General features: G+C 42.4%; 6 protein-coding genes and 1 pseudogene across 10 annotated transcripts; 5 read left to right on the forward strand and 2 right to left on the reverse strand.

The window, feature by feature from the left end:
* Window positions 1–38,378: 38,378 nt before the first annotated feature.
* Window positions 38,379–118,644, forward strand: LOC142838316 (acylglycerol kinase, mitochondrial). Its single transcript, XM_075953681.1, has 16 exons — window positions 38,379–38,434; window positions 43,021–43,127; window positions 66,306–66,345; window positions 71,441–71,520; window positions 76,014–76,089; window positions 81,688–81,780; window positions 84,230–84,262; window positions 86,089–86,183; window positions 90,951–91,020; window positions 102,075–102,154; window positions 104,746–104,803; window positions 107,346–107,493; window positions 108,067–108,164; window positions 114,544–114,614; window positions 116,474–116,558; window positions 117,555–118,644. Exons 2-16 carry the CDS (start codon window positions 43,027–43,029, stop codon window positions 117,690–117,692), a joined length of 1,266 nt encoding a protein of 421 aa, XP_075809796.1. The 5' UTR covers window positions 38,379–38,434; window positions 43,021–43,026; the 3' UTR covers window positions 117,693–118,644.
* A 1,984-nt stretch (window positions 118,645–120,628) lies between these two features.
* On the reverse strand, window positions 120,629–155,347 carry Dennd11 (DENN domain containing 11). Of its 5 annotated transcripts, none has more exons than XR_012908533.1 (11): window positions 155,049–155,347; window positions 142,495–142,594; window positions 141,465–141,623; window positions 135,757–135,910; window positions 130,038–130,176; window positions 128,663–128,794; window positions 128,366–128,516; window positions 127,565–127,633; window positions 122,042–126,239; window positions 120,859–121,921; window positions 120,629–120,778 (listed from the first exon to the last, which is right to left on the reverse strand). XR_012908533.1 is itself a non-coding variant. In XM_075953680.1 (9 exons), exons 1-9 carry the CDS (start codon window positions 155,314–155,316, stop codon window positions 126,044–126,046), a joined length of 1,368 nt encoding a protein of 455 aa, XP_075809795.1. In that variant the 5' UTR covers window positions 155,317–155,347; the 3' UTR covers window positions 120,629–126,043. The 5 variants fall into 5 exon arrangements, 1 of the variants encoding a protein (XP_075809795.1); XR_012908532.1 differs by having other exon boundaries at window positions 120,859–121,887; window positions 121,992–126,239; XR_012908530.1 differs by having other exon boundaries at window positions 120,629–121,913; window positions 122,019–126,239.
* On the forward strand, window positions 154,850–201,496 carry Ssbp1 (single stranded DNA binding protein 1). The gene is made up of 8 exons (XM_075953684.1): window positions 154,850–154,859; window positions 191,919–191,953; window positions 192,619–192,681; window positions 195,186–195,246; window positions 196,145–196,285; window positions 196,499–196,586; window positions 198,257–198,345; window positions 201,331–201,496. The coding sequence occupies exons 3-8, from the start codon at window positions 192,658–192,660 to the stop codon at window positions 201,372–201,374; spliced, it is 447 nt and encodes a 148-aa protein (XP_075809799.1). The 5' UTR covers window positions 154,850–154,859; window positions 191,919–191,953; window positions 192,619–192,657; the 3' UTR covers window positions 201,375–201,496.
* Wee2 (WEE2 oocyte meiosis inhibiting kinase) lies at window positions 155,315–188,095 on the forward strand. Its single transcript, XM_075953612.1, has 14 exons — window positions 155,315–155,530; window positions 158,590–158,711; window positions 164,442–164,790; window positions 170,138–170,325; window positions 172,586–172,637; window positions 175,478–175,647; window positions 176,205–176,207; window positions 177,611–177,729; window positions 182,314–182,460; window positions 183,277–183,384; window positions 183,498–183,583; window positions 184,433–184,603; window positions 186,224–186,366; window positions 188,017–188,095. The coding sequence occupies exons 1-14, from the start codon at window positions 155,315–155,317 to the stop codon at window positions 188,093–188,095; spliced, it is 1,953 nt and encodes a 650-aa protein (XP_075809727.1).
* Window positions 201,497–209,232: 7,736 nt separating the features above from the next.
* On the forward strand, window positions 209,233–210,162 carry Tas2r3 (taste 2 receptor member 3). Its single transcript, XM_075953943.1, has one exon. The coding sequence runs from the start codon at window positions 209,233–209,235 to the stop codon at window positions 210,160–210,162; it is 930 nt and encodes a 309-aa protein (XP_075810058.1).
* Window positions 210,163–211,906: 1,744 nt separating this feature from the next.
* Window positions 211,907–212,824, forward strand: Tas2r4 (taste 2 receptor member 4). Its single transcript, XM_075953613.1, has one exon. The coding sequence runs from the start codon at window positions 211,907–211,909 to the stop codon at window positions 212,822–212,824; it is 918 nt and encodes a 305-aa protein (XP_075809728.1).
* A 4,177-nt stretch (window positions 212,825–217,001) lies between these two features.
* On the reverse strand, window positions 217,002–220,291 carry LOC142838253 (FH2 domain-containing protein 1 pseudogene; annotated as a pseudogene).
* Window positions 220,292–220,568: the final 277 nt, after the last annotated feature.

Genomic DNA, 220,568 nt, shown 5'->3' on the forward strand with positions numbered 1-220,568 from the left:
TGCTCTGTAGATCAGGTTGGCCTCGAACTCACAGAGATCTGCCTGCCTCTACCTTCCGAGTGCTGGGATTAAAGCTGTGCACCACCACTGTCCCCGCCCCCCCCATGGGGAAGTATGCAAATTCAGAAGGAGGCTAATAAGAAAATATCACACAAGAAGAAAAAGGGTATCTCAGGAACATTATATGTATATATATATTCCACAATGGTGTTGGGACTGATAACACAGACAGACCCATGTATGAAAAGACTTGAGTTCTCTGGGTCTGAAGCACCCCATTCCCAAAGGCCCTGGCCCAGCCCTTGACCAGCTCTCCCAAGCATATTTCTAGTTTTAGAGAAGGAGCTCTGTTTTTTCTCTATGCATTAGACCGGTAAGGAAAGCTCCAGAGGTCTAGACAGTTGGCCAAACTCAAGTATCTTCTATAAGTTCTGCACTTCGAATTTGACAGTTAGGTGTAAGATCCATTTGGAGTTAATTTTGTGGACGCTGTAAATGGCATCTCAGGTACTGGGTAGCACTCCATTTTGAAGCTTTACTGTACAAGAGTAAAACTGGTGGTATAAAGGATTTACCAATGCTTGGGAGATAGTGAATCACACAATGGAGAATTTAGCTAACAGAGGGCTGCCACTAAAATACCCCAAAGTAGTATGTTAACCAGGCCTGTTAGAGATTAGGCTGCTAGGATATGAATGACTATTCACCCTTTATGTATACCATTATTGGTATACGTATCTGTGGTTAAAACAGCTAATGGATGCTCATACGCAGAGGGAATGGGGAGACCCTCTATGTGTAGATCTCTCTATAGTCATCTGCAGCATCACAGCTTTAAGAGGGATTTCTAGTTGTGTTGTACTAGACACTGTACATATCAATTCGATGTTTTGTTATCTCTTTGCTGGTTTTTTTCTATTGCCTACATACACCCATTAAAACCAAAAGCCTGATTATAGTAGTGATATCATGTATTTATATGAAGACTAACTTGTGTTTTCTCAAAGGTTTAATTTAGCAGATTACACCTAGGAAATACTAATTTTCTTATACAATTTCAATTCAACTTTCAGAGGGTTTAGTCCAGCATTGTCAAAGCGGGCAGCATGGTGGTGTACAAACAGACATGGTATTGGAGAAATAGGTGAGAGTTCTACATCCCTATCAGCTGGCAGCAGAGAGTGACCATGACATACTTCCTCCAACAAAGCCAAATCTCCTGACAGTGCCACTCCCTATGGGACTATGGGGGCCATTTTTAATCAATCCACACAGTATCCAAACTCCTGTAAGTGTCTCCTCAATTATATTCAGTAAGTAAGCTCAGTAAAGGTGACTTTGGTGAATTGTACTTTGCATTGCCATTGGGATTTATGGGAATGGGACAGACACTGTTTTATCCCCCTCCACCAGGGTGAAAAGTTTCACAACTGATCATACCTATATTTGTTAATGTTCCTGTGCCTCATGGTATTAGCAAAAGGACCCAGCACATAAAAGAACATGTTAGAAGAATATAAATGTGGGAATAGCCTTAGTTATTAAGGACTTAGATACATGAAGAGGATGATGACTGGATGGCTCCAGAAAAATGAAGATTGGAAAGGTTTTGTAAGTTATGAAGTTCTGAGTAAGTTTAAGATACATAAAAGTGAGATTTAGAGGTGATATACTGTATTAAAGTTGGCAACTATTTCAACTATTTCAAGGACTGGTTAAAATGTTTGTTAAACAAAAGTTTATTGAGTAATGTTTGGCTATTAAAATATTATACAGTAGTTAAAAAGTACAAATTCATGTAAAACTGATCATCTGGGTGTTTAATAATCATTCTTGGAGGTTATTCTAATGTGGTTAGAGGGACTAAAATGGGAGACTATTTCTCCATTTTCACTATGAGGTCAATGAGGTCTAAGTCACTGGGGACTAGGGTCACTGGTCATTTGTCTTGTTCATGGAGGCCATGGAAACCCCACTCAATGAATCAGAAACATTGTCCAGTCTAGAAAAGGAGGCTCAATGTAGGAAAGATTTCCTCGAGGCTTCAAAGGGAGTTGCAGTACATAAAGCAAAGCCCTTAGCTTATCCTCACATTGATGGACAACTAGTGAGGGGCTAAAAGAAATTTGAGGTTCCTCTCAAGCCCAAGTGACCCCTGAGGACTAGTTGCTCAACTGATCTTGACAGCACAAAAAGAAAACTTAATGTTGGCCAACTGCATGGTCTTTAGCACTCCGAAGAAAGTTTAACCAAAGACTAAGAGAATTGGTAACAACTCCACAGACATTAGATGTAAGTCTACAGGATATGTTATTTAGACAAGCAATATCACTAATATTTTCTTCTTGCTAAAAAGAATTTGCCCATGTGCCTCATCATACCTTGGCTCACTGAGCACCTGCCCACACCAAAGGAAAACAGGCCCATCAATGTTTAAACCCTCACATTAAGTGATGGCTAAATACCTCTTCTATCCCCATCCAGAACCCACAGGGGATTACAAATTGCTCCTGAAAAAATACAGAGAGGAGATACCATCAATTACCTAGGTTATAAAATAGCTTTACAGAAAATTAGAACACAAAAGGCACAAATTAGGAGAGACCAACTGTGGACTCTTAATGACTTTCAAAGGTTGCTAGGAGACATTTCCAGTCTATGACCAGCTGTGAGGATAACACCTGATATAATAGTTCATTTAAACAAAACTTTAGATGGTGACAAAGACTTAACTAGTCCCAGAGAACTAACAGCTGAAGCATAAAAAGAATTGATGGTCACTGAAGAGAAATTACAGGAGGCACATGTAGATAAAGTGAATCCACATCTTAATTGTATTCTAGTGATATTTCATTCCAGAATTTCCCTGACAGGAATTTTAATGCAGGTGGAAGGTATTATTTTAGAATGGGTCTTTTTACCACATAAACCAAGCAAAAAATTAAAAGCTTATGTGGAAAAGTCTTTGAATTAATCATAAAAGGAAAACTGAGACTTTGTCAACTAGCAGGTATAGATCCAGCAGAGATTATAGTTTCATTTAATGCTGATGAAATTGAAAAAATATGGAAAGACAATGAACCATGGCAAAGAGCTTGTGCTAATTTCTTGGGAGAAATTAATGGCAGTCATTTCAAAAGTGATAGAATTAAAGTTATAAAGAGAACTACTTGGATTCTTTCCCAAATTGTACATGATGCACCAATAACTGGAGCCTGTGCATTTTATCCTGATGCAGATAAATCAGGAAAGAAGGTTACAAATCAGAAGAATTAAGTAAGGTGGAACAAAGCCCTTATAATTCTATCCAGAAGGCAGAATTATATGCTATTCTCATGTTACTAAGGGATTTTAAAGGACTCTCAATATAGTTACTGATTTGCAATATGCAGAAAGAGTTGTCTTGCATATTGAAACCACTGAATTTATACCAAATGATACAGAATTGACTTCATTATTTATCCAGGTGCAAGATACAATCAAGAATTGACTTTGTTCCATATACACAACACACATACGATCTCATACAGGTCTGCCAGGTTCTCTAGCAGAGGTAATGCAGAAATTGATCAACTATTGTTTGGAAGTGTGCTGAAGGACTAAGGATTTCATAAGGAATATCATGTCAACAGAAAAGGTTTAAAGAAAGAGTTTTCTATTACATGGCAACAAGCTAAGGAGATTATAAATAGATGTCATACTTGCTCTTTCTATAACCAAACACCACTACCCAAAGGGTACTCAATGGAATGAGATCTGGCAGATGGATGTGTTCCACTTTACAGAATTGGGAAAATTGAATATATACACCACACCATTGACACCTCTTCAGGTTTTCAATGACCTTGAGCTCAAAAAAGGCCAATTCAGTAATCATGCATTTATTAGAAGTCATGGCCATCACAGGTATACCTGCCCAAATAAAGAAAGACAAGGGTCCAGCATATGTATCTAAGAAAATGAAACAGTTTTTTGCTTATTATAATATAAAGCATATTACAGGTATACCACACAAGCCTACATGTCAGGCAGTTATAGAAAGATCAAATCAAACTATAAATGATATGTTAAACAAACAGAAAGGGATGGAAAATACCTCCAGAAATAGATTGCATAATGCCTTATTAACCTTGGATTTTCTTTTTTTTTAATATTTATTTATTATGTATACAATATTCTGTCTGTGAGTACGCCTGCAGCCCAGAAGAGGGCACTAGTCCCCATTACAGATGGCTGTGAGCCACCACGTGGTTGCTGGGAATTGAACTCAGGACCTTTGGAAGAGCAGGCAGTGCTCTTAACCTCTGAGCCATCTCTCCAGCTCCAACCTTGGATTTTCTTAATACTAATGAGAAAGGAACAATGGCAGCAGAGAGACATTGGATAATAGAAAAAAACTTCTGAATTAAATCAGTCAGTTTATTTCAAGGATGTACTGATTTCATAATGGAAACCAGGAAATGTGCTACATTGGGGAAGGAGTTTTGCTCTTGTTTCCACAGGAGAAGAAAAGCTATGGATACCATCAAAATTAATAAAGATTAGGTTTGAAAAAGAGAAGCCTCTTGAGAAAGAGAAAATGACAGCTCATTCACAAAGGTGACAACCATGCATGTGGTAAGAAAGCCTTATAAGGGTTAGGGCAGGATTTTGTTCTTGTCTTTGCAGAAAAATATTCATCTTCAAAGAGTTGAGAGACCTTGGACAACTAGATGCCTAAAGATTAAAAGATAGCTATTCAGAAAGAATCAACATGCAAAGAGAAATCTGACTTATGATGCTGTATTGTCTGCATGGTAAACTTTGATTATCTGGACATGCATATACATCTCTGCTTAAAAATAAGAGCTGGCTTTGGAGTTGAATATGAACTATCTTTTCCTAAATCCAACCATGTTGTTATATACTTCTACCTCTGATCAAAATATTTATACATTGTTTACATTTTGAGGTCATTGTCCTCCTTTTTTGCACTGTTATTTAAAGAGTTTTTTAATATTCTGATATGAAGAAGATATTAATATCTTTAAGTTATATAGTTATTAGGTATTATAGGTCAATAGTCGTTCATGTTTATTATACTTTCAGTCAGACTAATTAGGTTCTTTAGATACATAGAGATTGTATTCTGCACAGATAGGTAATCTTCAACCACTTCAAAGATCTATAGAACATGGCATTTAAATAAAGATCTTCTTTACAGAGGACCCACCTGAAGGAGCCTGTTCCTGAATATTCTCCTTGCTCTTTCAGCTCTATCTTTCAGATCCTAGCGTGTGCTATATCCCTTTCCAGCTCAGGGCTTTCAAACTCACTGCTCCCTCTAGGCCTGGAGGCTTTCTACCCAGCCCTGATCCTTTGGCCTATCCAGCAGTTACAATCTTTCAGGTCTGCACATCAGCATAGTTTCCTCAGACCAGCTCTCCAATAATTTCAGCCCATGTCTATCCATGCTTATACTTGTCTTCAGAAAAAATGTCCCTCCCAGTAATTGTCACAATTGTTGGGTTTTAATTTTTCAGTGTCTACTATGTGACCAATACTAAATATACAATGATGACAAAGAACAGGTAATGCCCCTAACCCCATAAAACTTACAGCTTGGACAAGATGCAGGCCCCATGGGGCAGACATTTTATAAGAAACTAATAGTGTCTGGTGATATACCTCAGTGAAAGAGCCTGCTTAGCATGCACAAAACCCTTGGTTCTGCCCTCAATATTTCACATAAACCAGGCATGGTGGTGAACCTCAATAATCAAAGCTGTCATGTAGACAGGGGGATCAGAAGATCAAGGTCATCATTGATTACATAACAAATTAAGAGGCCAGTATGGGAAATGTGTAATACAAGTCTCAAAAAAGGGAGGAAGGGAGAGAGGGAGGAAAGGAAGGGAAAAAAAGAAACTAATTCCTGAATGTCTAACTGTAAACTGCAGTCAGTGCTCATAGGAAAGGACAAGGTGCCAAGAGAAGGGTGAGACTCCGAAGAAAGACTAGGGAGTGGAGGCATGCCTTCCACAAGGTGAGTTCCCACTAAGCCCTGAAGTTGAGGAGAAGCCGTCCATGGAAATGTCTTTGCACACGAGGTCCTCCCTGCCTACAGAGGCAACTGGGTGGGAAAGAGTCTGACATGGAAGGAAAAGAGCCAGGCAGACTGCATAGCAGTAAGCCATAGGGAGGTGACCCACCACCCAGTAGGGGAGCAGGCCAGGGGTTGGCACTGCAGCTTGCAAGCCCAGGAAGGGTTTCAGAGATGGTATGAAGGGCACTGAGAGATGTTTTCAGTATTTTAAACAGCATAGCCAGGACACACCTGCTGTCGTATGACAAATGGACACCATAGGGGCCAATGTGAGTAGGGATCGCTTTGAGGCTATTTCTGGTTACTTCCTCCACAGTATCACAATGTCTGTGTTGTTATGGTAACACTAGATGTAGGGGAGAAACTGAATACAGGAACTCCCAGAGACTATTTTTTCCAGGGTTTTTTTTTTTTGTGTGTGTGTGTGTATGTGTGTGTGTGTTTGTCAGTGGGGGTGGCTGCATGTATAAATGTGACCTATGTGTGCACCAGATGTCCATGGAAGCCAGAAAAGACATCAGATTACCTGGAACTGGAGTTACAGATGACTGTGAGCTGCCATGTGGGTGCCATGATGGGAACTGAACCCAGATCCTCTAGAAGAGCAGCCAGTGCTCTTAACTACTGAGCAATTTCTGTAGTCCCTGAGATTGTTTTTGAACAGCGTGGGAGACAGGTGAGGAGGAGAAGACGCCTTGTATGAGATGTTCACATCCAAGTCCAAGTAAACACACATAAGGCTTGGCTATCGGGCCTGGGACGATTAGTGAAACTCACCTGACCTCAGGTTTAATCTCTAAGTCAGCATACAAGACCAGGGGCAAACGTTTAGAAAAGGCCCATAGAAATCCCCAGAACTTTGTACCATAGTTCCTAGAAGCTCACACACGAGAAGTTAGCTTGCTTTCCTTCTTGCTTTGTGGCCACTAATACCACACATTCACCTCGCCAACACCATCATCCCCAGAACAAGGTTAAACAGATTCTGGTTTATGGGCATGGAATGTGAATATGGAAAAAGTAGGAACTGTTTTCTTTGCTATGTGAGTTGGATTGAACTTTGCCTAACTTAGTTTTACTGCACAGCCTATCCGTAAATGGTTCTAAACCATGGGAACTAAGGGGGCCTTTAGGGTAAGCATCTGGTCAGATGAGAACTGTATTTGTTCAACCACAACCGCAAAGCTAAGACAGTAGGAACTCCTTTTCAAGTTCTATGGGTTGGAAAGGTGAAGTCAAGTCTTCATCAGGGCCACTGTCAGAATCCTGCAAAATATTACACTTTCAGATTGGCTCCTTTGCCTAAAATGTTCCCCCTTGCCTCTTCATTGAAAACTTGATAGCCCACCCCCATTGTGTGTGTGTGTGTGTGTGTGTGTGTGTGTGTGTGTGTGTGTGTGTGTGTGTGTGGTGTGTCTATAGGTGCCCATGCACCTACGGGGCTCAGAGGTTGATGCTGGCTGTCTCCACCGTACTTTCCGAGTCAGCGTTCCACATTGAACCTGGAACTCACAGACTCTGCAAGACCAGCTGGCCACTGAACCCCAGATATTCTCCTGTCTCCCCCTCTCCAGCACTAGAATTACAGCTACACACACTGTGGTCAGATTTTTATTTTAACATAGCTGGGGACCCAAACACATGGTGCGCTGGATTGTTTTTGTCAATTTGACACAAGCTATAGTCACCCGAGAGGAAGGAACATTGATTGAGAAAATGCCTCCGTAAGATCATGTTATAGGCAAGCCTGTGGAACATTCTCTTAATGAGTGATTAAATGGGGGAGGGTCCAGCCCATTGTGGGTGGTGCCTTCCCTGGGTTCTATAAGAACATAGCCTTGGAGCTAGAGAGATGGCACAGCAGTTAAAAGCACTGGCTACTCTTTCGGAGGACCTGGGTTCAATTTCCAGCACCCACATGGCAGTTCACAACTGCCTGTAACTCCAGTTCCAGGGGATCTGACAGCCTCACACAGACATAGATGCAGGCAAAACACCACTGCACATAAAATAAGAATAAATAAATCTTGAAAAATGTTGAAGAGGGGAGAGAGGGAGAAAGGAAGAAAAGAGGGAAGAAAACCATGGGGAGCGAGCAGGAAGCAGCCCTCTGCTCTGCCTGTGCACTGCTCCTGCCTCCAGGTTCCTGCCCTGCTTGGGTTTCGTCCTGACTTCCTTCGATGATGAGCTCTCATGTTGAGCACAAGGCTTCCCCCCCAAGTCACTTTCGTCATTTTTTTTTAATCACAGCAATAGAAACCTTACCAAGACACATGGCAAATACCTGACTGACTGAGCCGTCTCTTCAGCCCTAATTCATTTTGTTTTGCTGCTGAATAATATTCCAGTTTAGAAATACTTAGAAATGCATTCCCAAAAACTTTTCCTTGAAAAGAAATGACCAGAGACTATCTTGCCTTAGAATTAAGTTAAATGTCCAAGAACTGCATCGAAGAAAAAACAAGGATAAAAGGGAGGTTTCGTGTAAATGAATGAATAGACAGAACATAAGGTTTCCTGCATCTAGTGCATCTTGGCAGAGGATTGACTGTGGATGCAGGTAGTGTGTGTTGGCAGAAGATGAATTGTGGATTCAGATAGTGTGTATTGGCAGAGGATAAATTGTGGACTTGCCATAAATACAAGAATCACAACATTTCCCTATGCCCCTTTCCTGAGCACAGCTCAGCTCCCAGAATCCTGTTTCCCAAGTGCATGTCCTGAGCACACCCTTACTCCATGATACCCGAGCCTCCTTCCGATAACAGGTTAAAAAACCATGAATAACTGAAGACCTGGATTTCTGAGATCAAACTCCTGACTACGTGGATAACACATACTTCCGGGCTGTAGATACTCACACGAGTGAGTGAGATGCATCAGCTGCGTCCCCAGACTTGGGAACTGAAGAAAAGGGAGGAGAGGCAGAAGAATGGGTCACTCACAATCCTGTAAAGATGCTGGAAAGCTACTGCAAAGCTCAAGACCTTTTCGCTAGATGCCGAGCACTGTGGAAAGACTGTTGCACCAGACTCCATCAGACTCAAGCCAAAACTTCTCCTAAGATCCCAGGCATGCTGGTCAACACAGGAAAATACAGTGCAGTTTGTCTTCCAGCCACCTGCTTCTGCTGGGTCTTTAGCGCCACCTCGTGGTATGCTTCTCAATCTGGCTCCTTCACAAAGCGAGCTGACTCGCTTCCAGATGCCTTGGTTTAAAGGTGCAGGGATGAAAGCCTTCCTCTTAAGGAAGAGAACAAATGGTAATGAAGAAATCAAGAGCTTTAGGATTAAGGTCACAGAATTTTAAGTCACATGACTTAATCTCAGCCATTACACGCGCAATTAGTAGCAGGAGTTTATAAGGGTACAAATCGTGAAAATTTGGAAATTGGGCAATTTTGGACAATGAGGCCAAGATCAAACATTTACTCTGTGCACTGACAATGAAGAGCTGAGAAGTCGAAAAGAGAATCTGACCCAGCATAAGCCTTCATTAAATGTCCAAGGCCCAATGTCCAGGAAATGAGACGAGAACCCCAACTGAGTGAAGTGCCTTTGGTCTCTTGCATTAATGCTTCAAAGTAGCCGTTCCCTTTCCAAAATTGTCGTGCTTTACCAAAATTGCCTTGATGGTCTAAGGATGGGTCAGTCAGCTTTAGTTCAGTCTGAACCTAAAACTACTCTCCCAAAGAACAGGGCCACTATCTCTCAGGCAGGACCTAGAATTCTCATAATGTGAACAGAAGTTTATTACTCTTGTTAAACACACATTAATTATAATGGTGGCTCTTGTCTTCTTTATTTCCTGCAAAAATTTATCTCCCCTTCTATATTTATTTTTGAGATTTATTTTTATTTTACATGTGTGTGTGTGTGCCTGAGTATATGCATGCTTGCATGCTGACACCCTCAGAGCTCAGAGTGACAGATGGCTGTGAGCTATCATGTGGGTGCTGGGATCTGAACCCAGGTCCTCTACAAGAGCAATAAGTGCTCTTAACTCTGAGGCATCTTCCAAGCCCCTATATATTTTAAATCCTGGAAGTTACTGCTAATGAATGATAATTATATTAATTGTACTATTAATAAAGAATATTTAAAATCCACTTTAGCAAATATCTGGCATGGAATTAAAAGAATTTGTACTTTTTTGGCTACAGATATCAGACTAGGTGATTTGACATCTACTGATTTGTTCAATCATAATATAATGTTTATAGTGATGAATAACTGTAAACAGAGGCTGTGCTTTCATTTCCTGGCTGTCCAGACCTAAATAATGACACAGAAACTACATTAATCACAACACTTCTTGGCCGGTTAGCTCAGGCTTCTTATTAACTAACTCTTACATCTGAAATTAACCCATTTCTATTAATCTGTGTATCACCATGAGGATGTGGCTTACTGGTAAGGGTACAGCATGTCTCCCTCAGCAACTACATGGCATCTCTCTGACTCACCTACTCTCTCTATATATCTCTTCCAGCCTGGCTATAATCTGCCCTGTCACAAACCAAAGCAGCTTTATTCATTAACCAATAAGAGCAACACATATATAGAAGGACATCCCACATCAAATAACAGAGACTCAGAATTTTTAAACAAACACCCTCAGAGTTGGACATTAAGGGGAAAAGACGAAAATTAAACTTATATTTACTGTCTTGAACTCTATTGGCCCTTTTATTATACTACTTCATTCCAACGGACCCCAATATCCAGAAGTCTGTTTTATACTCAGCTTTAGTGTTACATACAATGCTCTGTACTATGACCGACATCTTTTTGCAAACCCATCATGCTCGTCCGCATGTGAGATGTCTACTGAGTTCTAATAGAAGGCACATATTAGCTCACAGAATCACTGCTGCTGTCTCTGCTGTTGTTGCTGTTGCTGCTGCTGGTTGTTCTGGTGGTGGTAGTGGGTATGCTGGTCACGCTAGTCATGGTAGCGGTGGTGGTGATAATGATGGTGGTGGTGGAGGTGATGGTGGTGGTGGAGGTTATGGTGGTGGTGGTGGTGATGGTGATGGTGGTGGTGGAGGTGATGGTGGTGGTGGTGATGGTGATGGTGGTGGTAGTCGTATTGGTGATGTTGGTTGTGCTGCTGCTGGTGGTGATTATGCACTGCTGGTGGTGATTGTAGTGGTAGTGATGATGGTGGTGGTGGTGATGCTTATGCTGGTAGTGGTGGTGCTGGTGTTGGGTGGTGGTGGTGATGGTGGTGCTGCTGGTGCTTGTGGCTGCAGTACTGGTGTGTGTCTATTAACTTTCCTCTGCAATCATCCCCTATAAAGGATACTTCAGAGAACGCTGGCCTGCAGGGCCATAGGCTGGAGAATCTCCTGGAGAGGTCCAGATTTAGAAAGATTGAATGTGAACGGGACAAACACCTAGTCTTCTGAAATAGGTCTAGGACATACTCGCCAAAATAGTTCAAAGCATAATTTCATGTCAAGTACTTGTTTGTAACCATCCTTATGGAAGAAAGAATAATATAAGGGAACAGAATTTTAGAGGTTTGGTGCTTGTCACCGGCATCATCAATGACGATGTCAATGCATCTCAGACTCCCTCTATCCTCCTTTCTTGTTGTGCCCTCCTCTTGGGCTTCTTCCCACTCCAGCAGCCGTCTTCATCCATTCATCTCATGCCTATTCTGAGTTTTCTTAGTGTTTGTCAGTTTGATGACAGCGAAACAATCTAAACAAAGCTCTATCCTTTCTATTATCGGTCCCTTGTGCATCGTGGGGATATGCAGAATGCCTGAGTAGCCTCTAACTGGGAAGGTTTTAATGAGATTTGGAAGAAATAGTATTAGGAAGAAATAATATCTAAGAGAATGTAAAACTCTTTATCCTCAAACATTCAGCCTATGCCAGTGGACTCAGTACCCTGTGCTGAGTACTTTCATTCAAATAGGATTTGAATCTTCTCGGGATCTCTGTAAGTTTGAGGCCAACCTGGTCTACAGAGTGAGTTTCAGGACAGCCAGGGCTCTTACACAGAGAAAACTTGTCTTGAGAAGAAGAAAAGGAGGAGGGGAGGAGGAGGAGGAGGAGGAGGAGGAGGAGGAGGAGGAAGAGGAGGAGGAGGAGGAAGAGGAAGAGGAAGAGGAGGAGGAAGAGGAAGAGGAAGAGGAAGAGGAAGAAGAATACTTGAATCGTGATACCACAACTTGGTGGTGGTTTGGTGGAGAAACCTTTAAGAGACAGAGTAATGAAGTCTGTGTTTCTACCCTCATGAATACATTAATGCTCTCTCATAGGAGTGAGTCAAGTTTGTGTGAATTATTTCCCATGGATTCACGCTATTTTAAAAGGGAGCCTGATATTTCCCCACTTTCTTGTTTCCTTGCTGACACAAATGCCCTTTCTGCCTGCAGCTCTTCCTTTCCACTTCTCTGGCATTTGTAATGCAGCCGAGGGGCCCTGTCATGAGATGTGCTGCTGTTAGTTATAAGTTGTCTGTATTCTTGTGCCTCTGGAATCATGAGATCAATAAATGCCGTGTGTGTGTGTGTGTGTGTGTGTGTGTGTGTGTGTGTGTGTGTGTCCTGGTGGAGGTGCCACACACTGAGCATAGGCATTGTGCTCAGGTGTGTTTCTACAGGAATATATAACAGATTATGATGCTTCAACTTACAGTCCAGTCCTAAGGAAACACAAGCAGATGGGAGGCGTAAACAACAATTCATAACCGCTTCACAATTAGAAAATATTAATGACTTAGTGAACATGAAGAGCACCTCGGAATGTATGCTATGCTCACTTAAATGGTAAAATTCTCGGTGCTTTTTTCTTAGATTAAGAAGAAGAAAGCAGTAGCCACACTTACCAATTCTACTTAATATTGCCGTGGGGAGATATAGATGTAAAACATGCATGTGTTCAGATTATTATTAAAACTGCCTTTGTAACGGGGACTCCTGTAAGAGAAATAAAAGGGGACCCAGTCATTATCCAAACTAACTCCATTTTCCCATCTTGCATGATCTCTGTCTGAGTCATTTCTCCTCAGTTATCTCAGGTTCCTGGAACAGGGAAACTGTAGACCGATTTCTCTTGATGAAATGGAATTTGTCCCTCTGGCAACTGCAGAAAAAAGACACCAACAGGATTTCATAGAGTCAGACTTGAGATAATGGTCAGTCAGGAACAGTATGACCACAGAGCCTTGACTAAGTATAACTTTGTTTTCCTCATTGCCTTTCCTCTGCAGAACCCTGTAAATCTCAGTGACTCCAGAGCAAGTCTTAGGTTGATGGTTCCTCCAGCACAGGGTCTAGATGCTGGTCCTTCCAGGGCAGACCTTAGAAAACTGATCCCTCTAGAACAGAGCTTAGGATGCTGGTCCCTCCAGAGCAGGGCTTAATAGCCTGGTCCTTCCTTTCCTTCACAGTGTTCCCAGACTAAGTTCATTTCACACTGCAATACACCTGGCTCTAAGCTTACATGTGACTAAATATGGTTTTCTGGGACCCCTAAAGTCAGACTTCTGTCCTGTCACCAGTAACATTTTTATGCAGATGACTTGATTGTATACACAGAAAATCCACCCAACAATAAAATTATTATAAATTCTAGTTTAGCTTAGTAACATTGTAGGTCTCCAAAGTAAATATAAAAATTTATTTCAATATTCTAGCAACAAACAACTAGAGATTGAAATTGAAAACAATAAAACAATAATAAAAATGATATATATATCGAAAAGTAAAAATATACTTAAGGATGTAAGACATACCCTTAAACATTGTTGAAATAAATTAAGTGGTATCTAAATAAACAGAGATTAATATCATGTTTGGGAATGTAAATTCAATATTGTTGAAGGGTTATTTATCTTTTTTTCCCAAGCTGTCTCTGTTTCACTTTGTATCCCTGGAAGTTCTAAGACTCTCTGTGTACACCAGGTTGGCCTTGCATTCACAGAGATCCTATTGTCTCTCCCTTCCATCTGCTGGGATTGAGGGTTGAAAGTATCATATCATTTTTATTATTGATTTTATTGAGCTATATATTTTTCTCTGCTCCCACCATTCCTTTCCCCTCCCCATCTATCCTCTCCCATAGACCCTATGCTCCCAATTTACTCAGGAGATCTTGCCTTTTTCTTTTTTTTTTTTTTTTTTTTTTTTTTTTTTTTTGGTTTTTCGAGAGAGGGTTTCTCTGTGGTTTTGGAGCCTGTCCTGGAACTAGCTCTTGTAGACCTTTTTCTACTTCCCATGTGGATTAGGTCCATGTATGTCTAAGTTCTCTGAGATTGTGAATTGTAGGCTGTTTTATGTCTAAAAGCCAGTTATGAGTAAGTACATATGATATTTGTCTTTCTGAGTCTGGGTTACCTCACTCAATATACTGTTTTCAAGATCCATCTATTTGCCCACACATTTCAATGTGTAGTAGTCCATTGTGTAAATGTACCACATTTTCTTGATCTATTCTTCAGTCAAGGGGCATTTAAGTTCTTTCCAAGTTCTGGGTATGACAAACAACGCTGCTATAAACATAGTTGAGCACATATCCTTGTGGTATAATGGAACATCTTTTCATTATATACCCAAAAGTGGTATTGCTGGGTCTTTAGGAAGGTTGTTTTTTTAATTTTCTGAGAAATTGCTGTACCAGTTTGCACACCCACCAGCAATAGAGGAGTGTTCCCTTTTCCCCACATCCTCTCAAGTGTAAGTTGTCATCAATGTTTTTGATCTTGGGCATTCTTGCAGGTTTAAGATGGAATCTCAGAGTCATTCTGATTTGCATTTCTCTGATGACTAAGGATGTTCAGCATTTTTTTAAGTGTCATTTAGTCATTTTAGAGTCCTCTGTTGAGAGTTCTCTGCATCCCATTTCTTTATAGAATTATTTTTTCTGTGATGACCAATTTCTTTTTTTAAATTATTTATTTATTTACCAAAAAAAAAAAAAGATTTCTGTCTCCTCCCCGCCACCGCCTCCCATTTCCCTCCCTCTCCCCCAATCAACTCCCCCTCTTTCATCAGCCCGAAGAGCAGTCAGGGTTCCCTGCCCTGTGGGAAGTCCAAGGACATCCACTTCCTTCCAGGTCTAGTAATGTGAACATCCAAACAGCCTAGGCTCCCACAAAGCCAGTACGTGCAGTAGGATCAAAACCCTGTGCCATTGTTCTTGAGTTCTCAGTAGTCCTCATTGTCCGCTATGTTCAGCGAGTCCGGTTTTACCCCATGCTTTTTCAGACCCAGGCCAGCTGGCCTTGGTGAGTTTTCCATAGAACATCCCCATTGTTTCAGTGTGTGGGTGCACCCCTCGCGGTCCTGAGTTCCTTGCTCGTGCTCTCTCTCCTTCTGCTCCTGATTTGGACCTTGGGGTTTCAGTCCAGTGTTCCAATGTGGGACTCTGTCTCTGTCTCCTTTCATCGCCTGATGAAGGTTAATATCCAGGAGGATGATTATATGTTTTTCTTTGGGTTCACCTTCTTATTTAGCTTCCACGAATTATAGGCCCAATGTCCTTTATTTATGGCTAGAAACTAATTATGAGTGAGTACATCCCATGTTCCTCTTTTTGGGTCTGGCTTACCTCACTCAGGATAGTGTTTTCTATTTCCGTCCATTTGCATGCAAAATTCAAGAAGTCATTGTTTTTTACTGCTGAGTAGTACTCTAATATGTATATATTCCATACTTTCTTCATCCATTCTTCCATTGAAGGGCATCTAGGTTGTTTCCAGGTTCTGGCTATTACAAACAATGCTGCTATGAACATAGTTGAGTATATACTTTTGTTGTATGATAGGGCCTCTCTTGGGTATATTCCCAAGAGTGGTATTGCTGGGTCCAGGGGTAGGTTGATCCCGAATTTCTTGAGAAACTGCCACACTGCTTTCCAAAGTGGTTGCACAAGATTGCATTCCCACCAGCAATGGATGAGGGTACCCCTTACTCCACAACCTCTCCAGCAAAGGCTATCATTGGTGTTTTTGATTTTAGTCATTCTGACAGGTGTAAGATGGTATCTTAAAGTTGTCTTGATTTGCATTTCCCTGATCGCTAAGGAAGTTGAGCATTGACCTTAAGTGTCTTTTAGCCATTTGAACTTCTTCTGTTGAGAATTCTCTGTTCAGCTCAGTACCCCATTTTATAATTGGGTTGATTGATGACCAATTTCTTAAGTTCTTTGTATATATTGGAGATCAGCCCTCTGTTCTATGTGTAGTTGGTGTAGATTTTTTCCCATTCAATAAGCTGCTGTTTTTCTTGTTGACCATGTCCTTTGGTTTACAGAAGCCTCTCGGTATTAGGAAGTTCCATTTATTAATTGTTTCTCTCAGTGTCTGTTCTACTGGGGTTATATTTAAAAGGTTGTCTCCTGTGGCAATGCATTCAAGTGTACTTCCTACTTTCTCTTCTATGAGGTTCAGTGTGGTTGGTTTTATGTTGAAGTCTTTGATTCATCGGGACTTGAATTTTGTGCACGGTGATAAATATGGATCTATTTGTATTCTTCTACATGTTGATATCCAATTATGTCAGCACCAATTGTTAAATATGCTTTCTATTTTCCATCTGATATTTTTTGCTTCTTTGTCAAAAATCAGGTGTTCATAAGTGTGTGGATCTGGGTCTTCAATTCAGTTCCTTTGGTCCTCCTGTCTGTTTTTATGCCAATACCAGGCTGTATTCAGTACTGTAGCTCTGTAGGGAAATTTGAAGTCAGGGATTGTGATGCCTCTAGAAGGATTGTTTTGGCTATCCTGAATTTTTGCTTTTTCGTATTGAAGTTCAGTACTGTTCTTTCAAGGTCTGTGAAGAATTTTGCTGGGATTTTGATGGAAACTCCACTGAATTTGGAGATTGCTTTCAGTAAGATTGCTATTTTTACTATGTTAAATGTAATTATCACATTATTACATTTAATATGTTAAATCACATTCCTGTGTGAATGTGATCTTTACCACATGATTATTCCGTGTGAGTGTGAATTTGACTACATGGAATGTTCTAATACTCTAAGTTTGCTTGTAATTCTCTCCAAGAATCAGAAGGAATGTAACTCCACAGATGCATTTTAGATTCTGTTTTCCAAGACTGTTTTTAAACTATTAAACAAGGGCAATTTGTTAAGCAGCCACAAGAGATTAGCACGCATTGTCTTGGAATATGCTTCCTAGGAAAGCCAAGCTGTGCCAGACTGATATTGCACTTTCAGTAGATTAGTATTGTAGTTAATTATTCATGTTTGGCATTTTGTTTGCATAAGGCCATCTGTGGGTTCCTGCATGCATCCCCACTACAAAATAGTGTCTCCAGCCCCTTCTCTATTCATCTCCTATGGATTTAGTGTCCTCTGCAAACTCATGTTAAGGTTAATTGTCATTTCACTACTATTTTGGAAGGGTGAGAGGAGATGACATCTTTAATGAAGTAAGTAGAATTAGAACTCTGTCCTCACCAATGGATTGATGCCATTAGCAAGGAGCAGATTCCTGCTGGCCAGGTGTGAGTTAGGCCTGATTTTTCTTCTCATGAGTGTTTGCCTATCCTACTACCCAAAAACTCTCAGCAGCTGGAATCCCCAGCTTTCAGATCCATGGCCTAAGTACAGATTTATTTTTAAATGTATCAGTTATAGCTGCGGTGTTCTGTCTAGTCACAGAAAATACGTTGACAATACCATCATGCCTATACCCTTATCCAGGCTTCCCTTCCTTATGTGGTGTTTGACCCAACCCTTTCCAAACAATGGTGATAGGTGATGTTTCTAGTGTGCATCACTCACTTTAGGTATCAAATGTGACTTATTTTTTTAATAAGAACGAAGGCATCAAAGGTAATGGACAAATTTCTAAATATATACTTGAAGTCTATGACCATAAAACCATGAACATGCCTGATCTTTTTGAATGCTCACCTGCATGTGGGTAAGAAGGTTGGGTTTGGAGACCCGTGTCAATTCTACTGTATTCCGAGTCCTGTTTCAACAAGATGCACCTTATAAAATCATCAGTCTTAACACTAACCAGCTTTTCATGATATTCTGCAGTCTATGAGACACTGACTTAGCCCCAAGACCTTTTGTTACTCTAGGACTGAGGACTAGCCTCCTTTCACAGTTGTGGAAATCCTTACTGGCATGACCAACTTGCCTCCTCTAGATTACATGTGCCCAGGATAGCCATGAATGTCGTCCAACATGAAATCACAAACTTAATTAAAATATGATTTTTTCTGATATTTTTGTATCTTAACGACATGGTTCCTAAGTATACACTTTGTAAATGACAGTGTCTTGTCACAGTATCCAAAGTTGGACACATCTGGCAGAGCTTTCCCTGGAACAAAATGAGCATGTGTGTCTGACACGATTGGCTTTTAGGTACCTGGGGAAGCATCTTAGGCACAGATCCTGGGTTCAAAACATGTCTGTGCCACAGGAAAAGCCAAAGAGACATGGAGATGAAAAGACAGGCTTGGCTTGTGCTATTCCAATCCCGTGTTCTCTGACCACTGTGAAATCACTGAAAGAAGTTCTCAAAGAGCAGGAAAGTGTTCCTTGAAAGCTACTGGAAGATGCCCCAACAAGCTGTGGAATAATCCTTTTTTTTCCACTGTGATTATGTATTACTCTCATTGGTTAAATGAAGAGTTGATTGGCCAACAGTGAGGCAGAAAGATGTTAGGCAAGAACATTAAACTAAGAGGATGATGGGAAGAAGGGCACCATCAACAGGAGTCACCAGTAAGATGCAGAGGAAGCAGAAGATGAACACACCATGCAGAAAAAAAGATACCGCCATGTGGCAGAGCGTAGATCAGAAATATGGGTTTATTTAAGAGATAAGAGCTAGTTAGTAACAAGATTAAGCTATCAGCCGAGCAATTATAATAATAAGGCTCTGTGTGGTTATTGAAAGCCTGCTGATGGAACAGAGCTGACTGGAGGAACAAAAACAGTCAGCACTTGCCTGGACTCTTTGGAAAGGAACATTTTACACTGTCAAAGATAGGGACTAGAATCTCTTATTCACATCAGGCACTGTGGCACACAGGCACTTTCTATATAGTGGACATGAGCTACACATTGAAAGCATGGGCTTTTGTTACCTATAAAATCAATCCGTGTTCCAATGAAGACATTGAAGGACTATGATATTGGTTATTGGAGATATCCTGTAGGTCCCAGAATCAGAAGAGTCTTAATGGGTCTCAGTGTGTGTAGGATCCCTCCCCAGTGATCTCAGACTGTTGGATTACTTAAAAGCAGCTGTAGAGAGATGGAAAGTAAAAGAGAGGTTCGGTATGACTTTAGGTGAGACTATGCTTATTCATGGCGAGGGGGCATCTTTGGAAAATGGGATGCTTTCCTTATGGAGACAGAAAGGAGGTCTATAGTCAGCAAGGGAAGCTGGGAAGTGTAGTCTTTCAGTAGGAAACCGCCACAGACCATCTTGAAATGCAGTAGCTTGCAGTTAGTTCAGAACAACCCTGAGATTCCATTCTCTTGGCTCAGAAGATATTAGAGAGAAATGACCTCTGTCTAAAAGTAGGATGGGAAGAAACTGAGGCAAGAGTGGCACAACCATTCAATAAGGAGCATTTACATCCCAATTGGTACGCCCCACCCTGCCATTGTGGCTTGGCTCTGAAACGTCACCTGAAAATGTTGTCAGAATGGTAGGACTTGAAGGCACAGAACCTAGCTGGAGGAAGTAGAGCATTGTGGGTGTGACTGTGAAGGGCCTATTGGACCCCCAACCCTCACTCTGTCCCTTGCCATCCTAGTCACAATGAGATGAACATGGCCTCACAACTGTAAAGTTCTGCCTTACTAGAGGCTGAGTAATGATATCAAGTGACTAAAGGTCCAAACCTTCAAATTCATGAATATAAATAAATCTTTGCTTCTTAAACTTACTTTTTCCATTTTCCATATGCATGTGTGTGATGTGCTTGTGCATATGGATGGTTTTGGGGGTGCCTCACATATATGTGTGGGGGTGTATACATGTCTGAGAGGCCCAAGGCCAATGCTGGTAATCATCCTCCATTGTTTCTTCACCATATTTATGATGTCAGGATCTCTCAGTCAAAACCAGAGCTCTTAACCATGGCGACTCTTGCTAGCCAGCTGGGTCTAGGAATACCCTATCTCTGTCTTCAGAGACTGGAATTATAAAGGACTATCATACCAAACTAGCATTTGTGTGAGTTTCTGGGTTTTCAGATTCTAGTCCTCCCACTCGGGAGGTGTGTGTTTTCCAGCCTCTTTAAAAAAAAATATTAAGCCTGGCGATGGTGGCACACGCCTTTAATCCCAGCACTTGGGAGGCAGAGGCAGGCGGATCTCTGTGAGTTCGAGACCTACCAGGTCTACAGTGCTAGTTCCAGGACAGGCCCCAAAGACACAGAGAAACCCTATCTCGAAAAACAAAAACAAACAAACAAACAAAACAAAACAAAAAAACAAAAAAAAATTTACTCATCTCATGTGTGTCTGTTTTGCCTGTGTGTGTACCATATGCTTGCATGGTGCCTGCAGAGGTCAGAAGAGGGTGTTAGATTCCCTGGAACTGGAATTATGGGTGGTTGTGAGCTACTGTATAAGTACTGGGAACTACACCCAGGTCCTCTGCAAGAGCAGCAAATGTTCTCTGAGCAAAATCACTGAGCCAGCTCTTTAGCCTGAGACTTACTTTTGTGATATATTTTGTCACAATGAAGAATGGTGACCTCCCACATCAACCTCTGTGAGGAAAGAGAATGCGGGTACATGTGGCTACACCATGGGAGAAGGAACCATGATTTTAAAAAGCTCCATGTCTCAGTTTTCCCCATGAATGAGATTTTGAAAATCAATATTGTCACACACACCCATTCTTACCATTTCATACGTTCATCAACTACATAAAGCTAAAAGCAAAGCTGTCTTTCCAAACTGGTGTGTCATGAGTTCCTGGGCATAGGGAGGCTCCTACACCTCAGTTATCCCTCCTGCCTTTACTGCTCCCTGGAACCCTCTGAAGTAGGTCAGCTTTGCGAAACCTGGTCATAGAATCAATTATAGGAGGGGATTTGTTGGATCTGGTGCTCACTGTCCTAGAGTTTGAAGGTTATATGTGAAAATAAAATATGAAGATTTGTCTGTTAAAATAAACAAACCAAAATCTCAGCATCTTTTCCTGTTTCTGGTGGTTTGGATAGGAGTGTCCTATACTCATGTGTTTCAATATTTGGCCCATAGAGAGTGGCACTATTAGAAGGGGTGGACTTGTTGGAATAAGTGTGGTCTTGTTGGAGGAAGTGTGTCATTGTGGGGACAGGCTTTGAGGTCTAAAGCCAGGGCTCTTCCTGCTGACTAATGATCCAGATGTAGAACTCTCAGCTACTTGTCCAGCTCCATGTCTGCCTGCACACTGCCATGCTCCCCACCATGATTCTAATGGACTGAACCTCTGAAACTGTAACCAGCCCCAATGAAATGTTTTCCTTTATAAGAGTTGCCTAGGTCATGGTGTCTCTTCACAGCAATAGAAACCCTAGACAGTGTTGATTCATAGCTCCACTCGTAACCACCGTGTTGCATCGAAAGTGTGGTTCCCATTTTACTTCCTTCTCTGGCTTCCATTTATCTCAACCTTATTCCTTATGGGAACCTAATTTTGTTCAGGCCACCACCCTCCCATGCCCTGCTTACCTGTGACTGTGTCACAGGTGATTCTCTCACCCAGACCCCACCGGTTCACTCTCTCTTGCAGTAACCATAGAAGGTCCTTTTTTTGGCTGTTGATTAGACTAGGAATTTGGTTGTGCATCCCAATTGAGTCCAAAAAGTCTTGAGGGGAAGTCTGCTAAGAGATCTCTAAGAAAATGTTCGTTCCTACTTTGGAGGATTCGACAAGATTGTAGTGATCGATCTTAAGAGCATTATTCTAGGTGAAGTAAGCCAGGGGCAAGACTGCATGTTGTGTGGCTCTGCATGCATGAAACATCCAGATGTGGAAAACACATAGGAATGGAAAAGGATTAGGTGTTGGGCTGGGGTATGGGGGGATGAGAAACGACTGTTCTGAATATGTATATAGAGGAAGATGTTCTCAATATGAACGTGGTGGTGGCTGCACAGCTCTATGACTATATTCAAACTAGTGAATCACAAACTTTAAATGGCTGAAATGTATAAAAGGAAACAAAAAAAGAAAGAGAAGAGGGGAGAGGAGAGGAGAGGAGAGGAGGGGAGGGGAGGGGAGGGGAGGGGAGGGGAGGGAAGGGAAGGGAAGGGAAGGGAAGGGAAGGGAAGGGAAGAGAAGAGAAGAGAAGAGAAGAGAAGAGAAGAGAAGAGAAGAGAAGAGAAGAGAAGAGAAGAGAAGAGAAAAAAGATGACTCTGGGTCTGGAGAGATACCTCAGTGGTTCAGCACACCTGGATTTGGTTCCCAGTGCTGATATAGCAGCTCACAACCATCTGTAACTCCTGTTCCAAGGACCTGACACTTGCCTCTGGCATCCATGAGCACTAGGCACACACATGATGCACTTAAGTGTAAGCAGGCAAACCATAAATAAAAAAAGAATTATTAAAAAGATGTTCCCACATTATACTCCATAGGATCATAAATATCCATATGCCATCATCGCTCATCCATGAAAGGAGCCAGCCTGAGGCAGAGCCACTTCACAGAGAGCGACAGAAAAAAAAAAGAGGTAGAAAAAAACAAGAATCTTTAATGATGTCATGGAACCAATTGGTCAGTCTGTGTCTGGATTGTGCCAAAATTCTATACACCCTATTATGTAAAATAATGTATTCTCTTTAGATCAAAGGCAGGAGCCATGAGCATCCATTGACAACTTACAAACTGCAGGCTATTGGTGGCCAGAGTGAGGACATTGTTTTTAATAGGACAAGTGGAGGCTTTAAGGCAGGGAATAAGTGAAAATCAATGATATAACAGCAATTGTAGTTGTCAGGGCTCTGCTGGAGCTTTTACTGTTCTTGATTCATTCTCCAGTCATTTTGATTGTTCTTGGACCCGGGCTGTGCTCGTTTACTATAGATGCATTATCAATAACAGGGAAGAGTTCCAGGAAGGAGGTGTTGGGGTGCGCATCTGCCTGTTATTAGACTTTCCCTGTATCTCCTCAGATGAGTTCTGTGGCGGGAGCAGATGCTCCCTAGTGTAAGCGCTTCTATCATGAAAAATGTGAGCGAATTCTTTGAACATTCACTTTGGTGTATTTACTCACTTTATGCACACAGATAGTGTTTCCTGAAAGAAAATATAAAGTGCTGTTCTTGTGATATTTATGCTTAAGATCCTTTCCTTATTACAACCTTTAATATCCACTGAATCTACAGCTACCAGATTGGAAATATGTAAATGAGGCCTTTCAAGAAACCAATGGCTTCCTAAGCAACAGAATATTTTCCATATCATTGCATGGGATTTTTAGGAGTTCTGTGAAGCGCCTTGTCACCTGTGTCTTCCAGGGCTCTTTCTTTTCTTCTGATGGTTCTTTGTTTTAATGTGTCTCCTTGTCATCCTGTGCCACCGCCTCCTCACCTCGCTTGGGCCCCAGCTGGCGATTGTAGTTGTCTATTCTGTATGACAGTTTATAAGGACAAAGACCAGACCTAGGATGAAGCAGGTCTACAGTATTGTCCCACAATTCCCAGGCTCCCAGACAACCCAATTTCTATGTATTCTGAAATGAGAAGGGGAAATTCCACCTGTAATGCATTTACTTTTGTTTTAAACTTAGTGGTTGTTTTTCCCTTTTAGAAGCAGAACATCCATCAATTTCTTAGTGGTTTGATTTGGCTTCACATTGCTGTTGTTTAGTAAAACTGACATTTCAGTCAGAATAATAATTCTGTGACATCATTCTAATAAACACTCATGCAATTAAAACAGCTGCATCTTTTCACCTGCATAAAATAAGAATAGTTCTTTAGATGGAGGGCACCAACCAGCAACAGCAATCTAACCTGTTCCTAAGATCCACTCAGAATTTCGCTTTGGGCATGGTGGAATAGACCTGAAAATCTCTATACTCCAGTTTCAAAGAATTCTAGGTAAAACAAAACAAAATTATCCAAAGTGCATAATTAAGTAGACCGGACAGAAAGACATTCAACAGGACTGGGAACTAAATAGGACATGATCCCAGAGAGGAAACGTGTGACAATGCATTGCCAGGGCTGAAGGTTCCAGCTCAGACCTCTGCCTCAGCACTAATGAGACCCAAGAGATAAATGCATGAGTCCTATGGAGAGGGCCAGTGAGAAGTGAGACCTACCACTAAGCCACTCTATGAAAACTTACCCTTCAACACAGCTGCATTCCTCTGCAGGAGAAAAACGTTCCCTGCCGCACCGCCTCAGTGATGGGACAATCTCTAGGAGCTAGAGAGATGGCTCAGTGGGTAAGAATGCTTGTGTCTCTGGTAAGGGACCTGAGTTCATTTACCAGCACCCCTGTAACCTATAACTCCACTGCCAGGAGTTCTCATCCCTTCTTGTAGCCTCCGAGAGTGCCCACACTCATGTGGCATAGATTCACACATAAATACATACAAAAATATTTTAAAAAATTTTAAAACCTCAAAACAGGGGAAATTAGTATAAAAAATGGTTCCAGACTTATTTTTTTTTGTTTCCAGCAGAAGGAAACTAAAATGTCTCAGGGGTGAGGGAGGTGGTCATATATCAGACAACATAGGATTACACATGTTTTCTCATCTATAAAATATTTGACAGTGTCATTTACTTTTATTTTATGATATTTTCCCTTTATGTGTATATAAACTATAAAGTTCTATAAACTTACCTACTTAACCAAAGTACCAAATTGTTTCAGAAAAACCATTTAATAGTGACTATAGTATACCCATATTTTAATGTTTCTCCTAAAATTTGATGTACTTTCTCTATAAAGTAAGGATGAAAGCCCTTTGGCTTCCAACTATTTTCTGGTTTCTTGTGCCTTTGTGTTTGGCTACTGAAATGTTTTGGCATTAAAAGAAAATCTTCCACTTCATATTATTATGTTTTAGATATCCTCAGATAAAATCTTCTAGTGATGAAATATTTGCCAATATTACCCATAAGTTTCTATAGCTTCATCCTTACACTAATTCTTTAAAACCCATCTATAGTAATTCTTGTATATGTATATCTGTGTATGTATTTGCATGAACGTGTGAGGTGCATTAGAATGTATAGAGACCAGAGGTCAATGTTGGGTGTCTTCCTCAAATGTCCCCCACCTTGTTTTGTTTTGTTTTGTTTTTACAGGGTTCCTCACTGAGCCCTAGATTGGATGGCTAGCAAGTCCCAGGCTCCCTCCCATGTCCTCCTTCCCAGTGCTGGTATCACAGGTATATACCACCAATTTTTCACATGGGTGCTAGGATCTGAAGTCAGATCCTCATGCTTGAATGACAAGCACTTTACTGACTAAGCCATTTCCCCAGGCCTCTATAATTATTATTTTTTTTTAATATCAGAACATACCAAACTCTTTCTAGCCTCAAGGTCTTTGCTTCATCATTCTATTTAGTTAGCAGCTAACTTTCATTTGCCCTTGTGTTCAGCTCAGCATTTTCACCCAATAAAACTCTCTTAAGCATATGTATGATTCATCATATATATATATATATATATACATATATATATAGTTGGAGTATAGCTCAGTGCTAAAGTAAGCACAAAAGGACTCTAAAGGACAGCAATGTCTCCACACAACAGACAAGTAAGTGCAAGATATTTGGTTCAATCCCCAACACTATAAAATTAGTTTAAAATAAAATAAATGATGAACTTATTCCTAACTCTTCCTTAGCTTTCTTTTCTTAGATTAGCCCATAGTAACCTGTAATTATATATTTAATAGTTTGATTATTTATTTTATATTTAGCATCCTCTTTTTGATGACACTCCTACTTATACAAGAGAGATAGTATGGATTTTTTGTTTTCCTGCAAAATATGCATTTCTTCACGTACATATAATAAATACTTGATAAGGTTGAAAAAATGAACAAGCCAGGAACACCCTTAATTTCCTCCCCCAACCCCAGAATCTATATCACTTCAATTTTGATTTTACATATAACTTATAGACATTAAAATGCACCCATAATGAAATGGGTGACCTTTGGTAAAGGTATACACTGCCGTATTGGCCACAGTGAAGTTATAGACCATTTCTATCATCACCAGGTGCTAACTCTTCCCCGTTAACCCTCGCATACATCTCAGTCCATCCCCCGCATCACACAACCTCTGGTCTATTGCCTCTCACCACGTATCCCATTTGTCTCTTGTTGAGTTGCCTATACATGTAGCCCCATGGTATATAATGTTTTGCTTCTGACTTCTTTCTCTCAGCACAGTGCCATATCCACACTGTGTTCTTTTTATGGATGAGTCCTCAACTGTTTGGTGTTGTTGTTACAATTTGTTCACCCATTCACTTGTTTATGGACAGTCGCATTTGATATTCTCTACCATGAATAAAGTTGGATCCAGCATTTGCATACTCATCTGTGTGGATATATGTTTGCGTTTTCATTTTGTGTAAATAAGGCGATAGCTGGGAATTATAGTTAAATGGATGCTTAACTTTTTAAGACATGGCCAACCTATTTTCCAAACTCTCTAAAATTTTATATTTTTAGAAATCATGTAACACAGTCCCAGCAGATACACATCTCTACATTTATGTCAGTTATTTTTATCTGAAGACATCCTGATTTGTATAATTGTCTACAGAAGATCTTCCTTGCTGAAGCAGCTATTCAAATGTTTTATACATTAAAAAAGGTAATCCTTTTCTGATTGAATTGTAAGAACTTGTTATGCATTTTGATTTCAAGTTCTCCTTCATATGCTTTGCAAATATTTTTAGCAGTCTATGTGTTGCCTTTTCATTTTGATAATAGTATATTTAGAAGAACAAAATCTTTAAAGTTTAGCAAAGATAACTTAGTGATTTTTTTTCATTCATAGCATGCATGTTTATACGATCTGTTTAAGAATTGTTTGCTTAACTTAAGATATTAAGATTTCCCCTTATTTCCTTTTAAAGTTTTATAATTTTCACTTTCATGTCTAGATCTCACATCTATTTTAAGGTAGTGTTATAATGTCTTTATTGCTGTGAAGAGACACCATGACCACAGCAAGTCTTATAAAGAAAACATTTAATTGGGAAGGCTTGCTTATAGCTTCAGAGGTTCAGCCCATTATCATCATGGCAAAGAGCATGGTAGCCTGCAGCAGACATAGTTCTAGAGTAGTAGCGGAGAGGTCTCCCTCTTTCAGGCAACAGGAACAGGAATCCTCAAAGCCTGTCCCCACAGTGACACCCTTCCTCCAACAAGGCCACACCCACTTCAACAGCCACATCTCCTAATAATGCCACTCCCTATTAGATTATGGTGGTCAATAACATTCAAACTGCCACAGCTAGTTTTGTTAGCTTTTCTTTTCTCATTTGGCCATCCAGTTGTTTTATTGTTTGACAACATACCATCCCTTCTACCTCTGACTTACCTTGGGAAATTGTCAGCAAGAGTATATACTGATTTACTTCTGGTTCATTCTTTTGTTCCATTGGTCTCTGTGTCTATCCTGACACTATTATCATACTTGTAACGGTTGGTCTTGCTTGTCAAATGGACAGGATTTAGAGTTACCTGGGAGATACATATACGGGTATGGTTTTGTTGGTGTCTCCTTAGACGTTTAACTGAGGAGGGGACACCCACCCTGAACGTGAGCAGCACTGGCACATGGGCTAGGCTCACAGACACAATTACAGAGGACAAAGGAGAAAGGTAGCTGCACTCATCTCCCTGCTTCCTGCCTGGACACATGTGACCAGCTGCATTGTTCTCTCATCATTCATGCCATGCTTTCCCCACCATGATGAGGGCCCTTTGCATTTTGAAATAAAATGAACTTTTCCTTATGTTGCTTCAGTAATGCATCAAATCAATGAGAAAAATGAACAATACATTCCTACTTTAATTAATAAATTTTTTTGGAAAGTCTTAAAACTAAATAGTATAAGTTGTCAAACTTTATTCCTTTTCAAAATGTTACCACCACCTATCCTAGGTTCTCCAAAATTCTATCTGAAGTTCAAAATCTTTTATTTTCATATGTCTATGCCCAAACCCTTGATTTGAGTTGAAATCATATTGAATCTATTTTAAAGATACTTTTAGACATCTGCAGGGGCAGGCCCAAGGCAGCGACCTCCACAGGAGCAGGTCAAGGGAGCTACTATCTAGGCATGAGTCAGGGACCTCTGCGGAAACAGGCCTGAGCCGGTGACCTCCACCAGAGCAGGCCCGAGGCAACAACCTCCACAGGAGCAAGTACAAGGAAGCCACCTCTGAGGGAGCAGGCCTGAGCCAGAGACCTCTTGGTATGAATCAGTGGCCTCTGCTGGATCAGGCCCAAGGCAGTGACCTCATCAGCAGGAGACAACCCCCCCACACACACACACAAGCAAGCAGACCTGAACAAACCCCAGTATTGCAGAGTGACACCTGGGAGCCCTGAGAAACCTCCAGGAACACATCCTGGTACCTCCAGGGTGACTGAAACCATGGCCCTGACTGCACTATGAGGGGCAACCACCTGAGCCTTGGATCCACTAGCATTTGGAAGATTGACCACCAGAGACACAGCCCCAACTACACCAATCAGAGGAAAAGATGGGTAGACAAGGTAAGAACACACTCAACACCACAAAGATCAATACTACACCAATAAAAACTAGTGGCCATACTGTTGAAGGGAGCTGTGGCTGTGTTCCTGCCGCCCAGCTCCTGTCCACCCGGCTAGCTCAGTCGGTAGAGCATGAGACTCTTAATCTCAGGGTCATGGGTTCGAGCCCCACATTGGTTGCCAATTGAAGGCGTAAGTCACAAACAATCCCACACCAGTTTGGAATTAGATTATTAGAGAGGTTATTTATTTTAAGGGGGAAAAACTTACAGATCACTGTCCTAGACAACAGCCCTCTGCGCAATCAGGAATGGAGCCTACTCGCCAGAAGCGGAGCTGGAAGCCAGAGCTAGAGCAGAGGGAAGTGGCTGCTTTTTTTAAAGGGAGAGAGACTACACCCCAGTGGGCTGGCATCTCAGTGGCTATTGGCTGAAGGAGCAGAAGGAGCTCCCACAACACCATACAACAGCAAAACCTGAGCACCCAAATATAGATAAAACAGAAGAAAATGACATAAACTATAACTTTAGGAGAATGTTTGAGGCCCTTAAAGAAGAAATGAAAAGTTCCCTCAAGGAAATGGAGAAAAAGACAAACAAAAAGTTGGAAAAAATCAAAAAAATCCTTTAAAAAAACCCAAAAAGAAGCTATCAAACAGATAAAAGAAACAACTCAAGACCTGAAAACTGAAATAGAGACAATAAAGAAAACTCAAACCGAGGGAATTATAGAAACAGAAATCATGAGGAAAACCATCAGGAACCACAAATGCAAGCATAAACAGAAGAACACAAGAAATGGAAGAGAGAATCTCAAGCCCTGAAGATACAATAGAGGAAATAGACTCATCAGTTAAAGAAAACATTAAATCTAACAAAAGCTTAAAACAAAATATCCAGGAAATAAGAGACACCATGAAAAGACCAAACCTAAGAATAATAGTAATAGATAAAGGAGAAAAAGTCCTACTCAAAAGCACAGAAAATATATTCAGCAAAATCATAGAAGAAAACTTTCCTACCCTAAAGAAAGATATGCATATGAGGATACAAGAAGCTTACAGAACACCAAATAGACTGGATTTAAAAAAGTCCCCTCACCACATAATAATCAAAACACCAAACATACAGAATAAAGAAAGAATATTAAAAGCTGCAAAGAAAAAAGGTCAAGTAACACACAAAGGCAGACCTATCAGAATTACACCTGACTTCTCAATGGAAACAATGAAAGCCAGAAGGTTCTGGATAAACATTACTCAGACATTAAGAGGCCACATATGCCAGCCCAGACTACAATATAGACAGACAGACAGACAGATAGATAGATATAGGTATATAAATTTTCAATCAATATAGATGGACAAAACAAGAAATTCCATAACAGGACCAGATTTAACCAATACCTAGCTAAAAACCCAGCCCTATGCAAAGTATTAGCATGAAAAATTCAACCCAAAGAAGTCAGCTACACCCACAGAAACACAGACTATAGATGATCTTACAGCAGCAAATTCCAAAAAAAAAAAATAAATAAATAAAGGAAAAATGCACACAATAACATCACCAACAATGAAAACTAAAATGACAGAAACTTGCAATCACTGGTCATTAATATCCCTTAATATAAACGAACTCAACTTACCTATAAAAAGACACAGACTAACAGACTGGATACAAAAACAGAATCTATCCTTCTACGACATTCAAGAAACACACCTCTGTATGTTTTGTGTTTTGATTATTATATGGTAAGGAGATTTTTTTTGTTCCACTCACTCATAATTGGTTTCTAGCCATAAATAAAGGACATTGAGCATATAATTTGTGATCCTAGAGAACCTAAATAAGAAGGTGAACCCAAAGAAAAACATATAGTCATCTGCCTGGATATGGGAAGTAGACAAGATTTCAGGGCAAAACCTGGGAACTTGGGGGTGAGGTGGGATGGGGCTAAGGGTGAATGGGGTGAGAAATGTGAGAAGGGGAGAATGGGGGGAGCTTGGGGGAATGGGATGGTTGGGATAAAGGAAGGGTGGACACGGGATCAGAGAAATATATATCCTAATTAAGGGAGCCATCTTAGGGTTGGCAAGAGACTTGACTCTAGAGGGGCTCCCAGGTGTCCTGGGAGATGTCCCCAGCTAGTACCTTGAGCAACTGAGGAGAGGGAACCTGAAATGACCCTATCCTATAGCCATACTGATGAATATCTTGCATATCACCTTAGAACCTTCATCTGGCAATGGATCGAGATAGAGACAGAGACCCAAATTGGAGCACCGGACTGAGCTCTTAAGATCCAAATGAGGTGCAGAAGGAGGGAGAACATGAACAAGGAAATCAGGACCACGAGGGGTGCACCCACCCACTGTGATAGTGGAACTGATCTATTGGGAGCTCACCAAGGCCAGCGGGACTGGGATTGAATAAGCATGGGATGAAACCGGATTTTCTGAACATGACGGACAATGAAGGCTGATGAGAAGCCAAGGACAATGGCACTAGGTTTCAATCCTAATACATGAACTGGCTTTGTGGGAGCCTAGCCTGTTTGGATGCTCACCTTCCTGGTCATGGATAGAAGTGGGAGGACCGTGAACTTCCCGCAGGGCAGGGAATCTGGACTGCTCTTCTTTCTCCAGAGGGAGGGGGAGTGGAGTGGGGGGGAGGGGGATAGGGGGAGGGGGCAGTGTGTGCGAGGAGGGGGAGGGAAATGGGAAATTTTTTTTGCAACAACTAAAAAAAAATAAAAAGAAGAAACACACCTCAACTTCAAAGACAGACATCACCTCAGAGTAAAGGGTTGGGAAATAATGTTCCAATCAAATGGATCTAAGAAACAAGCTGGAGTAGCTATCCCAATATCTAACAAAATAGACTTCAAACTAAAATCAATCAAAAGAGACAAAGAAGGACATTTTATATTAGTCACAGGAAAAATCCATCAAGAGGAAATCTCAATACTGAACATCTATGCCCAAAATACAAAGGCACCCTCATATATAAAAGAAACACTTCTAAAGCTTAAATCACACATTAAATCCCTCACAGTAATAGTGGAAGACTTCAACTTTCATCACTGGACAGATTTGCCATACAGAAACCTAACAGATATAAGGGAACTAACAGATATTATGACTCAAATGGACTTAACAGACTTCTATAAAACATTGCATCCAAACTTAAAATAATATACCTTCTTCTCAGCACCTCATAGAATCTTCTTAAAAATTGACCACATACTCAGTAACAAAGCAAACCTCAACAGATATATAAAAAAATTGGAATAACCCCATATATCCTATCGGATCACCATGGCTTAAAATTAGAATTCAGCAGAAACACTCTTTCCAGGAAGCCTACAAACACATGGAAATTAAACAATGCTCACCTGAATCACCAATGGGTCAAGGAAGAAAAAAGAAAGAAATTAAAGACTTCCTAAAAACTCAATGAAAATGATCACACAACATACCCAAACTTATGAGACACAACGAAAGCAGTGTTAAGAGGAAAGTTCATAGCACTAAATGCCTACATAAAGAAGCTGGAAAAAAATCCCACACTAGTGAGTTAACAGAACACCTAAAAGCTTTAGAACAAAGAAAAGCAAACTCACCCAGGGGGAATAGATTGCAGGAAACAATCAAAGTGAGAGCTGAAACCCACAACACAGAAACAAAGAAAACAATACAAAGAACCAATGAGACAAAGAGTTGGTTCTTTGAGAAAATCAACAAATTGACAAACCTTTATCCAAATTAACCAAAAGGAAGAGAGAGAAAAACCCAAATTAACAAAACCAGAAATGAGAAGAAGGACATAACAACAGACACAGAGGAAATATAGAGAATCATCAGGTCATACTTCAAAAACCTGTACTCCACAAAATTGGAAAACTTAGAGGAAATGTACAATTTTCTGGATAAATACCAGTTACCAAAATTAAATCAAGACCAGACAAATTAAATAGTCTTCTAAGAAAAAGAAGCTCAGGACCAGATGTTTTCAGGACAGAATTCTAGAATATTTTCAAAGAAGAACTACTACCAATACTCCTCAAATTGTTCCACACAATAGAAACAGAAGGAACATTGCCAAACTCTTTTTACGTGGTTACAGTTACCTTGATCCCCAAACCACAGAAAGACCCTACTAAGAAAGAAAATTACAGACTAATCTCACTCATGAACATTTATGCAAGAATAATCAACAAAATACTGGCAAATGGAATCTAAGAACAAATCAGAAAAATCACTCATCATGACCAAGTAGGCTACATCCCTGAGATGCAGGGATCGTTCAACATACAAAAATCTGTCGATATAATCCACCGTATAACAAACCACAAGAAAAAAGAAACACATGATCATCATTACAAGCTGATAAAGCCTTTGACAAAATTCAACACCCCTTCATGTTAAAAGTATCGGAGAGAGCAGGGATACGAAGAACATACCAAAACATATTAAAGGCAATATATTGGAAGCCAATAGTCAACATCAAACTTAATGGAGGAAAACTCAAAGCAATCCCACTGAAATCAGAAACAAGACAAGGTTTTCTACTGTCTCCATACCTATTCAATATAGGTCTTGAGGTTCTAGCTAGAACAAAAGGACAACAAAAGGAGATCAAGGGGATACAAATTGGAAAAGAAGAAGTCAAACTCTCACTGTTTGCTGATGATATGAGAGTATACATAAATGACCCCAAAAACTCTACCAGGGAACTCCTACCACTCATAAACACCTTCAGTAACGTAGCAGGATACAAGATTAACTAAAAAAAAAATCAGTAACCCTCATTTATACAGATAATAAAATGGCTGAGAAAAAAAATCAGAGAAACATCACCCTTCACAATAGCCACAAATAACATAAAATATTTTGGGGTAACTTTAACCAAACAAGTGAAAGACTTGTATAACAAGAACATTAAATCTTTGAAGAAAGAAATTGAAGAAGACACCAGAAAATGGAAAGATCTCCCTTGGTCTTGGGTAGTTACAATTAACATAGTAAAAATGACAATCTTACCAAAAGCAGATTCAGCGGCATTCCCATCAAAATCCCAGAAAAATTCTTCACAGACCTTGAAAGAACAATACTGAACTTCATATGGAAAAACAAACAAAAAAAAATCAGGGATAGCCAAAACAATCTTGTACAATAGAGGAACTTCTGGAGGCATGACCAGTCCTGACTTCAAACTCTACTATAGAACTACAGTAATGAAAACAGCCTGGTATTGGCAAAAAAGAAGCAGGAGGTTTCAATGGAATCAAATCGAAGACTCAGATATTAATCCACACACCTACGAACACCTGATTTTTGACAAAGAAGCAAAAAATATAAAATTGAAAAAAGAAAGCATATTCAACAAATGATAGTTGTATAATTGGATATCAACACGTAGAAGAAGGCAAATAGATCCATATCTATCACCATGTACAAAACTCAAGTCCAAATGAATCAATGACCTCAATGTAAAACCAACCACACTGAACCTCAAAGAAGATTAAGTAGGAAAATACTTGAATTCATTGGCACAGGAGGCCACTTCCTAAATATAACCCCAGTAGCACAGACACTGAGAACATCAATTAATAAATGGGACTTTCTGAAACTGAGAAGCTTCTGTAAAGCATAGAACATGGTCAACAGGATAAAATGACAGCTTATAGAATGGGAAAAGATCTTTACTAACCCCAATTCAGACAGAGGTCTGATCTCCAAAATATACAAAGAACTTAAGAAATTTGACACCGAAAGAACAAATAATCTAATAAAAAATGGGGTAAAGACTTAAACAGAGAACTCTCAACAGAGGAATCTCAAATGGCTGAAAGACACTTATGGAAATGCTCAACATCCTTAGTTATCAGAGAAATGAAAATCAAAACAACTCTTATTTCATCTTACACCTGTAAGAATAGCCAAGATCAAATACACTGATGACAACTTATCCTGGAGATGAGGTGGGGTAAAGGGAACACTCCTCCATTGCTGGTGGGAGTGTGAAGTTGTATAGCCGCTTTGGAAACTGGTATGGTGATTTCTCAGAAAACCAGAAAAGAATCTACCTCAAGACCCAATAATACCACTTTTGGGTAAATATCCAAAGGTTGCTCAATCATACACCAAGAATATGTGCTCAACTATGTTTATAGCAGCATTATTTGTAATAGCCAGAACCAGGAAACAGCCTAGATGCTCCTCAACTGAAGAACAGGAAAAAAAAAAGGTGTACATTTACACAATGGAGTACTACTATGTGGTGAAAAATAATGATATCTTGAAATTTACAGAGAAATGGGTGGATCTGAAAAAAAAAGCATATTGAGTGAGGCAACCCAGATGCAGAAATACAAATATAATAAATACTCATTCATAAATGGATTTTAGACACAAAGCAAGAAAAAAAACAGCCTCCAATCCACAACCCCAAGAACCTAGACAGTAAAGAGAACCCTAAGAGAAGCATACATGGATATACACAGGAAGGAAAAAAAGACAAGATGTCCTGAGTAAATTGGGAGCATGGGGGTTCACAGGAGAGTCTAGAAGCAGAGATGAGAGGCAAGGAGGGAATCAGAGAAAAATGTATAGCTCAATAAAAACAATTTAAAAGAGGAAAAAGTATCACGCTCACATGGGATGATCATGTGATCAAGTTCATACTCACTAGGGATGCCCATGTGGCAGCAATATTGGATTCTGCTCCTGAGAGGTCCTAAATCCAAAAAGGATTGTAGTGCTCCCTTTACATAAAGGATCCAAAACAAGATATCAGCCTTAAAAGAGGACACACACACACACACACACACACACACACACACACACACAAACACACACACATCACATGTACATGGAATTATTTTCAAGTTTTTTTTAAAAAAATATTGTTTCCTGATTGGAAAATGTATCAGAGTTTACCTGTTCCCGTTTTCAGGATCCCCCCTCTGCCCAATACCGAAAGCCTATGAACCATCCCACAAATTTCAGGTTTTTCCAGCCTGCAGCCAAGCGGTTGCACAAAACCGTTTCCAAATACAAACATTTTAGCTAGTTGGGAAAGAATTTCTGAAAGAAACTCATTTAAATCATTAAATCATTTCTTTCTAAATGATAAAATTATTAAAATATTTTAAGCTCTAAGGGAATTTTATAAAATCTGATGTGCTTCCATCTTCTAACTTATGAGTGGAGAGAGTGAGTGGTAGGGAGCTCACACTGTCCCAGCGAGGAGCAGGACATCATATGTGCTGTGCTGTACTTATCCTCCGTGGATGTTTTCATTGTCCTTCAAGCATTTGTGTGGAGTTATAAGTTATAGAAGAGGAAACAGGACCCCGAGGTTGCGGGCACTTTGCAGGGCACTGAACATGAGCCCAGACTCAGAGCTCTCCATGAGGCCCGTCACACACCTCTCCACTGATGCTGGTTGACAAAGAGATGGAAGAAGAAGAAAGCTGTATTGCTTGGACTGATCCCCACGTGAATATGGGGGTTGCTGGCACCAAATTTAAACTCTCTGGAAGTTGGCATCAGCACTGTGTTCATGTAGCTTTTTGTTTGGAATCTTCTCACTGGTACTGTTACTAGAGATGCCCCAATTCTGCTGATTGGATCCTATTCCACTAATGGCAAGTCTAAAACATTTTCCTCTGCATGGAAAGGAATATAATTTCTCTATCAGTGAGGGAGACTCCTGTAAAAAATATTGTAAGAAAAAAAAGGAAGAAAAAGAAAAAAACAGATTAACAAGGAGAAATGAGCAGAATTCTTAACATTCGAACACCAGCAGAAAGCTCAAAGCAGTGGCTTAGGACTCTGGCTTAGACAGTACTTGCAACAAAGAACAATAGCATTATAAATGAGAGGAGACTAAGTGGGGAGGTGATCTTGAATTTTTTTTATTGGCAGCAATTTAGCGGAAGGTAAATACATGGCAGATAAAGATTTGTTCATTAAGTAATGTTCCTAATGCTGATGAGGACCTGAAGCTGTCCTCAGTGTTTAGCCTTTGTTGTCTGTAGACTAAAGTTCTAAGAAAAAAGATGCATTGGTGTTCCAGAGTTGGCAGACCAGCAGACTTTAGAACTTCACAGTGGAGAGATGGGGTGTCGCAGATGGATAGCCCAAAGGATCATTTCTCACCTTCAATAGCCATTTACCACCAAGCCCTCTCCTGACCCATGTTTATTCTACTAGGTAAGACATTAGGAGTGATACAACTGAAAGCTTCTGCCCACCCAACTCTAGGAAGGTCGTCACACAGCATCTGTAACCCATGGAAGAGATTGCTCTACTTTGCTGTAACCTTCCAATCTGACATCCCAAATTAAGTTATGACTTTATTTTATTCTATGATTATAAATGTTCAACTAACCTGTTCCACAGTAGAACATGTCATTCAGGGCAACTTGAATATGTCTCCCAAACTATGGCCATATTTGGCTGGGAATAAATTCACTTCCTGTTGACTTTCCCTTGGGAGACACCAGTGAATAAATGCCCATTTTCTTTAGATAGGGTGACAAGGTCAGACTCCATAGAAATGATCACCCCGAAGTCTACATTTGTGAATCAACTAATTTGATCCGGGTTACTTATAGCCACATGGGTGAGGGATGACCAACAGGAACATGGGCGGCACACAGAAGACAACAGCACTGAAGAAGTTGCTGTCCCCAACACTTCTCAGACCTTTTGGCCCCAGCAACCTTTCCTTGCTTGTATCTTTTCTAAGAGGCGGGCCAGTAGGGATTGGATGTGAATGTGTCTGATCTTGTGACGATTGTGGGCGAGTAAACACAGCTGTTCCCATTTCAAGACACCAATGGCCATGTCATGCCCTCAAGATAGACTTCCACAACTTCTCTTTGTAGCAAAGTCTGTACTGTTTTGTTGACTTCTCCCTGATAGTGGCAAGATACAAAGTCTTTGTAACTAGCTGCCTGGGTTTAAGCAAACTGAGGAAATCAGGAAGCTCCCCTGCATCTGTACCTCATCTTCAGTTCAGAAGTCTTTGTAATTTGAGCAGACACATTTTCTGGTGCCCCTACATCTCCATGGCTTCTTCAGCCTCATCACTCTCCTTATCTCTACCTCTCTCTGCCTCCCTCACACTGGCCTAGTTCATCTCTGATTTTGTGTTTGAGGCTCCTGTGACCTGCTCTGTCTTTTGTGCATTCTGACCTGATCCTCTTCTTTCTGCTTTTGGGGAGTTCAAACTTCCACTGTTTAACTTAACACAACACCCCCAAACTCATCAACCGGTGTGGTTTTCTTTTACCACTGTCTAAACTTGTCTTACTCCTTTCATTACTTTCTGATTTAGTTCCAAATTGTAAAACTGTTCGTGTTATTTATTGTGAACTTTCCAGAAACGATGGGCTGGCGATAGAAGGGTAGATGGATGAGAGATTGAAAGAATGAGCAAGTGGGAGAACAGAAAGAGGGGGCAGTGACCCCTCGAGGCCACTGGAGGGCTCGGCTCCACCCAGCCCGCGCAGCCCCGCGTCGGAACCCGAGGGCAGCGGTCACAGTTTCCCGCTGCAGGGAGGAAGAGTTTCGCGAGAGCACACAGGAAAGGCCAGGCACCGAGCGGCGGATAGCGGTGAGTTCGGGGAGCGGGTGCGGGCCGCTGGGTGTGTGTGACCCGGGTGTGGGGTCAGTCACGGGTGGCTGGGTTGAGCGGGGCGTCCTGGGAACCCGCCTGGCGCCCGGGGATCGGCCGCACAGTTGCTGTCTGCGGAGCTGTGGGAGAAGGGGGCTGGGCCGGGCCGGGCCGGTGTGGTGCGCGCGCCTCTGGTCCCTGTGAATCAGGTGTGCTGGTTCGAGTCCCAGAGCTGTCCCTAATCTGTGGCCCCCTCAGTAACCACTTTCATGGGCAGTGGGGTCCCCCGGAACAGAAACGGAACCAGTAGTATTTGATGGGCGGGTCTGTTCATTCATTCCGTTTTCTAGGTTCTGCTAATGGAGATGGCTAGAACCCCCCAAGGAGCGCTGCTTTCGTGCGAAAATCCTCACCTTCCCGGTCAGGAGAGGGGCTGCAGTTAGAATTTGGGAGCTTATGCGGTTGGGGACAACCCGCTTTAAAGGGAAATATATGCTGATTTAAACATGGAATTGAGAGTTTTAAACTGACGCTAATGAGAATGAAAATTCTGGCTGCTGAGAAGGGAATATACACTGTTAATGCCGTACATATTTGTGAAGACAGCTTAGATATGGAAACATGTACAGATTTTGTCACAATCCCATCACAGCTGATTTCACAGCCAAATTAAGTAATCAGGGCAGATGGTGTTTCTTCGTTTTGCTAGTGAAGAAGTTAATTGACTTACCCAGGGTCCAACTACCTGTGAGTGACAAAGCTGGGATTTAGTTCAGGCAGCTGGACCAGTCCTCTTTGCACACTAGGCTGCCTGCATATTCCCCGTCCTTCAGTGACAGATGAATCATTTATGACAAAAAAGGGAGTTGCTGGGGAAGGGGTGGCTTGTAAAGACCGTCCTCTCAGAGTGCCCTCGACTGACATGTTCTTCCCATGCTACCCTCCACTTGGATGGTCTTAGCAACCCGCATACTTTGCTTTCACAGACGTGAGTTCCAGTTCTGTAGCTTGTGTCCAATCTCTCCTGTTTCCAAACAGCCAAGTCCAGACATCTGTGTGGGTTCCCTTGAGAGTGCCCGGCAGGTGTAACAGTCTAGAGTCTCCTTAGCCGCACACTGTTTTCCCACAAACCTGCAATATCAATCAAAGGCTTGAAATCTCATTCTGGTCCATTGCCTAAGCACAAATCCTAGCTTGTTTCCTCATCTCTCACCTCCTGCAATCAGTTGGTCACCAAGGTGCTGCCAGACCGCGACCTCCATTGAGACAAGAGGACTCTTGTTCCTCCCTTTAGTTGACCAGACATGGCAGCCTCTCCCCCAGCCCTCCCCCCACTTCAGCTTTACCTTTCAGGTTCTCACAGTCTTTTTATTCTGCAGCTCAGATATGATTATATCCTTTATCTGCTAAAAATCTCAAGTTTTTTTTTCCCCATTGTCTTCAGCATAATGTCCAATGCCCTTAGTGTGGACTCAGTCTTTTCATATCTTCCCTCCACTCCCATCTTTTATCTTTAAACTATTGTTTTTCGAAGTCTGGTGTGTTTATCACCTACATTAAATTATGATAGTAATTGCTAACGAACTAAATATGAGATGATACTCAGTTCTGGAACAAAGGGGTTTGGGGGAAGGGAGGTAATAACTAAGAATACACAATTCCAGCATATTTTCTGCTTTCTAATAAGGTTTAGTAAGGACCCTAAAGACTGAGAACCAGTGTTCTAGAAGCTATCCTGTACTTACACTCTATTGATGGTGCTTAGGCCTGTTAATCTCCAACATAGTACATTGGCAGTCGAGGAAGCAGCAGAAGCAGGAAGTTGTTGCTCTTCTAACATGAAGCGGACTTCCTGTATAAGGCCCTCATCTTATGCCTGCAGGAAATGATCACCTTTATTTCTTAAGATGAAGGGCTACACAAGGACCTGAACAAACAGACCTGTTGTCATGGCAACTTGTTCTGTCATGTTTCTGTACAACTTGCTACTCTTCATCAAATTTAACATACACAGGGTTTTATTTCTGAAGGTTCATTGTCAGGTAAAACTCATCACATAGATTTATGTCCTTTTTGTTTGTTTGTTAATATGTTTTGATATAGGAGTCTTAGTCATGGGTGAGAAGAGAAATTACTTCCTCAGTCTACTGCCTTTCTATGTTTTTCAGAACATAATTTGATACATATATATGTGTATGTATTCATTTTGTATGTAGCCTTTACCCCACGCACACAAATATATTTATGGTCTTTGTATAATTTTGCTCAGGTAGCTCTAACTGGGGTGGCTTAAATAACAAAAGTTTATTTCTCACAATGTGCAAAGTAGAAGTAGGACTCCAAGATGGTTGCACTGGTGTGGTACACTCTTCTTAGTTTTCAGGTGGCTGTCTTGTGGCTGTGTCTTCAGAGGGAGGGTTGTGGTGGATGGGATGTGACATCTGGCTGGTGTCTCTTCTTAGAGAGGTGCTAATCCTATTATGAGGGCAACACCCTTATTGCCCCATTATTTCTACATCCTAATACCATTTCACTTGGAATTAGGAGATTCACGTAGAAGTTCAGAGACACAGATTCTCAGGCCTTAGCGTATTTCTAACTCTTTCCCTCTGACTCCTGATCCGTAGGGCTCTGTCTGGCCCTGCAGGGCCATCCCAGTTAGGCCCGTGTTTGTGGACTCCTGATCCATAGGGCTCTGTCTGGCCCTGCAGGTCTATCCTAGTTAGGCCTGTGTTTGTGGACTCCTGATCCATAGGGCTCTGTCTGGCCCTGCAGGTCTATCCCAGTTAGGCCCGTGTTTGTGGACTCCTGATCCGTAGGGCTCTGTCTGGCCCTGCAGGTCTATCCCAGTTAGACCCGTGTTTGTGGACTCCTGATCCGTAAGGCTCTGTCTGGCCCTGCAGGTCTATCCCAGTTAGACCCGTGTTTGTGGACTCCTGATCCGTAGGGCTCTGTCTGGCCCTGCAGGTCCATCCCAGTTAGGCCCGTGTTTGTGGACTCCTGATCCGTAGGGCTCTGTCTGGCCCTGCAGGTCCATCCCAGTTAGGCCCGTGTTTGTGGACTCCTGATCCGTAGGGCTCTGTCTGGCCCTGCAGGTCCATCCCAGTTAGGCCCGTGTTTGTGGACTTCTGTCCTCATCTCCCAACCTTTATCTTACTGTGTTGCAACTTAGCTCATGTGGTTGTACTGCACTTAGGGATTTAACAATTATGAGCATTTGAGAGTGGGACTTAACCCTTCCCTGCCCTTGCGCTTAACACAGAGCAGATGTTGTCTCTTAAAGACCTCGTCAATGTATAAGTGTTTAGGGCCTGATGGGGAGAGGTCAGTGATGACACGGTCCTTTGGGACTTTGTGTGCACTAGCCTGGATCGCTTCATTGATGTCTGCAGTGTGGATGTTTCTTCCTATGGGAGGGATTTTAACCAAGGGAGAAAATATTTAAAGGGAGGAATATTTTCCATCTGTTTAGATAATAATTTATTTTAGAAAACTTAGCATTGCATGTATGTTGCAATTTTAAGATGTCATTTACCATCCTACAACTTAGAGGAAATTTTGTAAAATTTCTGCCTTTGTTTATTGGGATTTTGATTGGTGGTCCTGTTTGAACATAATTGGGATAACGCTGGTTATAGATGTCTTTTACCCTGCTATGTTTACTTACTTTGTATTTTGAGTTGTTTTTTTGTACATTTCTGAAAATTCTCCATTTAAAAAGCTGAATTATTATATGACTCACTCACTTGATAGATGTTTCTAGAATACCCATCATGTGCCAGATCTTACTTGGTGTGGAGGTTCTAGCAGTGACCAAAGCCCTACATTCTCAGGGTTTACTTTAGTGGATAAGCTAGGTAACATATTGATAAATATAAATATCATCAAATGATGCCATATAAAAACAGAATAAATATATTGAGCCATTTTGTTTTTCCGTATAGAGCTAATTTACCTTCCTTTCAGGAGTAGGCAAGAGTACCTTTCTTGTTGTATTTTGTCATCGGTGAAATCAGTGAATGATAATTTAAAACTGAATTTTATATGGGAATAATAATAGCTCTTTGTAATTTACATGTCTTTGATTAGGAAGACGAGCATAAAAAACTTAGCCACGTGCATTGAGCTTTGTATGCATGTTCTGTGCTCATTTTCATATCAAAGACCTGGTGTTTTCTTCTGTTTTGAATAAGCTGTTGCTGGTATTTTGAATTCCTCGTATGTAATGGACAAATACTCAACAGTGGTGTAGTGGAACAGTGAAGACAGACATCAGAGGAAGCCTGGAAATCTTCTCCACTTACCTCCCTCCTCCTTCCTTCTGATATGGATAGGGAAAGGTGATTGGATAAGGAAGGAGGAGAGTGGAGGTAGAAATACGTGAATAAAGAAGGAAGTGAAGATTGTGAGTGGATGAGAGATGCTGATGATGTTACTAGATGGGGAAAGAGGAGAAGAACCACAGCAGAAGTGGATAAGAGAAAACAAAAGGAAAAGGGGAGGGGAGACCATAGAGGAATGACTCTGGATGCTCCATGCTTATCTTGCATAATTTGTTTTCCTTTTCCCGCCTATCAAATGTGTAGGAGAAGATGACTGCCTTCTTTAGAACACTTCGAAATCACTGGAAGAAAACTACAGCTGGGCTCTGCTTCCTGACGTGGGGAGGTCACTGGCTCTATGGAAAGCACTGGTAAATATTGACAGCCCCACCCCATCTGCATTCCACTATAGAATGATCCAAAGGGCCTGTGTTGCAATTTTGTTCAGCTGCATGTCTTTATAAAATATGGTAGCTAAACAAAGTTATTCAAATAAAAAGGCAAAAGCTTCTTGTAAGCTGTCCTATAGAAGTAAGCATATGAAACTGTATAGTTAATTATAGCTGTAACACTTACACATCAATGCATGTGCTTAGTGAGGTTGGAAAGAAAGCAGTTTTTATTCACTTTGTTTGTTGAAGAGATCAGGACCCATTCTGGACAGAATAAAGTCCTCTCCCAAGTAAGTAGTAAATTGAAATTGTAACTCATCTATCTCCTTTGTGTTTGAATAAGGAATTCAGTGTATCATGTGTTATATCAGCCTTCAGACATAGCAGGAGAAGAAAGTGCCAGATTTTTTCTTCTGGCTTTGTATGGTAAGTTTACATAAGCAGGGTTTTTTTTTTGTTGTTGTATAAAAATTATAAAATCTTAAGAAATCAACCTAATTGTAGTCTTATAATTATGTAACCAAGTGCTACGTGTATGTATACCAACATAGAAATCCAGATATATTCCATATTGCTTTGCTGACAGGGAAGAGGTAGGAATTGTATTGGAAAAGAGATCCACACTTGATACTCTAATGAGTGTTCAGTTTGCTGCTGACAAAAAACTTGACACTGTAGTGTGTGGTCTGATAATCTGCAGCGGAGTGGTTCTTTCCTTGCAAGTACTCTCAGAGCTAGGCACCAAGCTCTGTTAGCTAGTATCCGCACAGCTTAGCATCTGTAAGGTAAGGAAAGAGTTAGCAGGCCTTTCTTCCAGTTTCTAACCTGGGCCTCAGGGAGTCTGTACAGACTGCAGGGCCTCTAAGCACACTGATGCTGGCTCACTGGGGGTGCCCCGTCCCCACCAGGTGAAGATCTGAAGAGCTCACTGTGTCTTCAGAGGTCCTCTGATACTCCCTGAAGTCTTCAGTTGTTTTAAAAGACCCTTTGGTTCTCCAGCATGAAGAGGCCTCACTCTGAAGGAGGTTTGAAACAGCTTTACTGAAGGCCTCACGTGCTCCTTCCCCACCCTTGAAATCCAAGGTTACAGGCACAGATGCAGCTCTCAGGTGTCCCTCTTCTCTTTCTCACACTTCTTCTGCATACTTTGATCCTTCGTGAGCGAATGCGCAGGTCAGTGTTGTTGAGTATACTCATGTTGTTGTGCAAAAGATTTTTTGGACTCCTTTGTTTATGCAAAACTGAAACTAAACTCATTGAGCTCTCCCTGTTTTCTTTCCTTCATTCCTCGCAGCCACCAGCCCCTTTGTTTTTCCATGAGTTTGACTGATAGAGACATGATAGTATAGGCAGGATCATACAGTGTTTGCTCTTTTGTGACTGTCTTATTGCACTTGTACACTGTCCTTAATATTCATCCACATCATAGGATGTCAGGTTTTTTTCAAAGGTTGAGTAATTACTGTTCCTCTGCACGTGTACGTCATACTTTACTCATTTCTCAGTGGAGATTGGGTTACTTCTGTCTGCTGGCCATTGTGAATAACATTACAGTGACCTTGGGAGAGCAAATACCTCTTAGATTCTTTTTACAGTTCCTTTAGAGACATAACCTAGAAGAATGGCTGCTGGATCATACGTTAAGAAGTGCTATTTTTGTTTTTTTTAAGGAGCCTTCAAAATGTTTTTGGTAACAGCTTTACAGTTCTACCATAGTGCAAAATAGTTGCAGTTTCTCTACATCTGCATTAACTTATGTTTGGTTGTGATGGGTTTTGTGGTGTTGATTTTCATTTTTCTAAAAATATAGAGATTTTTTTCACATACTTTTTGGCCTCTTATATTTCTTATTCGGAGAAAAATTTGTAAAGCTTTGCCCAGTTCTTAATTGAAGTTTGTTGTTGAATTGTATGAATTCTTTATATATTCTAGATATTAACCCCTTATGAAACACATCATTCACAGTTTTTTTTTCTCATTGTATATGTTGGCCTTTCAATTTGTTGTTGTGTCTTTTGGTGTCCAGAAGCTTTTAAAGTCCTTTGCTCTTGTTGCCCGTGCTTTGGGTAGATTTGTGTATGGTGAATGTCTCTGCATATATATGTCGGTCAGAAGTCAGTGTTAGGTGTTTTCCTTAATTGCCCCCCACATTATTTTTGGGGACCGTTACTCATCAGCCCCAGGGCTCATTGACTGGGCCACACTAGCTGGCCGGCAGGTTCTCGTTATCCCTGTGTCTGCTTGTCAGTGCTAGGATTGCAGCTGTCACACTGGCGTTTCACGTGAGTGCACGGGTTCCATATTTAGGTCCTCATGCGTTCAGGGCATGCGCATTACCACCCTAGCCATCTCCTCAGCCCTTGCCCGAGCTTTTACTCTCATATCCAACGACTTACTGCCAAATCCAACGGCACTAAAGCTTTCCCCCATGTTTGCTTCTAGGAGCTGTATAGTTTTAGGTCACGTTTAAGCTGTTGTGTTTAATTGTGTATATGGTATAATACTAAGGTACAGCCTTACTGTTTGCATGTAGGTATCAGGCTGTCACTGTTTATAGAAAGGTATTCTTTCTCTGCCATGTGGTCTTGGGACTTTTGTAGAAGATATTTTGACCATATACAATGGAGGTTTACCTCTAGGTTTTCTGTTCCATGTACATGTATATACATTTGTATGCCAGAACCACATTTTGATTATTATAGACTTTCAAGAAATAGTGAAATTATTAAGTGAGAAGCTTCCAACTTTGTTATTTTGCTAGATTATTTTGGCCATTCAGACTCTTTTCATATCTCACTGAGATGGCATTCTCCTATTTCTGCAAAAAGTACCATTGGGATCTTGACAGGGACTGCATGAACTTGGTAGACTGCTTTGTACTGTGGCCATTTTAACAGCGTTGTCTTCCAATCTTTGAGCACATGGCATCTTCCTGTCTGTTTTGTGGTTTTTATGGATCACATCTGTCTCACTTACCTAAATTTATTCGTAAATATTTATGTTTTTTGGTCGTCTTACATGATTGATTTCTTAGTTTCCTTATACATTGTTCATTCTATGTATGGAAGTACAGCTTGCTTTGTTAATTCTTTTTCTGTCTGACAGCTTTGCTGACATTGTTTTATGGTTCTAACACTTCTGTGTTGTTTAGGTATAACCATTCTAGTGTTCTATATAAAAGATCATGTCATCTGTAAAAAGACAATTTTCTTCTTCCTTTCCTGTTTAGATGCTTTTTATTTCTTCCTCCTTTTTGTTCCCCTTCTTTTCTTTCTTCGCCAACCCTCAGTTCCATGGAGTCTTTCTTTGTAGCCCAGGCTGGCCATGGCCTTAGTACTTCCTGCCTCAAGTGCTGGGATTGTAGGTGTTTGCTGCCCCCTAGCACTTGTAATTTCTTCTTCCATACTTGCTCTGGCTCATTCCTTTTACTGTACTTCTTGGCTTTGCAGTTTCTCATGACCTTTCTTACCACAGGGAGACACATTTCCCCATTGTCTCTGCCCTCCCAACTGCTTCTTCTCCTTCCTCTCTCTTTCTCCCCTTGCCACTCCCCTTCTCATTCTTTGTGACCCCTTCCTTTAGGGGGAGGGAGTTCTCTGCCCTAGGCTCTCTTCTCATGTCATGCCCTCTCCTGAATGATCTCACCTGCCCATACTGTCTTCTGTTCCATCTCTAGATGTCCCGTTACAAGATTTTGTTTGTTTTTATAAAGACATCTTCTGAGCTCCACACCTAAATGTGTATTCAAGTGCTGTGTTGCCTTGAATGAGAGTCCCCGTTATCTGTGGCATCTGAACACTCAGTCCCCAGTTGGTGGTGCTGTTGTGGCCCTGCTAGAGGAACTGTCTCAATAGGGGTGGCTTTCGAGGTCCCACTCTTCTAGTTTGCTCTCTCTGCTTCCTGTTTGTGGGTCAGGGTGTGAGTCCTCAGTGTCCTCCTGCCGCCACATCTTTGCTCGCTGTCAGGACTCTCAATCGTTGGAACCATAGCTAAAATCAACTCGTCTTCTCTAAGTTGCTTTGGCCTGGTGTTTTACCACAGCAGCAGAAAAGGAACCAATACACGTGCTTATCTTCGGCTGCTTCACAGGTATTTCTGGCCCAGCATTCTAAAAACAAAAGCCCTTTGCCAAACCTGCTCCTCAGTGATTGGTATTACTCAGTATCATTTTATTTCCCCAGATATGGGAACATCCTCTGTTCCTCCTTATCCTCGTTTCTCATATCCTGTGCATAGATTCTAAAGGATTTTAGAGTTTGCTAATGTGTTCTGTTTCTTTTGTCTGTCCTCGCTGTCTCTGTCTTCATCCACACTGCCCTCCTTTATTGAGCAAATTCTAATTAGCTCCCCAGCTTTCTGACTGTTTCTGTTTTGCACACCATTGCTATGCTGTTGTTTTGCAAGTGAAGACTGCTATTGCGTTTAGACTCAAATTCCGAAGTCTTAACAAGCTGTGCAGAAACTTGGCCTCACCTGAATACATCCGGGACCTTGTTGTACTCTACATTTTAGGATTTGGCTTCAGGTCTTTTCAAGTGATGTGATTATTATGTTTCAGACTTCCTAGAAGGCATTTCGCATATGGCATTCTTTTCTGGGCAACTGAAGTTTCTCCAAGTCTCAAGTACTAACTTCTCAAAGAGCTCTCCCAATCTAATCTTAGGCAGTTCTCCTGCATTTTCTTCATAATGCTATGAGTTCTTCCTGTATAAAACACTTATTGCTGTTGTGGGGCCAAGGGATGGCTCAGTGGCTGCACAAACTTGAGGATCTAATTTGGGATCCCCAGCACCCACATAAAAGTTAGATATGGCAATGTGCATCTGTAACCCCATCTTTGGAGTTGTGGAGACAGGACAGTCCTTGGGGCTTACTGGTTAGCTACTCTAGTCAAAGCTGAGTTCCAGGTTCCCTGAGAGACCCTGTCTCCAAATATAAGGTGTAGAGTGATAGGGGAAGACACCCAACACCAACCTCTGCGCTCTGCAGGTACAGGTGTACAAGTGAGCATGCCTGCACACAGTGCACCACACACACACACACACACACACACACACACACACACACACACACACAAGTACAGGTGTACAAGTGAGCATGCCTGCACACAGTGCACCACACACACACACACACACACACAAGTACAGGTGTACAAGTGAGCATGCCTGCACACAGTGCACCACACACACACACACACACACACACACACACACACACACACAAGTACAGGTGTACAAGTGAGCATGCCTGCACACAGTGCACCACACACACACACACACACACACACACACACACACACACAAGTACAGGTGTACAAGTGAGCATGCCTGCACACAGTGCACCACACACACACACACACACACACACACACACACACACACAAGTACAGGTGTACAAGTGAGCATGCCTGCACACAGTGCACCACACACACACACACACACAAGTACAGGTGTACAAGTGAGCATGCCTGCACACAGTGCACCACACACACACACACACACACACACACACACACACACGTACAGGTGTACAAGTGAGCATGCCTGCACACAGTGCACCACACACACACACACACACACACACAAGTACAGGTGTACAAGTGAGCATGCCTGCACACAGTGCACCACACACACACACACACACACACACACACAAGTACAGGTGTACAAGTGAGCATGCCTGCACACAGTGCACCACACACACACACACACACACACACACACACACACACACACACAAGTACAGGTGTACAAGTGAGCATGCCTGCACACAGTGCACCACACACACACACACACACACACACACACACACACAAGTACAGGTGTACAAGTGAGCATGCCTGCACACAGTGCACCACACACACACACACACACACACACACACACACACACAAGTACAGGTGTACAAGTGAGCATGCCTGCACACAGTGCACCACACACACACACACACACACACACACACACAAGTACAGGTGTACAAGTGAGCATGCCTGCACACAGTGCACCACACACACACACACACACACACAAGTACAGGTGTACAAGTGAGCATGCCTGCACACAGTGCACCACACACACACACACACACACACAAGTACAGGTGTACAAGTGAGCATGCCTACACACAGTGCACCACACACACACACACACACACACACACACACACACACACACGTACAGGTGTACAAGTGAGCATGCCTGCACACAGTGCACCACACACACACACACACACACACACACAAGTGAAACCACTCATTGCCATTGTGTTGATTTCCTTCTGCTTCTGTCTTCTCTTATCAAATACTGTATGGACTTTGTCTTGCATGGTATTATCCCCAAGTCCCTGCACACAGAGGGGACTCAGTGAACATTCTGTTTATTGGAGAGGATGAAAGGATGGGATTCAGAGTGAAGTATCAGTTGCATTCACCCCTTCTGAGCCCACACACCCAGGCTGTTGAATTCCCCTAAAACAAGTGTGCTCCATCTGTATGTAGTCAGGCTCCTCTTACATCTTCACAAATGTGTCTTGAAATACTCATGAGTTTCTCTGTTTCATCTGCTGCCTTCTCTGTACTCAGGCAACCTTAACTCCCATTTTAAAGAGGAGATTACAGAGCACAGGCCAGTCTCCACATGCACACCTGTGCCCTCTCCTTCACTGGGTAGGCAGCCATCCTACTGCCCAATGCCAGTCATTCTGCCTCTCCTTAGTACCTGCCCCTCATCATCTGCTCCTTCATTTGTATCCCTAATCTCAGATTTCTTCCTTGTTGATCAAAATCATTCCAAACTTACACTTATCTCCATTCAAGTGACAATTCTATTTGTTTACTGTCCTACCTATCTTTCCATTTATACCAATTTTTAATGCTTATCTCTTACCCTTTTCTGCCACTTTAAACCAGATTAGTAAAATTTGGTTTATATTCCATCATTTGATTGAGCTTGCTCTTGAAAAAGTCATGAATAGCCGTTTAGTTGAATGAGTGAGCACCTTTCAGTCTTTACCTGCTGGATTCAGTAATCTGTGATTTATTTCAGTTACTTCCCAGATGTCTTTTGGTTTTGTTTCATTCTGGTGTCCTCCAGACTGCATTCTTACTTAGCATATTTTGTAAGAGACCCCCAATGACATGGCTGTTCTCAGGTAAGAGATATAGTTTCTGGGGTCATTGTGTTTCTTTAGACATTCATCTTCTCCTGGATTCCAGGTAAATAGAAGCGGGGAGGGGGGATTCACAGCAGGTGTGGGGGAAAAGACAGATTTTAATTTATTTTATCTGCCTATAATTCATTTTTATTGCCTCCTCTTATTAATCTTTTGATATCACATTCTCAGGATTTATTTCATTTTTATAGTATATATAAATTTCTTCTCTTTTGAGAATTCTTTCTATTTTCTCCCTTCTTCCAAGCCTCAAAGAAGAACGTTTTTATTTTTTTTTCAAGATTTCTCCTGTATAATTTTCCTGCTGCAGGCTGCTGTAGTAGGCAGGAGCAGCATGGATGAGTCTCTCTCAGCACAGCTCTGTGAGAGCAATTGAAGAGCTGGCAATGACCCCGTGTGCTGAGAGTAAAGGGAGTTTAAGTATTGCTCCTTCCTCTCCAGCTGCTCTTGCTGAGCCTTCTGATCCCTGGGGAAGATTGTGTTCCAGGCTGCTAGTTCATCATGTCAGCCATTTACCTGCAACCGTCTTCCATTTTTTCTAGCCCTTTTGGTGGGAAAGAGCCTGCTGATTAACAAGTAGCAGGAGAAGGGGAGCAGTGTAGTATGGAGGTTGTCTCTAGAGTCAGTCAGCCCTGACATGTCCTAGCAGAGTGACGCTGGGCTCTTGAAGCTGGACACTCTTCAACTGTGGAATGGACATAGTAGTGTCTTGTGAGTCACTGAAGGATGAAATGAGGTAACTGCAGAACTCTAGCTGAGGGTATTGTAGACATGAGGTCAAGTAAATACTCTGAGTAATTCAAGGTAATAGCTACTCAGGACTGGGAGAGTTAAAACAAAGTGTTGATGGTGTCTGGGCAGTGAATGACGTGAGAGCTATCCAGTGGGGCAGGAAGACAAGGACCTACCAGGTGATTGAACAAGATCTGAGCTGTTTCCATTTCTCCTTTCACATGTGATGAGACAGTCTGACAAAGACTAGTTTGAAGTCTGATGTAGGGGCTGAAGAGATGGCTCTGGTTCAGAGTACTTGCTGCTCTTATGGTGGACCTGCGTGTTTTTGCCAGCAGTGACATAGCCTCTCACAATCCCTTGTAACTCCATCTTCAGGAGAATCTGATACGTTCTTCTGACCTCTGTGGGCACCATGCATATACATGGTGCACATAGGTATATACAGGTACTCACACATACAAATAGAATTAGTGTAAACTAAACCTGAAATTTCACACAGCATGACTTCAAAACTATAGGGCACAAACCATTGCAACCAGTAAGATATGCCTGAACCCTTGATCTGACGTATGGGGCCATTCTCATTCAGACCTCCTCAAGCAGTGGAGCTCTGGGTAATGCCACATCTCCAGGTTTGGATTCTCTGCCTATAACCTAGAGATAGTAAACAGCAATAGCACCCATCTCTGTGGGTTGTCAGACAGATTTTCTTAGACTTACATTGCTGCTGTGAACATTAACAGAAGCAACACAGCTTTTGATTTTTTCCTCATGAGGGAAGCTTAAGAAAGATGTCGCTTGAGCTGGGCCTTGCGGACTCTGGCAGTGTTGTAGGAGTGTCAGTTGCTCAAGCACAGCTAGGAAATGCAGTGTAGTGATTTGTGGAGAGAGGTGAAGAGTGGTACAGGGACAGGGCAGTTGATGGGATGGGGAGACTGGTGAAGAGTGGTACAGGGACAGGGCAGTTGATGGGATGGGGAGACTGGTGAAGAGTGGTACAGGGACAGGGCAGTTGATGGGATGGGGAGACTGGTGAAGAGTGGTACAGGGACAGGGCAGTTGATGGGATGGGGTGAGTGATGTGAAAGGTACAAAGAATAAATGAGAAGGAAGAAGAGGAACACGAGTGAAGTTGATTGTTTTCATCAGACCGTGGAAAAGCCAGGTTGTGGGAGACCTTGTGTATAGGATACCTGTGTTTGAGTAGCATGTAAAGATGGTAAGGGGAGAAGAATATTATGAACAAGGTAACGTTCTAGAAGTTTAACTCACTCTCCTATGCAGGGAACATTCAGAAGTTGACCTCAAAACTACTGACGGCTGACACAGGGTTGTGAGGAAAGGAGAACACAGGAAGTGTGAGCTGTGGCTCTGTGGCCAATACAGCTTTGAAGGCGCAGGCATCTCCGGTTTCAGATCTGCTCCCTGTCAGCTGCATGGCCTTGTCAAGTACTTAAACCACTTACCTCTGAGCCTCAGCTCCTTGTCCCCACAGGAGGCGTAAGTCTATGTGTTTGCAGCTGAGTTTCAGGGACAGTGAGGCGGTGTGGGTCAGATGCCTTTCACTGTGCTTCAGTTTAGCCCCTGCCATGCTGGCCGAGCTTACTCCCTGGAGACTGACTGGGTGTTTGAGGCAGAGGAACATGGAGAAATCATCTTAGGCCTTCAAGACTGGTGTAATTGGTGATGCAGAGAGAAGGAAGTCACCAGGAAGAATTGGTTTGAGGAAGAGATTCTATATTCTATTTTAGGCACACTGAGTTTGAGACCCTGACAGGAGAGGCAAGGAGAATGTGTTCGCTCCCAGGGGTAAATTATGTATGAGCCACACTTGACTAGACTGATAGTTTTCTTTTGGTGGAGAGTATGGTTTCAGGAACGTCTTGTGCTTTGGTTCCCAGTATCTCTGGATGTCTGGGAGGAGATGCTTCACCCCGATACCCTTCAGAGCAGCCTCTTGAGACAGGTGTCCGGGATCTGGCCGCCTCCCCTGCCGCAGCTGCCTTACCGATGGCTGATAGCAGGAGGTTTATTCCCCTTCCTAGCTTCTCTTTGTTTCACATTAGTTGAAATTTTGATAAAGCAGTTTGCTTTGTCATTTCTAAGTTCATTCTGAATCAAGCTCCTCACCCCTGTGCACAGGCTGATGCTGAAAGTGGGGTTTTAATCGGTGCTATTTAAAGAAGCTCTCGTTTGTAGGCAATTAAATAACACGCTTGTCGGCCAATATTTAATAGGGAATAAGGCAACTTTTAACTTTTTAAATACAATGACCTTTAATTATATTCCCCTTATTTCCATGTCCTTTTGTTAAATTATGTGGAAAATAAATTTCTTCCTTTAAAAAAATTGATATTTCTATCTTCTTGTATCTGAGATGGAAGACAGGAGGTATATTTAAGTTATAGCTTGTGTTTTTGGCTTCACATAATTGGGGAGATTTTCATGTTAGTGGTTTTACTTGTTCCCAGGCCTGTACAGAAAGTAATCTTAGCTGTGCTGAGAACAGCTCTTCTCTAGGTAGTAGCCAGCATTTCAAATGGAGCATGTTTCAGAACAGCAGAGCCCTGATATTAGTAGCTACTAACTTACGTGATTTTAGGTCAGAAGTTGTCCAGATGTGTTGTGGAGCTGAGAGCCCACAGTGAATCCTATCTCATGGGGATGTTTATAGAGGAACTGTTAGGTTTTCTCTTGGTTCTTGAATACCTTCATAATCTCCATGTAATACTTTGTCTTCTCGTTTTCTCTGGACCTGAGTACCTTGCACATGAGACTCGGTGTTTATTTATTTTCAGTGACACTTGTGGTCATTTGTCTCTGGAGAGCTGGTAAAGTGGATGATATATTTCTATGGGAGGGGAATCTGGAATAAGGTGTTTACAGGGATAAAAATGAATGGATGAAAAAATAAAGGGAAAATAGAAGTGAATCAACCATGAAAGAATGTCTTCTTAGAACTAGATAGGAGCCACCATGATGGTGTTTCTTGCCAAGGCTGACAACCTGAGTTTGACTCCCAGGAGCCACTTGGTGGGAAGAGAGAACTGACCTCTGAGCATTGTCCTATGACCTCCACACATAGGCTATGGTATATGTACCACTCACACAAATACATGTAAAATTAAAAATGAATTACATAGAAGTAGAAATCTTTTTTATAAAAAAACTAGAGGGCAGAGGATGCTCTCTGATGGGAGCTGACACATTCCCTAATTGTGGTACTGTGTAGACCTCACAGAGATGTAGCTACCAGTCAGAGAGGGAGCTGTTATCCAGAGTGTAGGGTACTCAGTCCACTTGCTTGTGCTTTCATGAATAGCAGAACAGTAGGGTAAGAAGAAACATTGGTATCTTGCCAAGATTGAGTCTAGAGTGAGAGTAGAATAATTTCATATCTTTTTTTTAAAGTTATTTTTTATTTTAAAACATTCTTTTCTCATTTTACATATCAACCGCAGTTCCCACTCTCTCCCCTCCTTTGGCTCCTCCCACCTTCCTTTCACCCCATCCCCCATCCACCCCTCATGGGAGTTAAGTCTGGCACATCACTTTGAGGCAGGATCAAGGCCTATGTGCTATATCTAGACTGAGAAAGATATCCCTTCAAAGAGAATGGACTGCAAAATGCCAGTTCAAGCAGTAGTGATAAATCCTGGTCCCACTGCCAGTGGCTCTACAGACTGCCCCAGCCTTACACCTGTCACCCAAACCCAAAAGGTCTAGTTCTGGTTCTATGCAGATTCCCCTGCTGTAAGTCCAGAGTCAGTGAGCTCCCACTAGTTCATGTCAGCTGATTCTGTGGCTATCCATGTCATGATCTTGACCTCTTTGCTCATATTATTGCTCCTCTCTCTCTTTGATTAAACTTTAGGAGCTCAGCCCAGTGCTTCACTGTGGATCTCTGCATCTGCTCCATCAGTTGCCGGATGAAAGTTCTATGATGACAAATTAAGGCAGTCATCAATCTGATTACAGGGGAAGACCAGTTCAGGCACCCACTCCACCATTGCTTAGGGTCGTAGCTTTTGGATTTCTGGGAATATCCCTAGTGCCAGGTTTCTTGCTAGCCCCATAATGGCTCCCTCAATCAAGATATATTTTTCTTTCTTCTCCCTCTCTGTCCTTCCACTATCTCAGCCATCCCATTCCCTCATGTTTTCCTCCCTTTCTCCTTTTCTTCTCCCTCTCACCTCCCTCCTCCCCCACCCCCATGCTCCCAATTTTCTCAGGAGATCTTGTCTATTTCCCCTTCCCAGGGGAATACATATATGTCTCTTTTAAGGTTCTCCTTGTTACCTAGCTTCTCTGGGATCATGGACTATAAACTGGCTATTCTTTGCTTTACATCTAATATCAACTTATGAGTGAGTACATACCATGTTTGTCTTTCGGGGTCTGGGTTATTTCATTCATAATGTTATTTTCTAGTTCTATCCATTTGCCTGCAAATTTCAAGATATCATTGTTTTTTAGTGTTAAGTAGTACTCCATTGTGTAGATACACCACATTTTCTTTATGCATTCTTCTGTTGAGAGGCATCTAGGTTGTTTCCAGGTTCTGGCTATTACAAATAATCTTGCTTTGAAGACAGTTGAGCATATGTCCTTGTGGTATGAGTGTGCATTTCTTGTATTTATGCCCAAGAGTGCTATTGCTAGGTCTTTGGTATATTGAGTCCCAATTTTCTGAGAAACCACCATACTGATTTCCAAAGTGGCTGAACAAGTTTGCACTCCCACCAGCAATGAAGGAGTATTCCCCTTACTCTACGTCCTCTCCAGTACAAGCTATCATTGGTGTTTTGGATCTTGGCCATTCTTACAGGTTTAAGATGGAATCTCAGAGTTGTTTTCATTTGCATTTCTTTGATAGCTAAGGATGCTGAACATTTTTTTAAGTGTCTTTCAGCCATTTGAGATTCTTCTGTTGAGAATTCTCTGTTTAGATCTTTACTTCATTTTTTAAAATTAGATTATTTGGTATTTTGATGTCTAGTTTCTTGAGTTCTTTATATGTTTTGGAGATCAGCCGTCTGTTCATTGTAGAGTTGGTGTAGATCTTTTCCCATTTAGTAGGCTGCTGTTTTGTCTTACTGACTATTTCCTTTGCCTTACAGAAGCTTCTCAATTTCAGGAGGTCCCATTTATTTATTGTTGCTCTCAGTGTCTGTGCTACTGGTATTATGCTTAAGAAGTGGTCTCCTTTTCCCATACATTGAAGGCTATTTCCCACTTTTTCTTCTATGAGGTTCAGTGTTATTTGCTTTATGTTGTTGTCTTTGATCCATTTGGACTTGAGTTGTGCATGGTGATAGATATGGATCTATTTGCATTCTTCTACATGTTGATATCCAGTTATGTCAGCATCATATGTTGAATATGCTTTCTTTTTTCTAATGTATACTTTTAGCTTCTTTGTTAAAAATCAGGTGTTCATAGTGTGTGGATTAATATCACGGTCTTCAATTCAATTCCATTGGTTCACCTGTCAGTTTTTATGTGAATACCAAGCTGTTTTCATTACTATTATAGAGCTAGATGTCAGCTCTGGTGTTGCCTCTGGAAGTTCCTTTCTTGTACAGGATTGTTTTGGCTCTCCTGTAGTGTTTTCCTGTATAAAGTTGAACATCTTTCTTTCAAGTTCTGTGAAGAATTGTGTTGGAATTTTAATGGGCATTGCAATTGAAGCTGTAGATTGCTTTTTTGTTAGAATTGTCATTTTTATTATGTTAATCCCACCTATACAAGAGCATGGGAGAGCTTTCCACTTTCTGATGTCTTCAATTTCTTTCTTCTAAGACTAAGTTCTTGTTGTAGAGGTTTTTCCCTTCTTTGATTAGTATTACCCCAAGATATTTTATGTTATTTGTGGCTGTTGTGAAGGGTGATGCTTCTGATTTCTTTCTCAGCCCTTTTATCATTTCTATATAGTAGGGCTACTGATTTTTTTTTAGTTGATCCTGTAGTCTGCCACATTACTGGTGGTATTTATCAGCTATAGGAGTTCCTTGGTAGAATTTTTGGAGTCACTTAAGTATACTATCATATCTGCAAATAGTGAAAGTTTGAGTTCTTCCTTTCCAATTTGTACCCTCTTGATCTTTTGTTGTCTTATTACTCTATCTAGAACTTCGAGTACAATATTGAATAGATATGGAGAAAGTGAACAGCCTTGTCTTGTGCCTGATTTTAGTGGATTCGCTTTGAGTTTCTCTCCTTTTAGTTTGATGTTGGCTGTTGATGTTGATGTTGGTCAATAGGTGGGTGTGTGGGGGCATAGACTGCTGAACCATCTTCTGGTTAATGAAAAGTTCCACAGAGCAGGCTCACAGGATAGAGGCCCTCAAGGATGCCATCTTTTGTTAAATAATTTCCTATCCTGAGCCAGAAGGGGAACAGGCTGTGAGGAGGAAGCCTGAGAAAGCAGGGGATCCTTAACTCTTTGTAAGTAATGCCTGTTCTGCACAAGTGGAGTCAAGTGCTGTGATCTGACAGAAAGACAGAGGAAAGGTGTTTGGGGGGATTTCTGACTTCAGAGTGTGAAAGAAAGAATGGGTACCAAATGAGCATTGTTCAGAACAGCCTTTGGATTTTGTTAGAGTTGAGGCCTTCCTATCTTGGGTAGAGGTTGAGTCTTTGCCTGATAAATACTATTGAATTATTAAAGGGTGGGGATAGATTTGGGGGTGTTTTCCTGAGCCTACTGGCAAGAGGAAAGACTATCCTAGCACTCCAGTAGCAGTGCAGTGAGAATGGGTGAAGTGGGTGACGGATAAGCCGTGGGCAGAGCTTCGTCACTGCATTTCTCTGAGAGTGTCTGTAGAGAGCAGGTGGAGAGCTGGAGGGAACCACGCCAGCTGAGAAGCAAGGTATTGCAGTTCCAGAGCCAGGATTCCAGTCATTTTCTAACAGTGTGCATGTCCCCAGCCCAGAGGTTTCCCCAAACTAGGTCAATGAGTCATGGTCTAGGAGCTCAAAGGAATTAGAAAACCACTCAAGTGCACATCCAGAATCTTGTGTGGCCTGGAGACTGAGATTGGGTCTCAGTCGTTCTCTTTATATTTCATTACCAAGATGAGAATCACTGCAGTAGAACTCTGTTACTAGTGGAGTGGTGTCATACATTTGATTGATGGGGGCTGGGCTCTGTGGAGGGAGATTGTAATGCCATGGGCTGGATCTTTTCTAAGAACTCTTTCAACCTTAAAATTGTAGAATTCTAGGAAATGGGCTTGGGCGTGGACACCTTTTGACAAGAGCATTGATTTGTTGTGGTTGCAGATATTTATTGTTTGCCTTTTTGTGCTTTGTCAGAGAAACAAAGATGATAAACAAAGATGATAAAGCAGGGATTGCAGACCTAAATAAACATTGCTGCCAGTATTCAGGAATCCTTGCTTTGACAGTGAGCAAATTCAAAATTCTGGGCTGAATCACAAATCTCATTTAGTAAGTGGGTTCACACATTTGGCAAAGACTTGTTGGGAGTGTTTAGTTCATCGTTGAACATCCTCCTGCTGGATTCTTCCTCGTTCCTCTGTGTGTAGCTGTTGTGTTAAATTCATTGTGTTCTATGAACTTTTTTCCAAATCTCTTCTCTCTCTTCTGTTTTAGCAAATAATTGTTAGCTTGTTTTTTTTTTTGTTTGTTTGTTTTTCGAGACAGGGTTTCTTCTCTGTGTCCTGCAACTTGCTCTGTAGATCAGGATGTCTTTGAACTCACAGCGATCCACCTGCCTCTGCGTCCTGGGTGCTGGGATTAAAGGCATGTGCTACCACTGTCCAGCTGCAAATAATAATTCGTGGAACTGGTTTTAGCTTGCTTTATATTATTATTTAGAAATGTCTCTTCCATTATTGAATTAAGACATCAACTAAAAAGCTGCTTCACTTTTCACTAGCCCAGGAGGCTGTTGTACACATATTTTCTGGTAGTTTGCAACTTTCTTGCTCTTTACCCATTTTTACTCAGCAACATGACTGTGATGGATTTGATGCCAACCATTGTTGGTGTGGCTCCTTGTTTTCTTTTATATACATATACATCATACACACACACACACACACACACACACATATATATATATACTTTTTATTATATTTTATTTTTATTCATATATTTTTAAGTGTATATATTAAGTATATATAATACATATTAAGTATTATATATATGTATATACATACACACACACACACACACACACACATATATAAATAAAATGTTGTCGGGGTTTCTGTCCTGCCCAGTTCCCACAATCTTTAAGTCCCAAAGAAATCACACAGATGTCTACATTAGTTATAAACTGATTGGCCCATTAGCTCAGGCTTCTTATTAACTCTTATAACTTATATTAGCCCATTATTCTTGTCTATGCTAGCCACGTGGCTCAGTACCTTATTCAGCAAGGCAGTCACATCTTACTTCTTCTGTGGCTGGGTCATGACTACAGACTAGGACTTCATTCTTCCCAGAATTCTCCTGTTCTCGTTGACCTGCCTCTACTTCCTATCTGGTTGTCCCGCCTATTCTTTCTGCCTGGCTACTGGCCAATCAGCGTTTATTTAAAATATAATTGACAGAATACAGACCATTTTCCCACACCACTTCCCCCTCTTTTTTGTAAAAAAGAAAGAACTCTGAATCTAATATGCTTTGTTTAGCTTTTCTCCTGACCACTAGTCATAACAACTTGTAACCAACATTCTAAACAAAGGAAAATATCCATAGTCCATTTTTTGGGACTGTGGGCATAGTTTTCCAGGCTACTTCCTGCTGGTTGGGGGCACTGATAATCTTATGGGGACCTAAAGAAAATTTAGAATTTTGATCAAGTCCTGACTGGAGTATCCTGTGAGGCTTGGTCATCTCAAGCAGCATTTTGAGTCTGTTCTGAATGTGGAACTCAGACATCTGTGCCATCTGTTTCTACTGGAGATTTCTCAGGTGGTCTTCCTTGATCAAATCTGATTTTTTTTAATTCAAAATAAATTCATACCTCTCATTTTCTGTGGAAACAAAAGCAAACCCTCTTCTCCAAAGTAACATATCTTTTGACTTCAATTTTGAAGTCAAGGTATTTTCAGAATACCTATCTTGGATTAATTCAGCAGCATTTATAAACAAATATCTTTTAGCAGCTGTTGCTCCTTCCTCAGCATTCAAAGAATTCAAAGAGAGCATAATAACATACAGTATTCAGACTCTCTGTATATTTTTTACTTTTAATTTTTGGCTTTTTGAGACAGGTTCTCTGTATATCTTTTATACAGAACTTCCTCTGTAGACTAGGCTGTCCTTGAACTCACAGAGTTCCACCTGCCTCTGCCTCCCAAGTGCTAGGATTAAAAAGTGTGTGCTACCACACCTTGAACTCACAGAGGTCTGCCTGCTTCTGTCTCCCAAGTGTTGGGATTAGTGGTGTGTGCCGCCACACCCAACTACTCTCTTTCTTTTTTATTTTAAGGACTTTAACCTTTTTCTCTTCTCTCCAAAGCCTGTATATATTTTTAACACACTGGAAACCATTTAGAGGTTTTCTTTGTGTTTTAATCTCTCTTTATTGTATATCTCTCTTTTTTTGACCACGAGTCTTTAATTTGCTAAGCAATATGGATAGGATTAAAGCCGTTGCTTTGACAGCTGGATCCAGCCCTTTTTTTAGTTTAGCTTTCTGAGATTCTAGCCTCGTGGTAGAGGTACCAGCGGGAGCCATGTTTATGCCACAACGCTATGGCATTTCAAGTTCCCTGCCACCATCAACATCAACACCATTCAAGTGTTTCCTGACCGTATCTCTGAAAAAAAGCTGCAAAGTTTTACAGCTAATGCTGAGTCAGGACTCCTCTCTTAAATGAGAGTGCTTGCCTCTAGCAGAGCAGACCTGAAGAATTGCTGCTATCAATAAGCCATGCTTTTACTCTATTCTTTTCTGTCTAGAATTACTTCTCATGCTCTCTCAGGCTTTATGTAGATGCAGTTGTCCATGTTAGTTCCATTTGTTGCTGGGGTTTCTGTCCTGCTCAGTTCCCATAATCATTAAGTCCCAAAGACATCACACAGAGGTCTACATTAGTTATAAATTGATTGGCCCATTAGCTCAGGCTTCTTATTAACTCTTTATTAGCCTATTCTTGTCTATGCTAGCCACGTGGCTGGGTACCTTATTATTGAGGCAGTCACATCTTACTTCTTCTGTGGCTGTGTCATGACTGCAGACTAGGAATAAGTACGTGTGTGTGTGTGTGTGTATACACACTCATATACTTTCATGGCATTGAAATATACACAGTTGCCACTTAGTATATTATTAATCCATAGAATATTTTCCTTTTTTATGTTTTCAGGACTTTAGGGAATTTTTTTCTCATTTTGTGCTTGAGAGAATTGAGACGATTTTCTTGGTGTCCATCATAGAGAGGCCAGGGAACAAGGAAAGCTGATGTCCATGAAAACAGAAATACTAGAGTGAAGGATCCCGTATCCTTTCAAGAATCTTTAACGTTTGGATTGTCACCCTGGTTTTCTAACCTGTCACATTGACCATTTTTTCTGATCCCAAAAGAACTGGACATACTTTAGGAAGGAAAGATTGGACATTCTTCCCAGCAGGCTGCACTTCCCTCTGCTGGGTCAAGGTCGTCTCTTCGGCAGAAGTGCTGTGGCCACTGTTTTCTCCCGTGCAGCTGAGGCCCCTGCGCAGTCTTTACCTGTCTGGAAGGTACCTGGGCCTGCGGAAGGGGCTGAAATGTGGAGTTGGAAATGGCTTCCCCTCCGTGGTCACTTCACAAGAGTCACTTGTAGCTTTGCTACCATTTTCCCCCATCCCTCCTTCTCCACTGACCACCAGTGAGCGGAGCCCTGGCAATGTGATGACTAATTATTTTAGGAAGCCTGAGTAAGTCTCCATGGTCGCTGTAAACATCTAAACTTGAAATCTGTTTTGTGCAAAGCAAAGACAGTGTTTGCATGCACCAAGGGAAAACTGGTGGTAGAAATTGCTGAACAATTTGCCTCTAACTGTAGTGAGAAATACTCTTTTTGGGAAATAAGATGATCAATGTAATTCTTCTCTCCATGTAAAGCTGTTATTGAAGTAACAACTTATTGTATTTTGCAGTTCTAAAGTAATAAATAAAGCATTTATGTAAAAGTATCCTATTACCTGTAGTAGCAGGCAAGTTCATATTTTTTTAAGCCTCAGGCAATAAGATCAGCAGACTTTTTTCCTTCCTTCCTTCCTTCCTTCCTTCCTTCCTTCCTTCCTTCCTTCCTTCCTTCCTTCCTTCCGGTTTTTCAAATGAGGGTTTCCTTCTAGCTTTGGAACCAATCCTGGAGCTCACTCTGTAGATTAGGCTGGCCTTGAACTCACAGAGATCCGCCTCCTCCTGCCTTTACCTCCTGAGTGCAGGGATTAAAGGCTCGCACCACCACCACCCAGTTCTGTTTTCTAATCCAGAAGCTTCTAATTCATTTCTGTCAAAGAGCCTCCATTTTGCTTCTGAGTATGTCTTCAGGCCCCTTCCTGGTATGACTACATTTTGGAGCACCTCTTGTAAATTGTATTTACTATTAGTGTCTAGGAGGTACCTTGCTGTATAGACAGAGCATGGGCTGCCAACTGATGTACAGTTTGTTTTCTGTAGGTCTCTGGCTCACATTCACTCTAGATCCATTAGGTATCTGGAATTCTCTGACACTAGAACAGTTCTTGGGCTCCGTGGTATCAGGTCAGAACTCCCGGCTTTGGTTTTGAAGAGTCCTGGTGCATACGGTGCTGCATGTGCATGCTCACACAGTCTGAGGTCCTTCTGACCTGGCAGCATAACCCTGAGTGTGGGTTTTCATCCTTGCCCTTGGCTACACTGCAGAGCTGTCTCGGTTAATCTGCTGGTTCAGGATTGCCAGGAACTCATACAAGAATAACCTTCAGTTTCCCTTGAAGCATAAAGTGTGCCTTTCAAGCCCAGTGAGTCCATTTTCCTGTCCAAACATTTGCCACTTATTTATTAACAAGTATTCATTGAGTTCCCACTGTCTGCAAGAGTCTGTGCTGTGGGTTTAGCAGGAGTAAATACTAGCAAATTTTCATTATCAGAAGGCAAGAGAAGGCAGTTGGAACCAAAAGGCTGAGCCCATGGTGAACCTCAGCACTGTAACTTTCAAAACAGCACCCCATGCTGGGGACTGAGTGTCTGAAACATGGACCTATTAGAGATAGTTCACATTTAAACCATAAATCTGGGGAGAGAGAAAATGACCAAAATCTTGGAGTTCTGAACACAAAATCAAGAAGTATAAAGCAACTTCAAAGGAAATATTGAGTATAAGGAAAACTTAACCCTTTTCCTCAATTATTTCTCCACCAGAGCCTTTACCTTGTCTTTCTTTCCTTTCCTTTTTTATATATCTTTCTTTTATTGAAAACAGATTCTTTCCTCTTACAATATATCCTGATTGTAGTTCCCCTCTCTCTACTCCTCCCAGTTCTTCCTACCTCCCCTCTCCTTTCATTACTCTGTTTCTGTCTCTCATTAGAAAAGAACAGACCTCTAACAAATAACAACAAACTTAACAAAATAAAATGTAATAAAATAAAGGAAAAACTATCATATTAAAATTGAACATGGCAACCTAACAGGCGGAAGAGTCCAAAGAATAGGCAAAATAGTCAGAGACCCACTTGTTCTCACGTTCAGGAATCCCATAAAATTACTAAGCTAATAGCTGTAGTATATATACAGAGGACCTGGTGCAGACCCATGTAGACCCTGTAATTGTTGCTTCAGTCTCTGTGAGTTCATATGTGCCTTGCTCAGTTGATTCAGACGGCCTTGTTCTCCTGGTGTCCTCTCTTCACTCCATCTACTCTTTTGGCCTCCTCTTCTCCAGAATTCCCTGAGCTCTGGGGGAAGGATCTGATGGAGACCTCCAGTTTTCACTCTGTTTCCACATAATTTCTGGCTGGGGGGGGGGGGGTCCCTGCATCTGTTCCCATCTGCTTAGGAGGAGACCTCTCTGATGTCTGGATAAGGCACAGACTGATCTATGAGTTTAGCAGAATATTATTAAGAATCATTTTGTTGATTTTTTTTGAACAGTCATATTTGCTTTTACCCTAGGTCTCTGGGCTGTCTAGTCACTTATTTTTTGTTACCCAAGTAGTGTTGGGAGTAGGTTCCTTCTTGTGGAGTGGGCCTAAGGTCAAATCAGATAATTTTTGGCTACTCCCACAAGTTCTAGGCAGTACAGATTGTAGGTCAAAGGTTTTGTGGCTGGTTGGTGCACGTTTCTCTTTCTGTAGAGTGCATCAAAGAGACTAGAATATAGAGGTGAGGGCTCTATGTAGGCACTAGCTTGATTTCTCCATGTTCAATGACTTTTGTGGGTGCCAGTAGTAATGGCCCCCTGCCGTCAGTTTTTAGAGGGCAGCCTTTTGTCTTAGATTCAGGCTGGGTTTGGGGGGCAGATTTCAATGGGACTCCCTTGGTCAATAACTAAATTGAATGTACCCTGGTCCTACTATTGAAAACCTTGCCTGTCGACAAGAGATGACCAGTTGAGATTCTATATCTCCCATTGCTAGGAGCCCTCATTAGGGTCACCTTCATAGGTTCCAGGAAGTTTCCACTGCAATAGGTTTCCATACCACCCCCAAATCTGATTAATTCTAGCCATCTTTCCCACACTTTCTCCCTCCACCCCGTCTGCCCCACTCCTATCCCAATCTGCCCCCAGTCTACCCACAAAATCCATTCTAATTGCCTCTCCCAGGAAGATCCATGCATCCCCCCCTATAACCCTCCTCTTAACCTCTCTGGGTCTATGGATTTTAACTTGATTATCATTACTTAATGGCTAATATCCCCTTATGAGTGAGTATATACCCTGTTTTACCTCACTCAGGATGATGTTTTTCTAGTTCCATCCATTTGCTTGAAAATTTCATGTCATTTTTTTTTAACAGTTGAGTAATATGCCACTGTGTAAATGTTCTAAAATTACCTTATCCATTCTTCTGTTGAGGGACATATAGGTTGTTTCCAGTTTCTGGCTATTATGAATAAAGTCTCAATAAACATAGTTGAGCAAGTGTCCTTGTGGTAGGATGTAGCATCCAGAGTGGTATAGCTGGGCGTTGAGGTAGATTGAGTCCCCATTAATGACTCTATGCAGTTCCATCAGCAATGGAAGAATATTTGCCTTGTTCCACATCCTTGCCAGCATGAGCTTCTGGTTTTGATCTTAGCCACTTATCAGGTGTGAGATGGAGCCTCAAAGTAGTTTTGATTTGCATTTCCCTGATGGCTAAGAAGGTTGAACATTTCTTCAGTTGTTTCCTTAGCAATAGGAAGTGTGTAAGTGCAGGTTTTGAAGACTGGCCTCTCAGGCATCAGAGTCATGTAATGTGCTCTCACCACACATCGTGGAGAACTTTCTGTAATTAGACACATGACTGCATTCTGATAGAATGTTTCCATTTTTGGAAGCCAAACTCTTGCCTCCTATTTCCATTTGTGATATAATAGAGTATCTGATAGTGGTATAAAAAATAGGGGACTTAGATAAAATAGTAGTAGAAGCAGCTAAACATCAAATTTAGCTTTGGCAAATGACCTGAGTAGTATCCTTTGGATAAGAAAATACAAGACACGTCTATTAGTTTCCTATTGTTACCTAATAACTTACAGTTTAACAAACCATTGATGTTTATCTTACTATTTTATGGGCTAAAGTCCAAGGGTTGATAGGCCTGCCATTCCTCCTGAGGCTCTCAGGGGAGAAGCTGCTTCCTAACTTTTCCAGCTTCACAACATTCCCGGGCTCATAGCCCCTTCCATCTTTAAAGCAGCAAGTGACCACCCTCCCAGAGTCATGTGAGTTCTGACCATGGTCAGAAAGGCTGCTCTGCCTAACAGAACTGAGGAATAATGCAAGATGTCCTCCCTGTCCTGAAGTCCTCAATTTCCCTGCACTTTCCTGTTGCTATGCGGGGTCACAGATCTTCAGGTTCTGGAAATTGGGCTGTAGGTGTCTCAGGGGTCTAGGCCATTGTTCTGTCCACCAGAATTTGGGAATAGCTAGCAGAAGCTTTCCCTCAGAATGTATTTCCCTAATGTGCTTCTGATTTGCTATCAGGTCTTTAAGAAATCTTCACTATAGGTACCTCCCCAACCTAAGAACCTACCAATTCAGTTTGGGTCTTAATCTCTAGCAATGCTAATGCTGGATCTCTTTTGTTTGCTTTGATAGTGATAACCTGCTAAGAAGAGCAGCCTGTCAAGAAGCTCAGGTAAAGCCATTTCCTGTGATAAAATTAAGTCGTCCCTTATCTCCATGGTGCAGGAGAGACAGCTCCTCCAAGGGACTCATATGGAGTCTCGCATCAATGTAGTTTGACTATTCCTCCACCTCCAGATGGGTCAGGCTGTCAGCCAGTTCTGAGTAGGATGGGGAAGTCAGCCGTCTGGTGAAGAGCGGTTCTGACACCCCCCCTTTTAGACCTGTTTACTTCGGGATCACCCCAAGAACACATAACTGGACTGGCTGAAGAGCTGGGAATTGGCACCTGTTGAAGTTACCCCTGAAGATCTGGCTAAAGCCTGAATCATTCCTGATTGAATCACCCCCAGGGATAACAGTTCAGAGCAGATGTTCCTCTGAGAGCCAAGTCTTGTTAAAGTTGTTTCCTCCTCCTTTTAAAGCCCGTCTCCCTGACATGGCTGATCCATGGCTTTGCATTGCTCTCCAGTTCCCTGGGATTCTGCTTTAGCATCGTTTCTCTGACTGTGACGATGATAGTTGAATTGCAAACTTTTCAGATTTAAGACCCTGGTTTGCTCTCTTCCCAATGTGTAGTTTATACCCTGCAGATGGAGTTCTGTGACTCAGTGCCTTTTTGTTCTATGCCATTTAAGCTTATGACGTCAGAAATGTCTAAAGAGATGTGTGAAAGTCAAAATGACAAAGAGAACACATTTAGTAGAAGTGGGTGGCAGACCTCATGTTTGTTTCTGAAGTGTTTTCACTTCAATAGATACTATTAATAAATCCTTCTTTGGTTCTAAATATGCTCTAAGAATTTGATTTTCTTTCTGCACAGTTAGACCATCTAGTAAAGCTTAGAGTTATTTAAAAATCAATTTAAATAAACTTTAAATTTTCTTTTAAAGATCAGCATGGTAGTTTAAACCTATAATTCCAATTTTTTGGAAGTTGAGGCAGGAGGATTGCCATGAGCTTACCTCTTGGGTTCAAAATTAGTTTCAGGCCAATCTGAACTGTACTATGAGACCCTCTCCCAAAAAAAATAAGATTTTGGCTTGTTTTTTAATTGACACAATATTTTTATACTTGTTCATGAGTCTCAGTATGATACTCCAGTACATGCATACAATACTTAATGATAAAATCAAGGTAACTATTGACATCAGAAAGAGGGCTGATTTTTAAAGATCTCAAGAAATTGGTCGTCAAAAGAACAAATAATCCAGTAAAAATATGGGGTACAGAGCTAAACAGAGAACTTTCCACAGAGGAATCTGAAATGGCTAAAAGATGCTTAAGGATTCTCAACATCCTTAGCCATCATAGAAATGCAAATAAAAACAACTCTGAGATTCCATCTTACACCTATAAGAATGGCCAAGATCAAAAACACTGATGACAACTTATGCTGGAGAGGATTTGGGATAAAGGGAACACTTCTGCATTGCTGGTGAGAGTGTAAACTCATACAGCTCAATCATACCACAAGGACATGTGTTCAACTATGTTCATAGCAGCTTTATCTGTCATAGCCAGAATCTGGAAACAGCCTAAATGCCCCCTTACTGAAGAATGGATAAGGACAATATGGTACATTTACACAATGGAGTACTACACAGCAGGAAAAAGTAATGACAGCTTGAAATCTGCAGGCAAATGGATGATCTAGAAAACATCGCATTGAGTGAGGTGACCCAGACCTAGAAGGACAAATATCGTATGTACTCACTTATAAGTGGCTTTTAGACATAAGTCAAAGGAAAGCAGCCTACAATTCACAATCTCAGAGAAACTAGACAACAATGAGGACCCTAAGAGAAACATAGGTGGATCTAATCCACATGAGAAGTAGAAAAAGACAAGATCTCCTGAGTAAATTAGAGAGGGGAGAAGGGAAGGGGAGAGAGGAAGCAAGGCAGCACTCAGACAGACATGATTCTGGAGAGGTAGCTGACCGAGTTCTACATCTGGGTGGACAGACAGTAGGAAGAGAGGATCAGACAATAGAAAGAGATCACCATGCTGGGCCTGGATTGAGCATCTATAACCTCAAAGCCCACTCCCCCAACAAGGTCACATCTTCAATAATGCCCTATGCTATCAGTCTGTGGGTGCCATTTTCATTCAGATAGCTGCATTCCATGCCCTAGCCCCCATAGGCTTGTAGCTGCCTCATAATGCAAAGTGCATTTAGTCCAACTTCAAAAGTCCTGTAGTCTATCACAGTCTCAACCATGTCTGAAAGTCCACAGTCCAAAGTCTGTGATACTCATGGCAATCTCTTAACTATAAGCCCATGAAAAATCAAAATTTAAAAAAATGTAGATTGCATACGTGTAACATGCAATGGCACAGGATATACATTCCCGTTCCAAAATGGAGGAAAAGGAGTATAGTGAGGAAATACGGGACCACAGCAAGACTGAAAACCAGCTGGTACACTCCAAACTCCGCATTTCCATGCATGATGCCAAAGTGCTCTTCAGATCTTTTCAGCTTTGCTGACTCTATCACATTGTTTTCTCTTGGGCTGGTTCTGCTTCCTGTTAGCAACTTTCTTGGCAGGTATCTTAGCTCTGGCATCTCCAACATCTTGGGGTTTCCAAGGCAATCCAGGCTTCACCTTTACAGCTTCACACAATGACCTCTCTAGACTTCCATATAGGGATACCCTGGCATGCCTGGCTTCAGCACCTTTCCTTAATCGAGAAGGGAGATCCATACCCGTTTCTTCTATGCTTAACTCTAAAACCAGAACTGTGCAACCAAGAACTGCCAAGTTCAAACAAATATCCCCTTTGTTCAAATACATTTTCACCAGCTTTCAGTTTTCAATAGTTTCCTTCACTATCTAAGTTTACTGTTCCGGAACTTACTCTGTATTCCAGGCTGGCTTTGGACTCTTAAGCCCATCTGCCTCTGCTTCCCCAGTATTAGGATTAAAGGTGTGTGCCACCACACCTGACCCTAAGCTTTTCTTTAATTCCTTTTCACTGTTCACATGTTGGAAGCTTAGCTAGGCAGGGTCTTGTTCTGAGGCTACCACTCCCTGTGTTCCGTTAAGCATCAGGCTTTTTGATCTGTTTACCGTCCTGGTGCTGCTTTTCTCCTTCATTCACATCTTGTATTTTTTCTTGTTTAACTTGCTCCTTTCCATTGTAGATCTACATGAGACTAGCCACTAATAGCCGCACAACATGGTAATGCTAATTTGTGTGGAAATGTCCTCCTCTGCCAAACTGAATCCATAATCCATTAATTTAGCCTCAGGCAGAGTTTTTGGTCAAGGGCAGAAAACAGCCACATTCTTCACCAAAATATCACAAAACAATCTCTAGGCCACATACTAAAATTCTTCTCCTCTGAAACCTCTTGAGCTAGCCCCCATAGTTCATATCACCCTCAGCACCATTGTCTTCCATTCTTCTACTACTATGGCCCGCTAAGCCCCACTTAAAATGTCCAATCACTTTTCTAGTCCAGAGTCCAAGTGTTCCATATTCCTCAAGGCAAAAATATTGTCAGGCTGATCACAGGAATACCCCACTCCTGGTACCAACTTCTGTCTTAGCATTTCTGTTGCTGTAAAGAAACATCATAACGAAGATAACACTTATAAAGGAAACCATTTAATTGACGCTGGCGTATATAATGCCTCTTCCTGTGAGTCTATGGGGCAATTTTTATTCAGACCACCACAGCTGGCTTAGTTGCTTTTTTCCTGCTGGAATTCTAGAATGGAGTGTAACGGAACAAAATGATATTTGGGATTTAGCAGCAAAATGTCAAGGTCTGAGTAAGAATAAAAAAATAACAGAAATGATGATGGGCCAGGTAGTTTTTTGTAAAGAAAATATCTTTTTGAAGCATTTGGAAAGTGTGTGTGTGTGTGTGTGTGTGTGCATGTCTGTGCACTTATGTCTCTGTGAGCCAGAGGTTAGGATTGGTATGTCATCCTCAGTAGATTTCCCACCTAATTTCCGATTCATTGTTTCTTACTGAACTCAGAGCTTGCTGTTCCAGCCAGACCCGCTGCCCCTAGGACCTGCCTGTTCACCTCCCAGCTCTGGGGCTGTAGACTACATTGACACTCTCCACTTTCCACCTGGATGCTGGGGATTGAGCTCAGTTCCTTAGGCTTGCACAACAAGTGCTTTATTCTTCCTTTCCCCACTGAGCCCTCTCCTCAGCTCAGAGGGTGTTTATTTAGAAGCAAGAATGGACAACCAGGAAGGTGGTAGATTTAGAGTGAGTTATTTAAAAGTATAAAAAGGTATCTTTTTATACCTTTTTTCTCTAATCTTTACTTTTTAATTCTCTTCTAGAATTCTGCTGCCATAGCCCCAATTTGTTTCTTCTTCTCTTCCCTCTCCCCCTCCTGAGACAGGGTTTCTTAGTTTAACAGCCTGGCTGTCCTGGAACTCAGTTTGTAGACTACGCTGGTCTTGAACTCACAGATATCCACCTGCCTCTGCCTCCAAGTGCATGCGCCACCACTGCCCAGCTCACGTTTCTGCTCTTCCTATCGTTCTCCCCAGCTCTCCGCTCCAGACAGCACAGTCGGAGCTGCCGTCCTGTTGCCGGTTTGAATGCTCACATTTACTTCTCTGCTTCTTGAGTCCACTCAGCCTTAGACCAGTGGAGTGGAAAAGGCTTGAGTAATGGGTTTCTTTTGTGTATGCAGATGTGAAAAATCACTGGTAACATAGATTTGACAGGGGTGGGGAAGATAAGTTTCAGTAATGAACTGGAAGAGAAAGGATTGTCCACTGAAAACTAAAGCCACATGGGTTAAACTTCCCTTCTCATAGCCTGTGGCCTTGCACATTGTATGCTTGTAATAAAGTCAGCAATATTTTCTAGAAGACACTGCCTCTGGTAAGTGAAGCAAGGTTTTATCCTAACGTAAAATGGCTTACTGTCACTGAATAGCTGTGTCCCTGTGTTACGTTGCCTGTGATGGTTCTGTTATGGAGATCATGAATGAGCTTTTGTTCTTTGGCCAGAAGAAAATTCTTTGGGGATGAAAAAAATGTATGTGATAATTAATACATGATAATTATTCAGCTATTCGGCTGAATAAAGGGCATTTAATTGAAAACTCCTCTTTTCCCTTTCAGGTGTTTGGCAACCAGCTCATTCCTCCCAATGCACAAGTGAAGAAAGCCACAGTCTTTCTCAATCCTGCGGCCTGCAAAGGGTATTTCAGCTTGTGACTTTCTGTACTCAGTGTTTCTAAAGACAAAAGATAAAATCCCCACACAGGCAGGTGGTTAGGCTGTGTAGGACCAGAATGACTGGAACCAATACTCCACAGCCACAGGAGTTACTCTCAAAGTGGAAGTAGCAGGTTCCTGTGAAGTAACCATAGGTGGTCTGACCTTCAACAAACACCGAGGCTTTATGTCAGCTTGGGAGTGATCCTCTTGGGAGTGATCCTCTTGGGAGTGATCCTCTTGGGAGTGATCCTCTTGGGAGTGATCCTCTTGGGAGTGATCCTCTTGGGAGTGATCCTCTTGGGAATGATCCTCTTGGGAGTGATCCTCTTGGGAGTGATCCTCTTGGGAGTGATTGTTGCCCTGCTTTACTAATTGTGTCAGGCTGTCACCATAGACAGAGATGTACAGAGGTGACCAAGAGCACTGTGGGCTCAGGAGGACAGTGTGCTCTTTCCAGAGAAGGGAATCCTCAGCTGGTCCTGGAGCAGCATGTTCATTATTCCCAAACGAGGATGTGGCCTATAGGGCAGTGATAGGGAGAAGAATGACCGTGTGCCTCAGTAACTGATGCACAGAGAGATTGTGCGGAGGGAATTCAGTGTGAGGAAAGCTGGGCTTTTGTTTACAATGCTGTCTTTTTTGGTCGTGTGTACTTGATGTAATGGAGGGGTACTGTGAAGGCGAGGAGAGGGTGCGGAGGAATCAAAGTGATTATAAGTGAGGGGAAAATGCAGAACAGAAAAAAGAAAGTGTACAGTGTTAGTTAGGTGGTTGGAAATATCAATACAAAGACACTGACCATTTTGGAAAAAAGCAATTTAAGATTTATATTTTATAAAATAGAATGAAAGAATTGAAGAGGAAAAAAATGATGCCTATTGTTTTCCCAGTGTCTGGATCAGTTGTGCTGAGTCTTGAGTAATTTGTGAATATTTATTAGGTTGGATGCTATAAAATTGAAGTCACATGACATTGGTAATGAGTAGTTAGGGTCAGGTTTTAAATGTCCAGGCAAAATGTGGAGCAAAAAGGAGCAGGGGCCTCAAAGTCAATTTGGGGGATATGTATGATCTTTTGGGGAAGCTTGAGCTTGACTCCACACTAAGTGGTGTATGCACCCATTCTGTAAATTGTGCCTGATTAAGTAGATTAACCTTGCTTAATAGACTACTGCTAGGCTTGGTTCAGGCCTCTCCCCTTCTTCATAAATACCAGGTTTCACATCAGTAATAAACCATATTGCTAGGTCCTTAAACAGCACAGCTGAAATACCCAGTCCATCAGTCACTGTGACCTGGTGAAGGAAGCAGAGAGCTCAGTGTGTGTGTGCACTCGCGCGCGTTCGTGTGTGTGTGTGTGTGTGTGTGTGTGCGTGTATTGTTCTGCTTCTAGAATATTCTGAGTGACTCAGCCACGTAAATCCTCAGTTTACGTAGCTATAAAACTAAACAACAAAAGAGACACAAAACCAAACACAGACTGTAAGAGTTAGTATGTAGAACACAGATGTCTTTTTTATTGTGTTAAGTGGGATGGTGCTTCTGAGTGTTATTGTTTATAGAAAGTCCTGGGGACTGTCTGCTGCTGCCAGTGTTTGGCTGGGTTCAGAATGTTCTCCACCTCACACTCTCACTTCTCCCAAGGTTTCTTCCACGGCCCCTTCACTTCCTTTAAAGGTAGCTGCCTGTTGTGTTTGTCCTTTAGAAACCTTCAGTTTCTGGTGACAGAGTTTTGGCAGTTTCCTTAAGATAGAATTGACTATTGTTAGTTCTTCCTTCCTTAGAAGTGGGATTTTTGTTGTTTGGCTTTTTTCTGCTGTTTTGTTTTTTTCCCTGGGCCACATTATTTTATATTTACAAATTTAATTTTTAAAGATGTATTTATATATTTATTTATGTATATGACAGCTCTATTGACTTTATGCCAGAAGAGGACATCACATCTCATTATAGATGGTTGTGAGCCACCGTGTGGTTGCTGGGAATTGAACTCAGGATCTCTGGAAGAGCAGCCAGTGCTCTTAACCATCGAGCCATCTCTCCAGCCCAACAAACATATTTTTTTATAGATGATTTAGGTCCCTCTTACATCTTATATATAACTACATGAACATAAACATACGTGTGTTCATGTGTGTGTGTGCATGCATATGTGTGGGCACATGTGTGCACATGTTTATAGAGGCCTGAGGTTGATGGTAGGGACTGTCTTCAGTTGCTCTTCCACTTTATTCATTGAGGCAAAGTCTCTCAGTCAAACTCAGAGCTTGCCAATATGTCTGCTGTGGGGATCCCAGCCCTGTCTTCAGAGGCCTGGCTGCTATCACACCCACTGGGCACTTATGTGAGTTTTGAGATCAGAACTCCAGGTCTTCACACTTGAGCTTGTTCAGGCAGCGTTAGCTATTGGGCCTTCACTCCAGCCCCGATTTACATTTTTGAAGTTAAGCAGATTCTTGTTTGCAAGTATAATACTTTATCTAAAGGCAGGTTAAGATGCTGCCACAGATGGCCTTTCCTGAGTGCATTTCTTCCTATAACAAGGTAGATCTCCACATGCATGTAGGACACGGTTGCTCTGAAACTCTCCAGCTCCTTTTGTTTCAAAGCTTTTACTATTTAATGGCACGGTTTTTGTCATCATGTCCACGCACTAACACAATGTATAATTTATTGCGCAGCTATCTTGTTCTGTAGGACTGGTTTAAAACTTCAGGAGAACCTTAAGAAATAAGATAACTGTGTGTTTAGTGTTAATAAATAATACATTAAAGAGGAATTATCTTGTGTCGGCCTGAGTCTAGAAATTGCTGTAAGTACATAAAGTTTTTATTCAGGCCTGGTGCTAGTGCTCCCTTAATTATATAATGAATAATGTATTTCTTGCTGGTAACATGTGTTTTTCAATAGGAGAAAAGTCCTTGCTTATTTTAGAGGTTTTCTGAACCTGTGACCTCATGTAAAGATGTAAATGAACAGCAAATGTTCGAGTCCTTTTTCTGGAGCTCATGGAGACTACAGACTTGGTGTGATTGATCTGACAGATTGAGACCATCAGAGTCCTGCTTTTAGGAGATGGTCTGATCCACTCCCCGCTGTTCTGTTCTTATCATTCCAGCAGTGAAGGCATCCCTCACAATGTCCCCAGCTTCTCCTTTTGTTATGGTGCAGAAGGGGTGGAGGGGAAAGAGGGGACTCATTTCCATGTAGCTTTTTATGTTCCTTCTGATAATTATTCAGGCACCAGGAAAGGTGGCAAATATTGAACTTGCTTTTGTTCCCACTTAGAGCCTTGATGGTTCTTGTGGAATCTTGTGCAGTCTTTTCAGCTTCCATTGAAGTTGCTGATAATCTTCCTTTTGTGTGCAATTTGTGGTTTTGCTTTCAGTAAAGATGGCGAATTTGTTCTGTGTTCAGCCCTTAAGTGCTCCTCCTTAGCTGCCTCTGTATTTCTCATACAAGTATCCTTAAGAAAGGTAAGGTATACATCACTCGTTTTTAAGGAAACTGTTTTAGGAAAAGAGCTAAGTAAATATGTAGGTAGTAGTGAGATGTTTTAATACTGTGTGCGTGTGTGATAGTTGAAAATACCAGGGTAAAAGACAGGCCAACTAGTTGATACATTTTGACATTTATTTGATTTCAAATCTACCATTCGTGCGAAGAGACATTCTGCTACTTCTGCCCATGAGCCCCAGACCGTTTCTGAATCTCGACCTGGATTGGACGAGATTGCACTGAAGGAATGATGCTCATGAGAAATGCACAAAGCCATCCAAGGCTGCTTAGTGATTCCTCTAACTGTAAGATATTACAGCCAGTACGATATCACAATCATGTTTGCCTTTCCTCAGAATTCACCTGCCTACATGTGGGGATTTATTCAGATTCATTCTTACACTAATTCATCAGATACTTAGTAAATACCTTTGAATATCCCCTTCTAGAAGTTGGAGGATTCAAGAATTACTAAGGACTGGTATCTGTTTTTGCAAGTTTCCTGTCTTGTGCTAAAGACAGTGTGAAAGCTGTCCTCATCATGCATTGAAAGCACTGTTGATGGACAGATGTATCAAGTGCTTGAGGAACAGAGATGGTGTCTGTGCTCGGGAGATGTAGACCAGCTCCTTGTTAGTTATCCTTGTTAGTCATCTATCCTAAGAGCCTAAGGTCTGCAGGCCAGCCCTGTGTCTGTCCATTCTCTTCCTCTGCTGGGCCTGCCATGGGAGTTCTGAGGGGGTCAGGCTTTGTTGTTTGACTGTTGTTTGTCTAGAGAATGTAGCATCCCAAATGTGTACAAGCTGATTGTATGAGACAAGGGACAATCTGTTTTTCTACCTATGGTAACTCACTGTGAACTTCCTATTCTTGAACAAATCAAGTCTGTGTTCTCTAGGGCACATGGTTAAATTTTATTCTCAGCTTTAGAATGTGTATTAAATAATTGTGGGTTTTCTCCCCCTCTTTGTCTACAGCAAAGCCAGAGCTCTATTTGAGAAAAATGCTGCCCCAATTTTACACCTGTCTGGCATGGATGTGACTGTTGTCAAGGTGAGAATGACTCTCAAGTCTTTATTTGCACAAGGCCACTTCTCATGTGTCCTTTGCTCTTACCTTCTAAACAGAAGTCATGTTTTCATTTAAGACAAGAAGAAAATCAATGTTATGTCTTGTTTTACTAATTACTCAAAGAAGTTTTCTTTTCTCCTGACTTTGTCTGCTTTTCATTTCAGTACAGGCTCACATGGGTGTGTGGAATATAACTCACATGAGTGTGTGGAGCACAGGCTCACGTGGGTGTGTGGAATACAACTCACATGGGTGTGTGGAATACAACTCACATGGGTGTGTGGAATACAACTCACATGGGTGTGTGGAATACAACTCACATGGGTGTGTGGAATACAACTCACATGGGTGTGTGGAATACAACTCACATGGGTGTGTGGAATACAACTCACATGGGTGTGTGGAATACAACTCACATGGGTGTGTGGAATACAACTCACATGGGTGTGTGGAATACAACTCACATGGGTGTGTGGAATACAACTCACATGGGTGTGTGGAATATAACTCACATGGGTGTGTGGAGCACAGGCTCACGTGGGTGTGTGGAATACAACTCACATGGATGTGTGGAATACAACTCACATGGGTGTGTGGAATACAACTCACATGGGTGTGTGGAATACAACTCACATGGGTGTGTGGAGCACAGGCTCACGTGGGTGTGTGGAGCACAGGCTCACGTGGGTGTGTGGAGCTCGGGCTCACGTGGGTGTGTGGGGACCCTACACTTTCCATCTGAGAGGCAGCAGATGGAATTATCTCTTAGTTGTCAGAGTGTGTTCCCCAAAGTACAAAGCCGTACACTTTGAGTGGTTTAATTTCTTCATAGTTCCATTAGCAGGTAAACATTTTCTTCCTTTTTAAGAATTATTTGTGACTGAGAATTTTAGAAAGTAAATCATTAGAGTTTTGAGATTGTAGGCAACATGACTTAGGAGAAATTGTAAATTTTAGGTTCTGTCTCAGGTTTCCATTATGGTGAACTTCAAATGGCGTTTGTGTTTGTGTGTGGGGGGAGTACGTTTATTCAAAACCACCTTTCTGTTATTTTTAATTAATTAAGGAGAATTGTTTCTATTTTTGTGCATTGCACATATACCTTGTATCTATAGAAGGTATTTTGGTGAACTTCAGGTGGCATATGTATGTATGTGTGGGGTGAGCATTTAGTCCAAAACAGCTTTCTGCTATATTTAAATAATTAAAGAGAATTGTGTGTACGTACATTGCACACACGCCTGGTATCTACAGAGGCCAGAAGAGGATGTTGTGTTCCCTGGAACTGGAGCTATAGACAGTTGTGAGCCACCATGTGGACGCTAGGACTCAAACCAGATCTGCGGGAAGAGCAGCAAGTGCACTTTACTGCTGAGCCATCTCGTCAGCCCCTGCCCCCTCCAGTGTTTCAAACCTGGGTTTATTTCTTCTTAAATTATTTTTGAAATTATAATATAATTGCATCATTTCCCCCTTCCATTTCTTCCCTCTAGACACTTGCATATATGCCTCCTTGATAAAGTACTGTTTTTAAGAGTATTTTATTAATTCTTTGAGAGTTTCATATAATGTATTTTGATAATTCTCATCCCCTACTCCTTCCCCACCTCATCTCAGATCTGTTCCTCAATTGTACCTCCTAGATCCCCAATCCCTTCTTTTTTATATCTTTAAAAAAAATAATTCAGTAGCTGGGTGGTGGTGGCGCAAGTCTTTAATCCCAGCACTAGGGAGGCAGAGACAGGCGGATCTCTAAAAGTTCGAGGCAAGCCTGGTCTACAAGAGCTAATTCCAGGACAGGCTCCAAAGCTACAGAGAAACCCTCTCTCGAAAAAAACCAAAATAGTAATAATAATAATAATAATAATAATAATAATAATAATAATAATAATAATAATATAGTGGATTGTTTGCTGCCGTCCATTGGAGTGTAGTGAACCTACCAGGGACCACCCCTTAATGACAACTTATCTCTTTCTTCCTGAGAAGCCACCAGTTAGCACTAGCTCCTTAATTAGTGGTGACAGCTCCTAAGCCCCTCCTTCTCCATCCTAGAGTGTTGACTGGACTGATAGTAATCGATTTCTAAATTATACTTTGAGTGTCTCTCAGCAATTAGAAGGTCATTAGAAGGTCATGTCCTGTAACTGGCCGTTCACTTTTGAATTCTCTTTTGTAACTTGTCAGGCTTGATCTTATAGTTGTTTGCCTTTGGGGTCAGGAGAAAGGAGAAACCATTTTCATGAGCATCTATATGTGCCGCAGTCTAGGGATGAGAGCCCGAGGGTGATGCTGTAAGACCAATAGTAGTTCCTTATCATTTGATGAAACTCTCGGGTAAACTCTGGGCCTGGAGCTTTGCTGAGGGGAGACACTGCATGGCTTTCCAAATAGCACAGCCAGTGCGGAAGTTCTGTTTCTCTTGGGCAGTGTACGTTCGTCAGGGAATTCGTTCCTCCTCCTTGGTCTTCAAGTCAGTTGTCATCCAGGTGTCCGTAATGTGCTCCTGTCATCTCTTAACTTTCTGTAGCTTGTGTGGTGTCCACTTCACCCCCCACCTTAGCTGCACCTGCTCTGTAGTCCCCAAGATGGTTTTCAGTTTAGTCAGTTCCTGCTCTAGACCCAGTTTGCCTGTTGATCTTCTCACTGACAAGGTTGGTTCATTTCTGTCTTTCTTTAAAAATTATTTTCTTCAGTTATGTTTGTACGTATGTATGTATTTAGTTTTTCTGTTCTCTGTTTTGTTGCTCTCATTGGTTGATTTTATCCCCCCCCCCAATATGTATTTAAAGCTCTAAACTCTGTTGCTTCATTCGTGTATCCTTGTCCCATGACCTCTGACACAGTTCTTTCATTATCATTTCTAACTATATTTTCGTTTCCATCATGATTTTTATTTGGCCTATGAGCTATTTTATTTCTAGACCTAAGTTTTTCTGGGAATCATTTTGTCAGTGATTTCTGAATCAACTGCATCGTTGTCAAAGACATATTCTATATAAGTTCAGGATCTTAAAGCTTATTGGGATTCGTGTTTGTGTCTGTTTTTATGAGTGTTCTGTGCATGCCTAAGAGTAATTCATATCAACTGATAAATTGTGTTCTGTTTATGACCTGCATCCTAGTCTGTTCACTGTGTACTGCAAACTTTTCTCCCCCCCTTTTTAATTTTTTATTTTGTTTTTATTGATAATAACAACTTTAAGCTATCCTGCCAGGGAGTTGCAAATCTCGTATCGTGATTGTGCATTTGCCCATTTCTATAGACAGTTTTGTCTGCTTTTTATGTTTACGTCTTCAGATGATTAATTCTCAAGGAATAAACACAAGACAGTTTAAAGACAATTTGGTCCATAAACGTTTGTTATGTTGGTAGATTTTGCATGTGGACCTCAGCCCTTAGTGACTGAGCCCTCTCTCCTGCCAACTGCATATATGTGTAAACCCATTTCTCTGCTAGCTGTGCATTAGGACCCAGCGCCTTAGCTCAGATATTGACTTCCTGATCAGGATCTTGTTAGTCTCCTCAGGAATCCTTAGTGGATTGGGTAGAACATACTTCTGATGGCCCCACTCACATGTTAGGTTGAGGTGACGGTTGTGTGGCCCATGTCTCCACCAGCCATCCTCACAGAGTCGCTGCGTTCTCTGATGTAAATAAAACACTGTCACATTTATTTCTAAATACTTGACTATATATGTTTTCATAAGGAAGGACATTAACATTTCCTTAATATCAAAGGCCTATGGCCTTTTGTTTTATATTACAAATTATATTACAAAATATAAAACAATTTAAGATACTCAGCAATTATATATAAAAACTAGTATATTATTCGTGTCACATATTCAGAAAATAGGTATTAGAGAGAAATTTAAATTTTAGTAGAAATAATATTTTCTTCTTATAGTTTAATTGAAACTATTAGTCTTTGGAAGGTTAAGTTCTTATCTTTTATATTAACTTTTATTTGGAAAAAATTTTGGATATGCAAAACAAGTTACAAAAACAAAACATATATATTTATCTACTTCGCCCAGAGTACTAACATTTTACTGTTTGTGCATAATTTCTCTTGACATAAATGTACATGTAGGAGTTCCTATGTGGAGCTCATGGATGAAGTCTAGGGTTTACTATTGCTGTGAGGAGACACAGTGACCAAGGCAACTCTTATAAAGAAACATTAGTTGAGGGTGGCTCACTTACACTTTCAGAGGTTGTGTCCTTTATGATCATGAAGGGAAGCATGGCGGCACAGGAGACATGGAGCTGAGAGTCCCACATCTTGACTCAGAGCAACAGGAAGTAGACTGACTGTCACACTGAGTGAGGCTTGAGAAAAAGGCCTCAAAGCCCACCCGGCAGTGGCATTTCCTCCAACAAGCCACACTTCCTAATAGTGCCACCCCTTTTGAAGGCCATTTTTTTTCAAACACCACAGATGAAATCATTGAGCCCTGATGAACAAGCTCACCTGGGCTCCTCTCTCTTCCCTGGACGTCAGGGTGAGGAGCTCACAGTTTAACCCTTAAATCATCTGCTGCTCTCTGGTGGCCAGCTCCCATCCCCAAGCCACCCAGGGATCCTCCCAAAACTACCTCTGTAGCACATAGTCTGGGGTGTGAGGGGCGCTTCCTGTGAGTACCGGAGATCTTCTGTATCTTCAGAGCTATCTGCTAGAACAGGGCACAAAGCCCAGATAGTTCAAAATATACTACAGGTGTTTTATCCCGTCTGATGTTCAGTATTTAGGTTTGGCCTCCTGGTGTGTCTAGTGTGTTTCGGATTGGAGGTAATATTTCTATTTCACTGGCTTTATGCCCTTTAATCTCTTAGCATTTGTCTTCAGGGCCGTACATATCAATGCACTCCTGGTGGTGGCTGAAATGTACATTTACATGTATGCGTGTATCTGAGATGAGCATTCTTAAAAATGGGAAGGTGAAGTGCTCTTCTGTGAGGACTTGAAAACACACCTGCATTTTTATGTAATATCATAGCAAACAAAAAAAAATACCGATCTCCATCTCCTTAGCAGAGTTCCAGTTGCAAACACTTTTCTAGCTGCCTTAGATTGTGCTGTGCAGCAATAGTGCAGGAAGCCATGGTTACCCCTCCCTTGATGCATGGAAATTCATTGATGAGGAAATTAAGATCCAGTGAGTTTAAGCCCATTCAGCTGAAAAGAAGCAGAGCCTAGATTTGCTGTGGGTCTCTTGGGCTCTGCAGTCTGTGCTCTTTCCATTACATCTGCTTCCCCATTTGCATGTGCACTTGACTTCCTGTCACCAGTGTCACAGAAGCCACACTGGACTGGAAATGACCCCGCTGGCTGGCTAGCTGTATCACTGAAACAAGTTATTGGGCTTGAATTTATTTTTAAAATAAGGAGCTGAGTAAATAGTTTCTGAAGTATAACCCTGACTCAGAAAGTATAAAAGTATAAAAATCCATACCTAGTTGTTGTCATAAAATTAGAGTCAATTTAAACTTTAGACAGCGTATCTCATCTTTTTATCCTTTGAATTTGTGTTCCTACAGTGACAGATTTACCAAAGCGTTCTTTTACATTTCAGACAGATTATGAGGGACAGGCCAAGAAGCTCTTGGAACTGATGGAAAACACAGATGTGATCATCGTTGCTGGAGGAGATGGGACACTGCAGGAGGTAGGATCCTCCCCTCCCCATCCAGGAACATTTTTAAGGGGATAAAAATAAAAATTAAGTTCTAGAACAGTGGCAACAAGAATTAAGGAAACTGTTGGAGTTCATTATTTTAGGGCTGTTGCTCACAGCTAATACAGCCCTAAGCTTTGCTCCCGTACTTTTCCTTCCTTGCCTTTGGTAAACCTTCCTCCCAGCAAAAAGAAGGGATTATATGCGATAAATTTTGTTTGACAAAATTAAATAAAACAAACAAGGCTCTATAAATGTAAGCACTTGGGATGAAGTGGGAGATCTTGAGTTGCAGTTAATCTTGGACTACACAGCAAGATTAGATCTCAGACGTTGACTGAGCCAGGGGGCAGAATGGGTACGGATGGGCTGAACCTGTTATGTTGTGCATCCTGGTGCACAGCAGCTCTGTGATGGCCTCGTGGGTTCACTGAGGACAAGGTCTCCTCAGAAGACAGAGTCTCTCAAGAAAACACCTCTCTGCCCACTCACATCACCCCTGTTGTGTAGAAAGCTAACTCTTAGTACTGCATTTATAGGACGAGGTGCTGCTTGGTCACATGTATGCGTCTCTCTATTTTTCTGTCGCTTTTAAAGTTGGTTGTTTGGCAGCCAGTGCTAGAGAACACACCTCTTATATGCTGGGCAAGCTCGCACTCCTGAGCTTTATCCCTAGCCCTGTCTTTGTTCTAATATTAATATCACTTACCCTTAGTCAGATGTTACACCTATTAGAGTGGCCAGCAGCCAGAACACAGGCAATACTGAATGCTGATAAGGGTAGTGGAGTAGGGACTGTCATTCATTTATGGTGGGAATGCCGAATGGTTTAATCACTTTACATATTAGAATAACCCAAATCTAAGATAACCAAAATGGAAAATGAATGGTTTCCTAGAAAACTGAACATACTCTTTCCCTGTAGTCCAGCAATTGTGCTCATTGGAAGTTATCCAGAGGAGTTCACAGCTATTGTACATACAAATAAAAAATTGCACTTGGATGTTTATAGTGTTTTTATTTATAATTGACAAAACTTGGAAGAAATAAAGGTGCCTTTTAATTAGTCAACGGGTAAGTAGAGTTGCATATCCAAGTAATGGATTATTTAGCATGGGAAAAAAAAGAATTATTGTTATGACAAGACTTGGAGGAATCATAGTGTTTATTACTAAGTGAAAGAAAGCATGAAAAGACATAGTTTACAGTTCCACTGTTTGACTGGTGGCCATGCAAGTGTAGAAAGAGTAGAAAGGTGAAGAGGTTTCCTGAAGTCAGGAGAAGGGGAGGATGAGCAGTCAGCACACCGGCCTTTTAGGGCAATGAAAATACTGTGGAGATGATACTGATGTCTAGGTGTCATTACCTGTTTATTGAAACCTGTAATGTGTACGGCACGGCGTGAACACCTATCTAAACAATAAAGTTTAGATTGTAATTTTAATGCAGGTTCATCAGTTTTACCAGATACTGTACTGTACACCCTCACTACATTATGGTTGCCTTTGACTGAACTCTCTTTGGTTGCTTCATCATTGTAAGGGATCAGAAAGGAACAGCAGAGACTGTCCTGTTTTTTATTTGGCTGTCATTTGAACCTCAGTAACCTTTTTTAAAAGTCTGTGCTAACGATCTTGCAGTTTTTATAGCTTACTGATGAGATGTGAAGAGTTCTGTATGGATGAGGTAGACCACTGACAGCCCATTTAATACTGAAACCCAGTAAGCTGGGTGGGACAAGATAAAGGGATGAGATGTGTCAACCTTTATTTTTACAAAATAATTTTAAAGAAAGACAGTATTTTGTATATTTGGTGCGCTCTTACACATTAAAGTAGACATTGGCTAGAGAAAGAATTGGGTAGGGATGACTGCTCGCACCTGCTTCCAGGAACCCAGGAGGCTGAGGCTGGAGGAATGCTGTGTGTCTAGACTACCTAATGAGATCCTGTCTCAAAGGTGGAATAAATAAAATAAAGAAGTGTTTAATGCTACTTGTTTAGCCCCTTGTCTTTATAGCCGTTAGGAAGAAACACTCGAGTATAGATTTCTGAATATAATAAGGCATCGTTTTATCTATGTATCTCAAAGGGGTAACATAGACTTTTCTGTATAATTGAAAAGAGCTCAGATTTCTATTGAACCTACAATATAAACATTGGTAAAACTATGTTTTGTAGACCTTGAAACACAGTTTTCCTAATGTAATATGGAATTTCTATAATTTATCTTAGTTTTTATTATTACTTCTAGGTTAAAAATAAAATCCAATTTAGCCTTGATCATATTTGAGAAATTGATGTGTTTTTAAGATCTAGGACATCATTTAACATTGTTTCTGGAAGAAAACAAGTAAGTTTGTGGTCCTTGAAATTTGAATCTAATTTTGTTATGATAAAGGAAATGCATGTTGTTTATAATAATTTTTTTGCACTCATAGGTTGTTACTGGAGTCCTTCGAAGGACAGATGAGGTGAGCTTGTAACCATAAATTTACGTTTTGCTTGCTGTCATTTTTTTGTCTTTTGCTCCTCATGATTCATGCATACATATTTATATTTATGCATTATGTTTATATAATGTATAAAATAATGTATGTATTTATATGTATGTATATATCAATATACACATGCAAATATATGCTATACTGCGGATTGAATCCAGGGCTTTGTGAATGCTGTGTAAGCACTGGACCACTGAGCTACACCTCCAGCTCTTTATTTATTTAGTTTTTATTTTGAAACATGGTCCTGATAAGTTGCCCAGGTTGGCCTTGAACTTGTGATTCTCCTCCCTCAGTCTCTGGAGTCTCTGGGATTCCAGGCACAGACCACCATGCTCAACTCTTGTGCTATAGTTTCAGTCCAGTGCAGTTGTGATGGGATTGGGTTTTTGAGCAGATGAAGCAATACTGGCTCCTCTGTCATAGGTCACTCTCATGAACCCATGGTGGACTTGCTGTGTTGGTAATCTAGAGTACCCAGTACCTTTTAACAATAGTCTGTATTATAGAAAAATTTCCTGTAGAATCTTTTCTTTAACGAATTCTTTCATAAATTAATAGTGATGTGTTCATCTAAGAGGAACTAGATAGCACTGAAATGAATGGATTAGGCTTATTTAGTTAAGGGTGAGCACGGGAACCTGAGTTTGTTCCCCAGGATCCATATAAAATCAGTTGGTTGTAGTCGGTGGTGCTGCTGGTAACTGGGTGCTGGCCGGCCAGGAGAGCCGAATTTGCACGTTTCAAGCCATGGGTGAGACTTGTCTAAGACAAATGTGGACAGTACCCAGGGAGCAGGCCGGGAAGTTGCCCTCTGGCCTCTTTGTGCATCCTCAGCACCACCCACACACCTGTGCACAGAAAGACGTGTATGCATACACAGGAATGATCTAGATGTATGAGTATCTACATCTTTAGATCTTAGAAATGGTAACTACAGAGTAAGATTCTGGAGTATGTTTCTGCATGGTTTCAGAATGCAGGAAACAGTACCGCCACTGCATGTTATTTGTGGCATAAGTATGTAGTAAGAAAAAAGTAATGTAGTTGGGAAAGTCATACCAACCTAGCATAATGATTTCCTCAAAGAGCAGACAGGAGAACAGAATCTCAAAGGATTTCATCTGTCTCTCTGCCTATTTATTTATTTATTTTAATTTTGAGATCCAATTTATTTCATAAAACATCAGAAACAAAACGATAAATATTCTTAAATCTGGGTTGTGGGCTTATAGGATTTTGTTAGAAATTTATTGAAAATAGTCTTTAAGAATCTTTAAGTATCTGTTACATATGTGACATTTAGTTAAATCACCTAGTATGTCATTAACTGACAGCTATTTGACTTATTCTTTGCCTCATTTGTATTTGATATAGCTTATGAAACAGTGCCCCCTGTCACTGGTCACTCATCACTGTAGAAATAGTAGATATTTTAGTTGAATTTTGTCTGTATATGTCTTACGAAGTGTGATAGCTTAGCAACTCTCACACTGCTTAATTGATCCAGTAGCTGTAAGACTGTCGCTGTCTTAGCCCAGTTTCATACTAATAATTGCAAGTACTGAGCACCCAAGGATATCTTCTAAATTCTGCATCATTGTGTTTTCATGGACTGCTTTGTTTTAGAAAATGCTCACTTCGAGTACTTGCTCACTGGCATAGGGAGGGGGCATGGAGATGAGGAGGAAGACACAGGCCAATTGCTTTGACATAGAGGACACACAGATGCCTCTCTGTTAAACCTAATTTTCTGACTATAACAGTACAACTTTCTCTTCTTTTTGTTCTACCAGGCTACCTTCAGTAAGATTCCAATTGGATTTATCCCGCTGGGACAGACCAGTAGTTTGAGTCACACCCTCTTTGCCGAAAGTGGAAACAAAGTCCAGTAGGTTGTCACTATGGAATGCTAACCTTTGTAGGTGATAGAGCCTAGGACAGAGATCCACATGTATGACAGTCGACTTTGCAAATTTGGTAGTTTGAAACTTCACGTTATTGGGAGGGAGTATCCAGCCTTTCAGAGAATTGGGGTGTTTCCCAATTGTGTTGTGGTGCCTTCCTAATCTAATAGGAATTCCCAAAGTCAGGGTGGAGGTGAGTACTTAATGTCATTGGAGCTGATACGGAGATGGCATCTCTGACCCATACAGTTTTTCTGCTTTTGCATTGTAAGTCCCTTTCGTGAAGGGAGGGAAGATTTGCACTGATGGTTTCCTTTAAGTATGCGTGCTGACAATGAGCATGTGTCCTGTGGTAACTGAATGGTGGTGTGTAAGTAAAACAAGGAAGTAGACTCAGGTCCTTTCCTGACTGCCTGGAGTGGTAGGTAGTGCAGGATGGAGCAGATAAGGAAAGTAGCGAAGTCCTGACATCTAAACTGAATTGCTGAGAGTCTAACAGTGTCTTTGGGAGTCAGGCAAATTGTCTTTTTAATAGTTCTTTTTTCTCAAAAGCTTTAGGGAGCAAAGCCTAATCTGAGGCCTGGTTTTCACAGTAATTAATAACATAATCTTGAGTAAATGGCTGTCAAAAGACATAAGTAAATGGACAGTGTTGAGAAATCAGCATACCGTATGCAGTGTAAGGTTTGTGACAGAAGACACCAGAAAGCAAATATTTAATGAATGAATTAGTTAAAAATTTCTCAGAATTTGTTTCTTTTATAACCTAAGTCAATAATAATGATACTCAAGTGACTTTTTTATTTGGGTGAATTTTGTTTTATGCTTTAGAGTGTTTTGTTAGGCTGGTTCTTATAGATTGACTTTCCCTATTGTAATTTTGAGGGCCAACAATTATATCTTCTAACAATTCTGTGTTGTTCATACCATCCTGGGTGCATATAGGAAAGCCCAGACATGCATGTAGATATTTCTCGTACCCTCATTCTACTATTTCTCAGGTGTCACACCTTTATAGGATCCTTCAGCCATTCTCCAACCTGAGGCCTGGAAAACATGGGAAACCTATTAATGGGCCATACTTTCTTTGAATACACGTTGGAATTTTTGAGAGATGATAGATAATAATAGATGAATGAATATGGGCGCTAAAGAGAGATCCCACACTATTTTAGAATGGAGTATAATAAAGGGTTATTTATTTAGTGGTAGATTCACAGATCATAGTCCTCTGTAGGAACGGGAACAGGAACCAACCCAGCAGCTGGAAGAGTTAGCATGCCCTTTACATTGGCATTTATAGTATAAGAGGCCACACCCAAGAGGGTTGGTATCTTAAAGGCTACTGGCTGAAGGAGTTCCCACAGCAGATGAATGGCTTGAGCATTTTTGCTGGTCTGATATAAATGCTGTACTGTTCAAGGCCTTATTCCTTTAGCTAGTTTGCCTCTCCTTATATCGGTAGAGATGATTGAACTGCTTCAGCCAGCATTTCCAGAAGCACATCAGTGATCAGAGACAGGTTTCCTTGCAGAAACCCTTCCTGTCCAGAAGCCAATTTGCACTCACATGTGGACACCCCCAGGATCTGAGAGCCTTCTGATTTTTAGGAGCAAGTTTTTTCCATGTTCTTAAACTACTGTTATTGCTGCTTCTGTTTATATTTTAAAGATTAGCAAAATCTAATCTATAACCATGCCCCAGGGCTCTTAGGTAATCAGTAACTCTGCCCTGCGCTCAGAATTTTGCAGACTTTTTAAGATGGCTGCTGCCTGTGGGTATTTAAAAAGAACAAAGCTTTGCCTTCTGCCCTGTTGTCAGAATTTCCTGTTGCATTATTATTAAAGAAGAAAAACGTCTTTCTTCTTGGAATGTGGACTGTTGCGGGTAAATAATCCTCAATGCCAGGCCCAGTGCTTCTTTCTGAGGACTTTAGTTATTGTCAGGGAGTGAGAGGTTGGAGGTTGCATCTCAGTTGTCTTCTGCCAAGCAATTCAGGGAAGCCATTTAATGCAAACAGTCCTTTTGGATTGCAGTAGTTTGGGTGCCAGGTGCTGCTCAGATTAAGTACAATGCATGCATCATCTGCGGTGCTTCCTTCACGACCCAGATCCTCTTAGAACAAACCTGCTAGACTTGTGAGCGTCCTTCTTGCTTCCTCCAAGTAGAACCTCACTTTTAAAAAGTTTGCTCCCTACTCCCCAGGCATCATCTCTACTGAAAGGAAAATAATGGGTTCATAGATAAATATGGGTGTTTTGTCTGCATATAGAATTCCTGATGCCCAAGAAGACCAGAAGTGAGCATACAGTCAGTAGCATGAATAATCTCAAACTCATGCTTTTTCATTCTATTCTATGACAGTTCCTACTAAAGATTAAGCTGAATTTGGTAATTGCCAGGAACCAATGATGGTGGTGGGAGTGGGTTGGCTGCAGAGATTGATAAGGGACTTGAAGGGATGTTAGAGATATTATTTATTTTGGTGATAGTATTGTTTACATGGATACATTTGACAAAATGTATGGAAAGGCATGCCTGCAAGGACAGATTGTACTGCATGTGGATTCCAGCTCTGGTTTTAAAAACAAAGTTGACCTTTCAGTTTCCAGGGTTAAGTTGTTCTTGTTTTTGTTTGTTTGGTTTTGGTTTTTCAAGCCACAGTTTCTCTATGTAACAGCTTTGAACTCACAGAGATACACCCGCCTCTGCCTCCTGAGTGTTGGGATTAAAGGCGTGTGCCACCACATCTGGCTAATCTTGGCTTTCTTATATGACCTGCATTATAGTGTATCCAGATTGCTAATGAGGGGAAGGTTCTTTGGTAGATAGAAGATAAAGTAGAAAGAATGTTAGAATTCAGACTGGAGAGAAAATTTAGGGTTTTTTTTTTATTAGTTTGGAACGGATCTAGGTAATTATTTTCATTAGTTCCCATCATCACCAGAAGACAACCAGGTGCTTTTTTATCTTCTGATAAAAGTATATACTCCACATTGGGATTATTGTTGCCAACATCTCAAGGCTGAATTGATATAAATTTTGTATTCTAGCTCAGAAAATATATAAAATTTATATATAAATAAATTTTAATATAATTTATTATATACTAATGTAATAATAATGTAATTAATAATATATTGATGTAATAATAATATAATAATACATACATGCATACATATACCAGGGCCTTACACATATAATTGCTAAGGTTCAAGGTCACAGAAACTTAGTAGACAAATGGCATATTTCTTAAATAAATAGGGAAACAAAATAGAATAGTTAATAGAGTGAAAGAGATTTAAAACACAAGCCCATCACTATTTATGTGTCTTGTTTGAAACTTGACTTGAACAAAGGAGGTAACATATACATGTGTATATTAATTGTTAAAATTTGAGAACTGAATAAATATGTTGTTACACAGTGGGCCAGTATTTTAAGTATAATAATATCTCATAAAAGTCTCTTATGAAGATACATAATAAACTCTTAAGGTATCGCATTTTCTTTCATTGATTAAGCCTTACTGGATTGTGAAGTAAGATTGGTCATGAGGTGATGGTTGTTGAATACGAGTGAGGAATATACAGGAGTTCTCTGCAGTTTATGTGCTGGAAATTCTAGAGAATAAAGTATTGTACTCAGCAAATACTGAGTGCCTGTTGTCTGACCTGCACTGTGCTGATGGAGAGTTCATGGTCTGTACACTAATTGTACTAGCTTTGGGGAACTTTTGTTCTCCAGGAGGCCAATGATAATGTTAGTAAGTTCAGACTGTGGTTAGGAAAGGTCAGTGGTCACAGTGAAAGACCGTCTGCTAGGCTGGAAGGAGTGGGCCCTCTGGGTGGTATCATCTGCCAGACTGAGGGATGAGAGGAACGGAAGGGTTGACGGCCATTCCGAGCAGGTATCTGATGTGGTCTATGCATCCTCTCACATGAGAGCAGATGTCTTTCTGTCTAGCCACTTCATGTTTCCCTTGTTGACCCTCTGTTGTGTCTTATATATGTCTGATTTTGAATTTCCAGTACAAACTCTATGCTTGTTTGCAGATCTGGCATAATTTTATATTGCCTGTATGTGGAATACATAGTAATTACTTTTGATGAAGTGTGTGTGTGTGTGTGTGTGTGCGCGCATGTGTATCTTTCAAGAGATTGTCAGAATGTACGTAAGGAGAGTCTTGTATCTTGAATGAAGGAATTAACAGTAAAAACATGAAGAACATCCTTGTAGCCCTAGAAAATAAGAAAATATATCTTGGGTCCTGGAGTGTAGTTTGCTAAGATAACTCTAAGTCCTGTCCTTTAGTTACCATCTGGCTGTTTGAGAAGGAAGTTGTTCTTAGGGGGAAATGACTGAATTTCTTACATTGATTAAAAGGTGCTGTGTTATCATTGTGTATTTAAGTACCACATTTCCCAGTAATAGGCACAGTGGAGTGATTCAGTCAATGTTACATAAAGAAATGGTCAGTATCTTATATAAGCTCCAAATCTTTCTCTATGAATCTCTAAGAACTTTGTACTGTTCTGAATTGCTAATTCTTTCACATGCTTTCCTTCTGCTTTCTTACAATATTTTTTAAAAAATAATAATATTTGAGAACTCTAGCTTTTCCTGACATCTATCCTAGGCTTCTGAGTATGTGAGGGTGGCTGTGTATGCACATGTGTATGCGTTCTGTGCTCTCGAGCAGGTGGTGTTTACCTTTTCCAACCAGACCCTCTCCATGTTTCCCTGTTTAGACACATTACAGACGCCACACTCGCCATTGTGAAAGGAGAAACGGTTCCGCTTGATGTCTTGCAGATCAAGGTAAAAATCTTTGCTTCAGATTTTGAAAAAACTATGAAAGTAATAAGGACATGTTAAAGAAGATGAAGTTTCAACAGTTCACATGGGATTGTGGTGAACATGGCAGTCCCTTTCTCTTTCTATCCCCACTATTAGTCTCCAGAGGAAAGCAATGTTCATGATTCTGTTATCACTAATTAATATGTTTATAATGCATCTTTAAATGCCATTGTATGGGGCTGAAGGCATAGATAAATGATTGTGTGTCTACATGTCTGGGGTTTAATCCCTAAGACCTCGCCAAAAGTAACTGTGATGAAAATCATGTGATATAAAACTGACAACTGTAGTCATTTTAAGTCTGCTCTTCAGTAGTGTTAAATGTATGATGTTACCTTTTGATACCTTAGCTTTGAACTTGCCTCTTTGCCTTTGTTACTCACAAAAATCTCTCTGCGTAACTTCCTAATATAATTATATCTAGTTTTTAATTCCTACACCTACTACAAGAAATCCATCTGTTGTTGTTTTGAGCATGAGAAGAACCCTCAAGGCTAGACATTGTGTTGTTTATCTATAATCCCTACTCTCTGGAGAAAGCACAAGGATGAAGCTTTCATGGTCATCCAACTACACAGCTAGTTGAGACTAACCTGTACCACATGAAACCCTGTCTTATAAAAGGAAAAAAGCTCATAAAGTATTTAAAACAATGACTGATTTCTGTACCTGTTTAAATGCTGGCTGCATCTTTCTTTCATGCTGTGCGACAGGTAAACTTTTTCTCAAGCCCTGCTGGAGTAGCCGGTCTTTATCTTTCAGTTCACTTGGTTGTCTTGGAGTTTTAGTGCCAAGTCTTGGTTTAAGAATATTTAGGATTTTATTTTGGTGGTGGCGGCACATGCCTTTAATCACAGCACTCTGGAGGCAGAGGCGGGCGGATCTCTGTGAGTTCCAGGCCAGTCTGGTCTACAGAGCGAGTTCCAGGACAGGCTCCATAGCTACTGAGAAACCCTGTCTAGAAAAAACAAAAACAAAAAATTAGGATATTGTTGATTATCTGTCCAACCTTTCTTGTTCTTAGGGTGTGAATAAGGTTTTCTATAGCTTCCTGCATCTTTCATTTTTCTATTGAACTGTGAAACATTTTCTTATTTGTAGATGTGTAGAGGATCAATTGATTTAGAAATATGTGAAAGGGCATAGAAACAATACACTTTACAGCTACAGAGAAACCCTGTCTCGAAACAAACAAACAAACAAACAAACAAACAAAAAACAACAATTCAACAACAGTGAACTTACAAGTGTATAGCCATGTCTAGACTTCCCGTCATGATCTCATTAATCATACTCTAAATTGCAATTGATCTTTAGTGTATAATACAGCTAAGTTGTTTTCACAAAGCAAAAGGACTGTGATTAAAGAATAACTAGGAGAGACTGCTGGCTATAAAGACATTGTTGTAAAATATGATCATTACCAAAGAAGGTGAGTCAGGAGATTTTATTTTAATAAAATAACTCAGTAGTTTAGTATTTGTTATATATGTATTAGAAGTGATATATTACAAAGTAAATTGAATTTAAGTGGAAATTCTTGCTGTGTTTGTACTTAAATGTCTCATCTCAACCCCCTTCTCTCATATATACTGATTTTGCAAATTGTTATCAGATTTTTTATAATCTCTGTATATTAATAATACAGCTCAGGAAGCAGAAAAATTTTAATCAAGTCAATTCTTTAAAATGTGGAACAGTGGCTTCTACCCTAGTTTCTGAGGAATCAGTTTGGTTTAATTGATTTTTTTTCCTATTTGTCTTCTTTCTGAAAATTGCATTTGGAATTTGAAGAAAAATCTCTGTAGACAAAGCTTAATGTCATAAGTGTTCTAGGCAATGCTAGATGCCAGTCCTTCCTTCCACAAGCACCATAACCTGCTAATATGAACTAAAGATTCTCCAAATTTCATGAAATCACTGAATATAATGGTATCATGTTTGGCTGCTTCACTGTTCACTGTGTGCTCACATCTCATTGAACATTTCAATTTGGTAAGGAAGTCAAGGTGTGTTTCCTCCTATGATATGAAGACCACTGAAGGCGTAAGTCACAAACAATGCCAATTTGGGATTATGATTAATAGGGTGATATTTATTTAAAGGGGAAAAACTTACAGATCACTTTCAGCCCTCTGCGTAACCAGGAAGGAAGTCAAGTCACCGGCGGAGCAGGAAGTGAAGAGAGAGAGGAGAGGGAAGTGGCCGCTTTTTTAAAGGGAGAGAGACCACGCCCCAAGGGGCTGGTATCTCAGCGGCGATAGGCTGGAGGAGTGGGAGGACCTCCCGCAACACCTCCCCCTTCTGTTTAAATAAGAGAGTTCTAAACCTACTATGAAATTATATACAATAAGTACAAATATGCTATTCTAACTAGCTTAGGTCTTGTATAATAAATAACTTGGCCAAGTCATGAGAGAAAGTAACTACATTTATATAGTCTTCAACCCCATCAAAGATCTGAGAAGGGAAATAATGTTACCTGGGTAATTAGGAAGTTCAGTAAAACAACTTCCAAAACATGCAACAAATCACAGAGACAACTAGCTACCTAGGCAATCACCCAAAGTCACATTAGCAGCGTTGAAGCAACCAACTTTGGCTAAGGCCTAACATAACTGACACACCATTTTCAAAGGCAAGCAACTTTCAAAACTATCTTACCCTGTCTTGGCAGGATAAGACAGCCCTGTTTTATCCATTGATGCATGCTCTGTATCTTTGTCAGTGGTTGAGGTATGGGCATTTCTTTGCCCCAAGGCCAGTTCTGCCAAAAAGAAATGCTCCAGGTGGAGTGTCTTTGGTGTTCAACATTCTCTCGGGAATAGAGTGGTGTTGCCAGGAGCAATTGTGTCTCACTACCACAAAACTCTGAGTTAGATTAAAGGCCATTTTCTACAGCTCTTTGAAGAAGTTGAAGATTATCTATCTATACTGAGTATAATCTCTATATATCTAAAGAACCTGATTAGTCTAATTATAAATGACAAACTTAGATGACTATTAGTCTATATAATTCTCAATATCTATCTAACTTAAAGACTAAGACAATAAACGACTGTGAAACAAATGAGGACAATGACCTCCAAATATAAACAATGTACAAATATACATTGCAGTGGGTAAACATATACCAATACACGAACATTATATAAGTATCTTAATCAGAAGTAGAAATGTACACTGCAATATGGTAAATATATACAATATATATATGTCAATACATAAAAAATGTTTTAAACAGAGGTAGAAACATGAATGCATACAATAGTCAATACAATTTAACTTTGTATCAATATACAAGAATCTATATCAATATATTTGTCTAACAACAGTAACTCACAATTACAAATCTATTATCCCATCATCCCTCTTTTTTTTTTTTTTTTTTTTTTTTTTTTTCAAAATGATCCCTGAGCTTATAAAATTCCTCCCCCAACCCTCAATCGTATACTAATTATAATCAACCCCTAAATGATGTCCCTAAACCCAAGGGCAAACTTTACTGGGAGAGGGGACGTCGTCCTCTAAAATTACTTCCAGCTGTCATAGGGGCGACGTTCTTTCTGGGGGATCCTGTGAAAGTAAAATGATGGTTAAATTTCAAGATCAATGTCTTTTAAAATTGCAAATAGTCTCTGAGTATTTTGTGGAGGTCTGGCCAGAATGTTGTACAAGATGTGCACCATTTCAGCTAACCAAGTTGGAACTGTCTTGTGCAGCTGGTACCCAAAGCAGGTCTTGTTGTAGCGCTATCAGTATCTGACGTCATATCAACCAGGTGGAGTTGTTGTTATGGGGCCCCATCTTCTTCCTGGAAACTTCAAATGTCACTTCAGGAAAAACTCATTGTTCATTATGAAAAACTTACGCATTAATCATATAGACACACACATATATATATATATTCAATGAAAGACATGATAGATATATTCAATGAAAAGTATGATAGATATGAAGAAAAGCAAAGATGTTTTCTAAACTCATATTTCTTTCTGTCCCACATCATGGCTCTTGACATGAGACAGAAACTCCAGAAACTCTGGGTTTTTCTCTTACTAACAGGCTTGGAATTGGAGAGGGACTGAGCCAGAGTCCAACTTCAAAACCAGCTTTATAAATTTAGAAATATGGTTTAATATTACTTACACAACCCATTCAGTTTTCTTGATATTTCCTATCGGGCAGGTATTTTTCCATCTGTCAGCATCCAAACATCCAGGGTCCCTTGAATTTCTCAAAGATGAGTGTTTTCCTGTGGAGATAAGAACAGAACCCTGCCCCCATTCTATATGTTTTTCTTACCACCTGTATGAATATCATCATTGTGGATGAGTTGTCATTTCTCCTTTCCAAGAGGTTTCTCTTCTTCAAATCGAAACTTTATTAATTTTGATGGTATCCACAATTTTTCTTCTCCTGTGGAAACAAGAGCAAAACCCCTTCCCCAACGTAGCACATCTCCTGGCTTCCACTGAGAGGTCAGCACATCTTTGAAATAAATCGGTTGATTTAGTTCAGCAGACTTTTCCATTATCCAATGTCTCTCTGCTGCTGTCGTTCCTTTCTCATTAGCGTTAAGAAAATTCAAGGTTAATAAAGCATTATGTAATCTATTTCTGGGGGTATTTTCGGTCCCTTTCTGTTTGTTCAGCATATCCTTTATAGTACGATTTGATCTTTCTATAACTGCCTGACCTGTAGGATTATTTGGTATACCTGTAATGTGTTTTATATTATAATAATCAAAAAAGCGTTTCATTTTCTTAGATACATATGCTGGACCATTGTCTGTCTTTATTTGCGCAGGTATACCCATGATGGCCATAACTTCCAATAAATGTGTGATTACTGAATCAGCCTTTTCTGAGCTCAGGGCAGTAGCCCATTGAAAACCTGAATACGTGTCTATGGTGTGGTGTACATATTTTAATTTACCAAATTCTATAAAGTGGAACACATCCATCTGCCAGATTTCATTTCTCTTAGTGCCCTTTGGGTTACTCCCTGCAGGCAACGGTGTTTGATTATAGAAAGAACAAGTAGGACATCTCTTTATAATGTCCTTAGCTTGTTGCCAAGTAATGGAAAATTCTTTCTTTAGGCCTTTACTATTGACATGATGCTTCTTATGAAATTCTGAGGCCTGCAACACACTTCCAATCAATAATTGATCAATCTCAGCGTTGCCTTGGGCTAGAGGACCAGGCAGACCTGTATGGGACCGGATGTGTGTTATGTACATCGGACAAAGCCTGTTCCTGATTATGTCTTGTACCTGGATAAACAATGAAGTCAACTCTGTGTCATCTGGTATAAATTCAGCGGTTTCAATATGCAAGATAACTCTTTCTGCATATTGTGAATCTGTAACTATATTAAGAGGTTCTTTAAAATCCCTTAGCACCATAAGAATGGCATATAATTCTGCCTTCTGGACAGAATTATAAGGGCTTTGTTCCACCTTACTCAATTCATCTGACTTGTAACCTGCTTTCCCTGATTTATTTGCATCAGTATAGAACGTACGGGCTCCAGTTATTGGAGCATCACGTACAATTCTAGGAAGAATCCAAGAAGTTCTTTTTATGAGGTTAAGTCTACCACTTTTGGGATAGTTGCTATTAATTTCTCCCAAAAAATTAGCACAAGCTCTTTGCCACGGTTCATTGTCTTCCCATAACTTTTTTATTTCTTCAGTAGTAAAAGGCACTATAATTTCTGCTGGGTCTATACCTGCTAGTTGACGAAGTCTCAGCTTACCTTTTATAATTAATTCAGAGACTTTTTCCACATAAGTTTTTAATTTTTTACTTGGTTTATTAGGTATAAATATCCACTCTAAAATAATATCTTCCCTCTGCATTAGAATCCCTGTAGGAGAAATTCTGGAAGGCAATATGACTAGGATGCAGCTAAGATTTGGGTTCACCCTATCCACATGTGCCTCCTGTAATTTTTCCTCAATCATTGTCAGTTCCTTTTCTGCTTCAGCTGTCAGTTTTCTTGGACTATTCAAATCTTTATCACCATCTAAGGTTTTGTTTAAATGAACTATTAGATCAGGTGTTATCCCAACAGCTGGTCGTAGACTGGAAATGTCTCCTAACAATCTTTGGAAGTCATTAAGAGTCTTTAACCGGTCTCTCCTAATTTGTGCCTTTTGCGTTTTAATTTTCTCTAACCCTATTCTGTAACCTAGGTAATTAATAGAATTTCCTCTTTGAATCTTTTCAGGGGCAATTTGTAATCCCCACCTAGGCAAGACTTTCTTTACTTCTTCAAACATCCTTTCTAAAGTATCTTTATTTGAATCAGATAACAAGATGTCATCCATGTAATGATAAATAATGGACTTGGGGAATTGTTTACGAATTATTTCCAATGGCTTACTTACAAAATATTGGCACAGTGTAGGACTATTGAGCATACCCTGTGGGAGGACAGTCCATTGATATCTCCTATTGGGCTGAGAATTATTATAAGTAGGCACTGTGAAGGCAAATTTTTCTCTATCCTTTTCTTGTAACGGTATAGTGAAAAAACAATCTTTCAAATCAATAACTATAAGAGGCCATCCTTTTGGTAACAGAGAAGGCAAAGGAATTCCAGATTGTAGTGAGCCCATAGGTTGAATTACTTTGTTGACAGCTCTTAGATCTGTCACCATTCTCCATTTACCAGATTTCTTTTTTACAACAAACACAGGAGAATTCCAAGGGCTGGTTGATTCTTCAATGTGGTGAGCATCTAGTTGCTCCTGCACCAGCTGTTCCAATGCCTGTAGTTTATCTTCAGCTAGAGGCCACTGTTTGATCCATATTGGCTTCTCAGTTAGCCATTTTAAAGGTAGGGCTGTTGGTACCTCTAAAGGTTTGGTATTTGCTGTATGTTCTTGTACAGCCTGAATGGCTAGTGACCTTTTTCCATAATACCTCATCATATACTTCCCAGAATTATGAGTTCCTGGAACTACAGGAATGTTAATCTGGGTATTCCATTGCTGTAGCAGGTCACGGCCCCATAAATTTATGGCAATATTGGCTATATATGGCCTTAGTCTTCCTATTTGCCCTTCGGGCCCTATGCATTCAACCCATCTTGTGCTTTGTTTTACACGAGATAGGGTTCCAATTCCCAGGAACTGAACATCTACCTCTTTAAGAGGCCAATTCGGATGCCAAGATTCTGGGGTAATGATACTTACATCCGCACCTGTGTCTAATAAGCCTTCAATAAAAGTGCCATTTATACAGACTCTTAGCTTTGGTCTTTGATCATTAATAGAAGTCTGCCAAAATATACGTTTACTCTGTCCAACTGGGTTTTTTGACTCATCCTCCACATGGATTTCATCATTTAGACCAGTATTACTTTTTACAGCAGAAATTGGAGCTTTTAATTTTCTTGGTGAGGCACGTTCTCCACTGTGACTGGGAATGACTGGGCCACTGTTGGCTTGGGGGCCTGCGAGAGGCCCCTCAAGGAGTTTCCCGACGGTATCGGGTTGCCTTGTTTGTCTGTTGTTGACCTGCATTCATTGGACCAATGTCGGCCTTTACCGCATCTCCTACATATACCTGAAGGCCTAGGTCTCCTATCTTTGTCATTCCCAGAGGAGATAATATTCCTAGAAATTCTGTGCCTGCAATCCCTTTTCAGATGTCCTAATTTACCACAATTAAAACACCTGGCAGTTTGATGTCTCCTCATTGCTGTGGAAATCGCTTCTCCTACCCAAGATTCATCGTTATAGCTAAACGTCTCAACATTCATCGTATGCTGAATCCATTCATCCATAGGTGCTGATCTAGACTTTAAAGGCCCAATTATCTTTTTGCATTCTATGTTTGCATTCTCAAAAGCTAGAGATTCAAGAAGTATTCGTCTAGCTTCTGGGTCTGTTACCCCTATGTCCAGAGCCTTAATTAATCTTTGCAAAAAGTCAATAAAGGGTTCTCTCTGTCCCTGCCTAATTCTGGTATATGATTCAACCCTTTTTGCTGGATCTTGTATCCTATTCCAAGCATTTAAAGCTGCTTGGTGACATAGACACAGTACTTCATCATCATAAAGAGCTTGGACCTGTGGATCAGCATATTCTCCTGCACCAAGAATTTGGTCTTGGGAAACCTCAATACCTTTTGCTCTTCCTTGCTGTTCCATATGTTTGGATTCTTCTCTGAAATAAATTCCAAACATCAAGGAAGGTCCATTATCTAAAACTGCAGACACTAACTGATGGAAATCATGGGGGGTAGCTCTAGCATTAGAAGCCCAAGTCCTTATCATTTCCTTTACGTATGCAGAGTGCAAGCCAAAATTAACAATAGCTTGCTTAATTTCTTTTAGATCATTCATTGCTATTGGCGTCCATCTAGCTTCTCTGACTCCCTTTGAGCCTTTAGAAGTTGACGCTTTGTCAGAATTAAGTATAGGGTATGCTGCTAAAACCTTTGGTAAGCCAGTTCTAATAGCTGGTGTTGGCATTGTATCCTGTCCTTGTGCCTTATTACTCTGTTCACCAGCTCCAATCATTTCTTCAATCATTTCAAGTCTTTTTATTATTGTCTCTTTTGAATCCTTAATCTCCTGACCTGCATGAGTTTCTAGTAAAGATTGTATGGTTCTTAGGAGTGCCATGATCTTCCTAAATGATAGAATATGCAAAAGAATACTAAAACCTAGTAACCAGTAAATTAAGTTATCCCCATAGTCATATAAACCTTGCATGATATAACCCATTGTATTGGTAACCAGAACAGTAAAATTCGCGTTGGAAACGGGAACTGCCATATTACCTATTATCCAGCAGGTGGCGCTGTTGCCAAGTCTCGACGAAAACACGGTCCTGTTTCAGAGTCTGCCTAGTATTTGTTAAAAACTGGAAAATGTAAGTTGCTCAACAAAGTAAATGTAATTAAATCAATTCCAGAGATGGAACCAGAAACCAGAATCCAGGGGTAGAGAAGAGCAACCTGGAAGCCGCTTATGCCTCCACGTGACAGAGTCACCCTGAGGGGTTGCAGCTTTCAGCAACCGCGTGCTCTGGTTCGCGCCACTTAAGAGCTGTGCTTGCAAGGGAGATTTAAAAACGACTCAGAAAAGAGCAAACCAGGCGGGCAGAGACTACGCGGGCCTGTGGAGTTTAAATCCACAGGCAGCGGCTGAGGAAGCAAGGGCTCCCGCCAAGCTGAACAAGCGCCCGCCAAGCCGAACTTGCGGCCGCCAAGCCGAACTTCCGGCCGCCAAGCCGAACTCGCGGCTGCGAGCCGGGAGAGGTTCTAAAACCAAACGTTGGGCGCCAAATGAAGGCGTAAGTCACAAACAATGCCAATTTGGGATTATGATTAATAGGGTGATATTTATTTAAAGGGGAAAAACTTACAGATCACTTTCAGCCCTCTGCGTAACCAGGAAGGAAGTCAAGTCACCGGCGGAGCAGGAAGTGAAGAGAGAGAGGAGAGGGAAGTGGCCGCTTTTTTAAAGGGAGAGAGACCACGCCCCAAGGGGCTGGTATCTCAGCGGCGATAGGCTGGAGGAGTGGGAGGACCTCCCGCAACAGACCACAGGTAGGAGAGGGGCAAGAAACCATGTAGGCTCCATCTTCAAAACCTATCTAGAGGCCAGCATCTCTTCTTCAGTCTCTTGTCCCTTTCTGGTGGCCTTTATCTTTTTTCAGAGCTCTCTGACTATGACCTTGCCTTTGCTTTGTAACAACCAGTGTGTGGTCACAAGTTAGGGCACATCACTTCTCTGCTCTAAGGCTTCGGTAGTGTCTCCTCCCTGAATAACAGCCTTTAAGGTCTTTGATCTGGTTCCCCTTGACCTCATCTGGATGGTACTGATTCTGGTCTCTGTTCAAATGATACTTATCAACTGCATCTTCTCTCATCCCTATATTAACTAGTCATTTATCCTCCTAGCGGTATCTCTGAAATACTTATTTTGGCTCCTCTGTCCTCTCACCATATTGTTTCTAGTTTCTCTCTTGTGGGAACCTAGGAGCAGGATAGCAGAAACTCTTGCTTACCTGGTAGTGTTATCTCCCTTTTACCTGCAGGTGCCTCTCTGCTGGGTCTCTAATGGGCTCGTATGTGAATTTTGTGTAGCTCCCCATGGCATTGCATTTTGAGTTTGGAAATCTGTTTTAGCCTCACTTATTTGAACTCCTTTAATTCTCAGGTTGAGTGTTCTTCATAGCTTCTTCATGCCCGAGTGCCTTAGCCCCTGGCCCACTGCTCTCAGAGGAAGTTCTCTCTACTCAGCACCCAGAGACAAACATGTCCTTACTGTGCCAGTCTGCTGGTGCCTCAGCAGCCCCTCCCTGCTTGCTCTGCTCTCTCTCTCCACTATTCTTCCCATGCTTGTCTTAGTACAGAGAGTAGCAACGCCATTCTACTGCATGACAGGTGCACAGCAGATGGGTGAGCGGTCAGTGTCTCCTTGTACAGTTCTCCTACTGTGTGTTTCTCTATCAAATTCCCTGGCTTGGCTTGGACACAGTGAAATGATGCTGGTGCTGGGATTGAAGGAGCCCTTGATCCCATGAGCACAAGATGCAACATACTTTCTCCAGGACAGCAACTCCTCGTGCCAAAGATCCTCCCTCCATCCCCCCTGCCCAGGTCTTGATCCTAGCTTATATTGGCCATGGCAGAGAATTGATGGTATGAGAGAACCTAAGTTGGTCCTTCTGTCTTCCAGCAAACTCTGGAGTTGTGTGTAGTATTGTACTTCTCTTGGAATGTGGGGCCTGGTATCTATCAGTCTTCAGCCATTGGAATTTAACTACTCAAATTGCAGCTAATACGTTCCCTTGCCAGTAGGTTCATGAGAACTAATGCAAGTGTGGATCATTCAAACACTCTTACCATGGCATAGGGTTAATTGCCTTAGTATTTGAACTTACATATAAAATGTTTGGCTTGGTGTGAAGTAGACCTAGAACATTTTCTAGATACTTATGAATTTACTATATTCACAAAGCTAAATCAATTGTATTTAACTTCCAGGGCGAAAAGGAACAACCTGTTTTTGCAATGACTGGCCTCCGATGGGGATCCTTCAGAGATGCTGGCGTCAAAGTTAGCAAGTAAAGGATTGCTGTGTTCATGCGTGATGGTTCTTTAAACGTTTTATTCCAACCTTGTTTTTGAGGTTTTAAAACAATGGTCTGTGGGTAAATCTTTTTGGCCAGGTAGCTGAATTTGGTTTTGATACTGAAATAGGCGCACCAGCTAAGAGTTTGGAGCCTGTAAGCTAAGGACTGGGAATAGCCATAAAGAGAAGGGCACGTCTGTTTTCTCACATGTAGCTTAGGTTCAAGCTACATAGAAGAAAGAACTGGCATTGCTTATCACACAGCAGCATACTTAGATGAACTCCAAGGTGCTGCCTGCACCTTAGCCTCAGGGAGCACGTAAGGTCCTAGTTGGCCAGCAGACTGTGTTTGGGTGGAGAAAGGTGAGATCTGGATTTGCTGACTGCAAGAACAGGCTCAGGAGGAGCGACTGGCAGGCTGCTGCTGACTCTCATGGGGATAGAATTACTTTTGGAGACTCATGTGGAATGAAGCTTCCGCCTAGGAAAGAAGTGTGGGCCAGCTGCCTGAGGCAGGACTGAAGGAGACAACATCCAAGGTTCATTTCATTTCTAATGGAGGTGCCGTCCTTCCTTAGCCTAGAGCCCAGGGCTTAGGGTTGTAGGAGAGGCACTGAGGTAAGATTGAGTTAGTGTACAGCTCTCTCATCAAGAACCTCTCTCGCAGTTATGGACAGACTGCTAAACATTCTTCACAGAGATTTCTCACACGTTTCATTCTGTTGTCCCTGGTGATGGATTCCTGAGAGCGGAGTGTCAGGAGAGTCCTGCTGTATCTCATTGCACCACAGTCGTAAATGCTTCACGTCTTTCTGTTTGCGAGTGTGCCATGGTTATGCTGATGCCCCAGGTTACCTTGGGTTTGATCTGTCATCTCGGATTCCCACAGCTCGCTGGGAGAATTGCTTAGCTTTCTCTGAGAAAGTCTGCTCAGAACAAACCGCTTCCCAGTATTCTGGTCCGCAGTTCAGCACTAGTGCAGGTCAGCTGTCTTAGGAACAGCTCATCTCCCTGCCCCATGGCTTCTGAACCTTGAGTTTTAAGATCTGCAGGTGGTCACATAACACCTTGGCTAGGACTGACTACTGAGTCACTACTGGTGTAAAATAAGAACCATTCCCTTGCTGGCCACTGGAAGACTACAACCACAGTGTCAAGGTCACTGCTGGAAAAGGTGCAAGGGACTGCTGATACTTTAGAAATGGACAGCCTGAATCAGGGTGTCTTTCTACTTGGGAAAAGGGAGTATAGAGAGAGGACTTCAAAAATACCATAAGATACCAAATATCTAAGGCCCTCATAGATACCCTCACAGTATTAACCTGAATGATAATTTAGAACGGCTCCAGTTTGGCTTTATCTGACTTCCTTGTTCTAGAATTTGGGCCCAACTTATGGTCCCATCGTCCCTAATGGCCAATTTTCTGTTTTATTTTTAAGTCTTGCCCTTTCTCTGGCTGCGATCCCTCTTCCGACCTGAAGTTTTTTCCTCCCTCTTTCATCGTCTAGATTTGGGTCGCTTCCAGTCACTTTCTGCTCCATACCTGTGCTTTATCCTGTGTCTTTTATTTCACAGCGTGACCACCCTGTTTTCTTTCTTCCTTACTTTTCTTACCAGTAAATAGTGATCAGTTTATACTACAACATATGTCGTCACTTATTAGTTAGTATTATTTGGGAGTCGTTAACTTCTCAAATCATGGGTGCAAAGGTAGGAATTTTAAAGTGTTTTTCTGCATGTTTATACTCTACATACCTTTCTCCATATATGTAATATGAGCTAAATAAAGGCCTTCTGACATGAATCAGTCAGGAGCAGTCAAGTAGCATGTAGGTATCTGCTACATGTAACGAGTAGCATTTACATCACTTTCTGATTGCAACCTGACATCTTCTCTCAAGTAGCTTTTATGCACTTAGCAATATGCAATGAATTTTTACTCTGAGAATTTATACTTGGAATATTAAAGCTGTATAATGTGAGTAATGTGAGCTATACTAGTGTATATGAATGTGCACATTTTATGTGGGAGGGGCCATGGAATACAGGACTCTGTCCTGTATCCTGTAACATATTAGGTCAAGCGGCATCCATAATACACTATGTGTGTGTGGCTTTATTACTCTCTTCTTGTGGCTCTTTTGCCTGTATACTGAATCAGTTATATCAGTGAAAGTCTGTATTATAATGATTTGTAAATTCAGCACTCGGGAGGCAGAGGCAGGCAGATCTCTGTGAGTTTGAGACCAGCCTGGTCTACGAGAGCTAGTTCCAGGACAGGCTCCAAAACCACAGAGAAACCCTGTCTCGAAATACCAAAAAAAAAAAAAAAAATTTAGGGGTCAAAGAGACGTAGGATATACATTTCTTATTAACTATGAGAATCTTTATATTATCTAATTGCATACTGTTCTGTGTGCTATTAAAATTTATATTAAATTATGGTTGTATTATGCTACAGTCCTCAGGCCAATCCTCAAGAGCAGCCAGTCATAGCAGAGGTACAATCCTGACGCATTGATTGTCCTAGATGATTTCTAACACACTGCTAACTCTTCTCATTTTCATCTTGGTTTCCTAAGGTACTGGTATCTCGGTCCACTGAAGATCAAAGCAGCCCACTTTTTCAGCACTCTACAGGTAAAAGCGATTTACAATTTAGAACCTGACCTATGTTAATCCAATGTTTCTTTGTGATGTGTGTATTTGAGATATTAATTCCTTCACATGTTCATACACTAACTTGTGTGCATTTGATTTATATGCTTATAGAAAACATTCTTGTTTTGATAGACAAGCACCCCTCATGTCTGTCTGTCTGCCCGTCCATCCATCCATGCTCATTCTGTTCATGAAAAAAAAAATTTTTTATTTGTCTTCGATACTTGCCTATGCTACTCATTCACACACCCTTGCCAGACAAACCTTGAACAGAATGTCTAGATCATTAATATGTGTATCTATTAGTACCTGAAGATTTGGAGTCAATTATGGATAAATTAATTATATTGGAGTCTATATATTATCAGTAGGTTATAAACTGTGTTGGTTAAATAAGTGTGGTACCTACTATACTGGACAGTACTGATACAGAACATTTCCCTCATCACAAAGTTCTGCTGGGCTGTGCTCTATATAGAATATATTAAAAAGTAATAAGGTCTGAGGTTGTAGCATAGTACAGTAGCAGAGCTCTTGTCTAGCATGTATAACGCCCTAGGTTTGATTACCAATGAGAGAGTAGGAGGCATAGAAAAGACTCAACTATGTCAAATAGATGAAAAAGTAAATAGGAAAGTCACACAATAGATGAACTATATACTATCTTCATTCTTCATGCAGACCAAAATTTGGTTCACTAATCTGAAAATTGGTGTAAGTAGGCTCCAGTGTTAATATTTAGAGTTATCTGGTATTTGTATGCACACACACACACACACTGAAAAATGTAGTTCTCTTAACCTTTTAAGAAATTCCACTTGGGATAAAAAATTAAATAGACAAAACTAAAATGAACATCAGTAAAATACTTGGAGAAAACACACATAATTTAAAAAAATCAAACAGGAAAGCCAAGGTCTTTCTACTCCTAAAGCAAACTGGTTAGTAAAAACTACTGTTGTTAAGGAGAATAACTTTCCTGGAGAAGCGGTAACGCCTAGGGAGAAGCAGTAGCCATGGGTTCAGATGATGGCATTCTAGATCTATAAACACTCCCTGCTCAGTACTCATCAGGTGCTTGTTGCTGTGTGATTGGCGCACAGAGCACACACTGCACAGGCTTTCTGGCCTCAGGACGTCATCATGAGCCAGAGAGAAGTGCAGTGGACCAGCGGACTGACAGACGGCAGGAAAGAAGTGTAGATGGTAAGACAGGAACAGCGGAGCGCCTCCCAGCTTCACCGAGGGTCACAAAGCCTTCTTGAGAGAGGTGACATTTATGCTAAATTTGCAACTATGTAGAACTGGATAAGGGACATTTGGGATAGTGAAGTGGACTGTGTGAAGTCAGTGTGATAAACCATGGTCATTAATTCAGGTTGGTGCAGTAGATTGTCTGCAAACGGAGCTGGAAGAATAGGTCTGACTTGGGCAGGTATCACACAGAGATCTGCATTGTGGAAAACCTGTTTGGCGTCAGCATGCACAAGGAGTTGGGCATGAGTAGCTATAGACCAGGACAGCAGATAGAAGACTGAGCAGGTCATCCAGTGACAGGGAGAGAGTAAGTGCTGCGGTGCAGACTGGGGTTGCTGGGAAGCTGAAGAATATTAGATCCCGATTTCTAGTTGAGGGGCTAGAGTTGTGTAACTTAGCTTTTCATTAATGTTGATGATATTAGGGTAAGACCCAGTTCATGGAGGAAGATGAAATTTTATTTTGTATGTGGTGAGGGTAGCATATCTGTCGGAACCTCAGAGAGATTCTAGGATAAAGAAATCTGTTTCCATGTCTTAAGGATGTAACTGCCATTGAACGTATGGGTTTGGTAAAAGTGCCATTAAGAACAGATGGCCAGGAATGGCACAAAGGACTGTAAATGTTTAGAAAATGACTGTACTAAGAGAAAAGCCAAAAAAAAGGGATCGATATAGCAGCCAATAGAAGAGGTATTTCAAGAGTGAGAAAGAAGTACAACTTCTAGGAAGCAACAACAGGCGTGTAAATAAGAACAGGGAGTGTTCTCTGAACTTGTTAGCTGCCAAAGGTTTGTCAAGCTCCAAAGTAATAGTGTTAGATTATAACAAAGAAAGCTCAGAAATAAATGAGAGGAAAGGAAATGGAGACAGCCAGTATTGGTGGCGCACGCCTTTAATCCCAGCTCTCGGGAGGCAGAGGCAGGCGGATCTCTGTGAGTTTGAGGCCAGCCCGGTCTACACAGTTTATTATGGGACCCCTGCTCATTCATACTGATTTCTATTGTTTGGATAAGTATTAGCAGTAGTTGTCAGTTCCACCTGGCTGTCTCCCTGCTGTATGTTAGGGAAGTAATAGAGACCATGGGCCATTGTGTTCATGGTTTTTAAGGCAAGGTTTTAAGAAGAAAAGGAAGCTTGAAGGTTTCACATTTCAAAGCAGAGAGAACTCTACCCATTGAAGAGATGGTTACCTTCCAAAGCAAAGCCCCCAGAGGTAGAAATTTTTTTGGATTTGGTTAAACTGATTTCTTCTTCATTGGTAGGAGTGGCCTCAGACTCATCAGGCCTCCATCTCTTACACGGGACCTACAGAGCGACCTCCCAGTGAGCCTGAAGAGATCCCTCCCCGACCTTCTCTGTACAGGAGAATATTGCGCAGGCTTGCCTCATTCTGGGCACAGCCACAGGATGGTGAGCAACATGGTGACTGTGGGTTACTAGCTCTGCTCTGCTTCAAAAATGCCCTGGAGCAGACACCAAGAATCAGTTCTAGATACCTAAGTGGAGCAGGAGCCATTCCAGCCATTCCAGTTGAATTCAGACTTCTGGGTGTTTCCAGGGCAGGCGTCAAAGCCTTGTGAATGGGCACAGCAGGTTCTGTGTGCTCTTTGTCACTGACATTGTGCTATTGTGCCTGATTTCAGTGAGCGTGCTTTAGGTTACAGAGCCAGTGTGTATTCCTTCATAGAGGAAAGGTAGAGTAAGTAGAGAGCTGGACAAAGGGCTGAGGAAGCCAAGCACAGTCTTGGTGTGTGTGTGTGAAATGTCAATAGAAGCACTGACCCATGTCTGATGGTATATCTCGTGTGTGTGTGTGTGTGTGTGTGTGTGTGTGTGTGTGTGTGTGTGTGAAATGTCAATAGAAGCACTGACCCATGTCTGATGGTATATCTCGTGTGTGTGTGTGTGTGTGTGTGTGTGTGTGTGTGTGTGTGTGTGAAATGTCAATAGAAGCACTGACCCATGTCTGATGGATTCCCACAGCCTTCTCCCGAGAAGTGAGCCCAAAGATCTGGAAAGATGTACAACTGTCCACGATTGAGCTGTCCATCACAACCAGAAACAGCCAGCTTGACCTGATGGCAAGTGCACTCATTTTTTAAAAAGAAATTTGGCGTCTGGGGAAAAAGGATGGGTGCTTTCCTTGCATTAATTCAGTATTTTTATGTTTTACTCTGTGGGCACAGAGATGAAAGGATGAAGTAAAGGAGGCTGTCGTGTGCCTTTAGAGACAATAGCATTGAGAAGTGGTAGCTGAGTGCATTGGGGCACAGGAGCGCAGGGATCTCTGGACAAGTATTTGACTCTTGTTTGGGTGACCTTGGAAGACTCGGGACAGAAGCTTTAAAAGTGTAAAGCTAGAAAAAAGTTAACTTTCACTTGAGTAAACATGTGGTTTTTTTGTGAATATATTAAATGCATAGACTCAGATTCCCCAGGAGAAACACATAATCCATAGCTATACACATATGGGGGTTTTGTTTGGTTTTGGTGAGACAGAGTCTTGCTCTGTAGTATAGGCTAGCCTCAAATTGTGATCTTCCTGCTTCAGCCTCCTAAATGGTAAAATTACAGGCCAGTGTGCCATGTGTAGGCTGTCATATATGATTTAATGCACTGTACAAAGCAGTAGTTATTAACCTTATGTGGCAGTAAAGTATATGGGATTAAAGTAAAGTTTAAAATGCAGTTCCTTAGTCATGGTAGACATATATCATGTTCAATAGCCATATGTAGCTTATCACCATACTAAATGTACAGACATGAACACGTCCATTGCTGTAGAAAATTGTTTTGGCTGGTGTTGGTAAGTATTGAGTTAAGTTTAAATGATTATCAGCATAAACTTGAAAAGTACAAAAGTTTTTCTAAGCATGACACCTAGGGAAAATTTTATATTGATGAATTAATCTACTTATTTAAAAAGAATAACTTCGGAGTGACAATTAGGGAGAATATTTGAGTATGACAGACCAGCATTTATTAGGTCTCCTTATCATAAACTCCTCAAATAAATCAATAAGAAGTGAACAGAGACAATATTAAACAATGGTCCAAAGGCTAAAAATAGAAAATGCACAAAGGGAAATTTTGAGGAAAGAGAACTCATATTTGCTGATATTATTACATGGGAGTGAGTCACTGTTCACAGAATCTTACATAAATTAGTTATGTTACCCTCAGACTATACCACATGAGTCTATGTGCAAACAGGTAACTGCATTTTATACTATAGTTAAAAAAAAAATCAATTCCAAAGAAGCAGAACCTGAAATAGTAACTTCTGGATCGCCATGTGTTACACAGCACAGTAGCACTCAGGGTGATGTGCATGGCACAGACCTCTCTCCTAGCCTTCAGGAGACTGTAAGTTGTAACACTATTTTTGGTAGTGTCTATAAAGAGTCTAGAACCCATGCATACTCCTTGTCCTGACAAGTATAGTTGTTTAGCTGTGGGCGTGAACAGTTAAATTCTTAGTGTACTTACACAAAATTCTGAAACCACTGTGAACCGAGAGGTTGAAAAGTCCTTTGTTCAGGGGATTTTTGAAAAGAAGACAAAATCTCTCTTACACATTTTCTTTATTCTTAGTCTTTGGTGACAGTGTATTCCCAGGATATTGCTTGTGCTCCTTTGCCGTTGTTCTCTGATGAGTGAATCTCTGTGATGCATTGAACTGAGTGAGCTGTGATTGCAGCTCTGGGTGAGCCACATTCAGGACGCCGACTGCTCTTATCTCTGTGCTAATTACAAAGGTCTGTGACACTGGGTGAGCCACATTCAGGACGCCGACTGCTCTTATCTCTGTGCTAATTACAAAGGTCTGCGACACTGCTGCTGTCACTAGTGGAGCACATTCTTCTTCTTTTCTTTTTCCTCACCGCTTTGCAAAGCAAATACAGTAAATATTCAGATACTGCAGCTGATGTAATAGCTTGAAATGTTTATCATTAAAATATTATCTCCAAGTATGGAAACAGCTTTAGGAGTGTAGATTGTCAGAAATTTAATGTCTCTTAATAAAGCATGTTTATTCTTTAACAGCAAGACATTCAATAGGTTGATTAAATGAATATTATGCTTTTACTTAAAGTAATATGTGATCTTTGTATTTACTAATGTGGCAAAATACTAATCATATATGGCTGAGTGAAAATCAACTTAAAATGATTTTCATGAGGTGGTTGGTCCCTTTTTATTTAAAAGAGAAAAGCTGCCACCTGAAAGTGAGCTTTGCGGAGGTAATTGATGAAGACAGGGCTCCAATTTTATTTACTCATTTCAGTAGCCAGTTGTTCCGGCCAGTTTATTCGAGCGCCGCCCATCTTTTCCCCCAGAGCTGCGCAGGTGGTTGTGAGCCACCCAGTGTGGGTGCTGGGAACTGAACTCAGCCCCTCTGGAAGAGCGGCAAGCACTCTTATCTCCTGAGCCATCTCTTCAGCTCCATGGTTTCTGTAAATATTGTAGAGTGTTTACTAGGTTCCTCATAAAAATTTCATAAGGTTGTCTCGTACTTATAGATCAATTTGAGGAGAAATGGCATTTCTATAGTATTGACCCTTCTGGGATATCAATGTGATGTATCTCTTCACTTACTGATGTCTTCAATTTCTCTCAATGGAGTTTTATGGTTTTGTCTTTAGTATTTGCCTGTTACTGAATACACTCTTGGTTATCTTACTTTTGTTACGATTATCAATATAGCTCTTAAAACATCATTCTCTGACTAAAGAAACAGACATGTAATTGATTTTTGTCTGATTGTGTTTATATTGAATCAGCATCCTAATTAAATTCTTATGATGTAGCCTATGGGTTCTTTTAGATTTGCTATATCAACACAAACAGTGCCAGTTTTGTTTCTCCCTTTTAAAGACTTCACCTTTACCACCCTTGTCTTTCCTTACTTCCTGTGGGGCCTTCCGTGCTGCACAGGAGTAGTGCTTATGGGAGCCGTTGCCCTATGGGAGCCGTTGCTTTGTTCTTGAATTTGGTATAAATTTTTTGGATATCTTTTATTAGATAAGGGAGTTTCTAATAAAGAAATCTTGGGAGGTTTGTTAAGAGTTTTATTAACTTTAAATATCTTAGACATTAAATTCTAAGAGACAATAAGATTCTCATTCAACCTGCCAATTTGAGTTGATTTTTGAATGGATATGAGAGATGGAGATGGCTAAGATATAGAACAAGCAATAGCTTTACCTTTGCACCTTAAACACTGAAGAAAAATCAATGAAATGACTGTTGGCAGAACTGGCCAGACACAAACAGCTTAGGGCAGGGATCCCGGAAAGGAGGCCTTTGGCTGAGCTGTGCCTGATGTCTCTCCCAGCCCCCTGCTTGACAGAGGCCGCTGAATGGAGATGGGGCTCATCAGGGACCCAAGGTCTCCTCAGAGAAGTCTTCTTTGAGAATTTAGGGCCATCGGGGCGATGAGAATGCAGGGCAAAGTAAAAGAATGGATCCTTGAGGGGTGAGCCAGGGATCCACAGACGTCTGTAGCCTTCGTCGGCATGTTCACTGATGTATGCATATGAGAAGCCACCTGAGGTAAAGAACTCCTCCCAGGAACCTGGCCCATCCTAGGAGATTCAGGCACATAACTAGACCAGGTAAACGTGAACATAGTTGTCAGTTCTGGGGTGTTGATGCTTTCAAAGGCTTTTCCTCAGTAATGGGACAAAAGTAGTCTGAGTCCAGGCTGACATTTCCTCTAGTAAAATCTGGAGACTAACAGCAGGCGCCACTTCCAGGCCACATCACTGCCTCCAACAAAGCCGCAGAGTAGCTGTCAGTGACGGCTAACCACAGGCCCACCCCGCCAGCCGCCTTCAAGCGAGGGGTCAATGGAGTCACACAGATTCAAGTTTCTGTGGATTCTGTTGGAATGCGAACACACTAACATATTAAGTACTGCATGGCTGTTTTATACTGCAGAACCTAGTGCAGTCATAGAGACTTCTGATAACTCTCTCTGGCTGTTACCAGAAAACACATGCTGGTGTCTGTTCCAACTGGAGGACGGCTGTGCTGTCCTGCTGCAAGTTTATGATGTGGGAAGTCCCTCTGTATATGTGTTACTTTTATTGGCTAATGAATAAAGAAGCTGCTTTCAGCCAATGGCGTAACAGAATTTGGCAAGGCTGGAAAAGATATAGAGAGTAGGCAGAGTCAGGGGGAAGCCACATAACCTATGGAACTTTGTCCTGTAAGCCACAGCCACATGGTGATACACAGAATAGAAAGGAGTTAACTAAGATAAAAGAACTAGCTAGAAAGACACCTATTGGCCAAACAGTATTGCAAATAATATAGTTTCTGAGTGATTATTTCATGTCTCCGTAGCCAGGGAACAAATGAACATGCCTGTGCCAACAAATTTAAATATGCTGTTTCCTTTCCCCTTATCCTCTGTGAATTAATTAGACTTGGTGAATAGATCATTTTCCTCCTGCTCCCAGGCAGCTCCCAATGCCATGTCCCATCATCCCCCCATATCATTGTTCTGGCATCTGCTGAACCTTTGCTGCTCCCTCTCATTTCTCTGTCATGTTCCTCCCTGGTTCCCACCTGCCTCTGCAGGTAGAGCACAGTGGGCAGAGTGGCCCTGTTACAAAAGCCATAACATTACCTCCTTGGAGCCCTGCACCGGCTCTCCATTTCACCCAACCTAAAAGACACATTCCTTACAGTGGTCTGCAGAGCCCTGCCAACAAGATGCTTTCTTCCCCATCTTCATCTGCTTCTCTTGGCCCTGCCACTCAGTCTCTTTCAGACATGTGGATTTCTATGCCATTCTCTGTACATTTCAGGGATTCCGCCACCTGAAGGCCTCTGCCGGGCACTCCCTTTGTGTGGATGGCTTGTTCACAGAATAATGGTTTCCAATATATGGCCTTTAGATCGGCAACATCAGATTCCTGGATATGGTTTGAAATAAAAATTCTTGAGCTTCACAGCATGCCCTGAGCAAGGAACTCTGAGAACGATAGCAGAGTCTGAGTCTCTGTACAATAATTAACTTTAAACCAGCAAATACAAACAGGATCCTGATGTCGTCTAGCCCCCCTGGGCACCTGCTGTTTGAAGACTGTTGTTGTAGATGAAGGTATTTCTTCTTGCTCACCTCCTGGGCTCCTGCTCTCTTTAAAGTATTTCTCACTGGGGCTGGAGAGATGGCTCCGCAGTAGAAGAATACTTTCTACTCTTCCAGAAGACCCAGGTCTTCAGAGGACTCAGGTTCAGTTCCCAGCACCCACACAGTGGCTCACAACCAGTTTATTCTAGTTCCAGGGGATCCGATACCTTCTTCTGACCTCCATGGACATCTTGAACACATGTAGTATATGGGCATACATGCAAACAAAATACATAAAGTAAATAAATGTTTTAAAAGTTACTACAACCAATGTCATCTGAGGCTCGTCTATTTATGACATTTTGTAATATATTCTGATGTACTTCTAGTATAACTATTTTCTACTGTATTCTGAAATATACTTATTGTTGTACTCCCTGCACTCTCTACTGTGAAATGTAAGTTTTTTGTGGGTTAAACTCCTTGTGTTTTTTTGTTAGTGACGTAAACCAAACATTTCGGGGATTGCTGAAATTCCGCTGGCACTCGGCAGGTAGCAGAGTGAAATGAGAACTCTGAGCAGTCATTAGGTCAGAGCATCGTGTGTGATTCCTAGTAGATTCAGCTGTGCTTTGGTGGTACCTGTGATGCTCTGGCAAGGGCTCAGAGGCTTGTGTATTTCTCCTGGGCCTATGTGTTTTGAACTCCAAGAAGACCACATAGACGTGGTGGGTTGTTTCACAAAGCTGGGCTAATGTTCTTAGTTAATAACTAGGAGCAAAATGAGGAGGGGCACAGTAATCGTGCCTCTTGCCACAGTGCTTCCCTACAGATTAATCTTTCAGGGTTTTGTATGGATAGAAACACAAAGCTTTACAGTGATTATTGGGAAATAGAAAGGGTTGCTTGCTGTGGACAATGGTCTTTTATCTTGCCACTTGTATTATTTTTAATAAAACATTATTTTTAATAAATCGCTGATTGGCCAGTAGTCACGCAGGAAGTAGAGGTGGGGCGGTGAGAACAGGAGAATTGTGTGAAGAGGAAAGCTCAGTCTGCAGTCATCACCCTGACAAGAGCAAGCAAGATGAGAAGGCCTCACTGTTAAAGGTACCAAGCCATTTGGCTAACACAGACAAGAATTATGGGTTACTCTAAGATGTAAGAATTAGTTAATAAGAAGCCTGAGCTAATAGGCCAGCCAGTTTATAATTAACATAGGCCTCTGTGTGTTTTATTGGAAACAGCTGTGGAACCAGGCAGAGAAACCTGTCAACAGATTGCTTATGTTTACATTTTAAATACAGACTCCTGTGGGTGAGAGCTGCATTAGCCCAATTTCCATGTCTTAACATTCATATTCTTGATCTTTCTAGAGCAAAGAAGACTTTATGAACATTTGCATTGAGCCTGATACTGTCAGCAAAGGAGATTTCATAACCATAGGGTAAGTGCCTTGCCTGTGGGAAATGGAGGTTCATGAACTAACTTGTGTTGTCAACCCTTTCTGTTTGGAGTGGGCTGCCTACTTCAGGTGGAGACCCGGCAAAGGCCTTGTCTGTCTGTCTGCCTGCCTGTCTGAGAACTCTTCTTTTTTAGAATGGGGCTGGCATTTCTGGTGCCTGAATGCTTTTGCCTCCTCTGCTCATTTTGGGAAATGAGAATGGAACAGTCTGCCTTTCAACTGAAATGAAAGAATTCCGTGTTTCTGGCACAGTCAAGGACTCGAGGTTCAGTGCAGGAGCTTGAGTGGCTCCTCCCTGGCCTTGGAACTCCAGGGTCTTCTACTTGTCTGAGTACTTCGCCATCTGTAAAACAGAAGAAATCATGTCTACTGTCTCAGGACTGCTTGTCAGTCTCCAGGAGGCTTTTGACAGTGAGCCTCACTCCCCAGTATCTCTTACTGTGCATGCATTCCCCGTCTCCCTGTTCCCAGAGCATCAAGGACAAACTTGAAAGGACACCGCGTACCTGGACATTGCCCAGGTTTCCCTTTAGTAATCCAGTAGACTCCTCAGAGTCCTGCCTGATTTGTTAAGTCCTGCCTCAGCTGGAACTTCATTGGCTGAGAATTCTGTAACCAAGTATCTGTGGAGCTGTGTGTTCCCATGGCAATCAGCAATCTGCTCAGCTGCCTTTGCATTGTCCTGGTGCTCCCTCTCCTGCCCACTTAGGGGTTGGACCTTGCTGCTGTTGCAGCTGCGTCTCCATGGCTGCGTCATTATCGATTCCAGCGTGGGTAGCAGAATGGCTTTCATTAATCTGTGTTGTTCTTGCCTTTGATACAAATTCTTCAGATACTGAATGGCTCCTTGCAGCCTTTGATTATTCTCGGTGTATAGTAAAGGAAGAAGGAAAAGGCTGTCCCTCTACAGTGTGCACAGATCACTGTCTCTTGAGTGATTGTGGCTAGTGGTGGCAGCCATATTCAAATCTCCTTTATAAAACTGACACCAAACAAAACCTCCCCTGTATCCCTCAGTTAGATGGCGCTGTAGTCAGCATTCTTATCAGCAAGTTTCCTCTTGGTTCCTACGGGAAGTAAATGTGTGAATGTGTGCAATCCATGTGTCCTGCATATCTTAAAGGAACATATCTTAAAGGGAAATGCTGATGACAACCCCACAGGAAAGAATTGTTTCCAAATAAAGATAGATAGTAGACTTTTTACCTTTTTTTTTTTTTTTTGAGACAGGGTCTCTTAGACCCAAGCTTGCCTTTAACTCCCCAAGTAGCTCAGGCTGGCCGTAAACTCCTGCCTCTTTCTTTTCCCCTCTTTGTATTTGTCATAACTAGCAAAGTGGGGAACATATGCACTGAGGTCAGGTGTATTTGTGCCCGATTGCTTTACTCCAAGGCCAGTTAATAAAGGTAAATGTGCAAAGCAGGCTGTTACATATAGAGATTTATCAGAAACTATCTGGGACTTTCGAGATTAAAGAGGTATCTACTGCAAGCTAGAGTAAGACTACTTTGTCTTTAATAAAGAGTCACAGAAGTGTGGTGCTTTTCTCAGAGGATTTAATTATATCCTAATTTTGAAACGTGAGGTTAACAGTTTAAAAACTAGATAGATGTAGAACAATTGAGAGAAACTTGGCCTCAGCTTTATGCTGCTACCTGCAGCAAGAACGTCAGTCTACTGGCCTGGAACCTATGACAACACTGGGCCAGAATCCTAGGAAATTAGTCACTGAGCCTTGGTCTTCAGTGGTTTCCTTGCCCTCATAAGGGAGAACTGGGCTTTCTGCAGCCTAATGCAACTGCCATCAAGGATTCTAACCTCTCTTTTTCTTACACTAACAGAAGTAAGAAGATGAGAGACCCTGACCTGCGCGCAGCTGGTACTGAGTGTCTCCAGGCCAGCCACTGCACTCTCCTCCTTCCTGAGGTAAGGGGGGGGGCAACCATTCTGTCTGTCCCTCCATTTCTTCCTCCTTCTTCCGTATTACCTGACCTCCATTTAGGCACCTTCTGTTTGGCAAACTCATTATCAGTTCTGAGGTAAAGGAGAACGGCTTTAAGTTACTGATGTGGATCAGGCCTCTGAGGACTTCGAGTCTCTAAGCCAGGCTCCTCCCTCAAAGTGATTCTTACCTCCCCTGCCCTTTGCTTCTTCATGCCAATAATGCAAAAGACATTTATAATCATATTATTGTCTAGGAATTTTCTAGCTGGTAAGCAGTGAGTTTTACTTTTTCCTGTAAAGTATGCTGGTGTGTGCTATGCTTAGAGTGTAACCTGTTGAAGTAGGACTCAAACATGGAGAGGCAGGAATTGAAGGTGATGTGGTTGCTGCTGCCCCACAGTTTACTGCAGTCTCTGAAGAGCCGTGGCCGTGGTGCTGCTGCACTGCATTGAACTCTAGGCCAATGGGAGGTGTCCGCATGTGCTCCCACCGCAACTTCATGGAGCAAATGCTACATTAACTGGGCTACGGCTGGGCCTGCCCCAAGAGTCTCTAGTGGTACTAGTGTTGGCACATCCACATCTGGGGAATAATGAAAATGAGTCAGGAGACACAATGTCCCTCAAATGAAAATTACCTGACTTTTTTTCTTTTACCCTAGAATTATAGTCCCTGGCCCTCAGTTACATGGTCATTATTTTTTCTCCTAATGGATATCCTTGCTTATGTATCATGTTAGTTCTTTGATAATTTATTGTCTTTTGGTAAATATTTTAAAATTTTAACCTTATTCAAGCTACAAAATTATTTTTTGAGATAGAAGTTTTAAAAAGAAAAATCCCTTTTCATGGATGGAGAGAGAACTGAGGTATTTCCAGGACCAGTGAGCACTGGGAGATTTTGTTTTGACTGACCTCAGCAGATGCTTCCTCATCATGAAGGTCACAGAGGTGCACTTAGAACCCCTCCTCTCTGCAGGGAACTGAGGGCTCCTTCAGCATCGACAGCGAGGAGTATGAAGCCATGCCTGTGGAGGTGACGCTGCTGCCCAGGAAACTGCAGTTCTTCTGTGACCCACGGAAGAGGGAGCAGATGCTGCAGAGCGCATCCCAGTGATCCGCTGCAGCACGGCACTGGCGGGCTGCCCTTCACGCCACCAGTGGGACCACAAGGGAATGGGTGTGCTTCATCTTTCCCCAGAGTGTTGTCACAGGATCCCAAGGGAATTTTCATGGCAAGTAGTCCTGACCTCTCCTCTCCTGACCTGTAGTGTTTCCTAGTGAGCATACCCTGTCACCCTCACCCACTTGGTGACCAGCATCCCTTAAGTCCTGCTTTCCTGTGTTGTGGTAGTCGATCCCTCCTCCGTAGTGGTTTGCTCAGGCCGGTTCAAAGAGTTCTTGTGCTCAGTGAGTTGGAAAGGGTTGGAATTTTGTGATTGCCCCACAGTGGAGAGTGAAATATGGAGACTGTTCCAGTTTTTTTGACCATCCTAGGGCATCCAAGGGAAGCAGCTGCCTTCTCTGGGTGCCTCTCTCATGGGTGCTGTTCCTCTGTGCTCCAATTGGTTGGTCTCAATCTGGAAAGCAGACGTGAGGTTGTTTCCTTTTCAGCCCTGGCTAACATATTATAAAATGCTATTAAAAGACAAATTTGTGCTTCTTCATTGTTAGTTTGCATGTATATGACAGAAGCACATGTTGAAACTAACTGACCTGGGACCCACCCCTAAGCTGTGTAGCTCAATCTGGCAGGAATCTTCATTTTAAACGGCTGCTTCACAGCTGAATCAACCAGACCTGGAGAATGTATTTTAAAACTACTTCAAAACTCCTGCTTTTCCCGAATGTATTATATATTTTTTTTTAAAAAAAAATCACGTGTTCATGTTGACATCTATCATTTTTCATAGGAAGCTAAAGACTTGTCAGTGTACTTTCTAGTGTTGTGTAAATACCATTGTTTACAAATAAAGTGTTGCATCATTCTTTTAAACATATCCAGTGTAATTTAAATGCACCCCTCATTTATTTATATAAATAAACTAGTGAACTCTTTTTATATGAAATTTTTAAATTATTTTTTCTCTCCCTTGGGTACATCTCTATACCACTGTCTATCAATTGCTTTTTCTCAGCAAAAATAGCTTAAGTGCTAATTCATTACAGAACAACTGTTCTAACAATTATTGTTATATATTATTAGAAATAGTTAAAGCAGTAATGAATTTTTGGTAATTAAAAATTATATTATTAGAATGTTGTTGCTCCTAACTAGTTCATTTATACGATACATAAATATTATTTCTGGTGAGACAAGGATATTCTGTATCAGTTATATTCCTTTTTTATTTTTATTATTCATGAGCCCACAAAGTAGATGTAAGAATTATAACATCATTTTTAATTGCTTTGAAATTAGTAGGAAAAAGCATACTACTGCATGAATATTAATAATGATCTTTTAACTAACAATCTGATTAGATCTTCCTCTAGTCTGTTACAAGCTGAGAACTAAAAGCACTTGACTTTCCATAATGGATTCCTGCCAGATCATTAGTACCATCAACTTTTTTTAAAAACATCTTTTTATTTATTTATTTTTTATGTGCATTGGTCTTTTGACAGCATGTATATCTGTGGGAGGGTGTCGGATTTTGAAGTTACAATTGTTAGCTGTCATGTCGGTGCTGGGAATTGAACCTGGGTCCTAATTACTGAGCCATCTCTCCAGCCCCAGTACCATTTACTTTTAATTCTAGCATGGGCATTTCCTTTGCTCATACCCAGAAGACCTTGAACTTTAGAAGGCCTACTCTGTCTGAAGTTGGCTTGAGCCCTTGTCGTCTTGAAAGGGAAAGTGACAGCCTTAGCAACAGGAACTTGAGGAAGATAAAATTTAAAGACAGTGTTATACCCATCCACATGTCCCATTCCAGTAAAATCAGTGCATGAATGGATCAGACAGACAGCACCTACAAGAAAGCCCTCAATTGAAGAATACAAAAATAAGGTTTGTCTGTTTATTTCTGTATGTTTATGGTGGAGGCAAATGTTCTGCTTTATCAGCAACAGGTGAGTGTGAAGATGAGCATGCATCACTCACCCGAGCCAGCTGTGGAGGATAAGAGCTGCTCTGTTGTAAGGAGATAAAAGAATCTGTGCTTCTGTAACGGCATGAAGTACTAGTATAGAATCCAGTGTTCGTTCTTAGAACACCATGTAGCTGCAGAGTCTAACCGTAAGTGCCACGTGGTTAGGAAAAGATACTGGACCCACATTAAGAATTTTACTCACATGCCTGGCGGTGGTGGCACACACCTTTAATCCCAGCACTCAGGGCAGAGGTAGGCAGATCTCTTGAGTTCAAGGCCAGCCTGGTCTACAGAGTGAGTTCTAGGACAGCCAGGACTACACAGAGAAACCCTATCTGGCAGGGGATGGGGGGTGGCTACTCCCTAGTTTCCTTTAAGGACTTGGGTTTCATTATCTACTTGTTCTTTGGACATCCATAAAATACCCACATTTAACAAGTATACAGATGCTCAGCTTTGCCAAGGGGATCATGGGGGTCACCTCTGGCCTTTATACAAGCAACTGGCATTATAAGAACATTATTATGAAAACAACTGTAAGAATGTTAGTTCGTATAAGGCACACTCTTAGATATGCCATCCCACTTAGAAAATAGAGACCTAGCCTTGCCATCAGTGCTGCCATTCACTCTATGGCAAAGCTGAAATAAAAGTCATGTGCACATATATCTATATAATGCCACATAAAACTCTGAGAAGATATTTCTGACACAAAATAGCTTCTCTAGAGTCTAGAAGTTTCCTGTGGGGATTAAAGATACACAGTCCTGGTTCTCTGACTTTAGTTTCCATTACCTGGAGATGTTTACCCAACCACAGTCTCTCAAAGGACTGGCTGCCGCTCCCCAGTGTGTTCTCATCTCTAGGTAAAAGCAGCGTCAGCCTTCGGGTTCTGCTCACAGCTGGGGCCATCGTCCTTCCTACCAAGACACCTTGCTAGAGATCACAGCACACAGGCTCATGTTAAAATGTGGACTTTAATTGTAAAAATTTGGGGTTTTTGTAAATATAGTTACTATCAACCTCTGCACATAACTTGGTTCAGATACATACAGATGATATACACAGGTGTTCCTTGTACCATAGAAAGAATCAACTCAAGAAACATCTGCACATAACTTGGTTCAGATACGTACAGATGATATACACAGGTGTTCCTGTACCACAGAAAGAATCAGTTCTAGAAACATCTGCACTTAGCCTCAGGGTTAAGCCCAGCTCGCTCCAGGTCTGTAAATAACACACAATTGAAGACACAGAGAAAGGATACATTGGTCTGCAGTAGTACCCAGAGCAATACTTACCAATTATCTTTCTGACTTTGTCATAGAGGTAAAGACTTGAAACAAAAATAGATTCGGATTCTCTTATTGCTATAACTCTTAGGCTGGGGTTATTACTCAAAGTAGGTTTTTACATTTAAGGCAACAGGGACACTTAATGTTTTAAAAAGAAAAAAAAATGGAAAACAGATTTCCTTGGTGACAACTATTTCTTCAGGAAAGGATTATATTCCAGACTTATATAAAAATTTAGCCAGCAAGTTCTGGACAAATAAAGAACTTGTTTTGTTTACCTCCACCCCAAATCCTAGAAGCCACCCATGCTGGCAGTTCAGGAGCCCAGCCAGAATCCCCCATTGCTGATGGCTGATGTTAGTTTTCCTAACTTTTATATATATATTTATTTAATTTACCCAGGTACAATTTCAATTAAATATATTTGCTGGGTATTTCACTTTGAAGTTCCGTCTATACACAATTTATAAAACCCTATTCTGCCCCCATAAGTCCCAGTATCATCGGAAGCGAAATAAACTCACCGTGAGACTGAGCAGGAACCTGCTGCAAAAGTAAATAAATCCTCTGCTGTAACGACTTTAAGTCAACATGGCTCTAGAATAAGTTGTAAAAAGATGAAAGCAGAGCTTTCTTTATCCCATCTCCATTTCTCTACATAGCACGAGAAACTTCCTATTCCTTTTCTAAATTTACAGCATCATCACCCAACCTGCAGTCGCTTCAGGGAATTAAAGTGCCAGCTAGAAACCACCCCCATTCCCACCGTCTCCCTTGACCAGGAGGAAGCAGTCACCGAAGGACTGCATTTATCCCTTCTGTCCTGGAGCTTCAGCCAAAGGTGGTGGCCATCTCATCCTTCCCAGGCCAACTAGTGCCACTGAGGAAGTTCTCACAGCCTGTGCTCAGCTCCAGTACACTGTCATGGACAGTGACACCAAGGGCCTCGGCGGCTGTCCAAGCTCCAGTACACTGTCATGGACATGACACCAAGGGCCTCGGCGGCTGTCCAAGCTCCAGTACACTGTCATGGACAGTGACACCAAGGGCCTCGGCGGCTGTCCAATTACAACGCTGCCTAGTCCTTCTTAGACTATGACTTTGCGATTCCTTTCCATTGCAACACTTTAGTACTCAGTAACACTGGTATAAAAATAAACTTGTGTTTCTCATAGGGAAAACATTACCTTAATTCACAGTCTTTTTCCTACAACACTCAGTACTCCAGTCGCTTCTGGGAGCAGAGGTATGCTAGCAAAACCCACGCACTGGGTATAAGGAGCCCTCAGCCTCTCCCCTTCCCCTACCTGAATCAGAAAGGATTTTCATGAGATGAGAAGGGATGAGACCAGGTCTGCTGAGGTAAAGCCCACAGGCCCCCAGGATCCTCGCCATGGGGTGCAACTGTGAGCCATGGGTGAGAGATAGGAGGGCTGACAGCTCTTCGAATCATAGCCTACCTGCCTGCAAGTCTGGTGGGGAGATGTCAGCCCTGGAGGGCCTGTTGGGCCTTCCTACAGAGGTTCTCGCCAGTTTTCACACTCTTCTCATGGTAAGGCAAGTTCACTGTGAAACTCGGCATTATCCTGTAATTCTGTTCATCCACACCCTGTATCCCTTCTTTACCATACAAGGACCACTGCACGGAACCTGGGGAGAGCACCGCAATCCACTCTCCGCTGTGAGTTTAAGGGAAAGGACAGTTCCTGAGTGCCTGCGTCTCTAGAGGCCAGCGTTTGCCACCAGAAGGCTAACTGGGTACCACCCTGTGCACGTCTCCCTGAAAGTCCCATTTTCCTCTCTCACTGCATCCATATGCTTTCAGTGCCTCGACAGAGCAGGTTCACCGCCTGCCACCACCAGAAGGAAGACAGCCACGAGCTATGACTTAATTTACTTTTATCTCCTAGCTAACTAACGTCAGGTAAGTATGTAAGCGAACCTCTTGTCTCCCAGTGTCGCTCTCACCTTCCCGTGCTTTTTCTGTGGTTTTCAGCAAGGTAAGCGACAGTCTCGAGTTCCTACCCTGTTCTCCCACAGCCAGGGAGGGCGGGAGTGTGGGAGGCCAACGCCTCCTGTCACACTGTACTCCTGACTGGCGGGACCATATGGGCCCCAGGTAGGACACCAACACGGGCCTGGATCTGCGCCCAGCATAGGGAAGGCTCCATGTTTAAAGCCCAAGCTAATACCAAGCAATGGCCTGGCCTTCCTCTGAAGACTCTGGGGAGATAAGCTCTGCTATTTTTTACTCCTTTTGGAGAAAGAGTCCTGAGCCAGGCACCAGCTAGCCAACTATTTCCTACCATCTGCTAATGAAATTGACAACATCCACTTTAAGAGGCCTTTGTTATACTTAATATGGATGTCCACAACTCTAAAACCCCAATCCCTCTGAGGATTGTGGCCACTTGGAATTTCTTCTAACTTAAGAATGACTGAGTAGCCAGCAACTCAGGAAGTGTTTCGGGTTGGCACATGGTTCATAGCATGGTACAGATGGGGTTTAGTGCTCCCCAGAAGGGCTCTGTTAGCTTAGGCAGGGATCTGGGGGGCCACCAGGAGAGTGGCAGGACCCACACCTGAATTTTTAACCCTGTTCCCTAGAGGCCAGTGGTAATTAAAAAAAAAGATGCCTGACTCTGCTGACCGTCAGACCTAGAAAGTTGTGAAGGGTATGAACTCACTTCTTTCTTCCTAGTAAAACAAGATGGGTTTTTAGAAAGTATTTCAAAAGTGACAAAAAAAAAATCCTGTGGCTGCGAGGTTCTGTGCCATCATGGTAGAGGGGTCCTGTATCCGTCTACCCAAATGTCTTCGCTGTATGGGGAACCTGCAGCACATGAGGCAGGCCTGCATCGCTCACCGCCACTGGGGGGATCAGTCTGATGAAGTGAGACCTCACGGGGACACAGACAGGAATTCACTTCTAAGGCGTACTCTGAAGCTGATAATGGAGGCAAAGGCTGCAGAGGTGCTACCATACATCTGTTGGGCCACGCAGAGGTCTGTGCCAGGTTCTGGCTGCAGGAGGAAGCTGGCAGAGTAGGAAAGGATTGAAAGAGATGTTGAACAAGAAGTCTTGCTCTGGGGTCAGCAGAGCCCAGAACCTATGACCGAAGACATGGCATCATCTGGGGGTTGTATCCCTCTGGGCCACCTATACACTGTCCTCTGCAAGGGTGGGCGGGGTACAAAGAGACCAGGAAATCAGGGGCTTAGTTAGAAAGGGTCCACAGGGCCCAACTTCACAAAGGACAGCCTTTCTCACCCTTGCTATCTTTAGATCAGCTTGCATCAGCACAGGAACAGTGGTGGCAAGCAGAAGGCTCTGGGGAGGTTCTCAGAAAGGGCTCTTCCTATCTCTGGCTGGATATCTACGTCCAACTTGGAGGCTCTCAGAGATTACTGGAAGTGTTGTTTCATCAGCATCTGATGGTCCCTGTTCAGTTGGCCCTGGGGCACGAGGAGAAGTCAGCCACAGGAAGGAACAGGTGAAAATTGAGCCACTGCGCACAGCTGTTTTTTGTAAACGTTACTGGGATGACGGCTAAACCCACGTTGCAGAGAGAAACCTATTAGCTGAACAGTTTATGTCAATGCCTAAACTTATTTATATATTTACAGAAAAGATGTTACCCTGACTCATCAGTGTGTATTTGCATCTCCACACACCCAAATCTCTTCCTTCTTGGATTTTTAATCAGGGAACTACAGCGAAAATACTTGAGTTAAGCGAGAACCTAGACTTGAGATAAGAGGCCCAGCCCCGCGATCTGAAGTTCTGTCTGCTGCAGACATCAGCCTGACTTCTCTTTGGCTACAGATATGGATGTTGGATGGCTAGCTAGCTGTTCACATGTAACAGAGGCAGGCAGTAAGAGCACAGGAGAAGAAATCATTACTGAATCCGCAAACTCAGTCAAAATCTTTAAGGAGACTAGCATTGGAACTGGCTTTCTGAGTATGGTTAACACCTGCCTCGCATCTAGTGTGTCTCATCTAGTAACCTGGCAGTCGCGAGTGACCCAGCCCCAAAGAACAAGTTGACTGCAAGTTCTATCCCAGGCCAAAGAAAGCGGGCATGGTTGTTCATCTGTGATTTCCAGCTATTCTTCTGGCAGCGGAGGCACTTTTTATTTTCCCTGTCAAATCTGTTGGATCTGTGGACCCAGCTGCTTAGGCTAAGGAATGTTTTCTCTGCTAAAGATAAGTTTGTGGAAGTTTTAAACCAGTTAAGAGACCTGTTCCCACCACATCCCAAACTGAGTCAACCAGCTCAGACCCTGGCTACATTTCTGAATTCACTAGAAATATCTGCTTCAGGACAGCAAACAATCCCTCCAGAGAGCTCTCAGAGAACCTTGAGATGTCTTCCCTTACCTGTTGAACCTGTTACACCAAGAAGATAGCCCTCAAAAGAGACTCAAATGTCAAATGAACTTGCTTATATAAGCTCCGGGGCCAGCTCCAACCTTCAGAATTCACCAAGCCATCCGGAGGGGATTCAGATGCAGGAGGGGCTAGGGGTGTGTTATGCTGTGTAGCTACCATGACCTTACTTTAGAAAGGGTTTCAAAGATTCATCCTAGTTTTCCACCTTTCCCTGACATTCTGTCAGAAACACTGCTTTCCTTCTCAGGTCCCCACTCGGATCAACCCAGAAGACGCAGACTTGTCCTGTGACAAGTAGGTCATCCCAACCCGACCCCTAGAACTTGGTGACCCTAAAAGGTCATCTGATTAGTTTCTGGTTTTAGGCAGATGCACATCTAAGGCCACACTAGGACTCATGGGTATTATATTCTCCCTCTGACTGACGGAACTCCTAAGACTAACCCCAAAGCAGCAGCAGCGGAAGACAGTAGATTCCAATGTCCAACCAAAGGTTACAAAACCCGATGGCCTCACCTCAGCGCAGGGCGGAGGGGAGAGAGGAAATGGCACACATTACATGGGTTGGAGAGTCTAAACAGTCCTCTGTGTTAACTTAAACTGAAGCTGCCGAGGGCCTAGGGTGCACGCCAGGCTCCTGTCACCCCACATGAACGGCTCACCACCAAGTCCTGGTCCTCCTATGGACAACAGGGGTTATCAATGACCAGCATGACATCGATGCCATAGGCCTCCAGCAGGTCCATCAGAAAGCTCCTGTCTCCCTGGGGGTCCAGTCCCATGCCTCGGGCATGCTCTGCTGTTAGAGTTTTGTCTTGACTGGCGGACACCTCCAACAGAGTCTGAAAAATCCGGTTGTTTTGCTCTAGGAAAAACCTGCATTTCCAAGACAGGAAAGGGAGAGAAGACGCAGCAAAAGGTCAACCATATAACCCAAACATACAGAGCCTGAACTGTGCAAAACTTCTAAATTAAATCTAACAATCTTTAGAGGAAGTAAATGTAATATGGTTATTAGAATGTGAATGATGTCCGCAAGGAAATCATAGGGCAAGAATCACCATATGATAGAGTAATCAGTAGGGATGGCGGCTTGACTACGACTTTCCTGTTTTAAGCATGGCCTTCCGGAGAGGCTCCATAAACAGCTTTTCTCCCTGTGTGTAACCCTCAGGGAAGAGTGAAAACACAGAGCCTGGGAATGCAGTTCTGAGGCCAAGACTTCAAGCGAGAGACTGAAAATGCACATTGTTCAAAGCCCTGCCTGGACCGCTGCAGTTGGTAGCCAACAAGCCTCGCTAGAGAGCACAGGGCTCTGCGCTGGCCTTGAAGCCCTAGGTCGCTGATGCTGCACACAGACAGGGAGAGCTCAGAGGGGCTCGAGCAGGCACAGGGCAGTTCTGAAGCCAGCAGTGGAAAGGAGAGGCACGCTGCACTCACTGAGGATGGCAAGGCTCATAGCGCCTCTTTGGTGTTTGCCCCCTTTGGGAGGGTGTCTGCGGGAGCATTATACAGTAAGAAAAGGATTTCAGGGTCACAGCTGTACACATGCTGGGTGAGTAAACGAGCCCTGCTTTGGAGTCAGGGGCTTTCCACAGACGTAAGAAAATGGCTTGTCACACCCTGACAAGACACTCTGCCCAGACAGTGCGTGTGCATTAGGAAGTAGACTCAGAAACAAGACAGAGCTCCATGGAGATGCCCTCATCAAAGCTAAGGACCCTCCAGAGCATTTATTTCTACTTCAACCACATTCTGCTCTGATTCTGAAACAGGACTTCCTGGGGCTCTTTGAAAGCCAGCCCTTCCCATGTCTACCAGATCTGGAGAGGAAAGGTTACCCTCGATTCAAGGGTAGAATTTCCAGCTGACCTCGTAACACTCTTTCCAGAAGGTCAACAAATGAGAGGGCGGAGAGATGACAGCTATGTGGTGACATCCTGGATGCAAATGGTCAATCAGATGCATGCTCAGGGTCCCCGTTCTCTAGGACCTGTTCCTATCTCTTCGGCAACTCTGGGTTCACCCTGATAGGTGTGCAGGACTCTGGCTACCACTAAGGACCCAGCCCTGAGAGCCTGAGAATAAAGGACATCCGAAACTGTAGTGGGTTGCATGGGCTCAAACCAAGTTGTCTGTCCATAGAAGTTAGTACTGAAAGGATTCCCAGAGACCCACAGCTCCTGCCCAGGCCAACTCACAGCACAAAGAGGTCTTCTTCACAAGGGTTGTAGTCTCCTTCAACTTCCTGGGAGTACAGCAGCATCTGCCTGTTAGAGGGGAGAACACTATCAGGCTCTAGTGGCTGCTGCACCCAGTTACGTGATTGGCAGCAATCCAACATCAACAATGTCCCTATCTCCCAAGAAACAGCACCAGGCAGAGTTAGCGCCAGGCCAGAGACTAGGAAGAGAATGAGCTAAGCCTGGACTCAAACCCAGGATCTGTGGCCCGTTTTGCCACTGGAACCCCCTTAGGTGACTGTCTTGCCTGATTGTCCACTGGATGGGGATAATATATGCTAACCCTTTCTCTCCTAGGATAAACAGAATTGAGAGTTACATGGGACGGTGTGCATAGACAAGTTTCCTAATGGAACCATACCGTGCAGATGAACGGCTATTCCAAACATACATGGGCAAATCTAAACAAGGTCTTCCGGGGTGTTTCTAAAAGCTGGTGTTGTAACTGCTCCTTCATGGGATCTCAGAGTCTCAAGCCCACCAGAAACCACACATGAGTGTCTGCTACCCTGCAGCGAGGGTAGCATGTCAGCTTCCTAAAGCACCCCTTGATTTCTACCCCCTGCTCCCCATCCCCCGCTTTTAGGAATGCTCAAGGAAAGGGGTGGCGGTGTAGGCTTTGCACAGATTTCACAGAGCCATCCTGAACAGAATGGTGCTCCTGACTGCCCTGCAAACCTCTGGTCCTTTTAGCACAGCGCTGGCCTGGGCTGCACTGACTAGCACACACGGCATGTATATGGCGGACAGCTGTCTCACCTCTGCTCATTGAGCCGACGATACTTCTCCCTGTCTGCGCTGTTGATCTTCAGCAGGGGCTGCAGGTGGTCGTGGTGTGTCTTTACATTCTGGTTATCCACATAGACGTCGTACAGCTCCCTCTTTTCCTCAAATATCTTCTCTGTGGTGCCTGTGGAACCCAGGATTAATGAGGTAGCCCCAAGGGGGCACAGAGAAAGCCGCCCCAATCTGACTACAGAGCCAAGAGTCCAAGAGCCTATTTCTGAGAAGAAAGGGTTTGGACACAGGGAGAGGAGGGGAGGGCCCCATACTCACAGGCTACATAGGACACCTCTACTTCCAGGCTCTCAATGTCAGCCACATTCACATAGAAGAAAGGCTTCGATTCAGGGATGGTGCCTCCAATGCCAGGCAGTGAGACATTGGCCAGACAACAGCAGCAGTACACTGGAAGGGTGGGGACAACAGAAGTGAGGAATCTTCCCTTCTGATCCATCTCCCCCACTCAAGACCGAGTGCAGGTCAATACCTCCAAACAGCTGATCTACATGGGAACTGGTACATTCTGTGGTTTGTTCTTGTCAAACCCCACACTGAAGCTTGGCCCCCAGTGTAGTATTACTGAGAGATGCGGGATCTTTAAGATGGAATTACGTCAAAGAGGTGCCACGCTCATACAAGTTTTGGTGTCGTCTGACGACAGAGTCAGTGATCTCTAAAGCATGCTATAGAGTCGCTCTGCTCCTTCCCCCACACTACTCTTTCCTGCACCATCTCTTCCGCCAGGGGATCTTCAAAAGATGACTAGATGCCAGCATCGCTCTCTTGGACTTTCAGAACTAAAAGCCCAAACAAACCTCTTAGGAATTGACAGCCTCTTGTGTTTTGCTAGGGCAACGGGAAGTTGTCTCCGGAGCTGGGAGGGCCTGGTTTGTGCTACCTATCCTGTGACCAGGTGGCCTTGGGAAATCTGTGAGGGCCTCACTGCAGAACTGGATATCCTGAAGGTCTCATCAGCAATGTATCGTCAAACAGGTGTTTTCTGAATTTCTCTCACTGACCTGACTTAGACTTTGGTTCTGCTGGCCTTCCTCCTCCTCAATTCCCTCTGGAACCTTCCATGCTCTGGTCCTCCTCTCTCCATCATCTTCATTCACCGCTCCTTGCACTACCACTCGTCAGCCTCACACCTGACACCTTCATTCCTCACACTCTGTCCAGGGGATGCTGTCCATCCCAAAGATTCGGCTTTGTGTCCCTCTCAAACCTTCTTCTCAAGGCCAACTATTCCCCACAGGTCATGACCCAATCACACAAGTGCTTGTATACATCTCCCTGGAAATGTCTCAAGAAGTACACACCCAAATTTACTCCCCACCCCCATGCCTCGGTTCCCCATTTTGGTGGCCCCATCATCTTTGTGGTCCTAGACTCTTTCTCAACTACATCCCTGCATACTTCAGTCAACCCTGTCCAGTTTACCTCATATCTCTGCTTCAGCCCAGATATGAAGGTGAAACCTCATCTGTCCTCGCTGCCTCTAGACTCCACATTCTAAAATACAAATCTAACCAGAAGCCTTGACCCCACTGATTGGGCCCAAACTCTTCCTAACTTGCGCAGTAACTGAAGGACTAGGGCGTATGTACTGAATGTTTAGGAAGAGCCCCTCATTTGGGCTTCTCGTTACCTCTGTAGCACACGACGCCCACGGGTGGGGGAGAAAATATCAGAATGCGCTTTCGGAGTAAGGCAAACTTCCAAAGAATGAGGATCTGTTCTCCAAAGAACTTAATAAACTGAGACATGCAGCCAGCTGGGTGTGTGATCTGGAAACACACAAGGGCGAGTGGACAGCTTGTTAGAAGTGGTCACTGTGAAAGAGCCTTCCGAGAAATCCCCAAAAATTCAGAGAGAGTTGCTTCCACACTAAATGCTACCTGGTGCTTGATTCCTCTGACGTGTCAGCTCTCCCAACAGAATGAAGTCTGAATTTCAGAACTATAAACACTTTACTCTGGAGAGTAGTGCAGAGGAAACAGCTGGATTTTATTATTTGAAACTCAGCAGTTTGGAAGATGGAGAGATGGCTCAATGGCTCAGCGTGCTTAACGTACAGTCATGACAACAGGAGTTCAGATCACAGTATCACATAACAGACATCCCACAAGCACCTGCAGCTCCAGATACAAGGGATCCGAGCTCCCCTCTGGCCTGGGCACGCATGTGCCTGTATGTGCACATGGGCTTCGAATGCAGGCATTTTTTAAAGTATGAACTTTTAGAAACTTCACTTGAAGATATGTATGTATGCCTCAATGAGAACATTCAACACAAAACACTTAGCACTGCAATACAATGACGAGCAAACAGACTGCAACAGCAGGGACCTGGGGACTCTCCTGTGCACAGTCCAGTATCTGCAGCAGTTACAGTCAGGGAGGGTCCAACAGTCTCATGGCTACCTCTGGCATACTTCAACTCCAACCAGCTTCCTTGGAACGCTAACTGCAGGGGGCCACCCTACCTCGGAGCTACCTTCTGGAAGGACAGCTAGGGGCTCAGAGTGTCAGCTTGAGAACTGCGCTCCTGCCTTAGCTGTTTCCTAAAGGGAAGCCTGGGAGAGGGAGCCAATGTTTCCAGCCTGCGTTCCTAGCCTGTAAAACAGGGAGACCAGACGATGGGTTACCTCGGCCGGCTTAAGGACCACTGGAGACATAACATGAGTGACTTATAGCTAGGAACACCAAAGCACAGAAAACACCGGTGTCACCAGCAGAACAGAGGCGTCAAACCAGCGACCTGTGATAGCTCAGAAGGCCACTCTGATGCTTCCTTGTAGGTATAGCAGGCTCATCTGCCATAAGAAAGGCAGGCAGGCAGGCACAGTTCTGAAGACAGGCAGCTTCCCCAAAGTACACACGGAGCTGAAAGTCTGACAGCTGCAGGAATGGGGGGCGGCCAAGCCCTAAGCCAGCCCTGCTGCAGCCCCTGTACTACGCCGCCACTGGTCCTCAATCTACAGAGCTCCGATGGGGCTACCTGGGAGGGAAATTTTCCTTTCCAAAGCAACCTACAACCTCTACCCTGATATCATTCACCAGCTCCTTGTTGCAAGCAAGGCCACCGTCCACTGTGCAAGCGTGCTGTGACTCTTAGCCTACTTCCTGTGCCCTTTTTTCAATCATCAGGGAGAGGAGCCCTCGTGGGCCAAGGCTGGTCAGATCTCTCCAGTCACTGCCTTCTATCGAGTCAAATGGCAGCCACACAGAAAGGGAGCTCAAACACAATCCTTTCTTGCCCTGCCTTCCTTCTGCCATCTTTAGGCCCTTGACATGAATGTGCTTGCGCTGCATAGAGACCTGCCGGGGACTGCGCAAATATGTCCTAGGATAAATGGTTCTAAATTCTCATCTCATTTATTCGTTCATTCATAGATACCCATATCCACTAACTTGAGAAGTATCTTCTAAGTGATTACTTTGTGCCAAATCACTAAGCTATTTTCAACAATGAATAAAGACACCCAGACCCTGAATTTGACAGTTACCTAATGAGCAGAGCAAGTAAAAAAGCAACCATAATATAGCCTGAGGTGACAGGACAAGGACAGTGACTGTTGGGGGCAAATGGGAAGGCGCTTGATTGCGTTCTGAAAGACGGAGAAGGCTTCCTGAAGTAAGTGGAGTCTAAGCGTCAACATAGGGAACGAATCTGCAGGACACTCTTCTGGCTGAAGGATGAGTGTATATAAAGCTGTGGGGCCGAGGGAATGTTAGTGCTTCAGGTCCCACACGCAGACCGCCCCAGGTGTCCTCCCTCTTCTGAGGTCAGTTGCAGATCCCGTCCCTTCTTCGCTGCGCCCCACTCAGGTGCACAATGACACAGGTGCTTCTCTTACTTGGATTTAAATGTCTACAATTTCTCAGCTTGTTTCTCAGGGGCTTCTGCAGAAAATAAAGTTTCCTTTTGAACATGTTTATGATCTTCCATAAAAAGCAAATGTAGTTATAATATATATGGTCAGTATCCATGGAGAGCTGCTCCCCAGGACCCATTCCCAGGTAGCAAATCCTGTGGATCGTGATCTCTTAAATGAAATAATACTAGTATGTAGCAAACACACTTCTTCCCACAGACTTCAAATCACCTCTAAGTTATTGACATACCTAATGCCCTACAAATGCTATATGTGGTGGTTTGAAGAAAATGGCCCTCAAAGGGGGTGACACTATTAGGAGGTGTGGCTTTGCTGAGGTAGATATGGCCTCGTTGGAGGAAATGTTGTCACTGTGGAGGTTGGCTTTGAGGTCTCATATATGCTCAAGATACCCCCCCCCCCGCAGTGTTACAGACTTACTTCCTGTTGCATACAAGATGTAGAACCCTCAGCTACTTCTCCAGCATCAAGTCTGTCTGCACGCCGCCCATGTCCTGCCATGATGATGACGGACTGAACCTCTTGACACTGTGAGTGAGTCACCTCAACTAAATGTTTTCCTTTATAAGAGTTGCCGTGGTCGTGGTGTCTCTTCACAGCAACAGAAACCCGAACTAAGACACCATGTAATCACTGTGCAGCACTGTCTGCAGAATCATGAGGAAAAAAGCCTGTGTATGTTCAGTACGGATGTGTTGCTTGGCTCTGGAGACAGAACCACTTCCAGTCCCATCCTTTTGCCCAAGCCCTTTCTGCATTATAAACAGAAGCACTGCCCTCCCTGACTCTCTGCACTTCGCCTTGCTCTCCGGCCACATAGGCATCACGATGTATATATTCATACATACATATGTATGTGTTCATTCATGTTTTTCTGTCTTCACGGAAAATACACAGAATATGTACATGATGGTTTTACCTGAGACTGAGTTTTCAACAAAGTGTGATCATAGTCGTACAATGTTCTGCCCTTGCTACCCTCACATAAAATAGACCTGGCAGACCTTTCCTGCATCAGCTGCGTTCTGATTCATTCTTCATAATGGCTGTTTACTACACGGACATTCTAGCTGCCTACTACTTGAACAGTGGTGAATTACACAGTCATATGTACACACACACATATAAAATTCTGGTGTTTTCATATCTAAAGGGCACACTCTAACAGTCACATAGTGGCCCAGGGTTGGGGCTGCAACCTGAGGCCTTGGTGGTGTCTGGCAGCCACGCGACTGCCAGACCATTCCCACCTGAGTGGGACCCTAGAACCAGGATTGTCCGGACCCAGGCTGCTGCCATGGACCATGTCTGGGTCTGTGGTCCAGCAGCAGCTGGAATCTATGTTGATGCCTGTGGCCAGTGTCACACCAGGAGGCCTTAGGAACCATGCAAGATAAAATCAGAGGGCTATGCTGAGCTGGCCTCGCCCTTCACTGCCCTGGGAAAGCTGCCCTTGCCTCTTGCTGGTCACTACAGTAAAAGTAGGCCCCTGGACTCTGGAGGATCCCCACCCCTCACTACAAGCGAGGATGAACCTACCCTGAGGACATGCATGTAGGGGAGCTGACTCCAACCCCACACCCGAGGTGGGTGCCCCCCGTGGCTCAATCTGACCTGCCTGGCTAACACCCAGACCCGCAATTAGACCTTGGGTTGACTCACCCTAGCATCTACCCTACCTGGGACCTGCTGGAGCTCATGAAGGGACTGGTCCTGTGGAACAATACCCACAAGATCACCAAGACTCGGGATGGCCACAGGATTTACCAGAAGAGCTCTGGTGAGGAACCAAGGAGGATGGTGCTCCAAAAACAAGGGGCCTTGCACCAGACCAGTGACTTACTGCAGCGAACATCTGCCGGTCAAGCTGATAGGACAAAGGGGTACACTATATGACACAGCAACTCCCCCAGTGCCATCAGGACAGGTGAAGAGGTGACGGAGAGGCAGGAGAGGAAAAGCAGAGGTTTTTCTGTTCCTCATGTGCTTTTTGTTCTGTTTTGGTTTACTGGGGGTTTTCTGTTCTTGTTTTTGTTTGCTTGCTTACTTCGTTTTGTTTTCTTTTGTATGGGGGGTGCAGTAGAGATGAGGAAGGAATATGGGGGGGGCAGGAGGTAAACAGAATTGAGGTAAATGATGTGAAATCCCCAAAGATTCAATAAAAAAGTTAAAAGAAAAAAAGAAAAGGAAACCTGATTCTGTCAACTCCCGTATGAACTTAGAAAAATGGGTATTTGCCCAGTTGGGCCCTGTGCTGAGAGTTCAAGCCTGGCTGAAGCCTTACCTGAAGTCTCTCATAGCAGATTCTAAACTGGGGATTCAGCTAAGCCAGGACTGGAGCTCTTATTCACAGAAACTGTGGGATCACATACATGCACTACTTCAAGCTTTTAACCTTGGGTGGTTTGTTAGGCAGAAATAGCTGGGCAATACAGGGTAGCAACTGTGGCGAGTTTACAAATATAGGGGAGGAGCTACTGTGTCCTCTGCTTGCTCCTTCAGTCTTCAGACCCCTCCACTACTGAGCTCCTGTCTTGAATTAGTTTTAGATACCTAGCATACTCTTCTTGGTTTGCTGATAAAATCTTACTTATTTCATTTTTTTTCCTTATGGCTAAATGACATAAAAAGTCAATCTCATTTAAGTAATTTGCTCTTGGCCCATGAGCCATGTCTTTGTTTTCTGGTCCAAATCTCTGGAAAAGCAGTGAAGGAGGTAGGGAGTGAACACGGGCTTTGACAGTCCTGTGTTTCAATTTTGTCAGTCTCCTAGCTATAAAGGCCTACAGCAAGTCAGTGAACCATTCAATTGCTTTAAACAAACAACAAGGATAAAAAACAAACAACAAAAAGAGAACACTTTTCTTTAAACCTTGCTTTAAAAGAATGTTGCAACAGGCATTGATAAATTAATTTCTTTGAAAGAGGAGTCCTGAGTTTTACTGAAATATCTTGTGCCCAGCCACAGGAGAAGGAGAAGGAAGAGACAACAGAAATTCATATTCTTAGACGCTTTTGTATCTTCTCAACACCTGCTGCACGGTCGACTTTCTTGTTAACATTAAACAAACATGCTAGTACAAGTGCAAAGGATGCGACAGAATTTCCAAATAAAATAATGTCAAAATAACACAGCTAAGAAATACCTTGTCTGCTCATCAAACTCTTCATCTTTAGTTCGAATGTTTGGCTAGATTAATAGCAGAAGCAACCGACACAATCAAAAGCATCCTGCATCCCAGGAGATCGCCCCTTGTGACCCAGTGTATGTGGATTTGTGCTATGATTATAGAAGGCTCCAGACGCCATATTGCTTAAGGCAATTTGCCTTCTGTTTTCAATGAGCCCAAACGCTTACATTTAACCCAGTTCTACCAAAAGCACTATTCTGCACGAGAATAACTTCCTTATCATTTAAAAACTAATCTACCATGACTATCCCCAGATATGAGAGAATGACCAGCCTCACCTTCATCTCGGGGTACATGTAGCGGTGGATGGAAGGCAGCCAGTAGACGGGTGGCAGGCTGCCGCCCCTTCCAGGGCCGGCGTGGAGCACCCCTTTCTTGTCTTCATAGAATGCGGCCAGATGAGAGTAGTGTCCCGGCATCTCCAGCTGGTGTCTGTGGAGCACACACACACACAGTGAGCTGAGCGGCGCTGCCCAGCACAACTGTGAATCTCCACCCAGAGAGCTAAAGGCCCAGACGTACTCCGGAGGTCGGCACCTGGACGCTCCCTTCAAGTCATCTTTGTGAAAAATGCACACATGGGGCCTGAAACTCCCCAGTGGCACCATGTAAAATGTTCAGAACGGACAGGCAGGGCCAAGTGTTGATTTTCTTAAGCAAGCTATGCTGCTGGTCACCTGTGCTTCTCCAAGAACCTGGAAGGCCACACACGTCCTGCCTACAGCTGCTCTGCTTTGTGTAGAATGTGAGCGTACTTGTGCTTGGTGCTGGTGGAAAGGAACAGGGAGAAGCTGAGTCCATAGTGTCTCAGAGAAAGGAAAAGCTATGACTGAAGGCCACTGGGGGCTCACACTTTCATATCAAATAATAATGTAAATGAATCAGAAACACACACACACACACCCTGCACTCCCCTCTGACACACCCTGTGCTCAGGCCAACAGTCTTGTTAGCTGATCCTTAGATCAAGAAAATATCATTGAGGTCCTAGATCATTTGGACAACACAGAATCCTGCCTCCAAACCAAGGCATTATGATTAATAGAAATATTAGAAGCTGATTCTTGTTCCCTCCCCAGAGATATGCTGGAATCTCAGGCCTTTACCTGAGTACCTATATCTCAATACTTATATTGGCTTTATTGGGATGATTTGCACAGAGGCAATTAGGTTAAACCAAGGTATTTTTCAAGGAAACCCCAATTCAGTGTGACTTAAAAGGGGGAATTCATATACACTCACAGGCCTGGGGTAGCTATATGAAGATGAAGGTAGACATTGGGGATGCAGATGCCAAGTTACCCAGAGACCGCCAGCAAAGCACAGAGCTGGGGGAGACGCGGAACCAACAGCGGTAACACTGATGACGCCGGAGCTATGCGACAGGAAGTCTCTTTCTTCTAAGGCACCCCATTACAGATGCTGTTAGACTGTCCCAGCAAATTAACACAAGGATGAATAAAAAGTCCTCTCAACCCTGGTTTATTTTCCAGCGACCACTGAACAATGAAAAAGAAGCTTCGGGGAGAAAAAGGAGCACCACCGATGACAGCTGGAACAACACTGATTACAAACAGGCAGTTCCTGCTCCTCCCGTCCACCAACCTGCCATCACCTATGCCGGGCGTAGTAACTCAAGCTGCTCAGAGGAAGATGTCCAATGAAAAAGTAGTAGCAGATGCTTTTGTCACCCCTCAGAGTGACTTCCAGCACTCAATGGCAAGATAATGGCAGAGACCTTGTGCAGAAGTTTGTATTGAGAGCAGTAACATCCGTCATCATTGTGCTTAAAAAAGATGTTGCTGCTGGGCATGGTGGCGCACGCCTCTGATTCCAGCACTCAGGAGGCAAAGGCAGGAGGATCTCTGTGAGTTCCAGGCCAGCCTGGTCTACAGAGGCAATTCCCAGACAGCCAAAGCTGTTACACAAGGAAACCCTGTCTCAAACAAACAAACAAAAAGTGTGTGCGTGTGTGTGTGTGTGTGTGTGTGTGTTATTAGCTGTGACAGTGTATACCTATAATCCAAGAACAGGCTGAGCAGGCGAATCATAACTTCAAGGTTAGCCTAAATTAAACAATGGGCCCTTGTCTCCTCCCAAAGAAAAGTTTAGAAAATAATTACTAAGAATAAGCACCTCACTCTAATTTTAGGGGTCCGAAAAGCTTTGCTTTGGGAGGCGGCCATGTTCTAGCAGCGATGAACCAGCATGAGGGCACTCACAGCAACTGCTGTAACTCACAGACACGTTCCTGGGCTGGACAGGAAATCCTTGGTGGCTAAGGTCTGGCTAGTTGTTCTGAGAAGGCAGCGGGGTGCCAGCTGGAATGTGTTCAAATGTGTGAAGTTCAAATGTGTTTGAGTTAAGATCCATTTTCCCTTAACAGCCCACGAAAAATCTATATACTCAGTCTTCAAAGAAGTAACTTATCCACAGTAATTTAAATAAGGCACCTTCATTTTGTTTGCTGATTTGCTACTCAGTTGCTGGTCTTTACTCTTTGACCACAGTCAATGCTGTAGCTGGACCAAGAGCCTCCAGAAAAAGTCAGCACTGTGAGGCTTCTAGACAGGAAGCTAAGGGCAAGGCCATCGAGATGGCTCAGCAGGTAAAAGTCCTTTTCATCAAGCCTGATCTCACTCCCCCATACAAAAATAAACATTAGATGTGAAACGAAAACAGCTAATCAGGACTCTGCCCTTGACAGCCTAAGGTATCACTGCCTTAACATGGCAGTAACAGAAAATGTAGAAGAGAACACAGAGGCCCAGGCATAAACGGAAATCCAGAGAGAAATGCTATCCAACCGTTGTGTGGAAGCCTCAGAGTTTAAACATCACTGTGGGTTTTGTAATAGATCAACAAACCACAACACCGAAGGTACTAGAGCCACAGAGTGCCAGAAGACAAGGTGGCTTCTCAAAGCTGGAGACGATGATGTTCAATACGGGCAGGTAAATTTAAAAACCTCCACACCGAAGGTACTAGAGCCACAGAGTGCCAGAAGACAAGGTGGATTTTCAAAGCTGGAGACGATGATGTTCAATAAGGGCAGGTAAATTTAAAAACCTCCACACCGAAGGTACTAGAGCCACAGAGTGCCAGAAGACAAGGTGGCTTCTCAAAGCTGGAGACGATGATGTTCAATACGGGCAGGTAAATTTAAAAACTACCACACCGAAGCACATACCATGCCACCCATGGAAACTGTGTGACAGTCCTGTCAATGGCGGGGACAAATGACGGAGCACCAAGGATTCCCCTGCAGGAGCAGCCAGGCTGGGTTCTCTTTAGGCCCACAGCCCACTGCACTGATGGGGCACATGCTGTGCAGATGCTCAGGACAGAGACCCTTGCTGTCCCCTACCGTACTCTGCACTAATTCATCCACTGAGTCTCAGAGATGCTCTGCCAGCGACCTCACTTTGTCGTCTGGACCAGTCTGTCAGTGGGCTCTATAGATACAGAACCATCAGGCATTCCCATTCACTGCTGGTTCGGGGGGAAAGTACCACCACTGTTCTGACCCAACGACTCCGTTTCTAGGAAATTCGTGTGCAAAAGATAAACCATCTTAAAGCTCAATACAATGGAATGGTTAAATAAATCAGGAGTTGCCTGTTCTGCCACGCTGTGAAGCTACCCAGACCGTGTGTTCAATAGTATAAGCAGAGATCAGAGGTCAACCTTAGGTATGGTTTCTGAGGACTCTTTTTTTTTTTCAGCCAAGGTCTCTCACTAGTTCAGAATTTGCTTGGTAGACTAGGATGGCTGGCCAGTGAGCCCTAGGGATCCACCTCTCCACCTCCCCAGTGCTGGAATTACAAACATGCCCCACCACATCTGGGCTTTTTCTCTTACATGGGTTGTGGTGATTGAATTCAGATATGTAATAACTATAGCTAAAATATTAGTAAGTAAGCCTGGGACATCGGAAGTCAGAGTCAATTTAAATGAAGATTAGGCAGTGCAGAAATGAAGTCTAGTTAACCTACACAGAAGTTACTGTCCCATCTAGACCTGACTCCTCTTTCCTTGTGCCCTGTTATCAAAGTCTCGTCTCTGTTCTAGTCTTCCTGAATCAGCAAGGGAAAACGATGGGGAAGCCTCCAGTGTGCCCCCCGAGAGCTCCTCTACTGCCGAATGAGAAGGGGAAACACAAACATGGCACATGCTTTCTCTTGTGTGATCTATATCTGTAATCATGCGAACGGATCAATTTTAAAAGACATGCGGAACTAACAGTGGTAATAGGGCTGTTGGGTGGATATGGTAACTGAGGAAAGTCTACAGTTTATGACACTGGCAGAGACTTCTTCCTTTAGCATACAGAGCCTCCACATTTTAGATGACTTCACCCTTTCGGGAACGACATGTCCTCAGACTTCCTACAGCTGGGTTTGGCCAGCAGCCAACAACTAGCCTACGGAATGTGCACAGAAGTGATGTGTTCAAGTTGAGATTTTTGCATAAGTCTCTCTGCTTCTTGGTTGAAATGTCACAGGATAGCAATGAGTCACTTTCCACCATCGTGCTAGGAGACAGGTGAGACGGAAGGACCGTCTTCCAGGCGCCATCCACGCTGAGACCCTTCTCTCCATCTGGTCTGGGAAAGCTGTGCTAGAAAGGTGGGCTTCTGACTTGTCTGAACAGCTATATGTTGGGGTCTCTTTTTTGTTACAGTAACTTAGCTTCTATTTTTGCTAAAGCAGAAGTTGGTACCCAGAAAATGAGTTGCTATAGAATCAAAACCATTGGCTTAAGAGCTGAGAAGAGAGTGATTTTTTTTTTTAATTGCTGTTCAGAAAAGCTGATTTAGATCTCGTGAGGCTGGGAAAACCAACTTCTTTGTACTAAAAAGCACTTGAGAGTCTTGCTCACTCCAAAGTACTCAGGCAGATGTGGGGAGGGGCGGGGAAGAGTCAGACTCTAAGGATAAAATGTGAGATACAGGGAGTTACCATGAAAATGAAAGAAAGAAGGACGGACTAGCTTAGATCCCATCAACTGAAACCATGACCCAGGGGAGCTGTAGAGGTGGCTCAGTGGTTAAGAGCAACTGCTGCGCAATCATGAGGACTGCAGTTTATAAGCCATTAACCATATAAAAAGCCTGGATTCTATACGACTGCAAATTAAACGGCCAGTCTGGGCTACGAAGCAGGATTCTAACTCAAAATGAGTAAATGAATGAATGAGTAAATAATGCATAAAATGAAATAGTTTATAGTATCTATGCTAAGTACACATACACACACACACTATACATACACACACTAATATATGCTGTATGTGTGACAAATAAGGTCTTGCTATATTGCTAGTAATGTAAACTGAAAGCCTTTATTTCCTGGGCCACTCTGCCCACTTGTCAAGCATATTTTATCAAAGCACAAATATACATATAAGAAAAGAGATTAAAATTTTAATGGTGCTTCCAAGAGTAGACTAGAGATAACATCCTCCAGCATTGTTTGATGTTCAATTAGGTTATCTGCATTATGCAATATATGTGTGTGTGTGTGTGTGTGTATGTATATATAGAAAGTAACTAATAATTTTTCTTCTGCTGCTATATATTCTTTTATTACTCCAAATATTAAGTAATTTGACATAAAACACTTTATATTTATGTTCTACCTGCCTACCTGGGAAAACGGTAAGTATAGCAGCTGAGTATAAACAAAGATCACGTTCATGTCTGATTAAAACAATGTCATTAAAATTGATGAGAGTATTAATAAAAACTGAAAGCAAGTATCTTCCCCAGCTTTCATTTTAGGATAAAGAATTATTTTATAATAATTTGCTGTAAGAAAGAAAGGAGCATCAACTGAGGCTTGGCCCAGGGCCACAGATGCTATAGGAAAGACACCTGTGGTCCTGGGCCCCAGCCTCCGCATCCAGGGACTCAATGCACAGGCACCAGCTTGCTGATCCTGCTGTTTCCCGCAACAGATAAAAGCCCCGTACAGAAGCCACTTACCGAACCTGGTTCTCCAGGAAGTGCATGTAGCGGTACAGCAGGGTGTAGGATGGAGAGAGGATACCCACAGACTTCATCCGTGCGCCACGCTCCAGCTCGCTCTCCACGGGCATGTTGGCAAAGCAGGCCAGGCCAAAGAAGGGCCCCTTTCGAAAATAGCTGAAATAGACCAAATATGTACTGTGGCTCCAGCTTAGGAAAAGGACATACTTTTTGCTTTTCTCCTTTGTAATGCAATCTTGGTGCAAACAGCTACGTTCAGAGCTCCAAATAACAAAGTTTGGCCATAAAAGAAGTCATTCAGTGTCCCAGAGAGCAGTCAAGGCTCTAAGACTCTAGAACTTGCCATCCCAGAGTCAAGGGTTAGAGATAGCATGTGGTCTCTACAGGCGTGAGGCTCAAATGCTCACCCTGGTATCCTCTCTGGCACAACTAACAGCTTCAAGGGGAGAACCAGGACCAACGCTAACCTCCAGGTGCCTTTGAAACGCAGTCTGTTCTCTCAGAACAAACCCTGACGCACTCAGTTCCTTGGCTTCTGACAGTTCCAGTGAGGCTGACGCTTTACTTCCTTCCCTTTATATGCTTGGATCAGCCATGGTTCCAGTCCAATGCAGAGATTAAAGCTACAAATTATCCTTAAAGCATATCCATTGGCTTCTCGCAAAATTCACAATGTGCCATTTGCACAGCACTAAAAACTGGCCCGCTTAAAGCTAGTACTCCAAGTTTATGACACAGATGTCTTAGGTTAACCCACACTAAACTGAAACTCCTCTACTACACTGAAACCAAAATCCTCCACAAGGGCCACATAATCATGCAGTAATAGCAGAACCTCTACTGTAGGTGCTGTAGGCTTGGGAGCGTCGGACCCGTTGCAAGCTTGAGAGATGAAACCCTGTTTGCTGGGAAACCAGATAAACACAATACACACATACACTGCCTGAAGACACCTCGTGATGACATGCTCTGGGGAGCGTGAAAGAGGAGGCGTCAACCCGAGCAAGATGGGTTCAGAAGTACTCACATGAAATCAGACTGAACTTTGTGGGACCCACTGGCCATAGACTTGAACTCGACACCTTCAAGGTCAATGTCTTGTGGTAAGCACCATTCTACCATGTTTCCTGCAGAAACAGGGGGGTCAGGTTAAAACAAACAAAAATCACTCCGCGAAAGAGCACAGCACAGCACAGCACAGCGCAGCGCACACTGCTTCTCGGAAATGCGCTGTTTGACCAGACGGGTCCAGAACCAGGAGGCTCATCTCATCCATGTCCTGATGAATTACACCAGGGGGCCAGGAGGGGACAATGGAGGGACCCCATCTCTCCTTAAAGTCAGTATCCTTTGAGTGACTCCCTGTGGCTGTGCCACTCCCAAACCTTCCTCTTATGGCTCTAAGTATAGGGAGATTTTACTTATTTAACTTTATGCTCCCATTTCTCCATCCTATATTCTTACCTTGATCTCTTGAGATATTGTTTTTAATCTTACAATCTATAGCCACTAATATCTGACCGCAACCCGAAAAAACCCTCAATTCTCACTGACCACCTTGTGATGTTTGCTAATTCCTCAAAACGCCTCTCTTTCTCCCGATTTCCCTGATAAAATACAATTCTGGATCTTTTCCTACTTCTCTGAGCAGTGTAGCAAATACCACCTCCTTCTCATCTCTTCCCAGATGTGATCTTCAAGATCAACTATCAAGTCTTCACTTCAGGAATTTTGGGGCTCTGTCACTCATAACTAATTTCTGGGTTTCTACTAAGCTAGGTGTTGGGAACATGAAGAAGGCATAATCCCTGACCACAAAGAGATGAGAGTCTAATGGTTAAAAGGTGACAGAGAAAAGGACCAGCAGTTACAGCTCCGTTGGACGATTGCTATGACAGAAGGCACAAAGGTAGAAACCAGCAACAATCATCCTCCAAAGGCACAATCAGCCACGTAAGCTACAGGCAGAGAGAACAACGTAGAATCATCTGTCCTGTTTTTGCATATTCAAAACTTCCCAAAGTCAAAGAATAAGTAACTTGTAAGATTTCATTTTTGAGCAAACTGATTAGCCTTCCAAGTCCAAGTTTTCTAGGCTTTAAAAACACCATCAACTATCTTAGCCACCACCACTTTCAGATAATTGTTTGGATCATCAGAGAACACAATCTAGTTGCAAGCCACTGCAGACAGCACAGGGAATCACCCAGTCCCACACTCAATAGCCCAAGGCACTTTCAAATAATAAATTTTGGAGAAAAGAATCACAATTATATCCAACTAATGAATTCACTGAAAACAAAAAAGCACGAAAAGAAGGGAATTAAAATTCCATAAAACAGAAAAAGGTTAAAATGACATTCTGTTAATTGGGTTAAAGACAAGAAAACATGTTCATAGGGAATGTTAAGTTTGAGAGTAAAGGTAAGTTTCCTAAGCATCAAGCTTCCCCATATCCCTGTATTCTCTCCCTTATTATGCACGAACATCCATCTAAAACCTAAGGGACCCAACCTAGGGTCTTGTGCATATCAGACACAGCTGAGCTACATCCCTAGGCTCTACCCTACTCTTTATGGGGTTCACCTAATAAAAAGTTTATTTTTCTCAACTCATAACTACTTATAACTTGAGGAAACTTAACTTAAACTTTGTACTGACGCCTAGTATTAAGTATAAATTACACAACACATTAAGTTTTCCCAAAGAGAGCATTCCTGCTCAGGCAGGAAAGGAAGGTCAAGCGGCATTAAGAAGGTTATGTCTGCATCAGAGCACCCCTGGAGAGCCCTCCATCCACATCCATCCTCGTACAGGTAACTACAGCTCTGAATCAGCCCTTTTCAAATTTTATAAAAGCAACCAGTATGTCTTTTGCTCATTTTTTGTTCACCTATGGTGATAAGAATGATGTGTCCACATACCGCTTCTATCATTTGGGCGAGGCACTTTATCTCTAAACTATGATGCCCAGTTAGGTTAGTGCCCATTGAAAGCTATGACAGCTAACACGACTGGAACAATTCTATCGCTGCATGTGGAGAGTGCCTGCGCTGGCTTCTGAAGGCTCTTACCTGAGCAGGCTGAACTACGTGGCTCAGACTTCCACTAAACCTGTTTCCAGTTGACAGCTGAAGGTGGATGTGATGGACAAACTGGAAGGTTGGTGCTGGGGCATCGAGCTGTCTACCTGCAGGGCTGCTCATCCTCACCTCCTAAGGTGGGAACAGCAGCCAGGCCTGCTGATGCTACCGATACCTGAGCACAAACAACATCAACTTCTATTTCTTTAAGATTTATTTATTTGTTGTATAAGTGGTCTAACTGTATTAGATGCTTTATGCCACAATCCGGCATTATAGATGGTTGTGAGCCACCATATGGCTGGGAATTGAACCCCGGTCCTCTGTAAGGGCAGTCAGTGCTCTTAACTGCTGAGCCATCTCTCCAGTCCCAGATATCAACTTCTCTTATAGGATACCCACATCACCAACACTGGCCAAGCATGGTAGCCCACGCCTTTAATCTTAGCACTTGGCAGGCAGATCTCTGAGTATAAGGTTAAATTCCAGGCCAGTCAGGGCTACATAGTGAGAGCAGTAACAAGCTGGGCTAGGCCCCCGTCCACTCCCATGAGTCCTATCTGCCTCCTTCTTCCCAAGATCACTGTCCTCCTTCACGTCCATGTCATCAGACACTAAACTCCATGCAGACAGCAGCCTTTCACAGACTGGCAAATTCGCCCCCACATTACATAAGATCTGGTCCCTGTGGCAATCCTTCTATACATGACGTAGCTGTTCTTTTTCTGACTGAGTCTCGACTGACACAATTCCCACACACCCCTGTTGTTTCACTGAGAAACCTTTGGGAATCCCAAAGCTAATGTGAACATGTTTTCTCAAAGAAAAATAAAGTATGGTGTGAAACACTTTTATGGCCAGATTTTTTAAGTTGAACAAAGACCACCATGTATTTTTTTTTATTATTATTATAGACCTTCACTGAGCAAAAAGATCGATAGTGCTTAATGTTTTCCAAAATCACTGACAATACATCTGGGCTTTATTTGCGGTTGTCTGTTTGGTGGAATTTTGATACAGGGACTCACACTCTAGCTTAAACTGACCAGGAACTCGCTGTGTAGGCCAATTCTCTTCCTCAGTCCAAGGACTAGAATTACAGGCATGAATCAATATGCCTCGCAATAATTGCATTTTTATGGACCATTTTCAGGGACTAATTTTACTGAAAGTCCCTTCGGTGCTTTTAGGCCTGCTGGTATAACAGGTACTGCAAGCTGCCCCTCCATATCCATTCTCAAACCCTGCTATTTTTAGCTCGGTACAAGGACTCCCAATGAAGACTGTTTCTCAGCCCTTCCTGCACATAGGTGTGGGATACAGACAGAAGTGAGACGCATAGCTTCCAAAATGTGCCCGAAAGGGAAGGAACACGCTGCCCTTTCCTCTCATGCTTCCTAGCATGGGATGCGGGTGATGTCATGATATGAGGAACAACAAAGCTATAAACCGACATGAACCCAGGTCCCTGGGTGGCTCCATAGGTCTGAGCTGATTCTTTAATCTTTGGCAAGCTAAGACATACGTGACAAAGGAATGGATCCTATCTTGATTAGACCACAGCTATTGGATGCCTGGTATTCATGAGCAAGGCCATATTCGACTTAATACAGCTGCCCTAAAGAATAATGTCGCCATTCTTCAGCCTGGTTTTTCAAGGTCCTCTCTACTGCAGCTCTGTGCCTGGCCAAAGCAAGGAGGGGAGGAGGACATCCTGCCTGTTGCATCCTTTGCTTTTAGAGGAAGGCAAGCCCTTCTGGGTTAGGAGCAAGGTACATCAGAAGCAGCTAAGTGGATCGTGGACATAGCAGAGGTTCGGAACACCGCTCTGGGCAGAGCTCATTTCTGCTGATATGCTCCTTGAAGGAAAGAAAAACAAGCTGCAACTCGTATTGCTCCTCTAGACTATTATGCCTTAGATGCCGGTCTCTCTGCTAATCTGTAGACTCTGAAAGGCCAGAGAGGAGGACTTTGGCTTGATTTTTTTTTTCACATCCCAACACAGCTCAGTGCCTAGGACAAGAGAGGAAGGGCAATAAAACCAAAACAAATGGAACAATACAGCTTTATTAGGAACAAGCATGTCTTTTAAACAGCTAATTGATGAATCAGTGGTAATTACCCTGGGAATGGAAATGACATTGTGGTTATACAGGAAAACCGCCTTACTCTGAGGAAGCGCATTCTTAATTATTTAGAAGTGAGATATAAACATCACTGCAACTTATTTTCAAATAGTTCAGACTGGGGCGGGGGTAATATTTAAATCCACATGAAATCAATGCCATTTACAATGCCTGCTAAATCTGGGTCAGTGCTGATTAGGGAACAATTTGAACACAAAGAATTTCTTATTTTCTATTACAGAGTCAATGCAATCCCAATTTTTAAAAAGGAGCCCAGTTAGTCACTTAATAAATAATGAGAAATTAATTCTAAAGTTCTGGGCAGGTGAGATGGCCCAGTGGGTAAAGGTGCGTGAACAGAACCTCTGAAACTAGGAACAAAAGCCAGACTTACTTACCTGTTTCTGTCAGGTATCTTACAGCAGAGGGACAAGTAACCACTAACTCGGGGGCTGATGACAGACATCTTCAAATTATTTTTCACATGATTTCAGCCACGAGAAACACCAGACAATGCAGAAGACTCAAGCCACGGAGAAATGCGCAATGCTCTTCCTTCTCCCAGCTCTGTCTGGTGTGTGCTGGGAACCATCACCACCCACGAGTGTCACAACTTTCCATCCGAGCTCAGGTAGCCCTCGTCCTGTTTCACAGTCCCCCTGCCCAGCCCTCCAACACTCGCCTCCTGAGGCAAACTACAGGCTTCTCTGAGAGCGTCACACCCTTATGCAGTATTTATGTATTTCCTACCCACCTCATATACTGGAGACTCTCCGACTATCCCTACTAGGTTCTTCCTCCTCCCTCCCCTTTCTCTGTGTCTCTGATGTTTCTGAGGGCTGTGCCCACCTCTCACTTTTCTCATGAAATTGATTTGCACGGCATGATATTTCCTAGCAGAGGTTTCTAGAACACATTATTTCATGTTATAGTGGAACTGACTGTATAAGGATGAAGCCAATATGACAAAGATGTCAACAGATGGAGACTCAACATGAAGGATACACAAGTTCTTTCAGATTTTTCCTGAGGCTTAACCAATCTGACTACAAATCAGGGAAACAAATGAAATGGTAGAAATTCATATATATATATATATGTCTGTGTCTATCTTTCTATCTATTATCTATCTAACTACACAAAAAGGATCTATTATCTATCTACCTACCTACCTATACATAAAGGACTTTGCAAAACCACAATTAAGAGAAGGGACCATACCTAACTATTATGATTTGAGGTCATTTTTCTATTAAAAAAAGTATTCTGAATTAGAAACCAACTTCTACCTGGAATTTGTAGAAGTATAAAGAAAAATGATTTTACAAAACTGGAAATCCTTAAGGGAAAATATTTAATGCCAGAAAAGCTTTACACAGAGTCCTCCCTACCTGTTCCAGGCTCAGACTTTATATTGTGCTCTCAGTTTACACAGAGTCCTCCCTACCTGTTCCAGGCTCAGACTTTATATTGTGCTCTCAGTTTACACAGAGTCCTCCCTACCTGTTCCAGGCTCAGACTTTATATTGTGCTCTCAGTTTACACAGAGTCCTCCCTACCTGTTCCAGGCTCAGACTTTATATTGTGCTCTCAGTTTCGCCAAACATCCTCACTCTATCAACACAAACATAGTCTGGCGGCGTGGAAGAATTCAACAGGAGTGACCTTATAAAAGAGCGTCATCACTGACACAGGCCTTTCCCTTCCAACTTGGCTTCCTTCCAGCTCTGTATCCTCCCAGCTGTGGGCCTATATCACAGGGACCTATAGGTCCTCCCTAGTCTTTCCCACAAAGACAGCTTAGGGGGAGGATTTCACACGATCACCAAAGGAACAAATGGGGTGGTCTGAACCGTGTACATTCAGCCAGTCTGGCTGTTCAGTAAATACTGGTGGGGCCTAACTTGGCAACACAGTGTCCGGTGCTGAGCTCATGCAAAGGCAAACATACTCCTATTCAAGGGAACCAGGACGAACAAATAATTGGGCTAGCAGCTTGTGTATCTAGGGGAAGGTAATAGGGCTGTGGATGTACACATTGGTATGAACTCTGCCATCCCATTGCTCCTAAGGTCAGCCTAGGGGTTCTGTGTGAGGCTTTAGAAACTCTTGAGGTAGACAAGACATAGGCTGTCCCAGGCTAGGGACAGAGCACTTACTTAGTCTTTGTGAAACCCTGGGTTCAATTCCAGGTAGAAAAGAACAAATGAAGCTCATGATACAGGTTGTTCCCTCTATATAGGGCTGTGTCTATCTCCCAAATATTCTGCTTAAATGTGAAATAACCTTACCCCTACGTACTGGATGTCAGAGTCCACACAGTATGGTACACATCCTTCTAAAAACTGGCTTGCAAGCTCACAAAGCTCACCTCAAAATATTTAAAGTGGAGAAAACAATCTCGACTCCACTCTCTTCTAAGTTAGAAATCAGGCTCTTCCCTCTATTGGGGGCTCCAGCCAAGCACTTCCCTCTATTGGGGGCTCCAGCCAAGCACTTCCCTCTATTGGGGGCTCCAGCCAAGCTCTTCCCTCTATTGGGGGGCTCCAGCCAAGCACTTCCCTCTATTGGGGGGAACCAGCCAAGCTCTTCCCTCTATTGGGGGGCTCCAGCCAAGCTCTTCCCTCTATTGGGGGGCTCCAGCCAAGCTCTTCCCTCTATTGGGGGGCTCCAGCCAAGCACTTCCCTCTATTGGGGGGCTCCAGCCAAGCACTTCCCTCTATTGGGGGGAACCAGCCAAGCTCTTCCCTCTATTGGGGGCTCCAGCCAAGCACTTCCTGTTGAGGTTTCCTGGACAGGACAGTGAGCAGCTTCTTCCAACTCCAATAGGCCTAAGGGCAGGGTTGCTGTATAACATCCCCTGAGACTTGTACACTGGCTTTGATCTCTTCCCTCAGCTATTTCCCATCAGTACTTACTTCTGTGCTCTGGCTTCAGCTAGGAGGTAAAATAAGAATTCTGTCTCAGAAATTCAGGACGGAGCCAGATATAGTGGCTCATCTCTGTAATCCCAGCACTCAAGAGGCCAGGGTAGGAGTCTGAGGCCAGTCTGGGCTATATGGTGAATTTAAGGTCATCCTGGGTTAGATTGACAGATCTTGCCTCAAAGTAACAAAAAGACAATAATAAAGGCAAGAAGCAGGAGCACTGTTGGTCCCAACAACAGATTACTTATATATAATCACTTTTTAACAAGCCACTGAATCCTAGAGACAGAAAAAACTGCAAAGAGTGTTTGGCCCAGCTTCTGTCTAGTCCATATCAGTTTCTGTCTAGTCCGTATCAGTTGCCTTTGGGTCTTATGTCTTTTGATGTAATCTTACACTGCCTTAGACGAGAACACAACCAAAACAAGAGGCAGAGACAGAATGGAGAGTTCTGAATCAGGGAGAAGTTAATCCTGGCAATCTCGAGGCAGCCATATGTCAGCCTACAGCTGAATTCCAATGCACTAATTTTACACAGGGGAAAAAAAAACCTCGTGACAGGCCACTCTCACTCTGGTGTACTTCACAGCTCTGGGTGTCTATTTCTCTCTTGTGTAGACTCTTCAGGAGGATCAAAGGTGTGCTCCTTGAACCCCACAGTACAGCCCCAGAGACCCCAGCAGGCATACAGTAAGTGGTGGGCATTGTAACCACCTCCCTTCCTTTTCTCTCTGTGGGTCCTCAAGAGAAGAAACTAAATTCACAACAGATGGTTACAACTTTCAGGCTGGAAACCACAAAGCAGGTGAATCGCCAACAGCTCAGGAAAACGCCTGCCAACGTGGCATTAATCAATAACCACAACGGTATTCCAATCAACCACTGACAGGTGGTGGAAAACACGGAGGAAGGACGGTGACAGAGTTAGCCCTCCTCTGCGACTTTCCTGTTGCCTATCAGGGCCAATCTTCCCTTTCCCACCCCATGAGAGCCACTCTGACGACTACTGTCCACTCGCAGAGCTTGCTTTCCACCGGCCCCTCCCATGTCTGCAAGGAGTCAGGTGAGCTGGGCAGCACTCCAAGTCACGACTGACTTGGGCACCAGACCTAGCTCTAATATCACAGTTCCTTTCCACCTGCTCTTCTTGTAGTTCCATGACAGGACAAAGTTTAAGATGAGAACAAGTGTGCGTAGATTTTTTTTCTTTAAAAAAAAATAGGTTGTTATGTAGCGCCGAGTAGTCTTGAACTGTGAATTTTGGTCATGCACCACCGCACCTGGCTGTACATATGGCTGATTGCAAATGTCCCCATTTGACAGATGCGCAGCAGTATTCGGATAAAGGAAGAGGTGTTTGCGTAACGTGGGCAGCGGCTGGAGGCTAAGAGAGGACAGGTGATTCATCTGCAATCAGGAAGGAAAAGCTCGCCAGGTGATATGCCCTGCAACCATCTCCCTGCCCTTCTGAACCACCCCAAGGCGAGCACACACAGCCCTGGAAATGCCCCCAAAATAAGAGCAGTGCACAGTGACTCTTGTAAAGAAATGGTCTGAAGTAGCTAGATTCATAGGACCCCAGCCAGGAACCTAGAGGTTAAAACTGCATTGACCTCTACTACCCTGGGGCAGCAGTTCCTGCCACCAGCAGGGGGCATCCCAAGGGTGGGGTTATTTTTTCCTTAACCAAGCAGAAAAAAAGGAAATTTTACTAGAAACCCTAGAAACCAATGTAAAATCTGGGCTTAAGTCGTCACAGAACTGAACACAACGAAGAAAGTAATATTCTGGCAGCGAACCTCTTCTACCCAGCATGCCAAGTTATCATCTGGGACTGGTTTCAATAGCAGCTTTGTGGCCCAGATGGCCAGTACTGCCACCCGACAGCTAGTTCCCAGCCTCAGATAAAGCCTCTGTGTGTCTCTGTGCAAGTCTTACCTTGAACCTGAAGCCCTGGATCTTCGTGTCGTTTGGAGGTCAGACAACCCTAAGTCTCAAGCCATGAGCCCAGAAGAAACCACTTCCCTCTGATTATTCTGCCGGATGCCCGAAGCTCTCCCAAGCTTCTGCTCCTCGGAGGACCGGAGGACCGCTCATCCCCGTCCTGACACCAGCACCCCTATTCCAGCCGGAACCCACTTTTCCCTCATAGGCTTTTCGGGATGGTTAGTCCTAATTGTCAACCTCACTAGTTTCCCAATCACCTCAGACACATACCCTGGTGTGTCTGACAGGGTGTTGACCAAGCAGGGAAGCCTCACTCCGAACGTGGGCAGCATCGACCATGATCGGGAGTCCTGGGCTGAACAAAAAAGGAAAGGGGGGAGAAAGCAAGCGGGGAGCCAGCATTCATCTTTCTCCGCTTCCTGTTCATGTGCTATTACCCACCACGGCACAATCGTGCCGCTGTGACTTTCCTATCATGGTGAACTGTGTCTCCTCAAACCACCACACACTCGCGCTGCTGAGCCAAACCCTTGCTTCCTTAAGTTGCTCGTCAGATATTTTGTAATAGAAACTACAAAAGAAACCAGTTCCCCCCTTACAGCCACCGCCAGACAGACAAACCACAGCTACGGAGTCTCTCCTCCTCCCATTCCTTCTCCATACACCCCAATGTGTGTGTGTGTGTGTCTGCCTGTCTGTCTGCCTTTACACACTGACTTGTACATACGCCAAAAGTAACCCGTATTGGGTGAGAGGATACATGAACAGTCCACTGTCTGGACAGTGGTTGGGTGGATTAGGTCCTAAAAATGAAACCTGAGGACGGAGACAGGAAAGACATGGGGAAGTGATAAGCTCAGAGCAAGACATGAGACAGAACCTTCACACCTGTGAATTTGATGAGACCCACTCTGATCTGGGCACAGCAGAAGTATCTACTTGACTACTTCTGGTAACACAGGCTGGGGAACTTGCCTGGGTGCCCAATATTAATTAAGAACATAAGGCAGATGGGGCTCCGGAGAGCGGACGAGATCCTGGGTTAAAACAGAGACACAATTCTAACCGCAGTGATGGCTCCAGCTTGCAGGACAGAGTGGATTTCGCTCACCTCTTTACACTGTCCTTCCTCAACCACCATCCACACGGGCCCCGTGTGCGCTCCATCCACACGGCCCCGTGTGCTCTTTCCGTCGTCCTGGTGCTGAAGTTAGTGACCCAGGACTTCTCAGCAGCCTTCATCCATTCCTCTGCTACTTCTAAAAGATGTGCTATGCAACTTTATTTTACACAAGAACTACCAGCAGATTTCCCAGGATGAGAGGAGTCATTTTACAGGGTGGGAGGATTAGAGGAAAGGAGATGGATAGGAAACAGCTGCTTTCTCCCCACCACTAAACCAAGTTAATGACGCCCACCCAGGTGCACACACCTTCCTCTCCCCAGATCCCTAGGGTTGTGATGAGACAAAGTGAGGGGGCAGAGGGTCAGGCAGCTAGAAAGATATCTGATTAAGAGTCAAGTAGATACTGGCTAGTTCATCCCCAAATCTGGAACCATCCTTGGTGCCTTTCCTCACGAATAAACTAAGTATAAATAATCAGCAAATTCCAGAGCAGTTAGAATTAAACCAAACAGGATTATAGTAAAACACCTGCACACGTGGCAGGGTGAGTGACAGCTGTCTTTTCACATTAACCTTAGTCTGAAAACTCTCTCTAAAACACACACACACACACACACACACACAGAGAGAGAGAGAGAGAGAGAGAGAGAGAGAGAGAGAGAGAGAGAGAGAGAGAGAGAGAGAGAGAGAGGCATAAACAAGAAAACCATAGTCGGCAGCTGTGACTAGAAACCCATGCAAAGTCTTTGGGAGCTTTTATGAATTGATCAATATTAATTACCAACTGATGGCTACCAATAACTGATCAGTGATAGTAAGTGATCAATAATCTATCTTTTCAGCTCTGCCTGTGATTACTGTGAGGTTTTCTTTTCCCTCCTTTCCCTAGACTGTATCACCAGACAGCTGCCATTATGCAGTCAGGAGCCATCAATGCCCCCTTTCCAGTTCCTACACTTCAAGTGACTTTTAAGCTTGCCTCTATTTACCTTCACAAGAAGGGGTACTCCACAGGAAATACAGTTAGCTTAAAAAAAAGTATTGTTTTGTCTAACATTAAGGGTTTGGGTTTTTTATTTAAATCTCAGTATTTTTTAAAACCATGTATGTATAAGAGTCCTAGTTGTAAGAGTCAAGCAATATGTGTAATAGCAGTAAGAAAAAAGTACGGGGGGGGGGGGCGGTCAATGCTACTCTGGCTTCATTTGGTTCAAATGTGCTGGTTGTAATGTAAATTTAATTCCACAGAGCAGGTCGAAGTCAAAAAAAAAAAGTTTGAAAGTCAATGGAATGAGGTAAGGAGGCAGACAGGAACCAAAGGGGCTCGAGTTCTACCCACAAACCCTGCCACTAGGAATGGGGCTGTCGCCTTAGTTAGGGACCATGTATGCCTGTTTGCGGGCTCAGAATCTTTGACCCCACTTAAGCCGCTCTTCCGAGAAGCCACCAGTTCCCATCACATCTGGATCCCTTTCATAGAATCCAAATCTTCCTGCCATGCATACCGTCAGGGTAGGAAGACTGGTTTCTGGAAGTAGGAACCCCCAGAAAGAAGAAAACACTTCCTTCCTTCACAAACACCAAATCCTCACTCCAGCAACTCCAAGGGGAAAGCTGGGAGGACGAATCTGGGCGTTCCTCCTCCTTCAAATATGAAGCGGTACAGCGGCTTGGGGATTGCGATGCAGAGCCCACAGCCCTTGCATTCACTATCACCCCCCATTCGGAACCGCCCACTGTTGCAACGCACACCCCCCGCAGTGGGTGGTTAGGGTAAAGACGGTGTGACATAACCAGTTAGTTCTCCTGGAAAGACAGCCTGCCAGAGAAGGCTTCTCCAGCTCCATCTCCAAATGCTCCCACGTTAATTCCTCAAAATAAAGCCTTCGGAGAAAGTGAACTTGGCGCCTAGGAAAGTTACCTCGCTGGAAGCAACCAGCACAGAGCAGGGTCTTTCAGGACCCGCGTGGGAGGCGACTTAAGCGGGGGTGGAGAGTGGGGGTGGGTTCCCTCCTCTCGGCGTCGAAAGAACCTTCCAGCTGAGCAGGAAAAAGAGAGAAAACAAAAGCCAACGTGCCCGCGGCCACAAAACCAACCCTCCCGTACTGAAGCGGAGCAAGCGGGAGAGCCGCGAAGAGGCACCGGAGCGGAGCTGAGAGCCGCGGCGGGACGGGGAAGCGGGCGGAACAAAGCCCCCAAGATCCCTGGGCTCCCATCTGGGGCACAGCGCCCCCGTGCCCCGGGACCCCCGGGCGCGGAGGGATGCAGGTGTGTGCAGGGAGTGCTCCTCCTCCAACGGGTCCTTCTCCCGCACCCTAGCGGGCGGTCGTCCTCCTCTCCCAACCATCTCTCCATCCCTAAGCGTCTCTCACCCGAGCGGGGATCGAAGGTGACCACGAATACAGCCACCACCTGGTCCTCCTCCACGTCGCCCAGCTCCAGACGCCCGGGCTGCAGCAGCACTTCGGGGGGTGCTGGCTCGTCGGGTTCCCGCCTTCGGGGCGCTTCCGCGGCCGCTCGGCCGCTCCCACCGCCGCCCAGAGCCCATCCTCCAGCCTGCAGCGCGGGGTCCTGCGGCACAGAGACCGCGGGGCCCTCGGCCCAGCGCAGTAGCGGCGCCGCGTCTCCCTGCTCCACCATGGCGAGGCGAGGCGGAGCCGAGGCGCGAGGGGCGGGGCGGGCTGCGGGCACTCCCCTCCGGGCCTGCCCGCCCCGCCGCTCTGTGCCGTGCGGCTCTCTTGGTGCCCGCCGGGCTTGGCCACACCTGCCCCTGCCCCTGCCCCTGTCCCAGCCGATGGGCATAGCCCGGAAGCTCGCGAAAGTGGCCCGCTCTGGATCCGTGCCCCAGGGCCTGGTCTGGGCTTCAGTTCTGCATCTCTGTATGTGGGTGCTCTTGACCCAGAGTGTTGGGTGCAGGGCGGACATCCCTTACTCTGTCCACCTGCGCGTGGGTTGAAGCGCCTTGCCACCTAGGATTCCACAGTGAATTTGTGTACGTCACCATTATTTTTAAGGACCGGAGCACATATATTATATAATCCTGAGAGCTTGGTGAAAGCTGCTTCCAAGTCAGGAAGTAAAGCAGAGGACTGCTGACTTCCCAGATGTTTCAAATCTACACATAATTCAGGACTGTAGGGTGACTGATTGGGATGACACTGGGAATTTATTTCCTTGTGTATGTGCCATTTGAAGATATTAAGTTGGAGGGTTATGGGTGTTGTTCTACATTAAAAAGAGCAGAAAAAGAAGTCAGAGGAGTGGGGGAGGTCAGTCCTTATGCCTGTGGCTTTGGAAAGTAAGGATTGCCTAGGAACTCCCTTTGTATATTAACAAATAAAATTTTGAATGCCCCAACTTGGGGGGGGGGGTTTGTCAACCTGGTGACTAGCTCAGAAGTATGCAAAAGAAGCCATTAAAATCATAAGAAAAAAATAAGATGGCAAGAGACAATTGCATAGATACACAAGTCACCCCATGTTTCAAGAAGGCCCAGTTTCAGACAAGGACTTGGTGGGTTTCTGTGTTACCTGTTAGTCCAGGGACCTTTGTGAAGCTCATGGTCTTCCTGCCAGGGATGCAATAATAATATGCTTAATCCTAGTCTCAAGAGAGTCATCAATGACTGCCACAGCTGCTGCTAGTTCCAAATATGAGACTTGCAATTTAACATTTTACCAAAAAAGAGTAGGGATTGCTACCATCATCATTAGTTAGTTCAGCCTGACTCCCATCCCCTAAAGACATGTTGAGTGGTTATCGCACTCAGTTAATGAGGTCATTACTGAAATGGGAGTTCGGAGACATACAATCCCAGCCACAGCCAAGACACAATCCAGTTTTAATTCGAGGGCACACCAGGCTGGGTTATTCACAAACTCTCAAGGCCATACTTGAGAAAACTGCGCCACAGCCAAAGTTCCTGAGGTTGAGACATACAAAATTTTATTTTTTATTACAAAATGGGGGTTGGCAAATAATCCTTAAGCTTTCCAAAGTCACCAGTTTTAGGGGAAATGGATTTTTTCTTTCTTGAAAAAGATCCTTTCTTGATCTTTTATGGCAATGTGTGCCTCTATCAGCACCCTCTAATATAATGTCCTAGGACTATATATACACCCATAAATGTAACTTCCAGCTCTCTGTAGATGCAGAAGAGCGAAGTTTCCAGACTGACAGCCATGTTCTGTCTTCAGCATAGTCTAGTCTGCTGACCATGGAGCCCAACAGTATGTTCCTAGTGCTTTGCATGAAGTTGCTCAACAGATATCGGTCAACTCAGGAAGTGAAAGCAGAGACTTGGGCTCCCAAGCCATAGGCCCTCTTGCCAGAATTTATTGAGTATCTTGCAAGTGGCAGGTGCACCGAGATGTTAGTGATGGTGCCAGTGCTCTGCTTTAGTGTACACATTCACAGTCTGAAAGATGTTTTTGATCCTGACCACCAGATTGATCTCTGTATCTATTGAGCTGTCATATAACAATACAGAGACATTGAGTTTAGCTGTTAGAGCCGTCTGCTTGGGAACAAGTATTTGAAAAACCATGGGAGAAAGGCCATGATACCAGAGGTACTTGCCTGAGGTAATGATATTTCAAAACGGGTTCACCTAGAACACCATGTCTAAATTTTAAAATAAATCATTTACTTTCTCAAATACTAACTATATCTGCATTACATAAAGTACAGAATGTTTTTAGTCTACAGCCTCAATGTAGAGGGTAATTGTAAGGACTTAAATTGTCTGATCTCATCAATTCTAGAACACAGAGTGCATTTGTGTTTAACCACGCTGTGATGTCTTGACAATTGTCACTGAGGTCTGGTTGTCACCGAAGAGATTTCTGGTTGCTTTGTCAGCCATGAGGAAGAGCCAGCCTGAGACTAAGCTGAGTCAAAGCCCTGCTTGAAGTCTCTTGGATAGGGCTGGCAGGGTGACTTCCAAGTGAAGGCTACTTCAAATATTGGCTTGTAATCCAAATCCTTAGTTGAGATTTTTTTCATTCCTCTCCCTAGGGACGAAGCGGAAACAAGAAGTTTCCTTATCTAGCCCTCTTTGTAGGAGGCTGCTTTTACTGGTTTCCATGGCCATACGGGCATGGAAGTGTAGGGGCTTGTCTTAAATAGATATTTATCAGAGATTTCCTTTCTGTGATTGCTTGTTGACAGTCTGTGTTGGGTTTGTTTTCTCTTTCCCGTTACATCAGATCATGAACATTTTGGTATCCTATAAAGGAAAACTACATGCATTATTTTGGTGGCTAGTGTTATGTGAGAGTCGGATAATTTATATCACCATCTGTCATTGTTGGAGAGTAAAGCTCTTCCCCCTTCTGCTGTGTCTCAAGTTTTGACCGAATTTCACACTTACCGTACAGCTCTGTAACCTTCAGCCCTGTGCACATACTGGGAAAGATGTGAGAAAGACAGATGTTTCTCAGACTCATTCCCCAGCAGGGAAAGCAGCTATCAGGCAATAGGTAAAACGTCGGACGAGGGTAGACAATCAGTCACCACTAACAGCTCGAGGTGGCCGACTGGGTTCAAGTGCATTCTTTTCTCTTACGGTCTTGATTGTTGTATGCTTGTATTTTGTGACTGCATTTTTTTCAAAATATATGCTAGAAATTTGTGTTTCCTCTTTAGAACATGCATGTCCATTTAATGTCTTAATCTTACTCAGCCTTGTTATGATGTGAGACTTAACATTTCCCACTGAATAGCCTATATTTGTATGTATTTAGGGAATTATTTCTTTAATTCCTTTGAGTTGTAATTCCTTTATAACACAATGCTAAATTACTGTATTTGCTGATTATGCATTTCTAGCCATTATCTATTTTTTACACTCCAACTACATCCATGGGAGGCCCTGGAAAGAACATTATGATTCTATTTACTCTTGCCCATTAGCTGCTAGATGCAGAAAAGAGTACATGTAGTGAGATACTGGATCCCTGTTATGAGCCTGACGTCTTCAGCGAAGAGACACGGGGCATGGGGGTGGGGGAAACAGAGACGGGATTTCAGAGAAAGTGAGTCGTTCTCACATGAAAACAGTGCAGAAGGAGGGGTTGAGAGGAGCCTATTCAACAGGCAGAGCAATCTGTGATAAGATCAATGAGAATCTGAAGTTCCAGAAAGAGGACTGTGATGTAGTTATAAATACCAAGGCTAGGTGTCTGTGGATAGACAGCGTCTCTAGTAACGACACTGTGGAAGTGGGTTCAGACCAGGTTTAGAGGACTGAGCCCACTGAACTCCATATTGAGAGGCCAGAACTGGAGAGACGTCGTTCCAACAATTTATGGATCAGATTTTAAGATACTTGTGTAATTATTTTATTTGGTTACAGGTAATTTAATATTATCACAAACATTTTAATAAGTAGATATTTATAGTAAAAGATTAGTCAGTCTGGAAGACAACTTAGACAGTAAAGCCCCTGCTTTTTAAGCATGAGATCCTGAGTTTGCTTCCTAGAATGCACATTTAAAAACCCAGGCATGGAAGCACACTGTTGTAATCCTGGCATTGGGCAGGCAGAGAGAGACAAGTGGATTCTGCCTTCATCCCCAAACCAGCAAGAGACTCTGTCTCCAAAACAAAAAGAAAAAGAAAAGGAAAAGAAGTCAGATAATAGTCACTTGTGTCCTCTGTCATCTACAGGCACCCCTCAATACACACACATGTACCTGCACATACAAGAACATACACACACACACACACACATGAGCAAAACAATCACACTGCACAAGAGATGTAAAGAGCAGAGATTGTCATGTCTAGCTCCCCACTTCCACTCTATCTTTAGGGAAACCACTTTGGACCATTTCAGAATTTTCAGAGTTTCTGGTGAGTAACCCTGTGGAGAGGTGTTAATTCTTCTTTATCACCATCTCCAACCGCTCATAAAATGCTTTCTAATCTAAGTGTGGTGGTGCATGCCTGCAATCTCAGCACTTAGGAAAGGGACAGGAGGGTCAAGAGCTCAGGGCCAGTCTCAGCTTCCTAGAGGATGAAGGCCAGGCTGGCTGCTCTATATGAGATAATTTTTTGAAAAACAAACCCAGGGGCTGGAGAGATGGCTCAGTGGTTCAGAGCACTGGCTGCTCTTTCAGAGGACCTGAGTTCAATTCCCAGCACCTACATGGACCCATGATGAAATCTGATGCCCTCTTCTGGTCTGCAGGCAGAACACTGTATGCAGGATAAATAAATAAATCAGAAAGAGAGAGAGAGAGAGAGAGAGAGAGAGAGAGAGAGAGAGAGAGAGAGAGAGAGAGAGAGAGAACCGAGAGAGAGAGAACCAGTCTAAACTAAAGTGGGGGTAGGAAATCTTACAAAAATAAAACATAGGTGTAGTGACTCTGTAATAGCACCAGATTCAGAAGCACAAAGAAGTGGCCTCGAGTAATTTGATCAAGACTTCTTCTGCAACCTGTCCTTGGGTCAGAAACAAGATGTTAAGTCAAACAACCACAAAACTTTCCCATACTTCCTGACTTATTCCACATTAGAAAGAAAAGGTCTATCTGGATGCCTGTGTGTTGGTGTGTACAGGTACATGCAAAGATGAATACGCCCATATATAAAGCGAGCAAGGAGGCGGAGGGCTCCCATCTCTGGCTGCAGTGCTAGCTGAGGTATAGGTAGAACGACTTGCTGTAATTGTAGGGAAGTTGAAATTCTCACAGCTAACAGAGATGCCTGGGCAGCGTACCATCTGAATTACTGTGCACCACTTCAGAAACCTGCTCCTGCTCAGGGATACTCACTCGGCCTCTACACCAACAGTTATTTTAATGAACAGCTTCTCATCCTAGCTAAGGGGGAAACTGGGGTAAGAGAAGCCATGCCTTAGTGTCTGCTTGATGTGTTCACTAGTTCTGTAGATTGCAAAATGGTGGATTAGCCTGGAGATTTTTATTATGGGCGTCAAAGTATTAATGGGTGAAATGACGTGAAATCATTGATTTGCTTTTAAATACCCTAGCGCACACCCTCAAAAGAATTGATGCTACAAGGGGGGCTGAGTTATAAAGCTGTTTTAAAGCTTGGAGCCAGGTTATCGTACAGTTATAAAAATATAATATTGTCTTCCCTGGTGTGGAATTGTTTATCATTTTCCTAAGAAAAAATTCAAATGGGGTAGAGAGCTGGTGATCACACTTGTTGCTCTCCCAGGGGACCCAGGTTTGTTTCCCATCTGTAACTCCAGTTCCGTCGGATCTCAAACCCTCTTCTGGGCACAACACATTTGAATGTGGACCGTGTGTGTGTGTGTGTGTGTGTGTGTGTGTGTGTGTGTGTGCGCGCGCGCGCACGCATGAATGCAGGCAAAACATTCATACATTCAAAATAAAAATGAATCTAAAAGAAGAAAAATGTAAACAAAAGTATTACTGGGAAGTCAGTGTTCCAGTGCTTTCCGGTGGGGGCAGGCCCACCAAATACAGAACAATCTAACATCACAGCTGGGGTTATCTTAGAGACAGGCTAGTTTACTTCACTTTGAAACGATGTGGCAGGATTTCATGGTGGCCTGTTGAGGGTTGTCTTTACAATTCTCTCCCCAGACCGAGGGGTCATCAGCCTATATGACCTTCCTTGGAGTGGCACAGTCTCATCTTCTAACGCAGTGGTTCTCAACCTGTGGGTCGAGACCTCTTTGGGGGCTGAAGACCCTTTCACAAGAGGTTGCCTAAGACCATCCTGCATAGCAGCTATTTCCATTACAGTTCAACATAGTAGCAAAATTACAGATATGAAGTAGCAACAAAAATAATTTTCTGGCTGAGGGCCACCACAACATAAAGAATTGCTGAAGAGTCGCAGCATTGGGGAGGTTGATAATCTTTGAGGCTATACTTTCATACTTCCACTAGAAGAATCTGTGATCTAGGTGAACACAGGTTCCATGCCTTGCAGGATCAATTGCAGCAGGCAGATCTAGCTTCTGCTTTCGCTAAGACCCCAGACCCAGAGTGGATTCTCCTTACCATTTGGTGGTATGTTTACAAAAGACAAACTGCCCCCCAGATAGGAGGCTTCAGGATCTGAATGCCCCCTGGCACATGAGGTTAGATTCCTTCATACACATTTCACTTTTGTGATTTTTAGTTTGGTCTAGGCAGCAATTTCTGTTAGAGTATTTTTTTAAAAAGTGAAATATTTGACTATTTTAAACAAAACTAAGAACTATTATTTCCCCAAATCCATCCAAAAACCATTGATGGAACACCTACTGTGAGCTCAGAATTAAGGGAAGGAACTCCTTTTGCTCCCATTGACACAGATAATGTGGGGCCTCTGTTAACAGATCACCCTGGTTATTATGGGATGTCTGGGACGGATGCGCTGAAGCAGAGCTGGAACTTTCCATAGTGTGAAGAGGCTAGGAATGGAGAATCGAGTATAACATGACAGCAAAAGAGGTGAGGTTCCAGGCCAGAGGCAAGACTGGGTCATCGAAGCAGCAGCTGCTCAATTCTCATTGATTTCCCACCCTAACATCATCTAACACAGTTGGTGGAAAAGAGTGTGGCTGGCGCTAGATTCTTAGAGAATAGCCATTGGCAACACAAGAGCTAAACACAGTTCCTCCCCAGACAAACAATATAATTGTAAACAAATGATTTAGTATATTTGTAGTTGAGAAGTCTAATAGGGAGAGAGGAAAGGCAGAGCACAGTGGTAAACGATAATCATCTGATCTACCTGGGAAACGCCCACCTGACCAGCTGCTGTGCCCCATCTCCAGGTCCAAGAAACACTCAGTATTTTATGTCAGGCTCCATTCTGTTGGGAGCAAAGCCAACAACCAGCTGGCCTGAAGAAGAAGTGGCAAGTTATGTGATGTGAAGAAGGGAGAACGGACCGACTCAGAGAGGAGTCTTGTATCGAAGAGCCTTACACCTGGGCTCAGAGTTTCTGTTGATGATAAATTTTTTGCTGGTAACCTGTACCTTCCTTTCCCTTGGATGGCTTTTTATTGCCACTATGGGATGCTGAACCTCTGACAAACGTGGGCACTGAGTTTCCACATGTTAAGAGGATTATTTCGCTGCCTGTTCAAGAACCTGAAACAGTGTGTGTTGGTGGGAGGGGGTGGGGAAGACCAAGAAAAACTCATCAGTGGGCCACCTGCCAAAGCCCTGGCTCATGAGGAAGCCTTCAGCTGAGGATGCGTTCTCATTCCCCAGTTTGTATTTAGGCTGCCCTCTCTGTGAGTCCTTGTTAGAACTCCTTTGGGGAAGGAGTGGGAGAGGAGCAGCTTGTGAAGGGACCATCGGGGAGAGGAATGGGAAGCAGTTGTAAATCCAAGACTCAGGTGAGGGGGGAGTACAGTTTGTTTCAAACTCTTTAAGCTACCTTGGTTCCTCAATCTCTTTGTCCTCTCTATTGCTCTCTTCACGTTAGGCCCCTTCAGAGCCACTTTAAATGTTCCATCGTTTTCCATTTTTAACTGACTGCCTTTCACATAGATTTCACCTGCAGTATCAGTGAGGCTTCCTTTTCCCCCATCTCTTTCATTTCATAATTTTGTGTACACACCGTGTAATGATTATTATAATCAAATTAACATGTCCCTCCTCTATGGGATTAGACCCCCAAAACTTGTCTACCATATAACTAAACTGGTTGTCCCCAATCTCTGGAAGACATTGTTCTACTTTCTGCTTCCGGGAGTCTAATTTTCTAGACTCCACATATTAGTGAGCTCATAGAGCATTTGTGCTGTACTAATTTAATAGCACAGTGTCCTCTGGGTTCACCCATGTTGCCAGAAGGGCAGGATTGCTTTTGTTTGTAGCCAGATAGCATTCCATTAGCTATATGTGCCACAGTTTGGGAAACACATCCATTTGCAGCTGGCATGAGCTGGTTCACGTTCTAGTTGTGCTAGTGCTGCAGAGAACAAGGGGATGTGGACATCTCTTTGAGATGCTGTTTTCATTGCCTTTGGGGGGTAATTTCACTGAAGAATATTGTGTGATCATTTTTTTTTTCTACCAAAGAGGCTTCTGAGGAAGAAAATAAATAATTGAAAATATCTTTAAAAAGGCATTCTATAAAATATGGCCAATTTTGGCTCAAAGTGATTGTATTTTAAAATTATTACTACCATTCACTTCCAGGCATGGCTGTCCTTTCTAAACCTTGTCAACTCAAAAATTTCTTCAATCTCCTGATTGCTTTAATTGCTCATAATCGGTAGGGAGGGATAATATTTGAATCAGGAGAGGTGTGTCTGGCAAAGGCATAAGAGGTGACTCCACTGAGGAGGAGGTGAACATCAGGCAAGACATGCTAAAGGTTGTGCAAGGATCGTGAGGATATGTAAGCGATGCTGAATCCTGCTGCCTGCTGCCGCTCGCCGGGAGATGGGTGTGGTGTGAAAGCAGTAGAGATTGGTCCTGATGCATGGCAGATGTGAAGAGTAGAAAATAATTTCCTTCTGATAATGGACTTGCTCCCCAATTGACTAATGGACGTTTTTCATAAATTAAAGGATGCCAAACCATCTTATTAGTATTTCATAGCAATTGGACACTGGGAGACTCTGTGGGATATCAGGAGAGTTCTTACAGGGATTGGATGCAGTTGATTGGGGAGTTGCTGGAGAGTTCTTTAATCAGAATGGAAATCAGGATATGCTGAGGCCTTAGGTGTGTGGTACTTAACGGAGAACATGTGCAGTGTGTCTCTTAGCTGTTGGTGGGTAGAGGGAAGGGCAACCTAAAGCTATGTTCCCTTCCCAGAGACCTCCTTGCCTGCACTGTAAGGCTCTTCGCTGAGGTGGCTGACAGAGGGGTTGACCAGAATAAAGAACTAAACTTCTCTGTCTGTGAAGAAGATTTTGAGAGTGGAGGTCAGATGGCAGCACAAGGCACCGGAGAGGCCCACAGCCCAGCGTCTGAGAGGGATAAGGATGAGGAGATGGAGGAACCCAAGTCTCCCCCCAGAGGTGAACATTACCCTTCTCAGATCACAGACATGGAAAGACCGGGTCCCTCTATGTGGGTTCCAGCCCTTCCCAAATGTCCAGAAACACCAAGACCACCCAGGAAGAGCAAGCCGCCAGTCGCTGACAGCTTCTCCACACCCAAAGTGAGTAAGCCGTCGGGGGGGGGAGGGGGGACCAGGTCTCTGAGATCTGTTCTATGGATCAATGGATGGGAGAAGAGGGTTTGGTCGTTTGCATCTATGATGTATCTTCTGTTGCCTGTTTCTTAGTGGGAATGGATGCAAGTTTAAAGTTACTAGGAAACAGAATGAAATGTCTAGCTGCTTGTTTCCCTCAACTACTAACCATTTGGTATTAGCTATGCAAACATCTTAGCTGAAAAGATCTTAGTTAACGAACAGTGGAACTGGAAGAGCTGTGGAGGTGCACAGCCATCCTGTGTACTTTGCACATACGAAACCCAGTTTCTAAGAGTCTTACCTCAGCTGCTGTCAGAAGTAAGGCTGGATCCTTCATTTTTCGATTTGGTCTGTTTTCTTTCCTGTTATGCCAGTTGGCTGTATTTCTGGGTAATTGCTTACCAATATTTTCTAGTACAGGGATGGTCACGTTAACCATCAGCACATGCTCATGTCTGCTGCTGTTGCTCTTCCCAGCACAGAGTCCCCTCTGGTTTGGGCCTAGTGCAGTGCTGGCACCTCTGTTATACTTGGGGAAAGCAGAACTTGTTTGAGAATTGAAAGTGGCAGCAAGTAAGCAATGGTTGCTTGTAGATCACATATTCTTTGATTTACACTACATTACATTGCTCATTTATTGAAGCCAGGGGCTTGGGGATGGTTACATCTAGGAGATTCTGATGACATGGTGTGATTCCCAAGGTTGAATATTAGCTTGGCTCCCTGCCAGCTCAGCTGGAGCTACTTAAGATCATTATAACCTGTGTGATCCTGCTCACGGCACAGTCTCTGCCAGCGGGCCTCTGTGGTGCCTGCTGAGGGCCAGAGTGTGTCTACCAGGAAATACTGGGCTTCCCGTTGAACTACAATCAAATCTGTTCTGCTGTCCATCAGAAGGTGTTTCAGTGTTCCAGTCCTGACCAGCTGATTATCTGTATTCTTCTTCTTGAGAACACACTGCGGGTAATAAACACAGGACACAATCGCTCTTTTCAACCAGCTTACAGTTCCTCAGGAGATGAGCCGAGTGGTATTTTGAGAGTTCTCTGTGAAGAATGACTCTCAGTAGGATGATTAGGAAAGAAAAAAGGTGACGGGAGCGAGGGAACAGCACTGACAGTTGGTGATGTTTCAACGGGAGATGGGGAACGGGCTTTGGGAATGCGCAGGCAGGAGAGTGGGATGAGCGTACATATTTCGTCCATTACACCACCCACAATGTGCTCTGTATTAGCAGACCCTCTGCTGGAAGACACCATTTACTTTCTTTAACGAGTACCCCTCCCCCAGTTAATAAGCAACTAAAGAAGTAATAAACACCCAGAAAATGTGATGTAGAAGAATGGCAGAGTTTGAGGAACAGAAATTTGGAATTAAGGTTCAAAACAGTGAGGGCAGTTTTCTAAAGGAAGTACTGTCTGAGAACAGACTTGGATAATGAACTTGAGTTTGCTAAGTAAAGATGGGAAAGGAGAACCTCAAGCATCCACTGAGTATCTGAGGGGAAGGAAAATAATTTGCTATTCAGTGGAACAGTAGTCTTTGTGTAGGAGAGATGAACAGTCTATCCTAAAAGTGTTGAATTAACCATGCAATGGTTTTGAGTATGGGTATTCTAGTCCACAAAGTAGACTAGATCAGAGAAAGTCTTGACACAGGGAACAAGTCACAGTGGATTCTGTTGAGAGCAGAAAAGGGCCAGAATTAGGACAGGCATGTGCAGGGCTTAAATTGAGAGAAGTTCAGGAACTAGTGACAAATTGATGGGGTGTTGCATTGAAAAGAGGAATGGAAGATAATGGCGAGGCCTCTTGCTTGATTAAATAGGTAGAGCCTGGGGTCAAGATAGGAGACACTGAGGATATACACGTTTGGGGGAGGAATAAAACAGATATGTGGAATAAATAATTGGCTATGTGGGACATGGAAAACAACTGAAGCCATGTGGCATTTAGGAGACCAGTGAAGCCATGGCTGGGAATCAGGTCACATGTCTGCTATGAGAAGACAGGTGCTACTGATCTTGGACCATGGCAAGATGAAGAACAGGTATAGAATAGAGCCTGGGAAAATAGGTGGAAATACAATAGGGAAATACCCACTTCCCTACAGTACATTTAAATCAGGATGAGAACAGAGCAGGGTACCAACTCGTGCTGCTTTCTGGAGACACTGCTGCTGAAGCACAGGAAAGCAGGGTAGGCATATTTCTGCTTTTTCTAAGAGGTGCGGGCAGAAATGGTGTCATTTCCTTCTCCATAAGGGATTCTTAGCAGAACCACTGAAGAACACTGAAGAAAGTGTATTAGTAAGGTTGGCTCAGCTGATTACGTTAAACATTAGCTGATGGTGATTACATTGCAACATCGTAGATTCAAGACTCAGAGGCTTGGCCGGCCTCTGAATTAGCAGCTTGTAAACACTCCAATGCTGTCTTGACAGGAGGCTGCCTTCTCACCATGATCTTCAGAAGTCAAGTAGCTGTCCCTCACATCTCCCTTAATCGGCCCGCGTTGTCATTAGACATCTATCCACAATCTCTGGAGTGCACACACCCTCTCTATCTGCTTTGCAAACTGCTCTACTTTCAGGCAAAGCTTTATTTAAGAATGAATATTAATATCTTTCCTTTTATTGGTGACCACAAATTCTATTGGCCTTCATATTTCTAAGCTAGAAATCCTAGTGTCATCTGCCATGGTATGATTTTTTTCCTTGTTTTTATCTGAAAATTTCATAGACTCTTTTTATTTTCCTTAAAATATGGCAGAAGAATTATGGGAAGCATTGCAGATTTGGACACGCTGCATTTCATATGTGAAAGATGCATTGTACTTAGCATTATAAAACTAACATTCATTGGGGGAATGGTCTAGTACAATTCTGAGTTATTTCCAAGATTACACTGGTAATGGGGACATAGCATTATGTACTATAGTTTTGCTTATTTTGAAACTATAGCCCTTTTTTATGATAAATTCACTAGAAAACAATGACATTTTCAGTGTGAGTTTTGAACACAGTCATAAGATTATTCACTCTGTGAACTCTAAGATACATTAAGACACTTATAAAAAAAATCCTTGACTATGCTACTGGTCTATTTTCACCTACAAAATTATGCTAAATTGTATGTTCCATAACATCTTTCATTTCTGCTTATGTCAATTTTTTATTTAGTATCTATTAAGTCTAACCATCTTTGAAAGCTCATATTTAACAAATCAGAGGTAGTTTGGCTTCTGATGTTACACTGAAAAGTCAAAGAATCAAAATAGTAGGATCCCAAGTGCAACAAGCATACTGTAGAGGTCTATCTTGACCACATGTGTACTATTGTGTGCTTGCAGAAATCCAACATGGGTAGTTCTCTAGATCCTGACCCGTAGATCTAATAACATCCTGTTCTTTCAGGATCCTTTGTCTTTGAACTTGGCAAATTGGTCAAATTCAGGATAAGCCTAGGTTCAGCTGTAATGGCAAGTCTTCATTCTTCTATTTATTGATAGCTGTTTATAGCCATATCAAAGCCCTGACATCTTTTTAGTGATTTTTGTTGTTATTATTACTTTTACATCCCAATGTTTTCCTCCCTCCTCTTCCCTTCCCCCGATTCTGACTCCCCTCTCCTCTCCTCCTCCATTTCTATTCAGAAAAGAGCAGGCACCTCATGAATATCAACCATACATAGCTTATCAAGTTGCAATAACCCTAGTCACTTCCCCTCATGTTAAGGCTGGACAAGGCAACCCAGTATGAGGAATAGGGTCCCAAAAGATGGTAAAAGAGTTAAAGACAGCTCCTGTTCTCACTGTTAGGAATCCCACAAGAACACCATGCTATACACTGTAACATATGTAGAGGGTCTAGGTCAGTCCCATGCAGGCTCCTTGGTGGTCATTTCAGTCTCTCTGAGCCCCTATGAGCCCAGGTAGTCGATTCTATGGGTTTTGACCCCTCTGGCTCCTAAAATCGTTCCTCCCACTCTGCCACAGGATTCCCTGAGCTCCACTGAATGTTTGGCTGTGGGTCTCTGAATCTGTTTTTATCAGCTGCTGGATGAAGCCTCTGATAAAAACTGGGCTAGACACCAATCTATGAGTATAGCAGAATACCTCTCTCTCTCTCTCTCTCTCTCTCTCTCTCTCTCGGTAGTCATGTTTGGTTGAATCCTAGGTCTCTGGTCTATCCTGAGTCTTGTGGCTCCAACAGTGTCAGGGTGAAAGCCCTAAAATCTTAAGAGATTATTTTAGATTATATATATATATATATATATATATATATATATATATATATAACTTTTAGAGCTGCTATTGTTTAATAACAATCCACTCAGCATAAGTGTAAAACATTGTCTAGAGGGCTTTATCATCTGCTTGAATATTTGTAGTGGTTATTTTCTATTTCCTGGTATATTTACTCATTCTTAGAACTAATACCTTGAACTATCACCACTAAACTTCTCTAGAATATATACTCTAAGGGAAGAGAGACCTCCTTATGTTTTTAAACATCTACAACAGTGCCTGCCACTCATGAGTGCACACACACATATGGTCGTTTATATTAAATTATACCTCTGTAAAATGCTCCTGGTTAGGGTATGTTTAGTTTAAAAATCTTTATAACTCTTCTGTTCTTTCATTTCTCCTTCTAAGCTTGGGCAATGCACAGTGTTAATGTTGCCGTTCTTCCTGATAAACTCTTTTAATAGATAAAGACCCTTTTCTTCCTTTGTTTATTTTTATAGTCATTTTTCTTTCATTTAAAAATTATTATAGTTGCATTATTTCCCCCTTTCCCTTTCCTCCCCATATCCCCATACCACTCTCCCCTTGCATGCTCTGTCTTTCTCAAATTCATGGCCTCTGGCTTCTTTTTCCTTACCCTAGACAAAGACCTACAGGCAATTAAAAGATTTTGAGAATAGAAAAAGTGGTGTTCTCTAGGGAATACCAAGTGAGCAACCCTGAAATCATATACATACTAGTAACATTATAGGACTAAGCAGATTGTATTTATATATTTAGGAATGTATACATGTAGATTATTTTTTAATCTTTTTTATTTCATTTCATGGGGTTCTTATAATTTTATGTGGTGTTTTTAAGTGAATTTAAGAACTCTCCTTTTTACTTAGGAAGTCTATGAAATATGTCTCTTAAAAAGACACCGATGAACTGATTAACAAACCAGATTCATCAGGAGCTACAATTTATCTCTGTCCCCATCAATATCTAATCCAGCATCTACCACTAATTTTATTTTACTTTTTAAATCCCGATCCTGATTTGCCTTTTGTCATCCTCAGAATCCACGTGAGATGACTTCGAAAGGAAACCTCTCTGCCCAAAGCACTAAACGTCCAAGACTCTCACTTTCTCCCTTCATGGATGAGAAGACCTCTTTGTCTCTGGTTAATATCAACCCATTCACTCCAGAGTCCTATAGAAAATCAGTCCTTCGATCAAATGAGAAAAGGAAAACCAGAGGCTACCAGTAAGTATACAGTTCTCTTAATTTCTGTGAACTCCTTTGGGACAGTGCTAGAATAAGGTTAGGGACAAGAGCTCTCTATTTGAATGAAACCAAAGTATTGTGTATGTGTCCCTCATCCCTGCAGGCCAGTGTTGGTCACAGAAACCTGGGCATCTTTCCATTCTGACGTGTACTGAAAGGAGCTTTTTGACAGGAATCTGGCAGAGCAAGCAATAGATCTGACTTAGAGTAGACAGCTGAGTTGGTAGGGACCGAATTTGATGGACGTCCTTTGGTTAATATGAGGCTAATGACTGGGAGAGCATTCATATTTCAAACTATATTGCAGCATTGAATTTGGCTTGTGATACCTGGTGATATTGGTGACGAGAGCTACGGGGCAATTGTTTGAACTTCTCTGTAGGTGATGGAAAACTGAAGAGGGTAAAAGATAGTGCTGCTTTCAGAGATGCTAATGAGTGACAGCCCAAGTACCCTATTCCCCCCAATGCCTCAGAATAGTAGAAATCACCTAAATAAGGATTATGTGTGCTACTTGGGGGGTATAATTATTTTGGTTAAACTATCTCTCCTTCCCTATCCTTCTTCATTGTGTTCGTGTGTGTGTGTGTGTGTGTGTGTGTGTGTGTGTGTGTGTGTGTGTGCATGTATGTTGGAGAAAATGCACATGCCCCAGCACATGACTGGAGGTCAGAGAACAACTTAGGGAATCAGTCCTACCCATATACCATGTGGATCCTGGGGCTTGAACTCAGGTCATCAGGCTTGCTGGCAAGTGCCTTAACCTGCTGAGCCATCTCATTGCCCTTTTGGGTTTGCTAACTTGGGGATACTGCTTTACCAGTTTTCTTTGATACTTCATTTTATATAATAGAAACATACATACTCAGCAACATAAATGAAGAGCTAACTGTCAGAGCTCTGTAGAACACCTAATGCTCCCTTCCCCACTTGGTGAAGCCAGCAGGAAGAGAGATAATTTGGATGAAAGTGGTGGTGATACTGTGTAGTGAGATCTCTCTCTCTCTCTCTCTCTCTCTCTTGATTTTCAAAACAGGGTTTCTCCGTAGCTTTTGGTGCCTGTCCTGGAACTAGCTCTTGTAGACCAGGCTAGCCTCGAACTCCCAGAGATCTGCCTGCTTCTGTTTCCCGAGTGCTGGAATTAAAGGCATGCACCACCACTGCCCGACATCTCTTTATTTTTTGTTTGATTTCTTTTGTGACATCTCTTAATGCTCATGAGAGAATATCTTTCTCCCGTATCCACTGTGTTGCCAGGGTGTAGTATTAAGTTTAAATCACACGTGTTCATCAGCTGATTTCACAAACATGGTGCCATTTGTTTGCAATCTCTCCCCTGTATTTCTCTAAAAGAAGCTGTCTGGAGTGTCCACTGACATCTTGCTATAGACCCAGAAAATGGCTCACACAAAGAAGCATGTTCACAAATGATTTGTTGCAAATTGAAGATCTCTTAGGCAAAACCGTATTTATGCTGTACGCAATATGTATCTGTGTACTGAATTAGAAAGCTGGGTCGGGGGCAGTGTTGGAAGGAGAGCATAGCGTGATTGTGAAGAAAAAAACGCCTTGGGATTAGACTCGGTTTAAAATCCAAGCTCTTCCACTCGCTAATTGTGGAACACAGAGTGATTTAATGTCTCAGGTTTGTCTGGCTCCTTTGGGGAAACAGTACCTACCCTTTGTTTGGTGTTCTCCCTTGCTTGCACTGGGATTCTCAACCCCTGGGTCTCAACTCTTTGGTTGAATGACTCTCAGGGGTCACATATCAGATATCCTGCATATCAGATATTTCCATTATGTTTCACAACAGTAGAGAGGTACAATTATAAAGTAGCAATGAAAATAATTCTCTGGGGTCACTACGGCATGAGGAACTGCACTAAAGGGTCGCAGCTTAGGAAGGTGGAAAGGCACTGTCTTAGCATGTGGTAGTTCTGAAACACCCACTCGCTGCCTCAGTCAGTTCCCATTCCTTCTTGGAATCTTAGCTTAGCTTACATATTATCTTCTGGGAAGGCCCTTTTTCCTCTTGAGATCCTCACATAACTGGTGCCGTTCATGGTCTCTCCCAATGCTGTCATTATCCTGTCCTAGGCTCCAGTATTAAATGTCTGGGTCATCTCTACTCCCAAACACGAAGTGAAGAGGAAAGGAATTTATTAACTTGCAGCCACAGAACTTGTCCCAACACCGGCCTCAGTGAGTAATCACTCTTGCTCTAACCTTTTCCTTTTAGTGAGGAAATGGAAGAAGGGGAAAGCAAATCAGAACAGGTGCTGCCTACTAAGGTGAGTGTGGTCTTTCGGTCCAGCAGTCACAACATCCTATTTAGTATGTCTCTACCCCTCACTCCGCTGCCTGTCCTTTTTGATTTCTCTTTTTCTTCCATCCTCTCCTTCCCCTTTCCTCCCCTCATTCTTCTCCTTTCTGCCTCCTCATCAGTTTCCCTCCTTCTTCGTCCTCAAGCTTTTCCTTACCCCTCCCTCTTTCCTCCACCCCTTTAATCCCAGTCTTCTCTACTCTGTCCTTTCTCTCCTGATACCTTCTTTCTCTCCCTTTCTCCTATTCTTCCTTTCATCTTCCGTCATCCTTTCCACCCTTCCCTGTTTTTTCCCCTTCCTCTCTCTGCCACACATACAGATTTTATGGCTTTAGTAGTGTATGCTGCAGGATAATTTACCTCTGGATAACCAGCTGTTATGTTTGCAAGCAGTAGCTAAGTTATTGGATAATTCTTTAAAAGTTTCTATTTCTGTTTTTAATCTGGGGGAAGCTTTCATACTGAGGTAGAGAAGGAATGAGAAATTAAGCTACTTTTATTTGTCAAACTAAAAAATTGAAATGGAGAAAGTGACATTGGTTCCGAAATTTATATGTAAAATTTCAGCTGTTGAATGTATCCTTATTTGTTCATTTTTGTGATCGTATACATATGGTAATCTAACCTATCATATTAATATTATAACCATTTGACTCTAAAATGTTTCTCGCATCTGAATTGTAGTTGCTGAAAACTGGGGAAGGCGCTGGAACGCCCAGTAATAGGAGAGTGGTGAGGTTAAATATAAAGTCAGTAGGATATGAAATTGCTCTTAAGGTGTTTGCAGCACATGGAAACATACTTCTTAGCATGTATTCAGTGTACAAAACTCAAACATGTATATGACGGCAACGCACATCCGTGTCAGTCACAGTCGGGTGTTGCAGTGACAGCTGTTATTTCGGTGCCGCCGAATGGCAGAGACCACACAGCTGTTCTCACTGCTAGTTACTAAACTTTCCTTGAGCAAATCTTACTCGTATAAGTAAGTTAATATTCTCTCCATTCTTTCCCTTTCTCTCTTTCCATGACTACCTCTCTTCCTTGGCATGGGGTTTCTCATAGCTCAAACTGGCCTAGAATTTATGATCCTCCTGCCTCCTGAGTGCTAGGATTGCAAGTTTGGGACATCACACTCTGACATATGTAGTATTTTATTTTTAAGATTTATTTATTTATTATGTATACAGTGTCCTGGTGCCTGCAGGCCAGAAGAAGGCACCAGATCCAGATCTCACTACAGATGGTTGGGAGTCACTATGTGGTTGCTGGGAACTGAACTCAAGACCTTTGGAAGAGCAGGCAGCGCTCTTGACCTCTGAGCCATCTCTCCAGCCCCAGATGTAGTATTTTTAAATGTCAGCACTTGGCTATTGTAACTGCCACAGAGACAGCTCTGGGTTTAGGCTTTCAGTTTTTCCCACCCATGCCTTCACTGCTTTTTCCTTTGAATTGTATTCCTCATTTGTTTTATAAGTCTTTAAGTAGCTTCTGATAGAATGCCAAATAATTCAATAAATGGAGAAACTATATCTATACAAAAGTCCCTGGCCAGGAGAAGCTAACATGTTTGAAATATCAAAATGATGTACACATAAATATAAAGCAAAAAGATACCTGGATCTGCATGAGCCTATATATGAACCTATGTGTGGTGTGTGAATGTATGCATATATTTGAAGTCTGCAAGGGCAGTAAAAATAATCCCTGTGGAAAGCAAAATGGTAGAACACATATGTATAAAGATAATTCGAGGAAAAGAAAGCAGGGGAGTGGGTCCTGTGTAAGAGGGTGACATGGGTGGTTGAGTGGCTGGCCGTGGTGTGGACATCAAGCTGGCCTGTGTGGTAGCTATGGAGTAGCCAAGGTACTCAGTGTCAGTTGGAAGTAAAGCTTTGGGTCTATTATCAGAGTTCAACTTTCTCTTGGGAAACAACTAGGCTTTTAATTCTGCAGAATCCTTCTGCAAAATTGTTATTACTAGAGGATTTGGAAAGAGCTGATGATGGAGGCAAATCCAGACATGGAGGAACCAGCGTTTAGGGTTGCCTATGGGCAAAGGAAATTACAGGTCTTGCTGATAAGAACCGATGGGAATTGGATGCAAAAATGATTGTGTAAAGTTGAGATTTTTCTTTTTAATTTGCTAAAGTTAGATGCTAATTGGGACATTAAGAAAAAGATGATGTTGAAGAGATAAATTATCTTAAATTAGATTCACATGTAGTTGTAGAGATTTTGATCATAATACTAGACTTCACATTCCAGACAGAAAACTGATTTCCCTGGTTGATTTACTAGCTGGAAAATGAGTGATATTACGAGCTGGCCACTAGGGGGAGGTAATGCTGAGCACATGTGACGGATTAATACATTTGATAATTTTGTTTCCCAGATTAAGACTTCTGTGAAAATAAATTGAAACAAGAAGATTTATTCAACTTAAGGTGGAAATTTAGTACCCAGGCCTTGAGAAAGGTAGAGAATCAAGAGGAGTTTTTGGTATTGATTGTGCTAGGCTTCAGAAAGTGTGGGTCTCTGAACAGAATGGTCTGATCAGATAAAGGAAAGGACATTTAAAACTGACTAGGTTCAGGACTGACTTGTATGTAAGGTTGCAAAGGACACCGGTGTGGCCAGCCATTGGCAAAACTCTTTGCTACCATGATTACCAGCGACCAGCGCAAAGAGAACGCATTGCATTTGCCTCACGTTTTAAAAAGCAGTTTTGGAAATGAAACACAGCTCTGTCTTATTGCTCATGGTATATAGGAAGACTTATCCCCTCTCTCTTTTTAAATATTGTAGAGTATTCTACAAGAAACTGATATGGCTTCCCGCTATGAAAAGGAATTTTTGGAGCTAGAAAAAATTGGGGTTGGGGAATTTGGTACAGTCTACAAGTGCATTAAGAGGCTAGATGGATGCGTTTATGCAATAAAGCGTTCTTCAAAACCATTCTCGGGATCATCAAATGAGTGAGTACTTTTGAAAAGTACTAGATGAACAAACTTGGATGTCGTACTATATTCTCTATAGTTTCAAAAATAGCACCAATATCAATGAAAATACCCATTTGCTTGATTTTAAATTTGTCCCTACCATTTTGGATGTCATTTTATGTTCATCGCTTTACTGAATCGACCAGAACACCAGTGGCATTTCCTAAAACAGAACTTGATAACTTCAGATCATATTATTGTTTGTAATTATAGGATCTCACCATATAACTCTGGCTAGCCTAGAACCCTAGGTAGAGCGGGCTGACCTTGAACTTAGAGATCTGCCTGCCTCTACTGGGATGAAAAGCATGCACTAGCCCATGCATGCCATTGTTTTTCAATTTGTTGGATTTTCTGTCTACTGGTCTTAGTCTTACTGTCATTCTAATGAATTGAGTTTTGAAACGGTTTCCTGGTACCCACTTATGTTCCTCTGAAATACTGTCAGATAGGAAATGTTATCAGTGATTTATCTCTACTTTGTACTCTTCTAGTTTAACTTTTGCAGCTGTGATAAACGCTGTGACTAAAAGCAAGTTGTGGAGGAGGAAAAGGTTATTTCAGTTTATGCTTCTGGGTCACAATCTACCATGGAAGGTAGTCAGGGCAAAAACTGTCTGAACAGGAGTAGAGATGAAAGGAGGCACTCTGCTTCCTGGTAGGCTGGCCTTGAACTCATAGAGATCCACCTTCCTCTGCCTCCCAAGTGCTAGGATTAAAGGCATGTGCCACTACTGCCTAACTCAGCCTGCTTTTTTTATACTTGCCTAAAATTGGTACCTCCTACAGTGGGCTGGGCCCTTACACCAAATATCAAGCAAAAACAATCTTTCATAGCCATGGCTATAGGCTCATATGATTTATATAATTCCTCAACTGACATTCCCTTTTCCTAGGTGGCTTCAATTTGTACCAAGTTGACAATAAACTAACCAGTACACATACTAACAATAAATTCAGTAGTGAAGTTTGATACTGTATACAAAGGAAAACTATTAGCAATGCTTATATTTAACTCCCAGAATTAACTTTTCATTTTTCCTATGATCATAAGGAAAAAACTACTTTCAGATTGAGTTGATGCTTTTGTGAGCTTCTTTCATCCATACCGACCATGTGGAGCCAGATATTACAGGCTTTTGTTTTAATATTGATGTCGATCAAGGACAGAATTTGCTTTTCTTTTTTGTACACTGCATATTTCTCCCAAAGCTTTCCCCTGTACCTCATCAGATTGGCTGGGTTTGATCATGACTCTAATGACTACCTAGCCTTCATGAAGAAGACAGATCCATCAGAACGTCCACAATAATGTGTGATGGCCTGCTTGTAGTGCCTATTAACAGGCATAACAAGCTACAATGTGCACTGTGATGCAGTGAAATTAAGACCCAAAGCACACCTGCTCTTGGGAAAGCAAGCACAGACGGCACCTCTATATGTGCCACGTTCAATGAATAAAGCATGGACCCTGGCACTGGTTGACAAGGTTCTGCTCTGAGGTCTACTATTACCAGTTTCACCGTGGACAGTCACTTTCTCTCATCATGGTTTCCAGTGTATCTTACAAAGAATCTATAAAGACTGAATAGATAAAGTACTAAGCATGCAGCAGGCCCGCAAAAATATTTTATTTTTAATGTCTTTTATGTTTCCCTTAAAAATCTTTTAATCAAAAAAAAATCTTTTAATCTGGGCTGGAGAGTTGGCTCAGTGGTTAAGTGAACTGGCTGCTCTTCCGGAGGACCTGGGTTCAATTTCCATCACCCACATAGCAGCTTACAACTGTCTGTAGCTTCAGTTCTAGGGGACCCGGCCCCCTCACACAGACATACATGTAGGCAAAATGTCAATGCATATAAAATAAAAATATTGTCAAAATCTTTGAATCTATATTATCTCAATTAACTTTTCTAAATGCTTCTCTTTCCCTTGGGAGTATGGATTTGCATGAAGTCTATGCTCATGCAGTGCTTGGCCATCACCCCCATGTGGTACGCTACTATTCTTCATGGACAGAAGACGATCACATGATCATTCAGAATGAATACTGTAACGGTAAGACTGTGGACTAATACACAGAAAGGGATACACCTTTTAAAATTCTGGAAATAAATTTGCCTCCTCACAGTTTAAGCTTTTACATATTGGAGTCACACCAAAGATGCTTTTGCTTGAAAGCAGAATAAGAATGGAGTTGGAGTGTGTGTGTGTGCCTTGTGCCATGCAAAGCCAGTATAGCTGATATAAAAATGCTATTAATCCCTTCATAGTTTATCTTATACTCGAAAAAAATGTTACCATACCAGCTTAAACAATTCTGTTACCATCTGTCAGGTACTGGAAAGGTATAAATCATACCATTTGGGGGAAGGTTAGAATAAAGGTCCTAGTTATAATTGGTTTGGTAAGGCTTTCAGTGTCTCACCTAGTTTTCTAGGGATTTCTGAGTCTAGGGGTCTTTCATGTTGTTGCTGCTCCAAACCTTTGAGCTTACTTGTTCTCACCACAGTACAGGCAATGGGATGGTGCTGTGACCCAATTTGGTGCTTTCAGGTGTATTTTTCATAAGCTGAGTAAAATCCATTCTAATTTTAGGGGTAACAGTACATACTCTGACCACAGAATATTTGAAAATCCTCCTTCCCACAGCCACCCTGAGTGTTTCTATGTCTGTCTTCCGGTACTTTCATTGCACCCTGAAGGCCCCAGGTATAGTCATCCAGCCTGGCCTTGAAGTATAATGACGTGTAACAAAGCTTCTCTATCAGAAAACTAAGTGAGTGAGCAAATCCTGCTGTGAAAGGCCAAGGAATGGCACACACATATTGCAAAACAACAACCTGGCATTTCTTTAATCATTTCCTTTATAGAAAAGATGCTCCAGCCTTAAGCTGTGGTCTTTGCACGTCTCCCCCTCCCCACACTTCTAAATTCACCACACCCCTTCCTTTTGCTCTAATAGTCCTTAGGGAGGTGCAACCTTTCTTTATGCTTATGATTAAGACTTTTCTTAATCACCTTTTCTTCCCAACTCCCTCATATTAAAACCTGAAGCACCCTGCTTTATTCTCCTCCCTTTTTTCTAGAAGGAAAACCGTTTGCTTTCCATGATTTTTTGCTATTAGCACAGAGTATGAAATAAGGAAGATTAACTAGCAGAGTAAAATGTTAATATGCTGTACAGTCAATGGGGAGGTTGCTTCTACTCCAATCTTTTACTTTATTTTGGCATCTGGATGCCTTCCCTAAGTCTGACCCTCTACTAAGCTCTAGATAGAGAAATACTCAAGATTGTGAAGAATTGATAAATCCTTCCAGGTGCTGTACCAAACAATCTGGAACAAAGCCGTCTGGTACAGTCATGGGTAAAGAAGCAGTCAGAGAAATACGACAGGGTACTGGAAGGGGCCTATGTTTACAGCCCAACTCTGATGCTCACTGCCTGTATAATTAATTACTGGGATGCCATTCAAAATGGCATAAATGGATGGTAATATTTATTACAGAAGTCATTTGAGAATTGACAATAGCACAGGCGAAATATTAGCAGAGTCAATACCTGATGCATAATAAAAATAGAACAGCGTCTGATTTCATAAAGGAGGCAAGGCTTGAGTTAGACCTTTCAGAAGGTTAGTTTAGGAAATCAGAGGGAAGGTTTCCAGTTGTTGGAACATCAGGCGGGCTAAAGGCAAAGAACTGAGAGTGGGTCTGACCTAACAGACAGTAGGAAACCCAATATGGGTGATCCTGTGGTAGGAAATAGTGTCAGCAAGACCAAAGGTAGCAGTACTATCCAGGACTTTAAAAACCCGCTGGGTGGCTTTCAGGTTAGAAGTGGTAGGTTGCAGGGAATAGGCTCACTACACTGACCCCACTACCTTCACAGAGTGCCCATTCAGTGATGTTTAACTGATTTTGCAATTTGTAATTCTATAGGTGGAACTTTTCCAAGACCTCATTCCTCCTCCTTCAAGGCTCCACCCCCTACTTTTCCTTCCTTCTTTTCATCCCATGTCTTCCCATTTCATTGCTCATCTCCTAGCCTCGGACTAGTAGTCTGACTCTGGCATATACAGACATGATTTTTTTTTTGAGACAGGGTTTCTCTGTGTAGCTTTGGAGCCTGTCCTGGAACTCACTCTGTAGACCAGGCTGGCCTCGAATTTACAGAGATCCGCCTGCCTCTGCCTCCCGAGTGCTGGGATTAAAGGCCTGTGCCACCACTGCCCAGCTGTATGGCTGTGATTTTAATTTAGATGATACTGTAAGTGATTTAGAGTCTTACAAATACATATTAGATGACTATTAGTAGAGACCCATGTCACACAGCTTTCCCTCTTAAGCCCGAATCAATCAGATGGCCTCTCCTCCTTGACCCTTGTCAAGATATCTTGAAAGTCACCCCTGGAAGAGCCTAGACAACTAAAAGTTCTCCAATAGATTCAACAGCTCCCAGAATTTCAACCAATTTTGGGTTAGACTATTTATCTCTCTGTAATGACGATATTTGTGTATGTGAATCTTCTGCCATTGAAATTCCATAAAGCCAACTCTTGGTCCTATTTGTTAGAATAAGAGGACACATCAGGGTCAGCATCCACCTTAGAATGTCATAAATGGTTGTATTTTCCCACTGAACAAACAAGGAACAACCCTGTCAGCAGAACATTATCAGTAATATCAACAACACTATGAAAGGATACTGTGAGGATATCCGTCTGAATGAAATATTCCGTTGCATTGTTAACCGGCTTTTTACATTTATTGTTAGAAGTTATATGCTCTTTATTTGTTGTGATATGTTTAGGCCCTGCTAGCACAGAGGAAAACACGTACGTTTTAAAGATGTTCCTTCGGGCTGGAGAGATGGCTCAGCGGTTAAGAGCATTGCCTGTTCTTTCCAAAGGTCCTGAGTTCAAATCCCAGCAACCACATGGTGGCTCACAACCATCTGTAATGAGGTCTGGTGCCCTCTTCTGGCCTGCAGACAGAATATTGTATACATAATAAATAAATAAATATTAAAAAAAATAAAGATGTTCCTTCTGCCAAGGGGTAAAATGCTTTTGATTTACAATCACAAAGACAAGCTGCACATGGCAGAAACACATTTTTCCACAATGCACATGTGTAACAGCAGCCGAAATGAACTCACTCCTATCTGCTACACCTGGGAGGAGCACGGAAACACATTCCAAGAACAGTTCTGTGTTTTGAAGAAACTTAGGTTCCAAGACTCTTGTTTTCTTGGAGTTTTCTCCCAGTTGCTCAAAGTTCTCATGTGACTCCATTCTTAGACTGTGTTTTGACGGAGGTCCTTAACTTACTTGCTTTCTCTATGGCCAAGGCAAACATCTAATTCAGAAAACTGTGCACTATACTCCAGTCTCAGCCAGAGGAATGTGAGTGAGATGTGGTTCTTGCCACTTAGGAATGCCCAGGCTGGCTGCAGCCAGTACAAGTCTCCTGGATGCAGCCCCTCCTTGTTGACATGTACTAACCTCACCTACAAATTCAGTTTCACTTTTAGCAAAATTGAAAATATTTGTCTTCCTTATGTAAATCCTTCTTCTAAGATTCCTAGAGAAGTAACCTTTTATCATCTCGTTGTATGCGTTGAAAAGGGTGGATTTTTCTTACCGAATGTACTTATTTTAGCATGACAAATTGGCCTTTAATGTTTACATGGAATACTTTTAAGCACAGACATCCTTAACGCTGTTCTTTTAGACCCTACTTTTAGATAGGACTCTAGGCTTTGTACCTGCTGGTAGGAGCCAAGACTTAAATTTGAAGACCTCTTGTCCATGAACTCTAATTCATTGAACAAAGTGTTCAGAGACATCCTAACACCTTAGGGTGAGTGTCCAAGTCCAGGGGTGGCAAGAGCTCAGGACTTATGTCTTTTTTTTTAATATTTATTTATTTATTATGTATACAATATCCTGTCTGTGTGTATGTCTGTTGGCCAGAAGAGGGCACCAGACCTCATTAAAGATGGTTGTGAGCCACCATGCGGTTGCTGGGAATTGAACTCAGAACCTTTGGAAGAGCAGGCAATGCTCTTAACCGCTGAGCCATCTCTCCAGCCCCAGGACTTATGTCTTATTGATGACAGAGAAGTCAAGATAGTTTACAGTCAATGTACAAACACTGGGGCTCGAACTGGATTCGGGCATATATGGAGTTTTTAAATTTTGAGTCACAACCATTAAACTTCTAATTTTATGATCTATTATTCATGGAATAGGGGTCACAGTAAAATTAATAATGCTCTATAACGACTATCCTGACATTGACTTGGAACTGATTATAAACACCAATAGTAACTACCCAAGTTGGCTTGATCGTCCTATGGTTAATAGTTAGGTACCTCTCTTAAAATGTTAGTTGTCATATCTGACACAGGGAGCTACATATTATATATCTGGCCACATACTGAGAAACTAGAATCTCATTTTCTTCTTTCAAAGTCCTGAAATCCTGGCATCTCTGGCTCCGTTGTGGGGAGTTTTATATTAACTAGGAACTGAGATTGGTCAAATCTCTCATGATCATTTTCTATGTCATTTCCACCTGTGAGACTCACATCTGTTTTCTTCATGTGCCTGGTTGTTCGCCACAATTCCTGCCCAGGTGGGAGCTTGCAAGCTGTGATATCCGAAAACGCCAAGTCTGGTAGCCACTTCCACGAGGCCAAACTCAAAGACCTCCTTCTACAGGTTTCCTTGGGACTTAAGTACATCCACAGTTTTGGCATGGTGCACCTGGACATCAAACCCAGTTAGTATCTTTTTTTTCTGTCCGTATTCCTTCCATATTTTGTCTTTTATGAACTATTGTGAAAATGTGCACCTGTGTACCTTCAACCTCAAAGATAGTGTTGTCTGGAATTATTTTCTTCCATTCGCTTCCCATAACAAACTCAGTGAAATATCTTTTGCCATCTTCTTGTTAAGACAGGGGACTCAAGGGGAAAAGACACTTTCTCATATAGATCAAAATATAAAACTAGATGTTAAATTGACCACATAGAAAACTGAGAGTGTGTCAGCTACATTCTGATTGTATTTGTAACTAATGCTATATTGTCTCTAAGTCAGCCCTGATCAGAGTGAATGGAATGAATGTGTTTGTCACTTTTCAGTGTGACACCTAAGGAGAAGTTATTATTTTGTGGGTTTTGTTTATTTTGAAATGGCATGTAACCATGAGGATGGGGACTATTGGAGTCAGTTCAGCTTAGAGAGGTGTTATCCATCACTGGCTGTTCTGCTGTGAGGAAAGAGATTACATGTGTACTCAGGAGGTAGATGTAAGTTGATCTCTGTATCCAAGTCCAGCCTGATCTACATAATGAGTTCCAGGCTAGCCAGAGCTATATAATGAGACAGAGGTAGGGAGACAGAATATCACACACACACACACACACACACACACACACACACACACACATCATAGAAAAATGTAACATACAAAGATGAATAATCACTCTACAACCACACCAGAGGAGGGAAGCTGCAAGGTCATGGCCTTGAAAGGCTCTGTTGGATGGGAGCTCAGAAATTATTACTTATGTCTACTCTGGTTTTTTTTCAGGTAATATCTTCATTTGTAATAAGTCGCAGAGTGACTCTCCTGTAGGTCCGGAAGTGACTGAAAATGAGGCTGACTGGTTTCTCTCTGCCAGTGTGATGTATAAAATTGGTGAGTCTGCTTCTATCCCGTCAGCACAGTACTTTAAATAAGCTGATGACTGCATTCACTTCATCTCCAAGAGAGCAATGTTCTTTAAAACACCCTCTTTCTGTTTTTAAAAGGTGACCTGGGCCATGTGACATCAATCAGCAACCCGAAAGTGGAAGAAGGAGATATTCGCTTCCTGGCTAAGGAGATCTTGCGAGAGGTATACATTAGGGAAACGGGAGTGGAAATCATTTTCTTTTCCACTTTTTAATTTTTTGACATGGAGTCTTGCCATGTTGTCTATATGGCTGCTGCAAACTTGTGGCCATCTGGCCTTAGCTTCCCCAATAGCTGGGACTACAGATGTGCAATGAATCTTATAATTCATTTCAACCTTCTGACTCTCAGACGAAGGCTCATGATGCCCCAAATGAAGAGTAGATAATTCAAACTCAACAGTCTCTTTTCCATCCAGAATGGAGACCAAATACCGTAAAGAACTTCCCCCAAAGCACAGGAATGCTATCTCATCAACAACGAATCAATAGTTACACAGTTCCTTCTAAAGGTCCCTCACTATTTCTAGAATTTCTAGAATTCTTAGTCTAGTGGGTTGCATAGGAGAAAGGAAACCCTACCTTCACGGTCATCTTGTCTTTATCATGTTGATAACCCATCAGCTCTGATCACTAAAATGGCAGTTAGTCGTTATCCATCTTCTAGAATTCCTGTGAAGTCTGACCCAGCAAGAATATAATTTCCTTCGGGGTAATACTCAGGGGAAAAAACATTTTCTTGTGATCATCATTATTATCATCAAACAATTAAGCCTCAGTGAATCTGACAGAACAAAATGATGCTGAGATTCTACCCTAGGCTTTCAGGGCACAGCAATATTACTAAGGTTTGTTTATGTTCCCTTTAGCTACTTAGGTATAAACCAGCAACTTCAGTACATATAACTGTGCCATAGTTTTGTGAGCTTACGTGTAATTAGACCTCTGCCAGTCACATTTTAGACTCAACTTACTTGGCAGACTAACTGGTCTCCCTGTCTTCTGTTTTGTAGAATTATCAACACCTTCCCAAAGGAGACATATTTGCCTTGGGGTTAACAATTGCAATGGCTGCAGGAGCAGAGTCATTACCCAGTAACGGTGACATGTGGCATCATATCCGCAAGGGGAACTTTCCAGAGGTTGCCCAGGAGCTCTCAGATGACTTTTATGGTCTACTCAAGGTGAACCTCATGAGATGAATTGAAGATGAGACATATTTATTTTAAATGAAACGAGAAGTGTGGTGGTGGTGGAGGTGGGTTAGGTCAATATGAATTTAGTCAGGGTCATGTGAACAGGAGGAAGGAAGTAGGAAGGTCAGAGAAGATAGGACAGATTGGAACTTCTTAAGGAAACTTAACTTCTACAATACCCTCATGCGGCTACTTTTTATTTGTTCTTCCTAGTAACCTCATAAAATGGCAGGTGGCACATCTTTCTGCAGCTGAGGAAATTCAAGCTTAGAGGGGCTCTTGTATTTTGTTGATAATTGGTCATTCTAAATTCAAACCTTGTCTTTCCCTTCCAACATCAGGTTTGCACTGTTGTCAATGGTCAGTTATGACAGAGTTTCTAAAAGAATCACCTCATGAGGATCTTTAAAACAATAAGCAATGCTTTGGTAATTGACAATACCACTTACTTGAGCTACTAGGGAAAAGGCATGATGTCAATTTAAAAACCTGTGATATTGGTTTTTCTACATAAGTATGCATAATGATAATAAAGGGGAATATTATATTGAAACAAAGACAGCTATAAAAACAAAACAAAGCAGTACCAAAAACACACCCCAACAACCTTAATACTATCAGGAAGATTTAGAGTCACCCTCTCAAAAAATCATGGGTTAGAAAACAAGGTTGGTTAGGGTCCCTAACAATGCTTTAGAAATACCTACTTCCTTAAACATTACATTTTTTACCTGCAAACTTCAAATGCAGTTACTGATTCTTCCTTCTACTTTCATTTTTTCTGTCCTGGAAAGAGGAAAACCTTTTTCTTGCTCTTTTGTTCATAGCCTAATCATTCATTCATATATGTATATATACACTTATATATTATGCATGTAAGTGAATCATATCTAGTTCATATTTACTGGGTATCAAAGTGTTAGCCCTGTGCTATGTATACTGTATACTTTGTGCTAATTGACTTAACCCTCACAACATCCCCAGGAAGAGGATAGCATTATTCTGGTTTCAAATAAAATGAACTGTAGGACAGTTATAGAGTGGATGGCGGTGTTTGCTCTGAACTTGGATCCCAAGTGGAAGGTTACGGAAAGTCCAGTGTATTTGTCACCCTTTGACACTATTAGTGACACACAGAGAGATGCTCATCTATTAATCACATGGTGATGCTATAATATTCAATTCGTCTTAGGCTACAGATGCTGTCTGCCTTGAGGTAAGTGATCTTTCAAAGTCACTAAGAGACAAAGGAGTGCAGTGTAGTGGAAAGGAAACTGAACTGAGTCGGGAGAACTGGGTCTTGGTCTTGGCCTTTCCTATAACTTGGATATAGCTCCAGTTTTTCCCTTTATAATTAAAATATTAGACTAGCAAATCAGCAAACCAGCTAGCTCTCAAACACAACCATTAAATCCAAGTCCTAAGTATAGACAAATGGTTTTATTAGACATGGGTGATCCTTCTGCTGAAGGCAGAACAAGTTTTCACTGAGGAAAAGCAGTTTCACAAGACCCAGCAGTAGATGTTGAACTGAAGTTGGCTTGAATGGGGCGATGATGCCACCATCGAAACTTCTGTTTCTTTCCATGCTCCTAAATCTATCTTCAGAGCATGATCCACCCTGATCCACAGCAGAGACCTTCTGCAGCAGCACTGACCAGAAGTCAAATTCTTTGGCCCTTCCCGGAAAGGACAGATGAACTCCAGAAGCAACTCGACTTGGAGAAGTCCAAGGTAGCCATGCTGGAAAGGTATGTTGGTTGTTGAAACCAAGAAAGGGTCTGTGGGAGCAACTCACAGTGATCTGACTAGGCCAGGGTGTGTCTAGGGATCCAAGTCTATGCACATTCTTCACCATCAGACATACGCTCTGCCCACAAGAAACCTGGCAGTGTCTATGTTTTATGGTGTGTGGCTCTGTAGCTCTGTGTCTAGGCAACTTGAGAGAATCCCAGGTAATACAAAGGAAGCAAGAAAAAGAATTGCAAGGAAAGACCAGTTACAAGGGAGTTCTTGGACTCTGAGGAACAGCAGGTATCAAAGGTACTGTTAGGTGAACACCTAAGATAATCTTAGTTTAGTAGAGGCTTGTTTGAGGATCTTAAGTGAGTAGAGACCTCTTTAGAAAATACCAAGCTGCAGGGACAGAAGGCAGACATCGGATCGTGATAACATATTTAGAGAATTATGTTTTTTTGAGCAAAGAAGACAATCTGACCCTTAGTTGACATAGGCCTGTTATCATTTATTAATTTATTCCCTCATAAAACAAATGGGAATTAATTTGGGTGTGGCTGGAAGAGGTCATGCAATGGCATTTAAGTAGAATTTTGAAGAAATTATCAGTTGATTTTTGCATCATATGTGCACTATTGAAGAAAAAGAGGAAAATGAAATATGGTCCCTGCTTGAAAATTGCTTAGAAGTCCAACTTTCTTTAGCTACAAAGTCCCTCTTGGAAGATTAGTTTGAAAACTTGAACAGCCACTCCTAAACCACTTCATACTCATTGCTCTTTTTGAGTTTTTATTTTAAATAATAAACTACAAAATACCCAAATATGATGCTCAGAAGCATGACAATTTCTTGAAGGTGTGTGTAGTGCTCTGTGAGGCTCAGTTGGAGGTACAAGTGTCTGTCATTCTTCAGTATAAATGATCATAGAAACCACAGAGATGGGGCAGATGGTACCTTGAAACTGTCTAGACCAGTGAGTCTCAACCTTCCTAATGCTTGCGACCCTTCAATACAATTCCTCATGTGGTGTTGACCCCACCCATAGAATTATTTTCATTGCTACTTCATAACTGTAATTTTGCTACCTTTATGAATTGTAATTAAATATTTGTATTTACCTGTGGTCTTAAGCAACCCCTATGAAAGGGTCATTCGACCCCCAAAGGTGTCATGACCCATGGGCTGAGAACTGCTGGTTTAGACCAAAGGGTGGTAAACTTGTTCTATAAAGGACTAGATATTAAATGGTTCACGGTTTCTAGTACGTATGATTTCTCCTGTAATGATTCAATCCTGTCTGAGTGAAAACAGCCACTGAATATATATTACATATTTATAGTATATATATGTGTATATATCTGCTATATGTATATCAGATAACAATAATTAACTGTGTTTCAATGAGATCTGTGGTTTGTTGCCCTCACAGTTCTTATATTTTGCCTAAAGAGTTGTTCACTTATAATTTTAATTTAAAGGTGATTTATGAACCATGAATGTATCATTCTTTTTAATGATAGTAAGAATCATTAAAACTGATTCTTCATTCTGCAAATATCTTGGGCTTGATTTTGTAAAACTGAAATAAAAAGAGATTAGCTGTGATTATAAATACTGCCTTAAACTAGGGAAGGATTTATCCAGCCTGTCTCCTTTGATTGCAGGGAACTGAAAAAAGTTCAGCAATCTCAGAGAGACAGACAGCATGGGGACCCTGCGATCTCTGGGCCCACGAAGACTTGAAAAGCACAAGACATCTGATGAGATGAGTGAGGAACCCTCGAGATTCACCTGTGGGAAATTATAACCAGCCACTTCTCACCAGCCAGCCTTTGGCCACAAGCCTTCAGAGGACATACCGGATGCAAGAATGAGCCAGCTTGAATGTACGAAGACTTCAAAAGCCATCTGGTGGAGCATCCACAGGCAAGGCCACAAACTTCTAGGGTGTCTTAGCAACGGCCTCACATCTTGCCTACTGTTGTATCTCTAGTGCCATTTACTCAGGACTTCTGGTGAAGAATGAGAAACATATCCCATAATTGAAAGAGGAACAGAAACACACTATTTTAGCCTTTCAGTCAAGAAGCTGCCATAACTTATTCTTTGCTGTGGATCCAGGGAACTTTCTCTGTACATAGAAAGGAATAAAATACAGCTTTAAATACCAGCTCACAAGAGAAAGCTGCCTATACTTCAGCAGTGCTTCCCAGGGTGTATCTACTTCTCCAAGTGCCAGACCTTTGCCCAATATATCTTCCGGATAGAAGCAGTCTCTTATCTGATTTTGTATTAGTCAATAAAATGCTATCATTATATGAAACAATTAGAAGTAAGACCATAAAGTGGACATCTCTGAGCTGCTTACTAACTTCTCAAACAAAATCAGCAGAGGTCTAGGGAAGTTGGATGTACTTGCTCGCCATGTGTTCTAGCCCTCCTGTGGCTGTTCCCCACGTCCTGCTCTCCTGTGGCTGACTCCTACTAACTTTTTGAATATCATCACCAGGTTCTCTTGATTTTGTTTAACCAGAACTTCTTTGTTTTCTGTGCTTTTAACATATTTTAATCCAAATCTTTCCCTCTGTGTACATTTAGAGAAACAGAACATTTTTAAATAAAGACTTTTATATTGTCCAAAGACAAACATAGGTAAAGCATTCTTCTTTGTAATGTGAAAGGACAAAGGATGTGAACTTTATTTTACAATTTCTTATAATTAAGAGAAAATGTAGGTCAGTAGTAGCATGTTTTTCACTTCTTCCAAGAAGACCACACCTATTCCAATAAAACCACACATCCAATCCTTTTAGTCCTTCCCAAACAGTTCCACTCCCTGATAACTAAACATTCCCATATGAGTCTACAGGGGCCATTCCCATTCAAACCACCACATGCCTCATCTCTCTCTCTCTCTATGGAAAGGGTTCCTGGTTCCCCTATAATGACACTGGAGCAAATTGTAAATTTTTGTATCTTTAACAAAACATTTGAGCCATTTTTTCAGCTTAGTTAAATTTTTTAAGGTTCCTCAACATTTCAGAATATTTGAATTTGCCTGAAATATTTCCATTCATGTTTTTTTTTCTGTCCTGAGACTTGAGCCTTTGTGAAGCTTGTGTTTGTTCAAGGCAACCTGTATATTCTTAGCAGGTTCTTCACATTCTAGGAACTTATCAATGGGGGTGAGGCTCCTTCATGGTCATTTATATTACAATATGCAAAAGGGGGAGAGGGTGACTAGTTGAGGAGAGAATCTTTAAAGTGTGTACATTTCAGATGCTGAGGATACTGACAGCTGACCAAGGCTGAAGTGTATGCTGCATTGGGAAGGATCCACTAACAGGAGAAATGCTTCACCTTACAGTTCCTCCCTGAAATTGTACAACTACACATATAATACAATTTTTGTCAAAAAGGAAAATAAATGAAGGAGGAGTGATGGAGGAAGGTCATTGGTTAATTATAATAAAGAAACTGCTTGGCCCTCATAGGTTAAAATATAGGTGGGAGGAGTAAACAGAACAGAATGCTGGGAGGAAGAGGAAGTGAGCTCAGAGGCCATGCTCCCCTTTCCCGGGCAGATGCACGCGATGAAGTAAGCCACCAGGTCAGACATGCTGAATCTTTCCCAGTAAGACCGGTGCTACACAGTTTATTAGAGATAGGTTGATTGGGATATCAGAATTAGCCAGTAAGGGCTAGAGCTAATGGGCCAAGCAGTGTTTAAATGAATACAGTTTGTGTGTTGTTATTTCTGGTGTAAAGCTAGCCATGTGGGAGCCGGGCTGTGGGAAGAGGCCCACAGCTCCTACTACAGAGGAGCACTCGCAACCTCTCCAGTCAAGCATCAAAGAGAACGTGGAGACTCCTTTCTGCGTGGAAACAGGGCTCAGCCAAGGCAGCCCATTCATTCAGGTGCTATTTATACAGTTTTAAGTGTTTGCCCAGGGGTGCCCTCAATTTGCAGGGAAATGCCTACATTTTTATTTAAACAATGTTTGCTATATTCTTCACATACAAGAAAGGGTGTGTAACCTAGAAAAACAATTACGAATACCCCAAAGTTCAAGTCAGGCACCATTAAAACAAAGCTTGCAATAGGGGCAGGGAATTTCACTCTGGAGGCAAAGGTAAATTTAGTTTTTCCTTTGCCTTGTCCACAAAGCAGAGGCAGGATTTTAAAGAGGAAGCCATTAGAAGGCATGGAAGTAATGTAGTAGGTGGGGTGTGTTATCAAATAGCAGTGCAAGGCTCCAATACTGTACCTTTCTATTTCAAGAAATCAACTTTGCAACGGTGTAAATATGGGGAGGGGGTAAACATCTATAAACATACCATTAGTGAGCCAGACTTCAGAACAGGTTAAAATTAAGTTGAAAATCATGTTAAATAGTTCAGATTTTTTTCTTATGTCTTAAAAGGGCAATTGTTTTAGCTGGGGTTTCTATTGTTGTGAAGAGATGTCATAACCACAACAGTTCTTAAAACTAGCTGATTATGACCTTGGGAGTGGTCCTGAGAGGCAGGGGATTGCCCCCTTGTATTCTTCACTGGTATTTTCGGAATTTTCTGTGACACACTCCTTGCCAATTCCGGATCACTGGGCTGTGGTTTCTTCCCTTAAAAATCGCTTCTCCCGGTCACTCGGGGTCTAACTCTCCCCCTGCGTGGGTTATGAGTCTCGGCCCCAGTCACTGGTTCTCAGCTCATCTCGTCACACCTCGTTTGATTGCAGCAAGGACGGTGTCTCGTGAGTTACTAGGGGGTCGTATTATCCCGAGACTTGAGAGTCTCTCCAGCACTGGGGGTCTTTCACTATAAAATGTTTAGAAATTTAAAATCAACTTTTAATGGTTTAGAAAAGTACACAAAACCATGCAATATAAAGGCCCACTTTCCTTGTGCCTCGGAACCTGTATTTAATAAAAATGTTAACTATTTTGCTCCTCACGTATTTCTTGAATTAAATTTTGACTTAACATATTAACGTATCCACATCACCTAGTTTTTAATAGCCCTTCAATTATACGATTTTAGCCCTTGTTTTAGTTCTCCAGTCTTACTGCGTTAGGAAACTTGGGGTTTTAGCTCCTCCAGGGGTTGAACTATGTTTTTTTTCACCTACCTTGCTCCCTGTCTCAGGCTGGGAACATCATCAAATAATTTCAGTTCAGGGCTGGAAATACAGTTCAGGGGCAGAGAGTTTGGTTAGCCCGTGCGAGGGCACTGCTCTGTCCAATAAACAGCAGAAAAAGAAAGAAAACCCGTTATTCGCACTTCCAATTCATTGTCCGCTAAAATTTCTTTAAAATATAAGTTTTTAAAATTTGTTCAGTTATTCTAAACCCCTGAGGGTGGAAATCATTCAGGGAAGGAAAAAAAAAAAACAAACCTACGCCAGAAGCGTCGTCGACCCACCCACTTCCGTCTGGCAAGAAGTTCCAGGAACTTCTAAGTTGAGGGGTCGTGTTTCCCTGGATATCAGCCGGCAGCATTTCAATGGCGTACACCCTCGCTTTCCTGTTTTCCCTTGCCTATCGGGAGCTCTTGCGCCGGAAGGGGGCCGTGGCCGGGTTGCGGTCGGGTGTTGCGTCTCAGGTGAGGGCAGGGGGCAGCTAGAGGCAGAATTGTGTGTGCCGAGTGCACGCACTCGTGCGGAGTCGGGAGGAGGTGTGCGGTTCCTTGCAGGAGGCCGAGTGTCCCCTCTGCTGCCCGTGTTGTCCGCGAGCGCCAATTGAGGGAAAGGGCAGCAGCTTCTCCCCATAGCGAGGCTGGGGGCTGGGGGAGGGAGGGCATACTCTGCGCTACCGGGAGCAGAGACGCTTGAGTTTTTACTGTAACGACTTTTGTATTTGAGTCCTTTAATAGCAGTGTTTATTGAGCCCTTACCGTTTGCTAGATATAGTTTTAGGGACTTAGAATAACTGAACAAATTTTAAAAATTCTCTAAGAGAACTTGCATTTTAAAGAAATTTTAACAGACAATGGGTTGAAAGTGAGAATAACAGGTTTTCCTTTTTTTCCTCCTGCTGGTTATTGGACAGAGCAGTTAGTTGAGACTCCAAACCATACAGTTTCTTTTGTCTCTTTCTGTTTTTGTTTTAAAAGGAAAGGAAATCACCAAATTGCGAAGATGTGATTGCAAATCAAGTGCACATACAATCGAATGCACTTAGAATCCTAGGACTTAGCGAACATGTGTTCTTGATGAGTACTGTAGCGTTAGCTTTATCTTCTTTCTCTCTCTCTCTTTTTTTCTTCAGGAAAAGGCTAACGGCTAGATTGTAAGCAAAACCGAAGCCATGTTTCGAAGACCTGTGTTACAGGTAGTCATTTTTCTACATTATTCTACATTAGTTAGTGCTGTGTTTTCATCGTCTGTAGCCACTGATTTTCCTTTTGCTTTCGGATACATAAGCAAAAGAGTCTGAAGCTTACCCATCATCTTATATGTGTTTATTTGGTGGGAAAGGTTCAGGATGGATTGTGTGTGTGTTGCTCATAATGTTTACTGAATCAAAAAGGATTTTAAAATGTATTCGCATATGTAATATGAATCATTAATTTAACAAATGTTTTTGTTACTTGTGCATACGTTAGTATATGCATTTCGTTATTTAAAGTTTTTATTATATTATTTATTTTTTTGAGATTGCATCTCATATACCTGCCCCTACTTTCCCAGTGCTGGTAATTCAGGCATGCACCACCATAGCTGGCTTTGTTGTTGTCGTCATTTTTCCATATGACTCTGGTCTCTTTTCTGACCTTCTGTCCCTTCTCCTTCCCACTCCCACCTCTACCAGCCACAGATATCATTCTGCCACCTAGTTGGGTGTCCTCTGCTCTGGCCAGTCTTCAGAAGGCTTCCATTGCCATTCTTCCTCATTGTGGCATGTGGGTACCAAGTTGTAAATTCTAATGTAAAATCTCTGTGAAGGCTAATAAGTCAAATTCCTATAAAAACCTGTTGTCATCTCCATCTTACTTTCTACTTGACCTAGCCTTAGGTCCCTGCTTTAATCTACACATGCTTTTAGTCTTTTTAAATGAAGAAGTTATAGTATGTTATTATCTTGAAACCAAATATGAGGTAAAAGTTTGCACTTTTTCCTATTTCTGCTTTTCTACTGAATTGTGATTGGTGTGTGTGTGCCTAAAATGAGGCATATTGTTATTCTGTAACACAATGAGCTCTGGCTTTTCTGATCTCTCAGATTAGTATTTTCTGTGATGATGACATAGGAGCTGATTAGCAGTTGGATCCTGTATTTGGAGAAACATCTTATTCTTGTATCTATCCTGAGTAGTAGATAGTGTTATATACTCAAGGTCACTTCAGGAATGGATGTGGAGTTTAGTGCTATGGAGCGAGATGGTCATTATTAAAAGACCAGGGAAGGAAACAGGTCCCCAGCAGGGAATGTTTTAAAAGCTAGGTCTAGAAATCAGTGTGGTAACCCGACACCTCAGAGCTGCAGCCCCGTCTCTGCCCTTATTCGCATGGAAAGATTGCATAACGAAATTATGTACACAACAGCCCTCACAGGCCTGAGCACAAACAGTTGAGATGACCCTTCTTAAGTGGTAGCAGTGATATGCCAGAGAACTGCCTTCAGAGTGGCTCACTCACAGGGTGAGAACTTCAAAACGGGCGGCATCACCCTCTGCCCACTGCCTGAAGTGGCTGGGAGTCCTGTTAACTGTCTAGCTAGCCAGTGTTCTGAATAAGTTCATTTTCTTTCTGTTGTTTGTTCTAAGAAGAGAATTCTTTGGCCTGCCAGCTCCTTTCTCTCCTGTGTGGCAGATCCACTAGGGAAATGTTTCTGTCTTCCAGCGTGTCGCTCTCTGAACTCTTGAGTGTGCTGATGTGAATTCTTCTTACCTTTCTGGTAGAACAGACTGTCTTTAAGATAGCAGCAGAGGGCAAGTTGGAAAAACAACCTTGGTGTCAGACAGCCCTGAGTTCTAAGTCATAAATTACCACTTAATTCCTAGTGTCCTGGACAGGTGGGTACTCTCTGAGCTTAATTTTCCTTGGTTCTAAGGTAGGATAATTTGACATTGAGTTGATAGTTTAGGATTAACTGCTAATAGGTAATTCTCTTAGCATATTAAGTGATGCTGTTTTTTGATTGTGTATATCCTTTTTTGGTAACTGACTTCATAGCCATACTTTGAACTTTTTTACTTATTCTTTTCTTTTGTAAAAAATTTTATTTTGTTTTGTTTTTCTTTGTGCTGAAAGAATGAAGTGTTCCACTGGACCAGGCTCACTAGAAGCTGTTGACCTTTTGCAGCAGCCTCGAGAAATCAGTGTTATCATTTTTGCTCATGAAACACTCTAGGCCAGTCATCTGAGATATCCTATCCTTATGAATTTTGATCAACCAATCAGGAAAAACAATTTTATTATAGACCTTCTAAGTTTTATCCACAGTGCCTATTGCAGTGTCAGAAAGACGTACGAAAAATGGAAGGGATGTTCTGTTTTCTTGTCATTTAACCAATTTCTCATTGTCTACAATTGAGAGTGAGACTTAATACACTGATTCTAAATCACTGTATTAAGTGTATTAATACACTGTATTCTAAATATTCTGATACTTGTTTGATAATTTCTTTTTATGTTTACTTGATTGATATATGACTACATTCATTAGAAAGCACTGGTTTCTTTTATTCTCCTTTATCCTCCATTCTCCTTTGCTGTCCTTTCCTGGAACTTGTAGGAACTACTGATTAAATGGTGAATTAATATGAGTAAGTCTTCTGTTGATATTTTTCTTTACTAAAATTTTAAAGCTGCATTACTTGTTGTTCCCTTTAGGTGTTTCGTCAGTTTGTAAGGCATGAGTCTGAAGTGCCCGGCGGTTTGGCTCTTGAACGATGTAAGTAACAGATTCCTAAGTTTACCGTGTTGTTCACACCGCACTGCTAATGCTCTCACAGGACTGTAGAACTGTGTGTGTGTTTCACTGTGCCGCCGTTATCTCTGGTCCGTTTTACCCCTGCGCCTCTGTCTGTGAGGACCTAGTATAAACAGAGCTTACAGTCCAGATGCCACCCCTCCTGCTGCCACTGTCCTGCTCAGTCCTTCATGGCTGTGTTACATGGGGTGCGGAGGATACTTTCGCAGAAATACTTCTTTTTATAGTAGAGATTTTCTTAAATCCCAGATTTGTCCTTTTAGCTCAAGGTAAAGAGCTTAAAATTTGTTTTGTGCGGCTGCTTTCTGTTTTCTCTCTTGTCAACCCTTTCTCCCCTCCCTGCCTTCCTGTATTTTCCTTTTAAACTTGTTGATCTTCAATAGTTTGCGTTTTTCATAATGCAGAGGTTGAAGCTAAAGCAGTATTTGTAGTTGTTCATTCTCTGGGCATTTCTGTCAATTTCAGATGTGGGTTTATCCTGTGTGACTATCCTGGCTACTCTAATGAATAGATCAGATAACGTAAGCAATAGAGAGTTATTTCTTAGAACTCTGCAGGCTAGAAGGCCAAGACTAGACTTTCAGCCTGGTTAGACTGCCAGTCAGTCCCCATTTGCTGGTTTGAGGATAGTTGCCCTCTCTTGTTTTTCTGTGGTGGTGATGGAGCGGTGGCTGTTATGGCTTCTCTCTTCCCTTCTAGGGACACTAATTTCGTCATGGAGGCTTTACCTTCATACCCTCATCTCACCCTAATTACTTACGCAGAGCTCACCTCCAGGTGCTGTCCCACTGGAAGGGAGCGTAAACGTGCAGTCACCAGCTGGGGCTCGGCCTCATTTCCTCTCCGCTTTGTATTTCAGCTCTGAACCGTGTCCAGTTACTTGGGCGAGTTGGGCAGGACCCTGTCATGAGACAGGTGGAAGGAAAAAACCCGGTCACGATATTTTCTATGGCAACAAATGAGATGTGGCGGTCAGGGGAGAGTGACGCATACCAAATGGGTGAGTAGAAAAGACCATAGTTTTATTTTACCAACAGCAAATAGACATTATTACTGCTTATCTAACATTAGAAATGCTACTTTTAGGTGAAGTCAGTCTTTATTCTTTCTTTTAGATATTATAAGCTTGTCTTCTCAGGACATGTTCTGTGTTGTTGGCATTTGTGTTATCTGCGGGCATCTGTAACCCCATTTCCTATACCTGGTGGTTTAGGTGATGTCAGTCAGAAGACAACGTGGCACAGAATATCAGTGTTTCGACCAGGCCTCAGAGATTTGGCATATCAGTATGTGAAAAAGGGGTAAGTTAAAGAAAGGGTCTTTGGATTGAATGGCCCGAAGAGTTGATAGCAAATGTTCTCTTGTCTGACTGTTCCTAAGTACTGACATTAACATGTATTTATTCCTTAATATCATGTTCATGGAAAGTCTCTGTGGTTTTTAGCCTGCAGACATGTTAGGACAAACAGCGTATGTACATAAACAGAAGTAGATGAGGGAGGATCTGGAAATGCAGTTGGTGCTACTGCAGCATGTACTTTTACAAAGCATCTACAGCACATCTCTAGGAGATCCTGTGCTACTGTGACGAGGGATCACGGAGGTCACGTCTGACCTCTGAGCAACCACAGGAAGTCTTTAGAGAACCTGGAATATTTGCTGTTTGATGTAGAGTTATTATGCTGATAGTCACAGTAGTTATATTTGATAATTCTTTAGACTTAGTAATTTTCATTTGGAATGCCTGGGTTGATTATGTATTAGAAGTGTCTTTTCTGAAAGCATAGAATGACAAAAGAATGTTTGTATGGATGTACTTCTTATGTTTACTTGTGGATCTAAAATAGTTCATGTGAAATAATTTCAGCAGTGACTAGAATTTTAATTTCTTTTGGTAATTGCACAGCTTTTCTTCAACACAGGAAATTTGAAGGAAAATGTCAACAGTATCATTTATGGTGTGTGTGTGAGAGAGAGAGAGGGAGAGAGAGAGAATGAATATGACTAGGAATTGAACTCAGGGCCTTACATATGCTCAGTGCTGTATTGCAGTCACATCTCCTGTACTTCATACATAAAGTTTTAAATTTGAGGCAGGATCTCATTGAGTTGCCCAGGCCTCTGGTTTTGGATTACTGTATATTGGATTATAGGTAAATACTACCTACCATACCGGGGTAGTGTTATCCTTTTGTTTGTTTTGTTTTGTTTTGGGACAGGGTTTCTCTAACAGTCCTGGCTGTCCTGGAACTCACAGAGATCCACCTGCCTCTGCCTCCCAAGTGCACCACCACCGCCTGGCAACATTGTGCATTGTGTGTATTAGTACTCCTGAGACTGGAGACGTGTTAGAAAAGCCATCGTGTGTATTAGTACTCCTGAGACTGGAGACGTGTTAGAAAAGCCATCGTGTGTATTAGTACTCCTGAGACTGGAGACGTGTTAGAAAAGCCATCGTGTGTATTAGTACTCCTGAGACTGGAGACGTGTTAGAAAAGCCATCGTGTGTATTAGTACTCCTGAGACTGGAGACGTGTTAGAAAAGCCATCGTGTGTATTAGTACTCCTGAGACTGGAGACGCGTTAGAAAAGCCGTCGTGTGTATTAGTACTCCTGAGACTGGAGACGTGTTAGAAAAGCCATCGTGTGTATTAGTACTCCTGAGACTGGAGACGTGTTAGAAAAGCCATCGTGTGTATTAGTACTCCTGAGACTGGAGACGTGTTAGAAAAGCCATCGTGTGTATTAGTACTCCTGAGACTGGAGACGTGTTAGAAAAGCCATCGTGTGTATTAGTACTCCTGAGACTGGAGACGCGTTAGAAAAGCCGTCGTGTGTATTAGTACTCCTGAGACTGGAGACCTGTTAGAAAAGCCATCGTGTCATCTTCAGCATGCACTTGTCACCGTGCCTGACCCTCTGTGAGGCAGAATCAGACTCTTAGACGAATGACTGTTTGTTTTTATATCAGGGCTCGCATATTTGTGGAAGGGAAAGTGGACTATGGTGAATACATGGATAAAAATAACGTGAGGCGGCAGGCAACGACGATCATAGCTGGTAAGCAGTGGTAGACGGCTTTCCTGTGTGCTCACTGTGCTTGGTGCGCTATGAGCAGCATTCGCTGGGGCTGTGAGTACCTGTGCTGTCAGTGCAGGGACCTCACCAGGGGACCTTTGTGATTCTATTTTACTGTTTGCTAAGGCTGTCTACATTTATTTATTCTTCTCAGAATCTTCTCTATACCCACATGTTTAGTTCAGGAGGAACTTTGAGTATAAAATCGAGGTGCTCATTCGAGTACATGCTGCTAAGCCTTGGAAGAATTTAATCTTAAGTGTCCTTTAAAGACACATAAGAATAGGCATGTGCCAAGGCAGTTGCAGAGCTGTGATGTTAGGAACTTGTGATTTATATAAAACTTTGAAACTTAAAGTGCAGCAGCTTCATTTGAAATTTAAAAACATTTGTTGTCTTTAAACACAATATAAAACAACGTGGACTGCATAGAGATAAAGCTTGAGACTGAAGTGCACTGTGGAGAGTTCAAACTTCTGAACCTTGGAAACAGTGCAGCTGTTTATCTATCTGTAAGTCAACGTGAAAAATGTTTCTGTATAAAATTAGATGTAGAGTTTTGAAGTCTAGGTAACTTACCAATTTGACTCCGATCATTTAATTAAAAAAGTAATCTTTTCATTGGTATTGGTTTTGACAAATTTTAATGTTAAATGCAAATTAACATGTTATTAAAATACATCTTTTAATGAGATATTTTTATTCTTGAATAAGTGACTAAAAACCTCAGTTTAGTTATTCTGTTTTTATTGATATAAACACCAAAAAAACCACTTTTTTTTTTTTTTTTTTTTTGGTTTTTCAAGAAAGGGTTTCTCTGTACTGCTTTGGAGCCTGTCCTGGGACTTGCTCTGTAGTTTAGGCTGGCCTCGAACTCACAAAGATCCGCCTGCCTCTGCCTCCTAAGTGCTTGGATTAAAGACGTGCACCACCACCGCCCAGCAAGAAAGTCATTTCTTATAGATAGGAGTAAAAAAAAACTTTCTGTAATTCTTCAGTGTTTATGAGCTACTGAGATATGCTATAATTAAGTGATATCATTAAAAACTGCCTGGTTGTGTGGCGTATGTGAATAGAATAACAAAGCGAGGCAACCTCGCGGTCCAGCAGTTATCACTAATTGGCCGCATTGGCTCAAATGGCCGCTTTTCCTCTATTTTATTTGTAAATTTTAACTGGTATCCACGAAAGAAATAGGTTTTTTTTTTTTAATTGTAGTACTGTTATCTCACCCAGTGTTGAGACTATTGCAGCATTGTTTGTTTTGTTTGTTTGTTTGCTTTTCAAAACAGGGTTTCTCTGTTGCTTTGGAGCCCGTCCTGGAACTCACTCTGTAACAGAGATCCGCCTGCCTCTGCCTCCCGAGTGCTGGGATTAAAGGTGTGCGCCACCACCAATGGGCCTCTTGTAGCATTTTTAAAGAGTTGTCACTAGATTCAACTTTTGTTGGTTTATTCCAGCTTCCTCATGATCTAAACTCTTTTCTTTTTTTAAACTTTCTCTTTTACTTGTTTATGTCTTAACCAATATTCATATTGGTAAATTATAAGTTGTTTTAAGCAATAATCACATATTTTTCTAATAGTAATCTTTTTTGGAAAATATTTTGACTTTGAAAACCAATGTAGCTATTTTTTAAACTCCATTTGTGTTCCACTGTAAGCCAGGTTTACAGATGAACTCTGTATATTTGAGTGATTGAGGTGTTACAGACTAAGCCGTGGAGACAGCTCACATTGTCCAGTTCCACTGTCTTGTCATGGTGGGGACTGGTCTGCTCAGGTGACTCTGTTGATGACGAGCACTCAGTGATTCTGGAAGGAAGTATCTATTTGATGTTTTTTTTCTGATTACATTTAACTTTTTTGTTTATGTATATTAATATAATCTCAAAAGCAAGTCCTGTTTTTCATGTTGTAAACACTAGCAAATATAGAGATTAATCTAAAAAATTCAAAAGTATGTTTACCATCCTAAATTAATCTTTAGGGTTTTTTTTTATTGTTGTTTATTTTTTCAGTTTTATCAACTCCTTCATCTTCTTTTTTTTTCCTTACTGGTTTTTCAAGACAGGGTTTCTTTGTGTAGCTTTAGTGCCTGTCATGGAATTCGCTCTGTAGACCAGGCTGGCCTCTAACTCACAGAGATCCTCCTGCCTCTGCCTCCCAAGTTCTGGGATTAAAGGCATGCACCATCACCCCTTTTCACCTAGGGACCATATTTAACTTTAAAACAAAAGCAGAAGCACACCAGTAGATGGCACTCTTGGCTTTTGGTAGTGACTTCCATTTTATTCCTTCAAGTCATCGTCCTGTGCAGTCATGAAGTGACGGTTGCAATAACTGTCTTCACATGATTTTATAGTTACCAAAGAAATGCTCCGTAACCTCTTTATCTTTGCTTGTTTTTAGCTAATTTTCTTTGGAATAATCATCACATTGTCCAATTTTGTTAGTTTGGTTTTGGATAAAAATGCTTTATTTTGTAATACTTAAAGCCTTTCCCAAAAAAAATCAGTATATGAAATTAATTTTTCAAATTTAAAATAATTTTATCTTCTTAAAAGCAAGTAAACTTGCAGTTGCTAGGTGGCCATGGGCATACTGTTTGCTGCATGTTTGTAGCATGTGGAATGTCTTCTTGGTCCTCTTGTTTATGGGTGGGTGTACTAGTCTCGGCTAGGTCTGTAGATGTTTACCTTGTGTATAAAGTATGTTGGGGAGACTTAGTGGTCTCATCCTAGAATGAAGTCTGAATTGTTGGACAAACAGCTTCAGCCTGTTGTACTTATTTGTTTGTTTATTTATTTATTTTATGCCTCTTTTGTGTATCTCTCATGAACACAACAAAAGTTACTTAATATTTTGAAATTATATAATACCCCTAAAGGATGTATGGGAGGGGGATTATCAAATGAAATGAAGATAGCATTGTGAAACTAACTCTTACGCTTTGGTTTCTTTCCAGATAACATTATATTTCTGAGTGACCAGATAAAAGAAAAGGCATAGAGCGGATGATTCTTCTTTGATCATTGTTTGCTACAGTCTCCTTTCCAAATCATGTATAGTCTATAGTTTAAACATAAAGATTAAAAATTTTTATATAAAATGAGTCATAATATTTTTCCTGACTGACATGTCTTCTTTTGTGTGTGTGAAATAACCCTCTGTATTTCTGGTCAGTTATGGCATTTACTAGTTACTTATTTTTTTTAGGAGTGATTGCTTTATACAAGTGTACAAAGTAGTGACCTCTCAGGCTCCACCATGTGTGCTGTGGCCCAGGCACACGCTTGTCCGGAAGGCCTTCTTTTCTGCTTCACACTTGGATTGTGCTATTTCAGCCACTGGTTAATTTGTAGCCTCCTGTGTCAGGAGTCTGTCGCATGTTGTAAATGCTGTTGTTCTCCACTTGACTTTGCAGACTTGATGGTAAGTACTGACTTTGCCCTTTGTGCCTGCACCTGCACTCGTGTTGGCACGGAAGAGCCACTCAGTTAAAGGAGGCCACAGTTAATATGGCATCTGGACTGCTTCAGGAGTCACCCATTCGTATATCTTGTCTACTGGTCATCTCTCTGTAGTGTTTATCAGATCTCTCATCAGCCCTGAGGACCAGAGTGAAGTCTAAGTAGAGTTGACACCGTTCCTCTCCAGTTACTCTAGTTCCTTTAGTCTCTTTCTTGAGGGTGAAAATTTAGGTCATTTTTGTGGTACTGGGAATCAAACCTACAGTCTCAAGTTAGGCAGGCCCCCTCCTACTGAGCTACACCTACTTCAGGGATCCCTTTAATACCTTTGGTTTGCCTCCCTACAGAGTATGTACAGCTAATTTCATTTTAAGTTTACTAGGAATTTGCCAATAAAGATTATGAAAACTGAGTTTTTATATTTCTTTTCTTTTAAAATTTGTACGATAGTGAGCCTGCAGCTTTCCAGAGATTGTCTACTGCTCAATGTGTTGCTTTGTTCAAGTGTTGAGAATTCCTCCTTCTATTCCACACTGCTCCCAACTTGGTCCCCAACCCAGCCTGTGTATTCGTTCCTTGCCTTGAGAATTGGTGCCAACTGTAGCTAAGAAGTTCAGAATTCACGTACTGTGTTATGGACTCTTGGCTTACTGAAGTCTTTCCTGCATACATGAACAGCCTTTCTGTACCGACAGTGCAGTTTGAAGGAAGGAGTTGTTCCTTAGCTTTACTCTCTCCTTACCCAGGGACAGTAGAAGATTGCTGTCCTTCCCATCTGCCTACTTTTCTGCTAGTGGGATCATTGGTCAACATACTAGATCTTTATGTGTTCATGTGTTGAATCTGGTGGCACAGTTGTCTGTTTCAGCAACTGCCATGCCTTTTTCAGCAAAGCAGTTTTTATAATTCTAAACTTTGTGAGGGGTTATGTGTATTTCTGAGTGAAATTTAAACAAGACGAAAGCAGCTGAGTGTTGGTGATGCACACCTTTAATCTCAGCACTTGGGAGGCAGTGGCAGGTAGATCTCTGAGTTCAAGGCCAGCCTGGTCTACAGAGCTAGTCCTAAGACAGACTCCATAGCTACTGAGAAACCCTGTCGCAAAAAAACAAAACAACAGCAACAAAATAAGGTGAAAGTGGAAAAAACTTGATCTTGTATAAGAGCTAACCCAAAGCCAAGCTGTTCCCGAGTCTCCGATGTTGAAGTAGTGCAGTGCATCCTGCAGGTCAGCTCCATGAGCTGGAGACTGCCTGCCCTCCAGTCTCCAACAGGCCACAAGGTGGAGGCAGCATCACTCTCACTCAGGCTGTGATTTTGGCCAATCCCAAGCCAGTCAGGCTTGCTGACACCTAATCCCACACAGCCCCATCTGCTGAAAAACTCCACTGCTCCCAGGCTGGACCAGGCACAGAGTAAACCTGTAGAATCTAACCGCCCTGAGACTATAGGGACTTGTAATTCAAGTTTGGGGTCTTGTAAGCTCCCTTTTTAATGTGATTATGTTTTATGTGATTATGTATCAAGGTATAAATTTACAGAAAACTTACTAGTGAGTTTGATTTGGGATTTTTATTCCATGTTAAATGGAAAGATGAAAGGTAGGAGAAAAAATGTCTAATGGCATGTGTGGTAGTATCTAATTTTGAAAAATAGTTATTTTTCAAAAGTAAGGAGAATAGATGTGCTTTAAAAGGCTGGAAAGATAAGCAGCAAATGCTGATTGTCTCTAGCGTATTGTGTCTAGTTCCTTATGTCATACTTCCCATGCATGCTTCCAAACCATGGAGAGGTAGCCCTGCTCACCCTGTAGCCAGTGCTGTCATGCCCACAGCCCCCTGCTCTTCAGCATCTTCCTAGGCTATGTCCTTTGTCTTCGTTCACTTGTAACAGTGTGCACATAGCTCTGAAGGATGCACTTTAGAGACTGGCCAGCGTGAGACCCTGTTTACCTCCGTCACAGTTCTCAGAATGGAGGATAACTCATACAGCCTCAAACCCAAAACACATTTGTTTTCGCTAGGCTATTTAGAGAGATTGGTTATTGTTGCCAACTAGGTTATAGGCTAAGTTTCATATTCAGTGAGGAAGTTATCAAGAAGTTTCCCCTTGTTCCCAAAAGAGGTCATTTAATTGTTAGAATTAGTTTCTCCCTACTCAGTTATCCCTTCGTCCCCATCTGGCTCAGGCTAGCACACTGTGCTGTGCTGGTTCATCGGCATGGAAATGAGAGCGGGATCATTTTACTTTCAGGATTTTCATTGTGTGCTGTGAAGACTGGTGGGCATGACAGCAAGACAAATCAGCAAAGGAGCAGTGGCCCTCAGGTTAGTAAGTCACGGGGAAACCTCTGAGACAGTGGCAGCAATCACGGCAATGCTGGACATGTCTTAGCCCACTGGATGAGTCTGTACCGTGTGAGGAACTACTTTCCAAGAAGAAAGTGGCAGTCTCATTTTACAGATGAAGCTCAGAAACACAGTGGGAGTTTGAACTTAGGTATGTGAGTGATGCATTTAGCTTTCTGCTCAGTGCTCACCTTCCACTGGCCTTAGGTAGCTGTAGTCTCCCACTGCTAAACTGGTGTGTCCCGTACGGTGTACTTCCCAATATACTAGGGATAATTAGTAGCTTTCAGTTAGGGAGAGAACTAGGAGTGAAGGAAATATCTGTACTCTTACTCTCTTGGTGATCCTATAGGAAAACAAGTCCCAGCTCCTCTGCTGGCTTCTGGACAGTCTCACTTTCCTTGTGTCAAGCAGATGTCTCCTTACAGGTCGAGTAGCTTCGGGGTGTCTGCTAATTTTACTCTTGACTTACCTAGCATTGAAATCAATTTTTTAGGCTCACTTTTTAGAAAATGGTGGCACCAATAGACTCGAACTTTGGTCTCATGCCTCAGTTTTTCTCTCTGTCTCCTCTTGGCTCCCCATGTTATGATAGTGGGTGACTTCTGCAGCTGGCAGTGTCGTGCAGCCACACTATGGAAGCATCTTTTTTTTGATTTCTAAAAATTTTCCAATCATTTGCTTGTTTTAGACCTCCAGGTCTTATTTTGCTATACAAGTGTCCAGGTCAACTTTCTCTGTCTTATGAGTTGTTTTAAAAGAAAGAAGGGTGGTCTTTAGTACTAAGTTTCAGAGGCAAGGCGATACAGTCCAACAGTTCAGATCCACCTACCAGCTGAATGTGAGTTACTTGATTTCCTCTGCCTTCAGTTATTCTCTCTTTTTTTTTTTTGAGTAAAATGGGTGATTGTACCTACCTCATAGGCCTGCTGCGAAGAGGATATATATATATATATATATATATATATATATATATATATATATATATATATATATATATATATATGTGTGTGTGTGTGACATAATCATAAATGAAAACAATGTTCAGAACATCTTGGCCCCCTCTATCAAGACATCTCTTTCACTACTCTCCCCCTCTCCTATCCCCCAGCCTGCTCAACCCAATCCCTCGTGTCCCCTTCCCTATCCCCGCTCCCAGTTGACTCAGGAGATATCTTCTGTTTTCCCTTCCCAGGGAAATTTATGTATCCCTCTTTGGGCTTGAGGAACAATTGTAATTCAGATAGTTTAAACACATTTTATGCTCTAGTTTCAGTCTGATCCTGTGCTTGCTGTAGCTTAGCAATATTCAAGAAAAGATTGGGGGAGATGGCTCAGTGGGTGAAGTGCTTGCTGTTAAGATACCCAGAACCCATGTAAAAAACCCAGTACAGTTGTACATGCATGTAATTCCAGTGTCAGGAGGCAGAGACAGGAGGCTCCCAGGGCTTTTCTGACCAATTGATGAGCTGCAGGTTATCTTAAAAAATAAGGTGGGGAACAACAGAAGAAACCAATATGGACTTTCACCATATGTACACATGGGCATATGTACCGTAGCATGGGTATACCATACACAAGCACACATGAAAAAGTCAAGAAAAATGGAGAGTTCCTGTCTGGCATCTAGTAGCTGTAAGAGAAAAAGCAGCCATGCTATTTGGAGCTTCCTCCTGTCGGGTGTGCAGTAGACAGTACCACTGTGTTTCTGCATTGGAACAGACTTGAGAGGGTGGACATCTGCTGGAAGGTCTACAGTTAAGCAAGGCAAGGGACATAGAAAATAACCCTGGGAGGACAGCTCCCTTTCCGGGCTCTGATAATTCAAGGCTACAAATGTCATTAATACACTACTCATTATCCATTATTTCTGTGTTCACAGAACTGGTGTTTGTTTGGAATGACAATATTCACAACTCAAATACTACATCCTTGGTTTTGTTGTTCTGGATTGCCTAAAGGCTGTGTGTAAGTCATTTGGTAGAGCTTTTAGGAGAGTTCTTAGATGAACTGTTGGAAATGTGTCTTTTGTATTTCTCTAGACTCTTATTCCTTGACCTTTTCTTTCTTTTCTGTAATGGGAACATGCTGGCTGAATGTCCAGGTGCCATCCAGAGCATGAAGTAGTCTTCAGAGTAGAAGATGGAAGAAGCCAAGACTGTGATGATATACAACCACCAGAGCATACCTGGACAGCCTACCTCTGAATTCTTTGGGAAATGCAAATAAACCTCTTGTGTTTGTGTGCAATTGAATATATTCCTTACAAATTCACAAACATCTACCCTTATAGTCACATAAATGGTTACATCTTTGCTATATATACATATATATTCTTATACTGCAAGTTGAAGTAAGAAAGACATCAGTGATCCCATAGTCTTTCCCATTTAAACTCAGATCATTATGAATTTGGGGAGGGAGTTGGGACATGAAAAATATACAAAACGTTAGCAGTCAGACTAAGCAAACTTTTTGTTTTTGTTCTTGTTTTTGTCAAGCTAAATTTTTCTTATAGTTCCTAGTGAGGAACCTTTGTAGCCCTCCTAAGGGAATAGGTAGGTTAAGAATAAGATGGTACACACCTTTAATCCCAGCTTTCGGGAGGCAAAGGCAGGTGGATCTCTGGTTTTGAGGCCAGCTTGGTCTACAGAGCAAGTTCCAGGACAGTCAAGGCTACACAGAGAAACCTTGTCTCTAAAAAAAAAGTCTTTATATTTCCCTTACAGATGGCAGATTAGAGAATTGAGTTGGGAGGATTTCCGAAGTGCAGAATAGTTTGTTTTACATTGGTAGGTCTGTTGGTCTGCACAGGCAGCCAGGAAGAAATACAGATTGGTAGTGAGAAGAGCAGACATTGCCTTTTAGTCTTGGAAGCTGTGCTCAGGGACCAACATGATCATTCTGGAGAAGACTTCCTAGCTTGGTGGCGGCTGTCCTGCTGGGTTCGCTTGCCCTTTCTTTTGTGTGCTTGCAGTAGCAGAGCCCTGCCTTTCTGATCTCACATAACCTTAGCGTCCTCCTTAAAAACGTCATCTCCAAGTACTTTTCTGCGAGGTATGTTACAAGGAGGCTAAGGACTACATGGATTTGGGGAACAGGGACCTCATGCAGTCCCTAGCATTGGGCTTGCAGAAAGAAAACCACTCAGTCTAACATCTTAAAAATATGAACTAAAACATGGACAATCACAGAACAAAGGGTTCTTTAATGGTGCACCAATTTTGATGTTGTGGCTTACAAATAAATACTATGTACCAAAGGTGTGTTTAAACATTAAAAGTTTTTTTTTTTATGGAAAGAGGAGCACTCTTAACAACATACTTGAACTAACTCTAGCAAGTACTGTTAGGATCATGGAGAGAAAGTGGCCCACAAATGCTGTGATTACGTCAAGAATAAATGTAGATAAGAGTTACAGGAAATTAAGGAATACCCAACTGTCAAGTTCTAAGCAACATCAAAGAAAGTTAATTTTGAAAAAGTGTTAGAATATCAGAATATAAAGTCTTTGAAGAATGATCTCCAAGGAGCCTTATAAAACCTTATTGAAACACATTAAAAGACACTGGTACAACATGATTATTGGAAACATTGCCATCGTTATAGTTGGAAAGAAATTTAAATCAATTTTTAGAAATCCTTTGGGGGACACACAACAAGCTGATTTTGAAGATGCTTTGACAAGCAAGTGCCCAAGAATAACATCTTGGAGAATGAGCTAGAGGCCATGCTCTGCTACTTAAGGTTTGTGTGTGTGTGTGTGTGTGTGTGTATTGTGAGGAAGTATACTGTTGATGTGGATACAAAGCAAAGTAATGACACATTATAGAGTCCAGAAATTGATCATGCTTATGTAGAGATAATAGCCAATAAAAGTAGTATGTGGCATAGGTTATTCAACATATGATGCCAGGAAAATTTGTTACTCATTTGAGGGTAGGGAGAAAAATTGAATCTTTATGCAAAGTTGATTTTTGACTATTGAGACTTATTTGCAAAATTCAAAACTTGACAATGTTTTCACTAGTTGAGGTTAAGTAATTTTTTTAAGATTTATTTATTTATTATGTGTACAGTATTCTGTCTGCATGTATGCCTGCAGGCCAGAACAGGGCACCAGATCTCATTACAGATGGTTGTGAACCACCATGTGGTTGCTGGGAATTGAACTCAGGACCTTTGGAAGAACAGGCAGTGCTCTTAACTGCTGAGCCATCTCTCCAGCCCGAGGTTAAGTAATTTTTAATAAATGAGCTGATTTTATGACCAGTAACTCTGAACTTTATGCTCTTAAATGTTCCAGTGTGCTAGAATTATGGCGTTTCCCTGTTTCGCCTGTTCTCGGAGAAATAAGACCTCTTACGTTTTAGGTAGTTCTATGCTTCCCTTAGCTACTATTCATCTTTCTTTTCTGGGTGGTTCCCAGCACCACTTTCCTGTTGTTCTTTTTTTTTGTTAATGTGATAAAATTCCCCGATAAAAATATCTTATGGGAGAAAGGGTTTATTTGGGCCTTATAGTTCCGGAGGGTGCAGCAGGCCAGCCCATCATATTGTATGGGAATCGGAGAACACAAAATGGTACCCGAATCAAATTCCAATCACCTCTGGTGACAGTAATGCACTTCCCTCTTGCCAGGTTCCACCTCCTAAGGTTTCCATAACCTTCCCAAACAATGCCACCAGCTGGGGACCTTGTTTTCAAACACATGAGCTGATCAGAGATGTTTTGCATTCAAATCACAATGCACGCTCCCTCCGAAATTGAGCCTCAGTCCTCCATATTCTTTGCGACTAAGATGCCTTCCTTGTCCATGTGACACCAGCCACTATTTGCATTTTAACTAGGAACTGGTTTGTTAAGATCATAGAAATGACATTGTGCACAGTCTGTGAAGAGGATCAGAGCAGCTCCACAAAGCTGTAAGACAGACTAAATCATGCAGTGAAGGAACAGGAGGAGGTAGATCTCAGAAAAAAAGCTTAAAACTGACAAGGAGATGAGATCCATGAACAGAAGCAGGAGCAGGTTGACCTAAGTTCTGATATGTTGGGATTCACTGAAGGGGTGTTCCTGGTTCTCATTGTCACTGAGTTTATTCTTGGAAATCTGGTGAATGGTTTCATTGGGTTGGTCAATGGCAGCCACTGGCTTAAGAGCAAGAAAATGTCTTTGTCTGACTTCATCATCACCAGCTTGGCCCTCTTCAGAATCATTCTGCTGTGGATCATCTTTACTGATGGCCTTTTAATAGCGTTCTGTTACCATACCCACAACTCAGGGATAGTCATGCAACTTATTGATGTTTCGTGGACATTTACAAACCACTTCAGTCTTTGGCTCTTCTCCTGTCTTGGTGTTTTCTACTGCTTGAAAATAGCCAGTTTCTCCCACCCCACGTTCCTCTGGCTCAAATGGAGAGCTTCCAGGGTGGTTGTTGGGATGTTGTGGGGTGCACTGCTCTTATCCTGTGTCTGTACCATTTCTCTGACTAATGAATTTAAAATCTATTCTGTCCTCAGTGGACACAGAGGCACATCCAATATGACCGAATACTACAGACTGAAAACAAATGAATATGATCTGATGCATGTCCTTGTAAATCTGTGGAAGCTTCCTCCCTTAATTGTTTCCCTGGCTGCTTACTTTCTGCTCCTCCTTTCTCTGGGGAAGCACACACAACAGATGCAGCAATATAGTATTGGTTCCAGAGATCAGAGTACTGAGGCTCACAAACGAGCCATCAGAATCATCTTCTCCTTCCTCTTACTCTTCCTAGGCTACCTTCTTTGCTTTCTAATTTTGTCATTCAGTCGTTTCCTACCAGCACCTAAGATTGCCAGGATAATTGGTGTAGTCATTACAATGTCATACCTTGTCGGGGACTCATTTATTCTCATTCTGTACAACAACAAGCTGAAGCAGACATTTGTGGTGATGCTTTCACGTCTGTGCTCACTGGAAGCCTGGATCTAAGGGACTCTTTGTGTCATAGAATAGCAGAGGGCGTAGGATGGGCCTGGGGATTCTTCAGCCTAGGTCAACACTATGGAGCCCTCTGACTCTCCCATTTATCAGTCCATACCATCAATAGGAGAGGTGTTGCCTGCTTTGCCCCTGATTCTACCTGTCTCAGAGATAAAAGCCATGCTTCTGAAGACCTCTCTCCACAGGACTGTTTGGACAGGAGCAACAGTCTTTGGGAACTGCTAATGTTAAGAACATTCACTATGCAGACATGGAGATGTATTTTAATAACCATTAACTTAAGCATAGCCAGTCTGTATATTAGTTTTACCTTAACTTTTATGTGTATGTAAATGAAGACCTGCTGCGGACTTGAGACGAAGAGCAAAAGCATTTGCTTTTCACAGATATGGGCTTGATTTCTGTTCTGTCAATTTCCCATTTTTGTCCTTGGATGAATTATTTTTGTGCTTTTCCCCTACCCTAAAATATGGATGATAACATCATGCAGAGAGTAGTAGAAATTCTTGAGACAATGTGTGTCAACATTTTAGAACAATGTGTTTTGCAAAGTGCTGGATTAAGTGAAGGCTGCCATTATGTCTATCAATGAATTATGCAGCAACATCAATCCTTTTAAGATAGCACTTTCCACAAGCTTTGTGTGATGCTGTAAACAAGAGCATAAAAACCAAGACCCTTGGATTCCAGGTTCCGGTCCATTCTTGTGTTTCATTGACATTTTACTGATGTTAATTCCAAATAAATTTTTTTGTTTTTTTGACTGTGTAAAACGACAAATGTTCTTGTCCTTCCTCCTCTTCTCTCTTCTCCCTATGCTTGTTCCTTCCAAGATGCACATATGCTTTTAAAATTTATAGGATATATATGTATATATACTTTGATGTTTAATATTACTTAAAGAGAAGAATAGACATTTATTTATTGCCACTAAATCAGTGAGAATATTGTTCAGTATCATGAAAAATTCTTTAACTTTGTGAACATAATCAGTTAGGATACATGGCATTTCTGAATGTGAGTTTCTAACCTACATTGCTTAAACAGTTACCCTGGCTTTTACATCAAAATACTTTGATGCCTGTGGGGACATATTGTAGCTACATAGACATAAGTATAGATCCAGATTTATGAAGGAAAATACGAAAGAGCGGATCTTTTTCCTAGGTGAACCCCAGAACAGATTATGGCACAGTTTCCCTCTCTCTGCTTTGCCCCTTTCCTCAACTTGTCTTACAAAGAGTTTGTCTCAAGGAAGGGGACGGATCAGTAAGTCACCTCAGATGTGGAGGGACGAAGAGTGGCAGCGGCTGCAGTGTCAACAGTCGGGGACACACACACTGGTTCAGACAGGCCGTGAGGGAAGGGGGATGGGAAGAGCGAGGCATGAGACTTCCATAGTCTTGGGCCAGAGCACTCTGGTCCGGGTTTGAAATTCCTGGAGTCTGATGCGGCAGTCTTTCTGCTCATGGAGGAATAGATTCCAGACTCACTTCGGCGTGCTTGCAATTAGGCATTTCTAAGAAAATAAGACGAGGAGTGAAGAAATAGTAATGTAATCTTTGAAAGATTTGCATCCCAGTAAAAGCAGCTGCCTCTTAGAGCAGAAAGGGCTCATTTGCTGCGGTGGATAAGGAAAAAGGAGCCCTGCAGGCTGACCACTGTGCCCACCTCACCACATTTCAGTTTGTTCTCATCGGCACTGCAAACACTGAGGCTTCAGTGAGTAGTGATGGTTTGGAAGACGTTCTTATTTATGTATGTGGCCACGCTTATTTTTAATTTTGTAGGAGTCACTGCAAATCTCTTTATTATAGTGGTCATTTATAAGACATGGATCAAAAGCCACAGAATCTCCTCTTCGGACAGGATTTTGTTCAGTTTGGCCATCACTAGATTCTTGTCTCTGGGCTTGTTTCTCCTGAACATTTTCTACTTTACTGCAAATGCTCTAAGGTCAGTCTACTTTTCCACGTTTTTTCTAATATGTTGGAAGTTTCTGGACTCCAACAGTCTCTGGCTAGTGACCTTGCTGAACAGCTTGTATTGTGTGAAAATTACTAATTTCCAGCACCCAGTGTTTATTCTGTTGAAACGGACAATCTCTGCAAAGACCTCCAGCCTGCTGCTGGCCTGCCTGCTCATTTCTGCCTTCACCACTCTCCTGTATCTCGTGCTCACACAGATGTCACATTTCCCTGAACACATAACGGGGAGAAATGACACATTATTTGACCTCAGTGAGGGCATCTTCACCCTAGCAGCCTCTTTGATCTTGAGCTCGCTGTTACAGTTTGTGCTCAATGTGACGTTTGCTTCCTTGTTAATACACTCCCTGAGAAGACATATACAGACGATGAAGAGAAACACTACCAGCTTTTGGAATCCCCAGGTGGAGGCTCACATGGGTGCCATGCGGCTGATGATCTGTTTCCTCCTGTTCTACATTCCATATTCAGTGGCTACCCTGCTCTATTTTCCTTCCCATGCAAGGAAGAGTCTGAGACTCCACGGTGTTAGCATGATTATTACTGCGGCTTACCCTCCGGGACATTCTGTCCTCCTCATTATCACACATCAGAAACTGAGAGCTAAGGCAAAGAAGATTTTCTGTTTCTACAAACAGTGGAGTTTCATTAGGAAAGCTTGACAGCATCTCTTCGTGGTTTAGTTGCGAGGGTTAGAAATTTCCCAGTGATCTAAGGACTTGATTTTGTAATCCTGTATCTGGCATCCTGACCCTGATGCTGAGGGCCTGTGTTTTAGTCAATACTGTGTCTTTTGGCTAATATTTTGAAGTAAAGCACATTCCTTAAAGAATTGTATGAGACATTTGTGTATTTTGCATGGTCATTACATTCCTAGGCAATAGGGAATTGTCATCCTATTCCACTGGCTGCTGAAGTATAGGACGGGTGTCCCTGAATGAAGGCCACATTGTGATGTACGTGGTGAGCATAAATTAGAGAATTTAACCAAGGATGCCCGAACAAGATACCACTCATAGTTAAGCTATCACTGACAGAAGATTGGCTGGAAGTGTAACAAGGCGGCACAAAAGGAAAAGAGGGAGGGGTCTCAGAGAGAACCAGAACAGTGAAAGGAAATTGGTGTGCCCATTTGTGGAGCACAACAGATAAAGGTCCTGATGTTTGTTGAGCTGTGACTATCAAGAAAGTCTACCACCGGATTTCTAGGCTTGATCCAGAAAGGGTCCGAGTTGATTTAGCCCCTGATAGTAAACTAGTCAATTAAAATGATTGAAACTCCAAGACTCTATCTTGATATCTAGAGTGTAGCCCTGGGGAAAAAGCAAGCTCTATTCAGACAGTGAGAGTAACCCTCCCTGAGTGAAAATTTACAGAGCCCAGCACCAGCCTTCTGTGCTACAGGGTTCGGCTGGCAGGCCAAGAGCATCGAGCTGCTGGTGGAGTGCTGAGCTGGGTGGGCTTTCTATGGGTTTCTACACTGCTCAGTTGCCTAGGAGAATGCTGTTTGAGGGAGCTGATGATGGTATTGACAAGTTATCAAGTGGGGACTGAGCCTTCATCATTTATGCTATACAGTTAGAATCAAATGCTTATATAATATTTATACATCTCAAAAATAAACTTTCAAAATGTATAAATTGCCTGACTTTTCCTCTTCCTACCCACCCCAGTCTTCACTGTAATATTTAGTAAATATTACCCAACCAGGATTAGTGGTATAAAACCTGGAGGTATTAGTCATGTTAATAGATTAAAAGAGATGCTGATAAATGAAGTGATAAATGAAATCTGTGCTATAAGAACTCAAAATGAGTGGCAGACCCCTTCATTAGTCCTTTAGTGTTTATCCCTTCTCCTCTTTTTCTTAGTAATCAAATTATGAGCTGTCCAGAACTTATAATTTTTTTCTCTAAGCTGGTGCTGTATTGTGGTTCGAGTGTGAAGAGAGGCAATGTGTGTAATTCCTAGGTGTGCTTCCAGATTAGCAATTGCCTTTCTTCTCATTTGCCTCTTCTGTTTGATTTTGTGTTTGCCCATAGGCTGGAAGGTTTGCCTATTCTAAACAATGTGTCTGAGCAGAACACTTGGTGATGATGGAGTTATCTGTCTAGAATTGGTGGCATGGTTCATGACATGGGAGTGTTGTATACCATCTCTGAAGTGTGTGCCTATATTCCGTGGTTCATGACATGGGAGTGTTGTATACCATCTCTGAAGTGTGCGCCTACATTCCATGGTTCATGACATGGGAGTGTTGTATACCATCTCTGAAGTGTGTGCCTACATTCCATGGTTCATGACATGGGAGTGTTGTATACCATCTCTGAAGTGTGTGCCTACATTCCATGGTTCATGACATGGGAGTGTTGTATACCATCTCTGAAGTGTGTGCCTACATTCCATGGTTCATGACATGGGAGTGTTGCTATACCATCTCTGAAGTGTGTGCCTACATTCCATGGTTCATGACATGGGAGTGTTGCTATACCATCTCTGAAGTGTGTGCCTACATTCCATGGTTCATGACATGGGAGTGTTGCTATACCATCTCTGAAGTGTGTGCCTACATTCCATGGTTCATGACATGGGAGTGTTGCTATACCATCTCTGAAGTGTGTGCCTACATTCCATGGTTCATGACATGGGAGTGTTGCTATACCATCTCTGAAGTGTGTGCCTACATTCCATGGTTCATGACATGGGAGTGTTGCTATACCATCTCTGAAGTGTGTGCCTACATTCCATGGTTCATGACATGGGAGTGTTGCTATACCATCTCTGAAGTGTGTGCCTACATTCCATGGTTCATGACATGGGAGTGTTGCTATACCATCTCTGAAGTGTGTGCCTACATTCCAGAGAGGATCATGAGAAACAAACAGAGTTTGTTTAATTCTGTAAACTTGATGAAGTAACTTACACTTTAGCATGCTTTCATACAATAACATGTCTTCATGTCTTTATGATGAAATAGAATGTAATTACGTGTAATAGTCTAATCAAAACACATATTATTTGTTAAGTAAAACCAAAAGAACATATATGCGTTATGTCAGTTTTTTAAAAGTATGTACATCTGAAGAAAAGTCTAAAAGGAAACATATGAAGACATATTCATGCACACAGCAATTATTTTTATGTTGAAAATTGATTTTCTTTTTTACTGCTAGGCATGTTTTGCTATGGTGACCTGTGACCTGTGACTCTTTCTACCATCACTTCTGCAATGGTCTCTGAGCCTTGGCAATGGGGTGTGATGTGGAGGTCCCGTTTGTGACTGGGTGCTCTCTGAACTTTGGCCAGTCATAAATGTGTTAACCACACCTACTTCACAAAGAAACTTCTCTGATGTGATCTGAGAGCTGTTCTACAGATAGGGATTTAAAAGGCAGTTTGATACAATGTCTGTTTAGCAAAATAATAGGAATAGGTTCATTCCAGGGGCCCCTGCCTCAACCATGGATTCTCGGCCAGATTTGAAGTATTAGACATGTGTTTCCTACAGTGGAGTGGGTCTTACATCCTGTGAGAAAGTGGTTGACTACATCCATGACATTCTTGTCATTACTGCATTTATGGGCATAGCTTGCCACACTGGTCATTACATTTCACATGGTTCAGAGCTGGGTAAAACTGTTCATGATCCCCCACAATACCAGAAGCCTTTCTAACACCTTCCAATACTAAAAGAATATTTTAGTTAGGGTTTCTATTGCTGTGCAGAGACACCATGACCATGGCAAGTCTTATAAAGGGAAACATTTAATTGGGGCTGGCTTACAGCTCCAGAGCTTTAGTCCTTTATCTTCATGATGGGAAATATGGTGGCATGCAGGCAGACATGGTGCTGGAGAAGGAGCTTAGAGTTCTATATCTGGATTCATAGGCATCAAGACAAGACAGTAAATCACTAGGCCTGGCTTGAGCTTCTGAGACCCAAAGACCACCGCTAGTGACATACTTCCTCCAATAAGGTCACACCTATTTCAACAAGGTCACTCCTCCTAATAGTGCCATTTCCTATGAGTCTATATGGGGCCATTTTCTTTCAAACCACCAGAGAGCTACCCATCAGGAAGGAAGATTTCTTGTGAGTCCACACTGATTTCTCCATGTCCTATGACTAACGTGTGTAGTGTCTGCAGCAATACAGTCTTACCATCAAGTTCTAGTGGTCAACCAAGAGCAATGGCAATGGTTTGTATTGTTTGGGGGCCTATGGAATACCTCTGTCTAACAAGCTGAGGCGATATATCTCACACTGAACACTGGACTTTTTATTTTCCAATATATGGTTTCTGGGATGGGCATAATCTCTACATATTAAGTTGTTCTGACAAAGTTTTGCTGATTCGCCTCTTGATTAGCCTATGTTATCTTTATTTTTCTTCCTACTTGGTGTTAGCTAGTCTAACTTTGTACTGTTTTTTTTCCAGCTAAAAACATCATTTTATATTTATAATATTAAAAATAAGTCTTTGATATATAAAAACTGGCCAGAACTTTTTTTACTTGTTACATAAGAATTGCCATCTTACATGTCCAGACTATCACCAGATCTTTGTCTCGTGTAGGAGTTAGGGTTAGGATCCTGAGTATGAACGATAGGAGGTGCTGGGGCCTGGGAAAGCACTCTGTGCAATAGAATACTCTCAGCTTTGATTTTGAAGCAGAGGTCTGCACAGCAGGCTACAGATCTCCACGTTCCTTTCATGATGTGACCTGTGAGTCTCTTGATGTGTAACAAGACATTAAAGATTGGCCTCTCATGGCCTCACCCCAGCAGCCTGTCCTTGCAGGTAAAATCCCAGAAGGCAGAGATGTAGACAGGCCCCATCACTTTTGCAGGGGACAGAGAATCCTCCCTAGAGTTGCCGGCCTTGAGTCCTTCAGTCTGTGAGAGGATCTTTCCCCGTGCCCTTCAGTGGGGCTTTTGTGTTGGCACCTGAACCCCCAGAAGATTCAGGACACTTCTTGGAGGTCCTGGCGCTGTTGGCCCTCTTCAAAGTACCACTGCCCTTTGAGGCAGAGTCATCAGGGCCACCTTTGACCCCAAGCTGCAGCTGGGAGACTGTCCTGGTGATGCCAGAGGCTCTGGACACATGCACCAAGATAAGGAGGCCACCATATTTCAAGCAAAACTTGGGATAAGGGGAAGGGCTCGAGAGACATTTGGAGCCTGAGGTACTTTGGGCTCTTCCTTGGGCCTTTCAGGGTCTTGTGACTTGGCTGACTTTGTTTTCTTTGGGTTTCTGTCTGGAGATGTTTCTGACATCTGGGCTTCCTAAATAAGGCCCCGGGCTGTCCCAAGGCCTCCTTTCCTGACCACCCACTCATGCTGCCACTCGAGCAGGGCAGCCTGGGCTCTTCTGCCCCAGGTCCACTCATGTGAGGCCTGGGCGAAATGTCAGAGGTCCCCTGTATTGAGCTCCTTCGTGACAGCAGTGTCTATGCTGCTGGGTGTCTCCCGAGGGAGGCCCTGAATGCCGGCTCCGGATGCTTCCAGGGCGCTGCTTCCCTGTTGGACTTGAAGATGGGTACCACCTTGCGCATGCGCTCATTCTCAGAGGCGTTCAAAGTTCTCACAGGTTTGGGTGCTGCCCCTTGGCTACACCAGGCACTGCCTGGGTTTGAGACCCCCGGTGATAGCTCTTTGAGGGACTTTCTCTTTAGTGCCGTGGTATCCTTTCCTTCGCTGGCTCTGTCCTTCGAAAGGCCACCCTGACAGCTGGACTCGGGAGCAGGTACCTCCACAGGGGAACTAGAAGCAGGATTGGAAAAGATCTGACTGCTGTCTGCCTCTCCAGTCCCAGAGAACACGGAGCCACCCCCTTTTCTCTCTTCCTCCAGCTCTTTTCCTTCTCGTCTGGAGTTGGGTCCCTCTGAGTGTTGGGACTAATTGAGTCCTGGCCTTCAGCTGCTCTTCCCTGCTAGAGCCTTCTAATTGAAGTTACTAAAAGCTGTGCTTTGCCTAGAGGATCAGAGGATGGGATTTTCACCTGTTGGCCATTGACTGCAGGGTATTTAAGCCTCCATGGTGCTTTTAAAGAAGGGCTTTTGTACTAGCGATTGAAGGTCCGTGTGTCAGTCTGTCTCTGCGTGTGTTTCCTCAACCTCCAGCCCCTTGCCCGAAGCTGGCGAACTGGGTTCTAACTCATAGAGTGCAGACGGGGGCGTGCTGCGCGGCATCTGAGCAGTCAGGAGTCAGTGAGAAGTCTGTGCTATCTGAGACATATAGCAGAGGCCCAGGATCCCTACCTTTGGGTCAGTGACAACCAGAAACACAAGAGCTTCACTGCTGGCTTCATCAGAGACAGCCCTGTCATTCTCCCCAGCTGGGCTGAGATCCTCCTGGGGACCTGTGCCCTTGGGTGTGAGGCTGTCACCAAGCATCAAAGAATTGTGAGCTCTGATCCCCTGGAGAGAGCAGCTCTGTAGGACACAAGTCAGTTGAAATGCTTCCCCCAGGCTCCTGGGACTCTGGCAGTCAAACTGGGCCAACCCTGTGACCCATTCACGTTCCCTAGATCCAGTGGTAAGAGAGGAGGGCTTTGTGCGGGACCCAGCCCCATAGGTTCACCGTTCCTTTTCCGGAGAATACTCGCCATGCTCCTCCGCAGCCAGTGGGAAAGGAGTTGCTGGCTCAACCAGCTGGAGTGTTGGAAGGAAGCTGATTCTGTCAAGCGGTGGGTGGGGGGGGTGGGGGTGGAGTGGAGAGGGCTTTCTTCTGCTTCTTGGAGGCCTGAGGTTATTGCGCAAAGTTAGGGTCGTGGTTCTGCTGTTCGCTGGGCTCCATCCAGGCGATGGTGGGTCTGCTCTGAGGTAAACTGAATTTGTTGGGGTCCTCTGGACTGCTGATGGCACTCTCCAAGAAGGTCAAAAGCTCTCGGTCAGATCAGCAGAGATGCCCAGGGTGAGGCGAGAGCAACGGCTGTTGGGAGGGCAGTAGGAGGGGCTGGTGGGCCTGGGCTTCCGAAAGGATGGCAGATCTTCTGTGCCCTTCTTAGCTAGTATCTCTACATCATTCTCACTGCTGCTCCTGCCAACCCCCCCCCCCCCCCCCCCCCCCGAGCTCCCCAGTTGTCCAGGAACGTCGCTTCTGTTCCAGCTCCTTCAGCCTCTGTAGCTATTTCTGCTCCTGTTCCTCCCGTCCTTAACTGCTTTGTTGACTACAAATACAGAAGTCTCTGAATATCTAGAAGCCTCTATCCAGTTTCACCGTTTGTCTTTACAGAAAAAAATCTATAAGGTATGAGCCTTGCCCTGCAGCTCCCGTTTCCAGAGTCCCCGCTCCAGTTCCAGTTCCACAGAAAACTGGGGGAAGTCTTCCATCTGCTGAGCCAGCTCCTGGTTCCACTGGATGTTTTCCTGAGGCGATTTTGTTCTGACAAAGAGTTAAGCTCTGCCTCAGTGACATCCAGAGATAATTTCCTGAACATGCTGCAACTTCTCAGAAAAATGTAGAAGGATGACATCTTGCTTCTGGGCTTCCTGAATGACAAAATGCAGAAAATTCATCCCAGGTTTGTTTGCTCTTGTGTCTGCCAATTTGAGTAAAGAAGACAGTTTAAATCCTATAGCGTTGCCAGCATCCCTCTGGCACTCATGATATTCCCAGCCTGGAGCACCGAGTGTAATATTGAATGTAGCTCCTTACTCGACAGCTCTTTTGTAGTAGTTTTTAGCATTGTTATATCTTTGTACAGAGAAGAGCAAGACGGTAGGAATTCCTTTCTTAGCACCATGGCTTCAGTCCAAACCGAAAGCCAGCCGTACAGAAAGGAATCTGCAGGAGAAAGCTTGGACACATCGCCATTAAATGTCTTTAACTTCTTTACCTCCTCTGACTTTGGCAGAAGCTTAAGGATTTCTCAAAGCATCTTTGACCCGAAATGCTCACTGTTCCCTTGGTGGATATCTTTAAGATGGACTGAGGTGCTGCATTTGCTGGTGTGCCACCAGGGACACAAGCCTATGGAAATTCTGTACTGACTGTTTTTGCTGCTTGGAAAAAGTCTTGAGAATTTAGTAAGCACTTGTCCAAACTCCTCACTGAAGGGTTTTTTTGTTTGTTTGTTTTGTTGTTTTCTATTGCTACAGGCTTGGGACTTTTCTGGTTTCAACATACTCTGTTTAATATCAACCACTAACTAGAGTTGGGTAGATGTCTTAGTGCCTAAGAGCACTTCCTGTTTTTGCTGTACCTAAGCTTGGTTCTAGCACCCGCGTCAGGTCGCTCACAACCACATGTAACTCCAGTTCCATGGGATCCAATGCCTTCGCTGGCTTCCAGAGACTGCACTCATTGTACACAAACCCATTCTTTTTTCTCTTTTTTTAAATTAATTAATTTATTAAAGATTTCTGCCTCCTCCCTGCCACCGCTTTCCATTTCCCTCCCCC

This window comes from Microtus pennsylvanicus, chromosome 19 (assembly GCF_037038515.1).
Source record: "Microtus pennsylvanicus isolate mMicPen1 chromosome 19, mMicPen1.hap1, whole genome shotgun sequence".
NCBI classification, from domain to species: domain Eukaryota; kingdom Metazoa; phylum Chordata; class Mammalia; order Rodentia; family Cricetidae; genus Microtus; species Microtus pennsylvanicus.

Bases quoted from the DNA above. Each gene is read 5' to 3' on its own strand.
- Tas2r3 (XM_075953943.1), top strand. From the start codon at position 209,233: ATGTTGGGATTCACTGAAGGGGTGTTCCTGGTTCTCATTGTCACTGAG.
- Dennd11 (XM_075953680.1), bottom strand. From the start codon at position 155,316: ATGGTGGAGCAGGGAGACGCGGCGCCGCTACTGCGCTGGGCCGAGGGC. The intron at 130,177-135,756 runs GTGAGGCTGGTC...GTGTGTTTCCAG, and splicing joins ACATGTACCCCGAGATGAAG to ATCACACACCCAGCTGGCTG. The intron at 128,795-130,037 runs GTAACGAGAAGC...CCACCCTTCCAG, and splicing joins GGGCGTCGTGTGCTACAGAG to TGTACTGCTGCTGTTGTCTG.
- Tas2r4 (XM_075953613.1), top strand. From the start codon at position 211,907: ATGGTTTGGAAGACGTTCTTATTTATGTATGTGGCCACGCTTATTTTT.
- LOC142838316 (XM_075953681.1), top strand. From the start codon at position 43,027: ATGACTGCCTTCTTTAGAACACTTCGAAATCACTGGAAGAAAACTACA. The intron at 86,184-90,950 runs GTAGGTTGTCAC...TTCCCTGTTTAG, and splicing joins GAAAGTGGAAACAAAGTCCA to ACACATTACAGACGCCACAC. The intron at 114,615-116,473 runs GTAAGTGCCTTG...TTACACTAACAG, and splicing joins GGAGATTTCATAACCATAGG to AAGTAAGAAGATGAGAGACC.
- Ssbp1 (XM_075953684.1), top strand. From the start codon at position 192,658: ATGTTTCGAAGACCTGTGTTACAG. The intron at 192,682-195,185 runs GTAGTCATTTTT...TGTTCCCTTTAG, and splicing joins TTCGAAGACCTGTGTTACAG to GTGTTTCGTCAGTTTGTAAG. The intron at 196,587-198,256 runs GTAAGTTAAAGA...TTTTTATATCAG, and splicing joins TATCAGTATGTGAAAAAGGG to GGCTCGCATATTTGTGGAAG.
- Wee2 (XM_075953612.1), top strand. From the start codon at position 155,315: ATGGCGAGGCGAGGCGGAGCCGAGGCGCGAGGGGCGGGGCGGGCTGCG. The intron at 182,461-183,276 runs GTTAGTATCTTT...GTTTTTTTTCAG, and splicing joins GCACCTGGACATCAAACCCA to GTAATATCTTCATTTGTAAT. The intron at 186,367-188,016 runs GTATGTTGGTTG...CTTTGATTGCAG, and splicing joins AAGGTAGCCATGCTGGAAAG to GGAACTGAAAAAAGTTCAGC.